Genomic DNA, 288,358 nt, shown 5'->3' on the forward strand with positions numbered 1-288,358 from the left:
CCCACTCTCACCACTCCTGTTCGACATAGTTCTGGAAGTATCAGCCATTGCAATTAGACAAGAAGAAGAAATAAAAGGCATCCAAATTGGAAAAGAAGAAGTAAAACTGTCCTTATTTGCAGATGTCATGATAATATACTTAAAAAACACTAAAGACTCCATCAAAAAAACTATTATACTTAATTAATGAATTCGGCAATGTAGCAGGATACAAAATTAACACAAGAAATCTATGGCATTTATATACACCAATAGTGAACTTACAGAAAGAGAGACTAAAAAAACAATCCCATTTACCATCGCACCAAAAAAATTAAGCTACCTAGGAGTAAACTTAACTAAAGAGGTAAAAGACCTCTACTCAGAAAGCTACAGGATGGTGAAAAAAGAGATAGAGGAAGACATAAAAAATGGAAGAATATACCATGTTCTTGGATTGGTAGAATCAACATCATTAAAATGTCCATACTACCCAAAGCAATTTATAAATTCAACGTACTTCCCATTAAAATACCAACAGCATATTTCAAAGACCTAGAACGAACTCTCCAAAAATTCATCTGGAATAAAAAAAGACTCCGAATAGCTGCAGTGATCCTGAGAAAGAACAAAGTAGGTGGCATCTCAATACCAGATATCAAGCTGTATTACAAAGCACTGTTCTCAAAACTGCCTGGTACTGGCATAAGAACAGACATATAGATCAATGGAATAGAATAGAGAGCCCAGAAATCGGCCTGAACCAATATGTTCAATTAATATTTGACAAAGGAGGCAAGAAAATACAATGGAGTCAAGATAGTCTCTTCAATAAATGGTGTTGGGAAAATTGGACAGATACATGCAAGAAAATGAAACTAGACCACTAACTTACACCATTCACAGAAATAAACTCAAAATGGATAAAGGACTTAAATATACAATGGGAAACCATAAAAATACTAGAAGAATCCAAAGGCAACAAAATCTCAGACATATGCTGTAGCAATTTCTTCACCAATACAGCTCGTAAGGCATTGGAAACTAAAGAGAAAATAAACAAATGGGACTACATAAAAATAAAAAGCTTCTGCACAGCAAAACAAACCATCAACAAAACAACAAGAAAGCCCACTGCATGGGAGAACATATTTGCCAATGTTATCACCGATAAGGGTTTAATCTCCAACATTTATAGGGAATTCATACAACCCAACAAAAGGAAGATAAACAATCCAATAAAAAAATGGGCAAAGGACCTAAATAAACACCTTTCAAAAGAGGACATTCAGAAAGCCAAGAGACATATGAAAACATGCACTAATCATCCGAGAGGTACAAATCAAAACAACAATGAGGTACCATCTCACACCTGTCAGAATGGCTATCATCAACAAATCAACACAAGACAAGTGCTGGAGAGGATGTGGAGAAAAAGGAACATTTGTGCACTGCTGGTGGGAATGCAGACTGGTGCAGCCACTGTGGAAGACACTATGGAGTTTCCTCAAAAACTAAAAATGGAACTCCCATTTGACCCTGTGATCCCACTTCTAGGAATATATCCCAAGAAACCAGAAACACCAATCAGAAAGGATATATGCACCCCTATGTTCATAGCAGCACAATTCACCATAGCTAAGATCTGGAAACAGCCTAAGTGCCCATCAGTAGATGAATGGATTAGAAAACAGTGGTACATCTACACGATGGAATACTATGCTGCTCTAAAAAAGAAGGAACTATTACCATTTGCAACAGCATGGATGGAACTGGAGAGCATTGCTAAGTGAAATAAGCCAGTCAATGAAAGAAAAATACCACATGATCTCACTCATTTATGGATAATAAAGACCATTATAAACATATGAATAAAAATAGATACAGAAGCAGAGCTGCCTTGAACAGACTGTCAAACTACAGCTGGAAGACCAGAGAGGGTTGGGGGGCAGGCGGCGGGGTAGGGGGGAGCGTGGGGGGTGGGTAAGAGATCAACCGAAAGGCTTGTATGCATGCATATAAGTATAACCAATGGACATAAGACACAGGAAGGTAGGGGAGGCCAGGGTATTGTAAAGGGCAGGGGGAAAAAAAAAGAGACATATGTAATACTTTAAGCAATAAAAAAAAAAACAAATTATAAAAAATAAAATAAAAACAAATCATTCTAACCCAGACAGTGTGGATCAGTTGGTTGAGCATCGTCCCATGCGCCCCAGAGGTCCCTGGTTTGATTCCTGGGTTACAGCTTGATCCTCAGTAGGGTGTGTGTGGGAGGCAACCAATCAATGTTTCTATCTCTCCCTCGCCCTTCCCCTCTTTCTCTAAAAATCAGTAAAAACAACAACAACAACAACAAAAAAACCCCACAATGAAACCAAGAGCTTGTTCTTTGAAAGGATAAACAAGATTGATGAACCTCTAACCCAGCTCACCAAGAAGCAAAGAGAGAGGACCCAAATAAACAAATGGACCCAAAAAAATCAGAAATGGAAGAGGAAGATAACAACAGACTGCACGGAAATACAAAGGATTGTTAAAAAATACTATGAACAACTCTATTCCAACAAATTAGACAACCTTGAGGAAATGGACATATTCCTAGAAAAATGCAACCTCCCAAAACTCAATCAGAAAGAATCTAAAAATCTCAATATGCTAATAACTATGGAGGAAATTGAAACAATCATCAAAAAGCTCCCAGCAAACAAAAGCCTGGGGCCAGACGGCTTCAGAGGGGAGTTTTACCAAACATTCAAAGAACTGAAAACTGTCCTCTTCAGACTATTCCAAAAAATTCAAGAGGAAGCAGCACTTCCAAGCTCATTCTATGAATCCAGCATTACCCTAATACCAAAACCAGATAAAGAAAATACAAAGAAAGAGAATTATAGGCCAATATCCCTCATGAACATAGGTGCCAAAATCATCAACAAAATTCTAGCAAATTGGATCCAGCATTATATCTGAATGATCATACACCATGACCAAGTAGGATTTATCCTGGGGATGCAAGGATGGTACAGTATATGCAAATCAATAAACGTGATACATCACATAAACAAATTGAGACATTATAATCACAGATTCATATCAATTGATGCAGAAGAGCATTTGACAAAATCCAACATTCTTTCTTGATAAAAGGCCTCAGCAAAGTGGGAATAGAGGGATTAGACCTCAACATAATAAAAGCCTTATATGACAAACTTACAACCAACATCATACTCAATGGGCAAAAACTAAAACCGCTTCACCTAAGAACAGGAACATGATAGGGAGGCTCACTTTCACTACTCCTGGTCAACCTACTGGAAGTCCTAGCCATAGCAATTAGACGTGAAGAAGAAATAAAGGTATCCAAATTGGAAAAAAAGATGTAAAACTGTCCTTATTCGCAGATGACATGATACTGTACATAGAAAACCCTAAAGACTCCATCAAAAAATTATTAGACTTAATAAATGAATTCCGCAATGTAGCAGGATACAAAATTAATGCCAATAAATCTATGGCATTTCTATACACCAATAATGAACTTATAGAAAGAGAGATTAAAAGAAAATCCCATTTACCATTGTACCCCCAAAAATTAACATATCTAGGAACAAACTTAACTAAGGAGATAAAAGATCGGTATCTGGAAAACTACAGGACACTGAAAAAAGAGATACAAGAAGATATAAACAGATGGAAGAACATACTGTGTTCGTGGATTGGTAGAATCTACATCATTAAATTGTCCATACTACCCAAAGCGTTCTACAGATTCAGTGCACTCCCCATTAAAATACCAATGGCATATTTCACAGAACTAGATTGAACATGCCAAAAATTCATCTGGAATAAAAAAAGACCCCAAATAACTGCAGCAATACTGAGAAAGAAGAACAAAGTAGGAGAGATCTCAATACCAGATATCAAGTTGTATTAAAAAGCCACTGTTCTCAAAACTGCCTGGTACTGGCACAAGAACAGACATATAGATCAATGGAATAGAATAAAGAACCTGGAAATTGATGCAAACTACTATGCTCAATTAATATTTGACAAAGGAGGCAAGAGCATACAATGGAGTCAAGACAGTCTCTTTAATAAATAGTTTTGGGAAAATTGGACAGATACATGCAGAAAAATGAAACTAGACCCCCAACTAACACCATACACAAAAATAAACTCAAAATGGATAAAGGACTTAAACATGAAACAGGAAACCATAAAAATACTAGAGAAATCCAAAGGCAACAAAATCTCAGACATATGCTGAAGCAATTTCTTCACTGATACAGCTCCTAGGGCATTGGAAACTAAAGAGAAAATAACCAAATGGGACTACATAAAAATAAACAGCTTATGCACAGCAAAAGAAACCATCAACAAAACAACAAGAAAGCCCACTGCATGGGAGAATATATTTACCAATGTTATCTCTGATAAAGGTTTAATCTCCAACATTTACAGAAAACTCATACAACTTAACAAAAGATAAACAACCCAATCAAAAAATTGGTAATAGACCTAAATAGATACTTTTTGAAAGGTAACATACAGAAGGCCAAGAGACATATGCAAACATGCCTAAAGTCACTAATCATCCAAGAAATGCAAATCAAAACAACAATGAGGTACCATCTCACACCTGTCAGAATGGCTATCATCAACAAATCAACAAATGACAAGTGCTGGTTATAATGTGGAGAAATTGGAACTCTCATGCACTGCTGGTGGAAATTCAGACTGGTGCAGCCACTATGGAGAACAGTATGGAGTTTCCTCAAGAAAGTAAAAATGGAATTCCCATTTGACCTAGTGATTCCACTTTCGGAAATATATCCCAAGAAACTAGAAACACTAATCAGAAAGGATATATGCACCCCTGTGTTCATAGCAGCATAATTTACAATAGCCAAGATTTGAAAACAGCCTAAGTGCCCATCAGCAGATGAGTGGATTAAAAAACTGTGGCACATCTACACAATGGAATACTATGCTACTGTAAAAAGGAAGGAACTCCTACCATTTGTAACAGCATGGATGGAACTGGAGAGCATTATGCTAAGCGAAATAAGTCAGTCAGGGAAAGATGAATATGACATGGTCTCATTCATTTGTGAAATTTAATGAACAACATGAACTGATGAACGACAGTAGATCCAGAGACAGAGAAACACCAATCAGAACATAAAACGTGAGAGGGAAGATAGGGGAGGGTGAGGGTAAGGGGGAGAGATCTACCAAACGACTTGTATGCATGCATATAAGCATAACCAATGGACACAGTAACCAGGGGGTGATGGCATGAGTGGGGAGAGGGAGGAGGGTATAAGGACAAATAGGTAATACTTTAATAAAAAAATAAAAAAAGAAATAAAATAAATAAGTATATATATATATATAATTCTTTTTTTAAATATATTTTATTGATTTTTTACAGAGAGGAAGGGAGAGGGATAGAGAGTCAGAAACATCGATGAGAGAGAAACATCGATCAGCTGCCTCCTGCACATCTCCCACTGGGGATGTGCCCGCAACCCAGGTACATGCCCTTGACCGGAATCGAACCTGGGACCTTTCAGTCCGCAGGCCGACGCTCCATCCACTGAGCCAAACCAGTTTCGGCTATATATAAAATTCTTAATACTGATTAATTTATCAGAAAGATAAAACAACTCATTATTAGGGAAATGTGAAATAACATTCAATTTTATTTGTATTCTAGTTTTTAATAAAGTTGTGTAATTTAAAAAGTATTATAGATAACTTCTAACTATTTTAATTTTGGCATATAGAACTATGGGTGCCTCTATTTCTCTGTATTTTTAAAAGTTTCTATCATTTTCTTTTTAAAAGAGAACATTCCAGCTCAGCATGAGTGAGCCCTTGTGATCTGTACATGAATTAAGAACCAAAGTATCTTTGGAAAAGAATGGGATGAGACTTCAGTTTATTCTTGAGAACTTTCCTAAATAAATAGTTTACTCTGCATGGGCCCCTGGGAGAAAGAGGACACTGCTGTCAGGAGGGACGAGGATGGGAAAGGAAACCCAACCAGGAGACTAAGGGCGGGCAGCATGACAACAACTTCTGAAAGCAGGGAACTGAAGGAAGGTGGTGATGGGTGAAGAGAAATGTGTGGTTTTTCCAAGAAGTATTATCCTTGGCAGTAAAAGGGGCAGAAAATAGTCATTCTAAGGCCCTGATTCCCACCATTTGTCTGGTCCTGGCATCTCCTCAGTAACTTCTTCCACATGTGATCTTTCCTGTGCAGGATGCCCCAGTGAGTGAGACAACATTCCCCCCTGTGGGTGCATGCACTTCAGGCACAATCATTCTTCATCATCACAATCATAAGAAGGATCTTTCACAGTTGAACTGTTTAAAGCTCATACAGATTAGTTCTAACTCTGCAGAATTAATCCATTCAGACATCTCATCAACATTGATAGTCCATTATGTATTTGAAAGCAAAACAGCCACTATATCTTGCAAAGGTTTCCTTCCCATAACCTAAACATCTCCCATATGTTTAATCATTTTTCCTGAATTAGATTTTGGGATCCTGCAGATTTTGGAGATTATACCTTATGAATATTGATTCCCAGAGTTAATACAGATTTGCTGTGTCCAGTGAATTGTTGGGTATAAGAAAGAGATTAAAAGATCACTTCTGTGGAAATTACTATCTTTACAGACACACTAAAACATGGTCTAAAAGTGTTCCTGGCTCTATCCACAAGTTCAGTGCCCACAATATCCAACTCTAACACTTCACTCAATTTTTTAAATAAGCATTTTACGAGAGAGAGAGAGAGAGAGAGAGAGAGAGAGAGAGAGAGAGAGAGAGAGATCCATTTATTTCCCACATATCTATGCATTCATTGGTAGATTCTTGCGTGTTCCTTGATCAGGAATCAAACCTAAAAGCTTGGTGTACCAAGAGAAATCTCCCACCAATTGAGTTACCTGGCCAATACTCACTTCACTCATTTTTAAACTTACCTCTTTCTTCAGGATTCTCAGAAGTTACTTCATAAAACAAAGTTGTCCCCATGATCCCCATGATTAGTAGAAGGGCATTTAACTTGTTCTTGTGTAAATTAGTCATTATGATGTAAAGTGTGAAAAATGGACTCTTGGGAAGTTTTTTGCTGACTCCCACGTCTATGAAAATAGCGTTTTTCTTCACTTCTTTCCTGCAAGAAAACAGGAGAGTAAACACCCAGATCAGTTTTCCTCAGAAGTGACGCCCACCACTGTCTGGGACACAGGGGAAGATGCTGCCTGGGCTTGGTCTGCAATGGGGAATTGAGAACTGCATTGGGGCGGGAGGAGCTGCTCTCCTGGCTCAGGTGTGGGCTTTGGGCAAGGTGACCTCACCTGGAATCACCAGCCCATGGCAGTGAGAGAAGCCCTGTCTGATCCCAGGCCTGCTCTCATCCTCGTCTTTCTTCCTGAAGGAGGTATAAGAATCTGGAAATAATAGGGAAGATTCCAGATCTTTAGAAGGTTTGTCTGAGTGAATTCTTCCATGGGTTTTGGGTGAGTGATTGAAATCAAGAATGGGGTGCAGGGTGTTCTCATCTAACAAGAAATAAATGTCCCTGATGGAAGGAGAACTGAGGAATATAGGCATGATAGAAGGACAAAGAAGGAGTCCAGAACTAATAGCGATTGAGCCAGGCAAGTTCTCAGGACCAGACAAAGATTACAGCTTCATGTTTTCAATTGGAGAGTTGTTAGGTTTGATTGAGCAACTGAATTGATACCCCTCCACCAGGAACTGACTTTTCGGATCATTTCACTATGTACATTCCCTTTGCTGAGACCACATTTCACTTGCTGCGATGACAATCCATTCTCTCCCCTCCGGGTCTGCATAAAGAAGCCTCTGCCCAGAAAAAGCCTGCCAAAAGTCCTTTAAAATCTGCTGACTCCTCTCACTGGGTTCTGGAGCCATCCAGGCTCAGCCACTTGGTATGTGGATAATTGAATAAATTTGTAATCCCTCACCATTCTGGCTTCGTGCATTCCTTCTTCAGTGACCTAACATTTGGTGCCAAAACCCGGGAGGGTTCCACGGTATGGGAAGCCATCACCCCAGCTTTAGTCACCCCAAGTTTGCCACTCAGAGAGCAGTAGGCAGCAGCAGCTCGTCCTGGGCTTACCTCTGAATCCTACTCTGGTGACTCATTGCTGGCCTCAATCAAGCCTCCCTCACTTATGGGGTTCCCCTGAGCCAGCCAAGGAGGGCACCGTACTGGGAATCTCTCCTTCTCCATTGCTGACCCTCCATCCCACACTGGCCAATCTTCTCCAGGTGAGTGACGTTCCACAATTCCCATTGTCTGGAGTCTTCTGCCCACTCTCTCTCACTACCTTCTCAAAAGTCTCTTGTCTTAAAAGTCCTAACACCAGGCCAGAAGACTCCTCAGCCATTTGGCTTTGGGTCTTTCTGGATTGGGGTCACCCAGTCCAGAGGGTCACCTCTCATTTCTCGTGGTGATTTATTTAGCAGCAGGGACGCCTGCCCTAAACAGTCACCTTTGGATTTGTGGTCTGTCACTCACCCTTCCTCTCTCATGGGCCACACCACACTCGCAGGGGAGATCATGCCCAATCACCTCACTTTATTTTGTAACACTGTTTGACCACAACATAAACTAGATAATAAATCTCAATGGCCTGAAAACAGCATTTTCAATTTTAACCACTGAGCAATTTAGATAATTGCTGTCTCTGCAATGGAAAATGGTCAGAGATTCCCTACGTCCAGGCCTCTTTTTACCCTTTAGTCCCAATCCTCTCTCATCAGATCTTTCTCCTTCACATCAACATCATACCCCTAACTATTCTGATTCTGAATCGACTCTTGACCCAGCAGACCACCGACCTCCTTACACATCCTCTCCCTCACCTGCAGTAGATTCCCCAAACCCAGACCCTCCTAACCAGAAACCACCTTTTCCCCAGTCTCTGAGAGCCCAAATCCTGAGGACATGGGCTCCAAAACAGCCTTTTCCTATCTAACACTCATTCTGAGGCCACCTCAACAGCCTCTTCTATTCTCGTGCCCATTCTACTCCTGAGGGAGGCAGCAGGAACTGACGGTATTGTGGTCAATTATGACAAACTTAATGAAATCACTCAGGGTCCTAAGGAAAACCCAGCTCTCCTCCACTCCCGCTTCATGGAAGCCTTACAGAAATTGATCACCTTAGACCCCATCTCCCCAGAGGGAACCCTTCTTTTGGACACCCATTTTATGTCCTAAGCAGCCCTCAACATATGCCATAAACTTCAAAAAATAGACACACGTCCAAAACCCCTCAAAAAGACCTCGTTAATCTGACCGTTAAGGACTTTAATAATAGAGACAAGGAGACCCAAATCCAAAAACAAGTGTGAGATCAGAACAAGGCTGAGGCCCAGAAGGAAGCTTTCCAGCTCCTAGCCACCGTTCTCATGAACCCCAATCAACATTCCGGTCTTCCAACTGAGGGTAAGTTAGGGGCTAAGCCTCCTCCGGGCCCATGCTTCAAGTGCAACAAGGACAGACACTGAGCCAAGTCCTGCTCAAACCTGAGACCCCCGCCTGGGCCCTGTCCAAGGCGTGGGAGGGAAGGCCACTGGAAATCAGACTGCAGTCTGGCCTCTCCGGGTTGGACCTCAGCCAGGCCAGCAAGGCTGCCCTCTGGATCCGGTTTGGAGCTCCAAGACCTCCTGGGACTGGACACCGAAGAAGCTGCCCAGGCGCTGACAGGGCCCCCACAGACTTACACAACCAGGACAGAGCGTTGGGTAATGACTGTGGTGGCAGGTAAGCTGATCTCCCTTTTAATTGACACTGGGGCCACTTATTGTGCCTTCTCCAAATTCTTTGGGACCCTTGTTCACTCCTCACTCTCTATTATGGGGGTTGATGGATTAGTCTCACAGCCATAAGCCACCATACCTCTACACTGCATCTTACTAAATACCCCCATTCACACTTTTCTCATTCTACCTCTGTGCCTGGCCAGGGCTACTATGCATTCCCTCATAGAACCCAGTTGTTCCAAACCACAGTCACCTACCTCAGTTTCACTTTCTCACCCCACATGGCTGACCCATTCCTTGGACTGTAAATGCCTTATCTCCTCTATGACTGTCCCCTTCTCTGAGCAAGAAATTGTCTCCTTCCTCAGGCTCACTGGGTTCTCTTGCCTCCAGGTTCACAATTTTAGTCTTCTTTCAAAGCTCCTCTATGACATGACATGGCGAAGGGACCCCCTCACTGAGCCTTTAGATCCCAAAACCAACATTCTCTCCCCTTTAATGCTCTGAAAATTGCTCTGACCTCAGCACCTTCTCACTCCCCACCCCCCACTCCACCCTTCCCACAGAACAACTTTCTTTACTGCACATGCTTATTCAACAGTCCGGCTATTATCAGAAGATGAGCTTATTATCTCCCAAACCTTAGCATGTTATCTCTAAGGAAAAAATCCAGCAGTTTTGAATCCAAGCGGCTAGAGGCCTGGGAACAGACTGTGGGGCGTGCTCCCTCCTCCCCCTGCCTTTCTCCAGCCTCATATACCTATACATAATTTTCCAAAGTCTTTATTGGAAACCTTGTCCACTCCTCAACACACTGAGCAACTTCGATAATTGGGACCCTTGTCCACTCCCCAGTCTCTATTATGGGGGTTGATGGATTAGCCTCACAGCCATTAGCCACCACACCTAAAGTCTAAATGCTTAAAGACTTTGAAGCATTTCTGGGTTGATTGATAAACATTTAAATATTTTAAAACTAGAGGCCCGGTGCACAAAAATTTGTGCACTGGTTGAGGAGGTGGTCCCTCAGCGTGGCCTGCACCCATTCACAGTCCAGGACCCCTTGGGGGATGTCCACCTATTGACTTAGGCCCACTCCCCAGGGGATCAGGCCTAAGCTGGCAGTTAAACAGCCTTCTGGCAGCCAGGGAGCCCTTGGGGGATGTCCGACTAAAGGATTAGGCCCCCAAGGGATCAGGTCTAAACCTGGACCTTCTTAGTGCTGCCATGGAGGTGGGAGAGGCTCCTGCCACCACCACTGTGCTGGCCAGCCATGAGCCAGCTTCTGGCTTAGTGGCACTCCCCATATGGAAGTGCACTGACCACCAGGGGGCAGCTCCTGCATTGAGCGCCTGCCCCCTGGTGGCCAGTGCACATCATAGCAACCGGTCATTCTTCCATTCAGTCAATGTGCATATTAGCCTTTTATTATTATTATATAGGATGTCCCTATTTCCCCCCTTTTGCCCACTCTACCCAGCTCTTGCCCCCCACTTCTCTCTGGCCATCACCATACTGTTGTCTGTGTCCATGGGTTGTGCATATATTTTCTTTGGCTAATCCCTTCTTTAAATTCACTTCTTTAAATTTTTATTTTCAGATAAGTGCTTATATTATACTAGAGGCCCGGTGCACAAAAATTTGTGCACTCGGGGGGGTGGGGGGGGGTCCCTCATCCTGGCCTGTGCCCTCTCGCAGTCTGGGACCCCTTGGGAGATAATGACCTGCTGGCTTAGGCCTGCTCCTGGGTGGCAGAGGGCAGGCCCAATCCCTAGGTGCAGCCCCTGGTCAGGCTCAGAGCAGGGCCAATTGGGGAGTTGGGGCGCCACCCCGTCATGTACAGAACAGGGAGATTGGGAGGTTGTGATGCCACCCTCAGTCACGCTCAGGGTAGGGCTGATTGGGGGGTTGGGGCACAGTCCCCTGTCACACTCAAGGCAGGGTCGATGGGGAGGTTGTGGTGCCACCCCCTGTCACTCACAGAGCAGGGCCCATCAGGGGGGTTGGGGCTCTGTACCCTGTCATGCACAGAGCAGGGCTGCTCAGGGTGTTGGGGCGCCTTCCCCTGTCAGGAACAGAGCAGGATGGATAGGGAGGTTGTGGCCCCGCCCCCTGTCACACACAGAGCCGCAGGGCAATCAGGGGGTTTGGGCGCTGCCCCCTGTCACGCTGATCCCGGTGCCGGGAGGCATATTACCCTTTTACTATATAGGGTAGAGGCCTGGTGCATGGGTGGGGCCGGCTGGTTTGCCCTGAAGGGTGTCCTGGATCAGGGTGGGGGTCCCCACTGGGTTCCTGGCCAGCCTGGGTGAGGGGATGATGGCTGTTTGCAGCTGGTCACACACCATTCAGGGTAGGGATCCCCACTGGGGTGCCTGGCCAGTCTGGGTGAGGGGCTGAGGGCTGTTTTCAGGCTGGGGGTGACTGAAGCTCCCAACTGCTCCTTTTTTTCTTTTTTCTTTTTTTTTATTCTGGGCCAGCTTTAGCTTTGAGGCTTGGCTCCAGCTCTTAGGTCTCAATGTTGCGAATCTGCTGGCTGGAGTCTGGTGGTATTTGTTAAAATGTTTCAAACTGCAGGCTCACAGGCCTGCAAGGCAGGCGGGGAACATTGGAGTCCTCTGTCACTGAAGCAAGCAAGCCTCATGTTAGTTTCAAGCTGCCTGGCTGCCGGCCACCATCTTGGCTGACAGTTAATTTGCATATCTCGCTGATTAGCCAATGAAAAGGGTAGCGGTCGTACGCCAATTACCATGTTTCTCCTTTATTAGTGTAGACTAGGGGCCCGGTGCTTGAAATTTGTGCACCGGGGGGGGGGGCGGGTAGTGTCCCTCAGCCAAGCCTACCCCCTCTCACATACTGGGAGCCCTCAGGCGTTGACCCCCATCACCCTCCAATCGCAGGATCAGCCCCTTGCTGATCAGGCCTGACCTTCGCTTGCTCTAACCCCCCGCCCAAGCCTGACGCCTCTGACCCAGGCTTCAGGCCTGGGCAAGGGGACCATCATATCCCCCCAATCCCTGGCTCCACCCCCCACCCAGGCCTGATGCCTCTGGCCCAGGCATCAGGCCTGGGCAGGGGACCCCCAGCCCCCTCCGATTGCTGGCTCCGCCCCCCGCCCAGGCCTGATGCCTCGGCCAGAGGAGTTGACCCTCATCACCCTCCGAACGCCGATTACCGGATCGGCCCCTTGCCCAGGCCTGAGGCCTCCGGCAGAGGTGTTAGGCCTGGGCAGGGGACCCCCAGCTCCTCGCGGTTGCAGGCTCCACCCCGTCCCAGGCCTAACACCTCTGGCCAAGGCATTTAGGCCTGGGCAGGGGATCCCCACCTCCCCACGATATCCCGTTCTGCCCCTGCCCAGGCCTAACGCCTCTGTCCGAGGCATTAGGCCTGGGTAGGGCACCCCCAGCTCCCTGCGGTTGCAGGCTCTGCCCCTGCCCAGGCCTAACGCCTCTGGCCAAGGCATTAGGCCTGGGCAGGGGACCCCCAGCTCCCCGCAGTTGCAGGCTCTGCCCCTGCCCAGGTCTAACGCCTCTGGCCGAGGTGTCCGGCCCGGGCAGCGGGGACCTGCAGCGGCAGTGGCCCCGCGATCGCGGGCTCTGCTTTAGGCCCAGGCAAGGGACCCCTAGCTCCCGGGACTGCCAGCTTCGACCCTGCCCAGCTCCCATCGCTGGCTCCACCCCTACTTCCTGCTATCACTGGCCAAGGCGGCAAAGGCACCCGATTTTCTGATCATGGCTGGGGGGCAGGGCAAAGGCTGCCCCCAGGGCCGCCTTTGCCCTGCTCCCCGGCTCTTAGCTCCCCCCTGGGTTTCCAATCACTGTCAGTGGAAGGGGGCTTCTTCCTGCTTTCCCTTTTGCCTCCCTGCATTGTGCCTACATATGCAAATTAACTGCCATCTTTGTTGGCAGTTAACTGCCATCTTAGTTGGCAGTTAATTTGCATATCGCCCTGATTAGCCAATGAAAAGGGTAGCGTCGTACGCCAATTACCATTTTTCTCTTTTATTAGTGTAGATAACTGCACTGTTATATATCAATTAGAATTAAGATATTTTTTAATTGAACCCTCGTAAATTTTAGCACAATTTAATAAATTATGCTAGAAGCAATTAGGAGATTTTTCATGTAATGCAGATAAATTTCAATTAATATTTCATTAATTTTTAATTTTTAATATTTTAATTTGAAATAATCTCATACATGTAAAAAAAACTATAAAATACTGCAGCATATTATCTGTACCCTTCACCCAATTTCTTAGGTGTTAATAATTTAAACATAAGCATTATACAACTAACAAAATTTGGAATATATTTTTCTTATAATCTCTTTAATGTTACTTAATCCATTTACTTTGTTTTTGTTAATCTTCACCCAAGGATATTTTTCCATTGAATTTTAGAGAGAATGAAGGGAAAGGGAGAGACACATTGATTGGTTGCTTCCTGCACATGCTTTGATAGGGACTGGGGATCAAGCCAGCAACTGAGGTACATGCCCTTGAGTGGAATCGAACCTGGGACCCTTCAGTCCATGGGCTAATGCTCTATCCACTGAGCAAAAAAGGCTGCAGCTTAATTCATTTACTTTTAATCTATATGTGTCTTTATATTTAAAGTGGGTTTTGTTTTTGATTCACCCTCATAATCTGTCTTTTAATTGGTGCATTTATGCCAGTGACTTTCAGAGTGCTTACTAATAGAGTTACTACCATATCAGGTGTCTTCTGGGGCTTCTGGGACTGGCCTGCCTTGCCATCTGAGACCTGATCCAGTCCCAGGCAACAAGGCAGGCCGGCTTCTGGGGTTTTTGGGGCCAGCCTGCCCTGGATGGTGGTGCTCTGTTGGCTCCCACTGTCTGGCCCTGCCTGCAGTATGCAAATTAGATGCCATCTTTGTTGGTGGTTAATTTGCATATCTCTCTGATTAGCCAATGGGAGGCATAGCGAAGGTATGGTCAATTACCATGTATGTCTATTATTAGAAAGGATAGCACACTGAAACATTGATTGCTAGACATGTTTTAATTTGCCTGCTCTTTGTTTTTATTACAAAAGGTCTCTTATAATATATTGAATGTATATTTTCTTGAAAGTAAGAGTGTGCTTAAAGTGTGTTGGTAAATGTCAATCTAAGAAATGTTGGCTGTTTACTTTTTGGTGATCATTGAAAAATAAATGTTTCTAAGAGTGAAGAATTCTAATACATTTTAAAGAAAAAAGAAAGAACAGGTCTGTGCAAATTGCTAAAAGTATTTAATGAAAGGTCTGAGGTATGGTTATGCATTTTTGAAGGACATAGAAAGAAGGTTTGAAGGCTAATTTTAAAGTGTGAAATTTGTGAAGGTTGAATATGTAATGAGAAGGAAAAGAGAAATGTTGAAAGAAAAAATTAGTTCTAAAGTTAACTATTTACAAGAATTGTAAAAGGGCCATTTTACTCTGAGCAAGAAAGCCTGAGGTTTCAGCCCCTAAGCTCGGCAGGACAAGGTTGCTGAGTACTTCTTAAGCTAAAGCAGAATATGCAGCAGGAGAATTTTAGACAGGAGCACACATAATGCCTCAGACCCCCTCCCAGCCTGCTCTTCAGATTGGCTTGTGGGGAGGGGGTGGCATTTGTACTTCATGGGTTACGTGTATAGGTTTGCTTACTTTGCTTTTCAATAAAGGAGCATACTTTAGTTACTTGGTAAGTTAGCTTTTCAGAATATAATCAAGATCTCATATCAACTCATTCATATGAGAAGCCAATATGTTATGAGCAGCTGATTCTAGTAAAGGCCAAAGTAAAATTTGCATACATATGCAAATAAGCAGTAGCCATAAAGAATGCTGTTAAGAAGTAAATTTAAGCTTAAAAAGAAGGAATTTAAATCTCTTCCACCACTGTTTACAGAATAAACTAAAAGTTATTATTCAAGCATTAAATCTCACCATTAATGAGACACTGTAAGTAAAAAGAAAGTTACTTTTACTTGAGATGTATGCATTCTAATATTGACAAGCATGTTTCTCTCCTACCTGTTTTTCTGGGCAACAACCAAGATGGTAGCTCTGTTTGAAAGAAAGTAAAAGTCTTTAATGTAACAATTTAAGGTTTAAAAGTAAAAACAGCAAGGGGCAAAGCTGGGAAAACAAGGACCTCATCCCCATGGTAAACTCCAGATAATGCCTCTCCTAATGACCCTGGGCATCACAGCAGGGGTGGGACTGCCATAGGCAGCTTAGCCACTGCTCTACTTATTGTCAAATTCTGTTTCAGGACCTGCAAAACCCTGTGGGTGCCCAGAAAGGGGCAAAACTGGGCAAACAAGAACCTCTTCCCCAGAGTAACCTATTCTCCCCTTTCATATCACTAGTGAGGCAACTGAGACCCCTAATCTCCCTCCTAAAGGTAACATCTAGGTCTCAGTTGTATTTCAGCTCCAGGCTCAGAAAAGCAGCAAAACTCGACCAGTGACACTGTGGCAGCCTCAGGACCAGCTTTTACCTCCCAACTCACTCAACAGAAGTGCCTTTGAGACGGCACCAACCAGTCTCTTGGGAAATCATGCTGCTGCCCCCCTCGACCAACCCACTGCTATCGAAGTCCATTCCCCCATGATCTTGACGTCCTGACTCAGCAGGAAGTAGGTACAGAAGATATGACCTTGGTCCCTATTCATAAAACAAAACGGCTGGAATGTTGGCTTTGATTGAGCAATTGAATTGATACCCCTCCCCCAGGAACTGGCCTTTCAGGGTATTTCCCATTCACCACATTTCACTTGTTGTGACCACATTCCATTATCTCCCCTCCAGGTCTGCATAAATAAGTCTCTGCCCAGAAAAAGCCCGCCAAGAATCCTTTAAAATCTGCTGACTCCTGTCACTGGGTGCTGGAGCCATCCAGCCATCGAATACATTTGTAATCCCTCACCATTCTGGCTTAGTACTTTCCTCCTTTGGTGACCTAACAAGAAGATTAGAGCTTTTCAAAAGAATTCTTAAGGTTTTATAGGAAGATAAATAAATTAGAGCAAAAATAGACAAATTATGAACATAAAAAATGCTAAATTTAAGACATTTCCCTAGATTCTTTGTTATTTCTATTGACCCTTCCAAAGGTCTTCATAAACACGCGTGCTCGCGCACACACACACACACACACACACACACACACACACACACACAAACACTGCTCTTTATCCGATAATAAAAATTTCATCTTAAACTTACCTGGCTGAACCATTAATAGACGTATATCAGTTTCTCAGGGTAAATCTGACATATTTCTTCTCCTCTGAAACACTGAAAGCTTCACCTGGAAGCTTCAGTCAGACCTGGTTGTCTTCTTTCCTGCTCACTGACCAGCAGGGTGGAGAGAAGCACAGGAAAGGGGACTCTAGACTGCACTTTGTTCCTCTTCATCCATGTGATGGTGATAAAGACCTCTCATGTCCATAAAGCCAGGTGTTCAATCTACATATTATTTATCTGCTGATATGAAAACACACATCTCTGAAGAATGGCTGCCCTTCTGCCTGCTTCTATTTCTTTTCCTTTCATTTTCAAGATGACAGTATATAGTAGAGATTTAAGTGAAATATTCTCATACCACCTTCCCAGAGTTATGTATTTATCTTGTTCAGAGTAAGGGATGTGTACATGCTACCTCCACCGTGTTTTATCATCCAGACTGATTGGACCTATAGTTTATGGAAAATATACCCAGAGTACTGAGGGGAGCTGAGGTTTGCTTTTACATCTCCAGCCCCACGTTTGCAGTCTGTCCCTGCAAAACCTAATGCAGACACTCACAGTCTTGGAGAGCGGGCTTTCTCTTGGACACACTGTGCACGGAGTGCCCACAGAGCCGAACGGGAACTTTAATGGTGGCTCTAGGTGAGGGCACAGGGGACACCCACACTCATGTGCTGTGAGGTCATTTGCACTCAGTTTTACCTCTGACACAGGAGATGAACTACATCCTAGGGACATAACCTGGATTTACCAGAGCTCTCCTGATCGATCTCCTGATGCCATGGATTTGGTGTCTGATTGAGGCACCAGCTGACCCTCGTGGCTCTCGGTCCCCTACACAGATGCCAGCATCATGCACTTCTTTGGTCTTAAAGAAGTTTGTTTCATGTCTGAGAATACCTGACATGAGCCTCATTCTCACATTTGAAAATTGGATGACTTAGGGAGAAAAGTTACAAACCCACCCCCTCTTCCCATCCCCGAGATTTAAGAAAACATGGGACCCTAACTGGTTTGGCTCAGTGGATAGAGTGTCAGCCGGCAGACTGAAGGGTCCCAGGTTTGATTCTGGTCAAGGGCATGTACCTTGGTTGCGGGCACAACCCCAGCAGGAGGTGTGCAGGAGGCAGCTGATCGATGTTTCTCTCATCGATGTTTGTAACTCTCTATCCCTCTCCCTTCCTCTCTGTAAAAAATCAATAAAATATCTTTTTTTAAAAAAGAAAGCATGGGTACAGACACTCTGCAGGTGAAAAATGCAGAACTGTATGTTTGGAGGCTGTTATTTTGCATTGATGGGCAAGATTAGGAACAGAATTGGAGGATCTTGCATGCAAAAGGAAATCAGAAGGGGAAGTTGCTCCCCAAACTTCTGTCCTGCTGTGGAGAATTTCAGGGACTTGAAGGAAATTATGGCCTTCAGCTGCACAGACAGCAGGATGCCCAGATGCTGTTTTCCACAACTCTGAGTCCATGAGCCTAATAATTGCTAATAAGTCTTACTACCGGCCAAATTTCCAGCTCCATGGCTAACAAAAAAATTTAAATAATAAATAAAATAAGCCAAAAAGTAACAACCGTTAAAAGGATGAGGAACTTCTACCAAGTAAACCTGCTGTAACTGAAGCAGCTCAGGTGGGAGCCTTGGCCATTCCTAACTGAAGGAGTGAGGGTTGGATTCCCTGCCATGAACCTTTATGGAGGCTGAAACAGGGTCAGTAATGAGAGAGGCATTTCTGGAGTTCCTTCACTGTACATCCTGACCTTGCCTGGAAAAGACAATGGCGTCAGATTCCCGAATTTGAGCCTGAGCCTCATCAGATGCATCAATTCTCTGTGCAGCTTTCCTTGAATTGCAGTTGTTGGCACCTGCTGAGTTATATTTTCTTTAGAGACAATGAGTTTGCGTTTGTGTTGCCTTCAGTGTGGACTCCGTGGTCCCATCTGTTGGCACCAGACCTGCAGTTGAGTCATCACACCTCTCAGTGGGGCAGGAGATGCTAACCCTGAGATCTCCGGGTACATCTGTTTCTTATAAAACCTATTTCCAACAGTAGAATTAAATCCACATCCAATCAGGAAACCATGCATTGTCTCTTGTAATTCTCAGAGAGCACTGCCTTGATAGCAAGCTTGTTTGAAATGTGTGAGTTTATACTGTTCACACAGTGTGAGACAGGGTGAAAACCTGGTAAATGCATTTTGAACAAATGAGGAGTTGAACACATGAATTACTTGTTCTCTTATACTTATTGTTTATATCATTCTATTGTCACCTATATTTTCAAAGTAATTTATAATAACCCATACATCTTCATTTCCCAAAGTTTGCTAATTTTTCATCTCCATTTGCTCTCCGTGAGGATAATAAGGAGCCTGTCTCCTGTGGTTCTCTCACTTTTCCCTCCCTTCTTGATATATTGTTGATCTTTGAACATATTACTTTAAATAATGTGAAAAAAGTTCATGTGAATGTTTTCATTATCTTGAAAAGAATTAGCATAGCAATAAATTTTCCACAACCAATAACTTAGTAAAGCTATATGGTTATAAATTGGTTAACCTTTGATATTTAGTCCGTGGGTTGAGAAGTCAGAGATATTGTTTTAAATATTGGCTGAGCAATTTGTTGCAGACACTTTTTACGTGTTTTAGTGTTGGAAAATGAGAAAACCTTTTAAGGTTTATAAAAATATAGATGAAATATTAGTACATGTCAGAGATGAAAATGGCACACAAGTAAAATTAGAGAAAAGGAGACTTGAAAAGAAGTTAACAAATGAATATACAGGTTTGAGGGACTTTCAGAAAGACTGAAGAGCATATATTCAGGGAGAGCCAACACAATGTTGGGAGGTGATTTGGCATTGATGTGTATAACATTGGTTATGACCTTTGTATTAACAGATAACGGGCAACTCTGGGCTCAATCTGGGGTTGTGATAATTAGACACACACTTCATGGGATATGGCAGTATGTGAGCTCCCCTCTCAAAAAAGTCAAATGGTGACAAACCCAGACGATAAGGAGAGGCTGAATCACAACTGGTACAATTTCTACAGTCTGCCTGCCCAAATAATTCCACGGTTCCTCACACTCTTTCATCATCCCAGACACTCAGATATGTCCCTCTTCTCCAGACCTGCTGCTCTCAGGATGTTGCTCCCAGGTTTTAGGGATTTGGCCGCCAGAGGGAAGCACTCTCCAGAGGTAATCACCTATATAAATTGGGATATAACATATATAACATTCTGTGTGCAGATTAGTCATCATAACTGCAGCCCGAGTGAGCCTGTTAACCACAGATTTGATGGTGGTGTTCTGCCTCTCAGGTCTTCTCCACCAAGCGTGCTCTGTGCTGTCTTCAGTCCTGGGCTCAGATATCACCTCTGTTCTTCCCCAGCCAGAAGCGCTGCAGGTGACACCCTTCCCGTAACTTCTGTCTCTCACTCTCTGCTCTCCTTTCTACATAAGCATATGTGTTGTTATCTCCCATTTTTAAACAGAACACAATTAACAAATAATTGAGAAGAGGCACAAGCTAAATTTCATCCTTTATTCTCTAGTAGGTTCTGCCCTAACTTTCTTCCCTTTAAGCCAGTGTAGCTTTGGAAGTGTGTGCCCTCAGCCTCTTCACTTACCTACTATCCATTCTCACTCCCACCCCCACGTCTGCTGAAAGCGCCTCAGCCAGTTCCTTCATGTTCCACTCCCACATTTTTCAGCCTTGGACTTACACAGGATGGACATACATGGTCATTAAGTTCATGCCACTCTTGTCTTGTTAGATTTCTCAGAAAGAGCGCACTTTTTAGCCTCTGTGGGTTTCCATGGGCCAATCACAGGGTCTTTCTCTTCAGCCCAGTCCTTACTCTCCTCCCCACAGCTCACGTCCTCTGACCTGCGCCTGCAAGCTTGTTCTTTACTTCTCTCACCATGTGATTTACGTTGTTAATTTTATCCAGTCTCCTGACTGTAGTAATCACTTATATGAATGTTTTAGGCTTTGCTGCTGAGCTTTTGAGAGGTATATTAACTTCCTCCAGCAGGTCTCCTCATGGTCATCTTACTTGTAGCTCAAATGCAGCACATGTACAGCTGAATGCATGGTCTCTCCTCCACGTTCTCCTGTGGCTGTCATCCCGTTCTCAGAGAATGTCAAGTCTTCCACTCATATGCTATTTCACACTTTCCATTCTTACTGATAATGATTATGTCAAGGAAGCATTTTAATAACAGTTGAATTTTCATTTTTACTTTTAAAAATTACAATAGACGTTAACATTTTTATTGTAATTTCAGAGTGTTGCTCCTGGGAATGTGAGTAGCTTTATTTGGTATCTTAATCCTATCTACTCAACCTGATACTGCAACAGTCATAAAAGTGCAAATACTCATTTTCTTTAAAATACTGCTATGTTGAAAAACATGTTTCAAAGTTGGCAAATATGTATTGTTGATGGCCTCTTCTTTCCAGGGATATTTTTTCCCAAGGACCTGAAAACTTCAGAAAATTTACGGTGTCACCCTCTTCTCCCTGCCCTCCCCTGCTAGCCTCCTTCACTGCCCCGACAATTAGTAAATGCCCCTTGGGAAAATATAACCGTGAGTTTGGGAGCCTCTAGTTTCTAACTCATTGTTCCACATTCATTGTCCACTGCTCTGTGGCTGTCCTTTTGCCAGGGTCATCCCTCCGCTTGGGCCCTGCCCCTTGCCCTAATCAGAGGGGGTGGGGGTGTGATATTGCCAGGGAATCAGCTCATCTAGTTCATCAAGTCAATATTTCTTCCTTAGATTTTTTACTTCTTTAAATATATGATTCTTTTTCGATTTAGTCATTTTTCAAGTTGTTGGATCATGAGTATTATCCTGCTATTAGCCACCACGTTCAACTTCAAAATACAAGTCAACTATGATCTGTGGTTGTGTTTTTCTTTATTTCCTACCTTTTTATTATGAAACTAGAGGCCCGGCGCACAAAAATTTGTGCACTTGGGGGGGGGGGGGGCGGTGGGGAGGAAGGGTCCCTCAGCCCGGCCTGTGCCCTCTCGCAGTCTGGGACCCCTCGGGAGATAACGACCTGCTGGCTTAGGCCTGCTCCCATGTGGCAGAGGGCAGGCCCAATCCCTAGGTGCAGCCCCAGGTCGGGCTCAGAGCAGGGCCCATTGGGGAGTTGGGACGCCGCCCCCTGTCATGCACAGAGCAGGATGAAAAGGGAGGTTGTGATGCCACTCCCAGTCACGCTCAGGGTAGGGCTGATTGAGGGGTTGAGGCACCGCCCCTTGTCACACTCAAGGCAGGGTCGATGGGGAGGTTGCGGCGCCACCCCTTGTCACGCACAGAGCAGGGCCCATCAGGGGGTTGAGGAGCTCCCCCCTGTCACTCAGACAGTAGGGCCAATAGGGGAGTTGGGGCACCGCCCCTGTCACACACAGAACAGGGTGGATCAGGGGGTTGGGGCACTGCCCTCTATCACCCACAGAGCAGGGCCGATCAGGGGGTTGGGACGCCACCACTCTCACACTCAGGGCAGGGCCGATGGGGTGGTTATGGCTCTACCCCATCACACACAGAGCAGGGCCCGTGGGAGTCGTGGGGGTTGTGGCGCCGCCCTCTATCACCCACAGAGCAGGGCTGATCAGGGGGTTGGGGCACCGCCACTCTCACACTCAGGGCAGGGCCGATGGGGTGGTTATGGCTCTACCCTGTCACACACAGAGCAGGGCCTATGTGTCGGGGGGGTTGGGGTACCGCACCCTGTCACACACAGAGAAGGGCTGATCAGGGGGTTGGGGCGCCGCACCCTGTCACACACAGAGTCACAGGGCGATCAGATTTTGGGAAGCTTCCGTATCAGGCAAAGAGCAGGGCTGATCAGGAGGTTGGGGTGCCTTCCCCTGTCACGAACAGAGCAGGGCAGATAGGGAGGTTGTGGCCCCACCCCCTGTCACACACAGAGCCACAGGGCGATCAGGGGGTTTGGGCACTGCCCCCTGTCACACTGATCCCAGTGCCGGGAGGCCTCTCGGCTCCACTGATCCCGGGGCTGGGAGGCATATTATCCTTTTACTATATAGGATAGAGGCCTGGTGCATGGGTGGGGGCCAGCTGGTTTGCCCTGAAGGGTGTCCTTGATCAGGGTGGGGGTCCCCACTGGGGTGCCTGGCCAGCCTGGGTGAGGGGATGATGGCTGTTTGCAGCTGGTCACACACCATTCAGGGTGGGGCCCCACTGGGGTGCTTGGCCACCCTGGGTGAGGGGCTGAGGGCTTTTTGCAGCTGGTCACACACCCTTCAGGGTGGGGGTTCCCACTGGGGTGCCTGGCCAGTCTGAGTGAGGGGCTGAGGGCTTTTTTCAGGCTGGCGGATGATGGAAGCTCCCAACCACTCCTTTTTTTCTTTTTTAATTCTGGGCCAGCTTTAGCTCTGAGGCTCCAGCTCTTAGGCCTCTGCTGCTGAAAGTAGGTAATCGAAACAATGTATAACTCCGGCTCTGACTCCAGCTCTGAGATCCCAGCTCCCTGAAAGCTGGTTTCTGGTTTTTTTTTAGCTTCTATATTTGTTAAAATGTTTCAGACTGCAGGCTCAGAGGCCTGCAAGGCAGGCAGGGAACATTGGTTTCCTCCTTCACTGAAGCAAGCAAGCCTCATGTTAGTTTCAGGCTGCCTGGCTGCCAGCCGCCTTCTTGGCTGGCAGTTAATTTGCATATCTCCCTGATTAGCCAATGGGAAGGGTAGCGGTCATAAGCCAATTACCATGTTTCTCTTTTATTAGATTAGATATATTGAGGTGACATTGGTTAGTAGGATTACATATGTTTCAAGTCTACATTTCTATGATACAAGATCTGTATATTGCATGGTGTGTCCACCAGACAAAGTCAAATCATCTCCCATCAACTCCTTCTCTCTGGCAACCCCACACTGCTATCTGTGACTATGAGTTGCAGTTTTATATCTCAACTAGTGGCCTGGTGCATGAAATTCGTGCAGGAGGGGGCATTGTCCCTCAGCCTTGCCTGCACACTCTCCAATCTGGAACCCCTCAGGGGATGTCTTACTGCTGGATTAGGCCCGATCCAGAAGTCAATAATTTCTCTTGCAATCCAGGACCGCTGGCTCCTAACCACTCCCCTGCCTGCTCCCTGATCACCACTAACCACTCTACTTGCTGGCCTGCTCACCCTCAAATCTTACCCCCCACTAGCCTGCTTGCCCCCAATTGCCTCCCCGACCTGCCTGATCGCCTCTAACTGCCCTTCACTGCCAACCACATGCTGCCCACCCTAGACTAACTGCCTAACATCATAGTGGTACCAATTTTAAATATCATTGGTATATAATATTATAGTAGTTATATTAATTTCTACTATATAGTGTAATATGGTTATTTAACACTATTCTACCTTCTGTCACTTATTTTTGTCCTCATATCTTTATTCTTTTGAGTATTTACTTGATATGGACAAAGTACTATGTATCTGATATATGCAAAAAATCAAGTAAGGCAATGAGAAAAACTGACTAAAATTCCAAAAGTTATATATAATCATCACTGAGGAAGAATAGATAACAAGTTATAATTTCTTTACTGTTATATTTTTCTAATTTTGGATTCTAAAAGATTAGTTAATAGTAGCAAAAATGCTTCATTGTAAGTTATGATTTTGTATATAAGAAAACACCAGAGAAACTTTCCTGTACATTCCAATCATTGTACTGAAAAAACAACAAAAACAAACAAAACAAAAACCAACGAGATGTTGTTCATTAAATATTGCAAATCAAGTACATTTTAAAATCCTTACCCAAGGAGGTTTATTGATTTTAGAGGGAGGAAGAGAGAGAGAAAGAAATAGAGAGAGGTAAAGAGTGAGAGATTGATCAGTTGCCTCCCATATACACTCTGGGGATCAAATCCATAATCTAAGTATGGGTTCAGACCTGGAATTGAACCTGCAACCTTTTGGTGTACAGGAAGGTGCTCCAACCAATCCAGCCACCAAATCAGGGCAAAACAAATACATTTTAAAAAATTAGGTCAAAGTAGTCAGTCTAATAACACCTTCTTGCATAAAACATTTTTAGAGCAAAATATAAATCTCATGTGAGGATAACTTAAATGATATCCCACAGATGGCCAGCAATAACATTTTTTCCATTCTCTATCTTTCTATGAGTGGTACTTGAGAAAATGTTTGACAAGAATTGCCCACAGTCACATTAGACATCAATTTCTTTTCTTAATGTGAATCAGAACCATGGCTGCTATACGTGGGATCTCTACTCCATTCTTAAACCTCCCAGTGAGTGCACATTAAATGTACTCAGCATAAATATCTATAGCCTCTTAGAATTCCACAGCTATGTGTCCTTAAAGTTTTTATTTCATTATTACACGGGGTGGCCAGTACGAAAGTGTTAGTTTTCAATCCCATAAGGTCATATTTAATGACTTTTAGACTGTATATATCACACTTATTGCTATATCCTGGTTATATTTTTTGAAACAAATGATGTTCTATTGACATTTGGGAAAGGGCGAATTAAAATGAGATTACTTTAGGAGTTTAAATTGTGAGGTTAGAGTAGAGAAAAGAGCAAAATTTAGAATACACAGAAGTGATATTATTCAGGATTATTACAAATAGGAAAAGGAAAAATATAGGGAGATAAATTGTATTCCCCAATTAGAGGACTCTGGTGGAAGTGAGAAAGGACGATAAGGTAGGTGAGAAAGGATGATAAGGTAGAAGAGAAAGGAAGTGAGAACGGTCAATAAGGTGGGGGAAAGGTAGTGAGCTGAGAACTCTTTGGTGAAAGCTAGTTAGGGAAAGAGAAGAAATGAGAATTCGGTTGACCAGACCTGAGTCACAGATCCAATGTTTAGGCCTTATAACCTGGGGTCTACTCTGCCCTTGTGGCTCAAATACTTTTTTTAGAGGCATTAGCTGCATAAACTCTCTCTCTCTCTCTCTCTCTCTCTCTCTCTCTCTCTCTCTCTCACACACACACACACACACACACACACACACACAATAACAACAGTAACAAAAATAAAACAATAAAAGCAGAAACTAACTTTAAAGACAACTATCATTCTTCCTCAATAGTATGCTACAGTCACCTAGAGTCTCCATCTCAGGAAGGAATCTGCTTCATGCCTGTCACTAGTGGCCCAAAGGAAATTCCCAACTCCGTTTAGCTGTGTTGGTAGATTCTGAAATGTCTTTGTGTTCCCTCCACAAACACAGAGGGAAGCTTCAGTCACCAGAGACTCCTGAGCTCCATAGCCAAGTGGAATTAGAGTTAATCCAGGAGCAGGAAGGAGACTCTGGACCTCATAAAGCGGTATTGTAGTTGCCGTTGTTCATTTGTTCATGTGAATACATGCACAAATAATTACAAACACACAGAAAAATCAATTGATAAAGAGCAGACTAGATTTGATTTTTCTTTTTCTCTAAAATCAACCTCCGTGAGACTAGTCTAGTGCTGAAAGAGAGAGAGGTTGGATGGTCACTTGATAGTTTATACAGTTGGATAAAATCAAGGCAGGATGTTATACAATAGGTTCCTCTTTGTCCACGCTTCATTTTTGGGCCCTTTCCCTAATCCTCTTTTTCTCTTTTTGTTTCCATAGGCAACTCTAGATGTTATTTTCTGTATATTCCAGAGTTTTCATGTTCATATTTTAAGGGTGCAAACTATACACAACAGAATTACACAGGAAAATGAACATTTTTTATAGAAAAGCTCCCTGTCCCCCAAAACCTATTATATTGTCTTAATGTGTTTTATTTCCTATATATAAAGTGGTAATTCATGTGGTCCCCTGGGCAATGAACAAAATCAGACAGCAGGAAAAAGTGAAAAATACATTGAGAGAGGCAGAAAAGAGAGGATATAACCTCTAATTCAGTACACTCAACATGACACCTTAAAATGGTAATTACAGCTCCTCATTTTTAACTTCATTGAGCACATATGCATGCAAGCATGGATTACAGGAGGAGTGAGAAAAGAGAGAAACAGAATAACAGCTGGATATGAGAAGTTTTAATTGACCCATTATTAATTTGAAAGTCTTTAGTGGAAAAGAATGTTTAAGCGACTATATTCTGTGAGTCTATTGAAGCAGGCACTGTAAAGTTCATTGAAGTCAAAATAGTGCCAAGAACAACAAAGAAAATTCTAATAAACAAATAACAGCACACAATATGATAAACATGTAAATTTATAAGTCTCTACAAATTTAAAAATATTGAAATCATATCAAGCATCTTCTCATATGGCATAAAATTATAAATCTACAATAAAAACAATGAAAAGCAGTCAAACACATGGAGGCCAACTAACATGCTATTAAACAACTACAGGCCCGGTGCACAAAATTCGTGCCACGGGGGGGGGGGGGGAGCGGGGGAGTCCCTCAGCCCGGCCTGCACCCTCTCTAATCCGGGACTCCTCAGAGGATGTCTGACAGTTGGACATCCCTCTCACAATCCAGGACCACTGGCTCCTAACTGCTCACCTTTCTGCCTAATTGATCACCCCTGTCTCTGCCTGCCTGCCTGATTGCCCTAACTGCTCCACTGCCTGCCTAATCACCCCTAACCACCTCTGCCTTGACCCCACCACCATGGCTTTGTCCAGAAGGACGTCTGGAATGATGTCTGGAAAGCTGTTTGGCTATCTGGTCTAATTAGCATATTATGCTTTTACTAGTATAGATGAATGGTTTACCAAAGGGATCAGAAACATGCAAAAAAAAAATGACACTGGACCACCAATTTACATCATACATAAATTTAAGCTCAAAATGGATAAAATACTTAAATGTAAAATGTGAAACCATAATAATTGTAGAGAAACCATTGGCAGCAAAATTTTGTAATCTTTCATAGCAACATGTTTACCAATACATCTCCTAGGGCAATGAAAATTAAGTTGAAAATAAACAAATGGGATTAAATAAAAATAAAAACTTCTGCACAGCAAAAGAAGCCATCAACAGAATAACAAGAGAGCCTGCTGCATGGGAGAAGATATTTGCTAATGATACATCTGATAAGGGGTTACCCTTCATAATTTATAGGGAAGTCATATAACATAAAAAAAGGACAACAAAAAATCCAATTTAAAAAATGAACAAAGGACTAAAACAGACACTTCTCCAAATAAACATACAGAATGCCAAAAGACATATGAAAAAATACTCAAAGTCACTAATTTTCCTAGAGATGTAAATCAAAATGACAATGAGGTACCACCTCACACCTGTCAGAATGGCTATCATCAATAAATCAACAAACGACAAGTATTGCTGAGGATGTGAAGAAAAGGGAACCTTTGTCTATTGCTTGTTGGAATGCAGACTGGTGCAACCTCTGTGGAAAAGAATATGGAGTCTCCTCAAAAAAATAAAAAATGGAACTCCCATTTGACTCAGTGCATCCCACCTCTAGGAATATATCCCAAGAAATCAGTGACACCAATCAGAAAGAATATATGCACCCCTATGTTCATAGCAGCACAATTTACAATAGCTAAGATTTGGAAACAGCCTAAGTCCCATCAGCAGATGACTGGATTAAAAAATACTGGTACATCTATACAATGGAATACTATGTAACTGTAAAAAAAAGAAATAATTCTTACCATTTGTAAAAGCATGGATGGAACTGGAGAACATTTTTTTAAAATTTTTATTTTGTTGTTTAAAGTATTACAAATAGTAAATATGTCTCCTTTCCCCCCCCCATTGACATTCCCCCAGCCTCTCCTAGCCCCCCAGCACATGCCTTCACCCCTGGAGAGCATTTTGCTAAGTGTAATAAGCAAGTCAGAGAATGATAAGTATCACATGATCTCACTCATATGTGGAATATAATGGGCAACATAACACAAATAGACCCAGAGACACAGAAGCATCAAACATTCTGTCAAATCTCAGAGGAAAGGCAGGGGAGGGTGTGTGTGTGTGTGGGAGAGATCAACCAATGAACTCATGCCTATATGCATAGCCTATGGACACTGACAATAGGATGGGGAAGGCATGGGGTACAGGTGGGGGCAGGGTTGGAAAGGTCAATGGGGGAAAAAGGGGGACATATGTAATACTTCTAACAATAAATATTTAATTTTTTAAAAAAGAAAATACACACACACTAAAAAAACAAAGAACATATATGCATCGACAAGACAACGTTGTGGTGATAGCCACAGGGAAGGAGTGGTGGGCAGGAGTTGGGTGGAGTTGAGCAAAGAGGGAAAAAGAGGAACATCTGTAATAGTGTCAATCTATATATATAAAACCCTAATATGCAAATAGACTGAATGGCAGAACAACCTAACAACTGGTCACTATGACACGCAATGACCACCAGAGGCACATGTGGAACATGGCAGGTGTTGGCAGCAGGTGGCACAGCGTGGAACATGGAGGGTGTTGGCTGTGGCAGGATGGTGGAGAAGGTGAGTGTGGGCGCCAGACCAAGGTGGGGTGCCAGTCGCTATCATCAGGGTGAGCCTCTGGTAATTACTGAAGATTCTTTGCTCCCGTGTACCGTAGTCCCACCTGGCTCTCACACCTGCTGCTGGTGCCGGCCCCAATCACTCCACACCATCAGTGGGTGCAAGCAGGGCCAGCACCATCAGCACATGGGAGTGGCAGCACAGGAGTGGGACTGCTTGCAGAAACGGGACCAGGGGGCTGTGGCAGGTGGGTCCGGGGGGACACAGAGGATGAGCCAAGACCCTACCCTGTGCCCACCACAGCCTTGCAGCCCATAGTTCCTTTCAAGGTGCACGAATTCATGCACTGGGCCTCTAGTAATAAAAATAAAGTTTAAAAAATAAAGAAAAATCAGGGACCCAGAAAAAAAATGAAACCTTATTTCCTCTGATACCAGAATCTGGCTGTGCATTCCAAAACATTTCCCATCATGGTTTTATCTCAATTTTAAGTTATACTGACAAATCACAGACACTTACTCCAGCATAGGGAACTAGAAACTTCCATGAGTCCTTTGCCTTCACACATGCCAATTCCACTGCTCCTCCTGCCTACCCGGGCCCATTTGTCAATTATCTAAAGAAACTCAGAGACAGTCGCTGAGACACCAAGCTCTTATAGGACTATTGCTTGTTTTGCCTTTCTCCTTTTCCTACTCTTCTATTAGTTGCTGATGCCTTGGCCCTAGGCATTGGGTAATTTTGGAAGCACAGTCACGTGCTTTATTCCATGAACTTGAAATGTAAGTTAAACAAATGGATGGGAGGTGTTTTAAATCTCTTGACAACACTTAAAGAGCAAGGGAATCTCCCCCCTTTTTCGTGAAAGTCTCTACATATCTGTGATGAGGAAGAAAACTTGATCAGAATGAATGTTCTCACCAGTGCTAATTTCCAAGGATGTTCACCTAAAGACTAAAGCATAGCTTATCTTGCTTCTTAGGTAGTGGCAACTGGAGCCTTACCCTCTTCAAACTTTCACCTTTCCAGGTTTATGGAAGGAAGCTCTGTATTCTCCTTATTTCCACAACCTTATTCAAAGAGGAAGGAGACTCCTAAGGGAGGTGGTCTCTACTGTGTACCTGTTGTTCTTGAATAGGTCAATCCATAGCATCTCTAATGTACCTCATGTGTAATGTGGTTAGGAAACAAAGAGCAGACTTCTTCCATGTCACAATCACCACAGAGTATAAAATTAATCCCAAAACTTGCTTAGGGAGGGTACAAAAGCTTCAAATTCTGCCTAACCAACCAGCTAAGAATCAATCTTCATTGTAATTCCTAAGAAATACATATTTTGAGTGATGCAGTTCAAGGAGGTATGGCATCACAGTCCATTTGGCTATTCAACTGCTTTAAAATATTAACCTTATTTCTAGATAAATAGTTCTCAACCCCAGCTACCCAGGAGAGGCAACAGAAGTATCATTGCAAAGGTTCCACCTCAGACCAGTCAAATATAAATTCCTCGGGGGTAGGGAGGAGGGGAGGAAGAGAAGGTAGGGCTATGAACCAGTAATTTAAAATTTTTTCAAGTGATTATACTTGACCTAGGGTTGAGGAGCACAGGGCCAGGCTGCCATCTACATGCCTCCTGCTCCTTATCTATCAGCTTAAGCTGAGCCATCAAGTCAGGTGTGGTGGACAGAAGTGCATTGTTCAAGGACCCTCTTATCACACCAGCCTCAGAGGGAACAGACAGGAAATATTCTGAACTCTATTCTTCTCATTAAGAGTTTCACCCACAAGTAACTGAAATTTTATGATCCATATCACCATCTTCATGTGCAAAGGTACTGTGGAGCCTCACCTATGACCTTTGTTCTGTGCCACTAAAGCCATGAGGGCAGCTAGAGTGTGGTTGCTCTTTGAGTAGAGCTATGGCAGAGTCCTGTGATCTATCTGAAGATATTTTATTTTGCTTATTTTTTAAATACTCTGACTTTAAAGAATATATAAAGTCATCTTTGAAATGAGATAATAAAAAATAAGAGCTTGCTTATCAAGAAATTGAAGGTAATTACTCTGTGACTGCACCAAATAGAACTTCTAGCCATCTTGTAAATGTAGAGAAGCCTGCCCAGAGTTCCTTGTATCTGTTATACTAACAGTCTATTTTCACTTTTTTATGCATTGTTCTCAGGTAGACTTAGAGGATGGTGAGCTCTACCTTTCATTCTAGCATGTGAGAGTTTATGAATTAACTAGAGGTCCAGTGCATGAATTAATGCACTGGTGGGGTCCTGTTGGCTGGCCCCAATTGGGGCTGATTGGGCCAGGCTGGCCAGGGGGCAGTGCCACAGGTGGTTGGCGGGTTGGCCCTGCCCCTGATCGTGGGTTGGGGCCAATTGGGGGCAGCACCAACCGGGGGAGGGGCCATGGGTTGTTGGCTGGCCAGTCCTGGCTTCTGGTCGAACTTCTGGTGAACTCCCATTTGAACTCCTGGTTGAGGGGACAATTTGCATATTAGCCTTTTATTATATTAGATTCTGTAGAATCATCTGCCCAGAACCTTCTCTCATACCTGATTTTATTAAATATTTGCTGTATACTCATTACTTCTGTCTTGAATTATTCAAAAAAATCTCTGTATGTAGGTTATATAATTTTTATCTCAACCTGTAACCTTTAAACTTTCCCAAGACCTTAGATTTATTGATAACCATTACAATTTCAACTCTGTGTCAAAATTATGGGATTTAAGGGTTAGCCTTTCCCCTCTACCATTGCATTACTCTTGGCTGAGTAGGTATTTTGTGGTGTAAAGTATAACCTGCTGAACAGTTTAGATGTTCCTCATGTATCTGTTTGTGAGATTGCAGAAGCATTTCATCAAAACAAAAGGAGAAATTCTTTTAACTCCAGCCAGGTGAGTAATGTCTAAGTTCTCATCCTTTGAAGTTACTAGATTTTGTGACATTTAAAAAATCTCCAAAACAAAGGGCTTGACTTTTATGCCCTGTGGATTTTCCAAAACCATAAGTTTAGCCTCAGTCACTTAATAAGAGGTGACTTCTTGTGGGGTTTTTGTTTTGTTTCACTTTATGTTTAATACTAGTGCCCCGGTGTACAGATTTGTGCACATTGAAAGGAAATAAATGAGAAGGTGACAGGTGGGGTGGGACTGGGCAAGATGGGCAGGACATACCCTGGAGCCAACCTCTCATGGTCCCTCCCTGGCTCGCCATACCTGGGGTGATGCCATGGCTTAAAGGGCATCTGCGGAGTAAGTGGGGTCCCTCCAGCAGGTGGGGCCCCTCAGTCTGGCCTATGGGGATTGGGCTGAAACCAGCTCTCTGACATCCCCCGAGGGGTTGCGGATTGAGAGAGGGCAGTTCTCAGGTGACACACCCGGAATCGGGCTCCTTCCTCTCTAGTTCCAGGTGCATCACCTAAGAACCACCACTGCCAAGTCACCGCAGCTTGGAAGCTCCTGCATTGAGCATCTACCCCATAGTGGTCATTGTGCATCATAGCTATCAGTTGGATGGTTGGATGGTTGCTTAGCCTTTTATGTATATAGACTACTGGCCTGGAGCATGAAATTATTGCGGGGGTGGGGGAGTCCCTCAGCCCAGCCTGCACCCTCTTCAATCTGGGATCAGGCCTAAATCAGCAGTCAGACATCCCTCATGGGATCAGGCTTAAATCGGCAGTCAGACATCCCTCTCGCATTCTGGGACTGCTGGCTCCAACCGCTCACCTGCCTGCCTGATTGCCCCTAACCTCTCTGCCTGTTGGCCTGCTTGCCCCCAACTGCCCCCCCCCACCAGCCTGATCACCCCCAACTGACCCCCACTGATGGCCTGTTCGCCCCCAACTGGCCCCCCCTGCTGGCCTGCTGATGCCCAAGTGCTCCCCACCCTCGCTGGCCTGAACACCCACTGGCCTGATCACTGACAACTGCTGTCCCATCCTGGCCTGATCACCCACAACAGCCCTCCCCTCGTGGCCCCTAACCACCTCTACCTCAGCCCTGCCACTGGCTTTGTCCAGAAGGTTTCCTGGATGGTCTCCCAATATAATTAGCATATTACCCTTTTATTAGTATAGGTAGAGGCTTGGTGCATGGGTGGGGGGGGGGGGGTTGGTTTTCCCTTGGGGGGTTGGTTTTCCCTTGGGGGGCAGGGTGGCCTGGGCAATGGGCCTGTGGTGGTTTGCAGGCCAGTCATGCACCCTAGGCTGAGGGTCCCCGCTTGTGAGCCTGGCCAGCCTGGGTGAGGGGCATAGGGCCGTTTTCAGGCTGGCCACACCCCCTTCAGGGTGGGAGTCCCTGCTTGGGGGCCTGACCAGCCTGGGTGAGAGCTGAGGGCTGTTTGCAGGTCCCTCCCTTAGCAGCCAGCCCTGGTGACCCAAGCCTCCCATGCCCACAGGCCTCTCCTTCAGCCCCAGACCAGGGCAGGCAGGAAGCTTGGCTTCCTTTTTGGCTGGGGCAACCCAAGCTTCCTGCCTGCTCTGGCTGGCTCTGTGGCCAAGGCCATCATTGTCCCACTAATTTGCACACTCACTCCTGATTCACTGGTGGGTGTAGCTTTGGGCATTGAGGAGGGATGGTTAATTTGCATGTTTCTCTTTTATTAATGTAGATTCCATAAGGTGTGTGTGTGAGAGAGCATCAGTGTGACAACTTGCCATGAGATGAGGACTGAGATGCAAGGTCATGGCATGGCAATGGCCAAGTGATGTTTATCTACAGGGCACTCACACATTTGAATTTACTAGTGCCAGGAAGGCTATGTTCCTAACCCTTTATGTAGACATGGGAAGTGCTGGAGCTAAACAGATTGGAGGGTGAAGTCTAGTTTATCTATGTTCTAGTTTATCCATTTTGTTTCACTTTCCTCATTAAAACTGGAATAATATGAAATTCACATGGTGTTGTAAGATTTAATGAAATATTATGTATGAAACGTTGTATAATGTCAATTTGGCTTTTTAAAAATTACTCAATCTTAATTATGATTTGGATTACTAATTGTGAGAAGGGTACTTGTAAAATAGATACAAGTACCATTTGTATCTTCTGAAAATGAAGTGAATTGTCATGGTTCTTTGAACATCTCATCTTCCATGACTTCTGCACAGTCTTCTCCAGCCTCTCCTATGTAGTTAGGCTACTGGCTTTGAAGCTGTGAACCACGGGTGAACCTAGTCTTGGTTTAAAGCCTGTCAGCTGCTACTACTTTTTATATATAAATCACAATATATAATTTCTGTAGAAGTTGAGCTAAGTTTAAAAATGATTACCTTTGCACACCTTTCTTCGTCCCAAAATAACCCATTGGTGGCTGTATAAGTAAAGAACCAAGGGAGAGATTAATAATTGGGAAGAACCTGGACAATGTGAGGAAGTCTCAACTAGGCTACAAGTGGACAGCTAACAGGATCTGCCAAGCTTTTCCAATGCACTAACGTAATACACAGACCTTCTGGATCTCCACATCCATTACCTGAGGATTTAACAGACTTCCTCCCCGCCACACCCCTGAACTGTATTCCAAATCCACCTCATCATTTTATCACCATAGTTCTTTTTTTTGTTTTAATTTCTATATTGATTAAGGATATGTGTCCTCATCTCCCCATTACCCCCCCGCCCCCAACACCCCATCCACTCATGCCCTCACCTCCCTGTTGCCTGTGTCCATTGGTTAGGCTTATATGCACAAATACAAGTCCTTTGGTTGATCTCTCCCCCTTGCCCCCCCTCCCCTTCCCTATGAGGTTTGACAGTCTGATCAATGCTTCTCTGTCTCTGGATCTGTTTTTATTATTCAGTTTATGTTGTTCATTATATTCCATAAATGAGTGAGATCATATGATATTTATCATTCTCTGACTGGCTTATTTCACTTAGCATAATGCTCTCCAGTTCCATTCATGCTGTTGCAAATGGTAAGAATTCTTTTTTACAGCAGCATAGTATTCCATTGTGTAGATGTACCACAGTTTCTTAATCCACTCATCTGCTGATGGGCACTTAAGCTGTTTCCAAATCTTAGCTATGGTGAATTGTGCTGCTATGAACACAGGGATGCATATATTCTTTCTGATTGGTGTTTCTAGCTTCTTAGGATATATTCCTAGAAGTGGGATCACTGGGTCAAATGGGAGTTCTATTTTTAGTTTTTTTAGGACACTCCATACTGTTCTCCACAGTGGCTGTACCAGTCTGCAATCCCACCAGCAGTGCATGAGGGTTCCTTTTTCTCCACGTCCTCTCCAACACTTGTCATTTGTTCATTTGTTGATGATAGCCATTCTGACAGGTGTGAGAAGGTACTTCATTGTCGCTTTGATTTGCATCTCTTGAATAATTAGTGACTTTGAGCATGTTTTCATATGTCTCTTGGCCTTCCTTCTGTCTTTTTTCAAAAAGTGTCTATTTAGGTCTGTTGCCCATATTTTTATTGGGTTGTTTATCTTCCTTTTGTTGAGTTGTATGACTTCCCTGTAAATGTTGGAGATCAAACCCTTATAGGTGATAACATTGGCAAATATGTTCTCCCATGCATTGGGCTTTCTTGTTGTTTTGTTGATGGTTTCCTTTGCTGTGCAAAAGCTTTTTATTTTGATGTAGTCTCATTTGTTTATTTTTTCTTTAGTTTCCATTGCCCTAGGAATTTCTTCACTGATACTGCAAAAACTAAAACCATTTCCCCTAAAAAAAGGAACAAGACAGGGATGCCCACTCTCAGCATTCCTGTTTTACATAGTACTGGAAGTACTAGCCATTGTTATCAGACAAGAAGAATAAAATAAGAGGCATTCAAATTGGAAAAGAAGAAGTAAAACTGTCTATCACAGATGACATGATATTGTACATAGAAACCCCTAAAGACTCCATCAAAAAATTATTAGACTTAATAAATGAATTTGGCAATGTAGTAGGATACAAAATTAACACCAGTAAATCTATGGCATTTCTATACACCAATAGGGAACTTACAGAAAGGGAGACTAAAAAAGCAATCCCATTCACCATCGCAACAAAACAATTAAGATACCTAGGAATAAATTCAACTAAGGAGGTAAAAGACCTATACATGGAAAACTACATGACACTGGAAAAAGAGATAGAGAAAGACATAAACAGATGGAAGAAATACTGTGTTCATGGATTGGTAGAATCAACATCATCAAGATGTCCATACTACTCAAAGCAATCCACTGATTCAATGCAATACCCATTAAAATACCAATGGCATATTTCACAGACCTAGAACAAACTTTCCAAAAATTCATCCAAAATAAAAAAAGACCCCAAATAGCTACAGCAATCCTGAGAAAGAAGAACAAAGTAGGTGGGATGTCAATACCAGATATCAAGCTGTATTACAAAGCTACTGTTCTCAAAACAGCTTGGTACTGGTACAAGAACAGACATATAAATCAATGAAATAGAACAGAGAACCCAGAAGTCGACCCAAACCAGTATGCCCAATTAATATTCAACAAAGGAGGCATGAACATACAATGGAGTCAAGACAGTCACTTCAATAAATCGTGTTGGGAAAATTAGACAGATACATGCAAAAAAAATGAAACTAGACCACCAACTTACACCATACACAAAAATAAATTAAAAATGGATAAAGGACTTATCACCGTAGTTCTTTCATCTATTTTCAACTCTCACAAGCTTCTTACTCATATTGTTAGGGGCAGAAATAGAATACTGGTACAGCTATAATTGTAAGAAATATTAATCATGCTTCGTTAACCGTGACTGTTCTGTTATTATTAGAGAAAGCACATTTTAACCTGGCTGAGAGTTGCATGCCCTGGGACATGGGAGCTCACATCAGAACGTAGTCTCTCCTCCTATTCCAAGAGCTGCCTGTCATTATGGAAAGATTTACAACCTGTGGCTAAAAAATATAGTCCAGGAGGCACCTGCCCTTTGCAACTCCCAGCCCTATTGCCTGTAGCCATTATACATTGCCTACTTCCCACTGCCTGTAATTCTTATTTTCCCACATAATCTTTGCCCTTCCACCCAATATAAGCAGCTGGTTGATGGGGAGAGGTAGAGCAGATTTTTGTGCATGAACTGCTGTTCTCCCACACTGCCGGCAGTATTGGAATAAGAGCCCATATATGATTCAACCCTGTCTCTGCTTAATTGGCTCAAGTAGTTACAGGCAGCCTGGACCCCTTTGTTGTCCAGTTATAGCATTTTCAAGAAGAAGAAGAAGTCTGAGGATGCATATCGAAGTCACTATTAACCTTGTACATAATCTGACACTATAAATAGCAAAAAAAGCCCTGGGATTAATTTATATGCAAATTATATTATTCTGATCACCAGTTCATTCTTGATTCTTCTTATACTGACCTTCAGTTTAAAAACTATTCATCCTTGAATTGGCTGTGTAGCTCACTTATAGTAAATGGATAATTATGAGCTCCATAAGCAAGACACATTCTGCTAAAATCATTACTATACAATTCCCCTTTTTTCCTTCCTGAACTGGCAAGTGTCCTGTTCAAAGCAGTGTATGTCACATGACTCTAGATGCCCTGCAACACAAACTCCACATAAAAAAAATGTGATTTTCACAAATAAACCTAGATGCAGAGGTTGTGGTTTAGTGTATAGATTCAAGGGGCTAGTGGGGTGACTTTGGGTGTGGGATACAGAACACAGTACTGACATAGGAAAGGCTTTGTCAGAGATCCATTTGCTGTCACTGGTAGCAGTTGCCATCAGCACTGCCACAGGCTCACTGACAAAAGCAGGAGGAAAACTAAATATTTATATTTAGCAAAGACAATGCCTCACATACTAAATATTCAACCACAAAAGTAATAAACAACATTGATGCATGTGTTAGACATTTTTCTTTCGAAAGTGATGGAAAATCTAATTTATGCAAAAAAAATAATGTGTTTTCTTTTTATGAAAGAAAAAAATAAGTCATAGCTGACTGCCTTCCAGATACAGCATGAAGTCAGGACAACATCTTAACTTTGATATCTGGGAGTAAAAATATCAATTCTGGAGTGTTTGTAATTTCCTGTAATCTTCTTTCGCACTGTCAGAGACAGGAGGAGCACTGCTCACCACTGCCGCTCTGAGTGGCTCTGAGTCCATGTGTTCTTCTAAATTTTTCCTGGCTACGCCAGAGCTGGTTCTGCCCCGAACCCTGCCCACTGTACTAACTGTTGGGAACTTCGTCCAAGTTCCTCCTTTATCCTCTGCTCACTAGTGACAAGTGTCAGATCTGAGCATCCCTGCCTGGAGCTGGGCCTCCTGGGATGCCAAGTCTTAGAGGGAGAAGCCATGAGAGGTTGTGGGTGTATAAGAATGAGTCTTACTCCAGAAGCCAGTGGCTATATAGCCATCAGACAAACTGTTCTTTATAACAAAGGCCATGTGGGCAGGCAGCCAGACACCGGCTGGTGAACAGGTACCTCTTTCCCACAAAGCAGCATTAGTCTCTGTGACCACAGGTTTTTATTTTCTGAGCAGCCACATGCTGCCCCCTAGACTCACCGCCTCAGATCCTAGTGATACCTAAGCTCTCTGTCTCAGCAGCTTCTCCGTTCTCTCCTTCCCAGCACACTGGCTGGTTAACATGGTAGCTGTTTCTGAGCTCTCTGTGAGCTCTTAGCCACACATCATGGCAGTACCAGCTCTCAGCTCCGTCTGAGCTCTCAACCTCTCCTGCACACATAGGAGCTGCATTCTCTGTGCCTACTGTCTCTGCTTCTCTGCACTCCAGCCAACTAGCTGGTCAATAACCTGTATATCACTCTAGAGAAAAAGAAGGCTGGTTGCCAATGGTGACATCAATCATTTTGGCTACAAAAGGGCACAATGTACCATGTTTCCTTGCACCTATTTATCTTGGCTTGGGCACCCTGATTAGGCTCATGCTCAGAACGGCCTTGGCCATTCTGGTATATTACAACAAAGCCTCTGTGCTCCAATTGGCCTTGACTATCTAGGGACCCTGGTGTGGTTCCCACACTCCACACATTACAACAGAATGTCTTTCTAGGGTTGCTCTGGACTATTTTCCAGCTCCCTGAACACAGAGTTCAACCCAAACTATAACATGCTATGGCCAGTCAAGGGGTGTGACTATAAATTATAGTTGTACCTGGTTCCCCAAGGGAAAGGAAGGGTTATTCATGGCCCTTCCCTAGTAACAGACCATGGATAGGTCTGTCCTGCTTCTTCTTCCCCCCTCTGCCTAGGGGACAGGTCTTGGTCGGAACAGTTCCTCTGTTGCTTTCACCTGTTCATGTGGTCTCTGCGGGTACTTCTGTGTACACTTGTGTAGCCTACTCCTTTAGGCTAGGAGGGTCTACCCCTCAGTGGGGTTTTCCTGCCCCACATGGGTGGTGGCTATTGCCTGTGCCATCGTAGCAACCATCGGCCTGGAAAGACAACCCACCTGTCCTTCTAATGGCCAAAGGGCTACTCTGCCCAGTATCTGAATTGAACCAGTTTGTCTGAACTCAAATGGATAGTCACAGCTGTCCCTGTAGTAGGGTTCCCCCTACTAGACCCATCCTTAGGCCACACATTGTCTCCGGGAGGGGTGATATGACCTCTCAGAATGGACTAAGGGAGTAGCTCCTCTGTGTGACCTGTACCCCTTCACAGGGTCTCATATGCCATAGGACCTAACAGGGCCTGTAATTCCTGTGACAGAGCGCTGGTACTCACCGCTTCCCTCTGATCCAAATAGGCTTCCCCCACTTTCCTTAAACTTTAGGTTTGTGTCACTCCTAACATGGGTGTGGCCACACAGGCCTACAAGGCAGCACACAGGGCTGCCAACCATCTCTCACCAAGAGTATCAGCTCCCATATTCGTTGTGGGGAGAAACTAAGATGGCGGCATAGATAAACACCGGGAAATTGCCGCCTCCCACAACAATTGAAAAATACCGCAAAGGACAGAGCAGACATCATCCAGAACAACAGGAAGCCTGGCTGAGTGTAAATTCTACAACTAGAAGGAAAGAAAAGCACACGAGAGCCAGAGGAGCTGTGGAGGTGAAGTGCAGAGGTACGGCGGCTCGCCCGCGCGCGCGCAGAAAGGGGGTGGCACCTGAGGACGCGGCTGTTTTTTTGAATCACAAGCTCACGACTGCTCTGAACTCCGGTTCCGGGAAGTTTCTGGGGATCCAGGACTCATACGGGGAGAAGCTGGACTGTCGGGCAGCGGGCGAACTTGAGTGCGGCTTTCCCTCAGAGGTGCTTGCAGCAATTATCGGGTCACTGAGACGCGCGACTCCTTAGGAGAATCAGCTATAACTGCTTGCTCCACCCTTTGACTCCCTGAGACCCCGCCCCACCCAGGCTGTGGCAGAGGCTTTTGCATGTGAATGTACCTAACTGCAGCTGAGCCAGGCAGACCCGGAACTTCCAAGAGAAGGCCTAAGGCCCCGCAGTGGCTTGCATGGCTTCACAGCTGAGCCTCTTCGTGGCTCCTGCTGTGTGGCCTCAGGCAGAGGCTGAATTAGCACCTCCTTAGATCCAGGAGCCACTGTACCCAGTGGTCAGAGGGGGACCATCCAGATTGCAACTCCTCAGATCCATAAGGGACACACTCAGGGAGCAGACTCAGTGAGCACCAAAGCCCCACTGAAGCAAGTCTTGCCCCAGAAGGGTGTCTTCAGCACAGAAGTTCTCCCACTGCAGACACAGCCGATTCTCACTGCCAATTGGCCTGGAGGTCAATTCCTCCCAGTGATCCTACAACAACTAAGGCACCAAGAGTGCACCAAGAGTGTCCACCTCAGGGAACTGGGGAGGCTGAGCCACTGGGCCCTACAGGACACCTGGCACGCAGGGCCACTCTATCAACACAGGGAAGCAGCCAAAATGCAGAGACAAAGAAACAGGTCACAAATGGCAGAAATGGAGGAAAGCAAACGACTGGATATAGAGTTCAAGGCCACGTTTATAACGTTTTTCAAGAATTTTATGGAAACCGCCGATAAATTCAATGAATCCCTCAATAAGTATAGTGAGACCATGGAGGACATGAAAAAGGACCAACTAGAAATTAAGCATACACTGACTGAAATAAAGAATAATTTACAGAGATCCAACAGCAGACAAGAGGATCTCAAGAATCAAGACAAAGATTTGAAATACAAAGAAACAAAAAATACCCAACCGAAAAAGAAAAAAGAAAAGAGATTCCAAAAATATGAAGATAGTGTAAGGAACCTCTGGGACAACTTCAAGCGTACCAACATCAGAATTATAGGGGTACCAGAAGGAGAGAGAGGGCAAGATATTGAAAACCTTTTTGAAGAAATAATGACAGAAAACTTCCCCTACCTGGTGAAAGAAATGGACTTACAAGTCCAGGAAGCGCAGAGAACCCCAAACAAAAGGAATCCAAAGAGGACCACACCAAGACACATCATAATTAAAATGCCAAGAGCAAAAGATAAAGAGAGAATCTTAAAAGCAGCAAGAGAAAGACAGTCAGTTACCTACAAGGGAGTACCCATACGACTGTCAGCTGATTTCTCAACAGAAACCATGCAGGCCAGAAGAGAGTGGCAAGAAATATTCAAAGTGATGAATAGCAAGAACCTGCAACCAAGATTACTTTATCCAGCAAAGCTATCATTCAGAATAGGAGGTCAGATAAAGAGCTTCACGGATAAGAAAAAGCTAAAGGAGTTCATCACCACCAAACCAGCATTATATGAAATGCTGAAAGGTATTCTTTAAGAAGAGGAAGAAGAAAAAGGAACTCTTACCATTTGCCACAGCATGGATGGAACTGGAGAGCGGATAAATACCACAGGATCTCACTCATTTGTGGAATATAATGAACAACATAAACTGATGAACAAGGACTGATCCAGAGACGGAGAGGCATTGATTGGACTGTCGGGCCTTGGAGGGAAGGTAGGGGAGGGTGGGGGTAAGGGGGAAGGATCAACCAAAGGACTTATATGCAAGCATATAGGCCTAACCAATGGACACGGACAACGGGGGGGTGAGGGCATGAGCAGGGGACGGGGGGAGAGGGTAATGTGGGGACAAGGACACATATGTAATATCTTAATCAATAAAATATACATATATATATATATATATATATATATATATATATATATATATAGTATCAGCTCCCAGTTTCCTTCCATAACTCTGGCCAAAACCTGATGGGTACCCTTCTCCACCCACATGGACAACTGCCCTCTTGGCAGCTAGGCACCCTTTACTTCTTTTGGGGTTCAACCCCAAGTAGCCCCCTTCCAGGACAGCTCGCACACTGGCAGTACCAATGGCTCTCAGTGGAAAGCTGGGCACTCGCCAGTATTCCCAAAAACCACCGAGGCCTGTAGACCAGCACAGGTCTACAACAATTGCTGGCAGCTGCGTTCAAATCTGCAAGAGAATCGGAGGTTAATGCAACATTATTAACACGATGAAACAGCATTGGCACCGTGGCCACCGCAGGCAGCCACATCCATTGCCATCAAACATGACACATGGTAAAGCCGTATAGAACATCTTGGAGGGAGGGCGACCAAAGCTCACTGTCGACCCTTTTATGCAAAAGTAAATTGTCCTTGACTCTCTGGAGTCATGTCCATGGAGAAGGCACCAGGCAAGTTCATCCTGCAGTTTTCTGCAAGTCACAGCCATCCATTAAGTGCCATTGGCTCCTCTTCACTGGTTACGCAGGACCAGGGCTGTGTGCGGAGGACCATCCTTCTTCACTCTAGCAACAAACAGTCTGTCCAATCTCACTAAAGTGCATTCTGGCATGGGAGAGAGTCGTATGCTGTATACAGGCAGCTTAACCCATACATATCTGGGCTCCCACATCTGCCCAGAAAACTGCAGTCCACGTTAGCAAGTTCAACATGTGCTGCCTGTCCTCCTAACCGGGTCTCTGGGAGAGTCTGAAAGTCCTGAATGCACAGTCTGGCCCAGGGAGAGTGCCTTCCCTCTACCCTCTTCTGTTAACCCTGTTTACCAGTTCCCTTGCCATCCCTGTCTTTCCAGGTCAGGAATGGGCAAACTTTTTGACTCGAGGGCCACAATGGGTTCTTAAACTGGACCGGAGGGCCGGAACAAAAGCATGGATGGAGTGTTTGTGTGAACTAATATAAATTCAAAGTAAACATCATTACATAAAAGGGTACGGTCTTTTTTTTTAGTTTTATTCATTTCAAACGGGCCGGATCCGGCCTGCGGGCCATAGTTTGCCCACGGCTGCTCCAGGCCACTTGGCTCCAAGCCAAACACAGCCAGAGCTACAGCTAGAGACAAATTTGTGCATTGCAAAGCGCTCTGGCAGCCCAGGTGGCTTGGATGTCAGGCCCCCAGCCTCAGACCTATCCTCTTTCCTGGCAGTAACTGTGGCCTCTCTTTGGCCCCTAAGGAAGGGATGTCCAGCCCCTCCTCTCACAGCAGCAACAGGTACTGGCAGCTGCTGTTATAGTCCTTCACCCTTTCAGTACATTTTCAAACGGAATTTTTACCAACTCCATCCCCAGCGACTGTCTCCCTTCAACCAGCAAGTCAAATGCTTAAGTCTTCTATTGCACTTTGTAAAACGCTCATTAAGGCAACAGCTCAGATGTCAGGCAACTACGGGCCTTCCCTGCTTCTCCTGCTGCTTCTCCTGGTGGCTGTAGGCGGCTCTGGGCATTAGGCAGCCCTCTGCCTTCTTTTGCCTGCTCCTGCTTCTCCAGCAAAAGTCTGTCTCAAGCCTCCTCCTCCCAGAAACTCTCTACAACTGACTTCAGCTCCACCTCTCCTCTGCCAGGCTATTGGAAGTTCAGTTCCCCCCAAGCTGCAGCTACTCTATGCTTCCAAGTCCCCTAGGGGTGTCAGAGTCACCATGACAGAGAGGCACTTACTCCAGAGTCCTGTTGTGATGCTCAGCGCTGGGAGCACTGGCTCCTGCTCTGATCCACACATCTTCCGGATCCTTGTACCTCAGTTTACCATCTTGCCAACTATGCCAACTGTCAGAGTCACCAGACACACTGGTCAAGTAAATATTTTAGGCTTTGAGAGCCACAGATAGTCTCTGCCACATATTATATTTTTCATGGCCCCTTAAAATGTAAAAATATCCCTAAGTATAAAGTGTACAGCAAGATACTGTGGGTTAGAATTGGCCCATGGGTTTGGTTAGCGATACCCTACTATAGACTATGACATCTGGACTTGAGAAGTGCACCATGCTGACCCTCCAATGGTAACACAGCTTGGATTAGGAGGATTTTTCAAAGCCTAAATGTTTTTTCAAAAGCAAGAGAACATCATTCATACCTATGCCAAACCCCTGCCTCTTTGGGAAATGAAAACCCAATTCTCTAATGAGATCATTAGGTACTTAAGCAAGTTTCTTTGCAACACCAGCATAAACATGTATTTAGGGGTTTATTTGTGTAGGTCAAGCTAGGAAAGGTTTGGTGCTGTAAACAATATGACAGTTCTTGATATAAAAGGCCTATAGGAGAAGTGTACAGGGCCAGACCATTATAAATAGGGAAGCAGGTTGTTTACCACGACAGTAGAAGTGATTTTTTTCTGAAGATATGGGTAAACAATGCCATTTAACAGCTTTTGAACATGGGATATATTTGAACATGAGTGGCCAGATTATTATGACCACCTGATGTTTGTAGGCAAATTAGCCGTACACTGCATCGTATGGGATATGGAAGCTGAAGACCTGTTCGAATACCTTTGCTTTCTGCAGTTACCAAGATGAAACGTCTCCAATTCACACAGGACACAAGGCTTGGACAGTCAAGCATTGGAAAAAAGTCATGATGTTCGATGAATCATGTTTCCAGTTGCATCATGCAAATGGCAGAGTGAGAATTTGGCAGACACAGCATGAAAGCATGCACCCCACATGCATGAGTACAACCCTTCAAGCTGGTGGGGGCAGTGTTATGGTTTGGAGCATGTTTTCCTGGCATGATTTGGGCCCTTTAATTCGTGTGGAACAACGTCTGAATAGCACAACATACCTAAGTATCGTTGCTGATCAACTTCATCCTGTCATGTTGATGGCGTATCCCAATGGAGATGGCTTCTGCCAACAAGACAATGCGCCATGCCACGGTGCTCGTATTGTGCAGGAGTGCTTTCAAGAACATGAGAGAGACTTTACCTTGCTTAGGTGGCCCCCACAATCACCAATCCAATTGATCATGTGTGGGACCAAGTTAAAAAAGCCATAGGCAGCTGGTTCCACAACCATCAAATCTCACAGAACTAGATAGTGCTATTCATCAGGCATGGTGTCTGATTCCTCACATCACCTATCAACATCTCATGGAGTCAATGCCAAGAATACTCGCAGCTGTATTGAAGGCAAAAGGTGGCCCAATGAAGTACTGATGGGGTGGTCATAATAATCTGGCCACTCATGTTCAAGTATATCCCATGTTCAAAGGCTGTTAAATGGCATTGTTTACCCATATCTTCAGAAAAAAATCACTTCTACTGTCGTGGTAAACAACCTGCTTCCCTATTTATAATGGTCTGGCTCTCTAGCAACCTCAGTACAAAATTATAGCTAATTTTCCTACAACAATCAGGTTGTCATAATAATCTGGACACTCAGTGTATATCTCCAAGAACTCAATCCAAACACTCTTTAATAAATGAATTTGAAAATGACCTGAACAGACACTTTCCCCCAAAATACATACAAATGGCCAACAAATAAATGAAAAATGGTTAATTTCACTAGCTATTTGGAAAATCAAAATCAAAACTACAATGGGGTACACCACACATCTGTTAGAATGGCTATTATCAATAAGACTAGTAATAGTAACTGTCAGATAAGTGTGGAGAAAGAGGACCCCTCATCCACTGCTTGTAAATGTATGCTGGTGCAGCCACTATGGAAAAACAGTAAGGGGGTTCCTCAAAAAATTAAAAATAGAGTTACCATATGACCCAGCAACCCCTCTGTTGGATATCTACCCCCCAAATTTTTTAAGGCATTTATTTGCTAGAATATATGTACCATTATGTTCATTGCTGCGTTATTCGTGGTGGCAAAGAGGTGAAAACAGCCCAAGTGTCTCTCAATAGAGGATTGGAAAAAGATATGGTACATATATACAGTGGAATACTACTCAGACATAAGAAATGATGAACTGTTGCCATTCGTGACAACATTCAGACAAAAAAGTCAAGAACCAGCCCAGCTGGTGTGGTTCAGTGGTTGAGTGTTGACCAGGAGGTTGCATACAGTTTGATTCCAGGTAAGGGCACATGCCCTGGTTGCAGACTTGATTCCCAGTAGGGGGTGTGCAGGATAAAGCCTAGCAATAATTTTCTCTCATTGATGTTTCTATCTCTCTCACTTCCTCATTAAAATCAATAAAAACATATAAAAGAGTTAAGAACCATATGATTTCACTCATATGAGGGATATAAAAATGAAAGCAACAAATGAACAAACAAGAAAAAAACTTCATAGGTGCAGACAACAGTGTGGTGGTTACCAGAGGGAAAGAGTGTGGGTGGGGAGTGGAGGGTAAGGAGGGACAAATATATGGTAACAGAAGAAGATTTGACTTTGGCTGGTAATGACTCAATGCAATATACAGATGATGTATCATAGAAATGTACACTTGAAACCTATATAATGTTATTAACCAAAGTCACCCCAACAAATCTAACTTAAAACAATACCTAAAACAAAAGGTCCCATTACAGAAATTCCAGAATTTCTACATTTACATAAACTCCATATCACAGTAGAAAACAACATATAAAAATGTGCTTTAATAATAGTAGAAATTCTGACACTGATGAATCTGTATAAAGTACTTAATGTTATATAATAAAAGCCTAATATGCAAATTATCCCCTCGACTGATAGTTCGACTGCTCGCTATGATGTGTGCTGACCAGGGAGTAGCGCAGAACATGGTGAGTGTCAACAATGCAGTTCTGGCAACGGGCAGCAGTGGAGGTGTTGCTGGCCCTAATGGGCCCTGATGAGAGCGAGAGTGTGGTGGGATGGTTGAGCAGGTAAGTGGGTGGCGACAGGCCAAGGCAGGTATGAGAGGGCCCTGATCATCCAGCCAATCGTCCTGCAGATGGTGACCAGTGGCTGCAGCAGGGGTCAGGGCTGCCACCTGGCACCCAGGCACTGAGGGAGCTGGGCAGGGGCCAGATGACAAAGGCAGAGGGTGGTGCACAGGGACCTGGGGGCCCAGGTTCTTCCCAGGGACCAGAAGTCAGCAGGGACCTGCTCTTCCACACCAGATGCTCACGGTTCAATCACCAGCCAGGCCTAGGGACCATACCAGTGTCCGAATTTTGTGCACCCGGCCTCTAGTTCTGTGGTAATTGTCTTGCATTTGAGAGTGTTCACAATTTTACATTTTTCATTTTTAATGGTATTGTTGGTTTGTTTACTGTTGAGTTGTATGAATTTTTTATATATTTTGGATATTATCTCATTGTCAGAGCTTTTATTTGAAAATGCCTTCTCCTATTTCATTCTGTATGTTGCTTTCTTGTCTTCTTGATGGTTTCTTTACCTGTGCAGAAACTTTTTTGATTGCTACATTAGTTTTGCACTATTTTTAAGAACATAATCAGATTGCATTCCCAAAAACATGGTATTAGTTTGCAAGTACTGCTACTATACTGTAACCAAATATCACATAATGTGTTGCATAAACAATAGCAGTTTATTGTATAATAGTTTTGGAAGCTAGAAGTCTGAGATCAAAGTGTCAGCAGGGCAATCCTCCCTCTGAAGATGCTAGGGAATGATCAGCTCCAGGCCTCCATCCTCGCTTTTGGTGGTTTGACAGTAATCTTGGATGTTCCTTGGTTTATTGGAGCAAAACTCCAGTCTTCACATGGCACTCTTCCTGTGTGCATGTCTATGTCCAAATATACCTTTTTATAAGGACACCGATATACCTTTTTATAAGGACACCAATCATATTGAATAAGACACCCTCTCTACTCCATCTTATCTAGTTACTCCTGCAAAGACCCTGTCACATTCTGGGGTACTAATGGTCAGCACAGCAGCACATGACTTTTTGGTGGTGGTGATGGAGACACAGTTCAACCACTAACCTATAGTATACTGAGAAGGAAATGAGAATCAGGGGGAACTTAGGAATTTTAGATAATTGTTTTGAGAGGTTTGATTATAAAAGAGAGAAGAATGCACAGGAAGATATAGAGTTGATGCATTGTTTTTATTTTTAGATTGGCAAAATTTTGAAACTTTTAAGATTCTTTGGGAATAAAGCTAATAGAATGGCTACAGGGACTAACAGATGGATCCCAGTATCAGAAGGGACAGTAAGGAATCGATGGAGAGAATAGATGGGTTGTTCCCTGTAAAGTAAGAGGAATACTTCTCTCAGTACAGGGTGGGGCCAAATAGGTTTACAGTTGTTTGTTTAATAGTACAATAATGAACAAATAATATAAAAAATAAACTGTAAGCCTCTTTTTCCCCCACCCTGTATAACAATGAGGGATGAGTCATGGAGAAGTGCAGATTTAGTTAGATTTGATATATTTAATATTGCAAAGATGATATAATTTCTTTCTAATTGATTGTTATTATTACTATTAGAGCCCTGATTCAGGAAATTCGTGCAAGAGTAGACCTTCCTTCCCCTAGCTGTTGGCACCAGCTTTCCTCTGGCCCCGGCTTTGTCCGGAATGACATCTGGTCTAATTAGCATATTACGCTTATATTATTATAGATTATTTTCTTCAAAGGGGAACAAAATTAGGTGGATAAAGGGTTGTAAGTATAAATTAAGGATAATTTTTCATGAAATTGACTGGGTAAAAATAAAGAAATGCTGGAGAAGATTGTAGGATGACCAGATATTGCTGAAATCCAAGTTGTGACAGGTGACTACATTTGTACAGAGGAACCCATTTGTTCATGTAGGAGAATTTCTATAACATGCTGACAGAATGGTCAAGCATATATGAAGGATGGACAATGATGACAGAGATCTTCCCTTATTTGCAAGCAAATACATAAAATTGTTAACCAAATTACAAATGTTCAACATATAAATGGCTTAAACATATGAAAGTTTATTTCTCACTGAAAATATTTCATGAATTGAGCAGTAGATAAGTTTTGACATTGTCACAAACCCAAGCTCATTCTATCTTCTCTGCCATCCTATCATTGACATGGTCAGAGATGGCCTTAGAGTTCCATCCATCATCCACATTATGGCCAACAGTAAGCAAAGACAACAAGAAGAGCACACATTTTCCCTTTAAGGACACACGGCAGAAATCAGCTTACAATGCCTTGGTCATTATTCAGTCACATTCAGCAGGGGAGGCTCGACAATACAATGTTTATATTAGGCTGCCCTAGGGCATAGCGATAGAAGAGGAGCCTATAACTAAGGAAAGAGGGCAAAATTATATGAAGGCAAACATCAGTATGTGTGCCAGAGCTTCATCTTAAGAATGAACCAGTAAGTAAGAAAAAAAATAATTGTGGCTGCTGGGAGAATTGGGATAACCTTTCGGGCCCAATGTCATCATTAATCGCAGAAGGGTTGGCCTATGAAGTACATCAGTCACTTCTCCTCCACATGGACGATGCTCAAGGGCCCTGAGCCAGAGGACCAAAGTCTGAAAAGTGCTCTTAGGACACCATTAAATGTGTTCTTGGGAAAGCTGAAAATATAGGACCCATCTGTCATGTTACAGAAAGATACTTCTCCAGCCTCATAATCCAGGAATATCCCCACACTAAGGGGTCTTGCTCTTAGAGTAAGAGGTGTTTCTGGGGATGTGAGAGCCCAGTATGCCCCATCATAGAGCCTGATGGCCCAGAAACGATTCTGTGGGGATATAGTGACCCTCCCCTTTCTTTTTACAGTATCCCTACAAATTCCGAGGTCCCAGGACTGCATGTGCCCAACCTCTACCTCCCAGTAGCATTTCCCTGAGCTGATGCCCTGCTGACCCAGAACACAGGGAAGGGAGTCAAATCTCTGTGAGGAGCTGGGTAGATCCTGACAAGGCTCTTGCCAGGTTACTCGTTTTCCATCTTCAGACAGGAGGAGGGCAGGATGGGCAGTGGCTGCATCCAGGATCACATTTACTGCAAAGACAAATGGACCATCATGTTTCCTGGAAAAGTCTCAGTTGCCTCGGCCAGGGGTCCCCATTCTGTGAGGGCTTCTCTGGTTCTGGGCAGACCCAGCGCTCCTCCACTCATCCTCCCCTGACAGTGCCTCCAAAGGAGCAGGGTCCCTCTGTACCACCACACACTCACCAGCTTTCGATCCTTCTTTCTTCCAAGCTGCAAGAGACATATCAACATGAAAACCCACCACCTGAAAGATAAAGCTCCCGTCCTCCCAGAATATCTGGGTATGAATTCTTAAGCATTAATTCAGGAATGAAAGTACCAATGGAAATATTTGTCCATGTACTTGCACCTCTTTTCACAGCCCATTGAGTTATATCTGACTTGAAGAACTGACTCATCATTATGTTCTTCATCTGAACTTTGCATCTGGTGTCTATAACCTATTTAGGAAATTGGAAAGAAATAAAGTATATTACCTTTCTAACCAAATATATACATTTTTTGCTATGGTTTCCTCATCCTTTACCAATCAAAGCATAGTGTGACATACAATATTTTTTAAAATCTGCTATTTGTCTTTCTCTGACTGGATTATTTCACTTAGCATAATAATCTCTAGGTCCATCCATGCTGTAGAAAAAGTTAAGAGGTTTTATTTTTTACTGCCATGCAGTATTACACAAATACCATATGATCTCACTTATATATGGAATCTAACAAACAAAATAAACTGTGAAACAAAATAGAAATAGGGCATGGATACATGGAACACTGACTATTGTCAGTGTGGAAGGGGTTTGGGATGGATAAAAGAAGGTAAAGGATGAGCTAAAGAACAAATATGCATAACCCACAGACACAGAAAACAGTGTGGTGATGGCGGAGGGAAGTGGAGTAGGGCTGGGTGGAGTTTGCCAATGAGAGGGGGGAGTGGGACATCTGTAATAATGTCAACAATAAAAGTTAAGTTAAATAAAACCACTAAAATTTAATATTTCAAACATGTTATTATCTGTTAGTATGTTGAATAATCTATTGATTCCATGAAATGTATGTTTTGGTGTTTCTTTGATTTTCAAAATATTTTCTTGCCCACACTACGTGTTAATTCAAGATATCTTTGATAATAGCGTATTTTTCAAGAGTCAATGGCACTCACCCTCATATGATGATTTAGTCCCAGCTGCAAAAGAACAAAAGAGAAAACCATTCTTTTTTTCCCTTTCCTTTTTGTGTTTTCTTTCATTGTCTCTTCAATTTATCTCTGGTTTTGTCACATTTCTTCTTCTGAATCATTTGGACTTTCTTTTTCTATACTATATCTTCATATGCAATTTTTTTCAAACATTATGATAAAACTTAGGTGAAGGATAGCCAGAAATGGGAAAGCAACTAAAGGTGGGAGGGGAGGGGGAAGAGTGGAAAGAGTGTGGATAAAATAAAGACAGGAAGGAAGGAGGAGATGGGGAAGAACTTGTGGCTTGAACTTCAGAGAAAATTATTGATATTTAGAAAGAAAATGCTTTAAATGCTCTTTGCTGACTAAAGTATATTTTGCTGTATTACTTTACCCTATTCAATGGCCACAGGGGTAGAATCTAACAGAGACAGAAAATTGGAAGCTTTGAGAGATGAGTATAACTCATAGTCCTTGATTTGAGTCTTCCTCCCATCACCCACTTGTAAGAGCAAATTTAATTAAGATAGGAAGTGACATCATGAGAGAAAGTAGATATGGATTCCTGTGGTATAAACATTACCAATTTTTTTTTTTATTGAACCTTCTAACACTTTTCAGAATAAAATGCAAGGACACACCACATACACTAAACAGACATATAACCAATGGACATAAGACACTGGAGGGTAGGGGGGGCCAGGGGATTGTTAAGGGCGGGGAAAAAACGGGACATATGTAATACTCTTTGCAATACTTTAAGCAATAAAACAATTTTTAAAAAAGTAATGAGGAGAATACGGGGAAAGCATCCATCTGACCAAACTGCATCTGCAACACTAGTCATATGAAGCCTGCCACATACATAAAGAGATATATTCCCAATCTGAAAGCAAAAGTATAATAAAAATATTATTAGTAAAGGAGAATATTATACTTTCAGAAATATCCTTGGATGTAAGCTTCTCGAATCATTTACAGAAAAATAATTAGAATATATATATATATATATATATATATATATATATATATATACTCTTTTGTGTTTATAAAAGAGTTGCATTTTGTAGAAATATCTACTGCATCATGAAACTGCAGAAATAAAAAGAATAAACACTACATTGGGTAGAAAATAAGACGGGGTAAATTGTGTAAACTATTTGTATATTGCTCCTTTTTTTGTCTTCTTTGCTAAATCCCTCCAACAATATGATGATTGCTGGAGGGAGAGGTGGGGGGAGGTAGAGGGGCATAAATGGTGATGGATGGAGACTTGACTTGGGGTTGTGAACACATAATACAGGGAACAGATGATGTGTTTGGGGAATTTTGCAAATGAAACCTATATAATTGTGTTAACCAGTGTCATTCCAATAAATTCAATAAAAAGGAAAAATATTTGTATACTTGTTATATGATCAAGGGAAGTGGAAGATTGATCTCGTGTTTACAGCTGTCCAATGAATGATATCATAATTTACACATTTCTGATAGGACAATGGATAGAGAAACTTACTCAGCAAGTTTGTTGACTACTTTCATTTCTTAAGGTTTCAGGAAGTATCAGTTACATATGTTTCCTATCATCTAACAGATATTCAGAGTTAGGATGCTATATATATATATACGTCTACACCAGGGGCCCTCAAACTTTTTAAACAGGGGACCAGTTCATTGTCCCTCAGACTGTTGGAGGGCCAGACTATAGTTTTAAAAAAAAAACTATGAACAAATTCCTATGCACACTTCACATATCTTATTTTGAATTAAAAAAACAAAACGGGAACAAATACAATATTTGTATTTCCATGTGGCCCGCGGGCCGTAGTTTGAAGACCCCTCAACAACACTAATAAAAGACAAACATGCAAATTGACTGTACCTTCGCTACTCCTTAAGCCACGCCCACCAGCCAATCAGAGTGACTATATGCAAATTAACCCAACCAAGATGGCGGCTGGCAGCCACGGAGCTGGAGCAAGCAGGAGGCTTGGTTGCCCCAATGATGGAGGGAGCCAAGCTTCCCAGCCTGCGTGGCCTGGCTCTGAGCTCCAATCAAAGCAACAAAGTTTCAATTATAGAAGGTAAATAAACCCCAGATACCTGCTTTCAGCAGTATGTGGCCACGGAGCTGGAGTGAGCAGGAGGCTTCCCTCCCACCCACCCTGGCCATCTCTGAGCTTCTCTCAAGGCTACAAAGTTTCAATTATAGAAGGTAAATAAATCCCAGAATAAAAATAAAAAAATAAAAAAAGGAGAGGCTGGGAGCTTCCGTCGTAGAGGGGGCTTGGCCAGCCTGAAATTGGCCCTCAGCCCCTCACTCAGACTGGCCAGGAACCCCAGTGGGGACCCCCACCCTAAAGGGGGTGTGGCCAGCCTGAAAACAGCCATCAGCCCCTCACCCAGGCTGGCCAAATCTCCATGGGGTGAGGGTCCCCACTGGGGGGGGGGGCTTGACCAGCCTGTAAACAGCCTTCAGCCCCTCACCCAGGCTGGACAGGCACCCCACTGGGGCCCCCACCCTGATCCTGGACACCCTTCAGGCCAAACCAGCCAGTCCCCACCCATGCACCAGGCCTCTATCCCATATAATAAAAGGGTAATATGCAAACTGACCCTAAAAGCAGAACGACTGGGAATAACTGGTCACTATGACACACACTGACCACCAGGGGACAGACGGTCAATGCAGGAGCTGCCTCCTGGTGGTCAGTGAGCTCCCACAGGGGAGCTCTGCTCAGTCACAAGCCAGGATGACAGCTGCCAGTACAGCTGTGGTAGTGGGAGCCTCTCCCACCTCCTCAGCAGGGCTAAAGGTGTCCGACTGAAGCTTAGGCCTGCTCCCTGCTGGTAAGTGGATATCCCCCGATGGCTGCCAGGCTGCCAGAGGGATGTCTGATTGCCAGCTTGGGCCAGGTCCCCCAGCAGGTGGACATCCTCCAAGGGGTCCCAGACTGCAAGAGAGCATAGGCTGGGCTGAGGGACCCCCCCCCCCCCCAGTGCACAAATTTTTGTGCACCGGGCCTCTAGTCTATATATATATATATATATATATATATATATATATATATATATATAATGAGTATATCAATCTAATGCTCTTTATCTCACCATATCTTAGTGAAAATGTAACAAGTCTCTGGAGGAAAAAGAAGCCAATGCTTGTAAGGGAGAATTGTTATGGAATGAAAAAAGAAGAAATAGGAAAGGATGGAAAGAAATGAAGAGAACTTAATATAGGAGAAGTCTATACACAAAAGTTGGTTAAAAAGGATAAAATTTATTAACTGAAGAAAGATACCTTAGAAATATTAGTATGATGACTACCTCAATACTTGATATTATTTAGACTTTTGTTGTTTGATTAGTAAATTCTTATTATTGCAGTAGCTATATGGTATAAAGTTGCTTAAAGCACTAAATTAGAGAATACTGATTCACTGGTCCTAAGAAAATGCAGGATTAGTTTCTGGGCACATCTATTCACAATATTTTTGTTCACCTATGTAACAAAAACTAACTGTATTTGGATTTTTATTTTACTTTATGCCTAATTGAGCTAATGTACTATAAACAAAAATCACTTAAAAGGAAGGGAAGTGAGTTACTAACAGTGGAAGAATTAAAATTAAATAACCAAAATCTTTGGTGGAGAAAATTCATATATCACAAACTCTAAAAGTATAAAACTTTACAGGCATATTGTTAATATAATTATATTGACAGAATGGGTCTATCTGTATTGATTGTAACAATAAGAGAAATCAGAGGAAGTATGGGAGAAAATGTCAAAGCAAAATGATGAGAAATATATATCTTGCCTTAGCTAGTTTGTCTCAGTGGATAGAGCATCGGCCTGCAGACTGAAGGGTCCTGAGTTTGATTCCAGTCAGGGCCCCATGCCTGGAATGTGGGCTCGATCCCCAGTGGGGACATATAGGAGGCAGCCAATCAATGATTCTCTCTCATCATTGATGTTTCTATCTCCCTCTCTCTCCCTTCCCCTCTGAGATATATATATATATATATATATATATATATATATATATATATATATATATAATGTATATTTTAGAGTTGAAAAATATCATCATTGAGAGTTGAAGGCAAAGATACAATAAAAAAAGAAATACACAGTGAAATATGTTAATTGACTTGCCTTTTCCTTGTCTACTTTTACCTGAAAAATGGAAGGAAGAAAGACCAAGTTCACTAAAAATGAGAGCACAATGTCAGGAGGGAAGACAAAATTTTGAAAACCTTTTATAGTTAATCCATGGTTCAAATTGATCTATACCTCTGATTCATCAAACAAGAGACAAAATTATTTTACATTCTCCCACCTCTTGGTGCAAAAGGAATTAACAAAAAATAGGAGATAGCACAATGGGAATAAATAAATTGGAACATCTTCTGAGATAAACTGCATCAATCATTTGTGTTTCATTTCGCTTTCCTCTTTTTCTAAAAATAAAATGCAAACCCTCTCACATATATGAGATGGTACTTAAAAAGTGATGAGGAGGTATACATTAAAAATACCCATTTGGAGATTGGCTTCAGACATAAATTGGGACCCTACAGCGACTCTGGACAAACACCTACTACCACAGCTACAGATTCATGGACACCAAGGCTCCAGCCATCCCGACTGTAGATTCCTGTGAGTCACAGAGTCCATCCCCCTCCTGCTTGTCCACTTCAGTGGCATAAGACCTGCACAACCCATGGTGCATTAGCAGACCTCCCACCAACATAGGGTGGCTGTGCAACCCGGCCCCTAGCAGGCCAGTGACTATGATTCTTGGCGCATGCACAAGGACTCTGATTCTTGGTACACACATGCATGTGAGGCCCCCTGCTGACCCAAAGGCACCTGAACTGAATGCCCGTGACTCTGATTCTTGATGTATGCATTTGGGGACTCTGATTCTTGGCACATGCACAGGGCCTCTGCTGACTCAAGGTGATTGCACCTATGACTCTTATTTTTGGTGTACACAAACCTGGGGAGGCCGCTGCTGACCCCCAATGGTCGCACCACCTGCCCCTGAGTGGGCCAACTCTCGAGCAGGATGACACATGGCACACACTACTCCAGCCATGCCACAGCAGCCATGTGTCTCAGTGCCTGAGCTCTTCAGTGATGCTCAGGTTGCATGACTTTCCCACCGCCCATGGCTCAGGCCACTGCAACTTGGTGCTTGGACCTTTTTGTGTTAGCAAAAATGAGGAGACAATAAAACAATTCTCAGAGGAAAGAAAAGGAGGAATCACCAAGAAGGGAACTAAATGAGATGGAGGCATGAAATGTACCAGGAAAGGAATTTGGCATAATGGTCATACAATTCATAAACTGGATGGATGAGAAAATCAACAACTTATGCAAGAATCAGCAGGACATCAAAAATGATAGAGCTACAATACAAAACATGATGGAAGTTTTTAACAGTAGACTAGGAGAAGCAGAGGACCAAATTTTTGAGTTTGAAGATAAGATAGAGAAAAAAGCCCAAACTGAACAGCAAATGGAGAAAAACAAAAAAACAAAACAAAAACAACAACAACAACAACAAAAACAGGAGGGGAGCCTAAGGGAGCTTTGGAATAACATGAAACAAAGTAACATACATATAATAGGGGTGTCAGAAAGACAAGTAGAGCAGCAAGGATTAAAGAATCTATTTGAAGAAATAATGACAGAAAACTTCCCTGATATGGGGAAGAAAAAGTCACACAAGCACAGAGAGTTCCAATCAAGATGAACCCAAAAAGACCCACACCAAGACAGGTCGTAATTAAAATGGCAAACTTTAATGACAAAAATAATTTTAAAGGCTGAAAGAGATAGACAGAGAGTTACCTAAAAAGGATCTTCCATCTGATTATCAAATGATTTCTCAACAGAAACACATCAGGCCAGAAGGGAATGGAATGAAATATTCAGAGTGATGCAATGCAAGGGACTGAATTCAAGAATACTCTATCCAGCAAGGCTATCAATCAAAATTGAAGGGGAAATAAGGAGTTTCACATACAAAAAAGGCTAAGAGATTTTATCACTGCCAAGCCAGCAATGCAAGAAATATAAAGGGACTTTTGTAAAAGGAAGAAATAGTAAAGGAGGAAGGAACACAAGCAAAAGAAATATAAATGACTATAAACAAGTACCTATCAATAATAACATTAAATGGAGATTGACTAAATGCTCTAATCAAAAGACATAGCATGACTAAATGGATAAGAAAACATGAGCCATATATATGTTGTCTACAAGAGACCCACCTCAGAACAGGTGACTCACACAGATTGAAAGTGAAGGGATGGGAAAATATGTTTCAGGCAAATGGAAATGAAAAAAAAAAAAAGCTGGGCTAGCAATGCTTATATCTGACAAGATAGACCTCAGAGTGAAGGCCATACCAAAAGACAAGGAAGACCACTTCATAATTCTAAAGGGATTGATACAACAAGAGCATATTACTCTGGTAAACATGTATGCACCCAATGCAGGAGTAGCCAAAGACATAAAAAAAAAAAACTTCTGAAAGATATCAGGGAGAGGTTGACAGCAATATAAGCAGGAGACTTTAATACCCCATTAACATCACTGGATAAATCACCTGGACAAAAAATCAGCAAAGAGACAGCAATCCTAAATGACTCAGTAGATCAGATGGACTTAATTGACATCTTCAGAAATATGTCAATTGACATTCCACCAGAAAGCTACAGAATTTTTCTCAAGTGCACATGAGACATTTTCAAGGATAGAACACGTATTGGGATATAGGCAAAGTTTCTCCAAATTCAAGAAGGCAGAAATCATATCAAGTATTTTCTCAGACCACAATGGCATAATAGTATAAATAAACTGTAATAAAAACAATAAAAAATTCAAACACTTGGAGGCTAAAATAGCATGCAATTAAACAATGATTGGGTTATCAAAAAAATCAAAGAAGAAATAAAAAAACATCCTGAAAACAAATGATAATGAAAACATAACAATCCAAAATCTATGGGACACAATGAAAGCTGAGAGGCAAGTTCATGGCATTACAAGCCTACCTCAAAAAACAAGAAAAACTGGTAAAAAAAAACACAAACAAAAACAAAACAAAACAAAACAAAAAACAAAACCTACAAAAACATCTAACTCTACAACTTGAAGAATTAGAAAGAGAGCAGCAAAAAAAAACCAAAAAAACAAACAAACAAAAAAAACCCAGAGTGAGCAGAAGGAAGGAAATAACAAAGATCAGAGTGGAAATAAATAACATACTCACCAAAAAGAAAAAAAAAATACAGAAGTTCAATGAAACTAAGAGATGCTTCTTTGAAAGGATAAACAAGATTGATGAACTTCTAGCCTGGCACACCAAGAGCCAAAGAGAGAGAACCCCAGTAAACAAAATGAGAAATGAAAGGAGGAAAATAACAACGGACTCCACAGAAATACGAAGAATCATAAAAAAATGTTATGAACAACACTATTCCAACAAACTGGTCAACCTAGAAGAAATGCACATTTCCTAAAAAAATACGACCTTCCAAAACTCAATCAGAAAGAATAAAACAATCTGAAGGTGCTGATAACTATGGAGGAAATTGAAGCAGTAATCAAAAACCTTCCAACAACCAAAAGACCTGGAACAGATGGCTTCACAGGGGAGTTTAATCAAACATTCAAAGAAAAACTAAAACCTATCCTCCTCAGACTTTTCCAAAAAATTCAAGAGGAAGGAACACTTCCAAGCTCTTTCTATGAAGCCAGCATTACCATAATCCCAAAACCAGATAAAGACAATACAAAGAAAGAGAATTACAGGCCAATATCCCTTATGAACATAGATGCCAAAATTCTCAAAAAAAAATTCTAGTAAATCAGATCCAGCATTGCATTAGAAAGATCATACACCATGACCAAGTGGAATTTATTCTAGGAATGCAAGGATGGTACAATCCAAAAATCAATAAATGTGATACATCACTTAAACAAATTGAGAGATAAAAACCATATAATAATATTAATTGATGCGTAAAAAGCATTTGACAAAATCCAACACCCTATCTTGAAAAAAATCCTCAGCAAAGTGAAAATAGAGGGATCATAAAATTATCATTATTCAAAGATGACATGATATTTTTTATAGAAAACCCTAAAGACTCCATCAAAAAACTTAAAGAATTAATAAATGAATTTGACAATGTAGCAGGATACAAAATTCACATCCAGCAATGTATGGCATTTTTATACATCAATAATAAACTCGCAGAAAGAGAAACTAAATAAGAAATCCCATTTTTCATTGCAACAAAAAATTTAAGATACCTAGGAGAATAAATTTTACCAACGAAGTAAATAATCTGTTCTCAGAAAATTACAGGATGCTGAAAAAAGAGATAGAAAAATGCAGAATATACCATGTTCATGGATTGGTAGAATCAATGTCATTAAAATGTCCATACTACCCAAAGCAATAAAAAATTCAATGTAATCCCCATTAAAATACCAATTGCAAACTTCAAAGACCTAGAACAAACTCTCCAAAAATTCATATGGAATAAAAAAAAGACGCTGAATAGCTGCAACAATCTTGAGAAAGAAAAACAATGTAGGAGGAATCACAATACCAGATATCAACCTATACTATAAAGCCACTGTTCTCAAAACAGCCTGGTACTGGAACAACAACAGGCATATAGATAAATGGAGCAGAACAGAGACCCCAGAAATCAAACTAAGCCATTATGCTTAATTAATATTTGACAAAGGAAGCAAGAGCATACAATGGAGTCAAGACAGTCTCTTCAATAAATGGTGTTGGGAAAACTGGACAGATACATGCCAAAAAATGAAACTGGACCCCCAACTTACACCATACACAAAAACAAACTCAAAATGGCTAAAGGGACTCAACCGTATGCGGGAAATCATAAAAATCTTAGAAGTTGCCATAGGCAGTAAAATAGCAGACATTTGTCGTAGCAATATCTTTACCAATACAGCTCCTAGGGCAATAGAAACTAAGCAGAAAATAAACAAACTGGAATACATCAAAATAAAAAGCTTCTGCACAGCAAAATAAACCATCAACAAAACAACAAGAAAGCCCACTACATTGAAAATCATATTTGCCACTGTTATCTCCGACAAGGGTTTAATCTCCAAAATTTATAGAGAACTCATACAATTTAACAAAAGGAAGGTAAATAATCCAATCAAAAAATGGGGAAAGGACCTAAATAGACACTTTTCGAAAGAGGACATACAGAAAGCCAAGAGACATATGAAAACATGCTCAGAGTCACTAACCATATGAGAGTTGCAAATCAATACAACAATGAAATACCATCTCACACCTGTCAGAATGGCTATCATCAACAAATCAACAAACAACAAATGCTGGAGAGGATGTGGAGTACAAGGAACCCTCGTGCTCTGCTGGTGGGAATGCAGACTGGTGCAGCCACTGTGGAGAACAGTATGGAGTTTCCTCAAAAAACTAAAAATGGAACTTCCATTTGACCCAGTAATCCCACTTATAGGATTATATCCCAAGAAAACAGAAACACCAATCAGAAAGGATATATGCACCCCTATGTTCATAGCAGCACAATTCACCATAGCTAAGATCTGGAAACAGCCTAAGTGCCCAACAGCAGATGAATGGATTAGAAAACAGTGGTACATCTACACGATGGAATACTATGCTGCTATAAAAAAAGAAGGAATTCTTACCATTTGCAACAGCATGGATGGAACTGGATAGCATTATGCTAAGCAAAATAAGCCAGTCAGAGAAAGATAAAAATCATATGATCTCACTTATTTGTGGAATATAGTGAACATAATAAAAAGATAAAGAAAAATAGATACAGAGGCAAAGAAGCATCGAATGGATTGTCAGACTTCAGTGGGAAGGCAGGGGATTGTTGGGGATGGGGGTAAGTGATCAACCAAAGGACTTGTATGCATGCATATAAGCATAACCAATGGACACAGACACTAGGGTGTTGAGGGCATTTGCCAGAGGGTTGGGGAGGCCGAGGGGAGGTCAATGGGGGATAAAGGAGACATATGTACTACTATTTGTAATACTTTGAACAATAAAAAATAAATAAAACACCATCTGCCCATGACTGAGTTCGTACTTATCATCATATATATTAAAGAGATATATTACCTAATTTCATTCCATTTGGAAACAAATTTAAAATTGAAAAATATCAATAAGAAAAGAAAGACGTTAAACCTTTAATGATTATATTAGTGTTTATGAAAAAATATTTTAGGTATGTCGTAGGATGATAAGTTTTCAAGCTACAAAAATAAAATTAGTAATGACCTTTTCTTAAGCTATACTGACTTTCTAAAAACATAAAAGAATTTCTTTCTGCAGAATTAGTAATTTTGTCAATGGAAATGAAAACAAAAGAAGAAATACTATTGTGGGAAAGAAAAAGAAAGACGCCTGTAAAATTATGCAAAATATTTGTATACTGCAAAAACTTGGGTTATATAACCAAAGGCAGTGGAAGAGTGATCCTGGAGTTCACTCTCCAGCAATGAATGACATCTGAATTCACACGGACTTTGACAATGGAAGTTTGGAGTCTTCTCTCATTTAATAAAATTTGGGGAATTATTGATAGTATAGTACTGGCCCCATCAACTTGAATACTTAAAAAGTTCCCAACTTAAAGGACATTTTATAGAAATATAGGAATAGTAAACATTAATCTCTTTCAACTCACAATATTTATCATGAAACTATGGCAAGTTCCTGGAAGACAGATGAAGTCAATGTTATAGGGAAAGAAAGGTATGGAATCAAATAGGTTGTGATGGTAAATGATGGAAGATGATAAAACAGAAATGGAGATAAGTTAATAAGAAACACGTTCATATCCAAAAATGGAGGGTGGAAAATTGGACAGTCAGGAGAAGGGGGAGCCAACAGAGGGCACATAGAGAAAAGGACAAGAAATAAGTCATTTAAAGATTTTTTGGATGTAGGGTTGTCAGAAAAATATACCAAATAATTTCTGCCGAAACTGGTTTGGCTCAGTGGATACAGCGTTGGCCTGCAGACTGAAGGGTCCCGGGTTCGATTCCGGTCAAGGGCATGTACCTGGATTGCGGGCACATCCCCAGTGGGGAGTGTGCAGAAGGCAGCTAATCGATGTTTCTCTCTCATCGATGTTTCTGGCTCTCTATCTCTCTCCCTTCCTCTCTGTAAAAAATCAATAAAATATATAAAAAAATTTAAAAAATAATTTCTGAAGATAGTCTGGAAAATATGTAGCCCAGCCTGTGTGCCTATGTGGTTGAGTGCCAAACTATGAATCAGGAGGTCACAGTTCAATTCCCCATCAGGGCACATGCCCAGGTTGCAGGCACAATCCCTAGTAGGGGGCGTGCAGGAGGCAACTGATGAATAATTCTCTTTCATTATTGGTTTCTATCTATCTCTCTCTCCCTCTCCCTTCTTCCCTGAAATAAAAAATAAATAAAAACAGAAAATAAAAATATATCTGTGAATGTACCATGTAAAACAAGCATAAAAATTAATTTTTTGAAAAATTTGAAGATGATGTCAAACATATTGGTGTGTAGATAAGTCCCGTATATACATCATGCACACAAAATAAAGATACCAACAGTGGTATCTAGAGAATATTCTACCAAAAAAAGTGAATTAATTAAGTGGAAAAAATTTAGGAATAATCCTGGTAGTTACCTTTTAAAAATGTACATGACTATTTTAAATATTATTTAGACTTTTATTACTCAGTGTGCTTGTTTAACATGGTACTTGGCTGCTACTAAATTTATGTACTCAATTCTCATTTTTTGTAATAGCTCTGTTGTATGACATAGCCCAAAACATGAAAACTGAGAAGCTTGAACAATTTCTGTTAGAGAAAATACAGAGTGAGGTGCTTGAGTGCCCCTATTAAAAACAATTTTTCTCAATCTATGAATACAGAACCTTGTTTTAGTGGGTTTCTATTTTAATTCATGCCCAAATGAAGCTCATCTTCATTAAATATCAGGAAAGGAAAGACATGAAGTAATAAATATAAGTAAAGCAATTTTTAAATCCAATGACCTGGGCATTTGTTGAACTAAATGTTCACACCAGTCACTGAAAATGCCAGTGACTCAGAGGTATATGCTAATGAAATGTACTTGGCAAAAAGCAACATCCTTATAAATTGAAGAGACAGAGCAATTCAAAGCACTAATAATGGGTAGAATTTTAAGAAGAAATGACAACATTCAGTTAGAAGATAAGATAAAGTCATGTAAAATATGCATATGTTGGAGTTGAAGAAGATGATCATTGACAGTTGAAGGTAAAGGTACAAGTAACAGATGAAATCAAGAGTAAGTACACAGGAAAATATATAAATGGAACTTACACTTATCCCTGCAAACTTATCAAAAAAATAAAAGTAAAAAGAACCTAATTTACTTATTAAAACTGAGGGCAGAATGTCAGGAAGGGAGAAGGACAAAAATGGAAACACTTCCATAGTCTCCTTTGTGCTTCAAACTGACCCCCATGTCTGATAATTAGAAGCCTAAGATCCAGAGGCCTTCTCATGGGAGGAAATGTTTTGCTTCCATTCTTCCCTCAATGACAAAGGAGCTAAGACAAGAAGTGTTACCATAAGAGGAGGTAGGTGTGGGTTTTCTCTGGGGTAAACAACATCCATCATTAGTCTTATATTGGGGCTTCTACCTTTCTCCAAATACATTTTAAACACACACAAGAGAATTACTTTAAAAAAAAGTTGAGAAAGCAAAGAGTAAAAACACCCATTTGTCCCAAACTGTGTAGCAGTAGTCAAATGAAGCCTATTAAAACATTAAAGAAATACAGACTTAAATTACATTCCCTATGAAAACAAATATACACATAAAAATATCAGTAGAAAAAGAAAGATGTTAAACATTTATTAATTATATTAGTGTTGCATGAAAAACTTTTCTATTTTAACTTGATTACTCCTTATATTACTCATATAAAAATTCAGAATTGATAGGTTTATTATCATTGAACTTTCCTTGTGATATAATCTTTCAATAAACATTTTAAAGAGCTTGACGTTTGCAGAATTAATAACTGGGGTAATAAAAACTCAAAGAAGAAAGAACAATAGAAATATTAAAAAGAAAACAAAAAAATTGTAAAGTACTTGTATATCTTGGATCACTTTGGAATATGTACAAGAACTGTGGGAGAATGAGACTCAAGTTCATACTTTGTCAAAGAATGACATCAGATTTACAAAGCCTTTAAAGATCAAAGCTTGGAGAAACTTCCATTGGGAAGTTTGGACTTTCTCATCTCACTGGTTTGAATACATGACTGATGTTTTAATTTGGAACTATGTGCTTATCAACCTAATGCCCATCATCTAACCAAATTCTTAGTAAAACTATGGCATGTCCCTGGGAAGGAGAGAAAAACAATGAGGAAAAATGGTATGAAATGGGGAAGAAAGAATGAAATGTGTAGGTAAACTAAAATGGAGAGAAATTAACATGGCACAAGTCTATAACCAACATATTGGGTGAAGACAGTAGACATCAAGGAAAAGAGCAGGGCAACTGATGGCATATAGAGTAAAAGGCAAAGAATACAAAAGACACCAAGAAAGCAGTCAATTTAAAGGGGTTTGGGGGTAACAGATTGTCAGAAAAATTGCCAATTTTTTCCTCAGTTCCTTCTGAAAAACAAAAGGAAAAGATCAATGTAAATATCATGCAAAATAAGCATGGAGAGAAATTCCAATTAAATCTATCAGGAGGCACAGAAACACGAGAGAGAGAGAGAGAGAGAGAGAGAGAGAGAGAGAGAGAGAGAGAGAAGAGAAGAGAAGAGAAGAGAAGAGAAGAGAAGAGAAGAGAAGAGGAGAGGAGAGGAGAGAGAGAGAGAGAGAGAGAGAGAGAGAGAGAGAGGAAATAGACTGGGTGAGAGCTTTCTTTGTTCAGAGAACATTTTGCAAAAAATGAAAAGTGGTACAAAAAGAGAATTTACTGAATTGAGAAAAAAAATGTAGTAGCAGTAGCTCTGTTGTTATATTTTTAAAATAATCTTGATCTCTTTTGACATTATTTAGACTTTGTTATTTTGTTTGTTAGTTTAGTAAATTCTTTGCTATCCCTATATCTCATAAATTCTTGTTATTTGGTAGCTCCGTTGTATAAAATAGCCACAAACATGGATTAAAGGCTCTGGAACTCTGCTCCTTAAGAAATTAAAGGGGAACAATGGTTAAATTCCTGGGCATCTCTATTTACAGCACTTATGTCCATGGATTAATACATAACCTACTTTTGTTGTATTTGAGTTTCCATTTTAAGTCAGGATTAGAATACTAGACATTTAGAAATATGAATCCTCTTCACCTCACAAGATTCACAGTAAATATGGCAAGTCTCTGGAAAGCAGAAAATGCCAAAGTTTACAGGGAACAACAGGTGTGAGATGGAAAAGGGAAGAAACTGGGAAGGATGGAAGTTATGAAAAATAAATGATGGAACTTAATATGTGAGAAGTGTACAGACCAAAATAATTTAGGAAGGAGGAATAGACTTCCAAAAGAAAGGTGAGCCAATGAATGTCATAGAGGGGAAAGCCAGGCAAAGCTAAAGACATGAAGTAACCATTTTTTTTTTTTTAAGGTATGGCAATAAAGAATTGTCAGAAATAATTTACCAATTTTTTCCTGAAGATTTTCTGAAAAATAAAAATGAAATTGTAAATATTATGGGAAATAAATGTGAATATAATTCAATTTATTGTACAACAATTTATTGCAGAGGAACACACACACACACACACACACACACATATGTAGGAACAGTGGCTGAAAGCTCTCATTTGCTTAGAGACAATTGCTCCAAAATTCAAAGGAAAGGTCTGAATATAGTGAATTAAACAAACAAAAATTAGAAATACAATTCTGTTAGTTACCTTATAAAAATATTCGAAATTTATTTCAAAGTTTTTATAATTTGAGGAGTTTCTAGTTTTTACAAGTTCTTTGATACTAAATATAACATAGGGTGAGGCAAAAATAAATTTATAGTTGTTTGCTAAATAATATAATATTCTATAATAATAAAAGCATAATATGCTAATTAGACCAATGTTTTTCTGGACATCCTTCTGGATGACCTTCTGGGTGAAGCCAGGGCTATGAGGGAAGCCTGGGTCCCAGGTGCCTGCCAGCAGCCAGAGGGAAGCCAGTGCTGGCAGTCAGGGGGAAGAAGGCCTACTCTTGCACAAATTTCATGCATTGAGCCTCTAGTCTATAATAATCTTATCTAATAAAAGAGAAACATGGTAATTGGTGTACAACCGCTACCCTTCCCATTGCCTAATCAGGGCCATATGCAAATTAACTGCCAACTAGGATGGCGGTTAATTTGCATACTGAAGGCAGGGTAGGACAGCACAAGCCGCCATCCAGGCCCCTGTGTGCCATGGGGGGGGGGGGGGGGCTGGGGCTGAGGCAAGCGTGCTGATCACTACACTGGAGCCCTCCCCCGCCCACCGGAGACACGGGCCCACTCCCCTGTGTGATCTGCAGGCTGGTGGGGCTCCGGCCAAGGCAAGCAGTGCCGATTGCTTCGCCAGCCTACCAGAAACAGGGGGCCCACTCCTGTGTGCGACCCAGGGCGGGGGGGGGGGGGTAGGGGGGGCAGGGGCTGGGGCCAAGGCAAGCAGTGCCTATCACTTTGCCAGCCTACCAGAAACAGGGGGCCCACTCCTGTGTGCAAGGGTGGGGGGGGGGGTTGGGGCCAAGGCAAGCAGTGCTGATCGCTTTCCCCCCCCCCCCCCCACCAGAGACAGGGGGACCACTTCCATGTGCCATCCGGAGGTGGGTGGGGGCTGGGGCCAAGGCAAGCGGTGGCAATTGCTTCACCCACCTACAAGAGACACTGGGGCCCATTCCGTGTGCAATCCGCTGGCGGGTGGGGACTGGGGACAAGGCAAGTGGTGCTGATCACTTCCACCGCCTACCAGAGACACGGGGCCCATTCCTGTGTGCGACCTGGGGGTGGGCAGGGGATCGGCGGCGGCATGGCTTGCCTTAGCATGAGCCCCAGCCGCCCACGGGAGCCATCCAGCCCAGGGCCAGGAAGGCAGGAGGCGACCCTGGAGCACTGGAGCCACCCGGCTCTCCCAGCTGTCCACGCTTCATGAATCCCAATTTTCCGCGGAGGCGATGGCTGCAGGACCCAGAGCGGGAGACAGGGGAGTGGGCCAAGCGCGGCTTGATGGAGGGCACTGGTGCGCGGAGGAGATCTCCCCAGGGGGCAGCGACTCCCCCTGCTGCCGGAAGATCTCCTCTGCCCCCTGCCCTCTGTCCAGCCCGAGCAGCACTCAGCCTGCTCCCCTGTCTCCTGCTCTGCGTCCAGCAGCCGCTGCCTCTGGGGAAACTTGCGATTCATGAAGCCAGGGTGGTGGGGAGGAGGCGGCACCTAAGAAGTCCCCAGCTGCTGGCGCTGGGAGCTGGGAACTTTGTGCCAGGCGCTCCCGGCTGGGCCATGGCAGAGGGGAGCTGGGACTCTGGCCACCACCGCCGCCCCCCAGCTGGCTACTGCTGCTGCTTTGGCTCCTGGAAGCTCCGCTGCTGCTTGGGGTCCAGGAGCAGGAGGCTGGCCAGGGGCCTGGGCCAGGTCAGCAGCCCCCGCCGCCGCCTCAGCAGCAACAGAGCAGGCAGCAATACAATGGTGAGTGGGGCCTGAGCCCCGCCCGCCCGGACACTGGGCCCTCTGAGAGAGAGGGAGAGGGAGAGAGAGAGAGAGAGAGAGAGAGAGAGAGAGAGAGAGAGAGAGAAATTTGGCACCCCGCATCCCTCCCTGATCAACCACTGTGATTCAGGCCAGCGAGGGCTGCCTTCAGGCCGCAGCTCCAGGTCCCTCATCCCCACCCCAGGCCTGAGAGCACAGTGCTGGGCAGAGGCACCCAGTGGTCCGGGAATGCAGCGCAGTGAGGGGCCAGCACGAGGTGGGGGGGGGATTGCGTTTACACCACCAAGTTCCCCACTTCTGCCCTGTCCGGGCATGCCTCCTCCTTCCCCTCAGAGGCCCAGCTCCTGCCTACATGCTTGCTGGGCAGGCCCAACTGCACCAGAGAGTGAGCTATGGCAATCAGGATGGCCACTTCCTGGGATGGGATGGCCAGACCACAGGGATTCATGAGGGCGATGAGGCCCATGGGGCATGCACAGCCCTCTGGCAGTGGGGGTGGCTGGCCAAGCTGAGTCTGGCTACAGTGGGGCCAGTGGGAGCCCGAGGCCACCCCAACCCCCACAGGTCCTGGGCAGATGGTGGCTCAGTGGAGAGTGGTATCTCCATGCATGGTGCCCAGGGGCGGCTGTGAGCTGCTGCAACCCCACCCCACGCTTCAGGGAGGGGGAGAAGGCTTGCAGCCACCAGCACCCTAGGCTGCACCGCTTGGCCTGTGCCTCAGCCTGCCAGGCTGGCAGGGTCCAGAGAAGGTGAGCTGTTCCCTTCCCCCAGTGGTAGAACAGGGAGGAGAGTGGTGGGTGCAGGGAGGGGACCTCAGCTGGTATCCTCCTGGTGTGGGCCCTGGCAGGGGCCAGTGCAGAACTGCCAGGGCAGAGTTGCTTCGGTGTCTCGGTGAAGTTTACAACTGACCCAAGGAGGAAGCCCGAGAGGGGAAAGGCCGGAGGCATGAATTGCCAGCACTGTAGCCACTTGAAAACAGCTCCACTTGGAATGTGAGGTGGTTGTATGTTCAGCTGAGAAGTGAGGGGGCTGAACTCCACCGTCGCTGGGCTCCTGTCTGTCCAAGGCCCAAGGGTCCACCGCGACAAGGGGAGAACAGAGCGAGGGGCCCGGAGGAAGGGAGGACAATTGAAGAAAACCGTGTCTAGACTTTCCCCAGCCCTCTCCTTCTTTCTGCTGCCTACAAGAGCCCCAGGCCCGGCCACAGTTCTGTCTCCACCTTTTAGTCCCCTATTCTCCAACTGCAGAGGAAAGAAATAAGGAAGGAGTCTGTGCTGCCTTCAGAAAGTATCTATATATCTGATTGGCCAGTTGCCTTCCACAGAGGGAGGCCAGACTTCGGCTTAGGCCCGCTCCTCACAGGGACATCAGTAGGACATCCTGTGAGGGCTCCCAGACTATTAGAGGGGGCAGGCTGGGCTGAGGGATGCCCCCCGAGTGCACAAATTTTTGTGCACCGGGCCACTAGTAATCTATAATAATAAAAGTATAATATGCAAATTGATTGAACAACCGAACAGCAGAATGACAGTCTGGATGACCTTCTGGATGGCCACTCTATGACACCCTGGCACCAGGCCAGCCAAGGTGGGTGCGATATGATTGGTCTGGGGGCCCCGCCATCACCCCACAATCGATTACGGTGTCCTGCCAGGTGAGTGGGGCCTCCCTCTGCTGGGTGATCAATCGCAAAGCTCCATTGATCATCTCATAGAGGGAGGCCAAGGCCACCCTGCTAGCAGCCACAGAGGGAGACCCAGGCCATTGGTCAGCAACTCTGTGGCTGGTGTGCAGGGCCGGCCAGCGATTGCCCCGCAGAGGGAGGCCCAGGCTAGCCTAGCGATCACATCCCAGGCCTGTCACCCACAGAGGGAGATGATCGGTGGCAGGGGGTGGGGCAGCACTGCACAGATGGCAAACAATGGCAGCGGCGGGAGAGGGGCCAGCTGCTGGCAGCCAGGGTAAGGAAAGTCCTGAGAGGTCCTGACCACCAGCCAGGCCTAAAGACCCTACCCGAAGGGTCCCGGAATGCAAGAGGGTGCAGGCTGGTCTGAGGGACACCCCCCTCCCATGCACTAATTTCATGCACAGGGCTTCTAGTTAATAAATAAAACATAATAAGAGAATAAACTCTGTGTTGTGTACTCCCAACTTTAACCTACTTTTGAACCTGCCTACAGTCACTTCTTATGATTACAATAGCCATGTTGTATATTATAGCTGCAACGATGGATTAATTTGGATAATATTTAACCAGTTTTCTGAAGGAAATATGAGTTAGGTTAGTAGGCCGCTAGGACAAGTGTAAAGCAATGAATTGGCCAATCAATAAAAAAGGCAGGAAATGTTAGGCACCTCAGGAAAGCAGTCATTTTAAACTGTTTGGGAATAGAGGGATATCAGAGAAAATTTACCCAATACTTTCTGAGGTTTCTCTGACAAATAAAAGGGATAAATAAATGTAAATTTTATGAGAAACACAAAAAATTCAAAAATATTGAAAACTATGTAAACTTAACTGAGGATACAGATAAAAAACAAATAGGCACACATACATGCATAAATGTACATACACGTACATACACAGAAATAGTGGATTATAGCTCCCTTTTGAGGTAATTAAACAGGGAAAAATGAATGAATTTTCTGAATTGAGAAAATGATACAAACATTAGTTCTGGTAATTATTTTAATATTTTTTTATCCTTTTTTACTGTATTTAATTTTTTATTATTAATATGGATCTCTAGTCTTCTTTTTAAATTTTATAACTTAAATTGATTGTGATGATGTTGCTTAACAAAATTATGTAGTCCTAATAGTGCAGTACTATGATCCATCATTTGTGTATCATGTTGTGGGCTTACCACCCAAAGTCAAATCTAGTTCCTTTGCCATATATTTCACCTCCTTTATCCTGTAACTAGAGGCCCGGTGCACAAACTTGTGCACGGGGGTGGTGTCTCTCAGCCTGGCCTGCCCCCTCTCTCAATCCGAGACCCACCGGGGAATGTCCGGAACCCCTCAGGGGATGTCGGACATCCCTCTCGCAATCTGGGACCACTGACTTCTAACTGCTCACTTGCCTTCCTGCCTGATCACCCCTAACCACTCTGCTGCCTGCCTGATCATCCCTAACCACTCTGCTGCCTGCCTGAGTGCCCCTAACTACTCTGTCTACCTGATCACCCCTAACCATTCGCCTGCCTGCCTGCCTGATCGCCCCTAACTGCTTGCCTGCCTGCCTGATCATCCCTAACCACTCTGCTGCCTGCCTGATCACCCCTAACCATCTCTGCCTGGCTGATCACCCCTAACCACTCTGATCGTCTACCTCATCACCCCTAACTACTCCCCTGCCTGCCTGATCATCCTTAACCACTCTGCTACCTGCCTGATTGCCCCTAACCACTCTGTCTACCTCATTACCCCTAACCACTCGCCTGTCTACCGCATCACCCCTAACCACTCATCTGCCTGCCTGATCATCCTGAACCACTCACCTGCTTGCCTGATCACTCCTAACCACCTCTGCGTGCCTGCCTGATCGCCCGTAACTGTTCGCCTGCCTGATCACCCCTAACCGTCTCTGTCTGCCTGATCACCCTTAACCACCTCTGCCTGTCTACCTCATCACCCCTAACACTCATCTGCCTGCCTGATCATCCCTAACCACTCACCTGCTTTCCTGATCGCTCCTAACCGCCTCTGCCGGCCTTTCTGATTGCCCCTAACCACTCTGCTTCTCTACTTCATCACCCCTAACCATGCCCCTGCCTGTCTGATCATCCCTAATCACTCTGCTGCCTATATACAGGGATACTACTCTGCCTGTCTGCCTGATCACTCCAACCCACCTCTGCCTGCCTACCTCATCACTCCTAATCACTTTGCCTGTCTTCCTCATCACCCCTAACCACTCATCTGCCTGCCTGATCATCCCTAACTTCTCACCTGCCTGCCTGATCACCCCTAACCACCTCTGCCTGCCTGCCTGATCACCCCTAACCACCTCTGCCTGCCTGCCTGATTGCCCCTAACCACTTGCCTGCCTGCCTGATTGCCCTAAAAGTCTCTGCCTTGACCCATACCACAGCGGCTTCATTCAGAAGGATGTATGGAATGATGTCCGGAAGGTTGTTTGGCTGTCGGGTCTAATTAGCATATTACGCTTTTATTATAGATGCTCAACCCTTACCTCTGGTAACCACCTTACAATTGTGTATGTCTATGAGGTTATTTCCTTTAGTCTTTACTGTTGAGATTATTACAGATATCTTTTTCTCCTCCTATTGACCCACTTGATCCTTCTTCCACTGCCTCACCCCTGGGTCTTCAAGACACTATTGTCTGTGTCCATGGGCCATGCATATATGCATTTTAGTTCTTTGGTTAATCTTCCAAACCATCCCCCCCACCCCCCCCACCAACTATGCCTCTGAGAATCGTCAGTCTGTTCCATGCTTTCCTGTCTCTGTGAGGTCTTGTTTGACTGTCTAGTGTGCTCATTTTGTGCTTTCAGTTTTATAAGTCACGTGTGAGTGAATGCATATGGTTCTTGGCTTTTTCTGTCTGACTTGTTTTGCTCAGCATGATATTCTCAAGATCCATCCCTGTTGTCACAAGTGGCAGTATTTCATCTCCTAAGGAAACATACAAATGGCCAATTGATATTTAAAAAGATGCTCAACTGCACTAGCTATTAGGGAAATACAAATCAAAACTACAATGAGCACCACCTCACACCTGTTAGAATGGCTATTATCAACAAGACTAAGAATAACAAGTGTTAGAAAGGTTGTGGCAAAAAAATGACCCCTGTTTTACTGCTGGTGGGAATGTAAACTGGTACAGCCACTTTGAGAAACAGTATGGACATTCCTCAAAAATTAAGAATAGCGATTCCATATGACCAAACAACCCCTACTATGGATATCTACCTACAAAATTTGAAAATGTTTATTTACAATGATATATGCATTCCTATGTTCATTGTAGCATTATTCACAGTGGCCAAGACATGGCAGAAAGCAAAGTGTCCTTCCATACAATATTGGAAAAAGAAGTTTTACCTATATACAGGGATACTACTCAGCCATAAAAAAGGTTTTTTATCTTAATAAGATCTCTGGCTGTGGCTAAATATATATAGTCAATTCTTCAATTTTGGTAGCTAGCCATATAAAATGGCCACAAACAATGATTCATAGAATCCCGAACTACTGCTTCTACTGGTTATGCCAAATTAGGTTCAGTGGGTACCACTATTCCCAATGTTTTGTCAACTGGTTCATACGTAACTTTATTTAATGTCATCCTAATTTTAACTCATGCCTGAATAGAGTTTACCATAACAAATTCAGAGGAAAGGGAGATGAAATATTAAATGGCATTAAAGGGGTGGTGATGGAGGTCTACATTATATGTCCTGGAGCTATATTGGACAGAACTTTCAGATCAGAAACTTTAAAAATAGTAAAAATTTGCAGGGAAGTAATTACTAAAATTTTCTTGTCAGAAAGGAAATGTTTGAATAAATTGCAAGGACACGACCATCAAATAAATAATAATGGGGGAAACCAAGTAACAAATTAAGATCTTAAATTTATGTTGTAATTATACCAATACATGAAAATATGATGTACATGTATATGGTGCAGTAAGGAAGGTGATCATTGAGAGTTGAAAACAAATGCAAAATAAACACATGAAATTGAGTAAGTTCAAAGTGAAATACCTTCATGGGACTTGCCTTTATCCTGTTCACCTTTATCTGAAAAAATGAAAGAAATAAACAAAACATGATGAAGCACAATGTCAGGAGGAGAAGAGAAAAATAATTTGAAACCCTTCTGTTGCTTATTCTTTAATTGAAACTGACCCACATTTCTAAGAAGTGGAGCCAAAGGATCCTAAGACAGTGTCACCCTCCAACTTCATACTCATTAGTGCAAAAGGAATGAGATGGGAAATGAAAGTATGACAGACCTAAAGGAGAACTTCCTCTATGAAGTGGTTGGCAAACTCATTAGTCAACAGAGCCAAATATCAACAGTACAACGATTGAAATTTCCTTTGAGAACCAAATTTTTTAAACTTAAACTATATAGATAGGTACATTGTTATTAACTTAATTAGGGTTCTCCTAAGGCTTAGGAAGAGCCACACTCCAGGGGCCAAAGAGCCGCACATGGCTCGCGAGCAGCAGTTTGCCAACCATGGCTCTAGGATAAACTATATCAATCTTTGGTCTTGTTTTGGGCCTTCCACTTTTCAAGACTAAAATACCAAAAGACACACATATCTAAGACAGGTACTTAAAGTGTGATGCAAGAGCCTAAAGTAAAAGTATCCTGCTACCAATACCTGTATCTGTATCAGTAGCCTTATGAAGCCTGCTTATATATGTAGAGAGCTCTGTCCCCAAATTCCATTTTATTTGTAAACTAAAAAATAATCCTAATATATAAAAAGCCAGGGGCCATCACAACTGAAACAACTGGATGGATGACCTACAGCAGGCTGAATGGGGCAAGAAGGCCAGCAGGGGGGTTAGTGAGGGACAACCAAACAACTGAACAGCAGGCTGCATGGGGTGACCAGGCCGGAGGAGGGGGGCAGTTGTGGGTGACCAGGCCAGTGGGGGGGGCAGTTGGGGGTGAACAGGCTGATGGGGGGAGCAGTTAGGGGCAATCAGGCTGGCAAGCAGAGGCAGTTAAGGGTGCTCAGGCTGGTAGGGGGGCCATTTAGGGGTGATCAGGCAGGCAGGCAGGTGAGCAGTTAGGAGCCAGTGGTCCCAGATTGTGAGAGTGATGTCCGACTTCCAGTTTAGGCCCATTCCCTGGGACTGGGCCTCAAACGGCAGTCTGACATACCCCGAGAGGTCCCAGATTGAAGAGGGTGCAAGCTGGGCTGAAGGGAACCCCCCACCCCCGAATGAATTTCGTGCAATGGGCCTCTAGTCCAAATAATAAAAGCCCAGTGATTGAACAGCAGAATGACCAGAATGACCACTTGACCAATTGCTATGATGCACACTGACTACCAGGGGGCAAATGCTCAATGCAGAAGCTGCCGCCTGATGGTCAGTGTGCTCCCACAGTGAGAGTGCTGCTCAGCTAACCAGTAAGAGCGACTGTCCCACAGCAGCCGATCCCCACAGGCCTCGCCCCCCCCCCCGCCCCACCAGTGCACAAATCCCATGCACCAGGCCAATAGTTGAAATATAAATGATATTAGTTAAGGAAGATGATAAGTTTTTAATGATTCTATCAGGGATTTGTGAAAAAAATATTTGGGGATCATGCTATGACAAATAGCTTCTCATGTCATCCACATAGGCAGTTATGAGTTAAAGACACATTATACAGTACTTTCCTTAAGATTTAACATCCTTCTGCAAATATATAAAAGTTTTTGCAGTTTTCAAATTTAATAATTAAGTGAATAAAAATGCAAACATGCATAGAACATTTAATATGGTTGGATAGATAAAAGCCAGGAAAAATTATGTAAAATATTTGTACAAATGGGAACACTTGGGTAATATAATCACTTGGGAGGTGAAAGAGTGAGACTCAAGGTCACACTTCACCAAAGAATGACATCAGGATTTACACAGTGTTTGTCAGGACAATGGAGGAAGGAACTGCACTCATCGTATTTGGAATCTTACCGCATTGCTCAAAGTTTGCATAAGATGGCCCCCTGAACGTAGAAAAAATGGCAGAGGTCTTAATTTAATGGATATTTTACAGGCAGTATATATAGAGTGGAAATCATGTGCACATTAGTATAATCTTCACCTCACAAGATTAACAGTAAATATAAAAGTTTATAGGGAAGGATAGGTATGAGATGGAAAAAGGAAGAAACTGGGAAGGATGGAAGTTATGAAAAATAAATAATTGAAACTTAATATGTGAGAATTCTAACAGACAAAATAATTGAGGAAGGAGGAATAGACTTCCAAAAGAAAGGTGAGCCAATGAGTGTCATAGAGAGGGAAGGCAGATAATGCTAAAGGCATGAAGTAACCCCCTTTTTTAAAGGCATGGCAATAAAGGATTGTCAGACATAATTTACCAATTATTTCCTGAAGATTTTCTGAAAAATAAAAGTGAAATTGTTAATATAATGGGAAATAAGTGTGAATAAAATTTAATTTATTGTACAACATACACGTGAAATCAAACCTGTCATGTTGCAGAGGAATACACAAAACACACACACACACACACACACACACACACACACACACACACTTAGGAACAGTGATTGAAAGCTCTCATTTGCTTAGAGACAATTGTTCCAAAATTCAAAGAGAGAAAGGTCTGAATATAGTGAATTAAGCAAAAAAAAAAAAAAAAATTAAAGGATACAGTTCTGTTAGTCACCTTATAAAAAGATTCCTAATTTATTTTGAAATTTTTATAATTTTGGGGATGGTTGCTAGCTTTAACAAGTTCTTTGGTACTAAATTTAATATATGGTGGGGCAAAAGCAAATTTATAGCTGTTTTTAAAGTAAAATAATAATTAATAAATTAAATAATAGGAGATTAAATTCTGTTTTTCATGTACTCACAACTTTAACCTACTTTTGAACCTGCCTATAGACATGTCCCATGATTACAATAGCCATGTTGTATATTATAGTTGCAACGATAGATTGATTTGGACAATATCAAATCAGTTTTTCTGAAGGAAATCGAGGTTATGTTAGTAAGCATTTAGGACAAGTGTAAAGCAATGAATTGGCCAATCAATAAAAAGGTAGGAAATGTTAGACACATCAGGAAAGCAGTAATTTTAAACTGTTTGGAAATAAAAGGATATCAGAAAAAAAATTACCCAATTTCTTCAGAAGTTTCTCTGAAAAACAAAAAGGAAAAATTCATGTAAATTATATGAGAAACACAAAAAATTCATACATATTGAAAACTAAGTATGTAAACTTAAACTTAGGATGCAGATAAAAAACAAATAGGCACATATACATACACAAATGCACACACACATGCCTACACGTAAATAGTGTCTGATAGCTTCCTTTTGAGGTAAACAGGGAAAAATGAATGAATTTTCTGAATTGAATAAATTATATGAACTTTAGTTCTGATTATTATCTTAATTTTTTTTGTGATCCCTTTTGACATTATTTAGTCTATTATTAATAATATTTTATATCTATTGTTCTTTTTAAATGTTTGTAAATTAAGTTTATTCGGATGACTTTTGTTAATACAGTTATGTGGTGCTATGATACATCATCTGTGAATCACATTGTGGGCTTATCTCCCAAAGTCAAATCTTGTTCCTTTGCCATATATTTAACTTCCTTTATCCTTTACTACCTACCCCTTCCCTCTGGTAACCACCATAACCACTCACCCCTATCCACTCGTCTGCCTGCCTGAATGCCCCTAACTGCTTGCCTGCTTGCCTGATCACCCTAAACAGCCTCTGTTTCAGCCCCCGCAGCCGTGGTTTCATCCAGAAGGAGGTCCGGAATGACGTCCAGTAGGTCTAATGGCTGTCTGGTCTAATTAGCATATTATGCTTTTATTATAGACTAGAGGCATGGTGCACAAAATTTGTGCACTCGGGGGGGGGGGGGGTCCTCAGCCAGGACTGTGACCTCTCGCAGTCTGGGACCACTAGGGAGATAACAACCTGCTGGCTTAGGCCGCTCACGGGTGGCAGAGGGCAGGCCCAATCTCTAGGTGCAGCCCCTGGTCAGGCTCAGAGCAGGGCTGATTGGGGAGTTGGGGCGCCACCCCCTGTCATGCACAGAGCAGGGCGGATCGGGAGGTTGTGATGCCACCCTCAGTCATGCTTAGGGTAGGGCCAATGGGGGGTTGGGGCACCACTCCCTGTCACACTCAAGGCAGGGTCGATGGGGAAGTTGAGGCGCCACGCCCTGTCACGCACAGAGCAGGGCCCATCAGGGGGGTTGGGGCTCCGTACCTTGTCACGCACAGAGCAGGGTCGATCAGGGGGTTGAGGAGCTCCCCCCTGTCACTCAAAGAGTAGGGCCAATAGAGGATCTGGGGCACCACCCCCTGTCACACACAGAGCAGGGCGGATCAGGGGGTTGTGGCGCCGCACCCTGTCACACTCAGGGCAGGGCCAATGGGGAGGTTATGGCTCTACCCCGTCACACACAGAGCAGGGCCCGTGGGGGGCGGGGTTGGGGCGCCACACCCTGTCACACACAGAGCAGGGCTGATCAAGGGTTGGGGGAGCTCGCCCCTATCAGGCACAGAGCAGGGCTGATCAGGGGGTTGGGGCACCTTCCCCTGTCATGAACAGAGCAGGGCAGATAGGGAGGTTGTGGCCCTGCCCCCTGTCACACACAGAGCCGCAGGGCGATCAGGGGGTTTGGGTGCTGCTCCCTGTCACGCTGATCCCGGTGCTGGGAGGCATATTACCCTTTTACTATATAGGATAGAGGCCTGGTTCACGGGTGGGGGCCAGCTGGTTTGCCCTGAAGGGTGTCCTGGATCAGGGTGGGAGTTCCCACTGGGGTGCCTGGCCAGCCTGGATGAGGGGATGATGGCTGTTTGCAGCTGTTAACACCCCCTTCAGGGTGGGGGACCCTACTGGGGTGCCTGGCCAGCCTGGGTGAGGGGCTGATGTCTGTTTGCAGCTGGTCACACACATTTCAGGGTGGGGGTCCCCATTGGGGTGCCTGGCCAGTCTGGGTGAGGGGCTGAGGGCTGTTTTCAGGCTTGCAGGTGACTGAAGCTCCCAACCGCTCCTTTTTTTCTTTTTTATTCTGGGCCAGCTTTAGCTCTGAGGCTTGGCTCCAGCTCTTAGGCCTCGGCTGCTGAAAGCAGGTATCTTGTTTGTTTGGGTTCTATAATCGAAACATTGTATCAACTCCAGCTCTGAGATCCCGGCTGGCTGAAAGCAGGTTTCTGGGGTTTTGTTTAGCTTCTATATTTGTAACAATGTTTCAAACTTCAAGCTCAGAGGCCGGCAGGCGCAGGCGGGGAACATTGGAGTCCTCCATCACTGAAGCAAGCAAGCCTCATGTTCCCTTCAAGCTGCCTTGGCTGGCAGTTAATTTGCATATCGCCCTGATTAGCCAATGAGAAGGGTAGCAGAGGTACGGCTAATTACCATGTTTCTTTTATTAGATAGGATACTCACCCCTTACCTCTGGTAACCACCTTACAGTTGTGTGTGTCTATGAGGTTATTTTCTTTAGTCTTTACTGTTGAGATTATTACAGATATCTCTTTTTTCTCCTATTGACCCACTAGATCCTTCTTCCACTGCCTCACCCCTGGGTCTTCAAGACACTATTGTCTGTGTCCATGGGTCATGCATATATGCATCTAAGTTCTTTGGTTAATCTTATAACCTATCTGTCCCCCCCCAGCTATGCCTCTGAGAATCGTCAGTCTGTTCCATGATTTTCTGTCTCTGTGAGGTTTTGTTTGACTGTCTAGTGTGCTCATTTTGTGCTTTCAGTTTTATAAGCCACGTGTCAGTGAAAGCATATGGTTCTTGGCTTTTTCTGTCTGACTTGTTTTGCTCATCATGATATTCTCAAGATCCATCCCTGCTGTCACAAATGGCAATATTTAATCTCCCAAAGAAACATACAAATGACCAAGAGGTATTTGAAAAGATGCTCAACTTCACTAGCTATTAGGTAAATGCAAATCAAAATCACAATGAGCACCACCTCACACCTGTTTGAATGGCTATTATCAACAAGACCAGGAATAACAAGTGTTAGAAAGGTTGTGGCAAAAAAATGACCCCTGTTTTACTGCTGGAGGGAATGTAAACTGGTACAGCCACTTTGGGAAACAGTATGGACATTCCTCAAAAATTAAAAATAGATATTCCATATGGCAGTAAGATGGATCTATATCCAATAAATTCTTGCTATTGTGGTAATTGTGTTGCATTACGTAGCACAAACATGAAACATGAACAGAGGCTCTTGAGCCTTTGCTCCTCTAGTAAATAAAAGAGGGAAAAGGTTAAGTTCCTGGGCAGCTCTGTTTGCAACACTTCTGTCCACTGATCTATACATATAAAAGGCTAAGTGACCATCCAACTGTCTGACCAGTAGCTATTATGCACATTGACCACCATGGGGAAGATGCTCAATGCAGGAGCTGCTGAGCTCTGGTGAACTGCCCCCTTGCATTTCAGGACCCCTTAAAGGAGAGCTAGTTTTGGCCTGATCCCTGCAGACCAGGGCAAGGGACCCCGCCAGCCAGAGGGACCGCTCAGGCAACGCTGCTCCAGGTTTGGCCGGTCTGGGAAGAACTGCAGGAGGTGGGCTCCAGGACGTGTCTGGCCTGTCCCCCCAGTCCCACTTTGCTGGCCACCTTCTAATTAATTTCCTTTCAATATGCACAAATCCATTCACTGGGGCACTAGTTAGTACATAATATACTTTTATTGTATTTGAGTTTCCATTTTAAGTCATGTCTGAATGAAATAAATCTAGACTAAATGATGAAAATAAAGAATTGATTGCAATGGCAACACACCCACCACATTCCTTGAAAGCTAAACATCACCTTTACTTGGGTAGGAAAGAAAAAAGGAAGTCAAATATATGGTAAAGGAACCAGATTTGACTTTGGGTGATAAGCCCACAATGTGATTCACAGATGATGTGTCATAGCACCACATAACTGTATTAACCAAAATCATCCGAATAAATTTAATTTACAAACATTTAAAAAGAACAATAGAAATAAAATATTAATAATAATAGACTAAATAATGTCAAAAGGGATCACAAAAAATTAAGATAATTACCAGAACTAATGTTCGTATATTTTCCTCAATTCAGAAAATGCATTTATTTTTCCCTGTTTAATTACCTCAAAAGGAAGCTTCCAGCCACTATTTGTGTATAGGCACATATGTGTGCATTTGTGTATGTATGTGTGTCTATTTGTTTTTTATCTACATCCTACGTTTAAGTTTACATACATAGTTTTCTATATTTTTAATTTTTTGTGTTTCTAATAAAATTTACATGAATTTTCCCTTTTTTTCAGAGAAACTTCAGAAGATATTGGGTAAATTTTCTCTCATATCTCTTTTCTCCCAAACACCTTAGAATGACTGCTTTCTTAATGTGTCTAATGTTTTCTTCTTTTTATTAATTGGCCAATTCATTGCTTTACAGTTGTCCTAGATGCCTACTAACCTAACCCTGATTTCCTCCAGAAAAACTGATATGATACTGTCCAGATCAGGGGTGGGCAAACTTTTTGACTCGAGGGCCACAATGGGTTCGTAAACTGGACCGGAGGGCCGGAACAAAAGCATGGATCGAGTGTTTGTGTGAACTAATATAAATTCAAAGTAAACATCATTACATAAAAGGGCACGGTCTTTTTTTTTTTTTTTTTTTTTTTTTTTTTTTAGTTTTATTCATTTCAAACTGGCCGGATCCGGCCCGCAGGCAGTAGTTTGCCCACGGCTGGTCCAGATCAATGTACTATTTCTTCAGAAACAAAGTTTGGGGTGGTTAAGATTAACAGCTTGCTGACAGGCAAAGGTGGGCAGAGATGGAGCCTGGGGAAGTTCGCTGACTCAGCCCTGGGCCCCATGCTGCTAACAAACCTATGTTAGAGGGAAGATGGGTCCCTCCTGCTTGCAGTCAAGTCTCTGAAGAGACAGACACAAAAGGGGGATAACTTTCAGCTTCACAGGCAGCCCAGAATTGAGAAACAGAACAGTCAAACACAGTCATCAGAAGAGTAGGATCCAAGGGGAGCTCCTATGTGGACCTCAATTCTGCTGGAACAAATGCTACTTTGCTTATTTTTTTCTTTTAATTTTTTTCATTCCTTTCTTTTTTCCCTTTTAAATTTTATCTGCTTTATTGATTTTTTTAATTATTCTATTCTCTTGTTGTGTTCATGTATCTAATTTTCCTCTTCCCTTTGCCTACCCAATTTTTTTTCATTTCCCTGTTTTTCACTACTCATTTTTTTTATTTTCTTTTTCTCCTGCTTTCTGAGTTTTTTTTTCTTCTTATTTTAGGTCTTCTGCTTTCTCCTCTATTTTCCTTTTCAAATTTTATTTTTGACTTTTTCCCTTCATTTATTTATAATCATTTTTGTTCCCCTAATTTTTTATTCTTATTTTATTTATTTCAGTCTGCATCTACATACCCCTAACCTTCCCTTTCCTTATTGTTTCTTGTTCATACTTTTTATCACTGTTTATTTGTATTGTTTTCTTTTCACCTCATATTTTTCTTTTGTTTTGTTTTTTCCTATCATTCTTGTTCTCCTTTCCCTTTCATAATTCTCTATTTTCTAGTGGTTACTTTTTTCGGTGATTAAGGAATCCTCTGTATGTATTTTTGTTTGTTTCTTTTGTTTCAAGGTTTGTTCTGTTGTATTTTATTCTGTTTGGTCAGAGTTTCCACAACAGCTACCCTAATATGGTCAGGGGTAAGCCACATAGTAAGCCAGCCTGAAAGGATACTCATCCATGAATGGGACAGAAACATTCAGGACCAAACTACAACAGGAAAACACAAATGATTCTAACAAGGGTCATTACTAGAGCCCCCAGCTGAGGATATCTAAGAGATTGCACAATTGGGGCCCAAAAAACACCTACTACATAAGACCAAACCACAATGTCAGGGAGGCATAGCAGTTTTATCTAATACACAAAACCAAAACCAAAAGGACAGCAAAACTGGGGAGACAAAGACACAACCCCCAAATGAAAGAAATGGAGATATTGCCAGAAAAGGAACTAAGTGAAATGGAGGCAAGTACTTTGTCAGATAAATAATTCAAATAAATAGTAGCAAGGGTACTAAAACAATTCATTGAGAACTACAAGCAACTTAATAATTACAAGGGACAAAATTAGAGTTACACCAACATGAAAAGAGAGCTCATACCAATAAATAAGAATCAATTGGAAATGAAGAATGTCATAGCTGTAATAAAGAATACTGTAGAAGGATTCAATAATAGAGTAGAAGAAACTGAGGACCAAATTAGTGATTTAAAAGATAAGGTAGAAAAAGCACCCATTCAGAGCAGCAATTAAAAAAAAAATCAGGAGGATAGTCTACACTATCATTGGGACAACATGAAACATAACATTCATATTATAGGAGAATGAGTAGAATCTGAGAAAGGAAGAGAGAACCTGTTTGAGGAAATAATGGCAGAAAATTTCTCTAACCTGGTGAAGGAAAAAAAAATCACTCAAGTTCAGGAAACACAGAGAGTCTAAATAAAGATGAATCCCTAAAGATCTGCATCTAGGCCAGGGGTGGGCAAACTTTTTGACTCGAGGACCACAATGGGTTCTTAAACTGGACCGGAGGGCCGGAACAAAAGCATGGATGGAGTGTTTGTGTGAACTAATATAAATTCAAAGTAAACATCATTACATGAAAGGGTACGGTTTTTTTTGTTTTTGTTTTTTTTTTAGTTTTATTCATTTCAAATGGGTTCGATCCGGCCCACGGGCCGTAGTTTGACCACGGCTGATCTAGGCACATAATAACTAAATTGGCAAACATCAAAGACAAATAAAGAATCTTAAAGGCTGCAAGAGAGATACAGAAAGTTACCTACAATGGAGCTCCCATTAGACTGTCAACTGACTTCTCCTTACACACACATCAGGCCAGATGGGAATGGCATGAATACACAAATTAATGAAAACAAAGGGACTTAACCAAGACTACTCTATCCAAAAAGGCTATCATTCAAAATTGAAGGTGAAATAAAGAGCTTCACAGACAAAAAAAGGCTAAAAGAGTTTATTACTACCAAACCAGAATTATAAGAACTGCTAAAGGGATTGTTATAAGAAGAAGAAATAGAAATATAAAAACACAGTTATAAACACTTCTAATCTCTTTTTATGAGGCCAGTATTACTATAATTCCAAAACCAGATACAGGCACCACAACAAAGATTAACAGGCCAATAACTCTGATTAACATAGATGTTAAATCCTCAAAATATTAGCACATCTAATACAGTAATAAAATCACATGGTCATATCAATTGATGAAAAACAACATTCATCAAAATCCAACACCCATTTTTTATAAAAAGTCTTAGCAAAGTGGGAAGAGAGGGATCATATATTAACATAACAAAGGCCATATATGACAAACCTACAGCCAACATCATACTCAATTGACAGAAACAAAAACCAGGAACGAGACAGGGATTTCTGCTTTCACTACTCGATTCATCATAGTACTGGAAGTCCTAGTCATAACAATCAGGCACAAAGAAAAAATAAAAGGCATTCAAACTAGAAAGGAGGAAGTAATACTGTAATTATTAGTATATGACATAACATTGTATATATAAAACCCTAAGAATCCATCAAAAAATCTGCTAGATTTAATAAATGAATTTGGCAATGTAGCAGGATCCAAAATTAACACGTAGAAATCATTGGCATTTTTATACAACAATAATAAAAGACAGACAAAAATAACCACAATCTCATTTACCACTGAAACAAATATTTAAGATGCTTAGGAGTAAACTTAACCAAGGAAGTAAAAGACCTATACTCAGACAACTATAGGATGTTGAAAAAAGAGGTAGAGGAAGATATACTATGTTCATGGATTGGTAGAATCAGCATCAATGAATGTCCATACTACCCAAAACAATCTATAGATTCAATGAAATCTCTATTAAAATAACAATTGCATATTTTACAGATGTAGAACAAATACTGCAAAAATTAATATGAAACCAAAACAGACCCTGAATACCTGCAGCAATCTTGAGAAAGAAGAACAAAGTTAGAGGAATCACAATACCAGGTATCAAGTTATACCACAAAGCCACTGTATTCAAAACAGGCTGGTACTGCACAAGAACACCATATAGATAAATAGAACAGAACAGAAAACCCAGAAACTGATCCAAGCTATTACACTCAATTAATATTTGAGAAGGAAAGCAGGAGCATACAATGGAGTTAAGACAGTTTCTTCAATAAATGGTGTTGGGAAAATTGCACAGACACGTGAAAGAAAATGAAACTAGACTACAAACTTACACCAAATACAAGAATAAACTCAAAATGAATAAAATACTTAAATGTAAGTTGTGAAACCATAAAAATCTTAGAAGAAACCATAGGCCCCCAAATCTCAGAAATCTCTTGTAACTATATGTTTACTGATACTTCTCCTAGGGCCGATGGCAAACTGTGGCTTGTGAGCCATATGCGGCTCTTTGGCCCCATGAGTGTGGCTCTTCCACAAAATACCACGGGTGGGCGTGCACTTACAGTGGATTGAAACTTCGTGGCCCATGCACAGAAGTTGATATTTTGTGGAAGAGCCACACTCAAGGGGCTAAAGAGCCACATGTGGCTCACAAGCCGCAGTTTTCTGACCACTGTCCTAGGGCAAGAACACTAAGGAGAAATTAAACAAATGGGACTACATTAAAATAAAAAGCTTCTGCACAGCAAAAGAAACCATCAACAAAATGAAAAGAGAGCCCACTGTTTGGGAGAAGATATTTGCCAATGATACTTCTGATTAGGGGTTAATTTCCAAAATATATAAGGAATTCATACAACATAACAAAAGGAAGACAAACAATTCAATTAAAAGATGGGTATGAGTTCTCTGTAAATTTTGGAGATTAAACCTTATCTGAAAGAATATTGGCAAATATGTTCTCCCATGCAGTGGATTTTCTTGTTGTTTTGTTGATGGTTTCTTTTGCTGTGCAGAAGCTTTTTATTTTGATGTAGTCCCATTCGTTTATTTTCTCCTTAATCTCCATTTCCCTAGGAGCTGTGTAGATAAGAATATTGCTATGACATATGTCTGCTATTTTACTGCCTATGGAGTCTTGTAGTATTTTTATGTTTTCCCATCTTACATTTAAGTCCTTTAGCCATTTTGAGTTTGTTTTTGTGTACGGTGTAAGTTGTTGGTCTAGTTTCATTTTTTTGCATGTATCTGACCAAATTTCCCAACACCATTTATTGAATAGACTCTCTTGACTCCATTGCATGCTCTTGCCTCCCTTGTCAAATATTAATTGAGCATAATGTCTTGGGTTGATTTCTGGGTTCTCTGTTCTGTTTCATTGGTGTATATGTCTGTTCTTTGTGTCAGTACCAGGCAGTTTTGAGAACCGTGGCTTGGTAATATAGTTTGATATCTGGTATGGTGATCCCTCCTACTTTGTTCTTCTTTCTCAGAATTGCTGTGGAAGATAAACAATCCAATCAAAAAATGGGCAAAGGACCGAAATAGACATTTTTCAAAAGAGGACATACAGAAGGCTGAAAGACATATGAAAACATGCTCAAAGTCACTAATCATCCGAGAGATGCAAATCAAAACAACAATGAGATATCATCTCACACCTGTCAGAATGGCTATCATCAACAAATCAACAAATGACAAGTGCTGGTGAGGATGTGAAGAAAAAGGAACCCTTGTGCACAGCTGGTTGGAATGCAGACTGGTGCAGCCACTGTGGAGAACAGTAGAAGTTTCCTCAAAAAGTTAAAAATAAAACTTCCATTTGACCCAGTAATCCCACTTCTAGGACTATATCCCAAGAAGCCAGAAACACCAATCAAAAAGGATATATGCACCCCTATGTTCACAGCAGCACAATTTACAATGGCTAAGATTTGGAAACAGCCTAAGAGCCCATCAGCAGATGAGTGGATTAAAAAAATGTGGTACATCTACACAATGGAATACTACACTGCTATAAAATAGAAGAAATTCTTACCATTTGCAATAGCATGGATGGAACTGGAGAGCATTATGCTAAGTGAAGTAAGCCAGTCTGAGAAAGAAAAATATCACATGATCTCACTCATATATGGGATATAATGGGTGCAGAGTGGAGGTGTTCAATGGGAAAAACACACACAACAAAGTAGACATCTGTAATACTTTCAGCAATAAAGATTTAAAAAAATTGTTTACTCTGTGTGTACCCTGAAGCAGGAACTGCCCAGTTACATGCGGTGGCCCCTGGAAGAATGAGAACACTGTTGGGAAGAGGCTGGGAAGGGAAACCCAGTTAGGTGACTAAGGGAGGGCAGCAGGAAACAAACTTCTGAAAGCAGGGAACTGAAGGAAGGTGAATGGAAATGGGCATTCATTTTAAGAAATATTACCCTTGGCAGTAAGAGGGGCAGAAAATAAGCATTCTAAGGTCCTGATTCTCACCATTTGTCTGGTCCTAGCATTTCCTCAGTAACTTCGTGCACATGTGATCTTTCCTGTGCAGGATGCCCCAGTGAGTGAGACAACATTCTCCCCCTGTGGATGCATGCACTTTAGGCACAATCATTCTTCATCATCACAATCATAAGAAGGATCTATCCTAGTTGGACTGTTTAAAGCTCATACAGATTAGTTCTAACTCTGTGTATGAATCCACCCAGTTAGACATCTTATCAAAATTGATAGCCCTTTATGTATTTGAAAGAAACAGCCACATTCTGCAAAGGTTTCCTTTCCATAATCTGACCATCTTTCATTTATTTAATCATTTTTTTCTGAATTAGAGTTTTGGGACCCTGCAGATTCTGGACACTATAATCTCATGTCCTTACCAATGCTGATGCCCATGGTTAATGCAGGTTTGCTGTGAGCAGTGAATGATGGGATGTTAGAAGGAGATCATAAGGTGGTTCCTGTGGAAATTACTTTCTTTACAGACACACTAAAATCTCTGTCTAAAAGTTTCCTTGACTCTATTCACAAGGTCAGTGCCAAAAACACCCAGCTCCATCTCTTCACTCATTTTGAAACTTACTGTTTTCTTTGGGTTGCTTGAAAAACACTTGATAAGCCAAAGGTATCCACAGAATTAGAAGGACACCTGATGTGATCACTTGTAAATTAGTCATTGGGATGTAAAATGTGAAGAATGGAATCTGGAGAAGTTTTTTTCTGACTCCCATATTGATGAAAATCGCGTTTTTCTCCACTTCTTTCCTGAAACAAAACAGGAGAATCAACACCCAGATCAGTTTTCCTTGGAAGTGATCCCCACCACTGCCTGGGACACACAGGAAGATGCTGCCTGGGCTTGGTCTACAGTGCGGAATTGAGAACTGGATTGGGGTGGGAAGAGCTGCTCCCCTGGGTCAGGTGTGGGCTTTGAGCCAGGTGACCTCACCGGGCAGCACCAGCCCATGGCAGTGAGAGAAGCCCTGTCTGATCACAGGCCTGCTCTCATCCTCATCTTTCTTCCTGAAGGAGGGTAGCTGGAAATAATATTGAAGATCCCAGTTATTTAGAGGGTTTGTCTGAGTGAATTCTTGCATGGGTTTTGGGTGAATGGTTAATATCAAGAATGGGGTGCAGGATGTTCTCATCTACCAGAAAATAAATGTTCCTGATGGAAGGAGAACTGACGGATGTAGAGAAAATACAAGGACAGAGAAAGAATCCCGAACAAATAGCGATTGAGTCAGGCAAGTTCTCAGGACCAGAGAGACTAAGATTACAGTCTCATATTTAAGACTGGAGAGAGTTATAGCTTTTCAAAATAATCCTTAAGGTTTCTAAGAAAAGAAATAAATTAAAACAAAAATAGACAAATTATGTGCATCAAAGATGCTAAACTTGTGACTTTCTTTCTAGATTCTTTGTTGTTTCTGTTGACCATTCTCAGGGTCTTCATAACCACACACGTGCACACACACACACACACACACACACACACACACACACACTGCTCTTTATCCCATGATAAAAATTACAACTTAAACTTACTTGGCTGAACCATCAATAGACAAATCAGTTTCTCAGGGTAAATCTGACATATTTCTTCTCCTCTGAAACACTGAAGCTTGTCACCTGGAAGATTCAGTCAGACCACCTAGTTGTCTTCCTCCCTGGGCCGTGACCAGCAGGGTGGAGAGAAGCACAGGAAAGGGGACTCTAGACTGCACTTTGTTCCTCTTCGTCCATGTGATGGTGATAAAGACCTCTCATGACCATAAAGCCAGGTGTTCAATCTACATATTATTTATCTGCTGATATGAAAACACACATCTCTGAAGAATGGCTGCCCTTCTGCCTGCTTTTATTTCTTCTCCTTTCATTTTTAAGATGACAGTATATAGTAGAGATTTAAGTGAAACATTCTCATACCACCTTCCCAGATTTATGTATTTATCTTGTTCAGAGTAAGGGATGTGTGTACATGCTACCTCCACAGTGTTTTATCATCCAGACTGATTGGACCTATACTTTATGGAAAATATACCCAGAGTACTGAGGGAGCTGAGGTTTGCTTTTACATCTCCAGCCCCACGTTTGCAGTCTGTCCCTGCAAAACCTAACGCAGACACTCACAGTCTTGGAGAGCAGGCTTTCTCCTGGACACGCTGTGCACGGAGTGCCCACAGAGCCGAACGGGAACTTTAATGGTGGCTCTAGGTGAGAGCACAGGGGACACCCACACTGATGTGCTGTGAGGTCATTTGCACTCAGTTTTACCTCTGACACAGGAGATGAACTAAACCCTAGGGACATAACCTGGATTTACCAGAGCTCTCCTGATCGATCTCCTGATGCCATGGATTTGGTGTCTGATTGAGGCCCCAGCTGACTCTCATGGCTCTCAGTCCCCCCCACAGATGCCAGCATCCTGCACTTCTCTGGTCTTAAAGAAGATTGTTTCATGTCTGAGAATACCTAACATGATCCTCATTCTCAGGTTGGAGATTTGGATGACTTAGGGAGAAAAGTTACCAAATCCACACCCTCCTCCAATTGGGACTTGAAGGAAATTATGGCCTTCAACTGCACAGAAAACAGAATGCCCAGTGCTGTTCTCCATATCTCTCTGAGCCCATGAGCCTAATAATTGCTAATGAGTATTACTACTGGCCAAATTGACAGCTCCATGGCTAATATAAAAAAAAATTAAATAATAAATAAAATAAGCCAAAAAGTAACAACCGTTAAAAGGATGAGGAACTTCTACCAAGTAAACCGGCTGTAATTTAAGCTGCTTAGGTGGGAGCCTTGGCCATTACTAACTGAAGGAGTGGGGGCTGGATTCCCTGCCATGAACCCTTATGGAGGCTGAAACAGGGTCAGTAATGAGAAAGGCATTTCTGGAGTTCCTTCACTGTACATCCTGACCTTGCCTGGAAAAGACAATGGTGTCAGATTCCCGAATTTGAGCCTGAGCCTCACTCAGATGCATCAATTCTCTGTGCAGCTTTCCTTGAATTACAGCTGTTGGCACCTGCTGAGTTATATTTTCTTTTGAGACATTGAGTTTGTGTTTGTGTTGCCTTCATTGTGGATTCTGTGGTCCCACCTGTTGGTGCCAGACCTGCATTTGAGTCCTCACACCTCTCAGTGGTTCAGGAGATGCCAACCCCGAGTTCTCCGGGTACATCTGTTTCTTATAAAACCTATTTCCAACAGTAGAATTAAATCCACATCCAATCAGGAAGCCATGCATTGTCTCTTGTAATTCTCAGAGAGCACTGCCTTGATAGCAAGCTTGTTTGAAATGTGTGAGTTTATACTGTTCACACAGTGTGAAACAGGGAAAAACCTGGTAAATGCATTTTGAACAAATGAGGAGTTGAACACATGAATTTCTCGTTCCCTTATACTTATTGTTTATGTCACTCTATTGTCACCTATATTTTCAAAGTACAGTGGGGCCTTGACTTAAGAGTGTCCCGACTAATGAGTTTTTTGAAATACCAGCTGTCTCTCGGCCGATTTTTTGCTTTGAATTGACATATTAATTTGAGTTAACGAGCTCCTTAATGAGCTCGGTCTCCGAACAAATTAAACTCGTAAGTCAAGGCCCCACTGTAATTCATAATAATCCATACATCTTCATTTCCCAAAGTTTGCTAATTTTTCATCTCCATTTGCTCTCCGTGAATTCTCTGCTGAGGATAATAAGGAGCCTGTCTCCTGTTGTTCTCTCACTTTTCCCTCCCTTCTTGATATATTGTTGATCTTTGAACATACTGTTTTAAATAATGTGAAAAAAGTTCATGTGAATGTTTTTATTACCTGGAAAAGAATCATCATAGCAATAAATTTTGCACAACTTAGTAAAGATATATGGTTATAAACTGATTAACCTTTGTTATTTAGTCCATGGGGTTGAGAAATCAGAGATATTGTTTTACATATTGGGAGAGCAATTTGATGCAGACATTTTTATATGTTTTAGTTTTGAAAATAGAAAATCTTTTAGGATTTATAAAAATAAAGATAAAATAGTACATTTCAGAAATGAACATGGCACACAAGTACAATTAGAGAAAAGGAGATTTGAAAAGAATCTAACCAATGAATATACAGGTTCGAGGGCCTTTCAGAAAGACTGAAGAGCATATATTTGGGGAGAGCCGACACAATGTTGGGAGATGATTTTGGCATTGATGTGTATAGCATTGGTTATGGCCTTTGTTAATAACTGAACAGATAACAGGCGACGTTGGGCTCAGCCTGGGGTTGTGATAATTAGACACAAACTTCATGGGATATGGCAGTATGTGAGTTCCCCTCTCAAAAAAGCCAAATGGTTACAAACCCAGGCCATAAGGAGAGGCTAAATTGGAACTGGAACAATTTCCATAATTTATCTGCACAAATAATTCCATGGTTCCTCACACTCTTTCATCATCCCAGACACTCAGAGATGTCCCTCTTCTCCAGAGCCCAGGGTTACCACTTCTCTCAGGATGTTACTTCCTGTTTTTAGGGACTTGGCCTCCAGAGGCAATCACTCTCCAGAGGTAATCACCTATATAAATTGGGATATAATCCTATATAATAAAAGAGCAATATGCAAATAGACCGAATGGCAGAACAACCAAACAACCAATCAAAGCATAATCTGCTACTAGTAATGATATCTAAGGCTGCTCAACCACATGCGATGACGTGCACTTACCACCAGTGGGTAGACAGTCAACTGGTCGACCCGTCGCTATGACGTGCACTGACCAATAGGGGTGGATGCTCCAACTGGTAGGTTAGCTTGCTGCTGGGGTCCGGCCAATGAGGATTGAGCGAGATAGGCCGGACAAGCCCTGGAGCCCTCTCGTGTTCCCTTTCCAGCCTGATTGTGCACCTGTGGGTTCCCTCAGCCTGGCCTGAGACCTCTCACAATCCAAGACCCCTCGGGGGGGCTGTTGGAGAGATGGTTTTAGCCCGATTCTGCAGGCCACTCCCCTTGGAGGGTGCCAGACACAGGGCTCTGACTGGGCTCGAGCATGTGGCAGGCACAGTGGCGCCTGGATGAGTGGGAACAGCAGGTAGGAGCTGAAGGCTGCGTTGGACTGCGGGTTTCAGCCCAATCCTGGCAGGCCTCCAGCTGATATATAACATTCCGTGTGCAGATCAGTCATCATAACTGCAGCCCGAGTGAGCATGTTAACCACAGATTTGATGGTGGTGTTCTGCCTCGCAGGTCTTCTCCACCAAGCGTGCTCTGTGCTGTCTTCAGTCCTGGGCTCAGATATCACCTCTGTTCTTCCCCAGCCATAATGATTCAGGTGACATCTTTCCTGTAACTTCTGTCTCTCACTCTCTGCTCTATTTTCTACATAAGCATGTGTTGTTATCTCCCATTTCAAAACAGAACACAATTAACAAATAATTGAGAAGAGGCACAAGCTAAATTTCATCCTTTATTCTCTAGTAGGTTCTGCCCTAACTTTCTTCCTTTTAAGCCAGTGTAGCTTTGGAAGTGTGTGCCCTCAGCCTCTTCACTTACCTACTATCCATTCTCACTCCCACCCCCACGTCTGCTGAAAGTGCCTCAGCCAGGTCCCTCATTTTCTGCTCCTACATTTTTTAGCCTTGAACTTTTAAGTCCAGGACCCTATTTTCAGATTTCCATGAAATAGTTCACTTTTTAACCTCTCTGGGTCTCCATGGGCCAATCACAGGGTCTTTCTCTTCAGCCCAGTCCTTACTCACCTCCCCACACCTCACGTCCTCTGACCTGGGCCTGCAAGCTTGCTCTTCACTTCTTTCACCGTGTGATTTCTCTGGTTAATGTTATCCAGTCTCCTGACTGTAGTAATCATGTATGTGAATGTTTTAGGCTTTGCTTCTGAGCTTTTGAGAAGTATATTTAACTACCCCCAGCAGGTCTCCTCATGGTCATCTTACTTGTAGCTCAAATTCGGCACATGCAAACCTGAATGCATGGTGTTTCCTCAAAGTTTCTCCTGTGGCTGTCATCCCATTCTCAGAGAATGTCAAATCTTCCACTCATATTATATTTCACACTTTCCATTCTTACTTTACTGATAATGATTATGTCAAGAAAATATTTTAATAAAAGGAAAATTTTTATTTTTACTTTAAAAAATTACAATAGACTTTAACATTTTTACTGTCATTTCAGAGTGTTGCTGCTGGAAATATGAGTAGCTTTATTTGGTATCTTAATCCTATCTACTCGACCTTATACTGCAACAGTCATAAAAGTGCAAATACTCATTTTCTTTAAAATACTGCTATGTTGAAAAACATGTTTCAAAGTTGGCAAATATGTATTGTTGATGGCCTCTTCTTTCCAGGGATATTTTTTCCCAAGCACCTGAAAACTTCAGAAAATTTACGGTGTCACCCTCTTCTCCCTGCCCTCCCCTGCTAGCCTCCCTCACTGCCCAACAGTTAGTAAATGCCCCTTGGGAAAATATAACCCTGAGATTGGGAGCCTCTAGTTTCTAACTCATTGTTCCACATTCAGCTGTCCACTGCTCTGTGGCTGTCCTGTTCCCAGGGTCATCCCTCCGCTTGGGCCCTGCCCCTTGCCCTAATCAGAGGGGGTGGGGGTGTGATATTGCCAGGGAATCAGCTCATCTAGTTCATCAAGTCAATATTTCTTCCTTAGATTTTTTACTTCTTTAAATACATGGTTCTTTTTCAATTTAGTTATTTTTCAAGTTGTTGGATCATGAGTACTATCCTTCTGTTAGCCACCACATTCAACTTCAAAATACAAGTCAACTATGAACTGTGGTTGTGTTTTTCCTTGTTTCCTGTCTTTTTATTATGAAATATATTAGGGCGACATTGGTTAATAGGATTACATATGTTTCAAGTCTACATTTCTATAATAGAAGATCTGTATGCATGGTATGCCCATCACACAAAATCAAATCATTTCCCATCAACTCCTTCCCTCTGGCAACCCCACACTGCTGTCTGTGACTATGAGTTGCAGTTTTATATCTCAATATCGTGAGATAATATGATTCTTAGCTTTTTCTGCCTAACTTATTTCACTAGCATGATATTCTCAAGATCCATCCATGTTTCATCTTTTCCTATGGCTGAGTAGTATTCCATTGTGTATGTGTACCACATGTCCTTTTCCAACCCTCTATCAAAGGACACTTTGGTTGTCCCCATGTATTATCCACTGTGAATAATGTTGCAATGGACATGGGGTGCATATATCTTTGCTAATACATGTTTCCAAGATTTCTGTGCAGATACCCAGGATGGGGATTGCTATATCATATGCTAACTCTATTGTTGAATTTTTGAGGACCTGCCAGACTGTTTTCCAGAGTGGTTGTACCAGTCTACATTCCCACCAGCAGTGAAGGTGGGTTCCATTATTTTCACAAACATTCCAAAACTAGTTATGACTTGTCTTGTTAATAGTAGCCATTCTAACAGGTGTCAAGTGGTATCTCATTGTAGGTCTGATTTGCATTTCCTTAATGACTAGTGAGGTTGAACATCTTTTCATATAGCTACTGGCCCTTTGTATGTCTTCTTGGGAGAGGTATCTGTTCAAGTCCTCTGACCATTTTTTAATTGGACTGTTTGTTTGGTTTGGAGTTTTATGAGTTCCTTATATCTTTTGGATATTAAACCTTTGTCAGAGCTATTGTTTGCAAATATCATTTCCCATTCTGTCAGCTGCCTCTGTTTAGTTGTCAGTTTCTTTTGCTGTGCAGAAGCTTTATAGTTTGATATAGATACATTCATTTGTATTTGCCTGTACTTCCATACCTTTGGGGTCATGTTCATGAAATGTTCTCTATGATCAAAGTCCATAAGTTTAGTACTTATGTTTTCTTCTCTGTATTTTACTGTTTCAGACTTTATGTTTAGTTCTTTGATCCACTTTGAATTAATTTTCGTACATGGGGAGAAACTATAATCCAGTTTCATTCTTTGCATGTGGCTTTCTAAATTTCCTAGCACCATTTCTTGAAGTATCTTATTTTTTCCATTGTGTCTTTTTGGTTCCTTTGTTAAAAATTCACTGCCCATATAGATGTGGGTTTCCTTTTTTTATGTGGGCTCTCAATGCTGTTCCATTATTCTGTGTGTTTGTTTTTCTGCCATTACCATGCTGCTTTGATTATTGTAGCTCTGTAGTATAACGTAAAGTCGGGTAGTGTGATATCTCCAGCTTCATTCATATTTTTCTTGGAATTGCTTTGGCTAATTAGGGTATTTTGTGGTTCTATATAAATCTGTTGATTTTTTGTCCTATTTGTTTAAAAATTGTCATTGGGATTTTAATGGGGATTGCATTAAGTCTATATTTCTTTGGGTAATATGGCCATTGTAACTATGTTGATTATTCCATGAACATGGAATATCTTTCCATTTCCTTGTTTCTTTTAAAATCTCTTTTAATAATGCTTTTTAATTTTCAGTGTATAGGTCTCTCACATTCTTTGTTATTTTTTTTTCTTGGCATTTTATTCATTTAGTTGCAATAGAAATTTTTTCATTTCTTTTTCTGAAGTTTTGTTCTTAGTATATAAGAAAGCCGCCGTAGATTTTTGTACATAAATTTGGTATCCCACGGCTTTACTGTACTTGGTTATTGTTTCTAATTTTTTTTTTTTTGGTGGAGTCTTTAGAGTTTTCTATATACAGAATCATATAATCTTCAAAAAGTGACACCTTTACATATTCCTTCCCAATTTGGACGCCTTTTATTTCTTTCTCTTGCCATATTGCTCTGATTAGGACTTCCAGCCCTAGGTTGAATGAGAGCAGTGAGTGTGGGCATCCTTGTCTTGTTCCAGATTTTAGAGGAAAAGCTTTCAGTTTTTTGCCATTGAGTGTGATGATGTCTGAGGGTTTGTCATATATGGCCCTTATTGTGTTGCTGTACTTTCCTTCTATTCCTATTTTATTGAGTATTTTAATTATAAATGGATGTTGTATCTTATCAAATGCTTTTTTCACATCTGCTAAGGAAGTCACATATTTTAACCTTTGTTTTGTTAATGTTGTGTTTTGGTCTGTAGTTTTCTTTTATGTGTGTTGTTCTTGTCAGGTTTTGGCAGCAGGGTTATGTTCGCCTCATAAAATGTGTTAACAAGTATTGCCTCTCCTTTACATTTTTTTTTTTATTGCTTAAAGTATTACAAAGGGTATTATATGTGTCCATTTTATCCCCCCGCCCTAGACAGTACCCCAGCCTCCCCTATCCCCCAGTGTCTTATGTCCATTGGTTATGCTTATATGCTTGCATACAAGTCCTTTAGTTGATCTCTTACCCCCCTACCTCCTGCCCCCCAACCCAGCCCGGCCTTCCCGCTGCAGTTTGACAATCTGTTTGAGGCAGCTCTGCCTCTGTTTCTATTATTGTTCAAAAGTTTATAATGGTCTCTATTATCCATGAATGAGTGAGATCATGTGGTATGTTTCCTTCATTGACTGGCTTATTTCACTTAGCATAATGCTCTCCAGTTCCATCCATGACGTTGCAAATGGTAAGAGTTCCTTCCTTTTTAGAGCAGCATAGTATTCCATCGTGTAGATGTACCACTGTTTTCCAATCCATTCATCTACTCATGGGCACTTAGGCTGTTTCCAGATCTTAGCTATGGTGAATTGTGCTGCTATGAACATAGGGGTGCATATATCCTTTTTGATTGGTGTTTCTGGTTTCTTGGGATATATTCCTAGAAGTGGGATCACAGGGTCAAATGGGAGTTCCATTTTCAGTTTTTTAAGGAAACTCCATACTGTCTTCCATAGTGGCTGCACCAGTCTGCATTCCCACCAGCAGTGCACAAGTGTTCCTTTTTCTCCACATCCTCTCCAGCACTTGTTGTTTGTTGATTTGTTTATGATAGCCAGTCTGACAGGTGTGAGATGGTACCTCATTGTTGTTTTGATTTGCATCTCTCGGATGATTAGTGACTTTGAGCATGTTTTCATATGTCTCTTGGCTTTCTGAATGTCCTCTTTTGAAAGGTGTCTATTTAGGTCCTTTGCCCATTTTTTGATTGGATTGTTTATCTTCCTTTTGTTAAGTTGTATGAGTTCCCTATAGATTTTGGAGATTAGGCCCTTATCAGATATGACATTGGCAAATATGTTTTCCCACACAGTGGGTTTTCTCGTTGTTTTGTTGATGGTTTCTTTTGCTGTGCAGAAGCTTTTTATTTTGATGTAGTCCCATTTGTTCATTTTCTCTTTAGTTTCAAGTGCCCTAGGAGCTGTATCAGTGAAGAAATTGCTTCGGCATATGTCTGAGATTTTGTTGCCTTTGGATTCTTCTAGAATTTTTATGGTTTCCTGTCGTACATTTAAGTCCTTTATCCATTTTGAGTTTATTTTTGTGTATGGTGTAAGTTGGTGGTCTAGTTTCATTTTCTTGCATATATCTGTCCAATTTTCCCAACACCATACATTGAAGAGACTATCTTGGCTCCATTGTATGTTCTTGCCTCCTTTGTCAAATATTAATTGAGCATATAGGTTCGGGCCGATTTCTGGGCTCTCTATTCTATTCCATTGATCTATATGCCTATTCTTGTGCCAGTACCAGGCAGTTTTGAGAACAGTGGCTTTGTAATACAACTTGATATCTGGTATTGAGATCCCACCTACTTTGTTCTTTTTCAGGATTGCTGTAGCTATTCGGGGTCTTTTTTTATTCCAGATGAATTTTTGGAGAGTACGTTCTAGATCTCTGAAGTATGCCGTTGGTATTTTAATGGGAAGTGCATTGAATTTATAGATTGTTTTGGGTAGTATGGACATTTTAATGATGTTGATTCTACCAATCCATGAACACGGTATGTTCTTCCATCTGTTTATGTCTTCCTCTATATCTTTTTTCAACATCCTGTAGTTTTCTGAGTAGAGGTCTTTTACCTCTTTAGTTAAGATTATTCCTAGGTAGCTTAATTTTTTTGGTGCGATGGTAAACGGGATTGTTTTTATAATCTCTCTTTCTGAAAGTTCACTATTGGTGTATAGAAATGCCTCAGATTTCTTGGGGTTAATTTTGTATCCTGCTACATTGCTAAATTCATGTATTAAGTCTAGTAGCTTTTTGATGGAGTCTCTAGGGTTTTGTATGTATAATATCATGTCGTCTGCAAATAAGGACAGTTTTACTTCCTCTTTTCCAATTTGGATGCCTTTTATTTCTTCTTCTTGCCGAATTGCAATGGCTAACACTTCCAGTACTATGTTGAACAGGAGTGGTGAGAGGGGGCATCCCTGTCTTGTTCCTGTTCTTAGGGGAAAAGGTGTAAGTTTTTGTCCATTGAGTATGATGTTGGCTGTGGGCCTGTCATATATGGCTTTTATTATTTTGAGGTATGATCCTTCTACTCCCACCTTGCTGAGAGCTTTTATCAAAAATGGGTGTTGAATTTTGTCAAATGCTTTTTCTGCATCAATTGATATGACCATGTGGTTTTTTTCTTTCAATTTGTTTATGTGATGTATCACGTTTATTGATCTGCGGATATTGTACCATCCTTGCATCCCTGGGATAAATCCTACTTGGTCATGGTGTATGATCTTTCTGATGTACTGCTGGATCCGATTTGCTAAGATTTTGTTGAGGATTTTGGCATCTATGTTCATGAGGGATATTGGCCTGTAATTCTCTTTCATTGTGTTGTCTTTACCTGGTTTTGGTATTAGGGTGATGCTGGCTTCATAGAATGAGCTTGGAAGTGTTCCTTCCTCATGAATTTTTTGTAGTAGTCTGAGGAGGATAGGTTTTAGTTCTTCCTTGAATGTTTGGTAAAACTCCCCTGTGAAGCCGTCTGGTCCTGGGCTTTTGTTTGCTGGAAGCTTTTTGATGACTGCTTCAATTTCTTCCATAGTTATTGGCCTGTTGAGATTTTTAGATTCTTCCTGATTGAGTTTTGGAATGTTATATTTTTCTAGGAATTTGTCCATTTCCTCCAGGTTGTCTAGTTTGTTGGAGTAGAGCTGTCCATAGTATTTTTTAACAATCATTTGTATTTCTGTGGGGTCTGTTGTTATTTCACCTCTATCGTTTCTGATTTTGTTTATTTGGGTCCTCTCTCTTTGCTTCTTGGTGAGTCTGGCTAGAGGTTTGTCAATCTTGTTTATCCTTTCAAAGAACCAGCTCTTGGTTTCATTGATTTTCTGTATTGTTTTTTTGGTCTCTATGTCATTTATTTCTGCTCTAATCTTTATTATCTCCTTCCTTCTGCTCACTCTGGGCTTTTCTTGTTGCTCTCTTTCTAATTCTTTGAGTTGTAGAGTTAGCTGATTTACTACCATTTTTTCTTGTTTTTTGAGATAGGCCTGTAGAGCTATAAACTTCCCTCTCAGGACTGCTTTCATTGTGTCCCATAGGTTTTGGATTGTTGTGTTTTCATTGTCATTAGTTTCCAGGATGTTTTGAATTTCTTCTTTGATTTCATTGGTAACCCAATCAATATTTAATAGCATGCTATTCAGCTTCCAGGTGTTTGAGTATTTTGGGTTGTTTTTATTGTAGTTTATTTCTAATATTATGCCATCGTGGTCTGCAAAGACGCTTTTTATGATTTCAATCTTCTTGAATTTGGGGATACTTTGCTTGTGACCGAATATATGGTCTATTTTTGAATATGTGTCATGAGCACTTGGGTAGAATGTATATTCCGTGGCACTGGGATGAAGTGTTCTGAAGATGTCTATTAAGTCCATCTGATCTAGTGAGTCATTTAGTATTGCTGTATCTTTGCTGATTGTTTGTCTAGAGGACTTATCCAGTGATGACAGTGGTGTATTAAAGTCCCCTACTATGATTGTATCGTTGTCGATCTCTCCTTTGATATCTTCCAGAGGATTTTTTATGTATTTGGGTGCTCCTGCATTGGGTGCATATATGTTTATCAGGGTTATATCTTCTTGTTGTATTGATCCTTTTAGTATTATGAAGTGGCCTTCCGTATCTCTTGTTATGGCCTTCACTTTGAGGTCTATTTTGTCCGATATAAGTATTGCTACCCCAGCTTTCTTTTCTTTTCCATTAGCCTGAAAGATATTTTTCCATCCCTTCACTTTCAGTCTGTGTGAGTCCTTTCTAATGAGGTGGGTCTCTTGTAGACAGCAAATGTATGAGTCATGATTTTTTATCCATTCAGCCACTCGATATCTTTTGGTTGGAGCATTTAGCCCGTTTACGTTTAAAGTTATTATTGAAAGGTACTTGTTTGTAGCCATTTATTTTTTTTGTGTGGCTGTTTTCTTTCTGGGATTTTTATTTCTTCTTTTTACACCAGTCCCTTTAGCATTTCTTGCATTGCTGGCTTGGTGGTGATAAACTCCCTTAGCCTTTTTTTGTCTGTGAAGCTTCTTATTTCCCCTTCAATTTTGAATGATAGCCTTGCTGGATAGAGTATTCTTGGATTCAGTCCTTTGCTTTGCATCACTTTGTAAATTTCTGTCCATTCTTTTCTGGCCTGATGTGTTTCTGTTGAGAAATCATTTGATAATCTAATGGGAGATCCCTTGTATGTAACTTTCTGTCTCTCTCTTGCAGCCTGTAAGATTCTCTCTTTGTCCTGAATATTTGCCATGGTAATTATGATGTGTCTTGGTGTGGGTCTTTTCGGGTTCACCTTGCTTGGGACTCTCTGGGCTTGTGTGACTTTTTTCTTCCCCACCTCAGGGAAGTTTTCTGATATTATTTCTTCCAATAGGTTTTCTAATCCTTGTTCCTCTTTCTGTTGTTCTGGCACCCCTATTATTCGTATGTTGTTTCGTTTCATGTTGTCCCAAAGCTCCCTTAGGCTCTCCTCCTGTCTTTTAATTTTTTTCTCCAACTGAAGTACAGTTTGGGTGTGTTTTGCTTCCCTGTCTTCTAATTCACTAATTTGGTCTTCTGCTTCTCCTAGTCTACTGTTGATACTTTCAATGGTGTTCTTTATTGCAGCTATATCGCACTTCATTTCTTCTTGGGTCTTACTTAAGTTGTCGATTTTTTCATCTGTTTCTTCTTGCTTCCTGGATAAGTTGTCGATTTTTTCCTCCATCCGGTGTATGCACTCTAGGACCCTTATTCTGAATTCTTTTTCTGTCATGTTGTATGCCTCTGTATCACTTAGCTGCTTTTCTGGTGAGTCCTCCTTTTCTTTCCTTTGGGGATTTCTTTGTCTACCCATGTTTGATCTCACTGATGTATATAGATATTGAGTCGTTCAGTGGCTGCTCCCTAGGTGGCAGTGGCTCCTCGGGCTGTGGTTGCTCCTTGGGTGGTTGTGGTAGCAGCTGCTCCTCTGTTGGTAGCGGGTCTTCTGATGGGTGCTGTTCACCGCTGTTGTGGCTCTTCTGGCTGGTGGAGGGAGGCTTCACACACAGCAGCTGTTCCTCAGACAGAGCGTGTGGAGATCAGGAGGCCACTGTTGCTTGGATCTGCTGCGTTGATTTAAAGGCACAAAATACAACACAACAAGGCACAATGTACCAGGCACTGAACACAAATGAATTAAGGTATTAATAACCCCAAATAAAGATGGCCACCCGAGCTAAGAGAGTTGGGGGGTAAGGAAGAAAGAAGAGAAAAAGATAGAGAGGAAAACAGAAAAAAGAGAAAAAAAAAGAAAAAAAAGAAAAATACAATGAAGTAGAAGAGGGGAGGAGACTATTCATATGATGAGAAAACTCCGATAGAACCGCCACTAATCCCAACAAATTCCAGCAACAGATCCCTGGAGTGAATGCAAACTACAAACAGCCAATAATATCAATTGAGGCAAGGGAAAACAGAAGCACAAAAATAACTTGCCGGGGTGGGGGGGGGGGCGGGGGGGGGAATGGGAGACAGAAAAAGAAAAAGAAAAAGCAGAACAACCTCACAAACAATCCTTAAAGAAAAGAAAAAAAAACCCAATATACTCAACAATCGAGCAAGCAACAACAAAACAATAGAGAAAAGGAGAGAATAAAAAATTTGGATAGTGAAGAAAGATAAGGGAGAGGTGGATAAGGATTTAGAGCAGGTGATTGGAAAAGGGATATATAAGTCGGGTGAAATTTAGACAGGGGGTATGAAGAATAGGGAAAATCTAAAGCAGGAATAGGGTAAGAGAAACAGGACAGCAAAAGGGGAAAAGTGGGGAAGAGAGTTTTAGCACAGCAGCACAATCATGGTAGAGGAAAATGATGCTAAAGGAACGATGAAAATAGAATGGAGAACCTTAGCCCCAAAATAAAATAAAGAGAAAATAAAATGACACTTAAAAAAAAAAATGGTAAAATGGCAGCAGTAATAATACTGGTTAAAAATAAAAATGTAGTAATTAAAAGGGTAAAATCAGGTGATGAAAAAAGAAAATAAATGGTTTCTTAGTTAAAAGGTGAAACAATAATTAAAAAAAAATAATTTTAAAAAAATGGGCTGTAATGAAGGTGCTTCAGATCTTCTGCTCCTCTTTTTGGCACACCAGGTATTCAGGAGAATGTTGAATTTCCCTCTGATACACTGTTCCTCCGTGTTGTAAGCCACCGTCCTGATTTTAAGGCAGGCTATATTGGTTTCCCAGACAGCCCTTATCTGTGTTTACAGAAGAGTCAGTTCGTGGCTCTGCCTCTGGGTGGCAGTGCGTCGGGATTGACCTCTGAGGGTATAGAACCTCTCTGACCAGGTGTTCTCTATTGTACCGGAAGCTGGTTTGGAATGTCCTCTGCCCAGAGCTGGTTTCCCAGTAGTCACTCCCCGCTCTGTTTCCCAGGCTCCCCCAAAACAGCCTTCCGTTACAAGCTCTGTGACTGACCCCAAATGGGTAGTCCCTTGCACTGGGTTCAACAATCAAATGCACAGATTTAAGAGCCTGGAAAGTTGTGCGAACTCGCAACGCTTCACCTTCCAAATCTGCGCGAAGTCTCTGCGCGCGCTCTGGCTCCTGGCACCGAGTAGCCGGCAAACTGGCGTAATCTGAGGCTGCCCGTTTGTGTCCCATCCAACTGTGGGCTTATTTATAGCGTTCCCTTCTGCCAGCAGCCCTGGGGGTGCCCTTCCACACTCGTGGGTCGCACTGGCTCCAACGGCCGCGGTCTTTGTGGGGCGCAGAGTCCCCACCCCCCTGTGCGCGTTCCACTCTCCAACCTAAACTGCAAACCGCACCTTTGGGGAAAGTCTAACCTTTCTGTGGGGAGAAGCAGGGTTCCTCTGAGTTCACGTAGTCGCGCTGCTTGAGAGCCGTTGTTGCTGGGTTAGTAGCTGGTCTCTGGATGCCGGTGACAGTCACCCAAGATGGCACGGTCTCCGCGGCTGTGCCGGCGCACCTGGAGAGGTTTCAGCCTCAGCCTCTAACCGTTCCCTTTATCTAGGATTTCTCTGTCTTTCCTGGCTGCAGACTGTCTCAGCTGAATCTCCTCTGCTTATTCGGGCTGTATGCTACCCGTTTCAGCTGCCCGCCCTTATCTGCTCCGGGACAAGGCACCGACACGTCTGTCTAAACCTCCGCCATTTTCTTCCACCTCCTTTACATTTTTAAAAGAGTTTGAAAAGGATTTTTAAATCTTCTTTGAATGTTTATTATAATTCACTGGTGATGCCATCTGGTCCTAGAATTTTATTAAATGGAGCTTTTGATGGTTATTTCAATTTATTCAATGCTGATTGGTCTCTTTAGAGTTCCAATTTTCCGTGCTTTAGTCTAGGCCCGTGGTCGGCAAACTGCGGCTTGCGAGCCACATGCAGCTCTTTGGCCCCTTGAGTGTGGCTCTTCCACAAAATACCACGTACGGGAGTACACGTACAGTGCGACTGAAACTTCGTGGCCCATGCACAGAAGTCAGTATTTTGTGGAAGAGCCGGTATTTTGTGGAAGAGCCACACTCAAGGGGCCAAAGAGCAGCTTATGGCTCACGAGCTGTGGTTTGCCGAGCTGCAGTTTGCGGACCACTGGTATAGGCAGATTATTAAATTTGGTGGCATAGAATCTTTCATTGTATTCTACTATGATAGTTTGTATATCTGTGATGTCTGTGGTAACTTCTCTCTCATTTTTTATTTTGTTTATATGGGTCTTTTCTCTTTTTTCCTTAGTGAGTCTAGTCAGGGTTTGTCAATTCTATTAATAATTTCAAAGAACCAGTTTTTTGCTGTATTTATTTTTGTATAGTCTTTTTGTGTTCTATTTAATTTAATTCTGCTCTAATTTTTATTATTCAATTTCTTCTGCTGACTTTGGGTTGCTTTTGTTCTTCTTTTTCTAGTACTTTAAGATGTAATGTTAGGTTGTTCACTTGGAACTTCTTGAAGTAGGCCTGTAATAATATAAACTCCCCTCTTTATTACTGCATCCACTACATCCCAGTAGTTTTGATATTGTCACTATATATCTTTTGATATTGCCTTTTATTTCTTCTTTGACCCCATCATTTTTAGTAGTATATTGTTTTTATCTTTACATTTCTGTGAGTTTCTTTTTACTTATTTTCCCCCTTAATTTCTAATTTCAAGGCATTGTAGTCAAAGTATATGCTTGGTATAAGCATATTATTGAATATGCTTCTTGAATTTGTTGAGGCTAGTTTTTTGACCCAATATAATGTCTATCCTTGAAAATGTCCCATGTGCACTGGAGAAAAATGGATAATCTGATGGGGTTCTATAAAAGTAAATTATTTCTAATTGGTCTAGTGTGATGTTTAAGGACAATATATATGTTTTAATTTAAATTTTATTGTTTAAAGTATTACAAATAGTAGTACATTTGTCTCCTTTTTTTCCCCATTGACCTTCTCCCAGCCTCCCCTACTCCCCTGGCACATCTCCTCATCCCCCAACCCCCAGTGTCTTGAGTCCATTGGTTATGCTTATATGCATGCATACAAGTCCTTTGGTTGATCTCTTACCTCCTCCCCTGCTAACACTCCCCAGCATTCCCACTGTGGTTTGACAGTCTGTTCTATGCTTCTCTGCTTCTGTATCTATTTCTGTTCATCAATTTATAATGTTCATTATTATCCCTAAATGAGTGAGATCATGTGTATTTTTCTTTAACTGACTGGCTTATTTCACTTAGCATAATGCTCTCCAGTTCCATCCATGCTGTTGAAAATGCTAAGAACTCCTTCTTTTGTCAGGTGTAAGATGGTACCTCATTGTTGTTTTGATTTGCAATTCTCTGATGATTAATGACTTTGAGCATGTTTTCATGTGTCTCTTGGTTTTCTGAATGTCCTCTTTCATAGTGTCTACTTAGGTCCTTTGCCCATTTTTGATTGGATTATCTTCCTTTGTTAAGTTGTATGAGTTCCCTATAAATGTCCGAGATTAAACCCTTATCAGAGATATCATTGGCAAAAATGTTCTCCCATGCAGTGGACTTTCTTGTTGTTGTGTTGATGGTTTCTCTGCTGTGCAGAAGCTTTTTATTTTGATGTAGTCCCATTTGTTTATTTTCTCTTTAGTTTCCATTGCCCTAGGAGCTGCATCGGTAAAGATATTGCTTTGACAAATGTCTGCTATTTTGCTGCCTGTGGCTTCTTCTAAGATTTTTATGGTTTCCCATTTTATGTTTAAGTCCTTTATCCATTTTGAGTTTATTTTTTGTGTATGGTATAAGTTGGTGGTCTAGTTTTATTTTATTTTTTTTGCAAGTATCTGTCCAGTTTTCCCAACACCATTTATTGAAGAGACTGTCTTGACTTTGTTGGATTCTCTTGCCTCCCTTGTCAAATATTAATTGAGCATACTGGCTTGTGTTAATTTCTGGGTTCTCTGTTCTGTTTAACTGGTCTATATGTCTATTCTTGTGCCAGTAAAATGTTGGAGGGATCTGCAGTTTGGGGATTAAATGTTTTATAAATGTCAATTAAATCTATCATATCCAGTGTGTCCTATAGTGTCACTGTTTCCTTAATATATTTCTGGAAGCCAATAAAGTCAGAAGGGTGTTAAAATCCCATACTAAGACTGTACTGTTGTCAATATTTCCCTTAAAGTCCTCTAGAAGTTATGTATATATAATATATAGATAGATATAGATATAGATATAGATATAGATATATATTCCTATATTGAGTGTATATATGTTTATGAAGGTTATATACTCTTATTGGATCAATTCCCTTGAGTATTATGTAGTGACCTTTGTTGTCTCTTGTGATGGCCAGCATTTTGAAGTTTATTTTGTCATATATGAGTATTGCTGCTGCAGCTATTTTTTCTTTTCCATTTGCATGAAAAATTATTTTCCATCCCTTCATTCTCATTTTCTGTAAGTCTTTTGTTGTGAGGTGGGTCTCTTGCATACAGCATATAGTTGGATCATGTTTTTATATCCATTCAGCTACCCTATGTCTTTTGATTAGAGCATTCAATCTACTTACATTTAAGGTTACTATTGATAGGTACTTATTTATTGGCATTTTAATTCTGTATGCCTATGTTTCTCTCTTTATTTCTTCTTCTCATTGAAGCAGTCCCTTTAGTATTTCTTGCAGAGCTTGTTTACTAATGATAATCTCCTTCAGCCTCTATTTTATCTGGGGAGCTCTTTAATTGAACACCTATTTTGAATAACAGCCTTTTTGGATATAATACTCTTGGTTTCATATCTTTGCTTTTCATTACCTTGAGTACTTTATGCCATTCCCTTCTGGTCTGTAAAGTTTCTAATGAGAAATCATTTGACAGTCTTATGGGAGCTTCTTTGTAGGTAACAAATTGCTTACTCTTGCTGCCTTTAAAATTCTCTCATTGTCTTTAATTTTTTGCATTTTAATTATTATGTGTTTGGGCATGGGCCTGTTTGGGTTCTTCTTGCTAGGGACTCTCTTTTCCACCTGAACTTATAAAAAAAAAATTCTGCCCAAGGTTAGGCAACTTTTGGGCCATTATTTCTTCAAACACATTCTCTATTCCTTACTCACTTTCTTCCCTTTCTGGTACACTTATTATGTGAATATTGTTATGTTTCATGTTGTCCCACATCTCCCTTAAGTTCTCCTCTTGTTTTTTAATTGTTTTTTTTCTTTTTGTTTCTCTCATTGAGTGATTTTTTTTCTACCCTGTCTTCTAATTCACTGATCTGATACTCAGCCTCCCCTAATCTGCTGTGTATTCCTTCCAATGTATTTTTTATTATATTGCTATGAAATTCTCTATTTCTGACTGTTCTTTTTTCATAGTTACTATGCCTTTTCTCAAGCTATTGATCATTTTTACCATCATTATTAAGAACTCTATATCATATAAACTTCTTTTTTTAAAATATATTTTTAGTGATTTTTTACAGAGAGGAAGGGAGAGGGATAAAGAGCTAGAAACATCAATGAGAGAGAAAATAGATCAGCTGCCTCCTGCACACCTCCTACTGGGGATGTGCCCATAACCAAGGTATAGGCCCTTGACCAGAATCGAACCTGGGACCCTTCAGTCCACAGGCCAACGCTCTATCCACTGAGCCAAACCAGTTAGGGCTCATATAAACTTCTTATCTGCATTTCATTGATCTCTTCTTCTGGCACATTTTCTTGTTCCTTCATTTGGGAGTTGTTTTATTGTCTCTCTATTTTGGCTGCCTGTTTGGGTTTGGAACTATGTAGTAGGTAGATCCTCTAAATCTCTAGTGTAGGATAGTTTGAAAAGGTGTTTTTGACTAAGTAGATTCGAAAACACTCAAAGCCTCCAGAGACCTGCCTCTATCTGCAGACTGATTGAATTTAGTCTTGCATAGCCCTCAGGAAATTGTCCACAGGTTTTCCAACAGGGTGGGGAAATTGCTTCAGCCTTAAAGTTAATTGTTATTCTCAGTCTATTAATGGGCCTCAGAAACTCCACACCTTGGTGCAAGTGGTTTTTCAATAGAGTGAGTCAATTGTCTTCCCTCCAGCCCCAAACGGCCTGGATAGCAAAGGTCTGCCTGAGAAAGATGACCTCCACAGTATGAGGGAATGATTTAGCATAGGAAACTGGGATGTCAGTATTCTGAACTCTGATCTCAGAGACCAAAACCCTGGCTTCTGCTCACAGAGTTCCAGTCCATTATGCCCTCCATCTGCCACAGCTCAGGGTGAGTAGATACTATTTTTTTTGTGTGTTGGCACTTTAAGAGTGTGCCTGCACTTCCAGCTGTCTCTCCCTGGGAGAAAACAACCCTGCTGATTTTCGCAGCCAGATGTTATGTGGGCTCCGTTCTCAGTTCTGGTGCTCTGAGCTGGGGGACCCAGTTTGGGGATTAGACCCCAGAGTTCACAGTGGCAACCCCCATAGCTGATATGTCTCTCCAGAACTTCAACTGCTGTCTGTGGAACTTGGACCTGTCCTTTCATGCATCCAACCTTCCTACCAGTCTCTATGTGGTCTCCATTTTCATCCCTTGGTTATCAGAGTTCTCTCCAGCTGGTCTACAGTTGATTATTCAGGGTGGTTCTTTTGTAATTTAGTTGTAATTCCAGTTTGGTCCTGGAAGTGTGTCGGTGTAGCATTCACATACTGTGCCACCATTTTTAATCTCCAAGAGCTCTTCTTTACTTCTTTTAGAATCATCATCTACTTTAGGACAAAATTGCTTTCTTTTTCTTTAGTAAAAAAAAAAAAAAAAAAAAAAAAAAAAAAAAAAAAAAAGATGTGTTTCAATGTTTCCTACCTTCTTTTAGCAAAAACAACAACAAAAAGAGCACTTTTGATTTTCTATATGCAATCATTTTCAATCACCATGTCATTGTAATTAGGCTTTATAAAAGTGTCTGCATCTTAAACTGAGGAATCTTGTGCCCCTCTATTCTTGTAAAATAACATATTAAGTTCTTCTCCTTACTACCCTGCTTTTCTACCTGGTTTGTTAGCTCCAAAGCTAAAAATCAGTGGAAAACTGCATATTCTTAAGTAGACCAACACCTTTAAGCTACTTTTCATTTATTAAGGACTAATCCTAGATCATGTGCACTTTAAAAGAAATTGCAATTGTTTCTATTATTTCTCCAATTTGAAAGAGTGCTCAATTGTTTTAAGCTAATTGAATAGGCTTTTTTACAATTTAAATTTGTATTTTTAAATCTTTTTCTGGCAGTAACATCATATCTACAACAGACATAGAAACACATAACCACACAAACAGCACAGTAATATAAAACTAAAAAAAACAAAAACAGAACTATGGATCCAAATATGATTTTTGGCAAATGGACTAATGTTTACGTTTGTCTCAGTTGGTTAATGTTTTGTGTGTTATAAGAATTTCTTTAAAGCTATTTATTTAATTTTTAATGTTAGGGTGCTATTTTTAATTTTTTATTAAATTAATCTGAGTGACAATGCTTAATAAGATCATATACATAGGTTTCCAGTGTACATGTCTACTGTACATCATCTGTATAGCACATTCTGTGCCCACCACCCAAATTGAAATTTTCCTCGATCATGATATATTTGACCCTCTTTACCTTTTAATCTTTTCCATCTCCTTCCTTCTGATAACCACCATAATGTTGTCTGTGTCTGTGTGTTTCAATTTCATATGCCATATCTGAGTGAAATTATATGGTTCTTAGCTTTTTCTGACTGATTTATTTCACTTAACATCATATTCTCAAGGTCCATCATGTCCACCCAAATGGAATTATTTCATCCTTTCTTATACCTGAGTAATATTCCATTGTACCACATCTTCTTTATCCAATCATCTAGTGAGGTACACTATGTTAATTTTCGATGTTTGGCCACCGTAAATAATGCTGCAATGAACATATGGGTGCATATATCTTTGAAAATAAATGTTTTCAAATTTCTCAGGTAGATACTCAAAAGAGGGATTATTTAAAGATTTTTTAAAATCAAAGGATGTATTTCTCTGAGAGGTTTAACATTTTTTCCTTTAACATTTCACCTTAACATGGACTTACCTACAAACACAAATAAAGGAATAGAAAATGAGTGTTCACCATGAAGTTGAAAAGCTCCAAAAGTAAAGAAAATGGCCTCCAAAGACCTGGGTCTTAAAAGGGCATATTTTACTAGAGAAAATATTGAAAAGTGGCTCCATTGGTGAAGCCTGAGCATCAGATGGTTGTAGTCAATCTGCAGACCGCGATAGGGCAGGGGCAGAAGGTAAAGGGTAGGCTAGGGAGGCTGGGTGGCAGGCAAGGGTGAGGGCCTGGAAAGTGAGGGATCTCCGAGGTTTTTTCAGTAAACCTAGTTTTTGAGTTGTAAGCCGAAGGGTCAGAGGAAAAATTTTCCAAGGCTGCAGTTTCATGAGCACTGGTTTCCTTTTTAATTTATCAGGCATTTGCCTAAATTAGAATCATATTTCCCTAAGGTAGATGATACTAGCCTTTTGCTTTCATTTAGAGCTCTCAAGGTACCAGATTTTCAAAAAAATAAAATAAAACTTTCCATTGTTTCTGAGAGGTACAGTATTGCCAATTGCAATTCTCTAGATGATAATTTGAACACATGTAATCAGACCAAGTCCCAAAAAGTGGCCGATTAGCATGAGAAAATTTAGAGTTTGGATTACCCATCTTGCGCTCCTCCTTATGGGCCCTCACTCCTCCAGCTGCCTGTAGTGTAAGCATCCTCACAACCTTATAGACAAGTCTAGTCCCAACTTAGAGGGGACCCTCCCCAGGACCAAATGCAACTGGAGGATTCTTTCCTTGGGTACCAATCGCAAAGGAGGAAAACCCTCCCTGGAGCATATTCTCCCTGGTGCCAAACTCACCTGAGGGGTGGCCCCTTTACCACCCCAGCCCCCTTCCCTCTGGTAACCACCGTACTTCAATGAGCCCGAACTCATCTGATCTCAGAAGCATTTTTTTAAAATTGTACTTAGAAGTTACTTGAATTAGTTATGTTTTTTTTTTGTTGTTGTTGTTTTTCAGTGTGCTTATACTATTCATTTGAAATTGTATTTGTTGCTATTTGTGCTTAGGGTGCTTTTTCTCATTTTTATTTATTTGTTTTAAAATATATGAGATAGTACATTTTCAAAAGTTTAGAACTGTACAAAAAGGTATATTATGAGGGTATTTACATCTTTTCAATGAGTCTACCTCAACACAGCCACTCTTCTTTCCACTCTGTTCCCACCCATCTCCACAGATGACCAATTGTATTAGTTTCTGGTTTATCCTACCCATGTTTCTTTTTGCAAAAATTAGCAGATACATACATGTGTTCTCTCTGCTTTTTTCTTACCTTCCTTTTACACAGATACTCTTTTGCACATTTTCTCTTTTTCACATAACCATATGTATTGGAAAACTCTGCATAAGGTTAGATATCTTTCTCATTCTTTTACAGGTACAGAGGGCTTCCCTGTGTGGATGTTCTATAGATTATTGAGCCCCTCTCTGATGTGTGGGTGTTTAAGTTGTTCCAATATTTTACCATTACAAAAAGATGTTGACATGAGTACATTCTACAAAAACATGTTTGTGTTATTGTGGACAGAGTAAACTCCTGGGAGTGGGATTGCTGGTTTGAGCTAAATTTATATGTGCTTTTGTTAGTGTAAAACTTTCTTTACTAGGGTTGTATGTAGCTGGAGGAAATAAGATTCTCTGCTGTCTGCCAAGAGGTTCTGATGGAAAGGTGAAGAATGTGGACCTTGCAAAAGAAGACACTTTCTAAAAAGTGCTCCTCATCCCTAACTGGACTCAAATTTTAAAAAGGAAAAGAGCCTAGCAGACATGTCTGCACAGGGGCCACTAATTCAGACTGCACTTCAGGGAGAAACCTGCACTGATCTTCCTGCCTGCACTGCGTTCGGGCCATCTGCGCAGGTCCTCATAAAGTGGTTCCTGAAATCCTATTTCAACCAATAGGACTTAGCTTTTCTCCATCCACCCAGAGCTGTGCAACTATATCTTCACCAGCTTCTTTGTGGACCAGTCAGAGCAGCTCCATTCTGACCAATGAGGACAGTGACATTTAGATCAATCAAACTGTGAGGATTTGGATGCCTTATTCGCATGAGGATGGACACATCAGGCACTAGGAGCAAGGACTCTGACTGTGTAAGTCAGCCACCCTCTGGCTCTGAGAGTGTTCTTTCCCTTTCCACTGAAGACTGAAGACTGCATCTCCCCAGCTGGAGTTCAAACACCAACAATGAAACAGCAAATATGTCTCACTGCAGCAGAGCGAAGTGCACCAGTGCAGGGCAGAGCAGAGCTGCCTAGCCAGAGAGGGGCCCTGCCCAGGGGCAATCTGGTCCCAGGGCTGCCTCACACCATGCTTTTTTCACAGCCACGCTGTATCACATTTGAGCTGCTTTACACTGAATAAAATTTCCTTTTAACTGTACCCCAAACTGAGATTACTGCTGGCACTGAATTAATGCCAATAATCATCAGTTGACAAAGGGTATCTATGAAAAATTTACGAATGACAAAATATTTAACAGAAGAAAATGTATACTTTTATTCCATGGTAGGCGTCAAGGCAAGGATGTTTCTGCCTTTTCTATTTTTATTTAAAATTCTAATAAGAGATCCATAGAGTGAAGTTTTGGAAAAAAAGGCATTTGGATTTGAAAAAAAACCAAAACACTTTTATTCACAGTTGACTTATTGTGCCTGTGGAAAAATCATAATATATCCACAAATGCCTACTAGAACTACAACAAATAAATACATCCAACAAGGTCACAGTATAAAAAATGATACACAAAAGTTATTTGTATTACCATATATTAAAATTAACTGTTTAAAATGATAGTAAGAAAATAATCCCATTCTCAATTACAAAAATAAATACTCAGTAAGAAATTTAATAAAATAGTGCAAGATTGTGCACCGAAAACCAGAAAACATGGCTGAGACAGATAAAAGAGACGTAAGTGAAAGGAGAAACACCCTCTGCTCATAAATAGGAAGACACACTGTTACTAAGATGGCAATTCAATCTAAATTATAGATTCAGCATAATTTCTATAAAATGCTCAGCAGCTTATTTTGCAGAAATTTTTAAGTAAATCCTAGAATCCATTTGGAAATACAAACAGAAGAGCCAAACAATTTATTTAAAAAGATAAAAAGTAAGAAGATTTAGACTTTTAAATTTCAAAACATACTATAAATCTCTAGTAATAAAGAAAGCAAAGTATTGCATAATGGTAGACAACTAGATGAGTAGAAAAATATATAGTTATGACTAATTGATTTTGTCAAAGGGTTCTGAGGCAATTCGGTGGGAGAAGAATAGTCTTTTCAAGAGTTGGTGTTAGCACAATTGAATACCCACATGTAAAAAGATAAATTTAGATCTTCCCTTACTCCTCCACAAAATTGACTTAGAATGTGCATTGGCCTAAGGGTAAAAGCCAGAAGTGTAAGATTCATTTTTAAAAATTGGAGAAAAAATTTTGTAGCCTCATGCAAGTTCTGAGAAATGACACCAAAACTCAAGTGATAAAAGAAAAACTCTTCCAGACATATGTCAACAAGGGTCAGATTGTAGCTATTTTAGCCTTTGTAGGCCCAGAGGGAAAAACCAAAGATATAATGCAGCTATGTATAAGTATGTACACAAAACCAAAGGTATGTATACTTATATAATAAGATTAAAAATTCACATTTTTGATAAATTTAAAAATATAATAAAGTATACTTTTTTGGTAATAGGTCTAGTGATAAGAAAAATGCAACTCTTTTTTTTTTCAGGGTTTGGGTGATAACATTTTGTTTAATTGAGGTTAACAATTACTGTTTGCTATCTCCAAATTGAAGACAAGTGTTCATCTCTGTCTATCAGTAATGAGATTTTATGTATTTCATCTTGGAAAATGTCTTTTCACTCACATAGGTCCTGCAAAATAATGATATCAATCCAGAAGCATTGATTCTACTTTAGCACAGTCATTGTTTAGATGTCTAGTAACTCAGCCACTTTCTATTTCAGCTCTAAGAACTCGGGCCCTATAATCCATGCTGAGATTTTGCCTTGTCCTCTCAGGTATACAGTTGCCTCTTGTTTCTGCTTTGGCATTGCTAATCCCAGTCTCTTCCATGCGGCTAAGGCTAGACTCAGCCCCAATACTGAATCTTCACTTGTCCAAGGATTAGCATCTGTTCTTCCAATACCAGTGCCTACCTGGTTAGCTTTCTGATCGCTAGGCATGCTCACCAAACTCTCTGTAGGTTTTTCTGCATTTTCTTTATGACAAGTCCTCTAACCTTGAAGTTGACCACCTGCCCAGCTATCCCTTCTTTCATATTATACTAGGAGCCCAGCATGTGGAATCTGTGGCACAGCCCACCCACCTGCCACCCTGCCTTGACACCCAAACCTCTCCACACAGAGCTCCAGCATGCTGGGCCCAGCTCCCAAATTCTCTGGCCTTCTCTGGCTGCTTCAAGCCCCGCCCTCAGTCCCTTGAGTTGCTTCGGGCTGGTCCCGCCTCCTCCGGGCACCTCCCCACTTCTGTCCTGTCTCTGCAGCAACACCCCTCTGTTCCCACAGGCAGTCTCCTGCTGATAGGAGCTAATATGCTAATGGTCCAGTCATTATGCATTACGTCGTCCCGACCATTAGCATATTAGCTCTTTATTAGTATAGATGAGGTCTCCTGGCTTTAAGAAACTCCTTCCTCTTGCAGTTGTTGGACTGCATCCTGTATCTGACTAACCTTTGCCATCCCCTTTAGTGTGTCTGGTTTCTCTGGACCTATGCTGTCAGTCTGCTTTGTTCAGCTGCCAATGAGGCACTAGTGTTGGAACCATGGAGGGTAGGTTTATGATGCTTAATGAAGCCCATGGGGCTTTCCACACACAGAAACAAGTGGGTTTTCTGTGATTTTAGAAAAGTCTCCAGAAGTCTGTGTGCAAGGGGACCTTGTGAAATGTGAGAAATGTTATGATTGGTGGGGAATGAAATGGTAGGTGAGTGAGAGCACAAATGTTATCGGCACTTGAACATTAAAATATGCAGAGTGAAGCTTTCAGACCCAGGAGATACAGATTATTCTAAAATTGTAGGGAAAAAATAGCAAGGCTGTCAATGTTCAAGAAACTTAGAAAGTCTGTGTTCAGATCTAGGTGAAACAGAAGCCTTTTCCAAAACCTATGTTGCATAGAGGATGTGGATTTAAATGGTGTCCCATACTCAGGTGAACCATGTAATTTAATAAAAGGGTAATATGCAAATTAGGCATCACTCCACCACAAAGATGGCAGTGCCCATAGCAGCCTGGGTGGGATGTTGGAATCATCACACCGGTCACAAGGCCAGCATCCTGCATCCTGGTCACAGAGGAAAAAACTAAGGTCCACTGCTGCAGGGACTAAGAAATGTCATATCCTGCCCTAGCCAGTTTGGCTCAGTGGATAGAGCCTCAGCCTGCCGACTGCAGGGTCCAGGTTCGATTCTTATCAAGGGCATGTACCTAAGTTGAAGGCTCCTCCCTGGCTGGGGCCCAGGTCAAGGCTCATGCAGGAGGCAATCAATCAAAGTGTCTCTCTCACATTGATATTTCTCTCTATCCTTCCATCTCTTTTCCAAGCTCTCTAAAAATCAATGGAAACATATCCTCAGATGAGGATTAAAAAAAAAAAGAAAAGAAAGAAAGGTCATATTTTATGAAAGACATATCTTGAAAATGCTTAAATTAAGTTGTCATTTTTTTGTGGTGAAGGGACTGGACTCAGTGTTGATGAAAACACCTTGGTGGCTGTGGCGGCCGGCAGTGACAGCAGCAGTGGGGTAATGGAGCTGGTGCCTTCCCCTGATCAGCCTGGTCACCTCCTGCAGAGGGAGGCCAGACTGCAGCTCAGTAGGACATCCCCTGAGGGCTCCCAGTCTGTGAGAGGGAGCAGGCTGGGCTGAGGGATGACCCTCCCTCCCCGCCCCCACCAGTCCATGTATTTCGTGCACTGGACCTCTAGTTAGAAATAAATTCCTAAGAATAGAGAGACTCAAAGGTGGTTGGGATTTAGGACTTAGTTAAGGGATTTCCTGTAGCAGAAAACATGACAAGAGACTAGAGAATGCCAACCTCTCTACTATACCTACCTATAAATGTCCCAGGTAGATTTGAGGTGTCCCAACCTCAAAACTTGAAGGACTAAGATATTTTTCCATTTCCAAAATTTAGTAGCTTACAGGTAATCTTATATCAACTAAACAGTGAAGAATTTTATATCAACCATTTATTAACTTGTAAGTGACAGAGATAAGACTTGATCAGAGCCATGTTTACTTTCTTATCTAGTGATTTCAATAAGAAAGGGAGAGAGAGAGAGATAGAAACATCAATGATGAGAGAGAATCATTGATAGGGTGCCCCCTACATGCCCCCTAATGGGGATTGAGTCTGCAACCAGGGCATGTGCCCTGACCTGAAATCTGTACCTCCTGGTTCATAGGTCAACAATCAACCACTGGTTCTTGACTTTTGTTTCACTTAGCATGATACTCTCAAGATCCATCCATGTTGCCACAAATGGCAATATTAAAGCTTCTGAGTATTCCATTGTATATATGTGGCATATCTTTCTCCAATCCTCTATTGAGGGACACTTTGGTTGTTTTCACCTCTTGGTCATCTTGAATAATGGCACAATGAACATAATGGTGCATATATTCTAGCAAATAAATGCCTTCAAAATTTTGGAGTAGATATCTATCAGAGGAGTTGCTGGGTAATATGGTAACTTTATGTTTAATTTTTTTTTAGGGTTAAGGGAGGCATCCAAGTGTGGAAGTGCACTATTAAATGATACTAATGTGAGGATTCATTTATTGTCACTTAATACAGCCAAACTTCAATTAATCTGAATACTGGCAGTTATAAAAGTTTAATTGAGCTTTAACACCAAATCCCTTTTGGTTCAACATTTACTGTGGAGAATCTGTGTGGTTTTTAACCATAACTTATAATAAACTTAGTGTAATAAAGATATTACATTCTCATTGTAGAAAATTTGAAAAATGTGGGAGGTTTTTTTAATGTTTAAAGTATTAGAAATAGTAGTACATATGTCTCCTTTTTCCCCCATTGACCTTCCCCCAGCACATGTCCTCACCGCCCACCCCCCACAGTGTCTGTGTTCATTGGTTATCCTTATATGCATGCATACATGTCCTTTAGGAATCTTCATACTGTTTTCATAGTGGCTGCACCAGTATACATTTTACAAGCAGTGAATGAGGATTCCTATTTCTTCACCACTTACCCAATAGTTGTTATTACTAGTTGTGTTGATAATAGATATTCTAACAGGTGGGTGTTGTATCTCATTGTAATTTTGATTTTCATTTTCCTAATAGTTAGTGAAGTTGAGCATTTTTCAAATATTTGTTGGCCATTTGTATGTCTTTTTGGGAAAGTGTCTGCTCACGCATTTGTTCATTTTGTTCAATGGGATTGTTGGTTTGTTTGTTGTTGATTTGTATGAAGTATTTATATATTTTGGATAGTAACTCCTTGTCAGAGCTGTTGTTTGAAAATGCCATCTCCTATTCCATTCCATAGGTTATTTTTTCATCTTGTTGATGGTTTTTTTTGCTGTGCAGAAGCGTTTTAGTTTGATACATTAGTTTAGCACTATTTTTAAGAAAATAAATAATAGAACTGAATTTCCAAAACTACAAGATTAATTTGCAAGTACGGCTACTATACTGTAACAAAATATCACATAATGAGTTGCATAAACAATAGCAGTTTATTGTATAACTAGAGGCCTGGTGCACGAAATTCGTGCACTGGTGGGGGGGTGTCCCTCAGCCCAGCCTGCACCCTCTTCAATCTGGGACCCCTCGAGGGATGTCTGACTGCCCTGGACATCCCTCTTACAATCCAGGATTGCTGGCTCCCAACTGCTTGCCTGCCTGATTACCCACTTCTCCCTTCTAGCCTGATCACACCCTAACCCAGTGATGGTGAACCTTTTGAGCTCAGTGTGTCAGCATTTTGAAAAACCCTAACTTAACTCCGGTGCCATGTCACATATAGAAATTTTTTGATATTTGCAACCTTAGTAAAACAAAGACATATTTTTGATATTTATTTTATATATTTAAATGCCATTTAACAAAGAAAAGTCAATCAAAAAAATGAATTAGTGTGTCACCTCTGACACGCGTGTCAATAGGTTCACCATCACTGCCCTAACCACTCCCTTGCCAGCCTGATTGACGCCTAACTGGTCCTCTGCTGGCCCGATCGCCCCCAACTTCCTTCCCCTGCCGGCCTGGTCTTCCCCAATGGACCTCCCGTGCTGGCGTGATTGCCCACAACTGCCCTACCCTGCCAGCCATCCGGCAGCCATCTTTGACCACATGGAGCGGCCATCTTTGTGTGTTGGGGTGATGGTCAATTTGCATATTATCGCTTTATTATATAGGGTGTCCCAAAATTCATGCAAGATTTGCAATTGAATTGAATTGCAAATCTTGCGTGACTTTTGGGATACCATATATAGGATAGTTGTGGAAGCTAATAGAGATCAAATTGTTGGCAGGGCCATGATCCCTCTGAAGGTGCTAGGGAAAGATCGGCTCCAGGCCTCCATCCTCACTGTTGGTGGTTTGCCAGTGATCTTGGATGTTCCTTGGTTTATAGCAGCAGAACTCTAATCTTCACATGGCATTCACCCTGTGCATATCTATGTCCAAATATTCCTTTTTATAAGGATACCAATCATATTGAATAAGAAACTCTCTCTACTCCATCTTATCAGGTTATTCCTGCAAAGACCCTGTCACATTCTGGGGTCCTAGAGGTCAGGACAGCAGCACATGACTTTTTGGTGGTGGTGACAGAGACATAGTTCAACCACTAACCGATAGTATACTGAGAAGGAAATGAGAATCAGAGGGAACTTAGGGTTTTTAGATAATTTTTTGAGAGGCTTGGTTATAAAAGACAGAAGAATTAATAGAAGGATATGGAGTTGATGAATAAATTGCTTTGTTTTGATTTTTAGATGGGTGAGATTTTGAAAATGTTAAGGTTCTTTGGGGGGTAAAAAGCTAATAGAATGGCTGCAGGGACTAACAGATGGGTCCCAGTACCAGAGGGGACAGTAAGGAATCGATGGAGAGAATAGATGGTTTGTTCTCTGCAAAGTAAGAAGAATACTTATCTCAATACAGGGTGGGGCCAAAATAGGTTTAGAGTTGTTTGCTAAATATTACAGTAATTAATAAATAATACAAGAATAAACTGTGTTTCATATACTCACAACTGTAAACCTACTTTGGCACCACCCTAGATAACAATGAGGGAGGAGTCATGGAGACGTGCACATTTAGTTAGGTTTGTTATATTTATTACTGCAAAGATGAGATGATTTCTTTCTACTTGATTCTTATTATTACTATTATTTTTTTTCAGAGTGGGAATAGAATTAGGTGGATAAAGAGTTGTAAGTTTAAAGTAAGGAGAATTTTTAATGAAATTGACTGTGTAAAAACAAATAAATGCTGGAGAAGATTGAGGATGACCAGATATTGCTGAAGCCCAAGGTGGGACAGGTGACTACATTTGTACAGAGGAACCCATTTGCTCATGTGTGAGAATTTCTATAACATATTAAGTTGACAGAATGAGAAACTGACAATTAAATTCATCCATATTTGCGGTTTTGTGAAGCTTATATGAAGGATGGACAATGAAGCCAGGGATTTTTCACTTATTTGCCAGAGAATACTTAAAATTGTACACCATGGTCCCTAAGTAGGAAGTGATTCAGGAGTGATGATGACGCAGGAGAAACTGAGAGCCCTAAAGAGACCTACACACTGGAGGAGTAGGAGGAGCTAAGTAACCAGGCACAGAATGCTACATTTTCTGTTTCACTTGATTATTCAACCTGGATGCCATGTGCTGCCACTCATAAAGGGAGGGTGCACCAATTAGAAGTAGAGTCCACCACAAATTACAAACGTCCAACATATAAATGGCTTAAAGATATAAAAGTTTATTTCTCACTGAAAGCAAGTCAGGAATTGAGCAATAGATAAGTTTTGACATTGTCACAAACCCAAGCTCATTCTGTCTTCTCTGCCATCCTACCATTGACATGGTCAGAGATGGCCTTAGAGTTCCATCCATCATCCACATTATGGCCGTCAGTAAGCAAAGACAACAAGAAGAGCACACATTTTCCCTTTAAGGACACACCACAGAAATCAAACACAAAAATTCAGCTTACAGGGCCTTGGCCATTATTCAGTTACATTCAGCAGGGGAGGCTAGACAATAAAATACTAGGTTGCCATAGGGCATTGTAACAATTAGAAGATCCTATAACTAAGGAAGGAGGGTAGATTTGATAGGGGGAGTTATTATCTGATAGATAGATCACCTGAATTAATCTGAAAGATAATCATATTATTTTGAAATTCTTAAATACATATAAATATAGGAATAGAGTGGTAAGTTTCTTATATGGGAACAGAGGGTTAAGTTGTTTTATTTTTCTAAGTTTCATTTCTCAGGCCAGTGCACCTGTACACTCCCTTTGATACTGAAAAAACTGATTGAGGAGGTGATTTAGCTGCAGACAATGTATACTGTACCCAACATACAAGCAGAACTGTTAAGCATCATCAGGCCGACCCCACCAGGAGCCAAGCCATCATCTCATCACCTGACAACCAAGAAAAATGGTTGAATTCTGCTGTCCTCCAGGACTGCATATAATCTCATTCTGTTCCCAACCTCACCCCAGTACATTTTCCCTATATAATCCTGTCCCCTGCACTGCTGTAGGACAGTTTTGGATGCTTGTAAGCTCCCTATCTTCTTTGTTGGTAAGTCTTCTTAATAAATGCCTTGTCTTATATGATTCCACCCTGTCTTTATTGTTGGACACAACAACAGGAAGCCCAAGCACACCCTGGGGTTTCCTGGTAAGAAAACGATGTGAAGGGCAACCATCATTCTGTGTGCCAGACCTTAATCTTTAGAATGAACCAGAAAGATAGAAAAAGTAATAATTTATGGCTGGTGGAGAGAATTGTGATAATCTTTGGGGCCTAATGTCATCATTATTCAAGGGCAGGTATACATGTGAATTGCAACAGTCACTTCTCCACATGGACGATGCTCAAGGGCCCTGAGCCAGAGGACCAAAGTCTGAAAAGTGCTCTTAGGACACCATAGAATGTGTTCTTGGGGAAGGTGAAAATAGGGGACCCATCTTTCATGTTACAGAAAGATACTTCTCCAGCCTCATAATCTAGGAATATCCCCACACTAAGGGGTCTTTCTTTTAGAGTAAGACGAGTTTCTGGGGAGGTGAGAGCCCAGTATTCCCCGTCATAGAGCCTGATGGCCCAGAAACCATTCTGTGGGGACATTGTGACCCTCCCCTTCCTTTTTACATTATCCCTACAAATTCCCAAATCCCAGGAATGCGTGTCTCCAACTTCTACCTCCCAGTGGCATTTCCCTGAGCTGATGCCCTGCTGACCCAGCACACAGGGAAGGGAGTCAAATCTCTGTGAGGAGCTGGGTAGATCCTGACAAGTCTCTTGCCAGGTTACTCGTTTCCCATCTTCAGACAGGAGGAGGGCAGGATGGGCAGTGGCTGCATCCAGGGTCACATTTACTGCAAAGACAAATGGACCATCATGTTCCCTGGAAAGTCTCAGTTGCCTGGGCCCGAGGGTCCCCATTCTGTGAGGGCTTCTCTGGTTCTGGGCAGACCCAGCGCTCCCCCACTCATCCTCCCCTGACAGCGCCTCCACAGGAGCAGGGTCCCTCTGTACCACCACACACTCACCAGCTCTCGATCCTTCTTTCTTCCAAGCTGCAAGAAACATAACAACATGAAAACCCACCACCTGAAAGATAAAGCTCCTGTCCTCCCAGAATATCTGAGTGTGAATTCTGAAGCATTAATTCAGGAATGAAAGTACCAATGGAAATACTTGTCCATGTACTTGCATCTCTTTTCACAGCCCCCTGAGTTATATCTGACTTGAAGAACTGACTCATCATTATGTTCTTCATCTGACATTTGCATGTGATAAGTGTCTATAACTTATTTAGGAAACTGGAAAGAAATAAAGAATACTACCTGTCTAACCAAATATATATTTTTGCTATGGTTTTCTCATCCTTTACCTATCAGAGCATAATGTGACATACAATATTTTTAAAAAGCTGCTATTTGTCTTTCTCTTACTGGATTATTTCACTTAGCATAATAATATCTAGGGCTATGCATGCTGTCAAAAAAGTAAGAGATTTTATTTTTTACTGCCATGCAGTATTCCACAAATACCATATGATCTCACTTATGGAATCTAATGAACAAAATAAACTGACAACAAAATAGAAATAGAGCATGGATACATGGAATGCTGACTATTGTCAGTGTGGGAGGGCGGGGGGTTGGATGAAAAAATGTAAAGGGATGAGCTAAAGAACATAAATGCATAACCAATAGACACAGAGAACAGTGGTGATGGCCAGAGGCACAAGGGAGTGGGCTGGGTGGAGATGAGCAAAGAGAGAGGGGAATGGGACATTTGTAATAGTGTCAAAAATAAAAGTAAAGTTAAATAAAATCTCTAAAATTTAATATTTCAAATACATTATTATCTGTTAACATATTAAATAATCTATTGATTTCATAAAATGTATGTTTTGGAGTTTCTTTGATTTTTAATACTAGTATATTGCATGCAGTAGGTTAATTTAAGTTATGTTTGATAATAGCATATTTTTCATCAGAGTTCCTGGCACTCACCGGCATATGATGATTCATTCCCAGCTGTAAGAGAACAAAAGAGAAAACCATTCTTTTTTTTTCTTTCTTAGCTTTTTGTGTTTCCTCCCATTGTCTCTTTGATTTATCTCTACTTTTGTCACATTTCTTCTTCTGAATCATTTGGACTCTCCTTTCTATGCTATATCTTCATATTCCATTTTTTTCAAACATGATTTTAAAACTTAGGTGAAGATTAGCTAGGAATAGGAAAGCAACAAAAGGTGGGAGGGAGAAGAAAAAGTGTAAAGAGTGTGCTTAATTAAGGACAGGAAGGAAGGAGGATATGAGGAAGAACTTGTGGCTTGAACTTCAGAGAAAATGGTAACATTTAGAAAGATAAATGCTCGTTGCTGACTAAAGTATATTTTGTTGCATTATTGTACCTTATTCTACGGCCACAGGGGTAGAATCTAACAGAGACAGACAACTGGAAGTTTTGAGAGATAAGCATAACTCATTGTCCTTGACTTGAGTCTTCCTCCCATCACCCACTTGTAGGAGCAAGTTTAATTAACATAGGAAGTGACATCATGACAGAAAGTAGATGTGGCTTCCTGTGGTATAAACAATATCAATCATTTGTCTTTCATTGAACCTTCTTTCTACCTCTTTTCAGAATAAAATGCAAGCACACTCACGTGCACAAAACATACATTTTAAAAAGTAATGAGGAGAATACAGGAAAAGCATCCATCTGACCAAAGCTGCATCTGCAGCACTAGTCATGTGAAGCCTGCCACACACATTAAAGAGGTGTATTCCCAAATACAATCCAATCTGAAACAAAAGTATATTAAAAATATTATTACTAAAGGGAAATACTATACTTTCAGAAACATCATCCTAGGAGCTTCTCAAGTCATTTACAAAAATATAATTAGAATATATATATATATATATATATATATATATATGCGCACTAGAGGCCCGGTGCATGAAAATTCATGCACTCAGGGGGGTCCCTCAACCCAGCCTGCACTCTCTCACAGTCTGGGACCCCTTGAGGGATGTTGGACTGATGGCTTAGGCCCGCTCTCTTGTGGATTGGGCCTAAGCTGGTAGTCAGACATCCCTCTGGCAGCCCAGGAGCCCTTGTGGGGTGTCCGACTAACAGGTTAGCATGCCTAAGCCATTAGTTTGACATCCTTAGTGCTGCTCCGGAGGCGGGAGAGGTTCCTGCCACTGCCGCTGTGCTGGCCAGCCATGAGCCAGCTGCTGGCTGAGCGGCGCTCTTGCTGTGGAAACACACTGACCACCAGAGAGCAGCTCCTGTGTTGAGCGTCTGCCCCCTGGTGGTCAGTGCATGTTATAGTGACAGGTTGTTCCCAGTCTTTCTGCTGTGATGGTCGGTTTGCATATTACCCTTTTATTTTATAGGATGTATATATACACACATAAATTCTTCTCTATACATAAAAGAATCTCACTTTGTAGAAATATCTACTTTGCCATGAAAATGCAGAACTATAAAGAATAAACACTATAGTGGGTAGAAAATAAGACAGGAAAAATTGTGTAAAATATTTCCATACTGCTCCTTTTCTTTTCTTCTTTGCTAAATCCTTCCAACAACATGATGATTGCTGAAGGGAGAGGTGGGGGTAACTAAAGGGGGCATAAATGGTGATGGATGGAGACTTGACTTGGGGTGGTGAACAAATAATACAGTGAACAGATGATGTGTTGTGGAATTTTGCCAATGAAACTTGTATAATTGTGTTAACCAGTGTCACTCCAATAAATTCAATAAAAAGAAAAATATTTGAATACTTGTGAACCCTTAGGCTATATGATCAAGGGGAGTGGAAGACTGAGCCTCATGTTTAAAGTTGAGCAAAGAGTGACATCAGAATTTACACATCTCTGATAGGACAATGGATAGGGAAACGTACTCAGCAAGTTTGTTGACTACTTTCCTTTCTTAAGGTTTCAGGAAGTATCAATTGCATAGAAATGGGTCTTAACACATAACATATATTCAGAGTTAGGATGCTTTCAATATATATTTCAATATATATTATTTATTTTAGAAACTGTGAGTGTATCAATCTAATGCTCTTTATCTCACCATTTCTTAGTGAGAATGTAACGAGTCTCTGAAGAAAAAAGAAGCCAATGCTTGTAAGGGAGAAATGTTATAGAATGAAAAAAGAAGAAATAGAAAAAGTAACAGAAATGGAGAGAACTTAACATAGAAGAAGTCCATACAGGAAAGTTGGTTAAAAAGGATAAAATTTATTAAATAGAGAAAGAAACCTCAGTAATATTACTAAGATGATTACCTTAATAATTGATATTATTTATAATTTTATTGTTTGATGAGTCAGTTATTATTATTGAAGTAGTGATGTGGTATAAAATTGCTTACAGAACTGACTTAGAGAATACTGAATCACTGGTCCTAAGAAAATGCAGGGTTAGTTTCTGGGCACATCTATTCACAATATTTTTGTTTACCTATGTAACAAAAACTTACTGTATTTGGATTTCTATCTTACTTTATGCCTAAATGAGCTAATGCAAACAAAAATCACTTGAAAGGAAGGGAAGTGAGGTACTAACAGTGGAAGAGTTAAAATCAATTAACCTAAGTCTTTCTTGGAAAAAATTCATACATCACAAACATTAAAAGTACAAAACTTAAAAGACATATTGTTAATATAATTGTATGGACAGAATGGATCTGCCCATATTGATTGCAACAATAGGAGAAATCAGCGGTCGTATGGGAGAAATTAAATAACAAATGATGATGGCAAAATTCAGTTGAGAAGATATCAAAGCAAAATGATAAAGCATTGTATATGTTAGAGTCTGAAAAATGTGATCGTTGAGAGTTGAAGGCAAAAATGCAATAAAAAATGAAATACACAGTGAAATATGTTAATTGACTTGCCTTTTTCTTGTCCATCCTTATCTGAAAAATGAAAGGAAAAAAGAAGCAGTTCATTAAGAATGAGAGCACAATGTCAGGATGGGGGACAAAAATTTGAAAACATTTTATAGTTTGCTCCATGGTTCAAATTGATCTGTATCTCTGATTCATCAAACAAAGACAAAACTGTTTTACATTCTTCCACCCATTGATGCAAAAGGAATTAACACAAAAATAGGAGATAGCACAATGGGAATAAGTAAACTGGAACATCAATCATTTGTGTTTCATTGGGCTTTCCACTTTTTTCAAAATTAAATGCAAACTCTCTCATTTATATGAGATAGTACTTAAAAAACGATGAGGAGGTATACATTTAATCACCCATCTGTCCCTGACTGTGCCTGTACCTATTATCATATGAAGCCTGCTCTATAAATTAAAGAGATATATTACTAAATCCTGTTCCTTTTGGAAACAAATTTAAAATTGAAAAATATTAGTAGGAAAAGAAGGATGTGAAACCTTTAATGATTATATTAGTGCTGTATGAAAAAATATTTTAGATTTATCCTAGGATGATAAATTTTCATGCTACAAAATCTCTCATTTAATAACACTTGGAGAATTATTGATAGTATAGAAATGGCCCCATCAACTGGAATACCTATGGAGGTCCCAAGTTAACAGACATTTTCTAGAAAAATATGAACAGTAACCATGTGCCTATTTTCTTAATCTACTTCATCTCACAATATTCATCATGAAACTATGGCAAGTCTCTAGAAGACAGATAAAGTCACTGTTGTAGGGAAAGAAAGGTATGGAATCAAATAGCGTATGATGGTAAATAAGAAAACAGAAATGGAAATAAGTTAATAAGAAAGATGTTCATGTGCAAAAACTGGGGGTGAACAATTGGACATCCAGGAACAATAGATAGCATATAGAGAAAAGGACAGCAATGACAAAGACACCAAAAAATAAGTCACTTAAAGAGTTTTGGGATGTAGCGTCCAAAAAATATATCAAGTAATTTCTGAAGATCATCTGGAAAAAAAAATTATGTAGCCCAGCCTGTGTGCTTCTGTGGTTGAGTGTCAACCTATGAACCAGGAGATCATAATTTCACTCCCCATCAGGGCACATGCCCAGGTTGCAGGCTCAATCCCCAGTAGGGTGTGTGCAGGAGGCAGCCAATCAATGATTCCCTTTTATCATTGGTTTCTATCTCTCTCTCTCTCCCTCTCCCTTCTTCTCTGAAATAAAAAATAAATAAAAATATATCTGTAAAACTACCATGGAAAATAAGCATGAAGTTAATTTTTTTGAAAAATTTGAAGATAATGTCAAACATATTGTGATATGGATAAGCACATGTATGTACATCATGCACACAAAATGAAGATACCAACAGTGGCCCCTTTTATCTAGAGAATATTCTACCAAAAGAAGGTGAAAATGAGTGAATTAATTAAATGGATAAAAAAATTAGGAATAATTCTGGTAGTTACCTTCTAAAAATGTACATGACTATTTTAAATATTATTTAGAATTTTATTACTCGGTTTGCTTGCCTTAATATGGTTTTTGGCTGCTACTAAATTTATGTAGCCAGTTCTCATTTTTTTTCCATAGCTCTGTTGTATAACATAGCCCAAAACATGAAAACTGAGAAGCTTGAACCATTTCTGCTAGAGAAAATAGAGTTAGGTGCAAGAGTGTCCCTATTCAAACAATTTTTTCTCAATCTATAAATACAGAACCTTGTTTTATGTGGGTTTCTATTTCAATTCATGCCCAAATGAAGCTCATCTTCATTAAATCTCAGGAGAGGAAAGACATGACGTAATAAATGTAAGTAAAGCGAGTTCTAAACCCAATGACCTGGGCATTTGTTGGACTAAATGTTCACACCAGTCACTGAAAATGACAGTGATTCAGAGGTATATGCTAATGAAATGTACTTGGCAGAAAGCAGCATCCTTTCTGATAGATTGAAGAGACAGGGCAATTCAAAGCACTAATAATGGGTAGAATTTTGAAAAGATATGACAACATTCAGTTAGAAGATAAGACAAAGTCATGTAAAGTATGTTGGAGTTGAAGAAGATGATCATTGATAGTTGAAGGTAAAGGTACAAGTAACAGATGAAACCAAGAGGAGGTACACAGGAAAACACATTAATGAAACTTACACTTTTTCCTGTGAATTTATCAATGAAATAAAAGGAAAAAGAGCCCTAGCCCGTTTGGCTCAGTGGACAGAGCGTCAGCCTGCAGACTGAAGGGTCCCAGGTTCGATTCCGGTCAAGGGCACATGCCTGGGTTGCAGGCTTGGTCCCCAGTGGGGGGCCTGCAGGAGGCAGCTGATCAATGATTCTCTCTCATCATTGATGTTTCTATCTCTCTCTCCCTCTCCCTTCCTCTCTGAAATCAATAAAAATATATATTTTTTTAAAAAGTAAAAAGCACCTACCCTACTTATTAAAACTGAGGGCAGAATGTCAGGAAGGGAGAAGGACAAAAATGGAAACACTTCCATAGTCTCCTTTGTGCTTCAAACTGACCCCCATGTCTGAGAATTAGAAGCCTAAGATCCAGAGGCCTTCTCATGGGAGGAAATGTTTTGCTTCCATTCTTCCCTCAATGACAAAGGAGCTAAGATGGGAAGTGATACCATAAGAAGAGGAAGGTGAGGATTTTCTCTGGGGTAAATAACATCCATCACTAGTCTTGTATTGGGCTTCTACCTTTCTCCAAATAAATTTTAAACATACACAAAGGAATTACTTTAAAAAAGTTGAGAAAGCAGAGTAAAATCACCCATTTGTCCCAAACTGTGTAGCAGTAATCAAATGAAACCTATTAAATTCATTAAAGAAATATATACCTAAATTCCATTCCCTCTGAAAACAAGTAGACATATAAAAAATATCAATAGGAAAAGAAGGATGTTAAACCTTTAATGATTATATTAGTGTTGCATAAAACACTTTTCTATTATATTTTAATTTGATTGCTCCTCATGTCCTATATAATAAAAGCCTAATATGCTAAGTGTCAGGTCATTCAGACATCTGTTCAACCAATAAAAACATAATATGCAAATGAAATGCATACGCTCACTATGATGTGCACTGACCACCAGGGGGCAGATGCTCCGACTGGTAGGTTACCTTGCTGATTAGGACTGAGCAAGACGGGCTGGACATGCCCTGGAGCTCTCCTGCAGTCCCTCCCCAACTGGCCAACCTCCTGCATCTCTTCCTGGCCCCAATGGTGCACTGGTGGATCCCTCAGCCTGGCCTGCACCCTCTTACAATCCAGGACCCCTCAGGGGATGTCAGAGAGCCGGTTTGGGTTTTGGCCAGATCCTGCAGGCCAGGCCGAGTTACCCCACTGGTGCATGAATTCATGCACCGGGCCTCTAGTTATTCATATAAAAATTCAGAATGAATAGGTATATTATCATTGAACCTTCCTTGTGATAAAAATCCTTTTTAGAAACATTTTAAAGAGATTAAAGTCTGTAGAATTAATAACTGTGGTAATAAAAACTCAAAGAAGACAGAACAATTAGTATGTTTAGAAGAAAACAAAAAAATTTATAGAGTACTTGTATATCTTGCATCACTTTAGAATATGTACAAGAACTGTGGGAGAATGAGACTCAAGTTCATATTTTATCAATGAATGATATCAGATTTACAAAACCTTTAAATATCAAAGCATAAAAAACTTCCACTGGGAATTTTGGACTTTCTCATCTCACTGGTTTGAATACATGACTGATGTTCTCTTTGAGAAACTATGTGCTTATCAATCTAATGGCCTTCTAATTTCGTGTCACCAAATTCTTATTAAAACTATGACAAGTCTCTGAAAAGAGAAAAAAACTACATGGAAAAAAATGCTATGAAATGGGGGGGGGGGGGGGAAGAATTGAGAAAGAATGAAATGTGTAGGTAAACTAAAATGGAGAGAAATTAACATGGGACAAGTCCATAACCAAAATATTGGGTGAAGACAGTAGACATCAAGGAAAAGAGTAGGGCAACTAATGGCATATAGAGTAAAAGGCAAATAATGTAAAAGGTACCAAGAAAGCAGTCAATTTAAAGGGGTTTGGGAGTAACAGATTGTCAGAAAAATTACCAATTTTTTCCCGAGTTCCTTCTGAAAAACAAACAAAAAAGATCAATGTAAATATCATGCCAAAGAAGCATAGAGAAAAATTCTAATTAAATCTATAAGAGGCGCACGCACGCGCGCGCGCGCGCGCGCGCGCGCACACACACACACACACACACACACACACACACACACACGCTGGCAAAGAGCTTTCTTTGTCCAGAGAACATTTTGCAAAAAAATGAGAAGAGATATTAAAGGAAAGAATTTACTTAATTGAGAAAAAATTTAGGAACAGTAACTCTGTTGTTATATTTTAAAAATAATCTCGATCTCTTTTGACATTATTTAGACTTTTATTGTTTTGTTTGTTAGTTTATTAAATTCTCAGCTATCCCTATATCTCATAAATTCTTGTTATTTGGTAGCTGTGTTGCATAAAGTAGACACAAACATGGAGTAGAGGCTCTGGAATCTCTGCTCTTCAAGAAAATAAAAGGTGGAATAAAGGTTAAATTCCTGGGCAGCTCTTATTTACAGCACTTATGTCTATGGATTAATACATAACATACTTTTATTGTATTTGAGTCTCCATTTTAAGTTATGCCCGAATGAAACTTAACTAAGCCATGAAAGAAAGAAAAGTGACATTTAAATGACAGTGGATGGATTTTGAAATCACATGACCTAAGCCTTTCTTGGAGATACTCAGACATCAGAAATCTTTAAAATACCAAAACTACACAGGTATATTATTAATAAATTTGCTTGACAGACAAGATTGAGTCTGCATTGATTTCAACAACAACACAAATGGAAGAGGTTATGATAGGAGACAATGAATCACAAATTGAAAAAATAAGAAAAAATTAAGTGAAAAGATGTGTCTGGTGGAGTTGAGGAGGGTGATGGACAGTTGAAGACATAGGTACAAGAGAGGATGAAACAAGTAAGGACAGGAAAGTAGATTCCTGCCTTTCCTTTTTCCTGGCCACTCTTATCTAGAAAATGAAGGGGAGAGAGAAAATAATTCACTCAGAATGAAGGCACAATATCAAGAAGGAGTAGGACAAAAATTTGATACCCTTTTATAGTTTACTCCCTGGTTAAAATTGAAGGATATTTTTGAGACTTGGAGATATAAGGTTCCAAAGGACATCTCAGCAATTAGAGACAATTTTGGGTTGCATCTTCCACATGTTGGTGAAAAATAAGCAATTACAGGAAATGGCACAGGAAGAGAAAGTAAAATAGGACTTCTTTGGGGAAAACTGTACTCTTTACTCATGTATTTTTCTTGGCACTTCTCCTTTTTTCCTTAATAAAATGTAGGCATGCATGCACACATGAGGCAGGTACTTATATCATGAGGAAGCATACAGTAAAGGAACCCACGCATCCAAAAGTGTAACTGGAGCAGCATATAAAGCTTGCACCATCATTAAAGAGATATATTGCTAAATTTCATTTAATCTGTAAACAAAAAATTAAAAAATATTATTATTAAAAGAAGGATGTTAAACTTTTATGATTCTATTAGCATTTTATGAAATATATTTTAGTAGTCTTAGACTACAGCTTCTTATGTCATTCACATAAAATTTCAAAATTGAGAACTACATTATAAATGACCTTCTTAACAATATTAAGGTCTTCTACAAACATTTAAAAAGAATTTCAGTTTACTCAATTAATAATTATGTCAATAAAATACAGAACAATGACTATGTTATTAAAGAAGATAAGGCAAGAAAAATGTTCCAAAATACACATGTACTTGGGAACATTTAGGAAATATGACCAAGGACAATGAATGGAGAGTGAGCCTAAAGCAAACACTAGACAGAGGAATGATATCTGAATTCACACAGTCTTTGAAACAACAAAATCTGGAGAAATTTTATTAAGCAAGTTTGAGGTCTTATCTCATAAGGTACTAACTTAATAAATGGACATTTTCCAGAAAATAAATATAGAATGTAAACCATATACCCATAAGTCTCATCCACCTGGTCTTACAAACTTCATAATGAAACTCTGTCAAGATTCTGGGTGATAGAACAAGAGGAGTTTTATAGGGAAGTAATATAAAATGAGAAAAGCAAGAATGGGAAAGAATGGAAGGTAGGAAAGCAGAAATGGAGAGGAGTTCATAAACAAAAAAACTGGGGAGAGAAAAGTAGACACCCGGGAGAGAGAAAGCCAACAGATGGCATGTAGAAAAAACTAATGAAGAAAAAATAGAGAATGTTAAAAGACACCAAAGAAGTGGTCATTTAAATGGCATTGGAGTAAAAGATTGGCAGAGAAATTTACTAATTTGTTTCCAGATATCATCTGAAAAATAAAATGGAAAAAATATTTGTAAATGCTATGAAACAGAAACACAAGGAAAATTTAAATTAGTGAAAAGTTCTCACGCAACCATAAATGTACCAGGATACAGACAAACACACACACACACACACACACACACACACACACACACATACCCCAAAAGTAGATGAAAGCTACCTTTTGTCCTGAGAATATTGTACAAAAATTAAAAGGAAAAAAGGAATGTATCTACTAAATTGAGAAAAATTTCATGAATATAACTTCTGGTTGTTACTTTATAAAAATGTTTTTGATTCCCTTGACATTATTGAGGCTTTTATTATACCTTTACTCAAATTTAGTGTATTTTTTGGTTGTTACTAAATATACAGTATATATAATCAATTCTCATTATTGTGGCAGCTACTTTGAATAAAATAATCACAAATGTAAATTAGCAAATACTGAATTGTTCCTTCCAGAAAAAAACAACAACAAAAAACACATAGGATTTGGTTCTTGGTGACCCTTGTCACATTTTTGTCAAGCAATAAACATAACCTTGTTTATTATCTCAATCTCTTCTCAGAGGAAAATGCAAACACACAACCATACGTGAGAGATTTACCTAAAAAGAGATGAGGGAGCAAAGGGAAAAGGCACCCATTTGTCCCAACCTGTGCCTGTAGCAGTAGTTACATGAACGCTCCTACATGCATTAAGAGATATATTTCTAAATTCCATTCCCTCTGAAAACAAAAAATTGAACTGAAAAAAATCATTTAGAAAAAGAGGACATTAAATGATTTTGTTGTTGTTGTTAATCCTTCCCAGAGGATATTTTTCCATTGATTCTTAGAGAGAGTGAAGGAAGGGAGCAGGGAGAGAGAGAGGTGAGAGAGACACATCCATTGGTTGCCTCTTGCACTCACTGGACCAGGGCCAGGGATCTAACCTCAACTCAGGTACATCAAAACCGCACCCCTGGGGGGCCAGGCTGACGCTTTAACCACTGCATCATGGCCAGGGCCAGGACATTAAACTTTTAATGAATATATTAGTATTTTTATGAAAAAATCATTTGGAAACTTTGAAGGACAATGCCTTCTTTTGCCACTACATTCAAGTATAAAGAATTGAGCCCAGCCAGAGTGACTCAACTGGTTGAGCTTGTTACTGTGTACCTCAAGACCACTGGTTCAATTCCAGGTCAGGGCGCCTACCTGGGTTGCTGGTTAGATCCCGTCAGGGCACAAACGGAGGGCAACCCATCAATGTTTCCTCTCAAACAGATGCACCTTTCCGTTTCTTCCCCATCCTCTTTCTGAGCATGTCCTCAGGTGAGGATTAAAAAATAGTTCAGAATCGAGGGATATATTATCACTTAAATTTCCTCAATATATAAACACATTCTACAACTATTTACAAAGAATTGCAGATTGACAAGTTGATTATTGTGTCAATAAAATTTTAAGGAAGTAAAAATATTATCAGTAAATAAAAAATTTCAGGAGAAGTCATGTGAAATATTTTTATACTTGGTAACACTTAGGTAATATGATCAAATATTTACATTTGACCAATGAATGATTAGCAGAGGTTACAGAGGCTTTTGAAGCACAATGGGGAGAGGATGTGGGAGAAATCCTAAAGCAAGGTTCAGGATTAGAATACTAGACATTTAGAAGTATGAATCTTCTCTCAAAGTTTGCTTAAGATGGGCCCCTGAATTTGGAAAAAATGGCAGAGGTCCTAACTTAATGGAGATTTTACAGACAGTGTATATAGAGTGGAAATCATGTCCTGTTAGCATAATCCTCTTTACCTCACAAGATTCACGGTAAATATGGCAAGTTTCTGTGAAGCAGAAAATGCCAAAGTTTATAGGGAAGGACAGGTATGAGATGGAAAAGGGAAGAAACTGGGAAGGATGGAAGTTATGAAAAATAAATGGATGGAACTTAATATGTGAGAAGTATACAGACAAAAATTATTGAGGAAAAAGGAGTAGAAAGGTGAGCCAAGGGATATCATAGAGGGGAAAAGGCAGATAATGCTAAAGACATCACATTGCTTTTAAAGGTATGGCAATAAAGGATTGTCAGAAATACTTTACCAAATTTTTCCTGAAGATTTTCTGAAAAATAAAAGTGAAATAGAAAATATCATGGGAAACAAATATGAATAAAGTTCAATTTATTGTAAAACACACATGCATAATCACACCTGTTATGTTGCAGAGGAACACACAACACACACATGTAGGAACAGTGGCTGAAAGCTCTTATTTGCTCAGAGACAATTGTTCCAAAATTCAAAAGGAGGAAAGATCTGCATATAGTGAATTAAGCAAAAAAAAAACAAAAACCCAAAACTAGAAATACAGTTCTGTTAGTTACCTTATAAAAAAATTCATAATTTACCTTGAAAGTTTTATAATTTGGGGGGGTTGGTAACTTTTATAATTTCTTTGAAACTAAATATAATATAGGGTGGGACAAAAGTAAATGTATAGTTGTTTGCTAAATAATATAATCCTATCTAATAATAGACAAACATGGTAATTAACTGTACCTCCGACACACTTCCCATTGGCTAATCAGGGCGATATGCAAATTAACTGCCAACCAAGATGGCGGCCGGTAGCCAGGCAGCTGAAGCGAACAGGAGCTTGCTTGCTCCAGTGATGGAGGAAGCCAAGGTTCCCCGCCTGCCGCTGCTAGCCTCTGAGCTGCAGTCTAAGAAACAATGTTGCAATTATAGAAGCTAAACAAACCCCAGAAACCTGCTTTCAGCCAGCTGGGCCTCAGAGCTGGAGCTGCAACAGTGTTTCAATTATAGAAGCCAAACAAACCCAAATACCTGCTTTCAGCAGCCGAGGTCTCAGAGCTGGAGCCAAGCCTCAGAGCTAAAGCTGGCTCTCAGTTCTAGTGACAGCCATAGAAGGTAAATAAATCCCAGATTTTCTTTTTAAAAAAAGGAGAGGTTGGGAGCTTCAGTCACCCGCCAGCCTGAAAACGGCCCTCAGCCCCTCACCCAGATTGGCCAGGCACCCCAGTGGGGACCCCCATCCTGAAGGGCTGTGACCAGCTGCAAACAGCCATCATCCCCTCATCCAGGCTGGCCAGGCACCCAAGCGGGATCCCCACCCTGATTGGGGACACCCTTCAGGGAAAACCAGCCGGCCCCCACCCGTGCACCTGGCCTCTATCCTATATAGTAAAAGGGTAATATGCGAACTGACTCTAACAGCAGAAAGACTGGGAATGACTGGTCACTGTGACACACATTGACCACCAAGGGGCAGACACTCAATGCAGGAGCTTTCCTCTGGTGGTCAGGGCGCTCTTACAGGGGGGAGCTCTGCTCAGCCACAATCCAGGCTGATGGCTGCCAGTACAGTGGTGGTGGTGGGAGCCTCTCCTGCCTCCTCAGGAGCGCTAAGGATGTCCTACTGCAGTTTAGGCCTGCTCCCTGCTGGCAAGTGGACATCCCCCGAGGGCTGCCGGGCTGCCAGAGGGATGTCTGCTTGCCATCTTAGGCCCAGTCCCCTGGGGAGCGGGCCTAACCCAGCAGGTGGTCATCCCCTGAGGGGTCCCAGACTATGAGAGGGCACAGGCTGGGCTGAGGCCCCCCCCCCGCCCAAGTGCACAAATTTTTGTGCACCAGGCCTCTAGTAATTAATAAATAAAAAGATTAAGATAATATTATGATTCTCTTACTATTTACAACTTTAACCTACTTTTGAACCTGCCTACAGTCATTTCTCATGTTTACAATAGGCATGTTGTATATTTAGTTGCAACAATAGATTGATTTGGACAATATTGAACCAGATTTTCTGGAGGAAATCTGGATTAACTTAGTAGGCATCTAGAAGAAATGCAAAGTAATGAATTGGTCAGTCAATGAAAAGGCAGGAAATGTTAGACATATCAGAAAGCAGTCATTTTAAGGTGTTTGGGAGAAAAAGGATATGAGAGAAAATTTACCCAATATCTTCAGAAATTTCTCTGAAAAACAAAAGGGAAAAATTAATGTAAATTCTATTAGAAACACAAAAAATTAAAAATATTGAAAACTATGTATGTAAACTTAAACTTAGCATGCCGATACAAAACAAATATGCACACATACATATACAAATGCACACAGATGTGCCTACACACAAATATGCCTGAAAACTCCCTTTTGAGGTAATTAAACAGGGTAAAATGAATGAGTTATCCAAATTGAGGAAATTATATGAACATTAGTTCTGGTAACTACCTTAAACTTTTTCTGTGATCCCTTTTGACATTATTTAGTTTTTATTATTAATATTATACCACTATTGTTCTTTTAAAATTTTTTTAAATTAAATTTATTAGGATGATGTTAGTTAATACAATTATGTGGCACTAATAGTGCAGTGCTATGATACATCACCTGGGTATCACATTGTGGGCTTACCACCCAAAGTCAAATCTTGTTCCTTCGCCATGTATCTCACCTCTTTTATCCTGAACTACCCACCCCTTCCCTCTAGTAACCACCATACAGTTTTCTGTGTCTGTGAGTTGCTTTTTAAAATCTTTATTGTTGAGAGCATTACAGATGGCCCTTTTGTTCCCCTGTTGACCTCCTAGACCAGTGGTCGGCAAACTGCGGCTCACGAGCCACATGCAGTTCTTTGGCCCCTTGAGTGTGGCTCTTCCACAAAATACCAAGTGCAGGTGCGCACGTACAGTACAATTGAAACTTCGTGGCCCATGCGCAGAAGTCAGTATTTTATGGAAGACCCACACTCAAGGGGCCTAAGAACCACATGTGGCTCGCGAGCCGCAGTTTGCCGACCACTGTGACCAGTGGTTCTCAACCTTATGGCCCTTTAAAACAGTTGCTCATGTTGTGACCCCCAAACATAAAATTATTTTTGTTGCTACTTCATAACTGTAATGTTGCTACTGTTATGAATCGTAATGTAAATCATCTGATATGCAGGATGGTCTTAGGCAACCCCTGTGAAAGGGTCATTCGACCTTCAAAGGGGCCGCGACCCACAGGTTGAGAACCACTTTCCTAGACCCTTCTTCCACCACCTCACCCCCAGGTCTTCAAGACTATTGTCTGTGTCTTTGGATTATGCATATACAGTAGGGCCTTCACTTAAGAGTGTCCCAACTAACGAGTTTTTAGAGATATGAGCCTTCTCTCGGCCAATTTTTTTGCTTTGAATTGCGGGCTAAAATTCGGGTTATGAGCCAGATTCAGATACCCCACCGCTAGTTGGTGCAGCGAACATCACAGTGAACTCTACGACATCAGCCCAGCATCATGTGTCTCACTCGTTCACTGTTGATTTGACATACGAGTAATTTGAGTTACGAGCTCCGTCACGGAACGAGTTAAACTCGTAAGTCAAGGCCGCACTGTATGCATTTAACTTCTTTGGTTAATCATTCCAGCGCACCTGTCTCCCTCCACCCCCCCCCCCGCCACGCCTTCCTGGGCCTCTCCCCCATGCCTCTGAGAATCCCCAGTGTGTTCCATGCTTTCATGTCTCTGTGAGGATTTGTTTGATTGTCTTGTGTGTTTGCTCATTTTGTGCTTTCGGTTTCATATGCCACGTGTGAGTGAAATCATATGGTTCTTGGCTTTGTCTGCTCAGCATGATATTCTCAAGATCCATCCCTGTTGCCCCAAAGGGAAGTATTTTATCTCCCAAGATACATACTAATGGCCAACAGGTATTTGAAAAGGTCCTGTACTGCACTAGCCATTAGGGAAATGCAAACCAAACCTAAAAGGAGACACCACCTCACCCCTGTTAGAGTGGCTGTTATCAACAAGACTAGTAATGACAAGTGTTGGAGAGGTTGTGGAGGAAAGGGAAGCCTCCTTTACTGCTGGTGGGAATGTAACCTGGTACAGCTACTGTGGGAAATAGTATGGAGGTTCCTCAAAAATTAGAATAGAGATCCCATATGACCTAGCAACCCTTACTATGGTTACTTACCCCTCAAAATTTTAAAATATTTATTCCTAATGATATAGGCACTCCTATGTTCACCGCAGCATTTTTCACAGTGGACAAGACGTTAAAGTAAGCCAAGTGCCCTTCTATACATGATTGGATAAAGAAGAAGTGGTACCTATATACAATGGGATAGTACTCAGCCATAAGAAAAGGTTTTTATTTCAATAAGATCTCTGGCTGTGGCTAAATACATATAGTTAATTATTCTATTGTGGGACTAGTCATATAAAACTACCAGAAACAATGATTCATAGAATCCTGAACTACTGCTCCTATTGGTTATGACAGATTAGGATAATGGGTACCTCTATCCCCAATGTTTTGTCAACTGGCTCATACGTAACTTTATTTTATGTGAGCGTGATTTTAACTCATGCCTGAATAAAGTTTACCATAACAAATTCAGAGGGAAGAGAGGTGAAGTATTAAATGGCAGTGAAGGCATTGTGGGGTAGGAGGGGGCAGTCTACTTTGTATGGCCTGCAGCTATATTGGACAAAACTTTCTGATCAGACACTTTAAAAATAGCACAATTTTGCATGAAGTAATTACTAAAATTTTCTTGTCAGAAAGAAAATATTTGCATAAATTGCAAGAACCATCAAAATATAATAATGGAGGAAACAAATGAAGATGGTAAACATCAGCTGAAATCATACCAATGCATGGAAAAGTGATGTGCATGTGTGTGGTGGAGTAAGGAAGATTATCATGGAGAGTTGAAGACAAATGCAAAATAAACACATGAAAATGACTAAGTGCAAAGTGAAATACATTAATGGGACTTGTCTTTATCCTGTTAACCCTTTTCTGAAAAAAATGAAAGAAAAACCCTTTCAAATGACGAAGGCACAATGTCAGGAAGAGAAGAGAACAACAATTTGAAACTCTTCCATTTTTATTCTTTTATTGAAACTGACTCACATTTCAAAGAAGTGGAGCCAAAGGATCCTGAGGCCATGCAACCAGTGAGAGCCAGTGTCACCTGCCATCTCCATACCCATTTGTGCAAAAGGAGTGAGATGGGAAAGGAACGTATGACAGATCTAAAGTAGAACCTCCTCTGGGATAAACTATATCAATCTTTGGTCTTGCTTTGGCCTTCCACCTTTTCAGACTAAAATGCCAAAAGACACACATATCCAAGACAGGTACTAAACCTGTAATGCAGAAGCCTGTATATAGTAAAGATACCCTGCTATCAACACCTATATTTGTATCAGTAATCATATGAAGCCTGCTTATATACATAAGGAGCTCTCTTCCCAAATTCCATTGTATCTCTAATCTTAAGTATAATTGAAATATAACATTAGAAAAGAAGGATGATAAGCATTTAGTGATTCTATCATGGCTCTATGAAATAAATGTTTGGGATCATGCTATGATGAATACCTTTTCATATCTTCCACATAGACAGTTCTGAGTTAAAGTCATATTATATAGAACTTTCCTTAAGATATAACATCCTTCTGCAATCATATAAAAGTCATTGCCACTTTCAGAATTAATAATTAAATGAATAAAAATGATAAAGTGTAAAGAACATTTAATGTTTGAAAGAAAATGCCAGAAAAATTATATAAAATATTTGTATAAATGGGAACACTTGGGTAATATGATCACTTAGTACGCAAAAGAGTGAAGCTCAATATCACACTTCACCAAAGAATTACATCAGTATTTACACAGTGTTTGGCAGGACAATGGAAGAAGGAATTGTGCTTATCAAATTCAGAATCTTCTCTCATTTCTCAAAGTTTAAATGAAATGGAAAAAAGTGGCAGAGGTCCTAATTTTGTTGCTATTTTACAGACAGTATACATGCAGGGCAGATATCACATACCCATTCACAAGGTTCACAGTAAATCTGGCAAATGTCTGGTAAGCAGAAAATGCCAAAGTTTGTAGGGAAGGACAAAGATATGAAAAAGGAAGAAACTGGGAAGGATGGAAGTTAGAAAAAATAAATAAATGGGACTTGAAATGTTAGAATTATATCAATAAAAATTATTGAGGAAGGAGGAGTAGATTTCCAAAAGAAAGGTGAGACAATGAATACTATATAGGGAAAAAGGCAGACAATGCTAAAAGCATCAAGTAAACAGCTATTTTGTCAGGGCTTGGGAATTAAAGGTTGTCAGAAATAATTTATCATTTTTTTTTGCTGAAGTATTTCTGAAAAATCAAATGTACAATATTGTGAATATCATGGGAAGCAAATGTGAATTAAATTTAATTCATTGTAAAACACCCATGCAAAACAAAACCAATCAGGATGCAGATGAAAACATGACATATACATAGGAACATTGGCTGAAAGCTCTCATTGTTCAGAAAGAATTGTCTTAATATTAAAAGGGAGAAAAGGTCTGTTAGTTACCTTATAAAAAATTCTTAATTTATTTCCCTTTGTTACTATGTGTGTGTGGGGAGGGATTGTTAGCTTTAACAAGTTCTTTGCTACTAATTATAAATGTAGGGTGTGGTAAAAATAAATTTACAGTTGTTTTTTAAATAATATAATAATTAATAAATAAATAGTTATACAAGTGTCATCTCTGAGTATCATGTACTCACAACTGTAAGCCTACTTTTCCCCCTCTCTGTACTCATGTCTAATATTTTCAATAGCTATAATGTATATTGTAGTTGCACCAAAAATTAATTTGGATTAAATTGAATCAGATTCTGGAGGAAATCTGGATTAGGTTCCAGAACTCTATTCACAATGCATTAGTGATGCCAAAAATATGTAATCTCTTCTATTTTTATCTTATATCAATATATTGGTGTGATATTGGATAATAAAATATGTGGGTTTAAAGTGTGCATTTCTGTGATACATCATCTGAATGCTGCACTGTGTGCTCACCACCCAAAGTAAATTTTTCTGTCATCACCATATATTTGTCCCTCTTTAACCTTTACTTTTGCCCTAAACCTCCTTCCCACGGGTAATCACCATACTATTGTCTAGTCTGATTTTTTTTTTCTGTTTATTCAATTGTTGCTTTCAGTTTTATATCCTATGTATGAGGAAATCATATGGCTCCTTACTTTTTCTGTCTGACTTATTTAATTTAGTGTGATATTAAGATCCATCCCTGTCATCTTACATCTTTTCTTATGGCTGGGTAATATTCTATTGTATACATCTATATCATCTTCTTTATCCAATCCTCTGTCAAAGGTCACTTCTGTTGTTCCCATGTCTTGGTCACTGTGAGTAATGCTGCCATGAACACAGGGGTGCCTATATCTTAGCAAATACATGCTTTCTAAAATGTAGGGTAGATACACAGAAGAGGGATTGCTGGGTCATATGAAAACTGTATGCTTGAATTTTGAGGAATCTCATACTGTTTTCCACGGTGACAATACAGGTTTACATTCCCACAAACAGTGAATAAGGATTCCTTTTTCTGCACAACAACTGTTATTACTGGTCTTGTTGCCATTTTCCACATACATTACTGTTTTTTACTCTCACGTCTCTCTTTTCTTCCATTTGTGTCATTTCTGGATTTCTAGCTTTGATATCACCAATCCTTTGCTCCATCTGGTCAGTTCTATTTACTAAGCTCGCTAGTTTACTCTATCTCACTTATCGAGATTTTATTGACTTTTTCATCTCCAGAATTACTATTTGGTTCTTTTTTAAAGTTTCAATCTCTTTGGTAAAGAACTCATTTCTAAAAATATGTGTTTATTGCTTTGAGAGAGAAAGGGAGAGAGAGAAATAGAAACATCAATGATGAGAGAATCATTGATCAACTGCCTCCTGCACACCTCCCACCGGAGTTTGAGCCCACAACCTGGGCGTGTGCCCGGGCCAGGAATTGAACTGTGACCTCCTGGTTCATAGGACTACACTCAACCACTGAGGCACATTGATTGAGTGGTAAAGTACTCATTTTGTTCATTGATTTTATTTCTGAGTTCATTAAACTGTCTATCTGTGTTTTCTTGCATCTCTTTGAGTTTTTTTGTAACTGCAATCTTGAGTGTCTGTCATTTAAATCACATATTTCCATATCTTTGAGTTTATTTTCTGAATTTTTTTTCTGAGCTGCCTTGTTACCTTGGTGATTTGATGGACTCCTCTATCTAGGAATCTATGTTTGAGTGGCACTTCCTTTGGAAGATTCATGAGAAAACGTTTTCTATTGTTTTGTAGGGAGTGGATATGAAGCTCGGGATTTTTAGTTTCTGTTGCGCCACTCTGAATTTCCTGATCTATGCACGGTGATGGAAGATGTTCTGTGTTCCCTGGAGAAGTGGGTGTCTCCTCAGTGATCAGGTCACCTCAGCCTCAGCCACCACCCCACAGGGGAATGTGGTGGGTGATGTTTTCCAAATCTTTGAATTCCCAGTGTTGTCCTTTGTAGCCAGATGCTGTCTGCAGTGCCTCTGTGATGGGCGAGGGAGCCCTGAGCCAGGGGAGGATGGCTGGTGTCTTTGTGGCTTTGTTCTCCCAGTACTGGTGCCTGGCAGACCTCAGTGTACCCCACTCAGTATTTTCGTCTTTCCTGGGATTAGCCACAGTGTGAGCGTGTGGTTTAGGAAAAGAAATGCTTCTGTGGCTCCAGTCCTCAGGTTTGCAGATAACATGCCCTTTAACCTGCACTCACTGCCAAATTCTTCGGGAATCTGCTGCTAGACCTGGGAGGGGAGGGGAGGCATCCAGGCTCTGTGGCTTTGCTTTTCTTCTTGGTGATAATGATTACCAGACAAGCATGCTCACATCTCTGTGCTTAGTTCCTGTACAGATCCTGGGTGCAGCCACAGCACAGACTAACCACTCCAGCAGGAATGCTCACTGTATCTCTCTGCTCCTCCTGGATGAAGGGAGTGCCAGCGGCAATCTGATTCCTCAGCTCTCCCTAAACCAGTGGTCAGCAAACCTCAGCTCGTGAGCCACATGCGGCTATTTGGCCCCTTGAGTGTGGCTCTTCCACAAAATATCACGTACGGGTGCACACGTACAGGGAACGTTGTGGAGTAAAAGGAGATTTAGTGTTGAGGATTGAGAAAGGTATGTTGAGATGGTTTGGACATATAGAGAGGATGAATGGCAAGAGAGACAAAATAAGTATACAAGACAAGTGTGGATGGGAGAGTTGGAAGGGGTTGACCTCAGTGAACGTACCTCAATCAGATTGAGGACATTTTTAGCAAAGGTCAGCTTAGGAGTACCCTAATTAAGTTAATAACAATGTACCTACCTATATAGTTTAAGTTTAAAAAATTTGGCTTTCAAAAGAAATTTCAATCATTGTACTGTTGATATTTGGCTCTGTTGACTAATGACTTTGCTGACCATTGCCCTAGACCACTGTGAGCTCTGGCTGAGTCAGTGTGACAGTCTCAGCTCCTCTCCCTTCCCTCCTCCTTGGTTCGCTTCCACTGTCCTCCCTTCCGATGTTTCAATGCATGGATCTTTCAGATGTGTTTTGAGCAAGGAATTCTTTGCTGACTTATAGCTGTTTAAAATGTTGAAACTTTAAGGGGAGAGGCCAAGGAGACCTCTCATGTTTTTATTCCTCTGATGTCACTCCAATCAAAACCTTTATTAATGTGAGTTTCTATTGTGACTCGCCTGAATAAAACTTATCTTAATTAATTCATCCTAAAGGAAGAGAAATGAGGTATTCAATTGGAGAAAAGGAGTTCTAAGTCAAGTAATTTTGGACAAAACTTACACATCAGTCACTTTGAAAATAGCAATATATCAGAGGTACACAACTAATTAAATTACTTGGAAGAAAGGATGTATATACATTGACTAAATAGATAGAACAATTCAAAGCAGTGATATTGGACAAAAATGGGGAAAAATGGCAAATGCATTAGAAAGATAAAATAATGAGACAAAATCATAAAATTATGCTTAGGTTGTAGTTAAGAAAAATGATCATTGAGAGTTCAAGACAGAGTTTTGACAAAGTGATGAAATTGAACTTGCCACTTTAGTGTTCACATATAAATAAGATAAAAGCAATAACTAACCAATTTATTTAAAATAAGGAGCACAATATTAGTAAGTGAGGACAAAAAAAATAAAACAATTTCTTCAAGTTTCTCCTGTGGTTCAAATTGAACCATTTCAACAAGTCATCATACATTGATTTAAAATATTCTGAATTGAGAGATATATATTGTCAATGAACATTCTTTAATAGATAGTGTCCTTCTATAAATATTTAAAAGGAATAGCAGTTTTCAGAATCAATTGTGTCAATAAAGGTGCAAAATAATAGACAGCATTTACATTGGATGAAAACAAATAAACAAACAAAACCAGGGAAATTTGTGGAAAATATTTGTGTATCTGGGAACACTTGGCTAAAAAGATCAAAAGCAGTAGAATAATTAGATACAAATTTATTCTTGGCCATTTAATGATATCAGAATTGATAGTTTTTAGAAGATGATGGAGAGAAAAACCTTTTTTGGCATGTTAGGAGTCTTCTCTCATGGAATCCATGTGCCTATCAGCTTCATTTTCTTCATCTCACCAAATTCTTAATGAAACTATAATATATAATGGCAAGCCTCTGTAAGACAGAAGAAGCCATTGCTTATAGGGAAGGGCAGTTAATGAAAATAAAAGAGAAAAAGAGTCAAATGGAAGGAAACTGAAATGGAAGGAACTTAATATGGGAGAAGATTGTAAACAAAAGTTTTGATGAGAGAAGTGAAAACTTTAGGGAAAGGGTGAGTCAACAAATAGCACTGAGGTAAAAAGGCAGGGGAAGTTAAAGACACCAAGAAAAGGGACATTTAGAAGAGTTATGTCTTGGGTAATTTACCAATTTTTGGCTGAAGTTCTCCTGAAAAAATACAATAGAAAGATCAATGTAAATATTGTGGAAAACAAGTGTAAATAAATTTCAAACTTATTGTAAAATATGCATGAAACATTAAACCTATCTGGATGCAGAATAACACAGACATGCGTTCGTACACACACCTACCAATAATGGAGGAAAGTTCTTCTTTATCCACGGAACTGTCTACAAAGAATATAATGGGAGAAAATAAATAAATTTAGTTAATTGATTAAAAAATTATAAATATGTTCTGCTGGCTCCCTAATAAAAATGTTCTTGATCCTTTTAGTACTCAGGCTTTTCTTATCTGATTTCTCAGGTTTAACAAGTTTTTCGTCTGTTATTAAACATGTATAGTCATTGTTCTAGCTGTGTTATATAAAGTAGCCACGAACAGTTATTTAGAAAATACTGAAAGAGAATTGGAGTTCATTTCTGAACATTTTTAGTCATACTTTTCAATTAACCCATTAATACAGACCTTGTTTTACCAGTATGATAGCTTCTATTTTAACTGATGCCTGAATGAATATTATCTTAAATACATCATCTGAAATGAAGGAAAATGAGTATTAAGGAGCAGAGAAGGGGTTCTAAATCAAATGCCCTGAGCCTATCTTGGATAAAACTTAGACAGCAGAAGCTAAAAATTCTGAAACTCCACAGATACATTTTTTTTTTCTACTTCACTTGACAGAATGGATTTGTCTACACAGGTTGCAAAGACAAGACAAGTCAAATTACTAATAGGGAAAATTTAATAACAAATTGAAGATTTTTAACTCTGTTACAAAGATAAGAAAATGGAACTATCTAATAATAGGGTGATATGCAAATTGGCCGGGGCATCATCACAGTAATAACAGATCAGCAGGCTGCTTGCGTTTCTGCCCCCAGCAACAGGCCCAGGACATGAGGCTCACATCCGTGCCCCCTGCACTGGGCCTGGGACATGAGGCTCTCATTCCCAACCCTGGCAATGGGCCAGAAGACATGAGGCTCATGTTTCCTCCCCGGGCAATGAATCTGGGAAGTGAGGCTCATGTCCTCACTCCCTGTCTAACAATTTTACCCATATACATGCCATATTTTTCTGTCTGTAAGACACTATTCTTTGGTAAAATCATTAGACTGAAAATCGACAGGCATCTTATACAGGAAAGTCAGCTTAGGAGGCAGCGCCATGGGTGCCTAGCTGCCCATACCTTGTCAAACAGGTTTCCTCCTATCACGATACTTATTGTTACTGACATCAGCTAATGCCATAATTGAAGGTGGAGGTGGAGAGTGGGCAGATGCAAGGGACCAGAATGTTCTGAGACCATAAAGATCATACACCTTGACCAAGTGGGATTGATTCTGGGGATATAAGGATGGTACAATATTCACAAATCAATAAATGAGATACATCATATAACAAATTAAGAGACAAATATCACATAAAATCATATCAATCAATGCAGAAAAAGTATTTGACAAAATCCAACACCCTTTCTTGATAAAAACTCTCAGCAAAGTGGGAATAGAGGGATCATACCTCAACATAATAAAAGCCTTATATGACGAACCTACAGACAACATCATACTCAATGGGCAAAAACTAAAACCATTTCCCCTAAGAACAGGAACAAGATAGGGATGCCCACTCTCACCACTCCTATTTGACATAGTATGGGATGGGCTAGCTATAGCGATCAGACAAGAAGAAATAAAAGGCATCCAAATTGGAAAAGAAGAAGTAAAACTGTCCTTATTCGCACATGGCATGATATTGTACATAAAAAACCCTAAATACTTCATCAAAAAATTACTAGACTTAATAAATGAATTTGGCAATGTAGTAGCATACAAAATTAACACCCAGAAATCTATGGCTTTTTTATACACCAATAATGAACTCACAGAAAGAGAAACTAAAAAAAAACAACAACCAAAAAACAACAACAACAACAAAACAATCCCATTTACCATTGCACCAAAAAAATTAAGATACCTAGGAATAAACTTAACCAAGGACGTAAAAGACCTGTACTTGGGAAACTACAGGACATTGAAAAAAGAGATAGAGGAAGACATAAACAAATGGAAGAACATACCGTGTTCATGGATTGGTAGAATCAACATCATTAAAATATCTGTACTAACCAAAGAAATTTATAGATTCAATGCAATCCCCAATAAAATACCAACAGCATATTTCACAGACCTAGAACAAACTCTCCAAAAATTCACCTGGAATTAATAAAAACCCCTAATAGCCACAGCAATCCTGAGAAAGAAGAACAAAGTTGGAGGGATCACAATACAAGATATCAAGCCATATTACACAGCCATGGTTTGCAAAACTGCCTGGTACTGGCACAAGAACAGACATATAGACCAATGGAACAGAACACAGAATCCAGAAATAGATCCAAGCCAATATGCTCAATTAATATTTGACAAAGGAGGCAAGAGAATCCAATGGAGTCAAGACAGTTCTTCAATAAATGGTGCTGGGAAAATTGGTCAGATACATGCAAAAAAATGAAACTAGATCACCAACTTATACCATACACAAAAATAAACTCAAAATGGATAAATGACATAAATGTAAGACAGGAAACAAAAAATCCATAGGCAGCAAAATAGCAGACATATGTCGTAGCAATATCTTCGCTGATACAACTCTTGGGCAATGGAAACTAAGGAGAGAATAAACAAATGGGACTACATCAAAATAAAAAGCTTCTGCACAACAAAGGAAACCATCAACAAAACAACAAGAAAGCCCACTGCATGGGAAAACATATTTGCCAATTTTATCACCAATAAGGGTTTAATCTCCAACATTTACAGGTAACTCATACTGAAGTATGGTAGCAATCATCTCAGGTAGAAACTGTAGTTTAACTTTAACCCTGCTGTTTGGCTTCTGTACTTATTTGCTTTGTTTAACCATAGAAAAGTTACTTTGACTTTCTGAATTTATGTATGCTATCCCAGTCGATTGAATCCTCCCTTGTCAGTGGTTTGAATATCCCATTGATTGTAATCTCACTGGTTTTAGAAAGCACATTCTTCTTTACCTGGGAACCAGGGCAGCACAATTTTCCTAAATTACCTCAGTGGCTCCAGATAATGTGTTCCTGTCAACTCAGTGGTCCCAAGACCCATGGCTCCAGGCAATGTGTTTCCATTGATTCAGTGATCCGGAGGCCCAAAACTATAATTTAACTAACATGCTCAATTTTGCTTCTGTAAACTGCTTTTTTGCAAACCAGGTTCCTCATTCCAAACCCTGAGATGTAATCAATACCTTTGTGATTTTTGCCTATATAAATCTGGTGTTGGGAGTAGGTAATTACTGCGAGATTTGGAGTGAAATGCCCCATTTGCAATAAATGTGACTCCTTAATTCGACTTCTTGAGGCATCCTTGTGTGATTCGCGGGGGACATTATAACAATACAACTTAACAACAGGAAGATAAACAACCCAATCAAAAAATGGGCAATGGACCTAAATAGACATTTTTCAAAAGAGGACACATAGAAGGCCAAGGGACATATGAAAACATGCTCAAAGTCACTAATTATCTGAGAGATGCAAATCAAAACAACAATTAGGTACCATATCACACCTGTCAGAATAGCTATCATCAACAAATCAACAAACAACAAGTACTGTCAGAATGTGGAGAAAAAGGAACCCTCATGCACTGCTGGTGGGAATGCAGACTGGTGCAGCCACTGTGGAGAACAGAAGTTTCCTCAAAAAGTTAAAAATGGAACTCCCATTTGACCCAGCAATCCCACTTCTAGGACTATATCCTAATAAACCAGAAACACCAATCAGAAAGGATATATGCACCCCTGTGTTCACAGCAGCACAATTCACAATAGCTAAGATTTAGAAACAGCCTAAGTGCCCATCAGCAGATGAGTGTATTAAAAAACTGTGGCACATATACACAATGGAATATTATGCTGCTATAAAGAAAAGAGGAACTTTTACTATTTGCAACAACATGGATGGAATTAGAGAACATTATGCTAAGTGAAATAAGTCAATCAGAGAAGGATAAGTATCACATTATCTCACTCATTTGTGGAATATAATGAACAACATAAACTGATGAACAAAAATAGATCCAGAGACAAGGTAACACTGAACAGACTGTCCAACCTCAGAGAGAAGGCAGGGGAAGGGGGGTTTAGAGATCAACCAAAGGATTTGTATGCATGCATATTAGAATGACCAATGGACACAGACACTAGGGCTGTGGGGGCTTGTCCAGGGGGGTAGGAGCAGCTGGGGGGGGATCAATTGAGGAAAAAGGAGACATATATAATACTCAAACAATAAAAAAAACCCATATTCATTAAAAAAGATACATAAACACTAAGAAAATTTCTTGTGAAACTTTCTTACATTCCCTTCCTCTTCCCCTGTCCCTGGCAACTGCTAATCTATATTCCACCTCTATAGTCTTGTCATTTTTAAAATGTCATACGATCATACAGTATATAGTATTTTCAGATAGATATTTTTGCTAAGCATAATGCCATTGAATCCCATCAAGTTTGTTGTATGAATCAGTTCTCTACTCAATAGCAGAATAGCATTTAATTGTATGGATGTAGCCTAGTTTATTAGATCTTTCTTCCACTGAAGAGTATTTGTTTGGTTTCCAGGTTTTCTTGTTTTTGTTAAAACAAGTAAAGTTGCTATGAATATTTGCATAAATGATTTTTTATGTGAATATTAATTTTTACTTATTTAGAATAAATGCTTCAGGGTGTGATTTTTGGTGAAGATACTAATTGCATATTTATTATTTAAGAACATGCCAAAATTTTAATAGTGTGCAAGTACCACCTTACATTCTACCAGCAATGTTAGAAATCCAGTTTCCTCATATTCTCACCAACACTGGATATTTTTTCCATTTTCTTGTTAAACTTTAGGTATTCTAAAAGGTGTATAGTAATTCAAATATTGTGCATTTCCCTGTTAAACATACTTATTCATACTGTTAATGTTAAAGAAGTGTATTTAGAACCTTTAGTATTTTGGGAATGGTACACTTGATGAATTGTAGTTTGTCAAAATCTCTCTTAAATTGAGGTGCCCAGAACGAAGTAAATGAGTTCTCATCAAAGTGAAAAGTAAACAACAAAGTGAGACTGTCACACCTCTTGCCTCCAATTTTGCTTTTACACTGGGAATGTCAGATCCCACTCACCTCAGTTAGCACCACCATTCAGGAGCCATGCCCAAATCGGCCAGAAGAGTGGACAGTTCCCTTAAGATATCAACACGTTGCATACTTACCAGTACTAACTTACCACTTATGTGACGTTCCTTCTTGAATATATAAAAAATAAAGCAAAACACCAGCCAGGTGAGAAGAGTATTAGCTTCAGTGATGGTGTGTACATTGTCTACTTCCTGGTAGGATTCTGAAAAAGGAATGCCCGACAATTTCCTTATTAACATTCAGACCAACCCTATTGCTATTGCTACAATATAATTTTTTTCTATATTTCAAGTATCCTGTGGGTATATGACCATATTTCATTCTTCATAGATTAAGTTTGGGATCCCATTAATCCTAAGTACTATAGGAATGGATGGATTTTAGTAGCCACTCAGAGGATGGTCTAGGATGGAATAACTCTGGATAGGCCAAGGGTTAGGGAGATACTTCCCCCATGGATTGTGAAGGACTCCAGAGTGTGGACATCGCACAGGAAATGAGGGAATCTCTGCTAGGTCCCAGGTCTGCCCTTATCACTTAGCTATTCCTTATGGAGCCATATGTAACTTGGGACAGAGATTGGCAGGCTATATTTCCCACAAACCAAATCAACTCAGACATACTACACTTGTAGAAGTCTGTGCTTTCAAAATGGATTTCACATTTCTTTTGTCACTAACAGAAATGAAAAAAAAGAGATATTGCTTGTAAGAAAATAGCAAAGTGAAATTCAAATTTTAGAGACCATAAAACTCAGCTACACACATCCACATGGCCTATTGCTGTATTTTCACTGCAATAACAGACATGAGTATTTGCAATGAAATAAATTTATAGTGCAGTGATGAAGACATGACTTACATCATCTTGACACTCGCAGCACTGCGGTACTTTACTCTATAGTGGTTTATGATTGAGGAACAGCAACATGTAAAAGAGGATTAGAAGAAAAAAGTAGAGTAGATACAACACTTCATGGTAAAGTGGAGTGTGCATTATTTTATTACTGAATTACATGTATATTTTATGTAATGACGCTGTAGCTCTGCTCAAAGATAACAATGAGCACTGGCATTACCAGTGCATTGCAGTATTCTCAAATTATGATACAGCAACTGTAAGAAACAATACAAAGTTTAAAATTAATTTTGTCTTCACAGAAGAGTTTCTTCATGAAAAGTAAAAATGAAAAAGACTGTAGTCTAAATAATTTTTCATGGATTAATGTCTTAGACAAACAAGATTAGCCATTGCATAAAACCAGAAATTGACCATGATATAAAAGCTAAAAAATATTCACACACATGGAAGCTAAATAGCAAGTTATTAAACAATGAATGGGTTACCAATCAGATCAAGGAAAAAATAAAAAATTACCTGTAAACAAATGAAAATGAACACACAACAACCCAACATCTATTGGGCACAGTGAAAGCAGTCCTGAGAGAGTATTATAGGCCTACCTCAAGAGGGAAGAAACAGCTCTAGTAAACAATCTGACCCTACACCTAAAATAATTGGAAAATGAACAGCAGAAAATCCCAGAGTGAGCTCACTCATCATTGATGTTTCTATCTCTGTCCCTCTCCTTCCTCTCTAAAATCAATACAAATATTTTAAAAACAAAACAAAAAATGCCAATGACATATTCCACAGACCTGGAACAAATATTAAAACATGTTATAAGGAACAAAAAATGGCCCTGAATGGCTACAGCATTCCTGAGAAAGAAGAACAAAGTTGGAGTTATCACAAGACCTGATATCAAACTCTACGACAAGGCCATTTTAATCAAAACAACCTAGTAGTGGTATAAGGACAGTTATATAGGCCAAAGGAGTATTACAGACAGCCCAGAAATCAACCCGCGCCTTTATGGTTAACTAATATTTGACAAAGGAGACAAGAGTAAAAACAGCCTCTACAATTAATGGAGTTTGGAAAATTGGATAAGTACATGCAAGAAAATAAAACTAGACCACCCACTTCCCCTATACATAAGGATAAACACAAAATGGACTAAATACTTAAATGTAAGTCATGAAACCATAAAAACCAAAGAAAAGAACATGGGCAGTGAAATCTCAGATATCTCTCTCAGCAATATTTCTGCTGAAAATAGAAAAAATATCAATTTGATTGAAAAAAGACAATCATTGAACTCTAATACCAAAATGGCAAAGGTGATCTGCTAAGGATTTTATGGTGGTCATCATAAAAGTAAGCAAATATGATCTCTTATAATAAGTCTTAGTAAATAAATAGAATATATAAGAGAGAACCAAACATAAATTTTATAACTGGAAAATACAATATCTAAAATAAAATACTCAGTGAATGGGCCTATAGAATAAAGGTGACAGAAGAATAAACAGAAAACTTGAAAGACAGAACAATCCTAATTATCCTATCTCACAAACAGTGAGGGAATACACTAAAATAAATGAATGAAGACTCAGAGGCCTGTTGGGAACTAATGTTCATGTCACTGGGGTCCCAGGACAGGAAATAGAGTGTGGGGCTAAAAAAAGTACTTAAAACAATGATAGCTAACATTTTTCCAAATTTGACAATGGACATTAACTTACAGATTCACTAAGATGAGCAAATCACAAATTGGAAAAACCCAAATAAATTCATGCCAAGATACATCATAATCCAATTTTAGAAAACTAAAGACCAAAAAATCTTGAAAGTAGAAAAATGAATTCTTACTTTCAGGTGGAAAACTATTTGAATTACAATAGATCTCTAATCAGAAACCATGGACTTCAGAAGAAAGTGGAATAATAAAGAGATGAATGAAAAGAGGTGTCAATCAGAATTCTATACTTAGTGAAAATATTCAGGAATGAATGGGTGATGAAGACATTATCAGATTAAGTCCAACTAAGTGAATTTCTTTCCAGCAGAGTTATCCTAAAAGAATAAATAAAGATCTTGAAATTGAAAGGGAGCAAGAAAATAAGGAACCTTTGACCACCAGTAAGGAAAACAGAACAAGGGAAGAAGTACAAATATCTATATATATAAAAACCCAAGTGGCCATTATGACTGATCGACCAGAACAACCAGAATGGTCAGTCACTATGATGTGCACTGACCACCATGGGGCAGACGCTCAATGCAGGAGCTGCTCCTGGTGGTCAGTGTGCTCCCACAGCCAACCTCCCCTAGCTGGCCAACCTTCTGTGGTCCCTCCCCCCAGCCCTGGGCTGGGACAGAGAACCGGGGGTGGATGGTGGCAGAAACAGCCTCTTTCCCAGTGGGGCTGAGGTCTGGCTCCCTTCTCAGGGCTGGCGGCTAACCTACCATGGTCCTTCAACCTGGCCAACAAACCTCCTGTGGTCCCTCCCCCCAGCCAGCAGGCCCTGGTCATGGCACAGCAGCAAGGGAAGGAGAAGGGGGTGAGATGGGGAACGGGATGGTGGCTGGGTGCCGAGAGCGGGCGTTGGTGTCCGGCATCTGTTCCTTCTGCACCCAGCCCAGCAACCATCACCTCTTCTCCTGACCCTGCCGAAGCTTTTGGGCCCCAGGCTGGGACAGGGAACCAGGGGTGAGTGGTGGTGAACATGGCCCCTTTCCCAGGGGGGCTGAGGGCCGGCTCTCTCCTGGGGCTGGCAGCCAACCTCCCATGGCCCCTCCCCCCTATCATTCCCTCCCGATGGCAGGCTCCCATCAGCCTGACCCAAATCAGCCTGGCCCCGATAGGCCCTGATCACTGGACAGGCCTAGGGAACCCATCTGTGCACAGATTTCATGCACCAGAACTCTAGTAGGAAAATAATATGATAGATTTTTTCTATTCTTTTTGAGTTTGCTACATTATATTTGATGGTTGAAGAGGGTATATTTAATGTAATTATAAATGGGGACCGATAAATGGATCTAAAAGGAGTAAAGATTTCTAAAATTTTTCAAGTTAGTGAAATGTTAACCTTGCTAAACTGGTTCAACACTTATGTAAGGTATTTATATAAATGTAATAGCTAGAGCAACCATTAAAAATTTCTTTAAAGAAATACACTAGAGTGTAGGTTATATTCTCCCTATCTACAGCTTGAAGACACTGTGATTTGGATCTAATGTAATTACTGCTATTCCGTATCATCCACACATAATTAGCCTCAAATTATAATGAATTAACATGGTTTGCCCTCTTCATGAAGTGACGTGATTCTATGACAGTTTTTTCCTTTCACATATTTAAAATAAAAACACTTTGACAAAAAAAAAAAAAAAAAAAAGTGCTGGCCAAATAGGCAGACCTGTCATGCACCTCGTCCTAGGGCCAGACAAGAAATACAACTAAACTGGAGAACATTCACCTGGAATTTCCAACTGAGGTCCAGCTGGAAAGGAGACTTATATCAAAGAATGACAGAAAACACCTGGAGACCGGTAGGAAGGGCGAGGTGGTTAGAGGAGCTGACCCAGCTACCAGGGGTGACAGGCCACCCGGCAGAGAGGGAGGCGGGAACTCCTGGCTATAGGAGAGTCTGTCTCCTCATAAGATAGAGGCCTGGAACCCAGGCTGGGCTCCACAGTCCCAAACACCAGAGCCGAGACCGCAGCCCCTGTAACATGCAGCCAGGAAAGGCTGCAGGGTTGCTAGCCACAATGGCGTCTGGATTCCATAGATCAGAGTCAGAGAGAAAGACACAGTTTCATTGTTGTTTTTTTCTCTAAACCCAGAGCCCAGGAATTTCATTTGCAAATACTCATTTGGTGCAGGGAGAGAGGGAGATGTGCACTCCAGGTGCACAAGGAGAGGCTGAGGTGGGAAGCATTTCGGGGAGCAGCCAGGAGCATTTGGTCCTTGGCCCCCAAGCTGAAAAGGCCATTTTTCCTGAGAAGAGCTAGCTGCTCCCAACAGCTAGAGGGCAGGTGAAGAGAAAACACCCCGCCCCAGGTGATACAGCTCAGCCTCAGAAGCCCTGCCTGCACACCCTGCATTTTGAGGTTTTCAGAGGCAAACAGTTTCAAGGAGCCCTCAGAGCCTGGATTGGGGAGAGGCTATTGGCCCACTATCCTGGGAGCCAGGCTGATATATTCCACATACGGGAGAACTGAGAAAAACTCAGGGTTTCCAGCAGATCCCATCCAAGGATTCCTGTCCAGCCCAGGGCAGAGTAATATTTTGGGCTACTTGCTGAGACATAGCTCTGGGAAAGGGAAGCACACACACCATATTCCTCAAAGCTAAACAGCACCTTTCCTACCTAAAGCACTTTCAGAAACAGACTTTGAGTGATTAAGATTGACAGCTGGCTAGCAGGCAAAGGTGGGCAGAGGCGGAGCCCAGGGAACCAGGGGAAGTTTGCCTACCCAGCCCTGGACCCCATGGTGCTAGGATGCATACTTTAGAGGGCAAATTGGCCCCTGCTGTTTGCAGCCAAGGCCTGCAGGTCACTTGGAGCTTCAAGCAGGCTGCTGAAATCCAAAAGACAGTGCCTGACCAGTGGTTAGCACCGAAGTTCCTAACAGGAAGCCCCAAACTGGCAAACAACAGAAGAGTGGGTTCCACAGTGAGCTCCCACGGGGCATTACACTCGGCTGAAATGAAGGCCACTTTGTTTTTGTCTCCTTTTTGTCGCGTTTCTCTGTTTTCCTTCCTCTTCTCTTCATTTTTATTTTTTAGTTTTTTTTTCAATTCCTTGATTTTCCCTTTTTTATATTTATTTTCTTTATCTGCTTTATTGATTCAGTATCTGTTGTTTTGTTCATAGATCTTATTTTCCTCTTCTTTTTTCCTACTCAATTTTTTCTCTTTTTTTTCACTAGTCAACTTTTTTTCTTCATTCTCTTTGCTTTTCTCATGTTTTCTCATCTTTTTTTCCTTTTTCTTACATTAGGTCTACCTGCTTTCTCCACCACTTTCCTTTTCAAACTTTTTCCATGTATTTTCATACCTTTTCTCCCTCCTTTATTTTAAACTGGCTTAAATGCTCCAATCTAAAGACATAGACTAGCTGAATAGGTAACAAAATATGACCCATATATATGCTGTCTAGAAGAGACCCACCTCGGAACAAAGAACTCATATAAAATGAAAATTAAGGGATAGAAAAATATTTCCAGGCCAATGGGGAAATAAAAAGCTAGGGTAGCAATACTCATGTGACAAATAGAATTAAAAGTGAAGGCTATAACAGAAGATAATGAAGACCACTTCTTAATACTAAATGGATCAATACAACAAGAGGATATAAGTCTGGTATGTGAACCCAATACAGAAGCATCACATATATAAAAATAAACTCCTGTAGATACCAAGGGAGAGATCAACAGCAATACAACCATAGTAAGGGACTTTAATACCCCACTGATATCACAAGATAGATCTTCTAGACAAAAAATTAACAAGGAAACAGTGACTTTAAACAACACACTAGATCAGATGGAACTAATTGACATCTTTAGAACATCTTGCCCCAAAGCTATGGAATATACATTCTTCTCAAATGCACATGGGGCTATTTTCAAAGATAGACTACATGTTAGGACACAGGCTGAGTCTCTACAAATTTAAAAAGATTGAAATCATTCAAACATCTTGGAACAAAATAGCATGAAATTAGAAATCAACTTCTGTAAAACATTTAAAAATATTCAGGCACCTGGAGGCTAAATACCATGTTATTATACAATGAATGGGTTACCAATAAGTTAAAAAAAGAAATAAAAAACTTCCTAGAACAAATGAAAATGAACAAACAACAACCCCGAATCTATGGGACACAGTAAAAGCAGTCCTGAGAGGGAAGTGCACAGCACTTCAAGCCTACCTTAAAAAACAAGAAAAACTTTTAATAAGTTATTGAACCCTACAACTTATAGAACTGGAAAGAGAACAAGAAAAACCTGAGTAAGTAGAAGGAAGGAAATAATAAAAAGCAGAGAGGAAAAAAATAACATAGAGACTAAAATAACAATACTAAAGATCAACAAAACCAATAGCTGGTTCTTTGAAAAGATAAACAATATTGATGAACCTCTGGCCAGACTCAACAAGGAAAAAAGGACAGAGGACCCAAATAGACAAAACAAGAAATGAAAGAGGTGAAGTAACAACTGACCCCACTGAAATACAAAGGATCATAAAAACAAACAAAATAACTATGAAAAACTCTAGTCCAACAAAGTGGACAACCTGGACCAAATAAATGGACACATTCCTAGAAAAGGACAACCTTCCAAAATTAAATCAGGAAGAATCAGAAAACCTAAATAAGCCAATAACTACGGATGAAATGAAATCAGTAATAAAAAAAATTCCAGCAAATAAAAGCTGTGGTAAAGATGGCTTCACAGGGGAGTTTTGCCAAACATTTAAAAACTATTCAAAAAAAGTGAAGAGGAAGGATTACTTCTGAAGCATAGTAATGATCCCTCCTTTGGGAAAACTGCTGTTCAGAACTGCTGTTTTGAAGTTCTCTGCTATTTCTTGCTGGTCTCTTGTTCCATAAGTCAACTCTGTTATTTTTAGATGGCCTCTTATTCTGTAAAAATAACTTTCTTTTTTAACTTGAATAATAGAAAAGATAAACTTAACTGTCTGACCTTGCAAGCTAGCTATCTAAAGGGGCTGATACTGATAATAATTCCCATATTCTCATGCCAAGTGTTTGTTCATTATGTATCTAAGGTTACAGGTGTCTGTATAGATATATGTACTCAAGGCTACAAATTGTCTGTATAGATACGACAGGTGTTGGCTAGATATGATATATACTCAAGGTTGCAAGCTGTCTGCAAAAATAACTTACACAAAGACCTAGAAGGATATAAAAAGGGAATACTCCTTCCTGTTTTTGTTCAGAATTTGACAGAGATATTCTTCTCTGAACCCACATGCAATAAATTACTCCTTATTAATTGGCTTGTTAAGGCGTCTTGTATCTAGCTCACTGATTGACAATACAACACTTCCAAGCTCTTTCTATGAGGTCAGCATTACACTAATTGAAAAACCCAATAAAGACACTAAAAAGATATATAATTACTGGCCAATATCCCTGATGAACATATATGCTGAAATCTTCAGCAAAATATTAGCCAATTGGTTCCAGCAATATATTAAAAAGATTATATAGCACAAACACTTGGGATTTATTCTGGGGATGCAAAACTGGTTTAATATTAGCAAATCAATAAATGTGATTCAGCACATTAACAGATTGCAAGACAAAAATCACATGATCATATCAATAGATATAGAAAAGGTATTTGCCAAAATCCAACACCCTTTTTGATAAAAACCCTCAGCAAAATGGAAATAGAGGGATCATACATAATAGAGGCCATATATGACAAACCTACAGCGAACATTGTACTCAATGGGCAAAAACTAAAACCATTTCCCTTAGAACAGGAACAAGACAGGGATAACCTCTTTCACCATGCTTGTTCAACATAATAATAGAAATCCTAGCAATAGTGATCAGACAAGAAAACAAAGAAGGCATCCAAATTGGAAAGGAGGATGTAAAACTATCATTATTCGTAGATGACATAATATTGAATACTGAAAATCTTAAAGACTCCATCAAAAAACTACTAGATTTAATAAATGAATTCAGCAACATTGGAGGGTACAAAAATTATACCCATAAATCTATGGCATTTTTATGCACTAATAATAAACTTTCAGAAAGAAAAACTAGACAAATAATCCATTTATACTACAACAGAAACAATTAAGATATTTAGTAATAAACTTAACCAAGGAGATAAAAGATCTTTACTCAGATAACAACAAGTCATTGAAAAAGGGAAAGAGGAAGATGTAAGCAACAGCAAGAATATAACATGTTCATAGATTGGTAAAATAAACATTATTAAAATATCCATGCTACCCAAAGGAATCTAAAGATTTAATGAAATCCTTATTAACATACCAGCAGTATCTTTCAGAGATCTAGAACAAACACTCCAAAAATTTATATGTAACAAAAAATGACCCCAAATAGCTGCAGAAATCTTGAGAAAAAGAACAAAGGTGGAGGAATCACAATACAAGATATCAGGTTGTACTACAAAGCCACTATACTCAAAACATCCTGGTACTGGCACACGAACAGGCATTTGGATCAATGGAACAGAACAGAGAACCCAGAAATAGAACCAAGCCATTATACTTAATTAATATTTGACAAAGGAAGCAAGAGCATACAATAAAGCCAATACAGTGTCTTCAATAAGTGATATTGAAACAGGAATTTTAGGGGGATATAGGCAGGCTTAGGAAATTTTTAGAATTGGGGTCCATGGAAAAATACAGGGCTACAGATTGGGAGAAGGTACATCTCCATAATACAATGAAGCCAGGGGGAGGGAGCAGCAACAGTGGCATTTGCATAAGACAGGGTAGCTGGAAGTAGCCAACAAGGTCTATATTTACAAAATAAAGAGAAGGAAGCCCTTCATCCAGAAGAAGAAGAAAGCCCAAAGTGAATAGAAAAACAATAAGGTAGAAGGGGTGGGGGGGTGGGGGTGGGGGGGGGGAGGGGGGATGAGGAGGTGGGGAGAACTTCACATGTCCCATGTGAGGTTTGACCTTTGAGCCTAGGAGTTACTATAGTAACCAGTCTAAGGGAATAGTGACCAATCACAGGGGATATCAAGGCACCAGTATCTGCAGCCTTTATAAGCCATAGGGAAAAGGAACTCAGTGGAACTCTTTTCTCCCTCCCCACGTGGGAGTCCATTCTGTGGGACTCTTTCCCTATCCCCATGTGGGAGTCTGTACTTGTTCTTCAATAAATCTCCACTTTTGCTATACCATCTTCTGTCTTGGATTCATTCTTTGACTCTGGCAGGCAAAGAATCCGGTTCCAGTCCAAAAATTCCATTTCACTATTGGAAAATTGGGCAGGAACAAGCATAAATAAATAAATAAATAAATAAATAAATAAATAAATAAATAAAAAGAAACTAGACCACCAACTTAAACCATACACAAGAATAAACTCAAAATGGATAAAAGACTTAAATGTTAGACATGAAAGTCCTAGAAGGAACCATAGGCAGCGAAATCTAAGACATCTCTCATAGCAATATGTTTGCTGATATCTCTCCTAAAGCAAAGGAAACAAAAGAGAAAATAAACAAATGGGACTACAGCAATATAAAAAGCTTCCACACAGCAAAAAAAACCCAAAACCGTCAGCAAAATGACAAGAGACCCCACTACTTGGGACAACATATTTGCCAATGATACATCTGATAAAGGGCTAATTTCCAAAATATAGAGGCAACTCACAAAACGTAACAAAAGAAAGACAAATAATCCAATTAAAAATGGGCAAAGGACCTAATAGAACCTTCTCCAAAATGGACATACGGAAGGACAAGAGACATATGAAAAAATGCTCCAAGTCCCTAATTATCTGAGAGATGCAAATCAAAATGACAATGAGGTATCACCTCACAACAGTCAGAATGTCTATCATTAATAAATAAACAAACGAGAAATGTTCACAAAGATTTGATGAAAAAGGACCCTAGTACACTGCTGGTGGGAATGCAGACTGGTGCAGCCACTGTGAAAAACTTTATGGAGTTTGCTCAAAAAATTAAAAATCGAACTCCCGTTTGACCCAGTGATCCCACTTCTAGGAATATATCCTAAGCAACTAGAAACACCAATCGGAAAGAATATATGCACCACTATGTTCAAAGCAGTGCAATTTACAGTAGCTAAGTTTTGGACACAGCCCCAGTGCCGATCAGCAGATGTGTAGATAAAAAAGATGTGGCACATTTGCACAATGGAGGGCTCCGCAGCTGTAAAAAAAAGAAAGAGCTCTTACCATTTGCAACGTAGTATTATGCTAAGCAAAATAAGCCAGTCAGAGTAAGATAAGTATCTCACTCATTTATGGAATCTTAATATCAAAATAAACTGATGATTAAAATACTTCTATAGACATATAAGCATGGAACAGACTATAGAAACTCAGAGGGAAGCCAGGGGAGGGTGGATGGTTAGAAAGAGATCAATCAAAGAATGTTTTTGCATATATACATAACCCATGGACACAGACAATAGGGTGGTGAAGGCCTGGGGCTGGGGGCCAGGCCTGGCTAGAAGAGGTCAATGGGGATAAAAGTGGACCTATTCAATACTTTCACAATAAAGATTTTTAAAAAAGAAATACATTTAAAATAATATAGATAAATAAAAATGAAATTATAAATATATTTATGTAATATGGAGAAGGGCTAGTAAAGAAAATATAGAAGCATTTAATACAGGAAATACACAAAACACAAAATAAACTGGCAGACTTATGTCCTGATATATAAACAAAACATTGAATGTAAATGGTCTAAATATACCTATTGGAAAATATCTATTGGTGGAATATATTTCCAAAGTTACCAAAACATAATGCTGTCATGAAATTATCCTATATAATAAAGAGCTAATATGCTAATTGCTAATTTTACCGGACAGCAGAACAACTTCCAGAACAACCTCCCGAAACAATTACTGGGTGGAGGGCAGGGTCACGGGGCCACAAGGCAGCCTGGGTTGTGAGGCAGCCAGGGTTGTGAAGGCCTGTGCTTGCACAAATTTCGTGGATCAGGCCTCTAGTTTGAAATATAATTATAGAGGTAGGTTAAAATAAAATGATAGAAAGACATACACTATGCTAATATTAATTAAAGAAAGCCGGGGCAACTGCATTCATATAAGATCAAGTAGACTTATTTGAATATTCATAGTAAGTTTATTTTTCATAACCACCACCAGAAACAGCCCCAATGTCATTCACTGATGAAATAGTTAAACAAACTGCAGAGTGCCCATATTACTGAGTGCAAACATCTCCACAATCAAAAGTGACAAACAGTTGAACCTTTTGGATAGATCCCAAAACTACCCTGAGTGAAAAAAAGATTACAAAGGATCACACAATACAGCATCATTTCAGTATAACATTACCAAATGACAAAATTGTGCAGGTGAAGCAATTAGAGATTATCAGGAGTGAAGCATGGTGAAGGTGGGGAGGAGAGAGATGGATACAACAATAAATAACCTAAAAAAGACCTTTATGTTGAAGAGATTGGTCTGTGTCTCAATTGTGCAGTTGGTTATACAAGTCTATGCATGCAATAAAATGGCATAAAACTATGCACACTTCATGTATCAATGTTAATTTCCTGGTTTTGATGTTGTAATTTAGTTACGTAAGATTTCAAAGTTGGGGGAAATTTAGTAAAAAAAGGGATCTCTCTACTATTTGTCAAATTTCTGTGAGTTTATAACTATCTTGAAACACTTTTAAAAATAAAGAATAAGAGGTTTCAAAATGGCAGCAGTTTAATTGGAAACAACAATGACACTCTCCCAGAACCAAACTAGAATTGCAGTTAAAATACAGAAAAACCATCCTGAATAAACAATTGAAGACTAGCTGGAGAGAACCCTGATAACCAACAATGTAAAGTGCAGACTGAAGAGAGACTGGTAGGAAGTGCAGAGACACAAAAGGTCTGCCTGGGCTCCTATAGATAGTGGCTGAATTTTTGGAGGGATATCTCAGCTGTGAGTATATAAATAAAGATTTTTTAAAAATCTTGAGAATTCTGGGGTCTAAACTCCAAGCTGGGCTCCCCAGCCATGAGCATCAGAACTGATAAAGTACCCACAAAAAACCTGGCAATGAAAAGCAGCAGGGTTGCTATATTCCAGGGAGAGGCTGCTGCAAATGCATGTACCCTCTTAAAGGGCCAACACACAAAATTCCATGTGTAGCCATTCACCTCAGGCTACAGCATAGGAAGGACAGAGTGGATTAGAGCTGTGTGAGGAGAATCTGGAGTTGTGGGCTCTGGGGTTAGCAGTGATGGCGAACCTTTTGAGCTTGGTGTGCCAGCATTTTGAAAAACCCTAACTTAACTTTGGTACCATGTCACATATAGAAATTTTTTGATATTTGCAAGCATAGTAAAACAAAGATTTATATTTTTGATATTTATTTTATATATTTAAATGCCATTTAACAAAGAAAAATCAATCAAAAAAATAAGTTTGCGTGTCACCTCTGACACGAGTGTCATAGGTTCGCCATCACTGGGTTAGAGCCTGGAAGATAGCCCTCCCAGTCTCCTGAGCTGAGTCATTTTCTCATACTGCAGAGGACATCTTTCTCAGGAAAACTTTTACCATCCAAGCAGCTCTGCCTTGGTGGGAAGCAATCGACCACCCTGTTGAAAAACCTCTTACACACCTGTGGAGTCTATTCCTTGCTGTGGTTCATAGCCTGAGGCTAATTAAGATGAAGCATAACAATATGACTGCAGGAAGAGGCCAATCTTTGGAGGCATTGTGTCTTTGCCTGCACTCAGGGCTAGGAAAGCAGCCCTTGGTACTCATTCAGAGAACCAAAAAGAAAAAAACTATTAAAAAACAGGAGAACAGCTGTGAAACAACATGAAACATAATGACATTGGCATCATAGGAGTACCAGAAAGGGGAGAAAGTGAGTAAGGGATAGACAACCTGTTTGAAGAAATAATGGCAGAAACCTCCCTGATTTGGTGCACGAAAAATTGCACAAGTTCAGGTGGTACAGAGAGTCCCAAGCAAGAAGAACCCAAACAGGCCCACACCGAGACACATCATAATTAAAATGCAAAAAATTAAAGATAAAGAAAGAATCTCAAAGGCACCAAGAGAAAAGTAATTTGTTGCTTACAAAGGAGCCTTCATAAGGCTGTCAGCTGATTTTTCATTAGAAATTTTACAGGCCAGAAGAAAATAGCATGAAGTATTCAAGGTAATAAAAGCCAGGATCTGAAACTAAGATTACTATATCCAGTAAGGCTTTCATTCAAAATAGATGGTGAAATAAAAAGCTTCCCAGACAAAAAAAAAAAAAAGGCTAAATGAGTTTATCACCACCAAACCACCACTGCAAGAAATTCTAAATGGACTGCTGTAATGAGAAAAATAGAGAAACATAGGCATACAGAATTAAAATGGCAATAAAAAAGTACCTATCAATAATAAATATAAATATAAATGGATTAAATGCTGCAACCAAAATACATAGGGTAGCTGAGTGGATATGAAAACATGACCCCCTTATATGCTCTCTATAAGAGACCCACCTTAGAACAAAAGATTCACACAGGATGAGAGTGAAGGGATGGAAAAATATTCCATGCAAATGAAAATGAAAAAAGACTCGGGTAGCAATACTCATATCTGACAAAATAGACTTCAAAATGAAGGCCATCACAAGAGGCAATAAGATTCACTACATAATACTAAAGGAATCAAACAACAAGAGGACATATACCTGGTAACTATATATGTACCCAATATAGGAATCCTATATAATAAAAGCCTACTATGCAAATTGACCAAACAAAAAACCAGTTGCTATGATGCACACTGACCACCAGGGGGCAGACGCTCAATGCAGGAGCTGCCCACAGCCCACAGGCCCCAGGCCAGCCAAAGTGGGTGGCAGCGGGCCCTCTCCCTTCCACCCCCGATCGCCCCACCGGTCACCCCGCAGAGGGAGGCAACTGGCAGAAGCAGCGGGGGGTGGGGCAGGCGAGCAGGCAGTGCCAGGCTGGCCAAGGTGGGTGCCAGCAGGGGGCCCCCATGACCGCACCACCAGTTGCCCCACAGATCAACCCTGATTGCCGGCCAAGCCTAGGGACACTACCCATGCAAGAATTTCGTGCACTGGGCCTCTAGTATTATCTAATAAAAGAGAAACATGGTAATTAGCCGTACCACTGCTACCCTCCCATTGGCTAATAAGGGTGATATGCAAATTAACTGCCAGCCAAGATGGCGGCTGGCTGCCAGGCAGCTTGAAGCGAAGATGAGGCTTGCTTGCTTCAGTGACGGAGGTCTCCAATATTCCCTGCCTGCCGCTGCCGGCCTCTGAGCTTGTAGTTTGAAACATTGTTACACATATAGAAGCTAAACAAAACCCCAGAAACCTGCTTTCAGCCAGCCGGGATCTCAGAGCTGGAGTTGAAACTGTTTTGATTATAGAACCCAAACAAACCAGATACCTGCTTTCAGCAGCCAAGGCCTAAGAGCTGGAGCCAAGCCTCAGAGCTAAATATGGCCCAGAATAAAAAAAGAAAAAAAGAAAAAAAGGAATGGTTGGGAGCTTCAGTCACTCGCCAGCTTAAAAACAGCCCTCAGCCCCTCACCCAGACTGGCCAGGCACCCCAGTGGGGATCCCCACCCCGAAGGGTGTGTGACCAGCTGCAAACAGCCATCATCCCCTCATCCAGGCTGGCCAGGCACCCCAGTGGGGACCCCCACCCTGATCCAGGACACCCTTCAGGGCAAACCAGCTGGCCCCCACACGTGCACCAGGCTTCTATCCTATATAGTAAAAGGGTAATAATCCTCTCATCACCAGGGTCAGCGGAGCCGCGAGGCCTCTCGGAACCGGGATCAGCGTGACAGGGGGCAGCACCCAAAACCCCTGATCATCCTGCGGCTCTGTGTGTGACAGGGGGCGGGGCCACAACCTCCTTATCTGCCCTGCTCTGTTCGTGACAGGGGCAGGCACCCCAACTCCCTGATCAGCCCTGCTCTGTGACTGATTCGGGGGAGCTCCCTAACCCCCTGATCGGCAATGCTCTGTATGTGACAGGGTGCGGTGCCCCAACCCTCCCCCCACCACGGGCCCTGCTCTGTGTGTGATAGGGAAGAGCCATAACCTCCCCATCGGCCCTGCCCTGAGTGTGACAATGGTGGTGCCCCAACCCCCTGATCGGCCCTGCTCTGTGGGTGATAGAGGGTGGCGCCCCAACCACCCCCCACGGGCCCTGCTCTGTGTGTGACGGGGTAGAGTCATAACCTCCCCATTGCCCCTGCCCTGAGTGTGACAGGGTGAGGCACCCCAACCCCTGATCCGCCCTACTCTGTGTGTGACAGGGGGCAGTGCCCCAACTCCCCTATTGGCCCTACTCTGTGAGTGACAGGGTAGAGTTCCCCAACCCCCTGATTGGCCCTGCTCTGTGCGTGACAGGGTATGGAGCCCCAATCCCCGTGATGGGCCCTGCTCTGTGAGTTACAGGAGGCAGCACCCCAACCCCCTGATTCGCCCTGCTCTGTGCGTGACAGGGAGTGGCACCGCACCTCCCCATCGACCCTGCCTTGAGTGTGACAGGGCGAGGTACCCCAACCCCCCAATCGGCCCTACCCTGAGCATGACTGAGGGTGGCATCGCAACCTCCTGATCTGCCCTGCTCTGTGCATGATAGTGGTCGGAGCCCCAACTCCCCAGTCAGCCCTGCTCTGAGCCTGACCAGGGGCTGCACCTAGGGATTGGGCCTGCCCTCTGCCACCCGGGAGCAGGCCTAAGCCAGCAGGTCATTATCTCCCTAGGGGTCCCAGACTGTGAGAGGGCACAGGCCAGGCTGAGGGACCCCCCTTCCCCCCAAATGCACAAATTTTTGTGCACCGGGCCTCTAGTCTATACTAATAAAAGGGTAATATGTTAATTAGACCAGGTGACCTTCAGGACATCCTTCTGGACAAAGCCATGGTGACAGGGACAAGGCAGAGGCGGTTAGGGACAATCATGCCAGGAGGGGAGGGCAGTTGGGGGCAAGTGGGTCAGCATGGGGGGACAGCTGGGAGCCATGAGCCTGGCAGAAGAGGGCCGCTGGGGGCCATGAGGCTAGCAGGGGAAGGCAATTGGGGGCCCTGAGGCCAGCAGGGGAGGGCAGTTAGGGGCCATGAGGCTGCCCTGGGAGGGCAGTTGGGGGCAATCAGGCCAGCTGGGGGGAAGTTGGGAGTGAGCAGGCCAGCAGGCAGAGTGGTTAGGGGCTATCAGACAGGAAAGTAGGTGAGCAGTTAGGAGCCAGCAGTCCTGGATTGTGAGAGGGATGTCCAACTGCTGGTTTAGGCCTGATTGGGCCTAAACCAGCAGTCTGACATCCTCTAAGGGGTCTAAGATTGGATAGGGTGCAGGACAATCAGGGATTTGGGGAGCTCCCCCGTATCAGGCACAGAGCAGGGCTGATCAGGGGGTTGGGGCGCCTTCCCCTGTCATGAACAGAGCAGGGTTGGATAGGGAGGTGTGGCCCCGCCCCCTGTCACACACAGAGCCCCAGGGTGATCAGGGGGTTTGGGCACTGCCCCCTGTCACGCTGATTCTGGTGTCGGGACGAATATTACCCTTTTACTATATAGGATAGAGGCCTGGTGCACGTGTGGGGGCCTGCTGGTTTGCCCTGAAGGGTGTCCTGGATCAGGGTGGGGGTCCCTACTGGGGTGCCTGGCCAGTCTGGGTGAGGGGCTGAGGGCTGTTTTCAGGCTGGCGGGTGTCTGAAGCTCCCAACCATTCCTTTTTTTCTTTTTTCTTTTTTTTTATTCTGGGCCAGCTTTAGCTCTGAGGCTCCAGCTCTCAGGCCTCCGCTGCTAAAAGCAGGTTTCTAGCCTTTGTTTACCTTCTGTATTTGAAACAATGTTGCGATCCTGCTGGCTGAAGCCCGATGGACTAAAGCAGGTTTCTGGGGTTTTGTTTAGCTTCTATATTTGTAACATAGTTGCTTAGAGTTGCAGCTCAGAGGCCTGCAGCGGCAGGCGGGGAATTTTGGAGTCCTCCGTCACTGAAGCAAGCAAGCCTCATGTTAGTTTCAAGCTGCTTGGCAGCCAGCCGCCATCTTGGCTGGCAGTTAATTTGCATATTGCCCTGATTAGCCAATGGGAAGGGTAGCGGTCGTACGCTAATTACCATGTTTCTCTTTTATTAGATAGGATATTAATTTCAGGTATATAATATGGTTATTTAATAGTATTATACCTTCTGTCATTTATTTTTGTCCTCATATCTTTCCTCTTTTGAGCATTTACTTGATATGGACAAAATATTATGTATCTGATATATACAAAAAATCAAGTGAGGCAATGAAAAAAACTGACTTAAATTACAAAAATGATACATAATCATCACTGAGGAAGAGTAGATGACAAGTTATAATTTCTTTTCTGTTATATTTTTCTAATTTTGGATTCTAAAATATTAGTCAATACTAGCAAAAATGCTTCAGTGTAAGTTATGATTTTATATGTAAGAAAACACCAGAGAAACTTTTCTGTACATCCCAATCATTTTACTGAAAAAAAAAACAACAAAAACAAACAAAAAAAACCAAAAAACAACTAGATAGTGTTCATTAAATATTGCATACCAAGTACATTTTTAAATCCTCACCCAAGGAGGTTTATTGATTTTAGAGGGAGGAAGGGAGAGAGAAATAAATAGAGAGAGAGAGAAAGAGTGAGAGATTGATCAGTTGCCTCCCATATACGCTCTGAGGATCAAACCCGTAATCTAAGTATGGGTTCAGACCTGGAATTGAACCTACAACCTTTTGGTGTATGGGAGGTTGCTCCAACCAACCCAGTCACCCAATCAGGGCAAAACAAATACATTTTTAAAAATTAGGTCAAAGTAGTCAGTCTACTGACACCTTCTTTCACAAAACATTTTTAGAGCAAAATAGAAATCTCATGTGAGGATAACTTAAATGATATCCCACAGACAGCCAGCAATAACAGTTTTTCAATTCTCTATCTTTCTATGAGTGGTACTTGAGAAAAGGTTTAGCAAAAATTGCCCACAGTCACATTAAACATCAATTTCTTTTTTAATGTGAATCAGAATCATGGCCACTATACATTGGATCTCTACTTCACTCTTAAACCTCCCAGTTAGTGCACATTAACTGTACTCAGCATGAATATTGATAGCCTCTTAGAATTCCACAGCTATATGCCCTTAAAGATTTTATTTCATTATTACATGGGGTGGCCAGTATGAAAGTGTTAGTTTTCAATCCCATAAGGTCATATTTAATGACTTTTAGACTGTATATATCACACTTGTTGCTAAATCGGCTTATATTTTTTTAAACCAATGATGTTCTAATGAGATTTGGGAAAGCGTGAATTAAATGATATCGCTTTAGGAGATTAAATTGTGAGGTTAGAGTAGATAGAAGAACAAAATTTAGAATACACAGAAATGATAACATTCAGGATCTTTACAAATAGGAATAGGAAAATTATAGGGAGAGAAATATATCACCAAATTAGAGTGCTCTAGTGGAAGTGAGAAAGGATGATAAGGTAGGTGGAAAAGATGATAAGGTAGAAGAGAAAGGAAGTGAGAATGGTGGGTAAGGTGGAGGAGAGGTAGTGAGCTGATAACTCCTTTGGAAAAGCTAGTTAAGGAAAGAGAAGAAATTAGAATTAGGTTGACCAGACCTGAGAGAATCACAGATCCAACTTTTAGGCCTTATATCCTGGGGTCTTCTCTATCCTTGTGGCTCAATACTTTTTTAGAGGCACTAGATTCATTCTCTCTCTCTCTCTCTCTCTCTCTCTCTCTCTCTCTCGCTCTCGCTCTCTCGCTCTTCGCTCTCTTCACACACACACACACACACACACACACACACACACACACACAATAACAGCAGTCACAAAAATGAAACTTACTTTTAAGATGACTATCAATCCTCAATGGCATGCTACAGTGACCTAGAGTTTCCATCTCAGGAAGGAACCTGATTCACACCTGTTGCTCATGGCCCAAAGGAAATTCCCAACTCTGTTGGCTGTGTTGGCAGATTCTGAAATGTCTTTGTGTTCCCTCCACAAGCATAAAGGGAAGCTTCAGTCACAGCAGCCTCCTGAGCTCCATAGCTAAGTGAAGTTGGAGTTAATCTAGGAGCAGGAAGGAGACTCTGGACTCTGGACCTCATAGGATCATAAAGCAGTATTGTAGTTGCTGTTGTTCATTTGCTCATGTAAATACATGCACAAATAGTTACAAAGACACAGAAAGATCAATTGATAAAGAGCAGACTAGATTTGATTTTTCTTTTTCTCTAAAATCAATCCCATTGAGACTGTCTAGTGCTGAAAGAGGGAGAGGTTGGATGTTCACTTGATAGTTTATACAGTTGGATAATATCAAGGCAGGATGTTATACAATAGGTTCCTCTATTGTCCACCCTTCATTTTTGGGCCCTCTCCCTAATTCTCTTTTTCTCTTTTGTTTCCATAGACAAATCTAGATGTTACTGTTTGTATGTTCCAGAGTTTTAATATTGATTTTTAAAGGGTGCAAACTATACTCAACAGAATTACATAAGGAAAAGGAACACTTTTATAGAAAAGCTCCCTCTCCCCAAGAACCTATTATATTGCCTTACTATGTTTTATTTCCTATATATGAATTGGTAACTCATATGATTTCCATGGGAAATAAACAAAATCAGACAGCAGGAAAAAGTGAAAAATGCTTTATGAGAGGCAGGAAAGAGAGGATATAATCTCTAATTCAGTACACTCAACATGACACCCTGAAATGGTAATCACAGTTCCTCACTATTAACTTCATTGAGCACAGATGGATGCAGGCATGGATTACAGAAAGAGTGAGAAAAAAGAGAAACAGAATAACAACTGGATATGAGTTATTCTAATTGGCCCTTCATTAATTTGAAAGTCTTTTGTGGAAAAGAATGTTTAAGTGACTATATTAAGTGAGTCTATTGAACCAGGCACTGTAAAATTCACTGAAGTCAAAATAGTGCCAAGAACAGCAAAGAAAGTTCTAATAAACAAACTTCACACAACATGATAAACGTGTAAATTTGTAAGTCTCTACAAATTTAAGAATATTGAAATCATAGTATGCATTGTCTCAGATCACAATGGCATAAAATTAGAAATCAATTACAATACAAATCAACTACAATAAAAATCAATCAAACACATGGAGGCTAACTAGAATGCTATTAAATAATGAATGAGTTACCAAACATTTCAAAGAAGAAATAAAAACATCCTGGGAACAAATGACAACAAAAACACAACAATCCAAAATGTATGGGCCACCCTGAAAGCAATCCTGAGAGGGAAGATAATAGCACTACAGGTCCACCTCAAACACACACACACACACACACACACACACACACACACACACACACACACCAAAAAACCAAAACCAAAACAAACAAGAAAAACTGGTAGTAAATTATCTGACCCCACAACTAAAAGAATTGGAAAGAGATCAACAACAACAACAAATGCCAGAATATGTTGAAGGAAAGAAATGATAAAGATCAGAGTGGAAATAAATGACATAGAGAACAACAAATACAAAAGATCAATTAAACGAAGAGCTTGTTCTTTGAAAGGATAAACAAGATTGATGAACCTCTAGTCAAACTCATCAAGAAATAAAGAGAGAGGACCCAAGTAAACAAAAACAGAAACAAAAGAGGTGAAGTAAAGACTGACCCCACAGAAATACAAAAGATTGTACAAAGAAAAATACTATGAACAACTCTGTTCCAACAAACTGGATAACCTTGACTAAATGGACATATTCCTATAAAAATAGAGCCTTCCAAAACTGAATCAGGAAGAATCAGAAAACCTAATTAGGCTGATAACTATGGATGAAATTGAAGGAGTATTAAAATAACTTCTATCAAACAGAAGCCCTTATCAGGACAGCTACACAGAGGGATCATATCTCAGCAAAAGCTTATATGACAGCCCTGCCTGGTTTAGCTCAGTGGATAGAGCGTAGGCCTGTGGACTGAAGGGCCCTGGGTTTGATTCTGGTCAGGGGCACGTGCCTGGGTTGCAGGCTTGGCCCAACATGCAGAAGGCAGCCAATCAATGATTCCTTCTCATCATTGATGTTTCTATCTCTTGCTTCCTCTCCCTTCCTCTCTGAAGTCAATAAAAAGAATATTTTTTAAAAATAAAAGCTTATATGACAAAGCTACTGCCAATATCATACTCAATGGGCAAAAAACTAAAACCATTACCCCTAACAATAGAAACAAGACAGGGTAGCACACTTTCACCACTCTTGTTCTACATAGTACTGGAAGTGCTAATAATAGCAATCAGACAAGAAGAAATAAAAGGCATCCAAATTGGAAAGGATGAAGTAAAACTGTTATTATTTGCAGATGACATAGAAAATCCTAAAGACTCCATAAAAAACTACTAGATTTAATAAATGAATTTGGCAATGTAGCAGGATATAAAATTAACACTCAGGTAATAATGAACTCTTAGAAAGAGAAACTACACAAACAATTCCATTTACCATTGCAACAAAATTTAAGATAGTAAGAAATAAATGTAACCGAGGAGGTAAAAGACCTGTACTCAGAAAACTACAGGATGTTGACTAAAGAGATAGAGGAAGATTTACACAAGTAGAAGAATATACTGTGTTTATGGATTGGTAGGATCAACATCATTAAAATAGCCATATTACCCAAAACAATCCATAGATTCAATGCAATCCCTCTTAAAATACCAATGGCATATTTCTCAGACTTAGAACAAACTCTGAAAATTTATATGGAATCAAAAAAGAGCCCGAATAGCTGCAGAAATCTTGAGAAAGAAGAACAGAAGAACAAAGTTGGAGAGATCACAATGCCAGATATCAAGCTATACTACAAAGCCACTGTTCTCAAAACTGCCTGGTACTGGCACAAGAACAGACATAAAGTGTGCAACCCTGTTCCATATAGACCTATGGAACAGAACATAGAAACCAAAAATTGACCCAAACCATTATGTTCAATTGACAAAGGAGGTAAGAGCATACAATGGAGTCGAGAGAATCTCTTCAATAAATGGTGTTGGGAGAATTGGACAGATACAAGCAAAAATGAAACTGGACTACCAACTTACACCGTACACAAATATAAACTCAAAAGAGATAAAATACTTAAATGTAAGATGTAAAACCATAATAATCCTGGAAGAAACCATTGGTAGCAAAATTTCAGTCATCTCTCATAGCCATATGTTTGCCAGTACATCTCTTAGGACAATGGAAACTAAAGAGAAAACAAATGGGACTATATAAAAATAGAAAATTCTGCACAGCAAAAGAAACCATCAACAAAATAACAAGAGAGTGCACTGCATGGGAGAAGATATTTGCTAATGCCATCTTATAAGGGGTTAATCTCCATAATTTATAGGGAACTCATACAACTTAGCAAAAGAAAGACAAAAACTCCAACTTAAAAAAATGGGCAAAGGACCTAAATAGACAGTCTTCCAAAGTAGACATACAGAGTGCCAAAAGTCATAAGAAAAAAATGCTCAAAGTCACTAATTACTCCAGAGCTGCAAATAAAAATGACAATGAGGTATCAGCTCACACCTGACAGAATGACTATCATCAACAAATCAACAAACTGAGGATGTGGACTTGTACACTGCTGGTGAGAATGCAGATTGGTGCAACCTCTGTGAAAAACATTATGGAGTTTCCTCAAAAAATTTAAAATGGAACTCTGATTTGACTCAGTCATCCCACTTCTAGGAATATATCCCAAGAAATCAGAAACACCAATCAGAAAGAATATATGCAACTCTATGTTCATAGCAGCACAATTTACTATAGCTAAGAATTGGAAACAGCCTGAATGCCCATCAGCAGATGAGTGGCTCAAAGGACTGTGGTACATCTGTACAATGGAATACTGTGCAGCTATAAAAAAGAGCTCTGGCCCTAGGCATTTCGGCTCAGTGGGTAGAGAATTGGCCTGTGGACTTGAAGGGTCTTGGTTCGATTTTGGCCAAGGACACATGCCCGGGTTGTGGGCCCGATCCCCAGTAAGAGGCGTGCAGGAGGCAGCCAATCAATGACTCTCTCTCATCATTGATGTTTCTATCTCCCTCTCCCTTCCTCTCTGAAATTAATAAAGAAATATATTTTTAAAAATAAAAAAATGAACTCTTACCATTTTAGCATGGATGGAACTGCAGAGCATTTTGCTAAGTGTAACAATCTAGTCAGAGAATAAGTATCAGATAATCTCATTCATATGTGGGATATAATGAACAACATAAACTGATGAACAAAAATAGAGCCAAAGACATAGGAGCATTGAACATTCTTTCAAACCTCAGAGGGAAGGTAGGGGAGGGAGGGTGTCTGTGTGGCGGGGGAGAGATCAACCAACGAAATCATGTGTATATGCATAACCCATGGACACCAACAATAGGGTGGGAAAGGCATGGGGTGGAAGTGGGGGTTGGGTGGCAGAGTTCAATGGAGGAAAAAGGAGACATATATAATACTCTCAACAATAAATATTTATTTTTTAAAAAAAGAAAATGCACACACACACACACACAAAAAGACACCAAACAAACAAAAAACTCCAAAGAACATATATGCATAACCCATAGACACAGACAACATTGTGGTGATAGCCACAGGGAATATGTGGTGGGCAGGGGCTGGGTGGAGTTAATCAAAGAGGGGAAAAGGGAGGCATCTGTAATAGTGTCAATAATAAAAAGCAAGTTTAACAAAGAAAAAAAAGAACCTAAATCTTATCTCCTCTGATACCAGAATCTGGCTGTTCATTCCAAAACACTGCCCATCATGGCCTTATCTCAGTTTAAAGTTATAGTGACAAATCACAGGCACTTACTCCAGCATAGGGAACTAGAAACTTCCATGAGTCCTTTGCCTTCACACATGCCAATTCCACTGCTCCTCCTGCCTACCCAGGCCCATTTGTCAATTATCTAAAGAAACTCAGAGAAAGATTCTGAGACACCAAGCTCTTATAGGACTATTGCTTGTTTTGCCTTTCACCTTTTCCTACTCTTCTATTAGTTACTGATGCCTTGGCCCTAGGCATTGGGTAATTTTGGAAGCACAGTCACATGCTTTATTCCATGAACTTGAAATGTAAGTTAAACAAATGGATGGGAGGTGTTTTAAATCTCTTGACAACACTTGAAAGAGCAAGGGAATCTCCCCCCTTTTTCATGAAAGTCTCTACTTATCTGTGATGAGGAGGAAAACTTAATCAGAATGAATGTTCTCACCAGTGCTAATTTCCAAGAATGTTCACCTAAAGACTAAAGCATAGCTTATCTTGCTTCTTAGGTAGTGGCAACTGGAGCCTTACTCTCTTCAAACTTTCACCTTTCCAGGTTTATGGAAGGAAGCTCTGTATTCTCCTTATTTCCACAACCTTATTCAAAGAGGAAGGAGACTCCTAAGAGAGGTGGTCTCTACTGTGTATCTGTTGTTCTTGAATTAGGTCAATCCATAGCCTCTCTTATGTGCCTTGTGTGGAATGAAAAGACAGGGAGAGAGAATGTGGTTAAGAAACAAACAGCAGACTTCTTCCATGTCACAACCACCACAGAGTATAAAATTAATCCCAAAACTTGCTTAGGGAGGGTACAAAAAGCTTCAAGTTCTGCCTAACTAACCAGCCAAGAATCAATCTTCATTGTAATTGCTAAGAATACATAGTTTGAGTGATACAGTTCAAGGAGGTCTGGCATCACAATCCATTTGGCTACTCAACTGCTTTAAAAACTTAACATAGTTCTAGATAAATGTTTCTCAACTCCAGCTACACATGAGAGGCACCAGAAGAATTCTATAAAAAAGTATCATTGCAAAGATCCCACCTCAGACCAATCAAATATAAATTTCTCAGGGGTAGGGAGGAGCGGAGGAAGATAAGGTAGGGCTATGAACCAGTAATTTTAAAAAAATTGTCAAGTAATTGTACTTGACCCAGGATTAAGGAACACAGGCCCAGGCTGCCATCTCCATGCCTCCTGCTCCTTATCTATCAGCTCACACTGTGCCTTCAAGGCAGATAAGGTGGATGGGAGTGCATTGTTCAAGGACCCTCTTATCACACCAGCCTCAGAGGGAACAGACAGGAAATATTCTGAACTCTGTTCTTCTCATTAAGAGTTTCACCCACAATTAACTGAAGGTTTATGATCCACATCACCGTCTTCATGGTGTAAAGGTACTGTGGAGCCTCACCTGTAACCTTTGTTCTGTGCCACTAAAGCCATGAGGGCAGTTAGAGTGTGGTTGCTCTTTGAGTAGAGCTATGGCAGAGTCCTGTGATTCTATCTGAAGATATTTTATTTATTGTTTTAAATACTCTGACTTTAAAGAATATATAAAGTCATCTTTGAAATGAGATTATAAAAATAAGAACTTGCTTGTGAAGAAATTGAAGGTCATTACTCTGTGACTGCACCAAATAAAACTTGTAGCCACCTTGTAAATGTAGAGAAGCCAGCCCAGAGCTCCTTATATCTGTTATTCTAACAGTCTATTTTCACTTTTTTCTTCATTGTTCTCAGGTAGACCTAGGATGGTGAGCTCTACCTTTCATTCTAACATGTGAGTTTATGAACCAGTTCTGAAGGATCATCTGCCCAGAACCCTATCTCATACCTGATTTTAATAAATCTTTTCTGTTATATTCATTATTTGTGTCTTGAATTATTCAGAAAATCTCTGTATGTAGGGTATGTAATTTTTGTCTTAACCTGTAACCTTTAAACTTTTCCATTATCTTAGATTTATTGATAACCATTAACATTTCAACTCTGTGTCAAAATTGTAGGATTTTAAGGGTTGGATTCCCTGAAACCATCCCCCCCCACCCCCCCCCCCCCGCAACCACCACCCCTGCCTTGCATTACTCTTGGCTGAGTAGGTTTTTCGTGGTGCAAAGTATAGCCTGCTGAACACTTTAGATAACCCTTGTATGTTTGTCTATGAGACTGCAGAAGCATTTCATCAAGGCAAAAGGAGAAACTCTTTTAATTCCAGCCAGGTGAGTAGCATCTAAGATCTCATCCTTTGAAGTTACTGGATTTGGTGTCATTTTAAGAATCTCCAAAAACAAAGGGCTTGACTTTTATGCCCAGTGGGTTATCCAAAAACCATAAGTTTAGCTTCAGTCACTTAATACAAGGGTACTTCTTGTGGGGTTTTTGTTTTGTTTCTTTTTATGTTTAATATTCCATAAGGAGTGTGTGAGTGTGAGAGAGCGTCAGTGTGACAGCTTGCCATGAGGTGAGGCCCCCAGTGAAGAGGCCTGAGATGCAAGGTCATGGCATGGCAATGGCCAAGGGATGTTTACCTGTAGGGCACTCACACATTGAGTTTACTAGTGCCAGGAAGGCTGTGTTCCTACCCCTTTCTGTAGACATAGGAAGTGCTGGAATTAAACAGATTGGAGGGTGAAGTCTAGTTTATCTATGTTCTAGTTTATCCATATTGCCTCACTTTCCTCATCATTAAAATGGGAATAATATGAAATTCACATGGTATTATAAAATTTAATAAAATACTGTATATGAAACTTTGTATAATATCAATTTGGCTTTTTAAAAATATACTCAATCTAAATTATGATTTGGATTACTAATTGTGAAAAGGATACCTGTAAAATAGATATAAGCACCATGTGGATTTTCTGAAAATAAAGTGAATTGTCATGGTTCCTTTAAGATTCCATCTTTCATGATTCCTCCACAGTCTTCTCCAGCCTCTCCTGTGTAGTTAGGCTACTGGCTTTGAAGCTGTGAGCCACGGGTGAACCTAGTCTTGATTTGGGGCACTGTCAGCTGCTACCACTTTTTATATATAAATCTGTTTATATAATTTCTGTAGAAGTTGAGCTAAGTTTCAAAATGATTACCTTTGCACACCTTCCCTCATCCCAAAATAACCCATTGGTGGTTGTATAAGTAAAGAACCGAGGGAGAATTACCAATTGGGAAGATCCTGGACAATGTGGGGAAGTCTCAGCTGGGCTACAAAGGGAGAGCTAACAGGATCTGCCATGCTTTCATAATGCATTAACGTAATATACGTAATGGATGTGCACTGGGCCTCTAGTATGCATATAAGATCTTTGTTTAATCTCTTTCCACCCTCACCCTCCCTCCTTACCCCTGAGACTCATCAGTCTGTTCCATGTTTCCATGTCTGTGCATGGAAACATAACGTAATAATGTACTAACGTAATGGATGTGGAGATCCAGACCTTCTGGATCTCCACATCCATTACCTGGGGATTTAAGAGATCTTCTCCCAGTCACACCCCTGAACTGTATTACAAATATCTATTATATAAAAGATGAATATGCTAAGTGTCTGACATTTGACTGTTGGACCATTCCACTGGTAGCTAAGACACGCACTGACCACCAGGGGGCAGACACTCAATACACAGACATGGAAACATGGAACAGACTGATGAGTCTCAGGGGGAAGGTGGGAGGGGGAGGGTAGAAAGAGATTAAACAAAGATCTTATATGCATACTAGAGGCCCAGTGCACAGATTTGTGCACCAGTGGGGTCCCTTGGCCTGTCCTGTGCCCTCTCGCAATCCTAGACCCCTTGGGGAATGTCAGACTGATGGTTTTGGCCCAGTCCATGCAGGATAACCTTCTGAATGGTCTTCTGTAAATGAGGGCCCTTCTGATGATGTCTAATGAAGTCCACTAAATCATCATTTCCATAATGGGTCCATTCGTGTAGGTGTTTGAAGATGGGATGAGCAGCGGTTCTCAACCTGTGGGTCGCGACCCCTTTGGGGGTCAAACGACCCTTTCACAGGGGTCGCTAAGACCATTGGAAAATACATATTTAATATATAATTACATATTGTTTTTGTGATTAATCACTATGCTTTAATTATGTTCAATTTGTAACAATGAAAATACATCCTACATATCAGATATTTACATTAAGATTCATAACAGTAGCAAAATTACAGTTATGAAGTAGCAACAAAAATGATTTTATGATTTGGGGTCACCACAACATGAGGCACTGTATTAAAGGGTCGTGGCATTAGGAAGGTTGAGAACCACTGTACTAGAATCTCAGGGAATAAGATCAAACCATGAGTGTTGATCTCCCATAAAAAATTTTGGGGGTCTCTCTTCCCTCCTCTCTGGATCCGGGGTGTGGGTGAAGCAGATTTGGGGCCAACAGTGCCCCAGCAGCAGCTTAACCCATGGCTGATTCCATGACTGCTCCCTCCTCTCTCCTCTCTGAGTCTGGGTGCAGGTGAACCAGACTCTGGGCTGACAGTGCCCCAGCACCTAATCCACATCTGATTCTGTGAGGAATTAAGCTCCCTCCTATACTGGTCAAAGCTTTGGCCCCCTGGTGGTCATTTCCTGTCATTGGTACTGATTGAATGGTCAAATGGTCAGATGGTTGCTTAGGCTTTTATATATAGAGAGTAGAGGCCCAGTGCACCCTCTCGCAATCTGGGACCCCTCAGGGATGTTGGAGAGCCAGTTTCAGCCCGATCCCCACGGGCCAGGCCAAGAAACCCCACCAGTGCATGAATGCATGCATCGGGCCTCTTGTGTCTCATTATTTCATTACCATATTTCTTTCATTTATTTTCAACTTCTTGATTTGCAAGAAGAAGTCTGAGGATGCATATCAAAGTCACTATTTTGTTTTTTAATATATTTTATTGATTTTTTACAGAGAGGAAGGGAGAGAGATAGAGAGTTAGAAACATCGATGAGAGAGAAACATCGATAAGCTGCCTCCTGCACATCTCCCACTGGGGATATGCCCGCAACCCAGGTACATGCCCTTGACCAGAATCAAACCCGGGACCTCTCAGTCCGCAGGCTGACGCTCTATCCACTGAGCCAAACTGGTTTCGGCAAAAGTCACTATTAACTTTGTACATAATCTGACACTACAGACACCAAAAAAGCCTTGGGATTAATTTATGTGAAAATTATATTGTTCTTATCACCAGTTCCTTCTTGATTCTTCTTATTAATGAGAAGATCTTCACTTTAAAAACTGAATTGGCTGTGTAGCTCTTTTATAGTATGCCAGGGTCCTGCCCCAGGGGTCCAGGGGTTCCCAAAGGTGTGGATGGAGTCGGCGAAGAATGGACACAGAGACAGTGTTCAGATGATCTGCATAGCCAGGTTCTGTCTTTATTATCCTGTTACATCTGTATTTATGCCATTTGATCCTATAAGCATGTCTCTATAGTTACTTCATCATTTGTTTTGGATCCTCCTTTCACCTTCTACAGTTCCTTGTTTTATGTTTATAGTTTCTTATCTGACCTTTGATAAAAATCTTTTCTCTATCTAGCTCTGTTGATTTTAATCTTGTCTAGGTTAGTCTCTGTGTTCCATTATAAGGGCTAGTTTGTTGTCTCTATTCCAAGGTCATTATCCTATTGCTATAAGGAGATTTTCCTATTCTATGGCCTAAGTAAGGATTATGTAGCTTAAGTGTGATTGTTTGTAGTTAAGGTGATTAACTACCCGCCTGGCACTTAGTTAAGGGTTTTTACTGATTTATTCCCTTCCCTAGCCCTGTTAATCCCTAACTCCAAGGAAACATTCCCACCTGGGGAAACAACCTTTCTCAGGGAGGTGGCTCTAGTTATAACACATAGCGCTAAGAAGGGGAGCAAACATATTAAGAACAGTATGCCGTATACGCCAGGTCCCTTGGAACATATGCTGTGCAGATGTTTCTTCCCTGCAGCGACTGTGTCAAGCAGCAAGGTTGGAAAAGCTTCCAGCAATAGTAAATGAATAATGATGAGCTCCATAAGCAAGACACATTCTGCTAAAATCATTTCTATACACTTCCCCCTTTTTCCCTAGTGAACTGGCAAGTGTCCTGTTCAAAGCTGTGTATGTCACATGACTCTAGATGCTCTGCAACACAAACTCCATATCAGAAAAAAATGTGATTTTCACAAATAAGCCTAGATGCAGAGATTGTAGTTTAGTGTATAGATTCAAGGGGCTAGTGGGGTGACCTTGGGTGTGGGATACAGAACACAGCGCTGACATCGGAAAGGCTTTCTCAGAGATCCATGTGCTGTCACTGGCAGCAGTTGCCATAAGCAATGCCACCGGCTCACTGACAAAAGCAAGAGGAAAACTAAGTATTTGTATTTAGCAAAGACAATGCCTCATATACTAAATATTCAACCACAAAAGTAATAAACAACGTTGATACATATGTTAGCTATTTTAAAAGTGATGAAAAATCTAATTTATGCAAAAAAATAATGAGTTTTTTTTTCTGAAAGAAAAAACAAATGTCAAAGTTGACTGCCTTCCAGATACAGAATGAAGTGAAGACAACATCTTAATTTTATTTTAAGATCTTGGAGAAGAAATGTCAGTTATGAAGTGTTTGCAAGTTCCCCTAATCTCCGTTGGCACTGCAGAGACAGCAGCTGCTTCTGTTGTCCTTCACTCTTTCAGTACACTTGCAAATGGGGAACTTTTACAGCTACACCCCCTGCTGCTTTCACAGATCCTGGGACCACTTAAAGCAGGGGTCCTCAGACTACGGCCCGGGGGCCACATGCAAATACAAATATTGTATTTGTGCCCATTTTGGTTTTTTACTTCAAAACAAGATATGTGCAGTGTGCATAGGAATTTGTTCATAGTTTTTTTTTTTAAGCTATAGTCCGGCCCTCCAACGGTCTGAGGGACACTGTTTAAAAAGTTTGAGGACCCCTGACTTAAAATGTAAAAAATATTCCTACCTATAAACTATGCAGCAAGATACTGGGGGCTAGACATCTGGACTTGAGAAATGCACTATGCTGACCCGCTATGGTAACACAAGCTTATATTAGGAGGATTTTTCAAAAGTCTAAATGTTTTTTCAAAAGCACGAGAACATCATTCGTACCTACACCAAATCCCAGCCTCTTTGGGAAAAGAAAACCCAATTCTCTAATGAGATTATTAGGTACTCAAGCAAGTTTCTTTGCAACATCAAAATAAACATATATTTAGGGGTTTATTCATGTAGGGAAAGCTAGGAAAGGCTTGGTGCTGTAAACACTATGACAGTTCTTGATATAAAAGGCCTATAGTAGAAGTGTACAGGTCCAGTTCTTCAGGCTACATACAAATAACTATTAGACATACTTCTTAGCATAGGCAAAAATATACCTTTTAATAATAAAGGTATAATAAGATACATTGGAAACTATATCCAGCAACTGGAGCTTCCTCACCTTATTTGCAACCACAAAGACTCTGAGACTGTAGATCACATCAGCTTCAGAAAACCCTTCCAGGTGTCAGCAGCTGCTCTATATGTAACTGAACAGAAAATGGAGGTTTGTGTACCTGTCACAATGAAAGCCAAACTCATGAGGCATGTGCTTGTAGAAAAGAAAAGATGATTTATTCAGGACTATATGACCTGGGAGAATGGCAGGCTTCTGTCTCAAAGAACAATTCCTTCACCCTCTGAGATGACCATCTCCTCTTCCTGCTCAAGTCTTCTGTTCTTATATGGATAGTGAGAGGGGGGCTTTCCCCCTATCCGCTTATCTTGCTGGCTCTTGGTGTACTCATGGCCCTATCCATTCATATTGCTAGCTTTTGGCAGCTCAGTGTAAGAACCTCCCCCTAACACCATCTTGGCCAATGGGAGACACTCTTCTGGGCCCCAGATGACTGTCTGCACCCATGTAACAACTCCCCCTTTCCAAATTCTGGATCCTTGTAATCTTACAGGGTAAATGAATGAAGGTCTCATCTTCTGTGGTTTCTTCCTGCTGCCAAAAGTCATAGTCTCAGCTATCCCTGGGTCCAGGGATTCTTACTGTCTAATAAAAGAAGTGGGAGGAAGGGGTCAAGAATGAAGGGAAGCCTTTACAGGAGGAAGATTGCTGTCTTCCAAATATGGCATATGCAGTGTGTAGAGGATGGGGCTACTGAACTAGAGGAGCTGGTTAAGTGCTTCATATTGCAAGAGGCGGTGCTTCCAAAGTGAGACCTATTGTGCAGACAAACAATCAAATCTTTAGTGAGGGGTATGCCCTGTAGTGTGTATGTGGGGAAATGTAGTGAAATCAGAAGCGGGAGAGACTAAAGGACCCCCATAACCTAATCCTGAGCATGGCTTTGGGTGTCACGCTCAATAGCAGGATAAGTTTGCTAAGAAAGTCCCTGTCTGGAAAATGCAGAATAAAATGAAAAGTCACGTTGTCACTTAGCTTTGGGAGGCTGTCCCTATCCAAAAGAGGAATTTTAAAAGTCTATCAGGAGTGAAGGTCCAGCTTTCCCTTGCAGTATCAGCAGCTGCAGCAAGATTTGAATCCTCCTCAGGTGGTACCCATTTCATCTGTGTGTGGTGGATCCAAGGACTGAGTCCAGTGAGCTTTAAGAAGGAGTGTGTTGTCAGCTGGACATCATAGGGACTGGTCTATTGCTCAGCAAACTGCTGCTCAGGACCTTGAGTCTTCCAGGTCTTTAGTAAGACTCGGTCTCCCAGCTAGGATGCGTGTAAGGGCCTGTCAGATAGGTAGATGGACCTGCAAGGAGCAAACTTGTGCAAAATTGTCAACTTTTGCCCTAGTTGTCATACATATTGTTTGATTTTTAATTCATGTTCTAAATTCCAAAGAAGGTTTCCCTAAAACAGGAACTTGGAAGGGTCTCCCATAAACTGTCTCAAAGGGTTTGAGTGTGCTTTGGGGCACTCCCCTACCCCAGAGCAAGGCCATAGGGAGCACCTGGTCCCATTTCAAATGTGATTCCTGCATATTTTCACCAGGGTCTTTATGTGTGGTTCATTTTCTCATTCTTCCCAGAGATCGAGGCCTCCATGCATGTAGTTTCCATTGAATCTGTAGTGCATGTCCTACCTTCTGGGAGATTTCTGAAGCGAATAATGGTTTATTGTCACTTTGAATGCTATAAGGGAGTTTAAACATAGGAATTACTTCTTTGAGTAGAAGTTTTTCTACCTCAGTTGCCTTCTTAGTTCTAGTGGGTTATTCCTCTACCCATCCAGAAAAATTGTGTCTATAAAAACTACTAAAAATTTAAAGTTTCTATGGTTTTAGGCATCTGTGTGAAGTCAACTTGCCAGTCCTCAAATAGGCATATCCATTTATGTTACACTCCTTTTCCCATAGGAGCACGTTCTGTCTTAGAATTGCTTCTGGTGCTTATCAGACAGGCTTGGATAACGTTCTGAATGGTCCTTTGTAAATGAGGGCCCTTCAAATGATGTCTAATGAGGTCCACTAAAGCATCGTTTCCATAATGGGTCCATTCATGTAGGTGTTTGAAGATGGGATATACTGGAGTCTCAGGGAATAAGAACATACCATGATTGTTGATTTTCCATGTAGAATTAGGGTCAGTGCTAGAGAACCCCCATGAATAGCTCTTTCCTCATCTCATTAGAGTTTAAATTCTGACAAGTTCAGGTGGGGAATTAAAGCCCAAGAAGTGGTGGACCTCAGGAGGCTGATCTTGGGGTTTTGATTTTCCACTTCAAGAAGAATTAATGCCAATCATTCTAAAATTCTTCCAAAATTCCAATAATCAGGGAATGTCTTCAAATTTACTTTATGAGACCAGAATTGCTGTATACCCAAACTAGACAAGGACACTATAAGGTTGAAAACTCTAGCCCAATATCGTTGATGAACACAGTTACAAAAATCCTCAGCACAATAGAGTCAACATTTAAAAGATCATGCACCATGATCAATAAAATTTATTGCACGAGTGCAAGGATGGCTCAATATTCACAAATCAATCATGTTAAGAAAATGAAGGACAAATATATGATCATTTCAATAGATGAAGGAAAAGCATTTGACAATATTCAATATGCATTCATCATAAAAACTTTGAACTAACTGTGTATAGAGGAAAACTACCTCAACATATTGGAGGCCACATATGACATGGCTAACATCATTGTCAGCAGTAAAAAGTTGAAAGCTTTTTTTCTAAGATCAGAAACACAGTGATGCCCTCTTTTATTCAACATGGTTTTGGAAGCCTTAGCCAGAGCAATTAGGCAAGAGAAAGCAATACAAGTGATTTTGATCAGTCTGTGTGCCATAGCTTCATCTTGAGAATGAATTAGTAAGATAGAAAAAAAATAATTGTGGCTGCTGGGAGAATTGTGATCATCTTTGGGGCCCAATGTCATCATTACTCAGGGAAGGGTAGGCCTATGAAGTACATAGTCTTTTCTCCTCCACATGGACGATGCTCAAGGGCCCTGAGTCAGAGGACCAAAGTCTGAAAAGTGGTCTTAGGACACCATTAAATGTGTTCTTGGGAAAGCTGAAAATATAGGACCCATCTGTCATGTTACAGAAAGATACTTCTCCAGCCTCATAATCCAGGAATATCCCCACACTAAGTGGTCGTTCTCTTACAGTAAGACGAGTTTCTGGGGACGTGAGAGCCCAGTATTCCCCGTCATAGAGCCTGATGGCCCAGAAACCATTCCCTGGGGACATTTCGACCCTCTCCTTCCTTTTTACATTATCCCTACAAATTCCCAGGTCCCAGGACTGTGTGTCCCCAACCTCTACCTCCCAGTGGCATTTCCCTGAGCTGATGTCCTGCTGACCCAGCACACAGGGAAGGGAGTCAAATCTCTGTGAGGAGCTGGGTAGATCCTGACAAGGCTCTTGCCAGGTTACTCGTTTCCCATGTTCAGACAGGAGGAGGGCAGGATGGGCAGTGGCTGCATCCAGGATCACATTTACTGCAAAGACAAATGGACCATCATGTTTCCTGGAAACTCTCAGTTGCCTGGGCCAGGAGTCCCCATTCTGTGAGGGCTTCTCTGGTTCTGGGCAGACCCAGAGCTCCTCCACTCATCTTCCCCTGACAGTACCTCCAAAGGAGCAGGGTCCCTCTGTACCACCACACACTCACCAGCTCTCGATCCTTCTTTCTTCCAAGCTGCAAGAAACATATCAACATGAAAGTCCACCACCTGAAAGATAAAGCTCCTGTCCTCCCAGAATATCTGAGTATGAATTCCAAAGCATTAATTCAGGAATGAAAGTACCAACGGAAATATTTGTTCATGTACTTGCACCTCTTTTCACAGCCCCCTGAGTTATATCTGACTTGAAGAATTGACTCATCCTTATGTTCTTTATCTAAACTTTGCATCTGGTAAGTGTCTATAACCTACTTAGGAAATTAAAAAGAAATAAAGAATACTACCTGTCTAACCAAATACATGTTTTTGCTATAGTTACCTCATCCTTTATTTATCAGAGCATAATGTGAGATACAATATTTTTATAAAGCTGCTATTTGTCTTTCTCTGACAGGATTGTTTAACTTAGCATAATAATCTCCCTGGTCCATCTATGCTGTCAAAAAAAGGTAAGAGGTTTTATTTTTTACTGCCATGCAGTATTTTACAAATACCATATGCTCTCACTTATATATGGACTTTAATAATAAAATGAACTGTCAAACAAAATAAAAATAGAGGCATGAATATGTGGAACACTGACAACTCTCAGCATGGAAGGTGGGAAGGATAAAAGAATGTGATGGGATTAGCTAAAGAACATTATGCATAACCCATAGACACAGACAACAGTGTGGTGATGGCTAGAGGAAAGGGGGAGTGGGGCTGGGTGGAAATTGGCAATGAGAGGGGGTAAAGGGGATATCTATAATAATGTCAACATTAAAAGTAAAGTTAAATAAAACCATTATAATTTAATATTTCAAACACCTTTGTTACTATATTGAATAATCTATTGATTTAATGAAATGTATGTTTTGGAGTTTCTTTGATTTTTAATATATTTTCTTGCACACTCTACGTGTTAATTTAATATATCTTTGATAATAGCATATTCTTCAACAGAGTCCATGTCACTCACCAGCATAGAATGATTTAGTCCCAACTGCAAAAGAACAAAAGAGAAAATCATTATTTTTTTTTCTTTCCTTTTGTGTTTTCTCTCATTGCCTCTTCCATTTAACTCTGTTTTTGTCATATTTCTTCTTCTGACTCATTTGGATCTTCTCTTTCTCTACTATATCTTCATATTCCATTTTTTCAAACATGATGATAAAACTTAGGTGAAAGATAGCTAGAAATGGGAAATCAACTAAAGGTGGGAGGGGAGGATGAAAAGTGGAAGAAGTGTGGCTAAAATAAAAACAGGAAGGAAGGAGGAGAAGGGGAAGAACTCGTGGCTTGAACTTTAAAAAATATGGAAATTTAGAAAGATAATGCCTCTTTGCTTACTAAAGTATATTTTATTGTATTACTGTACTCCATTCTACTGTTATAGGTGTAGAATAGAACAAAGACAGAAGATTGGAAACTTTGAGAGATAAGCATAACTCATAGGACTTGAATTGAGCCTTCCTCCCATCACCCAGTTGTAGGAGCAAGATTAATTAAGATGGGAAATGACACCATGAGAAAAAGTAGATAAGCCTTTCTGTGGTATAAACTATATCAATCATTTTTCATTCATTGAACCTTCTACCATTTTGCAGAATAAAATGCAAACACACTCACATGTACAAGACAGATATTTTAAAAAGTAATTAGGAGAATACAGTAAAAGCATCCATCTGACCAAAACTGCATCTGTAGCACTAGTCAGAGGAAGCCTGCCGCATACATTAAAGAGATATAATCTCAAATACCATTCAATCTAAAAACAAAATACATTAAAAATTTTATTGATAAGGGGAAAATTATACTTTCAGAAACATCTGAAGAAGCTAGTTTCTCGAGTCATTTACAGAAAAAAATAAATTTATATATATAAATATATAAATTTATATATATATATATATATATATATATATATATATATATATAACTTAAAGGATTCTTCTGTATTCATAAAATGTTTGCATTTTGTAGAATTATTTACTATGCCAATAAAATGCATAAATATAAAGAATAAACACTATGGTGGGTAGAAAATAAGCCAGGAAAAATTGTATAAAATAATTTGTATACCGCTCTGTTTTTCCCTTTTTTTGCTAAATCCCTCCAACAACAGGATGATTGCTGGAGGGAGGGGTTGGGGAGTTGGAAGGGGCTTAAATGGTGATGGATGGAGACTTGACTTTTGGTGGTGAACACATAATACAGTGAACAGATGATATGCTGTGGAATTTTGGAAATCAAACCTGTATAATTGTATTAACCAGTGTCACTCCAATAAATTCAATAAAAATGGGAAATATTTGTATACTTGTGAACCCTTAGGCTATATGATCAAGGGGAGTGGAAGATTGAGCCTCATGTTTACACTTCACCAAAGAATGACATCAGAATTTACACATCTCAGGTAGGACAATGGATAGAGAAACTTACTCAGCAAGTTTGTTGACTACTCCCATCTCTAAATGTTTGGGAAAGTATTAGTTACATAGAAATAGACTCTACTACGTGAAAGACATGAGAGAGAGAGTGGGCAGAGGGAGAAACTCTGAGTATTTCAATCTAATGCTCTTCATCTCACCGCTTCTTAGTGAAAATATAACAAGTCCCTGGCAAAAAAAAAAACACCCCACAAAACAACAACAACAACAAAGACAACAACAAGCCAATGTTTATAAGGGAGAAATGAACAATATGGAATGAAAAAAGAAGAAGTAGGAAAGAATGGGACATAAATGTAGAGAACTTAATATAGGAGAAGTCCATACATAAAAGTTTGTTAAAAAGGAGAAAATTTATTAAATGGAGAAAAAAACTTAGAAATATTAGTATGATGACTACCTTTAAATTGTTTTTAATCCTGTAATACTCAATATTATTTAGACTTTTATTATTTGACTAGAGGCCCAATGCATGAAATTCGTGCAAGAGTAGGCCTTCCTTCCCCCAGCTGCTGGCACCGGCTTCCCTCTGGCACCGGGGACCTGGGCATCCCTCTGTCTGCCAGGGGACCCAGGCTTCCCTCTGGCCACCAGCAGGCACCTGGGAGCCAGGCTTCCCTTGAAGCCCCAGCTTCGTCTCAAAGGTCATCTGGAAGGACATCTGGTATAATTAGCATATTATGCTTTTATTATTATAGATTATTCAATTCTTATTATTGCATAGCTATGTGATGTAAAGTTGCTTAAAGCACTGAATTAGAGAATACTGAACCACTGGTCCTATGAAAATGTGGGGTTAGTCTCCACACACATCTAATCACAGTATTTTTGTCCACCTGTGAAAAAAACTTACCTGTATTTGCAGTTTTATTTTAATTTATACCTAAATGAGCTAATGTAAACAAAATCACTTGAAAGAACGAAAATTGAGGTACTGACAGTGGAAGATTTAAAAATCAAATTACCTAAGTCTTTGTTGGAGAAAATTCATACATCAGAAATATTAAAAGTGCAAAACTTATCAGGTAAATTGTTAATAAAATTATATTGAGAGAATGGATCTGTCCACATTGATTGCAACAGTAGGAGAAATCAGAGGTAGTATGGGAGAAACTGAATAACAATTGATGATGGCAACTTCAGCTGAGAAGATAACAAAGCAAAATGATAGAAATGTATATGTTAGTTACAAATATGATCATTGAGAATTGAAGGCAAAGATAAAGCAAAAATGAAGAAGGGGGAGCCGACATAGAGAAAAGATGAAACAATTAAATACACAGTGAAATACATTAATTGGACTTGCCTTTTTCTTGTCCATCCTTATCTGAAAAATAAAAGGAAGAAAGAACCAGTTCATTAAGAATGAGCGCACAATGTCAGGAAGGAGAACAAAAATTTGAAACCCTTTTAAAGTTTGCTCTATGGTTCAAATTGATGTATACCTCTGCTTCATCAAACAGAGACAAAACTGTTTTACATTCTCCCACCTATTGGTGCAAAAGGAATCCTATCTAATAAAAGAGTAATATGCAAATTAACCATCACCCCATCACTCCATCACAAAGATGGTGACAACCATGAAAGTGGAGCGAGCAGGAGGCTTGAGTTGCCCCCAGCAATGGAGGAAACCAAGCTTCCTGCCTGTCCTGCCAGTCCTGAGCTCCGCTCAAGGCTCAAAGTTTCAATTATACAAGATAAATAAATGCCTGATATCTGCTTCCAGCCGGCAGAGGCCTGCGCTCAGGAGAGTCTGGGATCCTGGGTTGCCAGGGGAAACCCAGGATTCCAGCCAACCTGGGCTCCACTCAAGGCTACAAAGTTTTAATTATAGAACATAAATTCCAGAAACAAAAAGAAAACAAAGGAGAGGCTGGGGCTTGGGTCCCCGGGGGGCATGGCCAGCCTGAAAACAGCCATCAGCCCCTCACCTAGGCTGGGCAGGCACCCCAGTGGAACGCCCCCAAACCCTGAAGGGGCTGTGGCCAGCTTGCAAACAGCCATCAGCTCCTCGCCCAGGCGGGCCACACCCTCATGGGGTGAGGGTCCCCGCTGGGGGTCTTGGCCAGCCTGAAAACAGCCCTCAGCCGCTCACCCAGGCTGGCCAGGCACATTTTCTAGAAATATATGAATAGTAACCATGTGCCTATTTTCCTAATCTTCCACTCACAATATTCATCATGAAACTATGGCAAGTCCCTGGAAGACAGAGGAAGTCAATGTTGTAGGGAAAGAAAGGTATGGAACCAAATAGGATGCAATAGTAATGATGAAAGATAACAAAACAGAAATGGAGATAAGTTAATAAGAAACATGTTCATATCCAAAAATGGGGGCGGGGGGGTAGAAAATTGTACATCCAGGAGAAGAGGGAATCAACATATAGAGAAAAAGACAGGGAATGGCAAAGACATCAAGAAATAAGTCAAAGAGTTTTTGGATATAGAGTTGTCAGAAAAATACACGAAATAATCTCTTAAGAGCATCCAGCAAATAAAATAAAAATGTCTGTGTAGCCCAACTGGTGTGACTCAGTGGTTGAGCATCAATCCATGAACCAGGAGGTCATAGTTTGATTCCCTATAAGACCATATGCCGAGGTTTCAGGCTCAATCCTCAGTAGGGAGCATGCAGGAGGCAGCTGATCAATGATTCTCTCTTATAATTGATGTTCCTACCTATCTCTCTCGCTCTGAAACAAAAATATAAAAAATAACATAAATATGTGAAAGTACAATAAAAAACAAGCATACAAATTTTTTTTTTGAAAAATTCGAACATAATGTTAAACATAGTCAGATGTAGATAAACACATATATGTATATACATCATGCACACCAAATAAAGGTACCAACAGTGACAGATGGCTGCTCCCTTTCATCTAGAGAGTATTTCTGTTGGGGTCCGACCCCAACAGGTCCAGGGGTCCCCAAAGGTGTGGACGGAGTCGGCGAAGAAGGAATGACATGTAGACAGCATTCAAATGATCATCATAGCGAGGTTCTCTAGCCAGGTTCTATGTCTAGGTTCTTCAGTCAGGTTCTGCAGGTTCTATCCAGGATCTTTTGCCATGTTCTCTCGCTAGGTTCTGTGTCTAGGTTCTGTGTCTAGGTTCTGTGTCCTGTTGTCTTGTTACATCTGTATTTATACCAGTTGATTCCAATCCTATCAATCTCTATTCCAAAGGTTAGGGAGTTTCTCATCGCCATTCCAGGGAGTAAAGATTATGTAGCTTAAGCATGATTGTTTGTAGTTAAAGTGATTAATTACCCACCTGGAACTTAGTTAAGGGGTTTTATTCCCTCCCTAACTTCAGGGGGAAAATCCCTACCTGGGGGAACAACCTTTCTCAGAGAGGTGACCTTGGTTAAAACACATAGTGCCAAGAAGGTGAGCAAACATATTAAGAACAGTATGCCATATATGCCAGGTCCCTTGAAACAGCCAGGATGGACCGGCTCCCGGCATATTTCTACCCCAAAATGAGAAAATAAGTGAATTTACTAAATTGAGAAAAAAAAATTAGGAATAATAATCTTGGTAGTTACCTTTTCAAAATGTACATGACTGATTAAAATTTTATTTAAACTTTTATCACACAGTGTGCTTGATTTAATATGGTTTTTGGCTGCTACTAAATTTATGTAGTCAGTTCTCATTTTTGTTATAGCTATATTGTATAACATAGCCCAAAACAGCAAATCTGAGAAGCTTGAACCCTTGTTCCTAGAGAAAATATAGAGTTCAATGCCTGAGTGTCCTGATTCAGAACATTTTTTGTCAACCTATGAATACAGAATTTTGTTTTATGTGGGTTTCAATTTCAATTCAGGCCCCAAATGCAGCTCATCTTCATTAAATCTCATGAAAGGAAAGAAATGAAGTAATAAATATAAGTAAAGCGAGTTCTAAATCCAATGACCTGGGCATTTGTTGGACTAAATGTTTACACCAGTCACTTAAAATGCCAATGACTCAGAGGTATCTATCTATCTATAATAATAATAGTGTAATATGCTAATTAGACCGAACGTCCTTCCAGTCATTCTTACGGACAAAGCCGGGGCTGTGAGGGAAGCCTGGGTCCCGGGTACCTGCCAATGGCCAGAGGAGGGAAGCCCGGGTTCCAGGTCCCTGACAGCAGCAGAAGGGAGGCACAGGTCCTGGGTGCCAGAGGGAAGCTTGTGCCGACAGCTGGGAGAAGGAAAGCCTACTCTTGCATGAATTTCATGCATCAGGCCTCTAGTCCTATCTAATAAAGAGGGAATATGCTAATTGACCCTCACACCATTTGCAAAGATGGTGACACCCACAGCCAATAAGGAGGGAATATGCTAATTGTCTGCCCAGCCCTCAAACATGGTGGCATCCACAGCCACACGATGGCAGAGCCCATTCCCCTCAGCCCTGCCTGGGCAGCAGGCACCCGGCAAATCCAGCCCCCCCCGACCCCCTCCGAGGTGGGCCCGGCCTTGCCACACACCTGCCTCTGGATTCCCCCAGTCCCCTCAGCCCCCCAGCCACCCAGGGATGGTCTAAGGTGCAGCCAAGCCTCAGATGGTGGTTGCCCAGCCACCCAAGGCCACCTGAGGTCCAGGTAACCAGGGACAGCCGAGTCTTGCGCTGCCGGCAGTGGCAGCAGCAGATGTGTGATGGGGAGTCACCTTCTCCTGATCACTGGGTCACCTCCCACACTTGAGGGCTCCCAGATTGTGAGAGAGGTCAGGATGGGCTGAGGAACCCCTCTCAAGTGCATGGGGCCTCTAGTAAACATATAAAGCCCTAATATTCAAATAGACCAAACAGCAGAACAACTGAACAACCATTCACTATGATGTGCGCTGACCACCAGGGGACATACAAGAAACATGGTGGGCATCAGCTGCAGCTGATGGTGGAGTAGGCGAGTGGGGGTGCCAGACTAAGGTGGGGTGCCAAGAGTGAATCTCTGGTGGTTATTGAAAATTCTTTGCTCCTGGACTTGTGCACCTTTAAAGGAACTGTGGGCCCTGAGACTGTGGTGGGCAAAGGGGCAGGTCTTGCCGGACTCTCACAGCTACTGCTGGCGCCCACACCGCCGCACCCACTGCAGACATCAGAGCAACTGCTCGCACCCATTGCCAGCACCCGGTGCTGGCCCTGATCACTCAGCACCCTCAGCAGGTGCGGGTGGCAGCTGCCAGCCCTGATTGTCCCTGAGGGCTGCTCCACCTCCCTCTGATCCTGAGGGGTGATCAGGGCAGCCAGTGCCGCTTGCAACCACTAATGGTGCTGGCCCTGCTTGCACCAGCTGCTGCCACTGGCCACAATCACTCCAAGCAATCAGCGGGTGCGAGAGGGGTCAGCGACCCAGCACATGAAAGTGGGGTCAGCGGGAGCAGGGCTGCCTGCAGACAGGAGACTAGGGGCCTTGGCAGGAGGGGCCGGGCTGGGGTATGGAGGATGGGCAGAGACCTGCCCCTTTGCCTAGTACAGCCTCAGGGCCCACAGTTCCTTTCAAGGTGCACAAATTCGTGGACTGGGCCCCTAGTTTTGTATATTACAGTTGCAACAATATTGGGCAATATTGAAACAGTTTTTCTGGAAGAGATCTGGCTTATGTTAGTAGGCATCTAGGAGAAGTGCAAAGCAATTAATTGGCCAATCAATAAAAAGGCAGGAAATGTTAGACACATCAGAAAGCAGTCATTTTAAAGTGTTTGGGAGTAAAGAGATAAGAGAGAAAATTTACCCAATATCTTCACAAGTTTGGTTGAAAATAAAAGGAAAAATTAATGCAAGTTTTATTAGAAACACAAAAAAAATTCAAAAATATTGAAAACTATGTATTTAAACTTAGGATGCAGATATAAACAAATACACACACATACATATACAAATGCACACACATGTGCCTACACACAAATATGGCTGAAAGCTCCTCGTTGAGGTAATTAAACAGGGAAAAATAAATGAATTATCTGAAATGAGGAAATTAGGCAAACATTCGTTCTGGTAATGACCTTACATATTTTTGTGATCTCTTTTGAGATTATTTAGTATTTTATTATTAATACTAAATGTCTACTGTAGTTTAAATATTGTTTTGTGGATTAAATTTATTGGGATGATGTTGGTTAATACGATTATGTGGTACTAATAGTGCAGTGCTATGATACATCATCTGTGTATGACATTGTGGGCAGACCACCCATAGTCAAATCTTGTTCCCTTGCATATATTTCAACCTCCTTTATCCTGTACTACCCACCCCTTCCTTCTAGTAACCACCATAGAGTTGTCTGTATCTATGAGGTTTTTCTCTTTTTAAACTATATTATGGAGAATATTACAGAAGTTCTCCCCCTCCCCTCCCCCCCCCGCCCATTAACCCTCTCACCGTTCTTCTACAGCCTCATACCCAGGTCTTCAAGACACTATTATAATTGTACATAGGCACTGCATATATGCATTTAAGTTCTTTGGTTAATATTTCCAGCCCACCTGTCCTCCCCCCCCCACTCCCCTACACACACACCCAATGCCTCTAAGAATCCTCAGTCAGTTCCATGCTTTCCTGTCTCTGTGAGGTTTTGTTTGATTGTCTGGTGTGCTCATTTTGTGCTTTCAGTTTCATATGCCACATGTGAGTGAAATCATATGGTTATTGACTTGTTCTGCTCAATATGATATTCTCAAGATCCATCCCTGTTGTCACTAATGGCAGTATTTCATCTTCCAAGGAGACATACAGATGCTCAGCAGGTATTTGAAAAAATCCTGTACTGCACCTATTGATTATGCAAATTAGGTTAATGTGTATCTCTATCCTCAATGTTTTGTAAAATGGTTCATACATAACTTTACTGCATGTGAGCCTGATTTTAACACATGCCTGAATAAACTTTACCATAAGCAATTCAGAGGCAAGGGAGGTAAAGTACTAAATGGCAGTAATGGCTGGCTGGGGATGGGGAAGGGGAGAGGTCTACATTGTATGGCTGGAGAGGGGTAGGAAGGGAGGTCTACATTGTATGGCTGGAGAGGGGTAGGAAGGGTGGTCTACATTGTATGGCCTGGAGCTATATTGGACGAAACTTTCAGATCAGACACGTTAAAAATAGCAACATTTGCAGAAAAGTAATTACTAAAATATTCTTGTCAGAAAGGAAATGTTTGCATACATTATAAGGACAGAATCATCAAAGAAATAATCATGGGGGAAACCAAATAACAAATGAAAATAGTAAATTTATGTTGAAATCATAGCAATACATGAAAAAGTGATGTTCATGTGTGTGGTGGAGTAAGGATGGTGATCCTTGAGAATTGAAAACAAATGCAAAATAAACACATTACAATTAGTAAGTGCAAAATGAAATACTTTCATGGGACTTGGCTTTATCCTGGTCAACCTTCTCTGAAAGAGTGAAAGAAAGAAAAAGACTGTTCAAACATAATGAAGGCTCAATGTCAGGAAGAGAGGAGGACACTAATTTGAAACCCTTCTCTTGTTTATTCTTTAATGGAAATTGACCCACACTTCTAACAAGTAGAGAAAAAGGATCCTAAGTACATGTAACCAATGAGAACCAGTTTCACCCTCCATCTCCATACCTATGTGTTCAAAAGCAATGAGATAGGAAATGGAAGTATGACAGACCTAAAGGAGAACTGCCTCTGGGGTGAACAATAACAATCTTTAGTCTAGCTTTAGACTTTCCACCTTTTCAGACTTAAATGGCAAAAGTGCACATACCTTAGAGAGGTACTTTAAGTCTGATGCAGAAGCCTGTTTATAGTAAAAGTACCTGGCTATCAACACCTGTATCCAGATCAGTAATCATATGAAGTCTGCTTACAAACATAAGGAGCTCTCTTCTCAAATTCATTTGTGTCTCTAAACTAAAACATAAATGGAATATAACATCAGAAAAGGAGCACATAAGGCATTTAATGATTCTAATATGGCTCCATGAACAAATCTTTGGGGATCATGCTATGACAATGAGCTTCTCATGTCATCCACATAGAGAGTACTGACCTAAAGATACATCACACATAAACTTTCCTTCAGATGTAACATCCTTTTGCAAACATAACAAATCTTATTCAATGTTGTGAATTAATACCTGTGTGAATAAAAATGCAAAAGAATAAAGAGCGTTTAATGGAGTTGGAAAGAAAAAGGCCAGAAAATATTATATGAATTGTCTGTGTGACCTGGAATATGGTCACCAGGGAGGTGAAAGAGTGGGCCTTTGGGTCACACTCAGTCAATGAATGACATGTGAACTTAGAAAATTTTGGCAGGACAGTGAAGGGGTCAAATGCACTCATCACATATGGAATCTTCTCTCATCACCCTCTGATTGCTTAAGCTGGGTCTTTAAACTTGGAAAAATGGCAGAGTTCCTACTTTAATGGGTATTTTACAGACAGAATATATTGAGTGGAAATCCTGTGCCTGTTAGCATAACCCTCTTCACCTCACAAGATTCACAGTAAATATGGTGAATTTCTTGGAAGCAGAAAATGCCAAAGTTTATGGGGAAACACAGCTATGAGATAGAAAGAGAAGAAACTGGGAAGGATGGAAGTTATGAAAATAAATGGACGCAACTTAATATGTGAGAAGTATACAGACCAAAATAATTGAGGGAAAAGGAGTAGATATCCAAAAGTAATGTGAGCCAAAGAATGTGAAGAGGGGAAAAGGCAGATAATGCTAAAGACATCACATTGTTATTAAAGATATGGCAATGAAGTATTGTCAGGAATACTTTACCAATTTTTTCCTGAAGATTTTCTGAAAATAAAAGTGAAATTGTAAATATCATGAGAAACAAATATGAATAAAATTCAATTTCTTCTACAGCATGCGCAAAACATCAAACCTTTTTTTATTGCAGTGGAACACACAACACACACAATTAGGAACAGTGGCTGAAAGCTCTCATTTGCTCAGGGACAATTATTCCAAAATTCAAAGGGAGGAGATGTCTGAATATAGTGAATTATGAAAAAAAAATTAGGAATACAGTTCTGTTAGTTACCTTATAGAAATATGATTAATTTCATTTGAAGATATTATAATTTTGGGGAGTTGCTTGATTTTACAAGTGCTTTTGTACTAAATATAATATACAGTGGAGCAAAAGTAAATGTATAAATTTTTGCTAAATAATATAATAATCCTAACTAATAATAGACAAACATGGTAATTGACAGTACCTTCACTACACCTTTCAGGGCAAACCAGCTACCCCCCACTGGTGCACCAGGCCTCCATCCTATATCATAAATGGGTAATATGCAAACTGACCCTAACAGCAGAATGATTGGGAATGACTGGTCACTATGACACACACTGACCACCAGGGGGCAGACACACAATGCAGGAGCTGCCCTCTGGTGGTCAGTGCACTCCCACATGGGGGAGCTCTGCCAGCCACAGCCAGGCTGATGGCTGCCAGTACAGCGTTGGTGGTGGGAGCCTCTCCTGCCTCATCAGCAGCGCTAAGGATGTCCGATTAGAGAATATGTCTGCTCCCCACTGGCAAGTGGACATCCCCCGAGGGCTGCCGGGTTGCCAGAGAGATGTCTGATTCCCAGCTTAGGCTCATTCCCCTAGGGAGCAGGCCTATGACAACAGGTGGACCTCCCCCGAGGGGTAACAGACTGAGAGAGTGCACAGTCCGAGCTGAGGGACGCTGCCCACCCACACTGAGTGCACAAATTTTTGTGCACCAGGCCTCTAGTTATTAAATAGAAGAGATTGAGAATATTATTATTCTCTGATTATTCTCAACTTTCTCCAACTTTTGAACCTGCCTGTAGTTACGTATCATATTTAAAATAGCCATGTTATATGTTATAGTTGAACAATAAAGTTAGTTGAACAATATTGAACCAGATTTTCTGGGGAAATTCTGGGTTAGGTTAGAAGGCATCTAAGAGAAGGGCAAAGTAATGAATTGGCCAATCAATAAAAAGGCAGGAAATGTTAGGCGCATCAGAAAGCAGTCATCTTAACATGTTTGGGAGTAAAGGGACATAAGAGAAAAGTTACCCAATATCTTCAGAATTTTATCTGAAAAATGAAAAGGAAAAATTAATGGGGGAATGGGGGCAATGTGGCGATAAGGGCTCATATTTAATACTTTAATAAATAGAAATATGAAAAGAAATTAAAAAATTAATGCGAATTTTATAAGAAACAAAAAATTTAATAATATAGAAAACTACGTATGTAAACTTAAGCTTCAGCTGCAGATACAAGACAAATACGCACACATACATACAGAGATGCACGCACAGGTGTCTACACGGAGATAGTGGCTGAAAGCTCACTTTTGAGGTAATTAAAAGGGAAAAATGAATGAATTCTCTGAAGTGAGGAAATTATGTGAATGTTAATTCAGCTAATTACCTTAATTTTTAATGATCCCTTTGGAGATTATTTATTGTTTTATTATTGATATTGTATCTCTATTGTTCTTTTAAAACTTCTGTAAATTGAATTTATTGGGATGATATTGGTTAATAAAGTTATGTGTAACTAAAGGCACAGTGCTATGATACATCACTTGCATATGACATTGTGGGCTTAGCACCCAAAGTTAACTACAGTTCCTTCCACACATATTTCACCTCCTTTATCGTGTGCTACCCACCCTTCCCTGTCAGTGTCTATGAGTTTTGTTTTGCTTTAGTCTTTATTGTTGAGAGTATGACAGATGTCCCCTTTTGCCCTTATTGCCACCCTCAACACTTCTTCCACCACCTCACACCCAGGTCTTCAAGACACTGTTGTCTGTGTCCATGGGCTATGCATATATGCATTTAAGTTCTTTGGTTAATCTTTCCGTCCCACCTGTCCCCCCATACCCACCACCATGCCTCGGAGAATCCTCAGTCTGTTCCATGCTTTCCTGTCTCTGTGAGGTTTTGTTTGACTGTGTCGTGTGCTCATTTTGTGCTTTCGGTTTCATATGCCACATGTGAGTGAAATCATATGTTTCTTGGCTTTGTCTGCTCAGCATGATATTCTCAAGATCCATCCCTGTTGCCCCAAAGGGCAGCATTTCCTCTCCCAAGATACAAACTAAAGGCCAAAAGGTATCTGTGAAGGTCCTATACTGCACTAGCCTTTAGCGAAATGAAAATCAAACCTAAAAGGAGACACTGCCTCACACCTGTTAGAGTGGCTGTTATCAACAAGACTAGTAATAACAAGTGTTGCAAAGGTTGTGGAGGAAAGGGAAGCCTCATGTACTGCTGGTGGGAATGTGAACTGGTACAGCTACTGTGGGAAAAGGTATGGAGGTTCCTCAAACATGAATGTTAGAGATCCCATATGACCAATAAATAACACCTTCTATGGATACCTAGGCCCTACAATCTAAAAAATATTTCTTCCTAATGATATATGCACTCCTATATTCACTGTAGCATTAGTCACAGTGGACAAGACATAGAAGCAAGCCAAGTGTCCTTCTATATATGCATGGATAAAGAAAAAGGGGTACCTATATACAATGGAATACTACTCAGCCATAAGAATAAGGTCTTTATTTTAGTAAGATCTCTGGTTGCATCCAAATATATATATATACATATATAGTCAATTCTTCCATTGTGGGAGCTGGCCATATAAAACTGCCAAAGACAGTCATTCATAAAATCTTGAACTACTGCTCCTATTGGTTATGAACGTTAGGATAATGCATACCTCTATCCCCAATGTTTTTTCAACTGGTTCATATATAACATTATTGTATGTGAGCCTGATTTTAACTCATGCCTGAATAAAGGTTATCCTAAGAAATTCAGAGGGAAGGGAGATGAAGTATTAAATGGCAGTAATGGCTGGTCAGGGATGGAGTACTGTGAGTGGTCTACTTTGTTTGGTCTGGAGTGGGGTATGGTGGGGGCCATCTTCATTGTATGGTCTAGTGCTCTATTGCACAAAACTTTAACATCAGACACACTATAAAAATAGCAAGATTTTACAGTAAAGTAATAACTGAAATTCTCTTGTCCGAAAGGAAATATTTTTGTGCACTGCATGGGCAGGACCGTCAGAGAAATAATAACGGGGAAACTGAGTAACAAATGAAGATGGCAAACTTATGTTGAAATCTTACCAATACATGAAAAAATGATGTACATGAGTGTGGTGTAGTAAGGAAGGTGATCCCTGAGAGTTGAGAACAAATGCAAACTAAACACATGACAATGAGTAAGTACAAAGTGAAATACATTCATGGGACTTGCCTTTATCCTGGTCACTCTTATCTGAAAAAGTGAAAGAAAGAAAAAAACAGTTCAAACACAATTAAGGGTCAATGTCAAGAAGAGAAGAGGATGCTACTGTGAAACCCTTCTGCTGTTTATTCTTTAATGGAAACTCACCCACATTTCTAAGAAGTGGAGCCGAAGCATCCTAAGTCCATGTAACCAATGAGAGCCAGTGTTACCCTCCATTTCTATACCCACTCGTCCAAAAGAAATGAGATGGGAAAGGAAAGTATGACAGACCTAAAGGAGAACTTCCTCTGGGAAAAACAATATCAATCTTTGGTCTTGCTTTGGGAATTCCACTTTTTCAGATTAAAATGGCAAAAGTGCACATACCTGGGGCAGGTACTGAAAGTGTGATGCAGAAGCCTTTATATAGAAAGTACCCTGCTCTCAACACCTGTATCTATAACAGTAATCGCATGAATCCTGCTTATGAACATAAGGAGCTCTCTTTCAAAATCCATTGTGTCTCTAAACTAAAACATACTTGAAATATAACATTAGAAAGAAAAGGACATAAAGCATTTAATGATTCTATCAGGGCTCCATACAAAAACCTTTGAGGATCATGCTCTGACAAACAGCTTCTCATGTCATCCACATAGACAATTCTGAGCTAAAGATACATCGCACATAAACTTTCCTTAAGATGTAACATACTTTTTCAAATATAAAAAAAATCTTTTGCAATGTTGTGAATTAATACCTGAACAAGTAAAAATGGAAACGAATAAAGAACATTTAATGTAATTGAAAAGAAAAAGGACAGAAAATATTGCAAAAATTATCTGGTCAATGGGTAATATGGTCACCGTGGAGGTGAAACAGTGGCCCTTAAAGTCACACTTTGTCACTGAATGACATCAGAACCTAGAAAATGTTCCCAGGACGGTGGAGGGGTCAAATGCACTCATCACATATGGAGTCTACTCTCATCGCTCAGTTTGCTTAAGATGGGCCTCTCAACTTGTAGAAACATGGCAGAGGTCCTATTTTAATGGGTATGTTACTGACAGTACGTACAGAGGGGTAATCTTGTGCCTGTTAGCATAACCCTCTTCACCTCATAAGATTCACAGTAAATATGGCAAGTTTCTGGAAAGCAGAAAATGCCAAAATTTATAGGGAAGGACAGGTATGGCATGGGAAAAGGAAGAAACTGGGAAACATGGAAGTTATGAAAATAAATAGATGGAACTTAATATGTGAGCAGAATACAGACAAAAATAATTGATGAAAAAGGAGTAGACTTCCAAAAGAAAGGTGAGCCCATGAATGTCAAGAGGGGAAAAGGCAGATAATGCTAAAGACATCAGATTGTTTTTAAAGATTTGGCAATAAAAGGATTGTCTAAAATAACTTACCAATTTTTTCCTGAAGATTTTCTGAAAAATAAAAGTGAAATTGTACATATCATGGGAAACAAATATGAATACAATTCAATTTCTTCTGCAACATTCACGCAACATCAAACCTGTTGTGTTTCAGAGGAACACACAACACACACAATTAGGAATAGTGGCTGAAAGCTATCATTTGCTCAGAGGCAATTTTTCCAAAATTCAAAGGGAGGATAGGTCTGAATATAGTGAATTAAGCAGAAAAATTTAGAAATAGAGTTTTGTTAGTTACCTTATAAAAATATTCCTAATTCAATTTGAAGACTTTTTAATTTGGGGTGGGTGGTTTCTGGCTTTACTAGTTCTCTGGTACTAAGTATAAATTAGGGTGGTGCAAAAGTAAAGTTATAGTTGTTTGCTAAGTAATATAATAATTAATAAATAAAAATAATAACAGATTAAATTCTGTGTTTCATGTACTCACAACTTTCACCTACTTTAGAACCTGCCTGAAGTCATGTCTCATGATTACAGTAGCCATGTTGTATATTATAGTTGAACAATAGCTTGACTTGGACAATATAGAATCAAGTTTTCTGGAGGAAATCTGTGTTAGGTTAGTAGGCATCTAGCAGAAGTGCAAAGCAATGAATAGGCCAATCAGTGTAAAGGCAGGAAATGCTAGACACATCAGGAAAGCAGTCATTTTAAAGTGTTTTGGAGTAAAGGGATATGAGAGAAAATTTACCCAATATCTTCAGATGTTCGTCTGAAAAACGCAAAGCAAAAATTAATGTGAATTTTATGAAAAACACAAAACATTCAAAAATATTGAAAACTACGTATTTAAACTTAGGATGCAGATACAAAACAAATAATGTGCCCACGCATATGCCCGCTCACACACACACACACACACACACACACACACACACACACAAATATGGCTGAGAGTTCCCTTTTGAGGTCATTAAATATGGAAAAATGAATGAATTCTATGAATTGAGGAAATTATAGAATAATTAGTTCTTGCAATTACCTTAAAATTTTGTGTGATCTCTTTGGAGATTATTTAGTGTTTTATTGTTAATGGTGTATCAAAAATTGTTCTTTAAACTTTTTGTAAATTAAATTTATTGGGATCAGTGGGTTTGTAATACAGCTTGATACCTGGTATGCCTGGTACTGGCACAAGAACAGACATATAGATCAATGGGATAGAATAGAGAGCCCAGAAATCGGCCTGAACCAATATGCTCAATTAATATTTGACAAAGGAGGCAAGAACATACAATGGAGTCAAGACAGTCTCTTCAATAAATGGTGTTGGGAATATTGGACAGATATATGCAAGAAAATGAAACTAGACCACCAACTTACACCATACACAGAAATAAACTCAAAATGGATAAAGGACTTAAATGTGTGACGGGAAACCGTACAAATTCTAGAAGAATCTAAAGGCAACAAAATCTGAGACATATGCTGAAGCAATTTCTTCACTGATACAGCTCCTAGGGCACTTGAAACTAAAGAGAAAATGAACAAATGGGACTACATCAAAATAAAAAGCTTCTGCACAGCAAAAGAAACCATCAACAAAAGAACAAGATTTCCCACTCCGTGGGAATTCATATTTGCCAATGTCATACCTGATAAGGGCCTAATCTCCAAAATTTATAGGGAACTCATACAACTCAACAAAAGGAAGATGTAACAATCCAATCAAAAAATGGGCAAAGGATCTAAATAGATAACAGTCAAAAGAGGACATTCAGAAAGCCAAGAGACATATGGAAACATGCTCAAAGTCACTAATCATCCGAGAGATGCAAATCAAAACAACAATGAGGTACCATCTCTCACCTGTCATACTGGCTATCATCAACAAATCAACAAACAACAAGTGCTGGAGAGGATGTGGACAAAAAGGAACACTCGTGCACTGCTGGTGGGAATGCAGACTGGTGCAGCCACTATGGAAGACAGTATGGAGTTTTCTCCCAAAACTGAAAATGGAACTCCCATTTGACCCTCCTATCCCACTTCTAGGAATATATCCCCAGAAACCAGAAACACCAATCAGAAAGGATATATGCACCCCTATGTTCATAGCAGCACAATTCAAACATAGCTAAGACCTGGAAAAACCTAAGGGCACATCAGTAGATGAATGGATTAGAAAACAGTGGTATATCTATACGATGGAATACTATGCTGCTGTAAAAAAGAAGGAACTCTTACCATTTGAAACAGCATGGATGGAACTGGAGAGCATTATGCTAAGTGAAATAAGCCAGTCAATGAAGGAAAAATACCACATGATCTCACTCATTCATGGATAATAAAGACCATTATAAACTTATGAACAATAATAGATAGAGAGGCAGAGCTGCCTCAAAAGGATTGTCAAACTGCACCCGGAGGCCAGGGAGGGTTGGGGGGGAGGAGGGCGGGGGGTAAGAGATCAACCGAAGGACTTGTATGCATGCATATAAGCATAACCAATGGACTTAAGACACTGGGGGGTAGGGGAGGACAGGGGATTGTCAAGGGCGGGGAAAAAAAAAGGACACATATGTAATACCCTTTGTAATACTTCAAGCAATAAAAAAATGGTAAAAAAATTTATTGGGATGATGTTGGTTAATAAAATCATGTGGTACTAATAGTTCAATGCTCTGATACATCATCTGGGTATCACATTGTGGGCTGACCACCCAAAGTGAAATGTTATTCCTTCGCCATATATTTCACCTCCTTTATCCTGCACTACCCACCCCTTCCCTCTGGTAACACCATACAGTTGTCTGTGTCTATGAGTTCTGTTTTGTTTTAGTTTTTATTGTGGAGAGCATTACAGATGTCCCTTTTTCCGTTTATGGACCACCTCGACCCGTTGCCCACAGCCTCACTCCCAGGTGTTCAAGACACTGCTGTCTGTGTCCATGGGTTATGTATATATGCATTTAAGTTTTTTGCTGAATCATTGCAGCCTACTTTCCCCCTGCACCCCCCACACACCTATTGTCATGCCTGTGAGAATCCTGAGTCTGTTCCATGCTTTCCTGTCTCGGTGAAGTTTTGTTTGTTTGTTTGTTTGTTTTTAGTATATTATTTGATTTTTTACAGAGAGGAAGGGAGAGCGATAGAGAGTTCGAAACATCGATGAGAGAGAAACATCGATCAGCAGCCTCCTGCACATCTCCTACTGGGGATGTGCCCACAACGCAGGTACATGCCCTTGACCGGAATCGAACCTGTGACCTTTCAGTCTGCAGGCCGACGCTCTATCCACTGAGCCAAACCGGTTCCGGCTCTCGGTGAAGTTTTGTTTGATTGTCTTGTGTGCTTAATTTGTGCTTTTGGTTTCATGTGCCACGTATGAGAGAAATGATATGGTTCTTGGCTTTGTCTGCTCAGAATAATATTCTCAAGATCCATCCCTGTTGTTACAAATGGCAGTATTTCATCTCCCAAGAAGACATACAAACGGACAGCAGGTATTTGAAAAGATCCTGTAGTGCACTAGCTACTAGGGAAATGCAAATCAAAACCACCAGAAGATACCACCTCTCACCTGTTAGAGTGGCTGTTATCAACAAGACTAGTAATGACAAGTGTTGGAGAGGTTGTGGAGGAAAGGGTAGCCTCATGTACTACTGGTGGGAATGTGAAGTGGTACAGCTACTGTGGGACACAGTATGGAGGTTCCTCAAACATGAATATTAGAGATCCCATATGACCAATAAATAACACCTTCTATGGATACCTAGGCCCCACAATCTGAGAAATATTTCTTCCCAATGATAATGCACAAATATGTTCACTGCAGCGTTAGTCATAGTGGACAAGACGTAGAAACAGGCCAAGTGTCCTTTCATTTTGCTTGCATAAAGATAAACTGTCACCTATATACAATGGGATAATGCGCATCCAAAAGAATAAGGTTTTATCTTCATAAGACCCCTTGCTGCAGCTAAAGATATATACTCAGTTCTTCTATTGTGGTAGCTAGCCATATGCTAGTAAAACTGCCCCGACCAGTGATTCATAGAATCCTGAACCACTTCTCCTATTGGTTACGCAGCTTAGGTTAATGGGTACCTCTATCCTCAATGTTTTGTCAAATGGTTCATACATAAGTTTATTTTATGTGAGCCTGATTTAATTAATGCCCGAATAAAGTTTATCATAAGAAAGTCTTGCTAAAGGAAGATGATGTATTAAATGGCAGTAGTGGCGGGCCAGAAATGGGGAAGTGGCCTGGAGTGTGGTGGTCTACATTGTATGGCTGGAGCTATATTGCACAAAACTTTCAGATTAGACACTCTAAAAACAGCAAAATTTTGTAGGAAAGTAATTCTAAAATTTTCTAGTCTGAGACGAATTGTTTGCATACATTACAAGGACAGGACCATCAAAGAAATAATCATTGGGGAAACTGAATTAGAAATGAAGATGGTACACTTATGTTGAAATCATAACAATACATGAAAAAGTGGTGTACGTGAGTGTGGTGGAGAAAGGAAGATGATCCTTGAGAGTTGAAAACAAACGCAAAATTAACACAGACAATGAGTAAGTGCAAAGTGAAATACCTTCGTGGGACTTGGCTTTATCCTGGTCACCCTTATCTGAAAGAGTGAAAGAAAGAAAAAGACTGTTCAAACATAATGAAGGCACAATGTCAGGAAGAGAGGAGGACGCTAATTTGAAACCCTTCTGCTGTTTATTCTTTAATGGAAACTGATCCACATTTCTAAGAAGTGGGGACAAGGGATCCTAAGTCCATGCAACCAATGAGAGCCAGTGTCACCCTCCATCCCCATACATATTCGTGATAAAGCGATGAGATGGGAAATGAAAGTATGACAGACCTAAAGCAGAACTTCCTCTGGGATAAACAATATCAATCATTTGTCTTGTTTTAGACTCTCCACCTTTCCATACGTAAATGGCAAAAGTGAGGGAGGTACGTTAAGTCTGATGGAGAAGCCTTTATATAGTGAAAGTACCATGCAATCAACACCTGTATCCGTAATCATATGAATCCTGCTTACAAATTAAGGGGCGTTCTTCCCAAATTCCATTGTATCTCTAAACTAAAACATAATTGAAATATAACATCAGAAAAGGAGGACATAAGACATTTAAAGATTGTAATATGACTCCATGAAAAAACCTTTGGGGATCATGCTATGACAATGAGCTTCTCATGGAATCCACATAGACAATTCTGAGCTAATGATACATCACACATAAACTTTCCTTCAGATGTAACATCCTTTTGCAAACATAACAAATCTTATTCAATGTTGTGAATTAATACCCGAGTGAATAAAAATGCAAAAGAATTAAGAGAGTTTAATGGAGTTGGAAAGAAAACAGCCAGAAAATTTTATATGAATTGTCTGTGTGACCTGTAATATGGTCACCAGGGAGGTGAAAGAGTGGGCCTTTGGGTCACACTCAGTCAATGAATGACATCGGAACTTAGAAAATTTTGGCCGGACAGTGGAGGGGTCAAATGCAGTCATCGCATATGGAATCTTCTCTCATCACTCAGTTTGCTTAAGCTGGGCCCCTCAACTTGGAAAAAATGGCATAAGTCCTACTTTATATATGGGTATGTTACCGACAGAATATGTAGAGTGGAAATCCTGTGACTGTTAGCGTAACCCTCTTCACCTCACAAGATTCACAGTAAATATGGCAAGTTTCTTGGAAGCAGAAAATGCCAAAGTTTATAGGGAAGGACAGGTATGAGATGGAAAAGGGAAGAAACTGGGAAGGATGGAAGTTATGAAAATAAATAGATGCAACTTAATATGTGCAAAGTGTACAGACAAAAATAATTGAGGAAAAAGGAATAGACTTTCAATCGAAAGGTGAGCCAATGAATTTCAAGAGGGGAAAAGGCAGATAATGCTAAAGACATCACATTGTTTTTAAAGGTTTGGCAATAAAGGATTGTCTGAAATAACTTACCAAATTTTCCCTGAAGATTTTCTGAAAAACAAAAGTGAAATTGTAAATTTCATTGGAAACAAATGTGCATAAAATTCATTTTCTTCTGCAACATGCAAGCGATATCAAACCTTTCATGGTGCAGAGGAACACACAACACACAAATATAGGCATAGTGGCTGAAAGCTCTCATTTGCTCAGAAACAATTGTTCCAAAATTCAAAAGGAGGAAAGTTCTGAATATAGTGAATTAAGCAAAAAAAAAAAATTAGAAATACAGTTCTGTTAGTTACCTTATAAAATATTCCAAATATAATTTGAATATTTCATAATTTTGGGGGGTTTCTTATCTTTTACAAGTTCTTGGGAATAAATATATTAAAGGCAGGCTAAAGTAAATGTGTAGTTTTCTGCTAAATAATAAAATAAGTAATCAATAAAAAAGATTAAGAGCATATTATTATTCTCTGATTATTCTCAGCTTTAACGTGCTTTTGAACCTCCCTGTAGTTAATTCTCATATTTACAATAGCCATGCTGTATATTATAGTTGAACAATAGGTTGAGTTGGATAATATTAAACCAGATTTTCTGGAGGAATGTTGGGAATGTTAGTAGGCATGTAGGAGAAGTGCAAAGTAATGAATTGGCCAATCAATAAAAAGGCAGGAAATGTTGGGCACATCAGAAAGCAGTCATCTTAACATGTTTGGGAGTAAAGGGACATAAGAGAAAAGTTACCCAATATCTTCAGAATTTTATCTGAAAAATGAAAAGGAAAAATTAATGGGGGAATGGGGGCAATGTGGCGATAAGGGCTCATATTTAATACTTTAATCAATAGAAATATGAAAAGAAATTAAAAAATTAATGCGAATTTTATAAGAAACAAAAAATTAATAATATAGAAAACTACGTATGTAAACTTAAGCTTCAGTTGCAGATACAAAACATATATGCACACATACATACAGAGATACACACACAGGTGTCTACACGGAGTAGTGGCTGAAAGCTCACTTTTGAGGTAATTAAAAGGGAAAAATGAATGAATTCTCTGAAGTGAGGAAATTATGTGAATGTTAATTCAGTTAATTACCTTAATTTTTAATGATCCCTTTTGAGATTATTTATTGTTTTATTATTAATATTGTATCTCTATTGTTCTTTTAAAACTTCTGTAAATTAAATTTATTGGGATGACATTGGTTAATAAAGTTATGTGGAACTAAAGGCACAGTTCTATGATACATCACTTGCATATGATATTGTGGGCTTAGCACCCAAAGTTAACTCTAGTTCTTTCGACACATATTTCACCTCCTTTATCGTGTGCTACCCACCCTTCCCTGTCAGTGTCTATGAGTTCTGTTTTGCTTTAGTCTTTATTGTTGAGAGTATGACAGATGTCCCCTTTTTCCCTTATTGCCACCCCCAACCCTTCTTCCACACCTCACACCCAGGTCTTCAAGACACTGTTGTCTGTGTCCATGGGCTATGCATATATGCATTTAACTTCTTTGGTTAATCCTTCCATCCCACCTGTCCCCCCGCTCCCACCACCATGCCTCTGAGAATCCTCAGTCTGTTCCATGCTTTCCTGTCTCTGTGAGGTTTTGTTTGACTGTGTCGTGTGCTCATTTTGTGCTTTCGGTTTCATATACCACATGTGAGTGAAATAATATGTTTCTTGGCTTTTTATGCTCAGCATGATATTCACAAGATCCATCCCTGTTGCCCCAAAGGGCAGTATTTTCTCTCCCAAGATACAAACTAATGGCCAAAAGGTATCTGTGAAGGTCCTGTACTGCACTAGCCATCAGCGAAGTGCAAATCAAACCTAAAAGGAGACACCACCTCACACCTGTTAGAGTGGCTGTTATCAACAAGACTGGTAATGACAAGTGTTGGAGAGGTTGTGAAGTAAAGGGAAGCCTCATGTACTGCTGGTGGGAATGTGAACTGGTACAGCTACTGTGGGACACAGTATGGAGGTTACTCAAACATGAATATTAGAGATCCCATATGACCAATAAATAACACCTTCTATGGATACCTAGGCCCTACAATCTGAAAAATATTTCTTTGTAATGATATATGAACTCCTATATTCACTGTAGCATTAGTCACAGTGGACAGGAAATAGAAGCAAGCCAAGTGTCCTTCTACATATGCATGGATAAAGAAAAAGGGGTACCTATTTACAATGGAATACTACTCAGCCATAAGAATAAGGTCTTTATTTTAGTAAGATCTCTGGTTGCATCCAAATATATATATATATACATATATAGTCAATTCTTCCATTGTGGGAGCTGGCGATATAAAACTGGCAAAGACAGTCATTCATAGAATCTTGAACTACTGCTCCTATTGGTTATGAAGATTAGGTTAATGGATACCTCAATCCCCAATGTTTTGTCAACTGGTTCATATATAACATTATTGCATGTGAGCCTGATTTTAACTCATGCCTGAATAAAGGTTATCCTAAGAAATTCAGAGGGAAGGGAGATGAAGTATTAAATGGCAGTAATGGCTGGTCAGGGATGGAGTACTGTGAGTGGTCTACTTTGTTTGGCCTGGAGTGGAGTATGGAGGGGGCCGTCTTCATTGTATGTTCTGGTGCTCTATTGCACAAAACTTTAACATCAGACACACTATAAAAATAGCAAGATTTTACAGTAAAGTAATAACTGAAATTTTCTTGTCCGAAAGGAAATATTTTTGTGCACAGCAAGGGCAGGACCATCAGAGAAATAATAACGGGGAAACTGAGTAACAAATGAAGATGGCAAACTTATGTTGAAATCTTACCAATACATGAAAAAATGATGTACATGAGTGTGGTGTAGTAAGGAAGATGATCCCTGAGAGTTGAGAACAAATGCAAACTAAATACATGACAATGAGTAAGTACCAAGTGAAATACATTCATGGGACTTGCCTTTTTCCTGGTCACTCTTATCTGAAAAAGTGAAAGAAAGAAAAAAACAGTTCAAACATAATTAAGGGTCAATGTCAGGAAGAGAAGAGGATGGTACTATGAAACTCTTCTGCTGTTTATTCTTTAATGGAAACTCACCCACATTTCTAATAAGTGGAGCCGAATCATCCTAAGTCCCTGTTACCAGTGAGAGCCAGTGTCACCCTCCATCTCTATACCCATTCGCCCAAAAGGAATGAGATGGGAAATGAAAGTATGACAGACCTTAAGGAGAACTCCCTCTGGGATGAACAATATCAACCTTGGTCTTCCTTAGGGACTTCCACTTTTTCAGATTAAAATGGCAAAAGTGCACATACCTGGGGCAGGTACTGAAAGTGTGATGTAGAAGCCTTTATATAGTAAGTACCCTGCTCTCAACACCTGTATCTATAACAGTAATTGCACGAATCCTGCTTATGAACATAAGGAGCTCTCTTCCAAAATTCCATACTTGAAACATAACATTAGAAAAAAAAGGACATAAAGCATTTAATGATTCTATCAGGGCTCCATACAAAACCTTTGGGGTTCATGCTCTGACAAACAGCTTCTCATGTCATCCACATAGACAATTCTGAGCTAAAGATACATCGAACATAAACTTTTCTTAAGATGTAACATACTTTTTCAAATATAAAAAAAATCTTTTGCAATGTTGTGAATTAATACCTGAACAAGTAAAAATGCAAAAGAATAAAGAATAGTTAATGTAATTGAAAAGAAAAAGGACAGAAAATGTTGCAAAAATTATCTGGTCAATGGGTAATATGTTCACCGTGGAGGTGAAACAGTGGCCCTTAAAGTCACACTTTGTCAATGAATGACATCAGAACCTAGAAAATGTTCCCAGGATGGTGGAGGGGTCAAATGCACTCATCGCATATGGAATTTACTCTCATCGCTCAGTTTGCTTAAGATGGGCCTCTCAACTTGTAAAAACATGGCAGAGGTCCTACTTTAATGGGTATGTTACTGACAGTACGTACAGAGGGGAAATCTTGTGCCTGTTAGCGTAACCCTCTTCACCTCATAAGATTCACAGTAAATATGGCAAGTTTCTGGAAAGCAGAAAATGCCAAAGTTTATAGGGAAGGACAGGTATGGCATGGGAAAAGGAAGAAACTGGGAAACATGGAAGTTATGAAAATAAATAGATGGAACTTAATATGTGAGCAGAATACAGACAAAAATAATTGATGAAAAAGGAGTAGACTTCCAAAAGAAAGGTGAGCCCATGAATGTCAAGAGGGGAAAAGGCAGGTAATGCTAAAGACATCAGATTGTTTTTAAAGATTTGGCAATAAAAGGATTGTCTGAAATAACTTACCAATTTTTTCCTGAAGATTTGCTGAAAAATAAAAGTGAAATTGTACATATCATGGGAAACAAATATGAATAAAATTCAATTTCTTCTGCAACATTCACGCAACATCAAACCTGTTGTGTTTCAGAGGAACACACAACACACACAATTAGGAATAGTGGCTGAAAGCTATCATTTGCTCAGAGGCAATTGTTCCAAAATTCAAAGGGAGGATAGGTCTGAATATAGTGAATTAAGCAGAAAAATTTAGAAATAGAGTTCTGTTAGTTACCTTATAAAAATATTCCTAATTCAATTTGAAGACTTTTTAATTTGGGGTGGGTGGTTTCTGGCTTTATTAGTTCTTTGGTACTAAGTATAAATTAGGGTGGTGCAAAAGTAAAGTTATAGTTGTTTGCTAAGTAATATAATAATTAATAAATAATAATAATAACAGATTATTAAATTCTGTGTTTCATGCACTCACAACTTTAACCTACTTTAGAACCTGCCTGAAGTCATGTCTCATGATTACAGTAGGCATGTTGTATATTATAGTTGAACAACAGCTTGACTTGGACAATATAGAATCAAGTTTTCTGGAGGAAATCTGTGTTAGGTTAGTAGGCATCTAGCAGAAGTGCAAAGCAATGAATTGGCCAATCAGTATAAAGGCAGGAAATGCTAGGCACATCAGGAAAGCAGTCATTTTAAAGTGTTTTGGAGTAAAGGGATATGAGAGAAAATTTACCCAATATCTTCAGATGTTCGTCTGAAAAACGCAAAGCAAAAATTAATGTGAATTTTATGAAAAACACAAAACATTCAAAAATATTGAAAACTACGTATTTAAACTTAGGATGCAGATACAAAACAAATAATGTGCCCACGCACATGCGCGCTCACACAAACACACACACACACACACACACACACACACAAATATGGCTGAGAGTTCCCTTTTTGAGGCCATTAAATATGGAAAAATGAATGAATTCTATGAATTGAGGAAATTATAGAAAAATTAGTTCTTGCAATAACCTTAAAATTTTGTGTGATCCCTTTGGAGATTATTTAGTGTTTTATTGTTAATGGTGTATCAAAAATTGTTCTTTAAACTTTTTGTAAATTAAATTTATTGGGATCAGTGGCTTTGTAATACAGCTTGATATCTGGTATGCCTGGTACTGGCACAAGAACAGATGTATAGATCAATGGGATAGAATAGAGAGCCCAGAAATAGGCCTGAACCAATATGCTCAATTAATATTTGACAAAGGAGGCAAGAACGTACAATGGAGTCAAGATAGTCTTTTCAATAAATGGTGTTGGGAATATTGGACAGATATATGCAAGAAAATGAAACCAGACCACCAACTTACACCATACACAGAAATAAACTCAAAATGGATAAAGGACTTAAATGTGCAACGGGAAACCATACAAAATCCAGAAGAATCTAAAGGCAACAAAATCTGAGACATATGCTGAAGCAATTTCTTCACTGATACAGCTCCTAGGTCACTTGAAACTAAAGAGAAAATGAACAAATGGGACTACATCAAAATAAAAAGCTTCTGCTCAGCAAAAGAAACCATCAAAAAAACAACAAGATTTCCCACTCTGTGGGAAATCATATTTGCCAATGTCATATCTGATAAGGGCCTAATCTCCAAAATTTATAGGGAACTCATACTACTCAACAAAAGGAAGATGTAACAATCCAATCAAAAAATAGGCAAAGGATCTAAATAGACAACAGTCAAAAGAGGACATTCAGAAAGCCAAGAGACATATGGAAACATGCTCAAAGTCACTAATCATCCGAGAGATGCAAATCAAAACAACAATGAGGTACCATCTCACACTTGTCAGAATGGCTATCATCAACAAATCAACAAACAGCAAGTGCTGGAGAGGATGTGGACAAAAAGGAACACTCTTGCACTGCTGGTGGGAATGCAGACTGGTGCAGCCACTATGGAAGACAGTATGGAGTTTTCTCCCAAAACTGAAAATGGAACTCCCATTTGACCCTATGATCCCTCTTCTAGGAATATATCCCAAGAAACCAGAAACACGAATCAGAAAGGATATATGCACCCCTATGTTCATAGCAGCACAATTCAAACATAGCTAAGATCTGGAAAAAACCTAAGGGCCCACAGTAGATGAATGGATTAGAAAACAGTGGTATATCAACACGATGGAATACTATGCTGTTGTAAAAAAGAAGGAACTCTTACCATTTGCAACAGCATGGATGGAACTGGAGAGCATTATGCTAAGTGAAATAAGCCAGTCAATGAAGGAGAAATACCACATGATCTCACTCATTCATGGATAATAAAGACCATTATAAACTTATGAACAATAATAGATACAGAGGCAGAGCTGCCTCAAAAGAATTGTCAAACTGCACCCAGAAGGCCAGGGAGAGATGGGGAGCAGGAGAGAAGGGGGTAAGAGATCAACCGAAGGACTTGTATGCATGCATATAAGCATAACCAATGGACATAAGAAACTGAGGGGTAGGGGAGGCCAGGGGATTGTCAAGGGCGGGGGGAAAAAAAGGACACATATGTAATACCCTTTGTAATACTTCAAGCAATAAAAAAATGGTAAAAAAATTTATTGGGATGATGTTGGTTAATAAAATCATGTGGTACTAATAGTTCAATGCTCTGATACATCATCTGGGTATCACATTGTGGGCTGACCACCCAAAGTGAAATGTTATTCCTTCGCCATATATTTCACCTCCTTTATCCTGCACTACCCAACCCTTCTCTCTGGTAACACCATACAGTTGTCTGTGTCTATGAGTTCTGTTTTGTTTTAGTCTTTATTGTGGAGAGCATTACAGATGTCCCTTTTTCCGTTTATGGACCGCCTCGACCCGTTGCCCACACCCTCACTCCCAGGTGTTCAAGACACTGCTGTCTGTGTCCATGGGTTATGTATATATGCATTTAAGTTCTTTGCTGAATCATTGCAGCCTACTTTCCCCCTGCACCCCCCACACACCTACTGTCATGCCTGTGAGAATCCTGAGTCTGTTCCATGCTTTCCTGTCTCGGTGAAGTTTTGTTTGTTTGTTTGTTTGTTTTTAGTATATTATTTGATTTTTTACAGAGAGGAAGGGAGAGCGATAGAGAGTTCGAAACATCGATGAGAGAGAAACATCGATCAGCAGCCTCCTGCACATCTCCTACTGGGGATGTGCCCGCAACCCAGGTACATGCCCTTGACCGGAATCGAACCTGTGACCTTTCAGTCCGCAGGCCGACGCTCTATCCACTGAGCCAAACCGGTTCCAGCTCTCGGTGAAGTTTTGTTTGATTGTCTTGTGTGCTCAATTTGTGCTTTTGGTTTCATGTGCCACGTATGAGAGAAATGATATGGTTCTTGGCTTTGTCTGCTCAGAATAATATTCTCAAGATCCATCCCTGTTGTTACAAATGGCAGTATTTCATCTCCCAAGAAGACATACAAACGGACAGCAAGTATTTGAAAAGATCCTGTAGTGCACTAGCTACTAGGGAATTGCAAATCAAAACCACCAGAAGATACCACCTCACACCTGTTAGAGTGGCTGTTATCAACAAGACTAGTAATGACAAGTGTTGGAGAGGTTGTGGAGGAAAGGGTAGCCTCATGTACTACTGGTGGGAATGTGAAGTGGTACAGCTACTGTGGGACACAGTATGGAGGTTCCTCAAACATGAATATTAGAGATCCCATATGACCAATAAATAACACCTTCTATGGATACCTAGGCCCCACAATCTGAGAAATATTTCTTCCCAATGATATATGCACAAATATGTTCACTGCAGCGTTTGTCACAGTGGACAAGACGTAGAAACAAGCCAAGTGTCCTTTCATTTTGCTTGCATAAAGATAAACTGTCACCTATATACAATGGGATAGTGCGCATCCAAAAGAATAAGGTTTTATCTTCATAAGACCCCTTGCTGCAGCTAAAGATATATACTCAGTTCTTCTATTTTGGTAGCTAGCTGTATGCTAGTAAAACTGCCCCGACCAGTGATTCATAGAATCCTGAACCACTTCTCCTATTGGTTACGCAGCTTAGGTTAATGGGTACCTCTATCCTCAATGTTTTGTCAAATGGTTCATACATAAGTTTATTTTATGTGAGCCTGATTTTAATTAATGCCCGAATAAAGTTTATCATAAGAAAGTCTTGCAAAAGGAAGATGATGTATTAAATGGCAGTAGTGGCGGGCCAGAAATGGGGAAGTGGCCTGGAGTGGGGTGGTCTACATTGTATGGCTGGAGCTATATTGCACAAAACTTTCAGATTAGACACTCTAAAAACAGCAAAATTTCGTAGGAAAGTAATTCTAAAATTTTCTATTCTGAGACGAATTGTTTGCATACATTACAAGGACAGGACCATCAAAGAAATAATCATTGGGGAAACTGAATTAGAAATGAAGATGGTACATATATGTTGAAATCATAACAATACATGAAAAAGTGGTGTACGTGAGTGTGGTGGAGAAAGGAAGATGAACCTTGAGAGTTGGAAACAAACGCAAAATAAACACATGACAATGAGTAAGTGCAAAGTGAAATACCTTCATGGGACTTGGCTTTATCCTGGTCACCCTTATCTGAAAGAGTAAAAGAAAGAAAAAGACTGTTCAAACATAATGAAGGCACAATGTCAGGAAGAGAGGAGGACGCTAATTTGAAACCCTTCTGCTGTTTATTCTTTAATGGAAACTGACCCACATTTCTAAGAAGTGGGGCCAAAGGATCCTAAGTCCATGCAACCAATGAGAGCCAGTGTCACCCTCCCTCCCCATACCTATTCGTGATAAAGCGATGAGATGGGAAATGAAAGTATGACAGACATAAAGCACAACTTCCTCTGGGATAAACAATGTCAATCATTGGTCTTGTTTTAGACTTTCCACCTTATCATACGTAAATGGCAAATGTGCACATACCTGAGGGAGGTACTTTAAGTCTGATAGAGAAGCCTGTATATAGTAAAAGTACCCTGCAATCAACATCTGTATCCGTAAACATATGAATCCTGCTTACAAAATAAGGGGCTCTCTTCCCAAATTCCATTGTATCTCTAAACTAAAACATAATTGAAATACAACATCAGAAAAGGAGGACATAAGACATTTAATGATTGTAATATGACTCCATGAAAAAACCTTTGGGGATCATGCTATGACAATGAGCTTCTCATGGCATCCACATAGACAATTCTGAGCTAATGATACATCACACATAAACTTTCCTTCACATGTAACATCCTTTTGCCAACATGAAAAATCTTGTTCAATGTTGTGAATTAATACCCGAGTGAATAAAAATGCGAAAGAATAAAGAGCATTTAATGGAGTTGGAAAGAAAAAGGCCAGAAAATTTTATATGAATTGTCTGTGCCTTTCGGTCACAATCAGTCAATGAATGACATCGGAACTTAGAAAATTTTGGCAGGACAGTGGAGGGGTCAAATGCACTCATCGCATATGGAATCTTCTCTCATCACTCAGTTTGCTTAAGCTGGACCCCTTTACTTGGAAAAAATGGCAGAAGTCCTACTTTATATATGGGTATGTTACGGACAGAATATGCAGAGTGGAAATCATGTGCCTGTTAGTGTAACCCTCTTCACCTCACAAGATTCACAGTAAATATGGCAAGTTTCTTGGAAGCAGAAAATGCCAAAGTTTATAGGGAAGGACAAGTATGAGATGGAAAAGGGAAGAAACTGGGAAGGATGGAAGTTATGAAAATAAATAGATGCAACTTAATATGTGAGAAGTGTACAGACCAAAATAATTGAGGAAAAAGGAGTAGACTTCCAAAAGAAAGGTGAGCCAATGAATGTCAAGAGGGGAAAAGGCAGATAATGCTAAAGACATCACATTGTTTTTAAAGGTTTGGCAATAAAGGATTGTCTGAAATAATTACCAAATTTTCCCTGGAGATTTTCTGAAAAACAAAAGTGAAATTGTAAATTTCATGCGAAATAAATGTGCATAAAATTCAATTTCTTCAGCAATATGCAAGCAATATCAAACCTTTCATGGTGCAGAGGAACACACAACACACAAATATAGGCGCAGTGGCTGAAAGCTCTCATTTGCTCAGAAACAATTGTTCCAAAATTCAAAGGGAGGAAAGATCGGAATATAGTGAATTAAGCAAAAAAAAAAAAAAAATTAGAAATACAGTTCTGTTAGTTACCTTATAAAATATTCCAAATTTAATTTGAAGATTTCATAATTTTTGGGGGTTTCCTATCTTTTACAAGTTCTTGGGAATAAATATATTAAAGGCAGGCTAAAGTAAATATATAGTTTCCTGCTAAATCATATAATAAGTAATCAATAAAAAAGATTAAGAGCATATTATTATTCTCTGATTATTCTCAGCTTTAACGTGCTTTTGAACCTCCCTGTAGTTAATTCTCATATTTACAATAGCCATGCTGTATATTATAGTTGAACAATAGGTTGAGTTGGATAATATTGAACCAGATTTTCTGGAGGAATGCTGGGAAAGTTAGCAGGCATCTAGGAGAAGTGCAAAGTAATGAATTGGCCAATCAATAAAAAGGCAGGAAATGTTGGGCAAATCAGAAAGCAGTCATTTTAAATTTTTTTTTTTAATTTTTTTTTTTATTTTATTGATTTTTTACAGAGAGGAAGGGAGAGAGACAGAGAGCTAGAAACATCGATGAGAGAGAAACATTGATCAGCCGCCTCCTGCACATCTCCTACTGGAGATATGCCCGCAACCCAGGCACATGCCCCCGACCGGAATCGAACCTGGGACCTTTCAGTCCACAGGCCGATGCTCTATCCACTGAGCCAAACCGGCTTCAGCAGCAGTCATTTTAAGATGTTTGGGAGTAAAGGGACATAAGAGAAAAGTTACCCAATATCTTCAGTATTTTATCTGAAAAATGAAAAGGAAAAATTAATGGGGGAATGGGGGCAATGTGGCGATAAGGGCTCATATTTAATACTTTAATAAATAGAAATATGAAAAGAAATTAAAAAATTAATGCGAATTTTATAAGAAACAAAAAATTTAATAATATAGAAAACTACGTATGTAAACTTAAGCTTCAGTTGCAGATACAAAACAAATATGCAAATATACGTAGAGAGATGCACGCACAGGTGGCAACACGGTGATAGTGGCTGAAAGCTCACTTTTGAGGTAATTAAAAGGGAAAAATGAATGAATTCTCTGAAGTGAGGAAATTATGTGAATTACCTTAATTTTTAATGATCCCTTTGGAGATTATTTATTGTTTTATTATTGATATAGTGTCTCTATTGTTCTTTTAAAACTTCTGTAAATGAAATTTATTGGGGTGACATTGGTTAATAAAGTTATGTGTAACTAAAGGCACAGTGCTATGATACATCACTTGCATATGATATTGTGGGCTTAGCACCCAAAGTTAACTCTAGTTCCTTCGACATATATTTCACCTCCTTTATCGTGTGCTACCCACCCTTCCCTGTCAGTGTCTATGAGTTTTGCTTTGCTTTAGTCTTTATTGTTGAGAGTATGACAGATGATCCCTTTTTCCCTAATTGCCACCATCAACCCTTCTTCCTACACCTCACACCCAGGTCTTCAAGACACTGTTGTCTGTGTCCATGGGCTATGCATATATGCATTTAACTTCTTTGGTTAATCCTTCCATCCCACCTGTCCCCCCGCTCCCACCACCATGCCTCTGAGAATCCTCAGTCTGTTCCATGCTTTCCTGTCTCTGTGAGGTTTAGTTTTACTGTGTCGTGTGCTCATTTTGTGCTTTCGGTTTCATATACCACATGTGAGTGAAATCATATGTTTCTTGGCTTTGTCTGCTCAGCATGATATTCTCAAGATCCATCCCTGTTGCGCCAAAGGGCAGCATTTCCTCTCCCAAGATACAAACTAATGGCCTAAAGGTATCTGAGAAGGTGATGTACTGCACTAGCCATCAGCGAAATGCAAATCAAACCTAAAAGGAGACACCACCTCACACCTATTAGAGTGGCTGTTATCAACACGACTAGTAATGAGAAGTATTGCAGAGATTGTGGAGGAAAGGGAAGCCTCATGTACTGCTGGTGGGAATGTGAACTGGTACAGCTACTGTGGGAAACAGTATATAGGTTCCTCAAACATGAATATTAGAGATCCCATATGACCAATAAATAACACCTTCTATGGATACCTATGCCCTACAATCTGAAAAATATTTCTTCCTAATGATATATGCACTCCTATATTCACTGTAACATTAGTCACAGTGGACAAGACATAGAAGCAAGCCAAGTGTCCTTCTATATATGCATGGATAAAGACAAAGTGGTACCTATATACAATGGAATACTACTCAGCCATAAGAATAAGGTCTTTATTTTAATAAGATCTCTGGTTGCCTCCAAATAAATGTATATTTGTATATATATATATATATATATATATATATATATATATATATATATATAGTTAATTCTTCTATTGTGGGAGCTGGCCATATAAAACTGCCAAAGACAGTCATTCATAGAATCTTGAACTACTGCTCCCATTGGTTATGAAGATTAGGTTAATGGATACATCTATCCCCAATGTTTTGTCAACTGGTTCATATATAACATTATTGTATGTGAGCCTGATTTTAACTCATGCCTGAATAAAGGTTATCCTAAGAAATTCAGAGGGAAGGGAGATGAAGTATTAAATGACAGTAATGGCTAGTCAGGGATGGAGTACTGTGAGTGGTCTACTTTGTTTGGCCTGGAGTGGGGTATGGAGGGGGCCGTCTTCATTGTATGTTCTGGTGCTCTATTGCACAAAACTTTAACATCAGACACACTATAAAAATAGCAAGATTTTACAGTAAAGTAATAACTGAAATTTTCTTGTCCGAAAGGAAATATTTTTGTGCACTGCAAGGGCAGGACCGTCAGAGAAATAATAATGGGGAAACTGAGTAACAAATGAAGATGGCAAACTTGTGTTGAAATCTTACCAATACATGAAAAAATGATGTACATGAGTGTGGTGTAGTAAGGAAGATGATCCCTGAGAGTTGAGAACAAATGCAAACTAAACACATGACAATGAGTAAGTACAAAGTGAAATACATTCATGGGACTTGCCTTTTTCCTGGTCACTCTTATCTGAAAAAGTGAAAGAAAGAAAAAAACAGTTCAAACATAATTAAGGGTCAATGGAAGAGAAGAGGATGCTACTGTGAAACCCTTCTACTGTTTATTCTTTGATGGAAACTCACCCACATTTCTAAGAAGTGGAGCCGAAGCATCCTAAGTCCCTGTTATCAGTGAGAGCCAGTGTCACCCTCCATCTCTATACCCATTCGTCCACAAGGAATGAGATGGGAAATGAAAGCATGACAGACCTAAAGGAGAACTTCCTCTGGGATGAACAATATCAATCTTTGGTCTTGTTTTGGGACTTCCACTTTTTCAGATTAAAAGGGCAATAGTGCACATACGTGGGGCAGGTATTGAAAGTGTGATGTAGAAGCCTTTATATAGTAAGTACCCTGCTCTCAACACCTGTATCTATAACAGTAATTGCATGAATCCTGCTTATGAACATAAGGAGCTCTCTTCCAAAATTCCATTGTGTCTCTAAACTAAAACATACTTGAAATATAACATTAGAAAAAAAAGGACATAAAGCATTTAATGATTCTATCAGGGCTCCATACAAAAACCTTTGGGGATCATGCTCTGACAAACAGCTTCTCATGTCATCCACATAGACAATTCTGAGCTAAAGATACATCGCACATAAACTTTCCTTAAGATGTAACATACTTTTTCAAATATAAAAAAAATCTTTTGCAATGTTGTGATTTAATGCCTGAACAAGTAAAAATGCAAATGAATAAAGAACAGTTAATGTAATTGAAAAGAAAAAGGACAGAAAATATTGCAAAAATTATCTGGTCAATGGGTAATATGGTCACCGCGGAGGTGAAGCAGTGGGCCTTTAAGTCACACTTTGTCTCTGAATGACATCAGAACCTAGAAAATGTTCCCAGGATGGTGGAAGGGTCAAATGCACTCATCGCATATGGAATCTACTCTCATCGCTCAGTTTGCTTAAGATGGGCCTCTCAACTTGTAAAAACATGGCAGAGGTCCTACTTTAATGGGTATGTTACTGACAGTACATACAGAGGGGAAATCTTGTGCCTGTTAGCGTAACCCTCTTCACCTCATCAGATTCACAATAAATATGGCAAGTTTCTGGAAAGCAGAAAATGCCAAAGTTTATAGGGAAGGACAGGTATGGCATGGGAAAAGGAAGAAACTGGGAAATATGGAAGTTATGAAAATAAATCCATAGAACTTTATATGTGAGCAGAATACAGACAAAAATAATTGATGAAAAAGGAGTAGACTTCCATAAGAAAGGTGAGCCCATGAATGTCAAGAGGGGAAAAGGCAGATAATGCTAAAGACATCAGATTGTTTTTAAAGATTTGGCAATAAAGGATTGTCTGAAATAACTTACCAATTTTTTCCTGAAGATTTTCTGAAAGATAAAAGTGAAATTGTACATATCATGGGAAACAAATATGAATAAAATTCAATTTCTTCTACAACATTCACACAACATCAAACCTGTTGTGTTTCAGAGGAACACACAACACACACAATTAGGAATAGTGGCTGAAAGCTATCATTTGCTCAGAGGCAATTGTTCCAAAATTCAAAGGGAGGATAGGTCTGAATATAGTGAATTAAGCAGAAAAATTTAGAAATAGAGTTCTGTTAGTTACCTTATAAAAATATTCCTAATTCAATTTGAAGACTTTTTAATTTGGGGTGGGTGGTTTCTGGCTTTACTAGTTCTTTGGTACTAAGTATAAATTAGGGTGGTGCAAAAGAAAAGTTATAGTTGTTTGCTAAGTAATATAATAATTAATAAATAAAAATAATAACAGATTAAATTCTGTGTTTCATGTACTCACAACTTTCACCTACTTTAGAACCTGCCTGAAGTCATGTCTCATGATTACAGTAGGCATGTTGTATATTATAGTTGAACAATAGCTTGACTTGGACAATATAGAATCAAGTTTTCTGGAGGAAATCTGTGTTAGGTTAGTAGGCATCTAGCAGAAGTGCAAAGCAATGAATTGGCCAATCAGTGTAAAGGCAGGAAATGCTAGACACATCAGGAAAGCAGTCATTTTAAAGTGTTTTGGAGTAAAGGGATATGAGAGAAAATTTACCCAATATCTTCAGATGTTCGTCTGAAAAACGCAAAGCAAAAATTAATGTGAATTTTATGAAAAACACAAAACATTCAAAAATATTGAAAACTACGTATTTAAACTTAGGATGCAGATACAAAACAAATAATGTGTCCACGCACATGCGCGCTCACACACACACACACACACACACACACACACACACACACAAATATGGCTGAGAGTTCCCTTTTGAGGTCATTAAATATGGAAAAATGAATGAATTCTATGAATTGAGGAAATTATAGAAAAATTAGTTCTTGCAATAACCTTAAAATTTTGTGTGATCACTTTGGAGATTATTTAGTGTTTTATTGTTAATAGTGTATCAAAAATTGTTCTTTAAACTTTTTGTAAATTAAATTTATTGGGATCAGTGGCTTTGTAATTCAGCTTGATATCTGGTATTCCTGGTACTGTCACAAGAACAGACATATTGATCAATGGGATAGAATAGAGAGCCCAGAAATTGGCCTGAACCACATGCTCAATTAATATTTGACAAAGGAGGCAAGAACATACAATGGAGACAAGATAGTCTCTTCAATAAATGGTGTTGGGAAAATTGGACAGATAAATGCAAGAAAATGAAATTAGACCACCAACTTACACCATACACAGAAATAAACTCAAAATGGATAAAGGACTTAAATGTGCGATGGGAAATCGTACAAATTCTAGAAGAATCTAAAGGCAACAAAATCTGAGACATATGCTGAAGCAATTTTTCACTGATACAGCTCCTAGGGCACTTGAAACTAAAGAGAAAATGAACAAATGGGACTACATCAAAATAAAAAGCTTCTGCTCAGCAAAAGAAACCATCAACAAAAGAACAAGATTTCCCACTCCGTGGAAATTCATATTTGCCAATGTCATACCTGATAAGGGCCTAATCTCCAAAATTTATAGGGAACTCATACAACTCAACAAAAGGAAGATGTAAAAATCCAATCAAAAAATGGGCAAAGGATCTAAATAGACAACAGTCAAAAGAGGACATTCAGAAAGCCAAGAGACATATGGAAACATGCTCAAAGTCACTAATCATCCGAGAGATGCAAATCAAAACAACAATGAGGTACCATCTCTCACCTGTCATACTGGCTATCATCAACAAATCAACAAACAACAAGTGCTGGAGAGGATGTGGACAAAAAGGAACACTCGTGAACTGCTGGTGGGAATGCAGACTGGTGCAGCCACAATGGAGGACAGTATGGAGTTTTCTCAAAAAACTAAAAATGGAACTCCCATTTGACCCTGTGATCCCACTATTAGGAATATATCCCAAGAAACCAGAAACACCAATCAGAAAGGATATATGCACCCCTATGTTCATAGCAGCGCAATTCAAACACAGCTAAGATCTGGAAACAGCCTAAGGGCCCAACAGTAGATGAATGCATTAGAAAACAGTGGTATATCTACAGGATGGAATACTATGCTGCCGTAAAAAAAGAAGGAACTCTTACCATTTGCAACAGCATGGATGGAACTGGAGAGCATTATGCTAAGTGAAATAAGCCAGTCAATGAAGGAAAAATACCACATGATCTCACTCATTCATGGATAGTAAACACCATTATAAACTTATGAAGAATAATAGATACAGCGGCAGAGCTGCCTCAAAAGGATTGTCAAACTGAACCAGGAAGGCCAGGGAGTGTTGGGCGGCCGAGGGAGGGGGGTAAGAGATCAACCGAAGGACTTGTATGCATGCATATAAGCATAACCAATGGACATAAGCAACTGGGGGGTAGGGGAGGCCAGGGGATTGTCAAGGGCGGGGGAAAAAAAGGACACAGATGTAATACCCTTTGTAATACTTCAAGCAATAAAAAACATGGTAAAAAAATTTATTGGGATGATGTTGGTTAATAAAATCATGTGGTACTAATAGTTCAATGCTCTGATACATCATCTGGGTATCACATTGTGGGCTGACCACCCAAAGTGAAATGTTATTCCTTCGCCATATATTTCACCTCCTTTATCCTGCACTACCCAACCCTTCTCTCTGGTAACACCATACAGTTGTCTGTGTCTATGAGTTCTGTTTTGTTTTAGTCTTTATTGTGGAGAGCATTACAGATGTCCCTTTTTCCGTTTATGGACCGCCTCGACCCGTTGCCCACAGCCTCACTCCCAGGTGTTCAAGACACTGCTGTCTGTGTCCATGGGTTATGCATATATGCATTTAAGTTCTTTGCTGAATCATTGCAGCCTACCTGCCCCGACACCCCCCACACACCTACTGTCATGCCTGTGAGAATCCTGAGTCTGTTCCATGCTTTCCTGTCTCGGTGAAGTTTTGTTTGTTTGTTTGTTTGTTTTTAGTATATTATTTGATTTTTTTTTTGTCAAATGGTTCATACATAAGTTTATTTTATGTGAGCCTGATTTTAATTAATGCCCAATTAAAGTTTATCATAAGAAAGTCTTGGGAAAGGGAGATGATGTATTAAATGGCAGTAATGGCTGTCCAGTAATGGGGAAGTGGGTTGGAGAGGGGTGGTCTACATTGTATGGCTGGAGCTATATTGCACAAAACTTTCAGATTAGACACTTTAAAAACAGCAAAATTTTGTAGGAAAGTAATTACTAAAATTTTCTAGTCAGAGAGGAATTGTTTGCATACATTACAAGGACAGGACCATCAAAGACATAATCATTGGGGAAACTGAATTAGAAATGAAGATGGTACACTTATGTTGAAATCATAACAATACATGAAAAAGTGGTGTACGTGAGTTTGGTGGAGAAAGGGAGATGATCCTTGAGAGTTGAAAACAAACGCAAAATAAACACATGACAATGAGTAAGTGCAAAGTGAAATACCTTCACGGGACTTGGCTTTATCCTGGTCACCCTTATCTGAAAGAGTGAAAGAAAGAAAAAGACTGTTCAAACATAATGAAGGCACAATGTCAGGAAGAGAGGAGGACGCTAATTTGAAACCCTTCTGCTGTTTATTCTTTAATGGAAACTGATCCACATTTCTAAGAAGTGGGGACCAAGGATCCTAAGTCCATGCAACCAATGAGAGCCAGTGTCACCCTCCATCCCCATACCTGTTCGTGATAAAGGGATGAGATGGGAAATGAAAGTATGACAGACCTAAAGCAGAAATTCCTCTGGGATAAACAATGTCAATCATTGGTCTTGTTTTAGACTTTCCACCTTTTCATACGTAAATGGCAAAAGTGCACATACTTGAGGGAGGTACTTTAAATCTGATAGAGAAGCCTGTATGTAGTAAAAGTACCCTGCAATCAACACCTGTATCCGAAATCATATGAATCCTGCTTACAAATTAAGGGGCTCTCTTCCCAAATTTCATTGTATCTCTAAACTAAAACATAATTGAAATATAACATCAGAAAAGGAGGACATAAGACATTTAGTGATTCTAATATGACTCCATGAAAAAAACCTTTGGGGATCATGCTATGACAATGAGCTTCTCATGGCATCCACACAGAGAATTCTTAGCTTAAGATACATCAAACATAAACTTTCCTTCAGATGTAACATCCTTTTGCCAACATAAAAAATCTTATTCAATGTTGTGAATTAATACCCGAGTGAATAAAAATGCAAAAGAATAAAGAGTGTTTAATGGAGTTGGAAAGAAAACAGCCAGAAAATTTTATATGAATTGTCTGTGCGACCTGGAATATGGTCACCAGGGAGGTGAAAGTGGGCCTTTGGGTCACACTCAGTCAATGAATGACATCGGAACTTAGAAAAATGTGGCAGGACAGTGGAGGGGTCAAATGCACTCATCGCATATGGAATCTTCTCTCATCACTCAGATTGCTTAAGCTGGACCCCTCAACTTGGAAAAAATGGCAGAAGTCCTACTTTATATATTGGTATGTTACCGACAGTATATGTAGAGTGGAAATCCTGTGACTGTTAGCGTAACCCTCTTCACCTCACAAGATTCACAGTAAATATGGCAAGTTTCTTGGAAGCAGAAAATGCCAAAGTTTATAGGGAAGGACAAGTATGAGATGGAAAAGGGAAGAAACTGGGAAGGATGGAAGTTATGAAAATAAATAGATGCAACTTAATATGTGAGAAGTGTACAGACCAAAATAATTGAGGAAAAAGGTGTAGATTTCCAAAAGAAAGGTGAGCCGATGAATTTCAAGAGGGGAAAAGGCAGATAATGCTAAAGACATCACATTGTTTTTAAAGGTTTGGCAATAAAGGATTGTCTGAAATAACTTACCAAATTTTCCCTGAAGATTTTCTGAAAAATAAAAATTAAATTGTAAATTTCGTGGGAAACAAATGCGCATAAAATTCAATTTCTTCAGCAACATGCAGGCAATATCAAACCTTTCATGGTGCAGAGGAACACACAACACACAAATATAGGCATAGTGGCTGAAAGCTCTCATTTGCTCAGAGACAATTGTTCCAAAGTTCAAAGGGAGGAAAGTTCTGAATATAGCGAATTAAGCAAAATAAAAAATTGGAAAAACAGTTCTGTTAGTTACCTTATAAAATATTCCAAATTTAATTTGAATATTTCATAATTTTGGGGGGGCTCCTGTCTTTAACAAGTTCTTGGGAATAAATATATTAAAGGCAGGCTAAGGTAAATGTATAGTTTTCTGCTAAATCATATAATAAGTAATCAATAAAAAAGATTAAGAGCATATTATTATTCTCTGATTATTCTCAGCTTTAACGTGCTTTTGAACCTCCCTGTAGTTAATTCTCATATTTACAATCTCCATGTTGTATGTTCTAGTTGAAAAATAGAGTTAGTTGAAGAATATTGAAACAGGTTTTTTGGAGGAATGCTGGGTTAGGGTAGTAGGCATCTAGGAGAAGTGCAAAGTAATGAATTGGCCAATCAATAAAAAGGCAGGAAATGTTGGGCACATCAGAAAGTAGTCATCTTAAGATGTTTGGGAGTAAAGGGACATAAGAGAAAAGTTACCCAATATCTTCAGAATTTTATCTGAAAAATGAAAAGGAAAAATTAATGGGGGAATTTACGGCAACGTGGCGATACGAGCTCATATTAAATACTTTAATCAATAAAAATATGAAAAGAAATTAAAAAATTAATGCGAATTTTATATGAAACAAATATTCAAATAATATAGAAAACTACGTATGTGAACTTAAGCTTCAGTTGCAGATACAAAACAAACAAGTACACATACATACAGAGATGCACGACCAGGTGTCTACACGGAGATAGTGGCTGAAAGCTCACTTTTAAGGTAATTAAAAGGGAAAAATGAATGAATTCTCTGAAGTGAGGAAATTATGTGAATGTTAATTCAGGTAATTACCTTAATTTTTAATGATCCCTTTGGAGATTATTTATTGTTTTATTATTAATATTGTATCTCTATTGTTCTTTTAAAACTTCTGTAAATTAAATTTATTGGGATGATATTCGTTAATAAAGTTATGTGTAACTAAAGGCACAGTGCTATGATACATCACTTGCATATGATATTGTGGGCTTAGCACAGAAAAGTTAACTCTAGTTCCTTCGACATATATTTCACCTCCTTTATCGTGTGCTACCCACCCTTCCCTGTCAGTGTCTATGAGTTCTGTTTTGCTTTAGTCTTTATTGTTGAGAGTATGACAGATGTTCCCTTTTTCCCTTATTGCCACCCTCAACCCTTCTTCCACACCTCACACCCAGGTCTTCAAGACACTGTTGTCTGTGTCCATGGGCTATGCATATATGCATTTAAGTTCTTTGGTTAAACCTTCCATACCACCTGTCCACCAGCACGCACCACCATGCCTCTGAGAATCCTCAGTCTGTTCATGCTTTCCTGTCTCTGTTAGGTTTTGTTTGACTGTGTCTTGTGCTCATTTTGTGCTTTCGGTTTCATATGCCACATGTGAGTGAAATCATGCGGTTCTTGGCTTTGTCTGCTCAGCATGATATTCTCAAGATCCATCCCTGTTGCCCCAAAGGGCAGCATTTCCTCTCCCAAGATACAAACTAATGGCCAAAAGGTATCTGAGAAGGTCCTGTACTACACTAGCCATTAGCGAAATGCAAATCAAACCTAAAAGGAGACACCACCTCACACCTGTTAGAGTGGCTGTTATCAACAAGACTAGTAATGACAAGTGTTGGAGAGGTTGTGGAGGAAAGGGAAGCCTCATGTACTGCTGGTGGGAATGTGAACTGGTACAGCTACTGTGGGAAACAGTATGGAGGTTCCTCAAACATGAATATTAGAGATCCCATATGACCAATAAATAACACCTTCTACTGGATACCTATGCCCTACAATCTGAAAAATATTTCTTCCTAATGATATATGCACTCCTATATTCACTGTAGCATTAGTCACAGAGGACAAGACATAGAAGCAAGCCAAGTGTCCTTCTATATATGCATGGATAAAGACAAAGTGGTACCTATATACAATGGAATACTACTCAGCCATAAGAATAAGGTCTTTATTTTAATAAGATCTCTGGTTGCATCCAAATATATATATATATATATATATATATATATATATATATATATATATATATATATATATATATACATATATAGTCAATTCTTCTATTGTGGGAGCTGGCCATATAAAACTGCTAAAGACAGTTATTCGTAAAATCTTGAACTACTGCTCCAATTGGTTGTGAAGATTAGGTTAATGGATACCTCTATACCCAATGTTTTGTCAACTGGTTCATATATAACATTATTGTATGTGAGCCTGATTTTAACTCATGCCTGAATAAAGGTTATCTTAAGAAATTCAGAGGAAAAGGAGATGAAGTATTAAATGGCAGTAGTGGCTGGTCAGGGATGGAGTACTGTGAGTGGTCTACTTTGTTTGGCCTGGAGTGGGGTATGGTGGGGGCCATCTTCATTGTATGGTCTGGTGCTCTATTGCACAAAACTTTAACATCAGACACACTATAAAAATAGCAAGATTTTACAGTAAAGTAATAACTGAAATTTTCTTGTCCGAAAGGAAATATTTTTGTGCACTGCAAGGGCAGGACCGTCAGAGAAATAATAATGGGGAAACTGAGTAACAAATGAAGATGGCAAACTTATGTTGAAATCTTACCAATACATGAAAAAATGATGTACATGAGTGTGGTGTAGTAAGGAAGATGATCCCTGAGAGTTGAGAACAAATGCAAACTGAACACATGACAATGAGTAAGTACCAAGTGAAATACATTCATGGGACTTGCCTTTTTCCTGGTCACTCTTATCTGAAAAAGTGAAAGAAAGAAAAAAACAGTTCAAACATAATTAAGGGTCAATGTCAGGAAGAGAAGAGGATGGTGCTATGAAACCCTTGTGCTGTTTATTCGTTAATGGAAACTCACCCACATTTCTAAGAAGTGGAGCCGAAGGATCCTAAGTCCATGCAACCAGTGAGAGCCAGTGTTACCCTCCATCTCTATACCCATTCGTCCAAAAGGAATGAGATGAGAAAGGAAAGTATGACAGACCTAAAGGAAAACTTCCTCTGGGATGAATAATATCAATCTTTGGTCTTGCTTTGGGAATTCCACTTTTTCAGATTAAAATGGCAAAAGTGCACAAACCTGGGGCAGGTACTGAAAGTGTGATGCAGAAGCCTTTATATAGTAGGTACCCTGCTCTCAACACCTGTATCTATAACAATAATCGCATGAATCCTGCTTATGAACATAAGGAGCTCTCTTCCAAAATTCCGTTGTGTCTCTAAACTAAAACATACTTGAAATATAACATTAGAAAAAAAAGGACATAAAGCATTTAATGATTCTATCAGGGCTCCATACAAAAACCTTTGGGGATCATGCTCTGACGAACAGCTTCTCATGTCATCCACATAGACAATTCTGAGCTAAAGATACATCGCACATTAACTTTCCTTAAGATGTAACATACTTTTTCAAATATAAAAAAAATCTTTTGCAATGTTGTGATTTAATGCCTGAACGAGTAAAAATGCAAATGAATAAAGAACAGTTAATGTAATTGAAAAGAAAAAGGACAGAAAATATTGCAAAAATTATCTGGTCAATGGGTAATATGGTCACCGTGGAGGTGAAAGGGTGGGCCTTAAAGTCACACTTTGTCACTGAATGACATCAGAACCTAGAAAATGTTCCCAGGACAGTGGAGTGGTCAAATGCACTCATGGCATATGGAATCTACTCTCATCGCTCAGTTTGCTTAAGATGGGCCTCTCAACTTGTAAAAAATGGCAGAGGTCCTACTTTAATGGGTATGTTACTGACAGTACGTACAGAGGGGAAATCTTGTGCCTGTTAGCATAACCCTCTTCACCTCATAAGATTCACAGTAAATATGGCAAGTTTCTGGAAAGCAGAAAATGCCAAAGTTTATAGGGAAGGACAGGTATGGCATGGAAAAGAAAGAAACTGGGAAACATGGAAGTTATTAAAATAAATCGATGGAACTTAATATGTGAGCAGAATACAGACAAAAATAATTGATGAAAAAGGAGTAGACTTCCAAAAGAAAGGTGAGCCCATGAATGTCAAGAGGGGAAAAGGCAGATAATGCTAAAGACATCAGATTGTTTTTAAAGATTTGGCAATAAAGGATTGTCTGAAATAACTTACCAATTTTTTCCTGAAGATTTTCTGAAAGATAAAAGTGAAATTGTAAATGTCATGGGAAACAAATATGAATAAAATTCAATTTCTTCTACAACATTCACGCAACATCAAACCTGTTGTGTTTCAGAGGAACACACAACACACACAATTAGGAATAGTGGCTGAAAGCTTTCATTTGCTCAGAGGCAATTGTTCCAAAATTCAAAGGGAGGATAGGTCTGAATATAGTGAATTAAGCAGAAATATATAGAAATACAGTTCTGTTAGTTACCTTATAAAAATATTCCTAATTCAATTTGAAGACTTTTTAATTTGGGGTGGGTGGTTTCTGGCTTTACTAGTTCTTCGGTACTAAGTGTAAATTAGGGTTGGGCAAATGTATAGTTATAGTTTTTTGGAAGTAATATAATAATTAATAAATAAAAATAATAACAGATTAAATTCTGTGTTTCATGTACTCACAACTTTCACCTACTTTAGAACCTGCCTGAAGTCATGTCTCATGATTACAGTAGCCATGTTGTATATTATATTTGAACAATAGCTTGACTTGGACAATATAGAATCAAGTTTTCTGGAGGAAATCTGTGTTAGGTTAGTAGGCATCTAGCAGAAGTGCAAAGCAATGAATTGGCCAATCAGTGTAAAGGCAGGAAATGCTAGACACATCAGGAAAGCAGTCATTTTAAAGTGTTTTGGAGTAAAGGGATATGAGAGAAAATTTACCCAATATCTTCAGATGTTCGTCTGAAAAACGCAAAGCAAAAATTAATGTGAATTTTATGAAAAACACAAAACATTCAAAAATATTGAAAACTACGTATTTAAACTTAGGATGCAGATACAAAACAAATAATGTGTCCATGCACATGCGCGCTCACACACACACACACACACACACACACACACACACACACACAAATATGGCTGAGAGTTCCCTTTTGAGGTCATTAAATATGGAAAAATGAATGAATTCTATGAATTGAGGAAATTATAGAAAAATTAGTTCTGGCAATTACCTTAAAATTTTGTGTGATCCCTTTGGAGATTATTTAGTGTTTTATTATTAATATTGTATCAAAAATTGTTTTTACAGCAGCATATTATTCCACGGTGTAGTTGTACCACAGTTTTCTAATCTATTCATCTACTGAACTCTTACCATTTGCAAGGGCATGGATGGAACTGGAGAGCTTTATGCTAATTGAATTTAGCCAGTCAATGAGGGAAAAATACCACATGATCTCACTCGTTCATGGATAATAAAGACCATTATAAACTTATGAACAATAATAGATACAGAGGCAGAGCTCCCTCAAACAGATTGTCAAACTGCTCCGGGAAGGCCAGAGAGGGTTAGGGGGCAGGAGGGAGGGGGGTAAGAGAACAACCGAAGGACTTGTATGCATGCATATAAGCATAACCAATGGACATAAGACACTGGGGTGTAGGGGAGCTCAGGAGATTGTCAAGGGCGGGGGAAAAAAAGGACACATATGTAATACTCTTTGTAATACTTTAAGCAATAAAACAATAAAAAATAATTTCAACAATAAAGATTAATAAAAAAAGTTCTTTAAACTTTTTGTAAATTAAATTTATTGGGATGATGTTGCTTACTAAAAATTATGTGAACTAATAGTTTAGTGCTTTGATACATCACCTGGGTATCACATTGTGGGCTGACCACCCAAAGTGAAATGTTATTCATTCGCCATATATTTCACCTCCTTTATCCTGCACTACCCACCACTTCCCTCTGGTAACACCATACAGTTGTCTGTGTCTATGAGTTCTGTTTCGTTTTAGTCTTTATTGTGGAGAGTATTACAGATGTCCCTTTGTTCGCTTATGGCCCCCCTCGACACTCTTCCCACAGCCTCAATCCCATGTTTTAAAGACACTGCTGTCTGTGTCCATGGGTTATGCATATATGAATTTAAGTTCTTTGGTGAATCATTGCAGCCCACCTGCCCACCCCCCTAATCCCCATACACCTACCGTCATGCCTGTGAGAATCTTGAGTCTGTTCCATGCTTTTCTGTCTCGGTGAGGTTTTGTTTGATTGTCTTGTGTGCTCATTTTGGAGACACCAACTCACACCTGTTAGAGTGGCTGTTATCAACAAGACTAGTAATAACAAGTGTTGGAGAGGTTGTGGAGGAAAGGGAAGCCTCATGTACTGCTGGTGGGAATGCAACTGGTACAACCACTGTGGGAAATAGTATGGAGGTTCCTCAAACATGAAGAATAGAGATTCCATATAACTCAGCACCAGCTTCTATGGATACCTAGGCCCCACAAACTGAAAAATATTTCTTCCCAATGATATATACCATCCTATGTTCACTGTAGCATTAGTCACAGTGGACAAGACCTGGAAACAAGCCAAGTGTCCTTTCATTTTGCTTGCATAAAGATAAACTGTTGCCTATATACAATGAGATAGTGCGCATCCAAAAGAATAAGGTTTTATCTTCATAAGACCCCTTGCTGCAGCTAAAGATATATACTCAGCTCTTCTATTGTGGTAGCTAGCCGTATGCTAGTAAAACTGCCCCGACCAGTGATTCATAGAATCCTGAACCACTGCTCCTATTGGTTACGCAGCTTAAGTTAATGGGTACCTCTATCCTCAATGTTTTGTCAAATGGATCATACATAAGTTTATTTTATGTGAGCCTGATTTTAATAAATGCCCGAATGAAGTTTATCATAAGAAATTCTTGGGAAAGGGAGATGAGTATTAAATGGCAGTAATGGCTGTGCAGGAATGGGGAATTGGCCTGGAGAGGGGTGGTCTACGTACTATGGCCTGGAGCTATATTGCACAAAACTTTCAGATTAGACACTTTAAAAACAGCAAAATTTTGTAGGAAAGTAATTACTAAAATTTTCTAGTCTGAGACGAATTGTTTGCATACATTACAAGGACAGGACCATCAAAGACATAATCATTGGGGAAACTGAATTAGAAATGAAGATGGTACACTTATGTTGAAATCCTAACAATACATGAAAAAGTGGTGTACTTGAGTGTGGTGGAGAAAGGGAGATGATCCTTGAGAGTTGAAAACAAACGCAAAATAAACACATGACAATGAGTAAGTGCAAAGTGAAATACCTTCACGGGACTTGGCTTTATCCTGGTCACCCTTATCTGAAAGAGTGAAAGAAAGAAAAAGACTGTTCAAACATAATGAAGGCACAATGTCAGGAAGAGAGGAGGACGCTAATATGAAACCCTTCTGCTGTTTATTCTTTAATGGAAACTGACCCACATTTCTAAGAAGTGGGGCCAAAGGATCCTAAGTCCATGCAACCAATGAGAGCTAGTGTCACCCTCCATCCCCATACCCATTCATTCAAAAGGAATGAGATGGGAAATGAAAGTATGACAGACCTAAAGGAGAACTTCCTCTGGGGTGTACAATAGTAATCTTTGGTCTTGCTTTGGGCCTTTCGCTTTTTTAGACTAATATGGATAAAGTGCACATACCTGAGGCAGGTACTGAAAGTGTGATGCAGAAGCCTATATATAGTAAAAGGACCCTGCTATCAACACCTGTATCCGGATCAATAATCACATGAATCCTGCTTATGAATATAAGGAGCTCTCTTCCCAAATTCCATTGTGTCTCTAATCTAAAACATACTTGAAATATAACATTTGGAAAAAATGACATAAAGCATTTAATGATTCTATCAGGGCTCCATGAAAAAACTTTTGTGGATCATGCTCTGACAAACAGCTTCTCATGTCATCCACATAGAGGTCTGAGTGAAAGATTCATTATACATAACTTCCCTTAAGATAGAGCATCCTTTTGCAACATGTAAAGGTATTGCAGTTTTCGGAATGAAGAACATTTAATGTAGTTGAAAGGAAATTGTCCAAAATATATTATATAAAATATTCATATAAATGATAAAACTTGGCTAAGTTTTACCAATTCTGATATTCAGAGAGTTGAAAGAGTGAGGCTCAAGGTCACAAGTCATCAAAGAAAGACATCAGGGTTTATACAGTGCTTGACAGGGCAATGGAGGAAGGAACTGTGCTCATCACATTTGGAATCTTCTCTCATTACTCAAAGTTTGCATAAAATGATCTCCTTGAACAACAACAATAAAAAGGCAGATTCCTAATTTCATTGATATTTTATGGAACGTGTATACAGAGTGGAAATCAATCATGTGCCTAATTGTCACCTCACAAGATTTGTTGTGAACATATGGCAAGTCTCTGGAAGCAGAAAATACCAAAATTTATATGGGACTACAGGTATGAGTTGGAAAACAGAATAAATGGAAAAGTAAGAAAGTTGAAAAATAAATAGGTGGAACTGAATTTGGAGAATTATTTATGTCAAAAGTGAGCCTATGGATGTCATATAAGGAAAAAGGCGGACAATGCTAGAGACAGTAAGTAAACAGTTATTTTGCTCAGGTATGGAAATTAAGGCTTGTCAGAAATAATTCACCAAGCTCTTCCTGAAGTATTTATGAAAAATAAATGGAATGATATTGTGAATATCATGGGGAACAAATGTGAATAAAATTCAATTTATTGTAAAACACTCAAGCAAAACTAAACCTATTAAAGTGCAGATTTAAACACAACATACACATAGGAACATTGGCTCAACACTCTGATTTGCTCAGAAACAATTGTCTTAATATTAAAATTGAGAAAAGGTATGGATGTAGCAAATTAACAAAAAAGGAATAAAGTTCTGTCAGTTATCTTATAAAAATATCTTTAATTTATTTTACCTTTCTTAGACTTTTTTTTTTCTTGTTAGTTTTGAGAAGTTCTTTGTTAATAATTATAAATACAGGGTGTGGCGAAAGTAAATTTACATTTATTTTTTAAATAACATAATACTTTATAAATAAATAGTAATACAAGTATCAGCTCTGTGTTTCATGTACTCACAACTGTAAGCCAACTTTTGCCTCTCCATGTACACATGTCTTACATTTGCAATAGCCATAATATATATTAGAGTCACTACAAAATTTATCTTGGATAATATTGAGCCATTGTTTCTGGAGGAAATCTGCATTAGGTTCCAGAATTCTATACACAACAATATTTGTGATATCATTAATAAGTAATCTTTTCTATTTTTATCTTCATCAATATATTGGGGAGACATTGGATAATAAAATATATAGGCTTCAAGTGTACATTTCTATGATCCATCATATGAATATTGACACTGTGGTCACCACCCAAAGAAAACTTTTCTTTCACCACCATATAATAGACCCTTTTTACCCTTTACTTCCTCCGCAACTCTCCTCCCCGCTGGTAATCACCAAACTATTAACTGTGTCTATGAGTTTTTGTTTGTTTTTTCTGTTTGTTCAGTTGCTTTCAGTTTTATATCCCCTGTATGAGTGAAATCCTGTGGTTCTTGACTTTTTCTGTCTGACTTATTTCATTTTAAGTGAATGAACTAAATGGAGAGGACTTAATATGAGGGAGTCTGTAGCCAAAATTGGGAAGGGAAGCATAGTCATGTAAGACCAGGAAGGCTAATGTGTTCCAGAAAGAGATGTACAATAGAAACCATATGTAAATCAACTTAACACCCTGTGTCTCACAAATTTCTAGTGGAAGGAAAAACTGAGAAAGGCAATGTTGATTGAGAAAGAAATGGAATGAACTGGGAAAAAAGGATTGGGAAAATATGGAAGGTTGTAAAATTTAAATGCAGAGATCTAATGTGAGAGAAACCCATTACCAATTTATTGAGAAGGGAAGGGTAGAAATCTAGAAGAGTGAGGCAATAGATGGCAGAGAGTGTAAAAGGCACAGAATATTAAGGAAACAAGATGCAGCTCATTTAAGGGGGATTGGGAATAAATGGGTTTCAGAAAATTTACCATTATATTGCTTGGGACTTTCTGAAAAACAAAATGAAGAGATTAAGGTAAATATCACAATGAAGAAGTACAAAGGAAAGAAAAGAGTGAAAGCAAAGATCTGTTCAAAGTGCTGCATGTAGCAGCAACCACAAAAAGCCTGTGATACATATTACCTTGGTATGTTAGGGAAATGTACTCCCTTTGAAATTAAAATGACCATGAAAATAATGGCATTGCAATGAGGGATTTTAAGCCCTAAACATTACATTTGTGTTGTAGAAAAGATCTTTGGAACATTCCCAGGTAATAATTTTAAAGTATTTCAGTTGAAATTTTGAGACTTGAAAAATATATAATGATCAGTGACGATTCTGATGGATATAAATGCTTCCATTAAATATTAACAGACACTGCAGTTTAGCAATGTTAAAATTGTGTTATTGAAGGCCAAAGAGAAAAACAGGTGTTATGGTTGCATATAAAATGATTTCCAGGAACACCATGTAAATATTTGTATACCTGTGAACACAATAGAAATATGTACAAGGGCAGTGGAAAAACAGGACTCAGGCTCACACTTAACCAATGAATTATACATATGTGTCAGTATATTAGGATTATTTCGCATCTCTTACGATCAGGAAAGTATCACGTGATCACTCAAATATGGACTTAATGATGTTGACCTGTACTGGAATGTGTTCCAGAAAAATGAACAGATTTAGAACCTATCCCTGTGCCTGTAAGACTAATGTCCTTCATTTCACCAACGTAGTGAAACAATAGCTTTTTTTTTCTGAAAAACAGAAAAAAAAATCAATTTTTGTAGGATAACAATGGTATGGAATGCATAAAATGGAATGGAAATACGTGGAAGATTGTAATACCAAATTAGAGAGATTTAATATTACAGAAGACCTTAGTTAATTAATTAAATTTAATGATCCAGGAAAACAGAAAGCTTATTGATTGCATATAATTAATAGAAGGGAACTAAAGGCAATAGAAAGCAGTCATTTTATTGACGTTATGAATAAGGATTTAAAAACATTTACCAGATGTTTTCACATGATTTTCTGAAAAAAAAAAAAAAAAAAGAGAACAATCAAAATCTTGTGTAGAAGGAATAGGAATAAAACTCAAATTTCACACATATTTATATTTAAAATTTAACCTATCAGGCTAAAAATAAACACACATGCACAGCATAGCATATAGATGCACACTGTAGCAGACACACACAGGAGGATGAAATGGTGGTTGAGAACTCAGTATTTTCCAGGGAGTACTCTTTTCAAAATGTAAGTGCTCATAAAATGAGTATTTTAATTGAAATAAATAATAGTTTTCAAGTTTGCCTATTACAGTATTTCTTATCTCTTCAGACATTAGTTAAGATTTATTTTTCAATGTGTAAGATTTATAAGTGTTTTGGTTTAGTTAATGTGTATAATAAGATGTAGTGTTGCAGCAGCTATGTTGTATACAGTAGCCACCAACAGTACATTAGAGGATCTTGAACTGAGGCCTCTAGAAGTACAACAGGGTTTTTTCCCTAGACCACTCTATTTACAACATTTATACCAACCTTGTATTATGTGAGTTTCTAATTTAACTGCCAGCTAAATAGAACACTTTTAAGCTAAAGTCCATGAAGGGAAAAAGAGGAATGAAGTATTACATGACAATCAGTTGGGTTAATGCAGTCCCATTGGTAAATCCTGGACAAATTTTGACACATCAGCCTCACTCAGTATAAATCCATGGTAAAGATGTAGGAAAAATTGAATTTAGGTGACTCAAAAGGAATGGTTGCATAGATAACATAACAAGCAATTCAAACAAGCAATAATGGATTGTAACTGAGTAGCAAGGGAACATGGAAACCTTCAGTGTGAAAGATAAGTATTAAGGGGAAATTATGCAAAAATGTGTGTATGTTGGGTTTGGAATGATGATCATTGGTAGTTGAAGAAGAAGTTACAAGTAATATGACTAGACACACAAATATTTATATTAAATTGACTTCCATTGGGGGACATTTGTGATAGTGTCAACAGTAAAGAAAAAATATTATTAGAGATAAAAAACAGTTATATTATTATTAAAGTTTTCACCTTCCTTTTTCTCCTTCACATAGTAGAAGGAAGAAAGCAAGGATTATTTTCAAATAAAGCAAATGTCAAAAGGGCCACAAAAATTTCAAAGCTTCCATATGTGTCTCTTGCTTCTAATTCACATGCATAACTTTTTAAATATCTTTCTTTCTTAAAATGTCTAAAATATCTTTTTAATTTTTTAAAAATTGATGTACAATATTATAGTAGTTCTAGGGCTACAACCCAATTATTAGACTTTGATATAACTTGGGAAGTGATATTCCTGATGAATCTAAACCCATCTGGCACCATACATAGTTGTTACAATATTATTTCCTATATTCCCTATGCTGTAATTTTCATCCCTAAGACTACTGTGTAAATACCAATTTGTGTTTCTTCATGCCTTTACCTTTTTGACCTACTTGTCAATACCCCCTGTCTTCAGGAAGCCATCAAAATGTTCTCTGTATCTGTGAATCTGCCTCAGTTTTGTTGTTTTGTTTGGTGTTTATCTTTCTCTGTCTGACTTCTTCCACTCAGTCCAGTAGCCTTTAGATCCATTGATGCTGACATTGGTTTCTAGGAACTGAAACCACAGTGCTCAAAGACCATCCTACAAATTTGAGGAAATGTTATTTAACTTCCATGCAACCCTGTTGCCAAAGGGACTATGATGGGAAATAACAACAAGAAAGGAACTAGAATACCACACTGTGCAACATGAAATTCTTCTACACATATTAAGCAGAAGTGAATTTCCAAAATGAGGATTGTGTTATTGAAAATGAAAAACCATAAAACAGTTACTCTCTTGGGAAAAAATCTTCCAAGCACAATCATGGGCAATGTTTGTACATTGAAATCACTTGGGGAATGTATACATGGGCAAGAAAAATAATATACCTCAAGTTCATCCTTGATCAATTAATGATAATATAATTTACACAGGCTTTGAAAAACAATATATGGTCAAAATTTACTTAGAATTTTAGGAATTTTTGCATCCCTTACGGTTAGGAAACTTTCAGTGGCATAGAAATGAGCACTCCAGTATGGATGATGACATTGGCACAATCTTTGAATGTGTTCTGCGAAGATTTTTTTAAAAAGTCAAACCATGGGCCTATAAACCTAATGCCCTTTATTTACTAACTTCTTAGAGAAACTATAACAAATTCTGTTTCTTTGTTATGGGGTGAGGCCACAACATTAGTAACAAAGAAACGGAATTTCCGGAGGATGAGGCCCAGAAATCAGGATTTTAAAAAGATTCCCAGGTGATTCTAATGTGCAGCCAAGGTTGAGAACCACTGGCATAGAGTGTATGGAGAAATCACAGAATTAAAATCAAGGAAATTGAATAACAAATGAAGAAGGCGACTTCAGTGGGAAGATTAACAGGACAAATCATGTACATTAAGTGCACAGTGCACTGAGGAAGATGTTGCGAGTGGAAGACAAAGATACAGGAAACAATGTGACCATGACTGGTACACAGTGAAGTGGTTAAAGGCAAGTTTTTTCCTCTTCCCACTAACGGAGAAATAAATGGGAGAAAATTCCTATTCATTGAAAATGAGGGCACAAGGTTAATGAGGGGTGAGTACAAAAATCTGAAACAATGCTTAGTTTTCTGTGGGATTCCAATGACACATATTTATGAGAATTGACACCACATGTTGAAAGTCTACCTCACAAATTAGAGCTTGTAGTTTGGCTTCCATACACTGCTTGGTGCCAAAGTAGGTAAGGTTCAAAGTGTTGCCATGAGAGGAGGTGGCCTAGGAATTCCTCTGGGTTAAACAACAGCCGTCACTGAGTTGCATGGGCCTTAAAGTTTTTCCGAATAAAATTAAAACATGTACCGATATCTGAGATAAGTACTTAAAAAGTGACGAGGACACAGGAAAGGACCTATCTATGCAAATGTGTTATTGTGGCAGTAGCCTTCTGTAGCTTACTACAAACTGTAGGGATATATTGATAACTTCTATTTCTCCTGGAAACAAAACTAAATATATAATTATAAAGTATCATTAGAATAGGGAATGTAAAATTTTTAATTTTTTAATTAGTGTTTTACTGAAGGTTTCTTTAGGATTATGCAAGGATAACATCTTCTTATATCACTAACATAAAATTTCATACCGGGGAGATACATTATCAATGATCTTCGTTGAAGGTATGGAGTACTTCTAAACACATTAAAAAGAATTACAATGTGCACAGCTAATAACTGTATCGATGAAAATGCAAGAAAAAAAGAAATAAAATTACTGTAATGTAAAGAAAACATGTCCACAAAATATTGTGTAAAATATTTCTATATCTGGGAATATTTGAATAATATGATCAAGGCAAATCAGAGAATTTACCTGAGAATTCATATTAGACAAAGACATAAAATCTGAATTTATATAGACTTTGAAAGAACAGTAGTTGAAGGAAGTCCCTTTAAGAGACAAAAAACAGAGATTCTATGTCACAGATTGTATTCAGAAACTATTCATAGGATGAAAGAGATTTGGCTTTCAGTCTCATCCCCTTCATCACTACAAAATTCATAATGAAACTATGGCAAATCAATGGAGACATAAGAAGCTAATGTTTATGGAAAAGGAATGGTATGGAATGAAAATGAAGGAATGGGAAAGGATGCAATGTCAGGAAAAGGATATGGAGAGAAGTTCACATGGGTCAAGGCACCTCCAAAATATTGGAGCGAGAAGGAAAAAAAGGGTAAGCCAAAGGGTAGATAAAAAGCAGGAATGTTAGCAGTTATTTAAAGAGTGATGGCGTAAAGAGTTGTCAAAAATTTACCAAAATAATTCCGAAGACTACCTGAAAAATAAAATGGAAAGACCCATGTAAAATCAAGGTAACAAAAACACAGACAATTAAATGTTAATCAAAAGTTTACTTTTAAAATTAAAATCATAAGAATGAAGCAAAATGTAGACACACGTGTCACTGGAAGGCACATGAACACACACAGTGACTGAATGCTCACTTTGTCCAAGAATATGATTCAAAAAATGAAGACGGGCATAAAGTGAGTATTTTGCTGAATGGAAACATAAATTTAAAAATATTAGGTCTTAATCATTTTTGAGGCTTTTATTATTTAGTTTGTACAATTTAGTAAGTTCTGTGGTTGCTACCAAAGATATATGTTAAGTCAATTCAGGTAACAGCATAGCATTGTTGTTTAAATTAGACAGAGTCACTGAATTAGAGGATATAAAGCCATTTACTTTCTGGAGGTTAAACATGGTTATACACTCTCCATTGACATTTACATCAAACACTGACCATAGCCTTCTTTGATGTTGGTTTCCACTTTAACCTAGGCCACAATTAACCTTATATTACTTAAATCCCATGAAATGAATGAAAGTATCAAACGTCTGTGAAGTGAGTTCTAAGTCACAGGACTTGAGCATATCTAGGACAAACCTGACATGCCAGGCACACAGGAAATGCCATAGTTTAGAGGTATGTGTATAATAACATTGGCCACAAAGAAACTGTTTGCATAGATTGTAACAACTGCACGAATCACAGAAATTATCAACGGGAAAAATTGAATAACAAATGAATATGGAGAGCATCAATTAGAGACAAGAAAATGAGGAAAATATTATCCACAATTACTCAGCTCTTAGAGTTGAGGATGATGGTCATTGAGCCATCAAGTTATAATCAAAGTCCATGGAATAAGTAATAAGATACCATGACTAGATACACAGGAAAATACAGGAACAAGACTTGCCTTTTTCTTCCTCATTTTGTTGATTAAATAAAAGAAAGAAGGAAACAATTCCTCCAAAGTGAGGGCTTAATTTCAGAAAGTGAGGAAGACAGAAATGTTAATAATACTTCAATATCTTTTCTCCGGGGTCATACCTGACAGGTTTTGAGATTCAAAATGTACTCTGAGAGCAGTTGTGAGCACTTCCTCTGTCAAATATTGGTCTTTTATTATGCCTTTATCTCGTATAGAAAAAAATAAGAAGTTGGCAAAATTGGGAAATGGGGACATATGTAATAGCATCAACAATAAAAATAAAGTTTTAAAAAAGTGGTAGTCATATAAAACTCTCACATACATTAGACATGTTATTCAACTGCATTTCAAGAATACAGTTATAGTATAGTCTTTATAAGGAGTATGTAATGTTTTAAGATTTATATTGTTGTTGTATGAAAAAATATGTCCAATAGCGTGGGATAATTGTATCCTATGTCATTTACATGAAAATCTGAGAATTTATTTTAATGCGACAATTCCTAAGATGTAAAACCTTATACAAATAATTGTCTCAAATACACTTGGTAATAATAAAAATTGTATCATTTTTCCTGGATAATCATGGATAATATTTAGATACCTTGATAATTTGGGTAATATTGTCAAAGACAATAGAAAAATGAATCTGAACTTTACCCTTGAGCAATGAATGTTATCAAAATTTAATGCACAGGCTTTAAAAGACAAACTTCAGGTTAGAGGAAGTATCAAATACTTAAAAGTGGGCCTTTTAATGTTGTGTAGATGACAGAGGTCTATCTTTGTCTGTGTTCTATAAGACTTGCAGAATGAGAACCTTGGGCCTATCAATCTAAAGCCCTTCACCTCACCAACTTATTAGTTAAACTGTACAAGTCTCTGGAAAGTAAAAAGGCCAATGTTGATAGTGACACATGGTATTGAAGTGGAAAAGGGAAGAATATGAATGTTGGAAGACTGGCAAATTGATATGGAGAGACTTAATGAGGGAGAAGTCTATATAGCGATTTTTGGAGGAGAGAAGCCTAGACTTCCAGGAGAACAGTGAGCCAATGGATGCTATATAGATTAACAAGCAAGACAGATTAAAGCAATGAGAAACCAGTAATTTTAACAGGATTGAGAGTAATGGGTTGACAAAAAATTTACCAACATCCATCTTGCTTTCTTCTGGAAAATAAAATAAAGAAATCAGTATAAACATCATGAAAAATGGAGAAAGAAGATGCAAATTTAATGCAAAATTCATGTTTCAAACAAGCAGGGAGCACATAATACATACACACATGTACACACAATTGCCTGTAGACACACACACACAATCATACACACACCTGCAAAATATAGTGGTTGAAATCAGTTTTGATTTTATGTAATGATGAAGCCATGAATAGGTATATAGGAAAATTCACTAATGGAACTTACCTTTTTCTTCCCAAAATGAATATGAGCATAATAAGTAAATTTACTAAATTGTAGAAAATTTTAGGAACAGTAGTTCTTATGGTTACCTTTTAAATTATTCATTTTGTCTTTTGACATTAGTTAGAATATTATTGTTCAGTATGTAAGATTTAATCAGTTCTTTGGCTTTCAATTGACAGGGATATCCAATTTTATTTCTTGAAGTAGCTATGTAGTAGAAAGTAGCCACAAACATCAAATTAGAGAAGGTTCTGTGGTCGTACTCGTACTGCTACTACAAGAGAAGCTTCTAGAGCAGTGGTTCTCAACCTGTGGGTCGCGACCCCTTTGGCGTTTGAAAGACCCTTTCACAGGGGTCGTCTAAGACCATCGGAAAACACATAAATAATTACATATAGTTTTTGTGATTAATCACTATGTTTTAATTATGTTCAATTCGTAACAATGAAATTGGTGGTCACCACAACATGAGGAACCTTATTAAAGGGTCGCGGCATCAGGAAGGCTGAGAACCACTGTTCTAGAAGTACTGCAGGGTGGTCTCCCTGGGCTCCTTTATTCACAGCATTATTATCAACCAATGAATACAAACCTTGCCTTATGTTAATTTATATTTTAATTTACATTTAATGTCTAAATGTTCTTCTTAATTAAATTTTATGAAAGAAAGGAAATGAATTATTAAATGACAGTTATTTGGTCCAAATAAAATGATCCAGACCTGTCTTAAACAAATGCTCACCTTAGCCACATTGAAAATGACAGTATTTCAAATATGCATAATTAATAAAATGTACCTGACTCAAAAGGAGTATCTGTGTAGATGCAACAACCAGACAAGTAGGAAAAAAAAAAAAAGGAACATTAAGGGATTTTAATAGATAAAAAAAAATGGCAACTTTCATTTGGAAAGACTAGATTCAAGAGATTATCATGTAAAAATATGTATTTGAGGTTGAGGATGATGATCATTGGGGGGTCAAAGGAAAAGGTACATTTAATGGGTGAAGCATGACTAGGTATCTAAGAAAATACATTAATACAACTTACCTTTTTCTTCCTCATCTTTATTAATAAGATAGAAAGAAAAAAAATAAACATTAATTCAAAATAAGAGCCCAATGACACTAAGAAAGAAAGACACAACTCTCAAATATTACCATAGTTTTTCTCTGGGATCCTAAATGACACACATCTAAGAGAATTGGCACCACAAGGTCCAAAGGACAGCTCTCCACTGAATGGAAAACTTTTTTAACTTCCTTACACTCCCTGGAGCCAAACAGGCTAAAATGGAAATGACACCATGCAAGAAGCTCCAATACACTGCCTCTGGGGTGGATAGAGAATGGATGCATCACTGGTTCTATAATGGGCCTTCCACTTTCAATAGAAAATAAGAACACACACTCACATACAAAAGAGGTGCTAAATGTAAGGTGAGGAAGAAACAAGTAAAGAGTAAAGGTAAAACTTCTCCAAAACTCAACGTATAGAGGTAGCCATCTGAAGCCTGCTACATTTATTATATCAATATATGAGAAGTAATATGTTTTCCAAAAAGTTATCATTTGTGGCTCAAGATCTTTCTGAAAATAAATTGAGCACAGCCTGTGTAGCTCAGTGGTTGAACTTTGAGCCATAAAACAAGAAAGAGTTCACCCATTAGATTCCAGGTCAGGGCAGAAGCCTGGGGTTCAGGCTTGAACCCAGCAGGGAGCATGCAGGAAGCAGCAGATCCATATCTCTCTCTTATCGATGTTTCTCTCTCTCTTCCTTCCTCTCTCACTAAAATCAATTAAAGAAACATATTTTTTATTAAATATATTTTATTAAATTTTTACAGAGAGGACGGGAGAGGGATAGAGAGTTAGAAACATCGATGAGAGAGAAACATCCATCAGCTGCCTCCTGCACACTGGGTATGTGCCTGCAACAAAGGTATACGCCCTTGACTGGAATCGAACCTGGGACCCTTGAGTGCACAGGCCGACACTCTATCCACTGAGCCAAACCGGTTAAGGCAAGAAATATATTTTCAAAGAGAAAATAAATTGAAGACAATCAATAAAAATGTCATGAAATAAAAAGAATATTCAAATGTATAGCAATATTTATATATAAAATTAAAATTATTTAGATGTAGTTAAGCACACATATACACATACTGAAAGGAGTTTTTGGGATAAAATAAGCAGGTTTAGGGAGTTTTAGAAATATTGGTAAAGAGTGTCCATGGGGGAGGAATGCATAGGTGAGGGCTGGGAGTTGCCAGAAGGCATACATTCACAGAAGAAAAAAAGCAAGCACCACAGGATAAGGGGAGAGGAAGACATTCATTCACAGAAGATAGGGAAAAGCCACAGGGTATGGGAGGAAGAGGAAAATAGAGGAGACAGAGAAATGTTACAAGATAAGGGGGAGAGGTAGAGGGAGCCCCACCTGGGGTTTGGGCTTTGAAGATGATATTCTGCAAAAAGAGTGACCAATTAGAAGACAGTATGAAGAGACAAAACTACAGCCTTTATAAACCTTAGGAAAAGGGAGCTTAGTTGGTTACTCCCTTGGCACCCCCTCCCTGTATGGGAGTCTGTATTTGTTTCCAATAAATTTCCATCCTTTGCACCTACCACCTTTTGTCTGTGGCTTCGTCCTTTGAACCCATCTGGACCCGGGGAAGAAATCACCCTTGCATCCTGCTCAGGAAAACAACCCGGATCAGTACCACTGATGTAGGCAACAACACATTCACACCCAAACACAATACTGGTTGAGCATTCTATCTTCCCCAGAAAATAGTTTTTGCTAAAATTAAAATTGCATCAGATGATTGAATGACTTAACTGAGGAAAATCTTAGGAATAGTAGTTCTCATGTATACCTTTTTCAAGCCTCCTTATTCCTTTTTATATTAATTGGGTTTTATTGGTTAGTTTATCAGATATAATTTCTCTGCTTTAAATTAATGTGTATATTCAGTTCTAATGTGTGCAGCAGCTTTATAGTGTATGTAGCCAAAACCATAAAGTTAGAGGTTCTTGAACCAATGTTTTTATAGATAGTGTTGGGTAATTTTTCTGGCACCTCACGTTCACACTTGAATATTGCACGAATCAGAATTTACACAAGAGTAAAAGGGTGACCAAAGTTTACTCAAAGTGTTAAGTGTGGGTTTGCAGCCTGGAGGTTTTGTTCAATGCTTAGAGTGTGGACCTGCAGACTGAAATGCTCTGGTTAGGTTCTGGTCAAGGGCATTACCTCAGTTGCAGGCTCTATCCCTAGCCCCAGTCAGGGTATATGCAGGAGGCATCCAAATGATGTGTCTCTCACATCCATGTTTCTCTCTCTTCCTCTCCCCCTCCCTTCCACTCTCTAAAAGTCAATGGAAAAAATATCCTCAGGTGAGTATTAGCAATTTTTTTTTTTTAAAGAATGTCTTTGCTTATCTCTTCAGGTTAGGAAACTATCACTAATAATGTTAATGGAAAGCCATAAATAAACCAAGTTACAATGGTCCTATCTTTGGATGTGTTCCAGATAGATATGTACAATAGATATATTTCTATCAACCTAACACCCTTCTTCTTACCAACTTCTAGTGGAATGAAAGCAAGTCTGTGAATAACCAATATTGATTAGGAAGAATGGAATAAAATATGAAAGTTGGAAACTGAAATTGAGAACTTAATATGGAAGAAGTCTATAAGCAATTATTTAAGGACAGAGGGGTAGACATCCAGGAAAATAATTACCTAACAGACTGCATGCAGATTAAAAGCCAGGGAATGAAAGGTAACAAGATCAGGCAATTTCATTGTGATTGAGAGAACCAGGTTTTTCTAAAAAGTTACCATTTTTTTCTAGCGGTATTTCTGAAAATGAAATAGAGAGATCAATGTGACTATCATGGAAAGAAATACAAATAAAATTCAAATCTAATGCATTATTCATATTTAAAATTAAACAAACCAGAAGCATATAAGCACACACTGAAAAACACAGCCCACACCACTGGGTGTAGGCACACATACATTCACATACATATACAAAACTATAGTAGTTGAGAGCTCAGTTTTGTCCATGAATGTCTCCCTAAAATTAATTGTGCAAATACTTAGTGAATTTACTGAAATGAGAGAAAAGTATAGAAATAGTAGTTATCATGGTATTTTTTTAAAATATTCTTTAATCTTTTATTATTAGTTAACATTTAATTGTTCACTGTGTGAATTTTATAGGATTTTAGGTTTTTACTTAAGTGTATATTCAATTTTAGTTTTTTTTAGCAGTTGTGTGGTATAAAACAGACACAAACACTAAATTAGTAGTCCCTGAACCAGTGTTTCAAAAAACATTGAGGCAATTTCATGGGCCACACTATTCACAATATTTTAATTAAATGATAAGTATTTAACCTTATGTTATATGAATTTATATTTTAATTACTACCTAAAGAAAGTTCTTCATTAAATTCCACTAAAAATGACAAATGAAGCATACTAAGGAAGTCAATCTGGTCTAACTCAAATGACTTGGGCTTTTCTGGGACAAATTTTTACATCAGCCTCACTAAAAATACCAGAATGTCAGATAAATAAAGTTTACTTAACTTAAGAGGAATGTCTGCATGGATTGCAGCAACCAGACAATTAAAGAAGCAATTAAGGGATTAAAGAAAGGCAAATGAAGATGTTAAACTTCACTTCAAAATATAGGACCTGGAGGAGGTGGACTGGGAATTCCTCTGGATTCAACAAAAGCAGTCATGGGGCTTACCTTGGCCCTTTGCCTTTTTAATAATAAAATACAAACAGGTACAGATATCAGAGATAGTTACTTAAAAAGTGATGATGAAACACAGAGAAAAGGTTCTATCTATAGAAATGTGTTATTGTAGCACTAGTCCTTTGTAGCCTAATACAAACTATAGGGATATATTGATAAATCCCATTTCCCCTCAAAACATAAATGTAATTAGAAAATATCATTAGAATGGAGGATGTGAAACTGTTAATGTTTAATTAGTGCTTTATGAACAACTCCTTTATATGCTAGGATAATATCGTCTTATATCACTAACATACAATTTCATTGTTGAAAGACAGGTTATCAGTAAATGAGATTCCTTTAAAAAACATTAAGTAGAATTTCAGTTTGCATAGTTAATTACTGTGTCGATAAAAATGAAAAAGAAAGTTTCTTGGATGAAGAGAAAAAATGGCCACAAAATATTATATAAAATATTTCTATACCTTGGAACTTTATTATATGATCATTATTATTTGATCAAGGCAAAGAACACTGTTTACCTGAAAGCTCATACTAGACCAAAGAATGACATTTGACTTTACATAGACTTTGAAAGAACAAAAGTTAAAGAAACTTTATTTAATAAGTTGAAGTTTTCTGTTCACTTAAGGTTTGACTATGAGTTGCATTGTCATTGCCCCTTGAACTTTGAAGTGACAAAGAATCCATGTCAGAGCTTGTATTCCAGAAAATATTCATTTGATAACTGAGAGTTGGCTTTTAGCCCAATTCCCTTCATCTTTACAAAATTCATAATAAAACTGGAAAATCTATGTAGACATGAGAAACTAATGCTCATAGAAGAGGAATGCCATGGAATGAAAAAAAAATGAATGGGAAAGGGTAAAATGTAGGGAAAAAATGAAGAAAAATTAACATGGGTGAAGACCATCTATACTAATAAAAGGATAATATTCTAATTAGACTGGATGTCTTCTCGACTTCCTTCCGGACAAAGCCACAGTGGCGGTGGCCAAAACAGAGGCAGTTAGGGGCCATCTGACCAACAAGGTAGAGCTGTTAGGGGTGATCAGGCTGGCAGGGGAGAGCAGTTAGGGGTGATCAGGCTAGCAGGGGAGAGCAGTTAGGGGTTATCAGGCAGGTAGGTAGAGTGGTTAGGGGTGATCAGACAGGCAAGTGAGTGGTTAGGAGCCAGCAGTCCAAGATTGTGATAAGGATGTCCAACTGCCTGTTTAGGCCCGATCCCGCTGAGGGGTCCTGGATTGGAGAGGGTGCAGGCTGGCTGAGGGACTCCCCCCCCCCCCAACAATGCACGAATTTCGTGCACCGGGCCTCTTGTTTAAGAAATATTAGAGAGAGAAGGGAGGAAGGCAACCCAATGGTTAGTCTATACATAAAAATGGGGGAATATTAACAGTTATTTAAAGGGTTATTGGACTAAAAAGTTGTCAGATAATTTACCTAATTGAATAGCAATTGAAGATGACAACCTTCAGTTGGAAAAAAACATATTTCAGAGGAAATTATGTAAAAAAAGCATCTATTCAAATTGAGATAGATGATCACTGGGAGTTGAAAAGAAAGATACCAAGTAATTGATAAAACTGCGACTAAGCACCCAAGAAAATACATTAATGGGACTTACTTTTTTCTTCTTCACATTTATAATGAAAGAGAGAGAGAGATAAAGGAATAATTATTTTACATTACTACAAAGTCATAAATATGCATAAGAAAATTCACAAAACTTTGTCAATATAATAATAACAAGTACATGGTCATATTTCCCGGATTATCTCAAAGTGTCTTTTTAAAGTTATTTTGTTCACAAGAGGATCCAAACAAAGTTCACACATTGAATTTGGTTAATAGACCTTTTATGGGTAACAACTTTCCATCCCTTTTCATAACTCTGTGCCTACTACATGACTTTTATTTGTTGAAGGACCTGGTTATTCAATAAAATTTTCTATATTAAGGAAAAAATGAGGGTACAAAATCAGGAAAAGATGGGAGCAAAAATTTCCATATTTTTTTCTAAGGAACTGTCTGACACATTTCTGAGAATTGGAACCAAAGTTCAAAGGCCACCTTATCAATCAGAGAAAATGTTATTTTATGTTCATACATCACATACAGTACCAAAGGTTTGAGATTGCAAATAACACCATGCAAAGAGGTAGAAAACAAAAACCTCTAGGGGCGATAAATAATGTATCCAACAGTGGCTTTGTATTAGGCCTTCTACTTTACTTAGAATAAGATGAGAACGGATATTCATACTCAAGAAAGGCACATTAAAAATATGAGAAAGAAACACTCATTTATCTAAAACTCTGCCTTAGCTTTTGTCAAATGAGACTTGCTATATACATTAATTTAATATAATCTTGAACAAGTTTTATTATAAATAAAAATTGTCATTTAAAAATATACCAGGAGATTGTTCCATTTTTAAGAATGTCATTTTTATTTTTTAAAAAAATATTTGGCAACATTCTAAGGTAATTCTTCATGTATCTTTCCCATGTAAAATTGAGATTTGAGAGATTACATAATAATTGAACATACTCTGTGATATGAAATCCTTCTACCAATATTTAACAGGAATTACATGCTTACCAAAATTAAATTATAAAATTGAAAATGCAAAAATAAAAGGAACCTAAAAAACTTGTAAGACTATCATGCGTCATATTTGTATAGCTGAAACACTTGAGTAATATGTTTAAGGGCAATGGAAGAGCGGAATAATGAGCCTCAGGTTGACAGTTGATCAATGAATAATAACAGAGTTTGCATAGTGTTTCAAAGAATAATAGATTGACAAATGTCACTAGATTTTTAGAAACCTTCTCTCACTTCTTAAGGTTAGGACAGTATATTAAAGGACAACTGAATATGGAATGTGTGACAGTTGCCCTATCTTTGGCTATGTTTTATAAAGATATACACAATGAAATCCATATATCTATCCATGTAATGTTCTCTAACTCACCAACTTCTTAGTGAAACTAGAGTACATTTCTAGGAAAAGCCTATGCTCATCAGAAAGAATGATATGGAAATGGAAAATAAGGGATGGGAGTATATGGAATGTTGTAAAGTTGAAATAAAGAGGCTTAGTATGAAAGAGATCAAGCTATAAATTGGGGAGGAAAGGGTACCTATCTGAGAGAAGAACAAGCCAATTGACCACATGTAGATTAAGGGAAGGGAATGTTAAGGCAAGAAGAAACCAGTCATTTTATTGGAAGTAAAGATTTACAAAACACTTGCCAAATATTATTATGAATTTTTTTTTTTGAAAAACAAAAGATCAAATTGAATATCATGTAAAAGAAAATTTAAAAACCTAAAGTTTATTTATTAAATCTAGTATATTTTTGGTGGAGTCTTTGGGGTTTTCTATGTACACTATCATGTCATCTGGGAATAATGACAGTTTTACTTCCTCTTTTCCAATTTGGATGCCTTATATATTTCTTCTTGTCTGATCACTGTGGCTTGGACTTCTACTACTATGTTGAAGAAGAGTGGTGAAAGTGAACATCCCTGTCTGACTCCTGTTCTTAGGGGAAATGGTTTGATTTTTTAACTATTGAGTTTGCTGTATGCTGTATGTTTGTCATATGTGGCCTTTATTATGTTGAGGTATGACCCTTCTACTCCCACTATGTTGAGTGTTTTTATCAAAAATATGTGTTAGATTTTGTCAAATGCTTTTTCTGCATCTATTGATTTGATCATGTGATTTTAATCTTTAAATTTGTTTATATGATGTAATACGTTTATTAATTTGTGAATATTGTACCAACCTTACATCCCTGGAATAAATTCCATTTGATCATGGTGTATAATATTTTTAATATATGTGTGGTTATATATAAAATTACTTCCAGGAAAATCATGAACATTTTTTATAAGCCAGTGAAAACTTTGGAAAAGTATACCAGGGAAGTGGAAGTATGAGCCTGTGTTCAAACTTGACCAATGAATGATATCCTATCTAATAAAAGAGAAACATGGTAATTGGCGTACGACTGCTACCCTTCCCATTGGCTAATCAGCGAGATATGCAAATTAACTGCGAGCCAAGATGGCGGCCGGCAGCCAGGCAGCTTAAACTGAACATGAGGCTTGCTTGCTTCAGTGATGGAGGACTGCAACGTTCCCCGCCTGCCTTGCTGGCCTCTGAGCCTGCAGTTTGAAACATAGTTACAAATATAGAAGCTAAAAAAACCCCAGCTTTCAGCCAGCCGGGGATCTCAGAGCTGGAGTTGATACAGAGTTTTGATTGTAGAACCGAAACAAACCAGATACCTTCGTTCAGCAGTAGAGGCCTCAGAGCTGGAGCCAGAGCTAAAGCTGGCCCAGAATAAAAAAAAAAGAAAAAAAAAGAAAAAAAAGGAGCAGTTGGGAGCTTCAGTCCCAGCCTGAAAACAGCCCTCAGCCCCTCATCCAGGCTGGCCAGGCACCCCAGTGGGGACCCCTACCCTGATCCAGGACACCCTTCAGGGAAAACCAGCCAGCCCCCACCCATGCACCAGGTCTCTATTCTATATAGTAAAAGGGTAATATGACTCCCAGCACCAGGATCAGCGTGACAGGGGGCAGCACCCAAACCCCCTGATTGCCTTCGGCTCTCTGCCTGATAGGCAGGAGCTCCCAACCCCCTGATCGTCCTGCGGCTCTGTGCGTGACAGGGGGTGGCGCCGCAACCTCCCCATCAGCCCTGCATTGAGTGTGACAGGGGGAGGTGCCCCACCCCCCAATCAGCCCTACCCTGAGTGTGACTGAGGGTGGTATAGCAACCTCCCAATGCGCCCTGCTCTGTGCATGACAGGGGGCAGCACCCCAACTCCCGAATCGGCCCTGCTCTGAGCCCGACCAGGGGTTGCACCTAGGGATTAGGCCTGCCTTCTGCCACCCGGGAGCAGGCCCAAGCCAGCAGGTCATTATCTCCCGAGGGGTCCCAGACTGAGAGAGGGCACAGGCCTGGCTGAGGGACCCCCCCCCCCCCCGAGTACACAAATTTTTGTACACCGGGCCTCTAGTCTATATATATAAAAGCCTGAGGGACCATTATGACCAAACAACCAGAAAAACTAGAATGAATGGTCACTATAACACACACTGACCACCATGGGCAACCCTCAATGAATGAGCTGCGCCCTGCTGGTCAGTGCACTCCCAGAGCTAACCTCCCCCCACCAGTCAACCTCCTGTAGTCCCTTCCCCTGGCCAGCAGGCCCTGATTATATCTGATTGGTACTGGGCCCTGGGCTGGGATAGGAAACCAGGTCTGGGTGGCAGAGGACACAGCCCCTTTCCCAGGGGAGCCAAGGGCCAGTTCCCTCCTTGGGGTCAGCGGACAACCTTCCACAACCTGTCCCTCCCACCCTGGCCAGCAGGCACCGATTGGCCCGCCACCACTTGGCATTGGCCATCCATTTCTTCCACACCTGGCCCAGCAACTGGAGCCTTCTCTCCCCACACTTCCAGTGCCTTCAGGCTGGGATGGGGAACTAGGGTGGGTGGCAGCAGACATGACCCCTTTCCTAAGGCAGCCAAGGGCCAGCTCCCTCCTTGGGGCCAGCGGCCAATCTCCACAGTCCCTCTCTCTGGCCAGCAAACTTCCCGAGGTTTCTCCCCATACACTTCCCCCCAGCCAGCAGGCCCAGGTGCCAGCACGGTGGCAAAGAAAGAAGGAGCAGGGGAGGTGGAGAACCACATGGTGGTGGGGCTCCTGTATTGGTGTCAGCATCTTGTGTCCATTCTTTCCGCAGCCAGCCCGGTGACCATCACCTCCTCTCCTAACCCTGCCAGGGCTTTCAGGCCCCAGGCTGGGACAGGGAACTGGGGGTGGGTGGCGGCAGATGCAGCCCCTTTCCCAGGGGCCAAGGGCCAGCTTCCTCCTTGGGGCCAACTGCCAACCTCCCATGCCGTGTCCCTCACAAGAGCTGGCAGGCCTTGATCGGCCTGGCTCTGAAATGCCCTGTCACTGGTCAGGCCTATAGACTTCACCCATGCAAGAACTTTGTGCACCGGGCCTCTAGTCTGTATGTAATTATACACAGGCATTGAAAGGAATTTCAAAGGAAAGGCAAGGGTGGGTGTTATGAGAAGAGAATAAGCAGGGAACTTATATGCATATATGCATAACCCATGGACACAGACAATAGTGTGGTGAAGGCTTGGAAGGAGTAGGTGTAGGGTGGAGGGGGTCAATGGGAAAAAAGCACACGATAAAACAAACAAACAAAAACTAAAGAGACATCTGTAATACTTTCAATAATAATGATAAATTTAAAAACCTTTGGGTCTGCCAATTGTGGGTGTCAGTGGGAACTATAGCAGCATGAATAAGGAAATAGAAAACATTAACCAAAACCAGACAGACATGAAGAATAATTATCTGAAATCAAGAAGACACTGGAAGAAATTTAAAGTAGATTGGATGAAGCAGAGAATGGACACAGCAATTTAGAAAACAAGGTAGAAATAAATACCCAATTAGAGTAGAAACTAGAAAAAAGAATTACAAAGCAGGAAGGTAGCTTAAGGGAGCTCTGGAGAAACATGAAACATAACAACGTCTGCATTATAGGAATACCAGAAGGGGAAGAGGGTAAGCAAAGAACAGAGAACCTGTTTAAAAAAATAATGACAGAAAACTTTCCCAACCTGGTGAAGGAAAATGTCACACAATTTAAGGAGGCACAGAGTGTCCCAATCAAGATGAAACCAAAGAGACCCACACCTAGACACATCATAATTAAAATGGCAAACATTAAAGACAAAGAAAGAATCTTAAAGGCAGCAAGAGAGAGAGAAAATTACTTCCAAAGGAGTTCCCATTAGAATGAGAGCTGACTTCTCAATAAAAACATTTCAGGCAAGAAGGTAGTAACATGGAGTACTCAAGGTAATGAAAAGCAAGGGCCCTAGTCCTACCTACTGTATTCAAAGAGTCTATCATTTAACATTTAAGGTTAAAGAAAAAAAATTCCAGACAAAAAAAGGTTAGAGGAGTACATTGCCACCAAACAATGCAAAAAGTGTTAAAGGGACTGCTTTAAAAGGAAAAGGATAGAGATATGATCCTAGGCATAAAGAAAAGAAAAATGGCAATAAATAAATACCTATCAATAATAGCCTTAAATTTAATTCATTAAATACTCTAGTCAAAAGATATAGGATTAATGAATGAATAAGAAAACATGACCCATATACATGCTGTCTATAAGACACCCACCTCAGAACAAAAGATATACACAGACTCAGAGTGAAGGATTAGAAAAATATATTCCATTCAAAAGGAAATGGAAAAAAGCTGCGCAGCAATATTCTTTTCATACAAAATCGATTTTAAAACAAAGGCCAAAACAAGAGACAAAGAAGGCCATTACCTAATACTAAAGGGAATTGTTCAACAAGAAAATATAAGCCTTGTAAACGTATATGCAATTGAATATAAGAGCACCCAATTATATAAAAACATACTTGATGAACTTTAAGGGAGAGATTGACAGAAATACAATCATAGTAGAGGATTTTAACACCCCAATTCATCACTGGGTAGACCTTCCAGACAAAAAATGAACAAGAAAACAGAGGCCTTAAATGACACCCTAGATCAGATGGATCTAACCAATATTTACAGTACATTTCACCCCAAAGCAACAGAATATACATTCTTCTCAAGTGCCCATGGAACATTATCAAAGGTAGACCACGTGTTAGAGAACAAAACAAGTCTATACAAATTCAAGAAGACTGATATAATTCCAAGCATCTTCTCAGATCACACTGGTATGAAGTTAGAAATCAACTCCAATTAAAAAAACAAAACAAAACTCAAATACCTGGAAGCTAAATAGGCTATTATTAAACAAAGAATGGATTACCAATGAGATCAAGCAAGAAATTTAAAACTTCGTGGAAACAAATGAAAATGAACACACTACCACCCAAAACCTATGGTACATGGCAAAAACAGTCCTGAGAGAGAAGTTCATAGCATAATAGGCCTACCTCAAGAATCAAGAAAAAGCACCTATAATCTATCTAACCCTACAACTAAATAAATTAGAAAGAGAACAGCAAGAAAAGTCCCGGGAAAGTAGAAGAAAGAAAGTAATAAAAAACAGAGCAGAAATAAATGACATACAGACTAAACAAAGAGTACATAGGATCATTAAGTCCAAGAGCTGGTTCCTTGAAAACAAGATTGATGGCCCCTCTGCCAGACTCCTCAAGAAACAAAGGGAAAGGACCCAAATAAATAAAATCAGAAATTAAAGAGGTGATATAACAATGGACACCACAGTAATATAAAGGATTGGAAGCAAATACTATGAACAACCAAATGCCAACACACTGTATTACCTGGGCAAAATAGAAAAATTGCTAGAAATACACAATCTTTCAAAATTCAATCAGGAAGAATCAGAAAACCCTAATAGACCAATAACAACTGATGGAATTAAGGCAGTAATTTAAGAACTTCCAACAAACAAAAAGTCCTAAATCAAATTAATTTGCAGGAGAATTTTCCAAACCTTCAAAGAAGAATTAACAACTATCTTCTTCAAACTATTCAAAAAAATTCAAGAGAAAAGAATTCAAGCTCTTTTAACAAAGCCAGCATTATCTGAATTCCAAAACCAGAAAAAAGAAAAGAAAAACACAACAAAGATAGAAAATTACAGGTCAATATCTCTGAAGAACACAAATGTTAAAATTTTTAACAAAATATTAGCAAATCAGATCCAGTAATATATTAAAAATATCATACACCATGATCAAGTAATGGTTATTGTGGGGATGCAAGCCTGGAAAAATATTCGCAGATCAATAAATGTGATACATCACATAAACAAATATAAAGATAAAAATCACATGATCATATCAATAGATGCCAAAAAAAAATGATTCTACTAAATCCAGCATCCTCTTTTAATAAACTCCCAGTGAAATGGGAATAGAGGAATCATAATAAAGACTATACTTGACTACAATGAACTTCATACTCATGATCAAAAACTAAAAGCACTTCCCCTAAGAATGAGAACAAGACATGGATGTCCACTATTATCACTCTTATTGAACATAGCACTGGAACTCCTAGTCACAGCAATCAGACAAGAGGAAGAGATAAAAGAGGGCCAAATTGTAAAGGAGGACATAAAACTCTCATTATATGCAGATTATATGATCTTGAAAACCCTAAATACAATACCAGGAAACAACTAGACTTAATAAATGAATCTGTCAAAGTAGCAGGTTACAAAATAAGCATTTAGAAATCACTGGCGTTTTTATACACCAATAATGAATTCTTAGAAAGAAAAAGAAATCCCATTTACCACTGCAACAAAAAAGTTAAGATGATTAGGAATAAATCTAAACAAAAAATTAAAAGACTTGTACTTGGAACACTATAGGACTTTTGAAAACTTATACCATGTTCATGGATTGGTAGAATTAACATCATTAAAATGTCTATACTACCCAAAGCAATCTATAGATACAATGCAATCCCTATTAAAATACCACAGAGCTAGAACAAATATTACAAAAATTTATATGGAACCAAAAAGGACCCCGAATAACTGCAACAATCTTGAGAAAGAAGATTAAAGTAGGAGGGCTATCAAACTCTACTACAAAGCCATTATAACCGAACTAGTCTGGTACTGACACAAGAACAGGCATATGGACCAATAGAAAAGAACAGAGACCCCAGAAATTGACCTACACCATTATGATCAATTAATATTTGTCAAAGTGGGCAAGAACATACAATGGAATAAAGACTTTCTCTTCAACAAATGGTATTGGGAAAACTGGACAGACATATTAAAAAAGATGAAACTAGACCACCAATTTACACCATATACAAGAATAAATTCAAGATGGATAAAAGACTGAAATGTAAGGTGTGAAACCATAAAAATCTTAGAAGAGAAAATAGGCAATAAAATCTCAGACATCTCAGGTAGCAATATGTTTACGGATACATCTCCAAGGGCAAAGGAAATGAAGGAGAAAATAAACAAATGGACTGCATCAAAATAAAAAAGCTTCTGCACAGCAAAAGGAAACCCATCAAAATGAAAAGGGAACTTACTGTATGGGAGAACATATTTGCCAATGATACATCTGATAAAGGGTTAATATCCAAAATATATAAAGTACTCATACAACTCAATGAAGGAAGACAAATAATCCAATAAAAATGGGTAGAAGACCTCAGTAGACATTTCTCCATAATGGCCAAGAGATAAGAAAAATTGCTCAATGTCATTAATCATCAGATACATTCAAATTAAAACCATAAGGAGATATCAGTTCACGCCTGTCAGAATGGCTATCATCAATAAGCCAATAAAGAACAAGTGCTGTTGAGGATGTGGAGAAAGGGAACACTGGTTCACTGCTGATGGGAATGCAGACTGATGCAGCCACTATGGGAAACAATATAGAGTTTCCTCAAAAAATTAAAAATGAATCTTTTGTTTGACCCAGCGATCCCACTTTTGGGAATATGTCCTAAAATCACCAAAACACCGGTCAGAAAGAATATATGCACCCATACGAGTATGTCCATAACAACATTACTTACAATAGCTAAGATTTGGAAACAATCCAAGTGCCCATCACTAGATGAATGAATAGAAGAGCGGTGGGATATTTACACTATGAAATACTATGCAGCTGTAAAAAAGAGGGATCTCTTACCCTTTGGGACAGCATGAATGGGCCTGGAAAATACTATGCTAAGTGAAATAAGCCAATCTGAGAAAGACAAATATTACATGATCTCACTTATTTGTGGAATCTAATGAACAAATTGAATTGACCAACAAAATAAGCCTCAAAGAATGGAGGCATCAAACAAACTGCCATACCTCAATGTGGGTATGTGGGGATAAGAGATAAACCAAAGAAGCTATATATTTATATACATAGCTCATAGAAAGGGGTAATAGGGTGGTGAAGACCTGAGGGGGTAGTAGGGGTTGAGAGGAGGGGGGTAAAGTGAGGGAAATGGGAGATATCTGTAATACTATCAAATTGTATATATACACATAATGACCCAAAAATTAATTAGAAGGTGGCCGGCAGGATGGGACTGGGCGAGATGGGCCAGAAATTCCCTGGATCCAACCTCCCATGGTCCATCCCTGGCTGGCCACACCTGGGGCAGTGCCGTGGCTCAAAGGGTGTCTGCAGTCACCGCAGCTCCACAGTAAATCAGATTCAGGGCCGACAGTATTCCAGCAACAACATAACCCACGTCCAAAAGTGGAATCATATGGCTTTGCAAGGAATAGGGCTCCCTCCTCTCTGGTTCTGGGATGTGTCACCTAAGAACCACCGCTGCCAAGTCACTGAGCTCATCTGCCCCCTGCTTGTCAGTGTGCATCATACCTACCAGCCAGTCAGCTGGTTGAAAGGTCGCTTAGCCTTTTCTATATATAGATACCGATATAAATACTTTTTAAAAAAGGAAATGGGAAAAGCTTGCTCAGCACGTTAAATAGTTCTTTTCCCATCTCTTTCATCTCTTGATTACCCAAACATTGAAGTAATTACATTCTCCCAAAAAGATAAGGCACTTAAAACTCAATCAAATGCTCTTTATTTCACCCCTTCGTGAAACTGTAGATTGTTAATGAAAAACAGAAAAAGTCAATGTTGATAGCAAAACAATGGCGTGGAATGCATAACAAAATAGAAATATATGGAATTTGGAAAATCAAATTAGAGAGACTTAACATGACAGAAGATTTTAGCAAATTAATTGAAGAGGGAAAGGTAAGGCATGTAGATTAATAAAAGAGAATATAAAAATGGTATAGAACCAGCCATGAGTTCAGAGTAAGAATTTTATAAAAAAATTTACCAAGTGTTTTCCCAGTATTTTCTGAAAAACAAAATAGAGAGATCAATGTAAAAATTGTGTATAAGAAATAAGAATAAAACTCAAATTGCATGCAAATATCTATTTAAAAGTAATCCCATTGGGTTGCAAATAAACACATGCACAACATTGCATATGGGCACATACAAAATCACACAGACACATACACCTGTACGAAATAGTAGTTGAGAACTCAGTAAAAATGATCACAATATGATACATTAATTAAAATAAAAGAAACATGGAAATACTATTTCTCAAGGTTGCCTATTAAAGTATTTCTTATCCTTTTGACATTAATTAGTTTTTCTTTATTTCTCAATGTGGAAATCTGTAAGTTCATCAGTTTAATTAATGTGTCTAGTCAAATCTAGTGTTTGCAGTAGCTATGTTGTATACATTAACCACAAACAGTAAATTAGAGGATTTTGAACCAAGGCAAGTAGAAGTGCAACAGGGTTATATTCTTAGACCACTTTATTTGCAACATTTTAACAATCTTGTATTATGTGAATTTATGTTTCAACTACCAGCTAAATGAAGCACTTCTTAAGTAAATTCCATGAAAAAAAATAAGAAATGAAGTATAGCATAACAGTCAATTGGGTAAATGAATTGACATAGGCATATATTGGACAAATTTTGACATCAGCCTTATTAAGTACTAGAGGCCCGGTGCACTAATTCATGCACCAGTGGGGTCCTTTGGCCAGGCATGAGGGATTGAGCCAAAACTGGCTCTCAAATATTCCCTAAGGGGTCCTGGATTGTGAGAGGGCAAGGCCAGGCCAAGGGACCCCACTGGTGCACGATCGGGCCTGGGTTGGACGCGGGAGGTTGGCCAGCCTGGGAAGGACTGCGGGAGGTCTCCAAGGCATGTCCGGCCCATCTTGGTCAGTCCCAATTGGCCGGACCCCAGCAGCAAGCTAACCTACCAGTCAGAGCATCTGTTCCCTGGTGTTTAGTGCACGTCATAGTGACTGGTCAACCAGTCGACTGTCTGTCCCTGGTGGTCAGTGCACATCATAGCGAGCAGTTGAGCAGCCTTAGCATATTATGCTTTGATTGGTTGAACGGACAACTGGACGACCAGACACTTAGCATGTTAGGCTTTTATTATATAGGATTACAATATGGTAGAGGTGTATGAAAAATAAAATTTACTTCACTCAAAGGAATATCTCTATAGATAAAAAAAAAAAAAACAATTCAAACGAGCAATATTGGGATACAATTGAATAATGAATTAAAATGGCTACCTAGAATTTGAAACATAAGTACTGAGGAAAATTTATGTAAAAATCTCAGTATTTTGGATTTGAGATAATGATCACTTGTTGAAGAGGAAGTTACAAGTAAGAGATAAGACCATGACTAGGTACAAAAAAAAATTACATTAAATTTACTTTTCTTTGGGGATCAAATTTTTTGTAATTGTGTCAACAATAAAGAAAAAAACAACATTCAAGAAAAAAAGTTAGTTATATTACTATTAAAATTTTGACTTACTTTTCCTTCTTCACAAAGTAGAAGGAAGAAAGCAATGATTAATTCCAAATGAAGGCAAATGTCAAAATTAGGTACAAAAATGTAAAAACTTCATTCACTTTTTTATTTCCCCAATTTGGATGCCATTTATTTTTATTTATTTTTTTACTTTTTGTTTAATTCTTTAAGGTTGAAACTATTTCATATGTTCCCCTTACCTCCATTGACCTCTCCCTTATGTGTCTCTTCCTCATATTGCATGTGCATATCTTTTACATTTTTCTTATTTTAAAAAATGTTAAATATATTGGATCAAATTTTTTATAGTTGATATATAATAATACATTACTTTCATGTGTACAACCTAGTTACTAGACATAGATATCAATTATAAAATGATATGCCTGATAAATCCAGTACCCATCTTGTACCATATCTAGTTATTACAATATTATTGACTACATCCCCTATATTGTACTTTACATCCTTGAGAACATTGTGTAAATACCAATTTTTACTACTTAATGCCTTCATATTTTTTACCCACTTCTCACCCCACCTTTCTGGAAACCATAAAAACGTTTTCTGTATTTATGAATCTGCCTCAATTTTGTAGGTTTGTTTATTTTCCTCTTTAGATTCCACATATAAATGAAATCATATGTGACTTTCTCTGTCTGGCTTATTTCATTCAGCTCAGCACAGTACTTTCTAGATCCATCATGCTGACATGTGTTTCTGACAATTGGAACCATGTGTTAAAACAAACAAAAAATCCCTCCAATTTGAGGTAATTTTATTTAAATTTCATACATTCCTATTTTCAAAAGGACTATGATTGGAAATAACAACCTACAAGGAGCTAGACTACCACTCTCTCTAAACAATTGAGTGGAAATACGATGTAGCATTCATTGATCTTGCATTGAGCCTCTCATCAATTTCAGAATAAAATGAAAATCACCAGAGAATTATTTAAAAAGAGAAGATAAATGAAAAAGTAAAAGTAGCATCATTTCAAAACATTATCTGTAGCTGCCCTGCTGTTGTTGCTCCGTGGTTGAGTGTCGACCTATGAACTGGGAGGTCATGGATGAAACCCTGGTCAAGTCACATGCCTTGGATGCAGGGTCGATCTCCAGTTGGGGTCATACAGGAGGCAGTCGATCAATGATTCTCTCTCATCATTGCTGTTTCTCTCTCTCTCTCCCTCTCTGAAATCAATAAAACTATAGTAAAAAAAAAAAAGCACTATCTGTAGCGGCAGTCATATAAAACCTGATACTTATACAGTTAAACCAATATACTCTTGAAATGAAATCCCTTTGAAAATCATTATCAGTAAAAACTTGTCATTACAAAGACATGTTAAAGATTGTAGTTTTATATTTTTGTTGTAAATTAATCCTGTGGCAGCATTCTTGATTATTACCTCCCATGTTTTTCACATAAAATTGAGAATTGAGACATATATTTTAGAATGGTAATTGTGGCATTAAAGGCAAATCTATAATAAGATTTTCTATGGTTAGAAGAAAATCTTGTAAGAATTATCATGGGAAATCTTTGTATATTGCAGTCATTTGGACAAAGTGTCCATAGATAGGGACAATAAGCTTCAAGTTCATTCTTTTTAAAAAATTTTTATTGTTGAAAGTAATATGTAGGTTCTTTTTCTCCCATTAACGTCTTGCAGCCTGCTCCCTTTCCCCTCACCCCCCAGGTCAAGTTCATTCTTGATCAAGGAATGATAATAGAATTTACACAGGCTTACAAAAACAATGTATGATCAAACTTTATTCAGAATTTTTGGAATTTATTACACCCCTTAAGTTTAGTGCAATACCAGTGGTAGAGTAATGGGCACTCCAGGGTGGATATATGGCAGTGGTACAAACTATAAATATTATACCGATAGATTTAAACACTGAAAATCATATGCATATTAAGCTAATACCCTTAATCTTACCTAATTTTTAGGAAAACTATAGCTAATTGGGATATGCCAATGTTTATAAGAAAAAAATAGTATGGGATAAAAAAATAAGAAATAGAAAGAATGGAAGGCTGGGAAATTAAAATAGTGAAAACTAAAATGGGAGAACGTCATGAAAATGTATGGGGAAGAGTAAGTCAATGGAGTGAAAACAGTGTAAAAGACAGAGGATTTTAAAGAAACAAGGTACTGGTCATATAAAGAAGATTGGGAATAACGGTTTTAAATATTTACCAGTACATTCCTTTGGTCTTTCTGAAAAACAAAATGAGGAGATCAATGTAAATATCAGGATGAAGAAAGAGACAAGAAAGAAAACAGTAAAGGAACTCATCTGTTCAAAATTGTGCACATATCAGCAATCATACAAGGCCTTCTATACATATTAAATTGATAAATTCCAGAAATGTATTCCCTTTAAAATTAAAATGGTCATGAAAATAATGGCATTGCCAAGAGGGACTTAAAGCTCTAACATTTATAGTTGTGTTATGGAAAAAATCTTGTAGATCATTCTAAGGAAATTGATTTCCCAGATTTTCAGTGGGAATTTTGAATCCTGAGAAATAAGTAATCATTGAACATTCCAATTGAAATAAAATGCTCCATCATATATTAACAGACATTGCAGGTTAGTAGCATTAAAATTATGTTAGTTAAAAAGCGAAAGGGAAAATACAGGTGGTAAGGTTGTGTATAAAATTATTTCCTGGAAAATATTTTCACACTTGTGGACTCATTGAAAATATGCACAAGGTCAGTTGAAGAATAAGTCTCATATTGACACTGAATGATACATATACATACCTATCTATAAATCTATATTTAAATTGAAAGGAAGTAGATTAACGCACCTCACTCAGTATATTAGAGGATTATTTTGGCATTTCCTACAATCAGGAAAGTGTCACTCAACCAAACAAGTAATCACTGATGTTGTCCTACATGTCAATGTGTTCCAGAAAGGCAGACAGAATGAGAACCTGCCCATGTGCCTGTCAATCTAATGCTCCTTAACTCACCAAGTTAGTGAAACCATAGCTTTTATTCTGAAAATAGAAAAAGCCAAAGTTGAAATGATGGTATGCAATATATAAAAGAAATGGAAATCTAAGGAAATTTGCAAAAAAGTTGGAGAGACTTACTCTAACAGAAAACCTTGGCAAATTAATTGAAGAGGGAAAGGTCCTCCAGGAGAAGGAGAAGCCTATTGGCGGCATGCCGTTGGAGAGAAGGGGATATAAAGGCATTACAGAACCAGGCTTTTTATTAGGGTCAGGAGTAAAAAGTTTATAGAATGTTTACCATATATCTCCACAGTTTTTTCTGAAAAACAAAATAGACAGAAAATGTAAAAATTGTAAAACTAAATATAAATAAAAGTCAAATTCTATGCAAATTTATATTTAAAAGTAATCCAATCGGACAGAAAATAAACACACATGCAGAACACTGCACATAAGCACACGCAAATTCACACACACACACACACGCGCGCGCACAAAATGGTGGTTGAGAACACAGTATTTTCCAGGGAGTATTCTTTTCAAAATGAAAATGATGATAAGAGTATATTAAATGAAATATAGAAACGTGGAAATAATAATTCTCAAGGTTGCCTATTAAAGTATTTCTTATCTATTTTAACATTAAGATTTTATTATTCAATCTGTACGATTTGTAGGTTTTTGGTTTAATTAATGTGGACATTCAATTATTGTCTGAGCAGCTGTGTTGTATGCAGTAGCCACAAACTATAAATTACAGGATCTTTAACCAATACCTGTAGATGTACAACAACATTATATTATAGACCACTCTATTTACAATATTTATACCAACCTTGCGTTATGTGAATTTATATTTTAACTACCAACTAAGTAAAACACTTTTTAACTAAATTCTATGCAAGGAAAAAGAGAAATGAAATATTACATGACAATCAGTTGGGTAAATGAATTGACATAGCCATATTTTGGACAAATTTTGACATCAGTCTCATGGAGTATAACAATATGGTAGAGGTATATGAAAAGTAAAATTTACTTGACTCAAAAAATATCTATAAGATAATAAAACAAACAATTAAAACAAGCACTAATGGTTATTATTGAATACCAAAGGAAAATGGCAACCTTCCGTTTGAAAGGTAAGTATGGAGGAATAATGATGTGAAAATATGGGTATGTTGGATTGGATGATGTTCATGGGAAATTGAAGAGGAAGTTACAAGTAACAGATAAGACCATGACTAGGTACACAAACATTTAGATTATACTGACTTCCCTTTGGGGATATCTGTAATAGTACCAAAATAAAGAAAAAATAATATTAGAAGGGAAATGGTTAGTTATATTACTATTAAATAAAATAACTTGCCTTTTTCTTCCTCAAAATAGAAGGAAGAAAGCGACATTTAATGCAAATGTCAAAAAGAGGTACACAAATTTAAAAACTTCCGTATGTGTCTCTTCTTCCTAATACACATGCGTAACTTTCAAAAATATTTTTCTTTTTTAAAAGTTAAAATATTTTTCAATTTTTATAGTTGATGCATAATATTACATTATTTTCATATGTACAGCCCAGTTATTAGACATAGATATAACTTGCAAAGTGACATGTCTGATAAACCTAGTACTCATCTGGAACCATATGTAGTTATTAAAATATTATTATTATTATTTTATATATTTTTCAATAGTGATTCACCATCTTATTTATTTATTTTTAATATACTTTATTGATTTCAAAGAGGAAGGGAGAGGGAGAGAGAGATAGAAACATCAATAATGAGAGAGTATCATTGATCGGTTGCCTCCTGCATGCCCCCTACTGGGGATCGAGCCCATAACCGGAGCCTGTACCCTTAACCAGAATCAACCCAGGATCTTCCTCTACACAGTCCAATGCTCTATCCACTGAGCAAAGCCATCAGGGCAGTGGTCGGCAAATCGAGGCTCGTGAGCCACATGCGGCTCTTTGGACCCTTGAGTGTGGCTCTTCCACAAAATACCACGTGCGGGCACGCATGTTCAGTGCGATTGAAACTTCGTGGCCCATGTGCAGAAGTCAGTTTTCGGCCTGGGCGAGTTTATTTTGAAGAAGTGGCATTAGAAGAAGTGGGGGGTGTCGGTCGGGTGATAAGGTGCAGGCGGGCCAAGGGATACGCAGTGCGGGGGAGGCACCAAGTATCAACAGTACTTAAACTATAGAGGTAGGTTAATAACAATGTACCTACCTATATAGTTTAAGTTTAAAAAATTTGGCTCTCAAAAGAAATTTTAGTCGTTGTACTGTTGATATTTGGCTTTGTTGACTAATGAGTTTGCTGACCACTGATCTAGGGCTTAAAGTATTATTGACTAAACAGACTAAGTGCCCATCAGCAGATGAGTGAATAAAAAACTGTGGCACATTTACACAGTGGAATACTACATGGCAATAAAAAATAAAGAACTCTTACCATTTGCGACAACATGGATGGACCTGGGAAGTATTATGTTCAGTGAAATACGCCAGTCAGAGAAAGATAAGTATCACATGATCCCACTCATATGTGGAATCTAATGAACTAAATAAACTGATGAACAAAAATAGACCCAGAGACATAGAAGCATGAACAGACTGTTGAATCTCAGAGGGAAGGCAAGGGAGAGTGGTGGGAAGAGAACAACCAATGAACTTGTATGCACAGGTGTCTAACCCGTGGACATAGACAATGGGGTGGTGATGGTCTGGGGGAGAGGGAACCAGAGCAGGCTGGAATCAGTTAATGGGGGGGAAAGGAGGACCTATGTAATGCTTTCAACAATAAAAATGGAAAATATATATTATCACATCTTTTAGCCTCTTTTATTTGAATTTATAAAATTTAATGACCACATTTTTAAAAAATGGACTAAATTCCCTATACTGTACTTTACATCCTTGACACTATTGTGTAAATACCATTTTTACCACACAATGCCATCATATTTTTCACCCAGTTCTCACCTCCCCCTTCTGGAAACCATAAAAATGTTCTCTGTATGAATCTGCTTCAATTTTGTTGGTGTCTTTATTTTATTCTTTAGATTCCACATATAAGGGAAATCATGTGGTGTGTGTCTTTTTCTGTCTTATTTCACTCAACACAATATTCTCTGCATCCATCCACCTTGACATGCATTCTGAGAATTGGACTCACAGTGTTCAAAGATCATCCCCCAAATGCCACGAAACTTTACTTAACTTTCATACATTCCTGTTGCCAAGGAGACTGTGATTGGAAATGCTAACATACAGTACCACTGCCTCTAAACAGTGGGGTGGATATGCCATATATCAATCATATATCCACTCCAATGTATCATTGATCTTGCATTGGGCCTTCCACCAACTTAAGAATAAAATGAAATATCAAACTCACATACAAGAGAATTATGTAAAAGGAGAGTGAAATAAAAAAGTAAAAGTACACATCACTCTAAAACACTATCTGTAGCAGCAGACTTCTAAAGCCTAATTCATATATAATTACATCAATATACTCTTGGAATGAAATCATATGAAAATCATTATCATTAAAAATTTTCATTACAAATAGATGCTAAAGTTGTCAGTTTTATTTCCATTCTAAGTTAATCCTTTTGGCAGCATTCTAGGTTAATACTGACCATATCTTTCAAATAAAAAAATGAGAATTGAGGGCATATATAATAATTTAACATTTCTGACTTGTCAAATCTTCTGTAAATATTAATCAGAAATTAATTTCCCAAAATGGAGTTTGTATCATTAAAATGCAAAACCATAAGAACAGTTACAATGGTTGGAAAGAAATCTTCTGAGAATAATCATGAGCAATGTTTGTATATTGCAATCACTTGGACAATGTGTCCAAGGGCAGGGAACATAATAGACCTGAACCCATGGAATGATAACAGAATGCACACAGGGTTTGGAAAACAGTATATGGTCAAACTTTACTCAAAAATTTTAGAATTATTTGCATCCCTTAAGGTGAGGACAATACCAGTGGTATAGAAAAGGGCAGTCCAGAAGGGTGGCTGACAGGAGTACAGTCTTTGAATGTGTTCAGGAAAAGTAAATAAAATGCAAATGATGTGCCTATCAACCTAGTGCCCTTCATCTTGCCAGCTTCTCAGGGAAACTGTAACAAATTAGGTACACAGAAATATCCAATGGTGATAATTAAAAAATGGTATGGAATAAAACATAAATAAATAGAAAAACTGGAAAATTAAAATGGAGACAACTAATTGTGGGAGAAGCCCATAACCAATTTATTGTGAAAGGAAGGGTAGAAATGTAGAAGTGCAATTCAAAGAATGTCCGACAGTACAAAAGGCAGAGGATTTTAAAGAAACAAGGTAATGGTAATATAAGGAAGACTGGGAATAACGGTTTTAAATATTTACCAATACATTCCTTTGGTCTTTCTGAAAAACAAAATGGGAAGATTAATGTAAATATCAGGATGAAGAAAGAGACAAGAAAAGAATAAAGGAACCCATCTGTTCAAAATTGTGCACATATCAGCAATCATACAAAGCCTTTTATACATATTAAATTGATAAATTCCTGAAATGTATTCCCTTTAAAATTAAAATGGTCATGAAAATAATGGCATTCCCAAGAGGGTGTTAAAGCTCTAACACTTATATTTGTGTTGTAGAAAAAAATCTTGTAGATCATTCCAAGGTAATTGATTTCCCACACTTTCAGGGGGGATTTTGAATCTTGAGAAATATATAATCAGTGAACATTCCAATTGATATAAAATGTTCCATCACATATTAACAAAGATTGCAGTTTAGTATTATTAAAATGGGGTTAATCAAAAACAAAAGGAAAAACACAGGAGATATGATTGTATATAAAATTATTCCCTTGTAAATATTTGTATACCTGTGAACATATAGGTAATGCGTACAAAGGCAGTGGAAGAGTCAACTTCATGTTCACAATTGACCAAATAATTTTATGTATACTAGATGCCTGGTGCACGAAATTCCTGCACTGGGGGAAAGGGGTGGTATCCCTAACCCAGACTGCACCCTCTCCAATGTGCGACCCCTTGAGGGATGTCTGACTGCCGGTTTAGGCCTGATCCCACAGTCGGACATCCCTCTCACAATCCAGGACTGCTGGTTCTAAAATGCTCCCCTGCCTGCCAACCTGAATGCCCCTAACCGCTTCCGCCTGAGAGTCTGATCACCTCCTAACCACACCCCTGCTAACCTGATCGATGCCTAACTACTTCACTGCCAGCCAGATTGTACCCAACTGACCTACCCTACCGGCCTGGTTGCCCCTAACTACCCTCCCCTGCTAGCCTGGTCGCCCCTAACTGCCCTCCCCTGCTGACCTGGTCACCCTCAAATGCCCTCCCCTGCCAGCCTGATTGCCCCCAACTGCCCTCCCCTTCCAGCCTGATTGCCCCCAACTGCCCTCCCCTGCAGACCTGGTCACTCCCAACTGCCCTCCCCTGCCGGCCATCTTGTGGTGGCCATCTTTGAAGACATGGGGGCAGCCATACTGTGCAAGGGTCAATTTGCATATTACCTCTTTATTATATAGGATAAATAATATACATACATTTATAGATATAAATATATATACATATACTTATGATTATGAAAGGAAATGTATTGAATAACTTCACTCGATATATTAGGTTTATTTTTCCATCTCCTACAATCAGGGAAGTATCACTTGATCCCCAAACAGGAATTAGTTATGTTGTCCTATATTTGAATGTATTTCAAGAAGTCAGACAGGTTGAAAACCTGTGCATGTGCCTGACAAACTGCTGCCCTTCCAGGCACAAGTTAGTGACATTATAGTTTTTTCTGAAAAATAGAAAAGGATAAAATTGAGAGCAAAACAATGGCATGAAATGCATGAAAAGTAAAAGGAAATATATGAAGTTTAGAAAATCAAACTGGAGAGACGTAACATGACAGAAAAACTTGGCAAATTAATTGTAGAGGGAAAGGAGGGCAAACAGAAAGACAATTGGTAGCATGTGAATTAATAGAAGGGAATTTAAAGGCATCACAAACCAGTCATTTTATTGGGGTTCAGAGTAAGAATTTCATAAAACATTTACCAATTGTTTTCACAGGTTTTTCTGAAAAACAAAATAGAAATATCAATGTAAAAATTGTGTAAAGGAGATGGGAATAAAACTCAAATTTCATGCAAATTTCTATTTAAAATTAATCTCATCAGGCTGCTAATAAACACATACATGCACAGCATTGCCCATAGGCACACACAAAGTCACACACACATTTGCACAAATATTGGTTGAGAACTCAGTATTTTCCAGGGAGTACTCTTTTCAAAATGACAACGGTCATAAAATGAGAAATTAACTGAAATAAAGGAAACATGCAAATAATAACTCTCAAGGTTGTCTTTTAAAGTATTTCTTATTCCTTTTGACATTAGTTAGGATTTTATTGTTCAATATGTAAAATTTGTAAGGTTTTTGGTTTAATAAATGTGTGCAGTCAATTGTACTTTTTAAAGCAGCTCTGTTGTACACAGTAGACACAAGCTGTAAACTAGAGGATCTTGAACCAATTCCTGTAGATGTACAGAAGGGTTATATTCCTAGACCTCTCTAATGGCATCATGTTTTATCAACAATGTGTTATGTGATTTTCTACTTTAATTACCAGCTAGACAAAGCACTTTTAAATTAAACTCCCTGAAAGGAAAGAAAGAAAAGAAGTATGACATGACCATCGGTGTGTAAAAGAGTTGAAATAGGCATATCTTGGACAATTTTGACATTAGCCTTATTGAGTATAACAATATAGGAAGGTGTTTGAAAGTTAAAATTTACTTTGGAAAAAGGAATGTCTGCATAGGTAACAAAACAAACAATTCAAACAGGCAATACTAAGTTGTTATTGAATATAAATGTTTAAACTATGTAGTAATCTATCCTTTAACTTGGATTATGTGACAAGGATCTCAAGTTAATATATGTTCTACAGATAATATGTAGAATGAAAACCATATAACTAATAGCCCAACCCCCTTTATCTCACAAAATTTATAATGAAACTATTGCAAGTCTCTGGAAGATAGGAGAAGCTAATGCTCATAGAGAAAGACCAGTATAAAATAAAAAAGAAAGAAAAATGGAGTGTTGGTAACAGAAATGGAGAGAACTTAGTATGGGAAAATTTTGTAACCAATAGTTTGGGAGAAGATAGAATTGACATCCTGGAGAAGTATAAGCCAATGTACAGTTTTTATAAAACAGGGAATGATAGAGGCACCAAGAAAGCAGTCATTGAAAGAGACAGTGGAGTAAAGGATTGTCAGAGAAATTTTATTAAATTGTTTCGGAAGATTTTTTTTTTTTTTACCTGAGTCCCGGTGCTTGAGGATAGAACCAGTGGACTGGAAACCGTTGGCATGGAAGGAATGACGCCCAGGGGGCCGGGGCTCTCTCCCTCTGTCTCCGTTCATTACTGGAATTGGGACCGCACGCCCAGACCCCGCCAAGAAGAGGAGGGTTGAAGATCTTTTGAAAAATAAAATGGAAAGCTCAATATAAGTACCAGAAAAAAATACACGAAAGAAAAAATTAAATTATTGAAAAATTATAATATGAAGTTAATCTGTCATAATTCAGATAAAGAAATATACACACACAAGAGTACATGTACACACATGCACAAACAGTGGCAGAAATCTATCTTTAACCAAACAAACACCAGCTATTTGATATGCTATGTATATTATTAATAAAATTTGCTTGGCAGAAAGTGTCTGCAAACATAGACATAAACAATAAAATAAAACTAAGACGTAATAATGGGAAAAATTACAATGGCAAACTTTGGTTGGAAAGATAAAATAATGAGACAAACTAAGACAAAAAGACAGGTATGTTACAATTTAGCAAGTTTATCATTGAAACGTGAAGACAATACTTACACATCAGACACTTTAAAAATACCAATATTATTAATAACATTTACTTGCAGAGATAATCTTTCTACATAAATTCAAATGAACACACTAATAACACAAGTAATTTTAGGCGATATTGAAGTGCAAATTAAGATAGCAAATATCTGTTGCAAAGATAAAGAACCAAAATCATCCTATGTAACAAAGGGCTAATATAAAAATAGACTGAACTGTGGGGCAACAGGAACAACTGAGCAATTGGTTGCTATGACATGCGTTGACCAACAGGGGGCATGTGCAGAACATGGCTGGCGTTGGCCATAGAGGGATGGTGAAGCAGGTGAGCAGGGGTACCAGACCAATGAGGGGTGATGGTCACTGCCATCAGGGAGAGCCTCTGATGGTTACTGAAAATTCTTTGCTCCCATGTGCCATTGTCCCGCCTGCGCTCACATCCACTGCCAGCACCAGCCCTGCTCACACCGACTGCCGGTGCCTGGTGCTGGTCCCAATAACTCGGTGCCATCAGCATGTGCAAGCAGCGGCTGCTGGCCCGATTGCCCCTGGGGGCTTCTCCACCTCCCCCTACTCCTAAGGGGCAATAGAGGCAGCAGCCACCACTTATACCCGCTGCAGATGCTGGCCCCAATCACCCTGCCCAAATTGCTCCAAGCCATCAATGGGTGTGAGCAGCAGCGGTGGGAGTGGGGCTGCCGGCAGACAGGGGACCAGGGCTGTGGCAGGAAGGGCAGGGGCATGGAGGATGGGTTGAGACCCACCCCTGTGCCCAACAAAGCCTCACAGTCCACAGTTCCTTTCAAGGTGCACAAATTCGTGCACTGGTCCCTTAGTGTAAAACTAAATATGTTGAAGTTGAGGAAGATGATCATTAAAAGTTGAAAACAAAAGTATAAGAACCAAATGAAACAATAGCCAACTACAAAGTGAGATACATTAATGGACTTGCTCTTTTCCTCTTCACACATATCTGAAAAACGAAAGGAAGAAAGAACCAATGCAATCTAAATAAAGATGGGATGTCAAGAAGGGAGGAGAACAAAAATTTGAAACACCTCCAGTTTTCTCTCTGGTTCAAATGATGCTTATTTGTGAGCATATTGAATATAAATTTCAAAAATCATCAACCAGAGGTATGCTGCTTGAGATCCCTTCCCCCTTAGTCCAAAAGCTACTGAAGTTGAAAATGAAACCATAAGAGGACTTAGAACAGGGTTTTCTCCTTGGTAAACAATGACACTCATTGGTCTTTCATTGGGCCTTCTATATGTTTCAAAACAAAATGCAAACACACACACATAGGAGATACTCTAAAAGTGATGAGGAAGCATACAGTAAAGGCACCATTGTCAAGAACTGTATGTGAAGTCATAATCACATGACACCTGCTACATACATTCAAGAGATATATTCCTAAATTTCACTCTGTTTGAATATAAAAATATATTTGAAACATGTCATTAAGTAAGACGGATTTTAAACTATTAATGCGTATTTAGTATTTTATGAAAATGTCTTTTGGAAAATTCTAGACTAATAGCTTCTCGTGCCATCCACATTAAAAAAAAAAATTGGAATTAAGTTATTATCAGTAAAGGGGATCCCAGATGTCTGCAGAGTAGATGGAAGCTACACTTACCTGCTCCCAACGACAAACCAGATTTACAACTAATTTATAGATCAACCAATTGAACAGTAGCAGAAAAGAAGACTTTTAACCAAGGAATTATAGAAGTAGCCAGATATGTAGATTGGTCATCTGTCTGTCCTCTTTGGAGAATTATCTATTCAGATCCTTTGACATGACCCAGAAATTTCTCTTCTAGGACCATTTCCAAAGAAATCCAAAACACTAGTTTGAAAGATTATATGCTCCCCTATGTTCATTAGCGTATTATTTGCAATAGCCAAGAGTTGGAGGCAGCCCTAATGCCCAACATTAAATGAGTGGATAAAAAACCTGTTGTACATTTACACAATGGAATACTACTTGGCTGTAAAAGAGAGAAACTGTAAATTTTGTGACAGCATGGCTGGACCTTGGAGAGTATTATGCTGAGTGAAATAAGACTGTCAGAGAAAGACAAATACCATACAATTTCACTTATATATGGAATATAATGAACAAAATAAACAAACAAAATAGACTCAGAAGCCACATAGAGACTAGTAAAAAGGGCAGAGATATGGGAAGGCCTGGTCCTGCGCCCCTATGTGGCAGGTGAAAATACTCTAGGAGGCAGATTGGCTCCCCCTTCTTACAGCCACATCCTGTGGAGACAGAGACAAACAGTGGATTGGTGGACCACTTGGAGCTTCAAGCAGGTTGCTGAAAGCCAAAGAAGGACAGTTACTGAGAATGGTTAGCACCTAAGTACCTCAGAGGGAGCCCAGAATTGGCAGAAAGAACAGTCAGCCATGGCCATCAAAAGAGTAGGATCCAAAGCGAGCTCTAGAGATTCCAAAATGATGCTGGAATAAGTGGAAGCTACACTGACATTCTCCCAGAACCAAACTGGAATTACAGCTAAAATACCAAAGAACAGCTGGAATAATCAAATGAAGACTAGCTGGATAAACCCTGATAACCAAGAAAGAAAGTGTAGACCCCATAGAGACTGGTAGGAAGTGCAGAGGTGTGAAAGGGCTGACTGGGCTCTCACATATAGCAGCTGAGGTTCTAGAGCAGCGGTTCTCAACCTGTGGGTCACGACCCCTTTGGCGGTCGGACGACCCTTTCACAGTGGTCGCCTAAGACCATCCTGCATATCAGATATTTACATTATGATTCATAACAGTAGCAACATTACAGTTATGAAGTAGCAACGAAAATAATTTTATGGTTGGGTTACAACATGAGGAACTGTATTAAAGGACCAGAAGGTTGAGAACCACTGTTCTAGAGAGACATATCAGTTGTAATGGGTTCCCACTGAGAACTCTGGGATAAAAACCCCAACCTTGGCTCCCCACCCCAGAGCACCAGAACTGAGAATGGTGCCCACATAACATCTGGCTGTGAAAAGCAGCAGGGTTGCTGGCTGCCAGGAAGAGCTGGCTAGAAATGCAGGCACCCTCTTAAAGGGCCAATGCACAAAATTTTCTGTGCCATCACTCACCTTGGACTGTGGCAGAGGGAGGATGTACTGGAAGATAGCTATGTGAGCAGAATCCAGGGTTGAGGGCTCTGGGTTAGAGCTTGGAAGGCAGCCACCCTGGGTTCTTGTGCTGAATCATTCCCTCACACTGCAGAGGACATCTTTCACCCACAGACCTTTATAACTATCTAGGAAGTTTCCCCTGGTGGAAAAGCAATTGCATCACCCTATTGGAAAACTTCTCATCCCGCTATGTGGTTAGTAGCCTGAGGCTAATCAATACAGAATATGAAACAGACTGCAGGCATAGGTGGGTCTCTGGAAGTTCTGAGTCTTTGATTGCTATCCTCTTCGGTCTGGGGTTACAAAAAGTGAAGCTTGATGCATATCTTGCTTCTTTCCAAAGGCACCCAGCCCCAGCAGAGGGTGCCACAAGCTGTTGATTGCTGATAGCTCCAAATGGTACTGAGGGCTAATCACAAACAACGTCTGACATTGTCCTGCGCCAGAGACTTGGATTCATAGCAGATATACCTAACACATAGACACAAACTCAAACAGGCAGCCAAAGTGGGGAGACAGAAAATCAAGCCCCAAATGAATAAAAGAGAATTCTCCAGAAGAAGAACTAAATGAAATGGAGATAGGGTATTTATGAGATATAGAGTTCAGAATAATGATGGCAAAGAAGCTCAATAGCATGAGAAAAGATAATAACTAAGAAATAAGATCAGCTGTAAATGAAGAATCACATAGGCATAAAAAAGAAAACATTGGAAGGAATACACAGCAGATTACAAGAAGCTGAGGATTGGATCAGTGAATTAGAAGACAAGGTAGAAAAAAATCACGCAATCAGAGAAACAAAAAGAAAAAAAAACACAATTTAAAAACAGGAGGACAACTTAAGGGGACCATGGAACAACTTGAAGCATAACAATATTCCCATAATAGGAGTGCCAGAGGTGAAAAAAATGAGGAAGGGATAGAGAATCTACTTTTAAAAAAATTATGGCAGAAAAATTCCCTAAAATGGTGAAGGAAAAAGACATAAAAATTCTGGCGGCACAGAGAATCCCAAGCAGGAAGAGCTGAAACAGGCCCAGGCCTACACACATCGTAATTAAAATGCCAAACAATAAAGAAAAGAGGAGAATCTTAAAGGCAGCAGGAGAAAAGTAATTTGTTACTTAAAAAGGACTCCCCTAAGGCTGTCAGCTGATTCTTCATAAACAAACAAACAAACAAAAACAAACAAACAAACAAACAAAAACAAAAAACAAAAAAACCTCTGCTGGACAAAAGGGAATGGCATGAAGTATTCAAGGTAATTAGAAAGCAAGGATCTGAAACCAAGATTACTATATCCAACAAGGCTATCAACCAAAATAGATGGTGAAATAAACAGTTTCTCTGACAAACAAAGGCTTAAGGAGTTTATCACCACCAAGAAATGCTAAGGGGACTGTTGTAAAGAGAAGAAATAGGGTGTGAGAAACATAGGCATAAAGAATTAAAATGGCAACAAATAAGGACCTATCAATAATACCCTTAAATGTAAATGGATTAAATGCTCCAATTAAAACAGCGGTCGCCAAAATTTCAGACCTCATGCACCACTGGTTGGCGACAGCTGCTCAAAAGGTTTCCTTAAACCAGTGGTTGCCAACCTTTTGGACCTCACGGACCACCTGTGGTCCGCAGACCAATGGTTGGCGACTGCTGAATTAAAAGACATAGGATAGCTGAATAGATAGGAAAACATGACACAATTATATGCAGTCTACAAGACACCCACCTCAGGAGAAAACGATCACACAGGATAAGAGTGAAGGGATGGAAAAAAATTTACTATGCAAATGGAAAAAAAAAAAGCTGGGCTAGAAATACAAATATCTGACAAAATAGACTTCAATATGAAAGCCATACCCTAGCCAGTTTGGCTCAGTAGATAGAACGTCAGCCTACAGACTGAAGGGTCCTAGGTTCAATTCCAGCCAAGGATACATGGCAGGTTGCAGGCTCGGTCCCCAGTAGGTGGCATGCAGGAGGCAGCCGATCAATGATTCTCTCTCATCATTGATGTTTCTACCTCTCTCCCTCTCCCTTCCTCTCTGAAATCAATAAAGAAATATATTTAAAACACACACACACACACACACACACACACACACACAATCTAATAAGAGAGAAAAATGCAAATTTCCAATATCTTTGCTATGCCCCAAGCCATGCCCACCAGCCAATCAAAGCGACTATATGCAATTTAACCCAACCAAGATGGTGGCCAGCAGCCACGGAGCTGGAGGAAGCAGGAGGCTTGGTTGCCCAGTTATGGAGGAAGCCAAGCTTCCTCCCTGCCCTGGCTGGCTGTGGTCTCTGCTAAAGACAACAATGCCTCACTTATAGAAGATAAATAAATCCCAGATACCTGCTTCCAGCCAGCCTCCACTGGGAGCTTGAGTGTCTGGGAGCCGTGGCCAGCCTGCAAACAGTCATCAGCCCCTCACCCAGGCTGGCCAGGAAAGCCAGGGGACCCCCACCCTGAAGGGGCTGTGCCAGCCTACAAACAGTCATCAGCCCCTCACCCAGGCTGACCACACCCTCATGGGGTGAGGGTCCCTGCTGGGGGCCTTGACCAGCCTGCAAACAGCCATCAGCCCCTCACCCAGGCTGGCCAGGCACTCCAACAGGAACCCCCACCCTGAAGGGGGTGTGGCCAGTCTGAAAACAGCCCTCAACCCCTCACTCAGGCTGGCAAGGCACCCCAGTGGGACCCCCACCCTGATCCTGGATACCCTTAAGGGCAAACCAGCCAGCCCCGACCCATGCACCAGGCATATAATAAAAGGGTAGTATGCAAATTGACCCTAACAGCAGAATGACTGGGAATGACTGGTCACTATGACACACACTGACCACCAGGGGGCAGATGCCCAATGCAGGAGCTGCCCCCTGGTGGTCAGTGTGCTCCAACAGGGGGAGTTCTGCTCAGCCACAAACCAGGCTGATGGCTACCAGCACAGCAGTGATGGCAGGAGCCTCTCCCGCCTCCTCAGCAGCACTAAGGATGTCATACTGCAGCTTAGGCCTGGTCCCTGCTGGCAAGTGGACATCCCCCGAGGGCTCCTGGGCTGCCAGAGGGATGTCTGATTGCTAGCTTAGGCCCACTCCCCCAGGAAGTGGGCCTAAGCCAACAGGTGGACATCCCCCGAAGGGTCCTAGACTGCGAGAGGGCACAGGCCAGGCTGAGGGACCCCTCCGCCCCCAGTGCACAAATTTTTGTGCACTGGGCATCTACTATATATATATATGAAGGTCATCGTAAAAGACAATAAAGTTCACTTCATATTACAAAAGAGATAGATCCAACATGATGAGATAAAACTTCTGGAGGGCTTTAAGGGAGAGATTGACAGAAATACAGTCATAAAGGGAGAATTTAACACCCTGCTGACTTCATTGGAGAGATCTTCCAGAAAAAAAAATTAACAAAGAAATGTTTTCTATAATGACACAGTGGATTACATAGATTTAATTGACATTTATAGAACATTTCACCCCAAGCTGCAGAATATACATTCTTCCCAAGTGCATATGGGCCATTCTCAAAGGTAAACCACATATTAGGAAACAAAACAAGTCTTTACAAGATCAAGAAGATTAAAATCTTATCAAGTATACTCTTAGATCACAGTGGAATGAAATTAGAAATCAACTACAATAAAAACACTCATAAACATTCAAACACGTGGAAGCTAAATAGCTTGATATTAAACAATGATGGGGTTAACAAATGAGGTTAAAAAAGAAATAAAAAAATAATGGAAACAAATAAAAATGAAAACACAACAATCCACAATTTTTGGGTCACAGCTAAAGAGTCCTGACAGGAAAGTTCATAGCATTGCAGGACTACCTCAAATAACAAGAAAAATTAATAAGAAACTATTTAAATGTACAATTTAATGAATTAAGTGGGGAGAATAAAAAACAAACAAACAAGAATAGTCCACAGAAGGTAGAAGGAAGGAAATAATAAATATTAGAGCAGAAATAAATGACACAGAGACTAAAAAAAAAAAATGCAGAAGATGAATGAAACTAAGACCTGGCTCTTTGAAAACATAAAAAGATTGATAAACATTTAGCCAGACTCAGCAAGAAAGAAGGAGACAGGACCCAACTAAACAAAATCAGTGTCATGACTGACACCACAGAAATACGAAGGAGTGTAAGAAAATACTGTGAACAACTATATACCAACAAGCTGAACTCTTTGGAAAAAGGGACACATTCCTAAAAAAGACAATCTTCCAAAACTGAATCTGGAAGAATAAGAAAACCTGAATAGGCCAATAACAACTGATGAAATTGAAGCAGTTGTCAAAGAATTCCCAGCAAATTAAAGCCCTGGTCTTGTTGGCTTCAGAGGGAAGTCTTACTAAACATTCAAAGAAGAACTAACACCCATCCTCCTCAAACTATTCCAAAAAATCTAAAAGGAAGAACACTTCCAAACTCTTTTATGAAGCCAGCACTGCCATAATGCTAAAACCAGATAAAGACACTCCAAAGAAAAGGAATTATGAGCCAGTATCCTACATGAACTTAGATGTTAAAATCCTCAACAAAATATTAGCAAGTAGGATCCAGCGATATATTAAAAAGATCATACACCATTACCAAGTGGGATTTATTTCATGTATGTAACACAGGTACAATATTCACACATAAAAATGAACACTTTAAGTCACATAAACAAATTGAAAGACAAAAATCAAATAATTGTATCAATAGATGCAAAAAAAAGCATTTGACAACATCCAACAACCATTTTTAATAAAAACTCTCAGCAAAGTGGGAATAGAGAAATCATACCTCAACATTATAAAGGCAGGATATGAAAAGCCTACAATGAACATCATACTCAATGGCAAAAACTAAAACCATTTTCCCTAAGAACAGGAGTAAGATATCCACTGTGACTGAAATAATATCCAAATATATAAGGAGCTCATACAACAGGGATATCTGCTGTCACTACCCTTATTCAACATAGTACTAGAAGTCCTAGCCACAGGGATCAGATAATAAGAAATCATAAAAGGCATCCAAATTTGAAAGGAGGAAGTAAACTGTCATTATTCGCAGGTGAAATGATATTGTATATGTAAACCCATAAAGACTCCAACAAAATAATTACTAGATTTAATAAATGAATTAGGCAATGCAGCAGGATACAACATTAACATCCAGAAGTATAGGGTGCTTTCATATACTAATAAAGAATTCGTAGAAAGACAAACTAAAACAACAATCTAACATACCATTGCAACAAAATAATTAACATCCTTAGGAATAAACTTAACCAAGGAGGTAAAAGACCTATACTTGGAAAACTACAGGACATTGAAAAAGAGATACAGGAAGACATAAACCAGTGGAAGCATAAACCTTGTCATGGATTGATAGAAGTAACATTATTCAAATGGCCATACAATGCAAAGCAATCTATCGATTCGACACAATCCCTATTAAAATACCAAATGCACATTTCCCAGATCTAGAACTCATACTCCAAAAATTAATATGGAATTGAAAAATAACCTGAATAGCCACAGCAATCTTGAGTAAGAGGAACCAAGTTAGAGGAATCACAATACCAGATATCAAGTTATACTACAAAGCCACTGTAATCAAACCAGCCTTGTACTGGCACAAGAACAGACATATAGATCAATGGAAAAGAACAGAGAACCCATTAACTGACCCAATCCATTATGCTAAGTTAATATTTGACAAAGGAGGCAAGAGCATATAATGGAGTCAAAACAGTCTCTTCAATAAGTGTTGCTGGAAAAATTGGAGAGATACATGTAAAAAGATGAAACTAGAGAATTGTCTTACATCATAAATAACAATAAACTCAAAATGAATAAAAAACTTAGATGTAGACATGAAACCATAAAAATCCTACAAGAAACCATACGCAGCAAAATCTCAGACATCTCATGTAGAAATATGTTTGCAGATAATCTCCTAGGGCAAAGGAAGCTAAGGAAAAAATAAACAAATGGGCCTACATCAAAATATAAAGCACTGCACAGCAAAAGAATCCATCTTCAAAATGAAAAGTGAGCCCACTGTATGTGAGAACATAACTGGCAATGATACATCTGATAAAGGTTAATATCCAAAATATATAAGGAACTCATAAAACTTAACAAAAGGAAGACACAATCCATTGGTAAAATGAGCAGCCCTAGCTGGTTTGGCTTAGTGGATAGTGTGTTGACCTGCAGAGTCAAGGGTCCCAGTTTCAATTCTGGTCCAGGGCACATGTTCAGGTTTCAAGCTTGGTATCTAGAAGGAGCCATGCAAGAGGCAGCGGATCAATGATTCTCTCTCATAATTGATGTTTCTATCTATTTTCCCCTCTCCCTTCCTCTCTGAAATCAACAAATACATATATATATATATATATATATATATATATATATATATTAAAAAAATTGAAATAGAAAAATGGGCAAAGATCCTAAATATACACTTCTCCAAAGCAGACATACAATGGCCAAGAGACATATAGAAAAATTCTTAAAGTCACTGATTATCAGAAAGTTTCATATTAAAATGACAATGAGGTATCACCTCACACCTGTCAGAAAGGCTACCATCAACAAATCAACAAACGACAAGTGTTGGCAAGGTTGTGGAAAAAAGAGAACCCTAGTACACTGCTGGTGGGAATGCAGACTGGTGCAGTCATTATAGAAAATAGTATGGAGTTTCCTCAAAAAATTAAATATGGAACTGTCATTTTACCCAGTAATCCCACTTCAGGAAATATATCCTAAAAACCCTAAACACCAATCAGAAAAAATATATGCACCTCTATGTTAATAGCAGCATTATTTAGAATAACTAAGATTTGGAAACAAATGCCAAGTGCCCTTCAGTAGATGAATAGATAAAAAAGCTGTGGGAAAGAAATGGAGGACTTGCCAGAAAAGCTGCTAAGTGATACAGAGGCATGCAACATAACAGAAAAAGAATTCAGAATAAGGGTCCTTGAGTGCATAAACCAGATGGAGGAAAAAATCAACAACATATTAAAGAAGCAAGAAGAAACAGATGAAAAAATCAACTACGTATGCAAGAAGGAAGAAGAAACAGATGAAAAAATCAACAACTTAAGTAAGACCCAAGAAGAAATTAAGAGCGATATAGCTGCAATAAAAAACACCATTGAAAGTATCAACAGTAGACTAGGAGAAGCGGAGGAACGAATTAGTGAATTAGAAGACAAGGAAGCAAAACACACCCAAACTGTACTGCAATTGTAGAAAAATATTAAAAGACAGGAGGAGAACCTAAGGGAGCTTTGGGACAACATGAAATGAAACAACATACAAATAATGTGGGTGCCAGAACAACAGAAAGATGAACAAAGATTAGAAAACCAATTTGAAGAAATAATATCAGAAAACTTCCTTGAGGTGGGGAAGAAAAAAGTCACACAAGCACAGAGAGTCCCAAACAAGGTGAACCTGAAAAGACCCACACCAAGACACTTCATAATTACCATGGCAAATATTCAGGACAAAGAGAGAATCTTACAGGCTGCAAGAGAGAGACGGAAAGTTACATACAAGGGATCTCCCATTAGATTATCAAATGATTTCTCAACAGAAACACATCAGGCCAGAAAAGAATGGACGGAAATTTACAAAGTGATGCAAAGCAAAGGACTGAATCCAAGAATACTCTATCCAGCAAGGCTATCATTCAAAATTGAACGGGAAATAAGAAGCTTCACAGACAAAAAAAAAAAAGCTAAGGGAGTTTATCACCACCAAGCCAGCAATGCAAGAAATGCTAAAGGGACTGGTGTAAAAAGAAGAAACAAAAAGCTCAGAAAGAAAACAGCCACACACACACACACACACACAAAGAAATGGCTACAAACAAGTACCTTTCAATAATAACTTTAAACGAAAAAGGACTAAATGCTCCAACCAAAAGACATCAAGTGGCTGAATGGATAAAAAAAATGACCCATACATTTGCTGTCTACAAGAGACCCACCTCATTACAAGGGACTCACACAGACTGAAAGTGAAGGGATGGAAAAATATCTTTCAGGTAAATGAAAAGGAAAAGAAAGCTGGGGTAGAAATACTTAAATCGGACAAAATAGACCTCAAAGTGAAGGCCATCACAAGAGATAAGGAAGGCCACTTTATAATACTAAAGGGATCCATACAACAAGAAGATATAACACTGGTAAACATATATGCACCCAATGCAGAGCACCAAAATATACAAAAAAAAACTCCTGGAAAATATCAAAGGAGAGATCGACAACAATACAATCATAGTAGGGGACTTTAATACACCACTGACATCACTGGATAAATCCGCTAGACAAACACTCAGCAAAGAAACAGCAATTCTAAATGACTCACTAGATCAGATAGACTTAATTGACATCTTCAGAACACTTCACCCCAAAGCCACAGAATACACATTCTACTCAACTGCTCTTAAGACACATTCAAAAATAGATCACATATTGGATCACAAGCTAAGTCTCCCCAGATTCAAGAAGATTGAAATCATCCCAAGCATCATCTCAGACCACGATAGAATAATATTAGAAATAAACTACAATAAAAACAACCCAAAATACTCAAACACTTGTAAGCTGAATAGCATGTTATTAAATATTGATTGGGTCACCAATGAGATCAAAGAAGAAAGCAAAAACATTCTGGAAACTAATGACAATGAAAACACAACAATCCAAAACCTATGGGACATAATGAAAGCAGTCGTGAGAGGGAAGTTTATAGCTCTACATGCCTATTTCAAAAAACAAGAAAAAATGGTAGTAAATCATCTAACTCTACATCTCAAAGAATTAGGAAGAGAGCAACAAGAAAACCCCACAGTGAAAAGGATGGAGATAATAAAGATTAGAGCAGAAATAAATGACATAGAGACCATAAAAGCAATACATAAAATCAATGAAACCAAGAACTGGTTCTTTGAAAGGATAAACACAATTGACAAACCTCTAGACAGGCTCACCAAGAAGCAAAGAGAGAGGACCCAAATAAACAAAATCAGAAACGATAGAGGTGAAATAACAACAGACCCCACAGAAATACAAATGAGTGTTAAAAAAATACTATGGACAGATCTAATGCAACAAACTAGACAACCTGGAGGAAGTGGACAAATTCCCAGAAAAACACAACATTTCAACAGTCAATCAGGAAGAATCTAAAAATCTCAACAGGCCAATAACTATGGAAGAAATTGAAGCAGTCATCAAAAAGCTCCCAGCAAACAAAAGCCCAGGACCAGACGGCTTCACAGGGGAGTTTTACCAAACATTCAAGGAAGAACTAAAACCTATCCTCCTCAGACTACTACAAAAAATTCTAGAGGAAGGAACACTTCCAAGCTCATTCTATGAAGCCAACATCACCCTAATACCCAAACCAGGTAAAGAAAACACAATGAAAGAGAATTACAGGCCAATATCCCTCATGAACATAGATGCCAAAATCCTCAGCAAAATCTTAGCAAATCGGATCCAGCAGTACATCAGAAAGATCATACACCATGACCAAGTAGGGTTTATCCCAGGGATGCAAGGATGGTACAATATCCGCAAATCAATAAACGTGATACATCACATGAACAAATTGAAAGAAAAAAACCACATGGTCATATCAATTGATGCAGAAAAAACATTTGACAAAATACAACACCCATTTATGATAAAAACTCTCAGCAAGGTGGGAAGAAAAGGATCATACCTCAACATGATAAAAGCCATATATGACAGGCCCACAGCCAACATCGTACTCAATGGACAAAAAATAACACCATTTCCCCTAAGAATATGAACAAGACAGGGATGCCCACTCTCACCACTCCTGTTCAACATAATACTGGAAGTATTAGCCATTGCAATTAGACAAGAAGAAGAAATAAAAGGCATCCAAATTGGAAAAGAGGAAGTAAAACTGTCCTTATTTGTAGACAACATGATATTATACATACAAAACCCTAGAAACTCCATCAAAAAACTACTAGACTTAATACAC

Source organism: Myotis nattereri (genome assembly GCF_964212035.1).
Source record: "Myotis nattereri genome assembly, chromosome: 6".
NCBI lineage: Eukaryota > Metazoa > Chordata > Mammalia > Chiroptera > Vespertilionidae > Myotis > Myotis nattereri.